Source organism: Lepeophtheirus salmonis, chromosome 4 (genome assembly GCF_016086655.4).
Source record: "Lepeophtheirus salmonis chromosome 4, UVic_Lsal_1.4, whole genome shotgun sequence".
NCBI classification, from domain to species: Eukaryota; Metazoa; Arthropoda; class Copepoda; order Siphonostomatoida; family Caligidae; genus Lepeophtheirus; species Lepeophtheirus salmonis.
Genome location: NC_052134.2, coordinates 49,502,476 through 49,722,059, shown reverse-complemented (window position 1 = coordinate 49,722,059; position 219,584 = coordinate 49,502,476). Strand labels below are relative to the sequence as shown.

Here is a 219,584-nt window from a genome sequence, read left to right as displayed (position 1 = left end):
TCTAGTATCCCCGACTGCGTCATCAGGAAGTCCGAAATGTTGGAGAAGAAGAAGAGCTCTTTCAAAAAGGCCAAACTGGATCCGGACGACTTAAACAATTAGCCCAAGCCAATCCCCATGAGTACACATGCCAGAGATCTCGGGGTTTCAAACCAGACTGCCAGAGAGCTATAAAAAAGTGATTGGAAAAAGCCGTGTGAGGGGGGATAGCCCACTTTTGACACTAGCAATGAAAAAAAAACCATCTCCTCTGTTGCAAGACTCTTTTGAATTAACCTTTTTAGTTTTTTTAAAACTCTTTTTGAGACTTTAGCCCCCTACAGCCCTGATACCAATCCCCTTTTGGGTGCATGTCGAGGGGAAGACTTGCAGTGTTCGTCAATGTATTTTCTAAGATTTCGTAATTTTTGCTGCTGACATACTAATCATACTGGTATTACATTCAACTCTGTGAACATTTCCTTGATGAGGGTGCGAGGCTAAAGGAAAAGTTAATAATACAATTGCAGCCAACATAGGATACACAGTATATCACCTACTGGTGTTAGTTCGGCCACAGTGTTGCTTACATATTGTCTATGAGGACTAAAACATTGTGTCCTTCGCGGACAATATAAAAAGGACAGATTTTTTTCGAAAATTTCATCATTTATTTGAATTATTTATGTACCAGGCCGTAATGAAACCTGCAGTATGTTTGACACCCCTGCTTAAGAGGATTTAGCTAGTGGGTGGCCAATTTTACTACCTAAATAATTGATATTTTAGGCTAAGAATGATTATGTAATTTTGTTCGTATTTGCAGGAGCTACGTTCTGTTGGAGGATGACGTTGTCATAAGGGAAGTTGTTTGTACATTATAAACAGTATTTCTGGCCACTCCAATCAAATTTGAAATGTCAGTGTGACCTGCATGAATTAAAATTGTGATCTTTTGATGTCATGTGTCTCTCTTTAAACCATTCTTAGCTCAATTAAAAAAGTTATCCATGTTTCCTGAGAGCTGATTGGAGTTTTTAAAATTAGTTACTGTCAACTTCATAGTTGGGAATTGTATTAAGGGTAAATTTTATTTTTCACCCAGTATATGCAATGTACATGAAAAACGAGGGTACGAGGGAGATATTTTCATTTAAATGATGTGCAAATCATTTGAGATGAATAGAAATTCATTTGGGGGTTCGTTGAGTATAAATATATCATCCTTGAGTTTTAATAGCTTATTATTCCTAGTCATTGTAGATGCCTTTGTTCAGAAGGGGGTAAACTAAAATCATTAATTTAACTAATTTGTGAACAAATTAGTATATTAATTTGATTAATCAACAATAGAAACATTGAATGAGAGCTACAGGGTCACCAAACTGTGACATATCCTAGTATTGTCACTAGGCGTGGGCAAAAGATTTTCATAGCCCATATTACGTAATAATTATTTAAATAGTAAAAAAAAAAGCTGTCCCTAAATTTTTTGGAAAAATCAAAAAGCACACCCCTCCATTTGTTATTTCATGAGGATTCCATGTCAAGTGTAAATACTTTTTCTAAATTTTTGACAAGGTCATCACCGATTTTGATAATTTTTGCTGGGGGTGTTTATCCCAACAAGGATACAACATGTGTTAAATATTAAATTTGTGAAGGAGCAAGGGCTCGTTTGGGAAACCCTCAAAGTTTGGCCTCAGCAGCAATCACAGCCTCCAAACGGTGGCGGAAAGCCTTGCAAGAGTTGATGATGAACTTATGGGACAAGTTGTTTCACTCCTTCAGAATGACAGTCTTCAGGTAGTCCATGTTCAGGTGAGATGTCCGGTTAGTCTCTTTCTCCAAAGTGCCCCACACAGCAAAGTCCAACGGGTTCAAATACGCCGAAGATGATGGCCACATGTCCTTGGACAAAAATAAGCCATGTTGTTGGCACAGAAATTGGTGAGGCTGCTCCATCTTGGGTCCACACATAGTTATCCTCTGGGTAGGTGGCCTTAATCCATGGCAGTATGATGAATCTCAGCACCTTGTAGTAGACCCCTTGACAAATTTTCTCCACAGCCTCAAAAGAAAAGGGAGGTATCTTTTTGCCGCCGAACGCCACGATCCCCAGGACCATTGTTTGGGCCAGTTGTTTTGAACAGAACACCCCCTTGACCTCCTCTGGTGTTCTTCCAAGCCAACGTTCGTTCTGACGGGTGTAGACCTGGTCCACGGTGAAAATCTTATGTCTGTGATCCTCTGCCTTTTTGCTTCTTGCTCACCCATGATTAAAGATTTGAGAAATGTTTATTACTTTTTACTTATACAGAAAGGACAGGAGATTCGGAATGTACAGGAAAATATTACAAAGTCTTTCTATTTTAATTAGATAATTAGCATTTATTAATGTCTACGCTTTGCTTCCGAACCCTGTATATTTTATTTTTATAACTTTGTAATTACTCTCTTGAATATGCAAGTCTGTCTGATCATATTATAAATTTTTATCATACACATTCTGCAATATTTCTGTTAAAAAATAAATGAAAATAGATCATGCACTTCAGAGTAATATGTTTAAAAAAAATTATTTCATCTATATTCTATTTTCAATCAAAAATAATAACTTAAGAAAATACTAACATTTATGTGTTTAAGGATAAATTACTCATGCAAAAAAACTATAAAACGAAATAAATATTATTTTGCTTTGTTTAGACGATAATACTATCCAACAAAATCCCATTTCTTTATCACAATGACTACATTTGTAAAAATTAACATGGTAGAGTTTGATACCCGATACCAACTATTCTTTAATATTAAAATTAAAACTTTCAACTATCAAATGGACATTTTCAAACTTTTTGAATTTATTCTTAATAAAAATCACCCATTATCAACTTTAAACAAAGATATATATTTACATAATTTGACAATTTATAAAAAAACTTCAAGATCAACCACTAAAACATTTCCAAAATTTCTTAGTGATCCTATAGTGGCAATATCCACATTTTTGGCTAATGACAGCTCAACATTTCGTTGGATACTTCCTTGGTTGATATTTTGTCTCTCTTAGTTACCAAAGTTGTGATAGAGGATCTACGTTCTTTCTCATTGAAATGAATTTCCTCTAGCATTTGATATATTTGTGTCATCGTAACAAACCATAAATATCCCTATAGGAACAGTTTAACGTCCAGCACGATTGATTGACAGATACACAGCCCTGATATCGTAGCAAAACTGAATTTGATTTCAAACTACAATGATGACTGAAAACATTATGAAATGTAAAAAATACAATTTCAAATCTTATATAAATGATAGCACAGAGTAATTTAAACATTTTGATAAAAAAATTGACTTCTTTTTAGTGTTTAAAATTTGAAGTGCTGTATGGCTTTGACTGGTTAGAGGGAGCCCTAGTGGCTAATTCTGTAGATCAAACAATCTATATATAGCAAAGAGCCTATACTTTTTAATAATATATCAACGGGATGTCTATTATTTGCTTTCTATGGTTAAATTTCAAAGATAGATAAATTTCCGAAGATATATTTGTCTAATTGTTATTTGAATTTATTAATTTGCATTTACAACGGATATGCTAAATGCTAAAAAAAAGTGTTTATTTTTAATATTTACATTGTATTTACAACTTCCATAAGTTCAAAGGTCAAATTTTTGGAGGGATAATTATTTAAGAGAGTTCAAAAACTGGAGCTAGAAATAACTGCATTTAACTTGTATGATGAACTTATGAAGTACTTTTTTTTTTCTAGAGCATAAAGCAATTCATTAATTTTTGTCACAAGGATACTAGTTTCATTGTGAATTAATGTATTACGATTCTTTGACCTTGGACCTGCAGTACTCATGCAATGCTTGTCTCCTCCCCCCATCCCTTCTTTCAGACAATTCAATATCATTCAATTAATGCATCTATCATTTGCGTGACATATTATTCGTTGTATCTTAATACTGGAATAACCCATTTTTTAATTTTGAATTTATCAGAAAATTTCTTCCTTTATAGTCCAAGTATTTAAGGCTAAAGGCTAAAAATAAAGGAAGTTAATTACATAGCTTAATAAATATTACATCAACAATAAAAAGTGCGATAAAGCGTTCTTTGACTAGTTCAAGTCAAGTCTTTCTTTTACCCTAGCTTGTCCAATTTTTGCAACCTGTACAGATACTTATTTATAAATTTATTAAAATTTTGACTCTAAGAGGAACAAACAGTTTAAAAATTTTAGTAAAAAAATAAAAAAAACAAACAAACAAATGACAATCTTTACTATGATTAAAAACCAGATCAAAAATATCTTGTTTTTTTTTTTTTCAAAAAAAAAGGATTCAGAGTTATTAATTCCAAAATTTAAGCCTCCAAACTCCTTCTTCAGGTGTCGTGCATAACAATTGGAGCAAGCTTTAACCTCATCTTGGTCCCGTATGAGTGCATGACGGCCAAGTTCCCCTCCTCCCTAATCGTCCAAGAGATTAGGCGGCTAATAAAATACATTTCCCTTTTTCATTTTGAGTCAGTTGTCGAAATGGAGCAGCTTAAAAGAAAAACAATCCCCAAATCCATTCAGGCCACGAAAAAAAAAAAATATAAAATCTCAGGATACCCCAAAATCACAGTCTTTCTAAGAATTGTGTATAGTACAGGGCGATGACTCAAAAATTGAAAGCATCTTTTAAACCATTCGAAAGAGCTGACAAACAGCTACAATGTGATCTTTGTTTGGTTTTTGTGGGATCAAAAATGTTTGAGCAACAAGCAAGAAGGCAGAAGATGTACCGTCTTCTCTGCGAACAAATCGATCTTCGACTAGAAGATTTTCTAAGTGGACGTTGTTCTGAACAGGAAAAATGATTGTTTCTTGCCTTAATTAAGAGCTCGCGTCGAGGAAACCTTCGGGGCCAAACATCCAGCTCAGATCATGGCTCTCGTGTTGAATAATTAAAATTAATCATCGATGTTATAAATACCAGATAAATAAGGCAAAAAAAAAAAAAAAAAAGAATTTGAAATTACAGAAAAAAAAGTTATTAAATGAACATTTATAAGAAAATGTAATTTTTGGGGTTGGCCAGAAATTAATATGATCTTTTCTAGAGAGATTTGAATATGCTTTTGCATCTGTAAATAAGGGGAAAATTGAATTTGATTACCCCCCTAAGTATAACAAGACATAACATAATTTCCTTAAATTTTAATATGAAGAGTTCTTAGAAAAAAATTGTCCATTGATACTTCCCAAAATTATACTTGCATACTGTGTAGACTGTACACGCATAATAGATGTGATAACTAGTGTTAGACACTGTCCAAGATTGAACTCTTTTCCGTTTTGCTGTTAAATTATTTTTTCTAACCCAATTTGAATCGATAATTTAATCAAACATCTTTTTTTTGGTCTAAATCTATGTCCAATTTTCTGCCCGTTCCTGATTTATGAAACACATTTTACTTAATATAATGTCATCGCACCAAGTTTTAAATGAGACCTATCCAGACTGATTTTTTCATTTGGAGCGATCTAGATCGAATTTTTATATGATACGGGTACGGAACAAACTTCTTCAACGGTCCGAATTATAAAGCTCACAGACCAAGGTATTCAGACTGATAACCAACAAGAGTGATAACTAAGGATATTATTTTTGTAATGAAAACACAAAGGTCAGCATTTAAAAAAGAAAACAAGGTTATTGCGTGTGCTCTTTTCTTCATTATTTAATAAGTCGTGGTGGTGTTTACTTATCCATCTGAAGTAAGCATTCTCGATTTTCTTTGCTGTAATTTTTTTTTAAATGCATAATAAAATAACTATTTACCCATGAATTGAAATTAATTACAATATTTTCCATGCACTAATGCTATTTGAAATATAAAAGGTTCTCCTCTGTATAGGAATAATTCGTCCCCCCTTCCCTATATCACATAACAAGCAGCTGATATTGTCAAGTGTATTAATTCAGTAATTATATATGTCTATCTCACCTCTTTTTCCTCGTACTCATTTTTTTATAGAAAAAAAAAGACATCCATAGTGAAAATAAACTTTTAGTCGTGATAAAAAATCACCAAACCTTATAAAAATAAGTAATATTCGTTAGAGATGTGATACTCGTATTTGATTTTACCCCTTTTGAAAGCCATTTATAGAGCTTTCATAATAAGATTCGTATATTTTAATTAATAAATATACTTATACATAAATATGCCTCCAATCTGTTACGTCATTAAAAGTATATTGTTTTCTTTTATGAATGTTTTGGAAATGTTGTAGAAGAAGTGCAATTTGTTTACGTTTGTATTATTTTCAATTACTTATAAAATATCGTTAAAGCAAAAGGCCCGATTTATTATTTGAAAAATAGTAGCAAAATATTGTGACTGGTATAGTATGATTTGCAATGCAATTTATCCTTATTGAATCATTTATTTGCAAAATCTTTTTTTTTTTGTGCAAATCACAATCAAACATAAAGATTTTTGTCTAAAAATAATAACAAAACAAAAGTAGGCATCCACACCCATCGCCATTAAGTGATGATTATTGTGATGAATCATATATTTCAAACCTAGATAAATTAATGACCCTTGAATTGATATATATTTCAAACATAGTCAAACCGCTTATTTATCTTTGAATGCAAATAACATTGATAGCGTTATTTATGCGTTATTAATTCAGGACAGCACTAAAACGTTTTTTTTCTGACTCAATCACTTATATATATCCACATAAATAAAGTAAAGTTTCTCAGTCGACCCCTCATTTTGAGTGTGCGCTTCATATCTAAGAACTGCCTGACTACTTGAATGCAAATAACAATGAAGCAACGAGCGTGTGTAGATAAAGCTCAGAGCGCCATATAAACAAAAAAAGGGGAGTAGGTATTTACATTGTTAAAGTAAAGTTGGTCTGTCTTTTTGTGGGGTTTTTGATTGGTTAAATAACTCAGACCTATGCTGGGTAATGATAAAAATCGAAAGCATTTTGGGCATTTACAAAAAAACGCATGTAAATTAATATTATAACCCTAACAATTTTGATAATGTTGGAGGGGGAGAAAGAAATAAATATGTAGTAGAAAGGGAAGTTCATTCATCAGGAATTAAATAATAGGAAAAAAAAAGTCGCTGTTCAGTTTTGACTACACAAAAAAAAAAAAGAAAAAAAGGCGAGTTAAAAAATACTCATTGTTAGCATCACTGATCCCAGGTACTCCCGCTGATAAAATAGTGGAGAAAAAAAAAAGAGGACGAAGCGTCCGTAGCTTTTTAATGTCTGTTTGAGTAGTAATACTAGCAACTTGACCTATAATTACTCAGTTGTTTTGATTTGTTATGATTATTCAAAAAAAGAAAACAAAAAAAAAAATCAATCCAGCTTTAGCAAAGTTTTTTTTTTTTTTTTTTTTTTCTAGTTCGAGAAATACTCGGATCCAACACTAATATTATTTATGCAGTATTAATAATTTATAATCATTGATCTTTTGGTATTACTTAACCCTGACCTTTATGAGGAAACTCTACGCGTAATTGATTGACAACTGCTTCAATTCTGTTTCTTAATAGAGACTAATGCGTAAAAAGCTATTTTATATGTTCTTTAGTAATCATAACTCAATAGTTCTGCATTGCTTGAATGATAATACAGGGTGAGGATTTTAAATCTGGAAAATTTAAGGATAATGATCATTACAATTTATTCCCAAAATTAATGAAGCAATTCACAAATCTTTAACACTTACATTAGGGGGGTAATTAGTGAAGTCAATCACTCAAACCAACAACCTCCAGCTTCAACCACAGCCTCCAACCTGGCTCTTAACCCGGACACAGGTCTTGATGAGGAACTCCATGTCCATGTTGGCCACTTCGTCGAGAATAAAAGTCCACAAGGAGTCAATAGTGTTATACACAAGTGTATTGGTCTCTCTCTCGAATACACTCCACAAATGTTAAGGCAGATAGCTGGGAAGCCAAATTTCCTTTGCCCAAAAACATACAATCTTAAAAATGATGTTTTGTCCGCAATAAATCCGGTATCAATTACCCGATTTGGACAAAGGACACTTTAGTATGGAAGCGGATCTGTTACATGAATTTAAGCTCTCTAGCATTATTATAAATTGAGTTATTTGCATCCTTAACTGTGCACCCTACACAAAATCACACAATAATGGCCTCAGCGTTCGTATTCAGGGGACAACTTGCTTCGAATCCTGCGAACTATGAAGCCGCATTTAATTTACACAAAACATGTCAGGAAGTCTGGAATGCGTTTTTTGCTCTTAGGATAATCATAAGTTTTCCGTGTAGGTGTTCTATACCCATCAAACGCCTTGAAAGCCTTGCTAATATCAAAAACAAAAGATTTTTGGATAGCTTTGTAAACTTAATAACCTCCTTGGGTGTGCACCCGGCACGAAAGGACTCAATAATGGTCGTACAGCGTTCGTATTCGGAGGATATATCAAGGAGCTTGTATTTTTTCTTATACAGTTTTGTCTACTAAATTTGATGTGCACACTTTCATAGACATAGATCTCAGTCAGGTGCTTATTTGCCTAGGCTCCACTCTTGACTTGGAGCCATCAGAAGATAAAAAAATATATCTAAAATATTTAAACACGTTAGAAAATTCTAGAAAGTGATTAAAATAAGAAAGGATTAATTTTGAAAAAAGTCAAGAAAAATGGTTTTCTAAAAATGATATATGCACTACATTTATCAACTAAAACGGAAAATTGGTAGAACGCGAACCTAAAATCTTTTTCCCTAAAAATTAACAGGAATTTGAGTTATATATCTCAATTTGATCAATAGTTAAGGTCGATTTTGGATTTTTAATATTTTGTGTTACACTTGACCTCTCCAAATTTAATTATTTTTTGCTTTGAACATATATAACCTTTCTACAAAGTTTCACCAAAATCGATATAACTTTGTAACGACGCCTAATTGGTCTGTGCAATGCATATATACAAAATACAGACAGACAAACAAACTTTACTTGATTAATATATAAATAAAAAGATGTGATTTCGTTTCTATTCATGGCAACCATCACTGTCACAATTAAATGATTAAACCTCGTGTCGTCTTATAGTTGTAATTGATCCACTTTCAACTTTACCTTACAAAAAATACCTTTCATTGTAGTTTTTTTTCACCCTTTAAATTTCTTTACTTTTCCTGAATCGACCACAAAATTACGAAACGTACAAATTGATCATATTCTATACTTAAATAATTCATAAAAATGACTTTTGCTTAAAGATTGTCTTACGGGTCATTTTGATCCAATTATTATAAACGATATTTTATGTAGTACAAAATTCAAGAAGCACTTATAAACCAAATAAAATATTGATAGAGATTCTCTGGTAGACTAAAGATGATCATTTTATGTTGGCATTGATCCAGAATAAATGCCCTGTAATTGAAGAAACAGTAGATAAAAGTAAAGACAACAGAAGGATTATAATGAAAGAAATTGCAACGAGACTTCAAAATGTCTATCTGCTGCATTTGAAGGTCCTTTGATGTCAATTTTAAAACTATAAAAATCCTCATCTTTATCCATATTATGTGAGCAAACAAAGCCTGTCTGTGTATTTATTTATTTTGCATGTCGGATAATGACCCATTGACAACGATCATTTATACAAATAACAAAGAAGTTAATTATATAAATCAAAATATAGCGAATATGAGCACGTGTAGCTAAAGAGCGCTCTAAAGACTAAAGTATTTCTTAGCTCCCCCCATTATATTATCATTATTTCTTCATTCCTAAGGAGAGAACATCAAAGTATTGAGTAGTGACGTGTGAGTGTTCTCATGAAAAACGGAGTGTACCACTGCCGTTTTCCTGGGGAGTATTTGTTAAATTATTAAAGCAAAGTATGTCTGTTAGTAGACACCTCATTCATCCGTGTACTACGAGTAGTCCACAATAAAATAAATAGTTTTCTTTTATAAAAATGTTGCATTTACAGTATAAATCAAGAAGTTCTTTTGTCAACTAATTTCATTATTCTTCCATTTTAGTTTTTAGAACAAAAAGGTTTAAAAATCAACCAACCCATAGTTCAGTTAGTTTGATAATAACTTAATCCTTAAACTACTTATCTTAATTTTACCTTTTTAACTATAAAATTTCTTTAGTTTTTGTTGTATATGAAATAATCGTTTGTTAGTCAAAAAAAAATGTTTTTAGGAAAATGTTATCGTAAGGACATTATGGACTTGAGGACAAGAAATTGTATATATAATAGTATACGACCAGGATCAACTTTTCCCGGTTCGGACTTTTGGGATTTTAATAGACCGATTTTTCTTCAAAATGAGCCAATTTTTGAATACTCTAATTGAAATATTACTTTGGTTAAAATAAAAAGTTGATCTATAATTCTTAATTTTGGTAAAAAATATTCTCTGACTACTCGAATTTAAAATGTAATAAGATAGAAAATAAAGGGTTCTAGAACGATTAGCCGAACACATTTTTGCTGAAGGACATGTCACCAAAGAAACTTTAGGGACATTTAGTCGAAAAATCATTTTTATTATATTAAAATATGCATATTTCAATTCAAATAGGATTAAATAGTTATTGTTCATATTATAGGTAAATTAATTAGTTTTCGTTTGGAGAAAAATATTTTTATTAATTATACTAAATAAACGTAACACAGTACTATTTGGTTCGAGTGTAGCTCAAATTTTTACTGTTGTAGTACTGAAAGTCAATTAGATAATAAATAAATACGACAGCAACTAAAATGGATGACGTTATTTTCCAAAAGGAATAATCCATCATGTCGAATGATAATTAATTGATTAAAAAAGATTGAATAATGAGGTGTTCAAGCAGACCATTGGCATAATTGGTTAGGGCTGAGCAGTTTGTAATGAACAAAACTACCTTTAAAAATTAGAAAAGGAAAAACGGTTGTGTGTGTTCTCATTCTTCATCTTTTTCATTATTAAATAGCTCGTGGAGGTGTTAACATCTCCCTCTAAAAAAGAATTCTTGCCCTTCTTTGATGTAAATTGTTTTAAGAATGCATAATAAAATAAATATATTTGAATTTAAGAGTATATTATCCCTACAGTAAAGCTTGTTCTCTTCTTTATAATAGTAAATCATATAACTGGCAGCTGATATTAACAAGGGTCTTAATTCAGTAGTACCCTAAGTTTTGCTCCTGCCTTATCCTCGCGCTCTTTTTTTCCTTATAAAAAAATTCAACTCTATTAATGATTTAATTTTTACTTTTTCTTGGAGAAATTGCGAGCGTGCTCAGACATCTCAACCAAAGTCTCAACTCTAAGATTACAAATGGTCCCCTGAGTAATGATATTACTAACAATTAGTATAATTAATGAAACTATTAAATAGCTTTAATAAAAAACATTATATTTGTTCATTTTAAATATAATTTTGTATACATTTTTAGCTCATATATATTTTCATATTATTTTAAAATAGTATTCCTCAATAAGGCCTTTTTATAACTTGGATATTTTGTGTTGTTGTATATATTAAGAAAGATTATGGCTCTTCATTAATCTTTTGCAAAAAAAAAAAAAAAAAAAAAGATGTATAAAAACAACACAAGATATTTTAAAATTATGCAAACAATTTTAGTTTATTAACAATTGCATAGCTAATGAGAATTAAGTCAACAAACAAAGGCGAATAAGATTGCAATATATATATATCACAATTATATTCTTATTAAAGAGTTATTTCATATATATTATATAAAATTAAATGGAAACAAAGGATCAAATTTGTTGACAATTTAGAAAGCTTGCATTTTTTGTATCCATTTTTAATTAATTATGTACATAGTAAAATAAATATAAGAGTACTTTATGCATGGAACGTGTACCCTCTTTCCTTTTTCTTCTTTACCTACCTATATAATTAATTTGATTGAGATAAAACACTTAAGTTCCAATTGATAATATAAAAACATGAAGTGACGGCGAATATGTTATTTGGCAAAATCTTCTTGAGTCAAAAGTAATAGTTGCAAAATTACTTAGAAGCAATATATATATGCAGGATTGTTCGCAGAATTATATATATACATATATATTTTTTTTTAGGGGGGGGGGGCTTGGTTTTTGATTTTTTTTTTAAGAAATCCAAAAGTGTAATTTTTGGCAAAGTAATTTGAAAAAAATTTCAAATAATTAATTTTTTTGAAAAAAAAATCAACTATTAAATATTTTTTGAAATAGATTTGAAAAATTATATTAGAACTATTAAATTTTTTGGAAGAAAAATCCAAAAATTCATTGCTATTCACAGAAAATTTAAATTTTTTGAAAAAAAATTTATTATTATTTATTAAAAAGAAAAAAATCATCAATTTTGGGGAGGGCTAAAGCCTTATCAGCCGACACCCTCCGACCACCCATGATTTGATAGTTAAAACTTTGCTGGATAAAACCTTCGGAAGTAAACTCTATAACAATGATTTTTTTATAATTTTTAATGGTAGGAGAAATGGGTAGATCGAGGCTATTATAAAAAAAAAACACCAAGTAGCACTATAAACGATGAAAAATAAAAGAGAAAATTAGCACTAAAGAATTAGTAAACATTGTAAAACAATATATCCCTTTTTTATTGAGTAGTATTTTCTTGAAAATTCGTTTTGATATTTTTTTACAAACAAATATTTTTATGCCCTAACTTCGAAGCTTTTATTCTTTTTTATTATTTTTTTATTTGTTTTTAAAGAGTTTTATTATGATGTTTTTCAAAAAATTAAATGAATGTCACAATTAATGTTTATAAAAAAAAACGTGCATGGAAATTTTTTTGGGTGCTAGGAATGTTGCCCTGGAGAAAATTGGCCGTATTTATAATTTGTTATAAAGTTTGAACCAAATACGGGTAATTTTCTCCAGGGCAATCTTCCACTGGCAATTTTGCCCTGGGAAGTTTCCCTAATTCCCCCAAAAAAATGATAATAAAAAAGAAAAATAATATTTATATGATTGACTTATCATTTATCAACTATTGATTAATACATTTTATAATCAGCATTAGTGATGGGACTATTAATCGGAATTGGAAAATCGGGTGCATTTTTGGAATCGGAATCGGCCTCAGGAAAATAATTTTTAATTTGTGATTCCGATTGAACAATTTATTACTTTTCCAGGTTATGAAAAAAAGCCCTTTCCAAAATTAAGAAATTTTGGCTTTTTAAAAGAAAAAGTAATATTTGAAATTTAGTTCAATTTTTCAATTTTTTTTCAAATAATTTAACTTTCTCTTAATTACTAAGTATTTTTAAAATTTTTCTTCGCAAAACTTAATATTAATATTTCTGTTTCAAAAAATGTTATATTATAAATTTAATTTTTTAAATTTTTTTTTCAAAATATTTTGTTTGGAAACAGTTGTGGATTTTACAAATTTTTCTAGAAAAAATTTAATTTTTGCATAATAACCATGGTTTTTTGAATTTTTTTTTTTGCAAAAAATGAAAATTTTTGTGAATAGTTGTAGATTTTTGAAAGAAATTCAAATTGTATATTTAAACTGTGCTTTTTTGGTTTCGAATTCTATACATTAAGTCGATCTCCCATTTTTTTTTTTTGGGATTTCAAATATTATCCCAAAATGAAAAGTTGCTTAATATACCACGAATATTAAAAGCTTTATAATTGTACAAAGTTCTTATGAGTAGGCCAAAAGGAGCTTCTCATCAGAAAGGATGTTTTTCACTACAACTGGTTTCGTCTCTAGATAGTATTAGAACTCATTGACTAAGCCTTTTTTATTATTATTTAATCATTAATGTCCTTTCTTCTCCTACCTAAATAATTAATCTGATCGAACTAAAACAGTTAAGTTCGAACCGATAATAGAAAAACATAAAAAGGCAACGAAAATGTTGGAGTCAAAATTACAGGTCAAAATATAAATCATTTAATATCGAATATTCCAATATTCTGCATCAAAGTTTTTAATTGCCTTTATAAAAGTTGTATCTTACTTGAAGAGTTCCAATAGATTTTCTATTTCTGAAATATTTAAAAAAAAGTATTGACATTGATGAATTCTGATTCTTAATATTTATAAAGACGCTAAAAAGTTATCTTAGTTCCTTAAGACATCCATGAAAGGATTCTCTTAATTCAGTTAATTCTTCCTAGGTATTTATTCCAGTAATAGAAAAATAAAAAAAATAACATTTAGTTGGTCAAAGAAAGTAAAGAGAAAAAAGAGTACACATTCCATGAAAAGAGTATTCCTTGATATAACCAATAAAAAGTCAATACAATATTTGGTATATATAATATTAATAAAAATGAAAGATCGAGTAACGTGAATCACATATCAAAAGCATTCCCTTCACTTGGTGGCTCATCCTCAAACGTCACCATTTTCTCCTTCATCCTTAGACTCCCAGGATCATCGAGTGTTCGTTTATTAGAGGACAAATTCTTTAGTTTTTCAATAACCGGCCTCACATCTGCTCCACTCCGTATATCGTCCAACATTTTAGAGGCAATCACAGGGTCTAAAGAGCGTAGATCCAAGTCACTCAAGTCTATAGCACTCAGATCTAAGGCCATGCTTAAACGGAAGTCATTGGGAGTCAAAGGAGGAGGTGGGGGAAGGACTGAGGGGAGATTGCTCGTGAAAGTTCTTGGAGTAAAGTACTCGAGAGAGGAGGTTGAATCCGCGACTGAGACGGGTGGATTCTTTGGCCGTCTTTGAAGGCTGGAAGATGATGAATGGGACTCAATGTCTCTGCGAATGAGGCCAATAGAGGAGGAAGATGAGTGTGTAAAATTCTCGAATGGCCGGGATTCGGTGAGATTAGATGTAGATTCTGGGTCCGCTCTTTGAATTCCTGATTGTCATCTGTCCTCCAAATTCCAGAGCATTAATCGGCTTGGAAGGGTAATGTGATACACTGTGGAAATTAAGGCAAGGCCCAGGAGTAAGTAAAAAGCACACAAAATGACAAAAATGGGTTCATGTTCCACGTGACTTCCACTATAGAGTCCAATGGTACAAAGGACTGCAAAACTGTAATTAAATGAAATATATTTTTATACAGAAATATTATAAAAGATTGATTAAGTATTGAAATAGTTATTAAAAACTCCTAGACTCAAGTATTCTCACCTAAAAAATATCCCATCAAACAGCGTCCAAGATTGTTCTGTCCAGGCAAAAACAATGGCGCCGAAAAGAACGTAGAGAGTAATAATGATTAGTATGGCTATCCCCAAGGGTAGAATCCGCTTTCGACGTCTCTGTACTTCTCCATCCATTAGAGAGCAATTGGAGCAATAATTTTGAGCAAGAGAGACATTGCTTCGAGTGATGGAGACTTCACTAGCACTGAGATCCTCATCACGAGAGGATGAATCTTGTCCTCGACAATGACAACATCTCCGCATTTTCTCATATATTCGACGAAAAGTTCGAGCAAATCCAGAGCCAACGACATTCAGGTAAATAAGTAATAAAGGAAATCCACAAATCACGAGGAAAATGGCCGCTAATTTTCCCAGGAAGCTCTTTGGACTACGCTGAGTTGATCCTGTCATATTATTAAAAAAAATTAATAACTCATTTTGTCAAAGTTATTCAATTTTAAAATTCATTTACACATACTATAAAATCCTTCAAATCAAGAAATTTGTCATACGTATTTAGATATATGTCAGCTGATTTATATATTTTCATGTACAAGTACTTTTTGACACATTTACATGAATATAATTTACCTTTTTCTTTGTTCAACTTCTGACATTTTTAAATATCTTATTTTAAAAAAAGAGAGACCTATTTGAATTTTATATCACTTATGTCTCTTGGTAAAGACTTATGAATATTTAAAGAAAAGCTTACTCACTATGCAAATATAATTCATTTTTTTGTTTTACATATTTATGTATTTAGATTTGGAGGGCTATAAAATAAAGCAAATTCGAATATAAATATATTTTCACCCACAGGGATATTGTCATATGTATACTTCTATAATATCATTCCTTTCTAAAAAAAAATATAAACTGACTCTATAAAAACATGGTGCTTTTCATAAAACATTACCCCCCCCCCCACCCCCCACCACTTTTGTCACTCTATAAAAAAGATGGAGTACTTTTTCATAAAACATTACATCAATGATTGTACCCGCATGGCTCAGTTTATATCCATATTATTTTTTGAAAAAATCTTTAAAAAAGGACTATATGATTTTAACTAATGGTAGATAGATTCCTCCAGAAGATTTTCAGAAGGTAAGGGGGTTGACTTAAATTTGGTATATGGTATCATTGATAGTAGTCTCACTTAAAAATAAAATATTAGATCTGTAACGCAATCTAACTCTAAGTTCTGAGGTCTTAGAGATAAAGAAATTAGTATTAGTATTAAAATTGATTTTGCCTTTGAATTTTTTAATCAAAATATACTTTTTTTAATACTATCCAAATCATTAAGTAGATGGAAAAATGATGGTACTATGCCCCACAATTTTAATTCATAAATACTATCTAAATTTCAATATATAATGAGTACGAATGAGCAACAATAATAATTAACAAAATTAGTATATTAAGAAATATTAAAATAAACAAACACAACAATGATTCCAATAAAAGAAGTGCTAATCAATTCTCCATTAATAATAATCATTGGATATGATTGATTATTTATATTGCAAAAGACTCATAGAATGACAAACGAGCATAATATGAGGCAAGCGCTTAACTCCATCATTATCTCAAGAGAAAATAACTATTCAATTAGCTTTATAGTAATGCTGAGGACATATTTTTATTAAAAAGTTCATAGGGGACATAAATTCGAAGCAGAAAATAAACAATCATTTATCATTTATTTATATATGAGGCAAAATGTTCTAAGGCAAAAAGGTTGAAGTCAAAATGTACAGAGCCCAAATAGTTGAAGAAAAAAATGCTGGGCAAAGGGTCCTTCGATGTAAACGATGTATGACAGATTTTGTTAAAGGAACATAATATTTAGCACGCTATTAAATATGTAGTTTGTGCCTACCTACTTGTCTAAATTAGGAGGAAAAGGGCAAAAATGAATCTAAAAATGTTGCTTTCCATGCAATCTCGACACCTTGTTCCTTCATGGCAATTGGGAAAACCTGTTGCATGTTTTGTTGATAGTTAAGGTAATGGCTTTCTGTCTAGTGCTACATGTCAGAGAGGATTTTCCTGTATGAACCGTTTGAAAATAAACTACCGCACAAGTCTTCTGGCTGAAAGCCTGAATGAAATTGTGCACATGTCCATTAATGGGGAGTCCTTTTGTCCAGAATAAGCATTTCATTTTTGGATGTTGAGCACATATATGACGACAGCAAACACAGAGAGTAGGAGACTGTGACAAAAGAAATAACAACTATTAAACTATTAAAAGAACATATAAGTATAAAGTGTAACCATACGATCATGAATCTCGGAAAGTAACTCTGAGGACTCCTATTGGAGGATCGACATCGATAATTGAGGATCGACATCGGAGTAACTTCAGGCAATGTCCTTGCTCGCTAGGTTGTTGAACGTTTGCTTGTTTCTTTGATGTCACAACTGTTCACTGTTGATTCCGGGCATCTTTTATTTTACATATTAAAAATGCATACGTTTTACAACTCGAATGATGAGTATAGCAAACATATACATTTTTGTAGTACTACCCGAATGTATATGTTTTTTTATTTTCCAAAACTATTATCATTATTCTACAAGAGCAATATTTATTATTTGTAAATTCAAAATTGTATTCTGTCAGTTTTGATACAATAAATAAAAATGTAGTCATATTAATAAAATCTTACAGACGTTTCGCATGTAGCATAAAGCGTATAATAAGGGTGCACTGTATAGAGTGCTCCCTGATGTATATCATATACCTACATATTTTTGATCTAAGATATAATAATGTAGTCATATTAATAAAATCTCACAGACGTTTTGCATGTAGCATAAAGCGTGTACACAGGGTGCACTGCATAGAGTGCTCCCTGATGTATATCATATACCTACATATTTTTTATCTAAGATATAATAATGTAGTCATATTAAAGAAATCTAGCCGGCGTTTTTCCATGTGGCATAAAGTTTGATTAGCTAAGGCTAAGTCAGGTAGCGTTCTAGAGACTAAAGTACTCTCTGGCCCATGAGTCATATTAATTTATTTTCTCAAACTGTAATTATTATTCTTTTTACTCCAGCTAACAGAATTACTTCTACAATTTTTTAAAAATCTTTACATCTAACTAAAAAAAATACGATATTACACTTTGAGGGATTAGCCAATAAGAAGCTAAATGAAAAGAGGGGCAAAGAGTCTATGTATAGACACTCAATGAATTTATATTATTACTCATAGTAATATACAATACTCTGTACATTTACTTATTGATTTAAAGATATTTTGTACTTATAATAATTTCATTTTTTCAAATAAGAAAGAGAAAAAAAAAAGAAAACTCTATTTGCTCCATTACTTAAATAGACTCCAAAGTGTATGTGCATTAGGGTGGAGCAAATTTTAGAAAATCTCGTCATTTTGGGTGTTAGACTAAGAGCTTTCAATATGTTCATTTTGCTCTAAACATATTATTGGCAAATTTTGAACCGTTTTGAAAAATATTTAGGATTTATACTTTTTTTTTTTTAGAAACAATTGTGTTTCTGTTAAAATATCAGCTATATACTACACATTATAAGTTTTTGATAAAAATAACAAATTTAGTACAATAAATTTTCTATCAAACATATTTGATAAGCTTTTATTAAAAACTTTTAATTCTCTTACGAAAACAACGATAGTTTTAATTAAATTAATCATAGCTTTCCGCTTATCTAATTTTTCTTCAAATATAGGTCTGAAAAAAGGTAGTCAAGGTCATCCAAATTTCCATTTTTTTTTTGTTTACCGACGTAAAAAATATACATTCTCCTAAAATTTTGGTATAAGCATATCACACAAATTGTTTAACTGTGATTAGTGTTGTGGAGGTCCTTATTTATTCGGTCTAGTCAAGCCTAAGGACTGTTCCTATTGGCCCTTAAGACTGTCAATCCTTGGGACCGATCTGTAACTGTGGGTCCTTGCAATGTTTCCAAAAAAAAATCGATGGTTGATTACGCCAAATAATGATGAGATATTTATTAAGATCATTGCACATATCTTGCAAAAAAGATTACTATTTTCATTATAAAGTAATAAAAGACGAACATTAATGGAAAAATCCCCGTCAATGACGTCACGAGTGAACAATATTACTTTCTTTAAGGACTTACATGTGAAACTGGACTGGAACGCAGTCCTTGTTCCTAAATATGGACCACTACAATACTAACTGTGATAGGCTAAGCTAAAAATACTGATTGGTTAGAATTTATTTAACAACAGTTATTTCTGTTTTGAGCAGATAAATACAAATTTTTGATGAAAATTTGGAGAATATGTTTGATAGCAATTCTATTTTTCTATATTTGCTATTTTAATATAAAAGCTGTATTGTGTAGTATCTAGATTATATATTGAAACAAAAACACAGTTGCTTCTAAAACATAGAGTAAATTTACAAACTTTATGGCCGTTGAGATATCTCTAAATATATTTTAAAACATTTCAATACTTGCAAATGCTATTTCAAGACCAACAAAAACATTTTTAAAATCCAAAAATAAGCATCACCTTAACGTACATACATCTAAATACATAGTGAATTTATTGGTTCAAAATATTTGTTTTGTAATTCTATGAGAGTAAATAAAGGATCTCCCTCTTATATGTTTTGATTTTTTGGAATTTGTATTTATATAGTCGTATTGATTTAGTCCCTTATAACAATTGAAATGAGACTTTTTCTATGAATCCCGGAGGATCTGACAAATTGGCCTTCATCAATAGATGAAAATTAAATTCTAGAGTTGTAAATTCAAAATAACTTGTCGCACTGTTTTGACACTCAGTTCATTTTCTTCAATTAAGTTGTCCAGCTCAGAAAAGATATAGAGCCTCTCACTCGCCCTGACGTGCGCTCAGGTTTCTTCTTGAATGCGCAGATTTTGTCATTCATTGCCCCCTTGCCTTGTTGTCACCTTGCAGTGCCAGATACAGTCCATTTAATTTTTCAAATATTCAAGACAAATAGGCCAGCCTTGTTTTCCATGTAGGGTCATTGAGGTGGGATAGCGAGCTGGGATCCATGCTCCATCAGAAAACGCCTCACCTCGTCACTCAGTTTATACAGGTGTTGAGCACATTTCCCCACGAGAGCCATCGGACTTCAATATGGAAGAGCATTTCCTCATGCTCTGATCCTAGTTCAATACAGAGAAAGATAAACAGTCTCGTATTAAGTAGACGTGTTTTTAAACCCAGTGTTGAGAAAATGTTTAAAGTCTGGTTTAAGCGTTTTGCTGGTAAGCAAGTCCTTGTACATCATGCAGTGTGTGAAACTGACATGCGGCGCCACTTAGAAAACTCTTGCTTTCAGTCCTTTATTTTCCCCCAGTATCACTCCAGCCGCGTCTGTACAAACACCGATACAATTTTCCTAATAGAGTCATAATTTGCTGTCAAGCTTTTTAAAAATGTCCTGTAAATAAATTATTTTCTACATTATATATGTTGAAATATTGAAGTCCTATACTTTTTCTAAAAAAACAGAATCTCCATATATATCAAATTACTTTATTTTGTTCCTTGGCTTGTCTCCAAATCATGGCAAATATAAACAATTTAATAATTGAAGGTTTTCCCCACAGCAAAAACAAGGTTGTGTGATTTCAATCGCCATGCTTCATACCTCTTTATTATAACACAGATTTATCACACTAGGGCCAGGAATCAAGTCTAGTCTATTTTTTTTTTTACAAATTCCTTTACTCTGTTCCTTTGAGATTGCATAGTTTTTAGATCTGGTAGCTTTTTGTAGATCTATTGAACTTTCTCCAATTACAGACAATGAACAGTTTAAATTTTCAATTTCAGTGCTCTTCTCAAACACTGCGCCATCTGTAGAAGAATTGTCCCTTGCTGTGACATATAAAGCTATGTCAAAGCTAATAATTTCCTGTTCGTCATTATTTTTTATTTGGGGAAGCTTTTTCCTACATCAGAGCAAAGCTTGTTGTCAGGCATTAGTAACGAAGGAAATGATCTGAACAGAGGCTCTGAGGCTTTTCCAAGAACATATCCATAATATTTTGAATGTGTATGTTTGTGGGATTTTCACAATATTTGCCAAAATATATTTTTTTTCCCCCAAGACATAAGATTTTATTTTAACAAATTTTTCACTTTATATTAATCTCCATAATGCTCTACTTTTTATTAAGTTTCTAAGACGTGTGAGTATATATGTCACCGACAAAAAATGCAAATAAATATCAACTAGAAAATACAAGTATCTCTATTATTTTCAAATTATTTAAATCACACTGTACATCCAACATCCGCATGATAAAACAGGATAGAACAAGGAAAAACTAGTCAAGTATGTGTATACGGTACAATCATACGAGTAGAAAAACAGAAGTATACTTATAAGTATGTTATTAAAAAACTTTAAGAATTAATATATTTAAATCACTTAAAAAACAACAAAAAATAACATTACGCAATTTACTGTAATGATCTTTTCCAGTAATAGTCCTGAATGCAGGTGATCCCATAAATATCCCACGCTATTTTTTTTGTAAACACATAGAGTGTGAAGACTAAAAAAATCGAATCTTCTTCGAAGGCGTCTAGCTTCAGTTCTAAAAGTCTGACAATTTTTTACTTGATGCTATTTGAAAGAGCTTACAAAAACCTACAATGTGATGTTTGTTTTATTTTTGTGAGATCAAAAATGGTTGAGCAAATAGCAAAAAGGCAGAGGATGTGCGATCTCTGACAAGAAGATCTTCACAGTGGACACTGTTTTGAACAGGAAAAATGATCTCTTCTTAGATAAATTAAGAGCTCAGGTAGAGGGAACCTTCAGGACCAAATATCCAGCTCAGGCCCTCGGCTTCGTCGCATCCGACGGCAGCAAGATGCCTCCCTACTTCTTCAAAACCAGCGAGAAAGCCAACATGGACTACACCTACAAGGTCTTCAGGTGCTATGTCATGCCCCAGGATAACTATGTGTTTACCCATGACGGCGCCCTAGCACACACGTCCAAGAAGGTGCAGCATTTCCGCAGAGAGAATATGGCTGCCTTTTGATTGTCAGACTTATGACCTTCGTCCTCACCCGACGTGAAACTCCTGGACTTCGCTGGTTGGGGCATTTTTGAGGACAAGACGAACAAGACTTCTCACTTGAATGTGTATGTCCCGAAGGCCATGATCATGGAGGAATGGAACAAGAACTTGTCCTCGGCCAGTTGTGCTTCTGTTCCTCCCTATATTTAAGCTATTATTCAGAATGGAGGGGAACATATTGAATAAAAAATCTACAAAATTGTTGAATTACTAACTTTTGACTGAAAAGTTAGCTATAAAAATGGTATAAAATAAAATATGTAAAAGTGAAAACGGCCTTTAAAATTTTCGAATTTTTAAGTTGTCACCCTGTATAATATGAGTTGGTTAAAATTCTTATAAAAAAACTGGCAAAATCCAGTTTGAAGCTTGGCTTGGGCACCATTTTTTATATTTCTCAATAGTGTTTTAATCGTATTTTTTGCATATATGCCATTGTTATATTAAAGATGAGTTAAAGATCTTACTCTTGAAAGTATTTTAATGAAAAAATGCAATCAGTTTTTTCTAATGGACTGATGTCTTAATTAAGTTCAACGGTCTTTCGAAGGGGACCAAAGATTAAGGGACTCTTAATAGTTAAAAGGGCCCTTGCACCGCCATAACTCTAAAATTTCACACATTTATTTGTTGGGATAAACACCCTGACTAAAAAAGTAAGTAGTTTCTTAATCAAAATATGTGTATGATATACATCATGGTGCACTAGATATAGTGCACCCAGTGACTTTTTTTCATATATTCAGACATTTATACAGACAGTGATACAAACTTTTCTTTATTAATAGTGATATCAAGAGAGATCCACAAGAAATTGTATTCTGTCCTCATGGAAACGCAGCATAGGTATTTAGAATATGTTGGTATGTAAGGAGAGACAAAACCAAAATCAATATGGCACTTCTGACAATTTGAAGAATGTTTTGGACGAGAGAAGCTAAGCTGTCAGGACGCATCAATAGATTGACTACTAGTAGTGAGGTTCATATGAACAATCCTTTCCCTAAATTCTTTTGTTTGTCTTCAATCAAACCCTGAAATACTTTTATAAATATGTGAAAAAAGTAATTGTTGTTATGTTTACAAAGAAAATTATATCTTTTGTGACTTGTCATCACAAAAGCAAGCTAAAATGGGCTTTTACAAAATTGAGCGAGGATTATATTTATATTCGTCAAGGAATAGTTACTTTGTATCAAAAAATTATTATCATTAATTTTTCATGTGTGCCGAAAATTTCACATGAGTAATTGATAGATGTAATTTAAAGTTCCATATGGGGGCAATATACGTCTTATAAATTAAATAAAGATGATATAGTATAATTACAATTCTTGCATATCTTGTGTCATCCCATAAATGTGAATACACACCCTATAACTGACTCAAATATGTCAATAAAATATTGGGTTCTATATTAAAAATAGGTTAGGAAAAGAGTAAATTCGTACTCTTGATTTCCATCCAATTTAATACAAGTATGGTCTGTTCTGTTGAACAATTTATTGTCAACAAGAATTCAACTTGTATATTGTCCTTCTCGTAGAAACCCCTATTCTCTATTGGGAAAAAAACACTTGGAATGCCAATTTTTGCATCCCTCAATGGAGACCAAATTTCTACTTCCAAGCGCGTTGGCCATATACAGGAACAGGTGGTAGTCATTTGGTGGCAGATCCGGTCTGTAGGGTGGATGCATCTAAACTTCCCATCCGAGCTCATTGATCTTCTGGCGCCTCGTCAAAGATGTCTGCGACCATGCGTTGTCTTGAATCTGTCTCGTTGTCTCATGTTCACCAATCCTGACCACTTTTGTTGGATTTCCAGCAACACACACTCAAGTTGGTCACAGTAGAGGGCTGCATCGAGTGAAACAATAAATCGCTCGAACCACTGTTGTACAGCACAAACTGAAATAGTATCGGGACCGTATACCAAATTTTCTTGGCCCCTTTCGACTTGTTTTTTCCTTTCAGGTAGACAAAAATGTAAAATTTGCTGAATGTATTCATTTGAGACCTCCATACTTGACGCGTAATAATTCACAACTGAACCGGGCAATCGCAGTACTGTTGCAAAAGTGTTTGTAGTATACACTCACACCTTTACAACACTTTATCGTATGATTTGATGCGATCAATAATAAACAAGAAATATTTAGTTAAAAAAAGGGTGGGAAATATGGAATTACTTTATCCCCAAACTAATATATTATATGAAGTAAATGAATAATTTGGGATTGTATAGATATTTTTTTTCAAGATTTTATTTATGTTGACACTCAATGTATACTAAAGATCTACTAATATAATAATTGTACATTCATTCAATTTTTTCTTTAGGAGAATCCTACATAAGTAATGCTTCCTTCAATTGACGACCCCTCTACAAAATAATATTAGTAGTCGGATTAATCCCCTATTCTCCTTCCCCCTCAAAAAGAGTCTCATAGACATTGTCAATATATAATTTACTGCCTCTTTATTTTTACTTAAAGTCTTATTTATGTTACTACTTTAAAAATAAAAATAAATAAAAGACTTCATTTATTTATATATATATTTTTTTTTACACGCTAATCGCTTTTTGTTTTATCCTTTTGTTGAAAAGGGGTCAATTTAAAAGAAGGAAAAAAATAAACCCATTGACTTTTTCAAACAATGACAATTTATTAAGGCTTTATGTCTACGGAAAGGCCTGTAGGTGTAAAAAAAAAGGTATTTAATTGTTTCATAATGTTGAGTCTCCTTTATGTAGTAATTCATTGAATGAAAAGTTGACTGCAAGTTTGAAAAATACCTTGAGACAAAGTTTTTAACAATTTATACAATTATACAAATGACTATACATTAACAAAAATGATGCTCAATGAAGTATATAAAGTGTGTGTAAGCAAATCGTACTGCGCCAATAAGAACCAAGTCTGAGTGGATATATAAGTCTTATAACCAACGAATTAGATAGCGTAGAACCATGATTTAATTATTATTGGAAAGATACATTTAATATAATTCAACTATTCATAATACAATCCTTGATAACTTAAGACAAACCAAGCTGGAAGTTCAGGCAGGCCCGGTTGACCTTGTGCGGATCTAGCTTTGACATTGTACTGTTTCTGGGTTTGCATATTTAATTTACATTACTTGGTAGATGGAGTAGACCAAGGAAAAAATTAGGCCTTAGTACAATGACACTACACCGGTTCACAAGGCCAAAAAGAAGGAGGATGCAATGAACACAAAATTCCCTCACTTTTGGAGCCAGAATTTGTGGTCTGAAATAAAACATGTAAATATACCCATACAATTACTTGGAGAGGGTTGCACATGAGGCCTGTGCCAAGTATCATTCGTCTGTGGAGGCCCTGAAGAAATCCATTACCTATTATACGATAGCAAAGCTGAATCCGTATGAGATCACCCAGACCTGCCAAATCATACGGCGTCGTGTGACTGTGATAACCTAAGATCTCATTATGAATAATTAAATGGTATTCAATGTAGCTTAAAAATAATTTAAAAAAAAAAAATGGTACTAACCTCATGGGTAACCCCAGGATGATCCAGATAAATTGGCAAAATATTTAAATACTTATAAAAACCAAAAAAATAAGCTTATAAAGATTTTCCCAATTTATTTGGACCATCTTGTATATAGTTGCAATAGATATTGGATTTCATAATTTAAAAAAAAAATCGAAATATGTCATCTTTCATACGCTTTATTAATGGTTGTGATACTTCAAAAAACAACGCCAATGGAAGCAAAAAAGGCAACGTATTGTAGATCTTCTCCACGCCCATCACTCTGTAAAGGAGGTTACCAAAATTTCAAATTGCTCTGTTGTACTTGTCCATAAGATCAAGAGGCTCATTAAAAGCGGACAGAGCCTCACTAAGAAGACATGCAATGGGAAACACAATAAGATTGTCATTAAAGACTTCCTAAACGGTGTAACCTTTGAAAATGAAGGCAAGGAGTGGAAAGAAGGGGATAAAAGAGATGGTGAATCCCTGATTAGATGCCAACAATCCCTAAGGGGATTACTGTTGACAAATAGACTCAGCACCTGGCCATAAGTCCATAACAACTCAAGCTTAGTGCAAGGAAAATCTCACCGATTTCTGGCCTCCTCATCACCTAACTACTCGCCACTTAACTATGGAATATAGGGCTACGTAGAGAGCAAAGCATACAACGTTCCCACCCGCAATGTTGATTTTTTTAAAGGCCTCTGTTAAGAAGCAGTGGGCTGATGGGTCATTAAGGTATGCAAGGCTTGGGGTCAGTCCCAAGCTCTTGGGGCTGCAGTAGGAGGACATATTGAGAAGCAATTGTTTATACTATAAATTTTAATTGTATTACAAAAATTCTCCTGATATTATGTTCTTGATTTAAATGCTACCATAAAAAACTGTACGTTTTGTCTACATAAGACTTTGCTTTGGATACTTGAACTTTTACAAATCATAAGAAAACATCTGAGGGATTTTCCTGATCTTAAAAAGCATATACTATTGCTTAATACTTTTTTTTCTTTTTTTAATTTAAAGTTTCTATGATGAATGGACCTTCAGAACACTGATTAGGAAAAAAGAGCCAAAAAAATATCGACTGTTGACAACAAAATAAAATACATATTTTGTTGTCCTTTTAAGCTTGGACCAGTTCTCAAGTATACTTGAGCAAAGGTTTCATAGTAGGAAAGAATTGGCTAACCCCCAACTGATTTTCAGAGATGAGGCTGCGATTAACAACAAAGCTGAACGATTTGTATAATGTTATTATAACAATAACTTTATAATAACTTGTACCTGGTTATGTTATCATATTAATCACATTGGGTTATTCATTGTTCTGGCATCAGTAAAAAATGTAACCTTAATTTGGATTCTATTTTGTTCCAGTCTGAACTACGAATAAAATGCTCCTAAAATTCAAGAGGAGTATCCATTTAATTTTGGTTTTGGATCTGAATTTCAGAAAATATGGATCCGTCTTATCTTTAGTAACTACTCAAAGTTCGCAAAGGCGTTGGGCTTTTTTTAGAATGAAAAAATTTAGAAAGTATTTTTTTATACTAAAGACTTAAAGCTTTTCCTTAAATTTTAGATTGTTAATTTTTCAGAAAAGACTAAATTTGAACAGATATGAATTTGAAAAAAAAGGAAAATTGATTTCCTTTGACCCCTATGATTCAGCATAACTTCAGAGTACTATAACACCTATATTATTAATGGAACACTAAATAAAATATATTTGTATCGTATGAATTGACCGTCTTAAGGAATTAAAATATTAGTTTTTTCTTGATTTATGAATTTTTCATAATCAGATTTATAATTAATACAAAATGTCTTTATATTCCTTAAAACATTTATAACACAATGGGGCATTATCGTTGTTTACTTATATGAGTTTAAAAACTGAGCAGCAGAGAGTGATGCCATCTTGCGGTAAATCAATTTAACTATACAAATGATTATATTATCTCATATAAACTATAGTTGTATTATGTCGTTACCTTTATTTTATCACGCAATCTTCCCTCTAAATAATACCAGAAAGGTCCCTCAGTAAGTTAATAGTTAGCCAAATATGTCAATCATATCAACTATTATTTATCTCTAAAGTACTCCCAATCTATCTTAATCATTTTATTTCTTCACCTGCGTATATGATAGCCAAAATTTCTTGATGTAAATAATAAAATGGCTAATATATATATACAATGAGGGATGAACAATGATTTGTATTCCTGTTTGTATGGAAATGAAGCAGAAGTATATAATAATTTATTATTTCGTTTATTTATCATACAGAGTAAGTTTATGATATAGCCATGACGTATCAAGTCAGACGAGGGAATCGCGACCTGACAAACAAATTCATTGGGTATTTTTTTGTTAGAAAGGTTGCTTCCTTGCAAGTTACTAACATAGAGGGCGCTGATAAACTTCTTCTGAGTATACAATACTTTTTTTAAACAAGAAGCTACAGACATGTCACATTGTGGTGAATATATTTTTTTAGTTTGTTCATTCTCTTTTATTTAATTTTCTCCAAAATTTCATAGCAATAAAACCAACAGAAAAAATAGTTGGTTAAAAAAAAAAAAGAATATATAGTTTACGTTTCATGTATTTCTTGAACCAACCCACAAACGAATATTTGTAGGTTAACTTCACCATATAATGAGTAATTAGTATATAAAATAGTATTTTAAATTATTTTTTACTTCTTATATAATATAAAAAATGTATTTAAATTGACATTATTTATTATTTTCTAACTCATCCCCAAATTTCCCAGGATTGCAAAAAATTTAAAAAATGGTTTCTCATGATCTCGATTAATTACAATTTCCCGTGATACAAGAGGCCAAAATAACTTACCCACTGTCGTTATAAGACTCAACGAATATAAAAAAGCAGAAGAGAAAGTCCAAGGACCATCCTCTATCCCTGAATCATGCAATGAGGATGATGACGAATCCATCTTGTCATTCAACTCCCGTATTCTATCCTTTGCTGTTCCTCCAACACGGAGTAGTTCCTCTTGAAACTTGATGATCTCTCTATTTGCAAGAGTCGTCCAATTTTCTTTATAGAGAATGTTTAGCTCCTCCGTGATTTTCCATAGTTTTTCAACCGTTTGTTGACGCAGAACATGGACGGACTCGCCTTGAACCCCTAGACTCATTACACCTCCTCTATCAGTCTCTTCTGAATTGCGGTTGTGAGACGAGAACTCTGTAAGGAAGAATAATGAAATAGTAAAATATGTAAAAAGTTGTGGAAATAGTTTTAAGATAGATTCTCCTCCCAAGTGCCAATTTAAGCGAAGGGGAGGGGGGATCTGGCGGTAAAGATGCATGTGTGAGTCCTTTCTTTCTTTTCTTATTTAGACTTTCTAAGAAAATAAATGGGAGGTTTTTTTTTTCAAATTACCTTTTTTTGAATATTCTAATTTTTTTCTTTTGCTAAAGTCCAAAACAATATTTTGATCGAACTCAGGCCCCTTAAAAGACAATAATCTAGGAAGAGCGTGTTGAATAAATTTTTGGCTAGCAAAGAGTTCTAGAAAAATCAGGAAAACCATTGAGGCTGTTCGTTGGCCGTATACACAGTCAATTTTCAATATATTTTATTATTTATAATCAAAATGTGTTGGGTATAGTTTACCAATTTCTCTAAATTGAAGACAGTCTAATCAGAATGTTGAAATACAATAATCCAAACCTTTTATCAATAAGGGAAAAAAATTTGCTAAGTGATTTTTGAGAATTTTGGAGGTCCCTCCACCCTCAAACACCAATACTCCATTATAGAGGAATTCACTACCTCTCCACTTGATAAGTCCTTCCTTCTTCTTTCAAGATCTCCAGAATTGGTAATCGCTCGAATAACTCGAAAGAGTAGAGCTCCATCTTCTCCTAATCGCTTGGCAAAAAAATATTCTATTTGTTTGACGTAGTACTTACTTGTCATTAAAAGATTGTCATTATTGAATTTCAACTCACCGGTTATTTTTGAGATATAAAGATAAAATATGGCCCAATGGCCTGATTTTCTACGCGATGGCTTATTTTTCATCAATACCTATTCACACTCAATAATCTATTGATTAAAGCCAAATAGTTTGAGCATCTGGGGATGATCCCTTTAATAATAAAATAGCAAATAACGTAGAGCCAATATCCTACTCGTAATCCTTCTAAACTAACTTTTTATGTAATGTACAGAGTGGGGAACCAAAACTTGCAATAGCATGACTTCAGGACAATAAATATGATTTTATTGATTTATAAGATAAGAAAACCCAAAACCAATTTGTGATCTGTTTAATTTAAATATTTAGCTATATTTTTCTTTCAATATGTCCACCTTTACATGCAATAGCAGACTCAACACGCCGGCCAAGAGATTGACCGTTCATGACGATGAAACTCGTGTCCATGGTGGACCACGTTCTTATTATGGCAGGTCGGAGCAAATCTAAATTTGGATGCGAGATGCTGCAAACATTCTTCTCCAAGACACCCCAAACTGCAAAGTCCTGGGGGTACATCGAGGTTCAGAAGTTATTCTTGCCTGCAGGGGGCTGTTATAGACTTATTAATCTTTTAAGCAGTCTGGATGGAAATGCCAACGGTCTCTACAGCCTTTTTACCAATGACACCAACGCGGAGGAGATGGGACGGGCGTTACTTTTTTCGTTATATCTCCGACATTTTTATACCTACTGACATGTGATCAAAACCAAGCTTGTTTATTTTTGTTTCAGCTGTCATTTTGGCTGTGTATTGAAACCTCATAATTAAAAATAACGGAGATAAAGTTGTATTTCAGTGCTAATGAATTTTTTGGCTTCCCATTTTGTATTATACACAAACTTCCAATGATTCGGCCAAGTTTAGAGGATATGCCGATCAGACTAGAGAGGAAAGTAATCTTAGTACCACTTTAATTATATTTCTAAAGGATGCATTTTTTATATAGTTTGTTGAAGATAAATTGCGTTTCCTATTTAATTCAAGATGTGTATATACAAAGTTCCCTTATCGTTCCTCCATATAAATAAGATAGATTATATTAAAAGTCTATTTCCATAATAGAGATAGTTAGTTATGTGACTAGAATCACAAATTTGCACAAACATATTACACCCCCCTCCCCTTCTTGAACTCCTTTATTGAGTAAATTACAACTATAAAACATTTATGAGCCATAGATTATAGCAATAATAGTTAAATAAAAAGTACATCATCAAACATTACGTAGCCATAAAAAGTTTGTAACAATTATTAATAAATATTCAATATTACCATTTGGTCCACCCTCAAGACTGAAGAAAACAGCGGCTCCACAAAGGATATACACAAAGAGTAGACAGAATATCCCCATACCATTAAAAACCACAGAGGTAAGGGCCTCATAGCATTTACCCGCCTTGTTTCGTCGAGGTTGCAATATTGTCTTTTTCTTTGACTCATTTGAACCTTCAAGGATTTGAAATTCATAGTTGTCCACTGCTCCTCCTGGTGGGTCACTTCGATCAAGTACGACCATATCCGTTCGATCTCCGCCACTTCCTCCTCCATAGGGTCTAAACATTTTTCGGTTAAAAAAAGCCTTGATTGAAAATTACTGCATCGATACGAATGTGATCTTTTTCATCTGTAAGAGAAAAATACAAAATTTAAAAATACAATTTTAACATCTTTTTTTACGTAGTTAGTCAACTGGGGTAAAAAGTTTCCCCAAATATTAAACGAATTATATTTTAAAATATATATATCTTAATAACTTTGCGGTATCAACAAAATATAATTTGTTGTTATTATAGCTAAAACATTATAAATATTTTTTATAAAATATTGTATACTTTATACGAAATTTAGGTGGCAGAAATGTACTTATTTATTTTTATCATGTTTAATATGATATTTAAAATAAAAGCCCATATGCCATTTGTACCAACACGTATACTTTAAATTAAAAAAAGGGGCAAAGAAATAGCACAGAAGGACTTAAAAGCCAAAAAATTCTTCAAAATTTGATTTAAAATTGCAAAATTTACAAATTATTCTAATAAATTGTGTTTTTACATGAGCAAAACGTAGCATTTTCGAAGGATGTTTCAGAAGAGTACTAAAAAGTTCTTTATTTTTAACACATTTGAATCAATTAGATAATATTTGGGTAACGGAAAATCCCAGTTCACTAACGAAGGATTATTGAATTTTTTATTAGAAAATATACTTAATCTAGCATCAGGTTTATATTAAATATGGGTATAGGAAAATTGCCCTCGAGAAAATTGTCATTGTGATAATATCCCATCATTTCCTAACAAAATCCCAATATCTCGGCCCAAAACTTGTTTTATGCAATGGAAGGACGAACAAGTTGTTTAAAAACAACCGTCACTACTTCAAAAACCATATAAGCCCCCTCCGCATACTTTGAATTGAACCCTTGCCCAATGGATAAATTGAGGCTACGCAATGACACAAAACAGGTCAAAAACAACCTCCCTCGTTTCACAAGACATATCGACCCTTGCCAAATGTTCATAAATAAACTTCGGGTCCATGGATTGGTTGAGGTAATGGAAAAGACAGCTTGTACCCATATGCACCTTCTGAATATTGCTCAATAAATTATGGGCCGACATATATTGTATATATGTTATTTTTGAGCTTCTCGTTGGAGGTGAGATCTGGAACTACCCAAGATATCCTCATAGGTTTCTCCCCACCCATATTTTGGGCAACACGCTATGTATATCTAAAAGCTACAACAAAGAGTGAATTAAATAATCTAAAATTATATAAGATACATTAAAAAATGTAAAAAATAACTCAAAATTATCAGCCATGGACTCGGGGTTCATTTTAAAGTATTTTGAGAGAACTTTAAGCTTTTATGAAGTTGCAGCAGTTGGTTTTTAACCTGCTTTGGTCTACCTGTCATTGCACAAAACATGTTTTATGCGATGAATTCTGAGTTTGATAGTGAATGATTAGAAATTTTTCCAGATTGGCAATTTTCTCCCGAGCAATTTTCTGTGCATGATTAAATACATATCTAAGCATATTTAGGGGCTTAGTTAAATATTGTTCTTAGTAAAAAAAGTGTTCAAATTTTGATAGAATATTTGACAAAATTACTAAAAGATTCAATTAAAATTCTCTGGATGTGAAATAGGAAATAAACATTATATTTTGGCAAGAAAATAAATAAATTAATAAATTTTCATTTTTGGCTTTTTTTTGCAAACTACTCACAAACTTTGTCTATTTTTTTTAACTTGTCCAAACATGTCCCTCTCCTGTCCCTATCTCAACCAGAACATAAATATCTTAGTAATCTAAAATAACTTTTTTTTAAATATAAATATACAGGCTTTTCATAATTATCTTCAGATTTATGAGTCAAACTAAATACATATTTTTTCTTGTAAATTAGGTAAGAAAATATATAAAAAAAACCCAAAAACTAGGGAATTTTTGTATCCTGTCAAATGTATTTCAGTCCATGTAATTACTATTGGCAAAAATGGTCCGAACTTGACGGAGTCAGAAGTTCTAAAAATTATTTTTGAATATACTCGGGATTTATGGAAGCTAAACGTCTTTGAAATAAATCATGAGGTTGTCTTACGAGTTGGGATTCGCCCCCTCCCCCCTCCCCCATGTAGTATCATAGTCGAAAAAAATATAATTTTAGTGAAAGTTTATAGGGTATTTATCTTGTGATATTAAAAATATATTAAAAGAAACGACTGATGTTCGACATCCACCACGCTTTTAATATTGACGTCATAGGAGATGAGTGTTTACATGTTTTGTCAAAATATGTTTCTCTTACCCAGCTGTCATTACGATACATTAAATTGAAAATTCCAGCAATAATGACGTCATATACTATGAGTGGTTGCATATTTTGTCAAAATCTGCTTGTCTTGCCAGCAGTCGGTAATATACATCAGATTGAAAATTCTAGCAAGCCGAATTACATTATGATCTAACCTTGTATGTCTATTAACCTTGGAAATCATAGCACTCGCCATGGTTTTATTAGAGGTTTTTGGTGCTCCTTACAGACGTTAGAATCCAAATGTCTCTAAATTAAAAAGTTCAGTGTTTCAAGATCTGGGCTCTGTGTGATGAATGATTCATTGGTCCAGAAGAGGGGCCTTCTGAGCATATTGCTACATTAATACACGTCACAAAAATATGTTTTAAGTCATCCCTGACCTCCAAGCGCTTAGACACTCTGTAGATATTCCTTTAAGAGGCTCCAGTCTACTTAGAAATCCCCTCTTTAGGGAATCCTGCGGAGAGGATTATGGGAAGGTGGCAAGATAATCATATAATTAAATGTCTATATTCTGTGTTTCTATTCCAAAACACCTTACGTACGGAAATTGATTCAATTTGTTATTGTCTGAAGGCGCTGAGGTGGACAATTATTTGTTGGCAATAATAGGATGGGGAAAAATTAATTTCGTATTTTTCTCTTTATTTTAATACTTTATAAGAAGTGTTACAATCATCCGATTTAAGCCAAGTATACCCCGTTCTATTCGATAACATGTTGCAAACGAGAGTCCAAATTCACAATGCCTTTCTTCTGGAAGCCCTTGTTTCTATTGACAAAAACTTGGAGAACCACTTTTAAATTGCCTCTATTGAGGCCAAATTCGTAGCCCCAAATTCGTTGGTCATAGACAGTAAGAGGTGGTAGTAACTTGGTGCTAAGTCTGGACTGTAGGGTGGGCACTTAAGAACTTTCAATCCAAGCTCCTGGAGCTTCTGGCATTGTCTTGTTGTCTCTTATGCATTAATGCTGTCTGCTCTTGTTCGATTGCCAGCTTCAAACGGACGAGTTGTTCACAGTATAGTGTGTAATGGAGCATAAAATTAATCACTTGTGTATTGGCCCTGTATAAATCCCAGATTTTCTTTGTCGCTTTGGGCGCGTTTTTCTCTTTCCGGTAGTAAAAATGTAAAATGTAGCAAAATTCTTCCTTTGAGACCTATGTAATCGACGCACGATAATTCACGAGCCAAGTGATCACTATACTAAAAGCGTTTGTAGTATACATTCACACCTTTACAATACTTTATCGTATGATTCGATTTGACCAATAATGAACAAGTTATACTTAGTTTCAAAAAAGGGGCAGAAAATACCGAATTACGTTCTCCCAATGTAATATATAACGAACCCCTTGGCACAGGAGTGCAACAATCTCAACTCTTTTTTTTTTATTACTCTGCAATACTTTAATGAAATACAACATTTACATTATTTTCATACAGCTAACAATTACTTCAAAAAGTAAGTATTTTAAATCTTTTAAACAGTTGCCCAGTAATATTTGATTCTATAATGAGATGATTGTCAAAACGATACTTTTTGCAAAAGAAAATGAAGTATAACTTATATGAAAACGTATTTAAAATGGGAAAAATTAGGATTTATATTTTGCATCAGCTATATGCTTTCTATAATAAAGCTTAACACCTTGGAAATCATTAAATAATAATGAACATTTAACTCAGAACAGAGATTTGTTTATACTGAATTTTTTAAAATTTGTTCAAAAAATCCTGTAGACGCCCTGAAACAGGTTTGGCAAATAAGCCTTTTTTTAAAGCAGTTTACCTTTGAAAAATGAGATTTGTCCTAAATTTCAATAAATTTATTTTTAATAGTTTTGTTTCATTAAGCAAGGATATTTAATTTATTGGCTTCTCTGCCCATTAAAATATTTTAAGTGGTAAAAAAGCCAATTATATTAAAAATCGCCGGGGTAGAAGAACGCAAAAATTATACCACTGACATAATATAAGTTCAAAAACCGTTGGTCGACCATTTATCATATTTTTATGAGAAAAAATCTAATTATTAGACTTATATAATCAAATTTATACCTGCATAAAAAAATGACTTTGAAAGTCATAAATCACAGCTTTTATTAAATTATTTAATTCGAGTAAAGAAATCATAGCTCGCATTGAGACTACGGATCTAGTAAACTTTATCGACCCCTCATTGCCGAAAGCTTCTACGTAGGGCCACATTTTGCCAACCTCATACTTTGTCGTGTGCTATTTTGCATAACAGAAATTTTGCTAAACGCACACTTTGCCCAAAAAAATATCTAATAGTTATATCTGATTATGATTCTTACTACTATGCTAATCACTTCTCTAGAAGACTACTAAATTGGCAATCAATTCTTGATAATTATAGAGTCTGGATTGATCAGGATTAACCAAGTCATACAAGCTCCCAAACATTTGATCCGAACAATTGATTTATTCACATGATCCATTGAGTCTTAATCATTGATTGGTTGACTCCTTCTCTTCATTCTCAACCATTTTTCTATTTTTAATTAATTTATATATTGGTCGGTAGTCATGATTTTTGTCACAACTGTTTTAGCAGTGGTTCGAGTCAACTGTTGAAGCATCCTCATATTTAAAGAAAAAATCAATTATTAATTAATCATTGCAATTCGGGCAAAATAATTTATTATTTTATCTTTTAAAATATGTTTACATGAATTATATAGTATTTCAGCATTAATCATCATCTTCTAAACTTATTCACCCTCTCCCTGTTTAAAATAGAGGCCTGACTTTGTATACTCACTATTAAGGTGCGATCTCCTTTTCTAAAGTACTTTTTGGTGAGACTAAGTAAATCAAAAACTTGATAAACATTCAATTACTCAATTTTGCATAATGGATTAATATTCTAGTATTGGTTTTTTTATTATTAGAAAGCCTCACAAATCAACAAATGAAAACCAATATAATTATCCCTTGATTATGCATTACTTAATTTAGAATTATCGAGTTTTTCTGTTTGTATGCTTTTTACTTAGAACAAATCATAGTTTGTGTAATTATAGAAAAAGCTCTATACAAATACATAAATTATAGAGTGATTTGTAGAAAAATCTCAATCTCTTATTGACAGTTTAGTGGCAATTTATATTCAAAAGAAAACGTATCATACTTTCATGGTTAGGAATTATTAATAATGCCAAATGCTTTAGTAAACATATCTACAATACTTTTATTGACAATTTCAAAGGAATATAGTTTTGTCTTACTGTTTTTATATTTGAAAAAAAAAAAAAAAATATCGACTTAATTAGATTGAGTCGAGTCATTAAAAGTTACTGGAGTCGATACTTTAGCAAAAGAAAATATATACAGAGTGTCGACCCAAAACTTACACCATTACTTAACTACAATTTGATCCCTATTATTTTCAAATACGAGGTTTTATTACGCAACCATAATAATAAAGAAGTTTTGGTTTTGTCCCACGTCTCTAAGTGTCGGAGGTACAACAAAGAAGGAAACGGTTGGGCGGTCTCCTCCGTGACAGTGTAAGCATCATGAAGGCTGCAGAGTACCTTGACATCTCAATTCGGACTGCTTACAGCATCAAAAAGTATATTAAGGATGGGAAAGTTGTTGAAAGCCATGCAGACATGCCCCTTGCCAATTTGAAAATAGTATAAATCATTTATTGATTTTCCAGAGGATCCTGAAGCTTTTTAGAAAAAGCTTAAAGAGACGATCTATTTTTATAAGACAAAATACATTTTTGTAGGATTCAAATTTATGTATTTTGTATTTACAGATTAGCTAAAACTGTACAAAATACTAGATAAATAAATTTACTACCGTCCATTATACCTTTAATTTGACCCATTACAGTTTATTAGTAATATCGAAAGCTGTATTGAGATGACTCATTTTCCAGCAAATAGTGCAATAAAACAAAAAAAAAATTAAACTCAGTAAAAAACAAACAAACTTATCTACAATAAATATAAGTAATTTCAAATTGATTTTTCGTATTTAAGGAATAAAAATCCAGTATTTTAATAGGAATCCTAAAAAACACTGCTAGACTTCCGTGCATGTAAGTTTTTTTTTTTCAATCCGTAAATTGGAATTTTGTAAATTACCCACATTATACAAACGATTTACATCACTAGATATTATTGTAATCTCGCATGCATTTTTCATGTATGATCAAGCGTATACATGATATTAAACAAATAAGTTAGTATATATGTATAAATATCTATAAGAACACTATGAATAAAATCTTGTAGGCGTTTAGATCAACGAGCGTGTGTAGCTTTAGTTCACCCAGGTAGCGCTCTAGTGACTAAAGTACTCCCTGGCTTATCATATGATAAAGACGAAATTTATGACTGAGGATTTATTGGGGAGTTGTGTTCTATATTATTATGCATAGTTTGTCTAAACTCCGGTGACTAATAACTCTGGGCAATATCATGTACTTCCGTTCCGCATCTCACTAATAAAAACAACTTTTAAAAGAAAAACAAATCCATTTTCCGGCAATGTAATATGTAGTCACGAAACAGAGATTGAATTCCAATGATGCTTTCACGTCTCCTCATAAAAAAATGCAAATAACAGCATATAAACTTTTTTTATCTCTTTTTCTTTATTTGCTATTTATACCCCAACATAACTTTGTAGAGATAATTTTTCTTTGTGTGTTTGTGTTTACACTCATTTCTCCCCCTGTCTTTTGAATCCCTTTTTTGAAATATAAATGATATTAATAAAATTTAATATAATCTAAGCAATAAAATGTTTAGAATAACGACCATATATAAAAGAAAAGAAATTAGTTTATACGTAATTCTTTACGAATTAAAGGTTGGTTATTATGGGAAAATAGGTTGGTTTATGTAATTATGTATTTATTTATTTGTTATGATGGCTTTATTGCTTTTAATTAAGAAAAATGAATAAAAGGCTAATGTTTCAATCCCCAAATGTGAAGGATATAGTTGAACATATGATTGAACCAAGGAATATTATTATATAAGCACCGAGTGGTCCATTAGGATCTGACCACTTTGAATTTCAAACTTTGACAAGATATAATGTATTAATACAAAATAAAATTTTAACAAAATTAATACAATATATAGATGTCTGTCTGTCCAATCTTAATCATTAAAATACACGCTCTTAACGGCAATTATGGCTTCTACACGGCAGCCGAAGGGCTGGCAACCGGTGAGGATGTAGTCCTCTGGCATGGCGTCCAAGTACTGGCTAGCAGTGGATTTGAGGGCCTTGGTGTATGGGCGATGTATACTGCAGGCCTTCCTTTCAACATTCACCCAAAAGCTATAGTCAAGGTGCTTGGCATCAAACCTGTAGGGGTTGGGGGAAAAAGTGTCAAAAAGAGTTCAAAAGAACTCAAAAGACTCATTCAAAAGAGTCTGGCAGCAGAGGTTATGGGTTTCTTTCATTGTTGGTGCCAAAAGTGGCCTCTCCACCCTCACAAGGACCTTTCTACCCATTTTTTTAAATAGCTCTCGGTACAGTATAGTGTGAAACTCCGAGATTTCTTGCATAGTCTCTGATGGACTTGAAGGGATTGTCCTGGGCTGTTTTCTTTAACTCTTCCGGATCCAGTTTAGCCTTTTTGACAGAGTCCTTCTTCCTATCCAATGTTTCGGACTTGATAACGGCGTAACGGTGGTCCTATAGACCCCCCAACTACTTGGAGTGCGATAATGGGAATTAGTCGATCAAGGTAAAGTATCACTGTCTCGAGATGTATATACGAATAAGCTATAGAGCTTATATTGGTTCTATTTTCTGAATAATTGTTTATGATTTAATGTACCAAAGTATGAATTAATTTCAATAACTCAACCTTTATTAATTAATGAATGAGTAAGTGTTCACATTTCAATGGACCACCCGGTATACTCATAGTTCTAAACTAAAATATCAACAGGACCATTACGAATATTTATAAATGACATCATTTACATACATATAATCATACGAAGATATGTATATTATTTCATTCATTAAAAAGTAATTATAATAGGTATCATTCTTCATTTCTGCCTTTCTTTTGTGACTTTTCTTATTCTTTATACATTAATATTTCCTATATATCACTATCAGTAATAGAGTTATCACATTAGTTGATAAAAATATATACTTAAATATATTTTTACCATAAGTATCCTTCACATTGAATCGTTTGTGTTCCCAAATGCTCTGATAAAATCTCATAAAGTTACATTAAAATTGTAATTACAATTAAAAGGAAATTCTAAAGAGTGTGAAATTGTTTTTATATATTGATAAGAAAATCAATATTGCATTTTCAAAACAATGCACCCCTCCTCTACAGGGCTATAAGCAAAAAACTCCAGTATATAAGCTAAATAAGTTCTGTAAGTAATTACTGAAAAAACTGAATTTTCTGAACACTGAAAAAATTATACCAAAAAAAATCACTTTAAATATTCAAAATGTCCATCATCTGCAGGCACATTCAAGGTGTGTTCAAAAGTAAGGTGACTTAGTATTTTAATTAATACATCTATATTTATGTTGACACCTTCAAGTTAATCCCCCTCAGATACACTTGGGTCAACGTTTTTTCTAATCCTCGAATCACTTATCATAAACCCTTTTTGGTATAGCCTTGAGCTCTTCCAGAGATGCAGTTTTGGTAACAAGAAAAAGTCACATTTGCCAAATCAAGTGAATATGGTGCATGATTGTGGTGTTGTTTTTGGCCAACAATGCTACGATTCTTTTGGTAAAAATTAAGCAGCTTTGGAACAAACTTCGCTGACACTCATGTCATGCCCTAAACGTTCGAAAACAAAAGCCCCCCGATATGTCAATCTTCTCTAAAAGTGATTCGACGGTTTTCAAAAACAATTCCGTTCACTGTTGTAACGTTTTCGTCTGTTGTTGACTTGCAACGGCCTCCAGTTATACGTTAGTATCTTCCCAGCTATGTAGAAAGAGCTTATATCACTATCAAATATATATATTTTTGACTCAGAACAGTTTCACCCTATGTCACTGTCTACATTTCAAGTGTTTTGGAGCACTTAATTACATTTTTTTAAACAAAATTCGATGCAAACTCCTTAATCTTTTGTACATATAATTAGTAAGTCTATTATCGCATTGAAATAATGAACATCATATTTAATAATTAATGAATTAAATACGCTGAATACATTTTTAACTAGAATGGGCACTCGGCAGAGGGCAAACCCTCCACTTAAAATCAAATTGAGTCAAGCAAAAACGCAATATATTGCTTATCAGTCTCCGTTCTTGTGCTCTTGTCCCTACATACAATATATAATATATTTATAAGGAATCAATTAGCTCTTATAAATAAGTCCATTTTCGAAGTTTTTATTGTTGAATTGCAGCGTTTACCAATGATTTTTTTACGTCGTCAATGTGATACAGTTGATCCTTAGTTCCCCATAGCTAAGAGTTTCTTATGGATATGAAAGAATATAATGATTATAATATTTCCTATGCCAGGGTTTCCCAAACTTTACTATGCAAAGGTCCCCTCCAGAGACATGTATAGTGGGGTATGTGTACACTAAAAGTAATCCTCAATTCTTCGTCTTCCTGCCCCCCCCCTTCAGAGCCTCCCTTCACGGGTCTCACTTTGAGAACTATTGTCTTGGGCAACTTTAGTTTTTTGGGGGCCCTTCTGGAACTTGAGGCACTACGTATGAGGTAACTAAAGTCTTGCTTGTGTCTAATATAATTTCCTGGGCCCAAATTTTTTTTAGTGACACCCCTTCTTTTAAATGCCTGGTACCAAAGCGAGCATTTATAAAAAGAACCGAGACCAAAGACCGGAACCGACTCCGAAAAATCTGAACTGAGACCGAAACCGTTGAAATGAAAGAACCGGGTCGGGGCCTGATAGAACTGCTGAACCTGAACCGTGCACAACCTAGTTAATATTTATTGATAACTTAGCTTTTAGATATTGAACCAGAACGGATTTTGTGTGGTAAACTAACTTTTTCTGTCAAGTAATATATATTTGGTTAAATTAAATTCTGTTCCAACTATACTAACAATTTACTATTATTTTATAATATTACTAATCAACTGGCTTGTAGGAGTTCCACTTTTTTGTGTTCCGTTCAGTATTCCCTTTAGTATTTTTTTGATAGCGTTCAGCAGTTTTTAGAGTTCAATTCAGAAAGTAGAAAAAATAAAACGGATTTACAAGTTATATGTAAGGCCAAATAGTTAGGGTGATGTATACGGAAGCAAAACATGGACTGAATGACTGATTTCAGAAAATTGTCAATAATTTTATTTTTCGATAAATAATCACGAAATTCTTATAACAAAACTTTGGGACATCGTCTTTGTGAACACCATCACTCAATATGGCTGCCCCCAGCAGCAATCTCAGCCTCCACACGGCAGTGGAAAGCTTTGAAGGAGTTGAGGATGAACTTATCGGACAAGTTGTTCCACTTCTTCGCAATGGTAGCCTTCAGGGAGTCCATGTTCGGATGATATGTCTGGTTAGTCTCCCTCTTCAAATTGCCCCGACCAACAAAGTTCAACGGGTTCAAATCCGGCGAAGATGATGGCTACATGTCCTTGTTCCAAAAATCAGCTAGGTTGTAGGCGCAGAACTTCTGGCATTTCCACACATAGTTGTCCTCTGAGTAGATGGCCTTTAGCCATGGCAGTATGGTGAACCTCAGCACCTTGTAGAAGGCCTTCTGGCCGATTTTCTTCCAAGTCTTAAAAAAGAAGGGAGGCATCGGACGTCACGACCCTCAGGACCATTGTTTGGGCCAGATGTTTTTTTGCATATATATAAAAATATGCGAATGATATTAAGTTCTTATCTTAGGAATATTCATTAGACTTTGGCCATACTTCAAAGGTATGTTGTTTTTCCCAAATGTACACAAAACATGTTAAAAAAGCCTTGAAAGGTAAACAACAAAACAGAAAGGAACTATGAATTGTAGTTGCTGGATTATTTGTAACTGTTAATTTTAAAGAAAAATTCAAAAGAAGGTCTGAAGCCATCCTTGAAGTACACTTAATTTTTTTCCATGAGTAGAAACACAGATCCTGCAGTTGATTTCAATTTTAAGAGTAAATACTGCGAGAATTGGTTAAACGGAACGTTAAAATCCCATTTTTAGCGTTCTACGCGAAAAAAAAAAAATCTTCTTATGTTTTCTTTTGTCATTTCCAAAACAATGGAACACAAGCAATATTTTGTTTTAATTTTACACTGTTTGTTGATGGAAAAAATACTGTCAAGCTATACAATGGCTCGATAAATGTTTTGGGGTTCTGCTCGATAAAATAATAATAATTTAAAAAAATATAATTTTGAACGAAAATTCATAACAACCTTTTTTTCTTAGTTAAGTCTAGGGCTTTTCAACCCATGTGTTATACAGTTAAGAAATGCAGGGCACCCATTTTTTGCTTCATATCCATATCTGCAAAAGATACATATTGTTATTAAATTATGCTAAAAGATAGAAAAGTACGCCAACTAGCCCTTCTCTAACCTTTATATAAAAAGCAAAGAAGCTTCAAAGTATGTTGATATACGTTTCATTTTTTTAATATCCGTTGGTACATTTGCATTAATTTGCTTACAGCTATAAATATATTAGGTAGGAGAGATCAAAACCTTTCACCTTTTTTTAAACATGGGAAAGTCGAAATGACTTCTTATCTCTGCAATGTATATTTTGACAAATACAAGATACGTAGATTAGAGTGGACCTTAAAAGTTTTACTTTGACTTGTCTAATCCTCCAAATTTTCTTCACTTCATAATAAAACTTCCTTATGACAAATATTTTTGACTTTAAATAATATTTAGTGCTTGTCCCAGCTTCTTAATGTGTGAAAAAATTTCGATAACACCATTTTTTTCTTCTAACAACATAAAATTACAATATATATTCAATTATTTTAGATATAAATTAGCTTATTTAATATTTACTATTAGTGATACTAGTAGACAAAATGCATAGTTGAAATAAAGGGGTCATCTTATCTAGTGGAACACATTTTCGGAATGACATTGGTGCAAAATCACAGAGGAGAATAATAAGCCATCTTTGAACAGATCAAGGTGAGAAAGTCGGAAAGAGCAAAGGAGATTTAAAATTTTCTCAATGCCAACAAAATTCGAGCAAGTTTGAGGAACATTTTTTCAAGTAGATGTAAATAATACAAGACTTCATTATTAAAAGTGATCCCTCACCAGAGTGGTGTTTAAAATGAAATGGAAGAAATCTAGCTGGAACAACTGAGGCTCTCATATGATTTTGTTGCAACCCTGCAAATTTCTCCGGAAGTGATGAATTTACAAAACTTATTTGGGCGGATGAAATTTAAACTATTCGATGGTTGTGGACTCTTGGAGTAGGATCATAAAAAAGGATGTGGATTCAACGATCATTTTCGTTGTCAAATGTTAAGACAGTAGTACACCTTTGATTCCTGAGCCATTTTTGACATATTTCAAAACTATATGTATTTTTTTGTTTTTAGGGGATGGGTTCAAGGGAGTTGGGACAGATCTTTTTGGGTGATCATTTAGCGCTCTGTTAAATTCATTGAATAAATAAATATACAGCAATCTTAAAGGACAAAATAAAATATAGACAGTCCCTATAGTCTATTGCGACTCTTGGTTTACTATATGAAAATGTCGCTGAAATGAGAAGGCTCTGAAAAGAATATCACCCAAACAAATACTTGCTTAAATGAATATTGATAAGATGACAACCTATGCACACGTTTTTTACTACATCTAAATTACAAAGTACTTTGTCTACAAAACTAATCCTTATTTGGGGCATATTTATTTTCTGTGTAGTGAATAAATTTGAATTCATTATACGTTTCATTTAGGGTGAGAACTCAACAATTAGAAAATTTTAAAAGTAGTTTTCCTTTCTCCATATTTTTATTTTGTGCCTTTTTTATAGCAAACTTTAGAAGTCATGGTTGGTAAATTCAACAATTTTCTACACTTTTTATTCCATATGTCCTCATCCATTCTGAATGATGGCTTCAATACGGAGACGGACAGAATCACAGCTGTCATTGATAAAGTACAGAAGTCTCCCTGCTAAAAGGCAGAAATGCTACACCTTCTTGGACGTGTGTGCCGTCTTGGGTAAACCCATAGTTGTCCTGGAGAACTTGCTCTTCAGCCATGACAAGACATGGTACTGAGGACCTAGTAATAGAGGCCTGCGTTGACGTTCTCATTGGTCTTGTAGAAGTAGGAAGGAATCTTGCTGCCGTCGGATGCCACAACTCCGAGGCCCATGACCTGAGCTGTATATTGGGTCCTGAAGGTTCCCTCGATCTGACCTCTTAATTCAGATAAAAATCAATCATTTCTTCTGTTTAGAGGAACGTCCACTGTGAAGATCTTCTTGTTGGAGATCGAGTAGTTTGCGAAGAAGATCGCAGACCTTTTGCCGTTTTGCTTGTTGCTTGGACATTTTTGATTGCACAAAAAGAAAACAAACATCAAATGATAGCTTTGTGTAAATTCTTTTGAATGGTGCCAAGTGCAAAATTGACAGACTTTTAGAACTGAGGCATAATGGCCCCGAAGAGGATTCTAATTTTAGAGTCTTCACATCGTCGCTATAAATACTAAAACGACAGTAAATGTGGGGAAATTTACAACTTTAGGCAAAAGGATAAGAGCCACGGACCCTTACTGAATGTTGCATGTAAAATGTTGCATTTTTTGACAGAGGAGTACAATTTGAGGATTGCCTAGAACTGATTGAAAGGGTAGAATAATTATAATAAAAATATTGGTGAATGGTTTTAGTACAGAATAAGAGCTACGCTAATGTAAATATGTAAAAGCTTATCAACTTGATGGGGGAATTCTAAATGACACCTTTTTTTATTTTGGTATATTATGTACATTAGTATGTAGCATACAGGCTCCAAATGAAACAAAACCGCACAATGAAAATGTTTTTCCTTGAAATAGTTAAAGTAATTGAAAAAATGTAATGGGTATCTTCAACATCAACAACCTTTAATTACTACAATTTTTCATTAAAAAAAAAAAAAAGATGTAAAATAAATTACTTATTAGGGCTTCTGTAAGAAATGTGGTGTGTCAACATATAAACAATCTTGAAAAAAAGAAGAAAAAAAAAGACAAATTCCTCATATATTTGTTTACTTCTTATATAGAGGAGGGTGCGCAAGGAATATATCCCACCACATTGGTGCGCTCTTTTGGACAAACGTAACTACATAGGTAGCTGAATTTTTCTTTGTTAGGTAGCTTGTTCATTCTTGGACCAGTTGGAAAAAAAGGAAATCAGTTGACGAATTCGTCATCTTAATTACTTGGAAAAAGCTAGATCTCTCCTTGGAGCTCAACAAAACTATTATCAGGACCAGAAAGTCAAAAACCAGAGCAACAGGTGGTTTGCCCTCTTCCCCAAGAATGCGCCGTCGTCATGTAGTTGAAGTTTTTCAGCCTGTTTGAGGTGGTTAGCTCAGAAGGCAACGTCATGCCTCCTCATGTGTTTCCCATGGCCTCAGGGGCAACCCTGAGCCCTAGCTGGACCTGCTAGATACCAAGGTGAAGCCCTTGATCGACATGGTTGTCAATGGGAGGCCTTACATGTGGGTGCAGGACTCAGCTCCCTGCCACACCTTGAAAAAAACTCACTACGGCTCCAAGATGATTTTGACGACTTCAACTCACCGAACTTTTGGCCTCCAAACTCCTGGAATATAACTCTGATGGGCTATTTGTGTGGGTGAGATTAAATGACAAACCAACCAAACCTCCTGCATTACCAAAGACGAACTGATCAGTTGGATTAAAGTTTAATTCTAGGATTTGCGAAGGGGACAAGTGACGAAGGGCTGCTCACACTCTCGACCTCATATAGAAACTGCAGTAGCACAGATAGCTCGTGCACCCTGTACATAGAGGGTATATATAATTTTATTGCAACTCAAAACTCCGTCATTGTGTAGAAATTTGAGATATATTGACACTTTGTAAAAAAGAGATATTTGCAATAAGTGTTGATATTTCTATCATGCTCGGGAAACAAAAAGTTCTGAGAGTTTCCTTGCATTTGGAAACACTGTAACACACAACTGGCTTCACCAAACACAAAACAGTAAATGAACCTTTTTTAAGTGTACACTTAAAGATTTAAGTATACTTTCAGTTTTTTTAAATGAAATGTGTTAATCGTGAGATATAGCTCACATCGAGCGAAAAACGTCAGGAGTAATTAGGGGATGGCTAAAAGACTAATTTGGCTATTATAATATAGAAGATAACTCCCCCGAGGAATCGTTACTGTTAATGTCCTTTTTTCATGAGCACACTCTCACGTAACTACTCAATACTTGTATCCATTCATATAACATGTTCTGTCCTTTAGAACCAAAGAATATGTATAATAATAAGAGTTTTAGACAAAAAATAAATTTTATTTTGGGATGACTGTAGTCTTTAGAGATCTGACCAATAAAAACAAACAAAATTCATTTTAATAAACCAGCGTTTATATTAAATTCAAATCTTAGGAAACAGAAACAGTGCTCTTGTTAAACATACACACGCCTTCAATGTTTCATTAATACGACTACATTATTATTTCTTATATTAAAAATATGTTTATGATATACATAAGGAAGCACTATATACTGAGCACTCGGTAAATTATTATAATATACATTCAGGCAATCTTGTGTGACTAGAACTTATAATACTGAGTTATTGTACGTATTAGCTACATTTTCATTAATACTTTTCTTCATTTGTGATGCACTAAAGAAGGGATCTGTGTAAAGAAAAAACAAAGAATATCGATTAAAAAAAGAAAAAGAGTTGTTGCATGCGCTCTTTTTTATTTTTTAATAAGTTCTTTGCTGTAAATTGTTTTAAAAATGCATAGCAAAATTAATTTATATGAATTTAAATATAACGACAATAGTCTTATTTTAAATATAGAAGGGTCTCTTCTTTTTAGGGTTAATTCATTTTCTTTCTACAAAATTATATAAAAGGCAGCTGATATTAACAAAAGTCTTAATTGAGTATTATCATATGCTTACTCCTGCCTTATACTCATGCTCTTTTACAAATCCGATCTCTATACATCAGACAAATTAGTTTCATATGTTGTTAATTTTTACGGATAATGATTTTTATGTGAGTTTCGCACTCTACCGAGTGACCATTTAATTTATTACTGCGAAAACATTTGGAAATGTTGGCAATGTATGCTATTAGTTATACAAACCTAATTGATCTTTAAAATTAATAAAATCTCATGTGTTTGTTATTGATATAACTGCTCGTTCAAATCCAAGTTTGATTGAATAAAAAAAAAGTCTCATTCAATGAAAAGATAAATAAAGAGAGACAATGCTTTTTATTCAAACAAACATAAATGCATAAAAACCGATTACAATACTCTAAATGCCGACGTTATTGAGAAATTTGCAATTTGTTTTTCTTTTTTTTTGTATTATTGTTATTGATATTTGCAATAGTGTGTATTGATGTTTTTAATGTTCGAAAACTAAGGAATATGCTAAGAGTGTATTGTGAAAAGGGAAACCTCGCAAATCAAACAATTCATGTATATATTATATACATAAGAAAGGGCAAATTATTGTTAAAGGTTTAAAATATTATATTGTTAAAGAGTACATCAATAGGGAAGCCTCTCTATTCAACGAATTTATTGCAAATAAAAATAGGAAAATCATACACCCTTGCATAACCAAGGGGGGTTTAAATGCATTTAATAATTGCAATCAAAAAACTGTTAAATTCAATTAACAACATATCTCTTTTTTTATAGCTCTGGATGTTTAGTTGATTCAATAATAAGTAATTGACGATTTTGCAAAGGTATTAAAAATTTTGGTAATTTTTTGGACGTCCCGAATTGAATAATAACCTAATGGAATGTGACGTAATGTTGAAGAAATAAATGAAAAAAAATAATATACTTTAACTTTAACGTATTAAATATATCCTTTATATTCATTCTGTCAAAAAATTACCGGGAATTATTAAATCAAACACAAATTTGACACTTTAATTATTTAAATTTATTTTGTGTCCTTCAATGTAATCCCCATTAGATGCAATACACAGTTGCCATCTAATTTATCCATTTTTCGAAGATCGGCACTTTTAGGAACGACCTTTAGCTCCTTCCACTAATTTTATTTTATGGATTCAAAAGACTCAAAACGGGTTTGATGGGGATAGCTATTTTAGTTTGGCTGACAAAAAAAAATCATATAGAGCTAAATCAGGTGAACATGGTCGTGGATCGTTGGTATTTATTGCGTTTTTGCCTTTGAATTAGCTCACAATCGTGGCTCTGTGCTATGGCATGTTATCGTCGTGTAAAATCCAGGAGTTGTTCTTCCATAATTCTGTCTGCTTTTGACGGATTTTCTTACGCAAACGCCTTAATACGCCGAAATTGTACTCCTTATTGACCGCTGGTCTCTTTGGAATGAATTCATGACGGACCAGACAGCAGATATCAAAGAAAACGGGGCATGTATAAGTTCTCTTGGCCCTCCTGAAACGTTTTTTACTACTCATATTCACAGGGTTTCAATAAAACTGATTCACCAAATGCTTTTTTTTTAACATGTTCAAAACATCAGCACATGTAATTATGTTCGCAACACAAAATTTAACGCAAATTATTTGTTCAATAATTTTGTTCATTGTAAAAATCGTGGAGCCCTAGTGAGGTAGATTGACTATCCAGCTGTTGCAGTTTCGGTTCGACTTTGCTGGTTCCAGTCCTAGCGGTTCAAGAACCGGAACAACTTGAACTTATAAAGTCATGATATCTCAAAACCAGCTCATATCATATTAATTATGCCAACACAAATTGTTCCACAGAATTCACGTTGTCACAGGTGGTTCATATAAATCTGAAGACTTACTAATTCAATAATTAATGAAGGTTGAGTGATTGGAATTAATTCATATTTTGATACATTAAAGTATAGACAACTAGTTACAAAACATAAAAGAAGACTGAGCTCCCTCGCTTATGTACAAGTTGATATAATTACACTTGAACATGATCGACGAATTTCCATTCGCACTCCAAGCTGTTGTGTGTCTCCAGAACAGCCGTCTATGCCATTTGCAAGTCCAAAACGTTGTATAGGAAGACGCGCTCTGTCAAAAAGACCAAATTGGATCCGGAGGAGGGAAAGAAACAGTCTTTGCCAATTCCCTCAAGTCAATGAGGGTCTGTACACGAGATCACTGAGTTTCAAACAAGACTGCCCAGAGACCGATAAAAAAAATGTGTGGAAGGAGACCTGTGAGAGTTCTTTTTTACTCTTTTTTTGATACTTCTGACCTCCTATGATCCTGATACCAACCCCCCTTTAGCTCCAACTCTTGCGTGCATGTCGAGAGGAAGGCCTGCAGACTTACAAACACCGATGCCTCAAAGCCACTGACAGCCAGCACTGTGATGCCATGCCAGAGGACTATATCTGCAACTGGTGACTGGCTTTCTGTCTTCGCCTGGGAAGCCATCATTGCCGCTAAAGGTGGCTGCATTAATGATTAAAAGAGCTCAGTGTATTTATTTATAGTAATAATTTTTTTTTGAAATTCTATACACAACTAATAAATTATATATCTTGTTTATGTTGAAAATCTAAAATGTTCTGATTTTAATGGACCACTCTGTGTCTATAAGAACTATTATGCTAAGGTTTTACTGTACCTACAATATTGTACATTGTAAACTCTTTATTTTTAATGGTTTTAGCATTTTGCATTTCAAATGAGCCGTCATCTCCCTTCCCTCTCCTGTTGATCTCCCTTTCACAAAGCATTGAAGATCACGTTATTTGTTTCACCTCTTGACTTTTCTCTCCCCCCCCTTTTCTTTATATAATACAAACAAACACATTGACGACTTTCTAATTAATTTTTCGTTTTGTTAGTCTATTTCTAATTTTCATTTTCTCTTCTCAAGAGTTTTTGGTTCTTTCTTCATTTTAAAGAAACACATATACTTCTTATTTATGTATAAGATAATTTGTATATTTGTGAACGACTCACGTACTTCATTTTTCTGTGTTTACGCTCCCACTTATAGAAACATGATTGATGAACCTACTCTCATTAATGTCTACAACCCAGTTGCACCCACTTTATACTATATTTCTACAATTATTAGAATTTTCTCCTCTTGTGATATGATGGGCTCTTCATTATAGGTTCAGAAGAAGTGAGAAATGGCATTATCTGTATTAATACAGATACGAAGGTTAGGGTGAGGGGATTATTTCAACTTTGTGCAAACAAGACAAAAATGACCATCCCTATCAAAATCACATCTTTAGGTTTTTGGATGTGTCTACTGTTTTTATTTTAATAGAAACGGACTTAAGATATAAATTATAAATCAACCGCTATATTAGAGTTCTTTTATGAATAAATTTATTAAGTATAAGCGCAGCCAATCAAGTATGAAGTTAAATGAAAAAGAAACTGTTATCGTCTAATTCCAAATTCAATTCTCATTCGATTTTGAAATTTTCTTTTTGTATTATTTTGGTATAGAGAGTATGTGACTCAAAACTTTCAGGAACCTGACTTAGTTATAAAATGCGTGATTCAAGAATCAAGAAAAGATAACTCAAAAACAATGTGTGATCAGTTTAAATAATATACTTATCCAATTTTTTTATTAAAAATGTCCTCCTTCACATGCAATAAGAGCCTCAACTAGACCGTGAATTGATTGGACAGCTCTTGACGATGAAGGCCATGCCCATGACGTATCATGTTAGTATTATGACCGATCCAAATTTGGATGAGAAGTGCAGTAGAAATTCTACTCCAATACAGCTAAAACTGCAAAGTCCTGGGGGTTGAGGTTAGAGCTCGATGGGGAACAAATTGAGGCATATCAGAAGTCCGGCATAAACAGGATGAGAGCCAAAAATTATAATCCCCTTCGCGGGCGTCTAGCCTCAGATCTAAACGTTGTACAATTTTGTACTTGACCTCATTCAAAAGAACTGAAACAAACCTACAATTTGATGCTTGTTTTGTTTTTGTGCAATCAAAAATGTCCAAACAACAAGCAAAACGGTAAAAGGGTGTACGATCTTCTCCGCACATACGTCGATCTCTGACAAGAAAATTTTCAAATTGGACACTGTTCTGAACAGAATATATGATCCCTTCTTGACTGAATCAAGAGCTCAGTTTGAAAGAGCCTTCAGGACCAAGCATGTAGCTCAGGTTATGCCCCACGAAGTCGTGGCCTCCAACGGCAGCAAGGTGCCTCTCTACTTCTTCAATACCAACGATAAAGTCAACACGGATGTCTACTACTAGGTCATCAGGCACAATTTTTTGCCATGGTTGAAGAGCACGTTCCCCAGGACAACTATATTTTTACCCAAGATGGTACTCGGCACACACGTCCAAGAAGGTGCAGCATTTCTGCAGGGAGAGCATGACATTCTTCTTGGCATCAAACTTATGGCCTTCGTTTCACACGACGTTAACCCCCTGGACTTAGCTGTTTGGAGTGTCCCGGAGGGCAAGACGAACAAGACTTATCAAACGAATATCGATGTTCTGAAGGCCGTGATCAAAGAGGCGTGTAACAACTTGTGCTCTGAATTCATCAATGCCAGCTGGGCTTCTGTTTGTCCCCGTATTGAAGCCATCATTCAGAATGAAAGTTAATATATTGAATAAAAAGTGTAAAAAATTGTTGAATTGACCAACTTTTGCTTTAAAAGTCTACCTTCCAATTTTTTTTTTGAGGGGAAGGAGGTGCTCAATGTAGATGCTTACATTGCACTTTTGGTAAGAAAGTGCTACATTTGGACCAGCAAAAGTTCGACAAAACTTTTTCCCCCTCAAGACGGATCTCCGTGATTTGATCTATGAGTATTTATTTAAATAATATAGAGCATCATCTCTGACGTCACAGATTCCATCTTAAAGGAATAGTGACATTAATTACAGTTTCTTTTTTTATTAGAGTAATATATAAACATTCATATTTAGTGAAACTCCCATTAATTTTTGAGTAATTAATAGTAAGTTTACAAAAAAAAAAAAAAAAATATAAAATATATATTCTAATTATTGTGTTTAATTAGTGACAAGAACAAACCCAAAATTGTGATTTCTATAGTCTTTAGTCACTCTTTCCAAAACTTATCAACTTTCTGCTCCAGGTAAGTTTAACTATATATTTAAACAAAACTTGCACAATTATGTTCGTTAGTTTCATACACCCTAGCACAAAAAGGTTAGGCGTGCTCTGTCAAATATTAAGAATTTCTTAGGCACTAGGCGCACCCTAATGTAAGTAGATGAATATATACTTTTTGTCTTCTCCTTTTCCCATGGGCCATCAATGGGTTATTCTTCTTCTTTAGAAGATGAGAATAATGGAGGGAAATGAAAAATAGGGTACTAAAAAAACATTAAACTGACCTAGAGAGTATATTTGAACAAAGGAAGAGATTTCTTTCACAAATATAAACAATGATGTGAATTTTAGTATTGATTTTGTAAGGTTAAGAAAAATATATGTATGGCTATACATACAAAAAAGAACAAAAAAACCTGTTTGGTCATCTTTTAAAATTGTACTAATATCATTTGGGATCATAACTGCTGTTAACACTTCTAATCATCTTTATTAGGAATACTCAACAAGTAACCTGAGTGAACATACGAGTCCATTTAATATATCCATATTGATAATAATTCATAAATAGGGCTGCGTGGGATTAATAGCGGGCCCACGTGTTGGAGGAACATGTGAAAAAACCTGATAGGCCTTTTGGCCTATAATTGAGGGCAAGGTGGAGCATAAGTGTGTCCAGTTGGAGATTTAATTATTGTTATCAAGTACAATATTAATATATTGTCTCGTTGCCTTACTACTTTTTGAAATTCTTGATAAAGCTGATCTTAAGGAAAATCGTTCACGATTTGCAGGGAAAACTGTTATGGAAATACAAAAAGTAAAATAAGATCAAAGAAGGGAGAGTCTCCTAAGGGAATTAGTCATTTATTACACAATCATATGTATGTCTTATGTTATTATTTTTTTTTGTCATGATGTTCTATTAATTGCTAAATTATATTTCATAAACCAATTCAAAAAGATAAAAAAACTGGGTGCACAATAGCTATCTATTTCACAACTATAGCGTGCTGTCTTTTGCAAACACAAACAGACAAACTTTGAATCAGCATCGAGAGTGACGATATAACAATTGCTCGAACTCTGGGACTCAGTCAAACATTCGTTTTCAAGGACAGGAGGGAATTTGAGGCCTTTAAATGTGATTTTGAGGCAACAGCAAGGCGGCCTGAGGTCAAAGGTCGAAGTGACTGTGTCTGGACGACGGAATTCGCGCCCAGAATCCCAAAAACCATCAATGAGGACCCAGGGAAATCATTCAGGGCAATTGCTCGAGAAGTTGGCTGGTCAGATTCACTGATCTGGGTCGACATTCCCAAAAACTGATATGATCTGATGGATTTTTTATAAGGGTACGATCCACTGCAAGACCAAAGACGAACTTATCAGTCGGATCTAGAATGAGTTCCAGGATTTGCCGAGGGACCAAGTTGGGAAAGGCCAGTATAGAGACATTAATTGAGGCTGGAGTTGATTTTATTGAATAAAATAACTCAAAATGCACTAAGCTTTCAGAGTCTGGTTTTATTTTTTTAAATTTTATAACTGGTTGGAGAGAAAATAGTGAAAGGGAAAAAATCTTTTTTGGAACTCAGATAGCTTGCGCACCCTGTACATAAAGAAACACGTCAAATAATCATGTTACTTATAATTAATTTCATTTAGTATATAAATTTCTCTGTACCATAATTATGATATCTTTACATAGATCCCCTATTTTTAATTTTATCTTTATGATTATTTTCTAGGGACAAGTTTTCTAATTTATCACGGAGAGAAAAAAGGATTTCACTCTATTTTTATATATCGTTTTATCACCCACGTATTAATATAAAAAAAGAAGAAGGTACATTCGTGTGATTAATGAAATGGATATTATAATATATTAATACTTAGATATATATAAATATGTAACTTGAAAATCCGGTTGCCAAAAAAAAAAAAAAAAAGTAGTCTCACAAATCTTAAGAGGGAAACTCCTGTTTTCTTTTATTAAAGCCCCCCATGAATTAAAAATCAATAAGGGAAGTTCTGTTTTTTTTTTGTATATACATATTATGTGTATGTAAGACCATGAAATAAGGTATATCAGAGTGTGTTTGGACTGTGCCTTCTAATTAAATTTCTAGTAAATTCATTCACAGTAAGTTTATTTCCTCCAAAATTAATCACCGGACATTATATTCGTATTTTGAAAAGGGATATTTAGACACGAGATACGGTTTATGTTTCTGAATTAGTTTTTTATTAGTTTTTTTAAATGATGTAAAAGGAGGGCTAGACTAGGGATCCAACCGGTGGCCCACTGGCCACATTGTGGCCTCCCTAATGTTTAAGTGGGCCCCACATCTAATTCTCATTTCATATTTTAGGTAAAATTGTCATGGAAATGCGTAGAACGTGCATTGTACATACAAACATTAAATTATTTAGAAAGTCATTTTTATTTTCGGATACTATAACAGGGTTGGCATATTGGCCTCTTTTCAAGTGGTTTGGCCTTGAAAATTAGATTTGGCATTTTTTCATATTTGGCCTAAAGCTGAATTAAATTTGTATTTAATTGTTTTTTTTTTTTATGTAGCCATTTTTCATGAAAGGTTCTGCGGTCTATACAAAATATTTCAAGCGGAAATGCAGCTGATTATATTAAAAGGTTATATATCCCTGGGCTAGATGATCGACTGTTGGCACTGGAGATGACAAGTGATGTAATGTGCATCGTTGGTAGCTTGGGAGATATAAGTAAATTCTGTCTGCTCTTTCTATTTTATATACTATCGTCATCACTTCTCCTTCACATCAATCAACAATCTTAACCCCTCTTTCTTTTATGTCCACACAATTCAAATATAGGGTGGCAATGAGCAAGTTCCACAAAGAATAATAAATAGTTTAGAAACAGAAACCTTTTGAAGTCACGAAATATCCACCTTCAAAATGGGAATGAACTGTTCGGTGTTGAATTTTGAGATAGCAGAGATTTAACCATAGCGAAAGTTATGCCTAAACAATAGAAATAAACGTAGATTAATAGATTTTGGGGGACCCCTCCCCCCATTTTTCCTTAAAGGTTTCCGTAATTTGTAAACCTTTTTGTGAAGAGTATTTAAAAAAATATATTATAGTGTATTACAATATAATTAATATCTTATCATATTAAATATATTGTCAAGGGATTTTCTAAGGGGGTATAAAGACCAATAAAGGCTTTTGTGTGTACTGTCTGATAAAGAAAGTAGGGCTTCTATAATTTGATAGTGAAAAAAAACAAAAAAAAAACTAATTTTGATGAAAAAAAATAGTGTTAAATTTTGGCAAGTTATCTTGCTATTCGGCATGAATGAGTTAAATTTTTGTAGAATCTTATTGTCGGAATTATTGTAAGCAATACGTGCAGCAAACATCACCAGTCTCCCCTAATTGATTAAGTTATGTTGATTTATTTTAATAAGATAAGGATGTTATTATGATATTATAATAAAAAATTGGCAAAAGATTTTGAGATTAATTTTTTTGGCTGATAATGGTAATGATAAAAGTTCAATTTAGGAGAAGGTATAGAGACTAAACCTGACTCTTGAGCATATAACTCCAAATATATTATGTGGTGGATAGGTATACCAAAATATAAATATATCTAAATAATTTATTGTTTCGAAAAAAAGGTTGTTAAATCATGGGTAAAATAATGATTTAATCCTATTTTTATGGGTATATATATGTATATGAGATATACATTAATATTTGCATCAAAATTTTCCGCTTTTCTGCTTTAACACATTCACACAAAAAGACAAATGTGTTGAGTTGAGACAAAAGATATCTAAAACAACTCGAATGGACATGCGGTAGAGCGAAAAGTTCCACTTAAAATCAAATTGAGTTATGTAGTCTTACTTTAATTTCTTTTCAAGTTATGGTCGATGGTGTTAGTTTGACAGTGCCCTCTGAATTTTTTTTGGCCCCTTACTGAGGCCCCATCTTCGTAATAAGTTTGATCAAAATCGATCTGTAACTTTTGATATAATCCTGGTCACTAACAAAGAAACCAACAGACATAACCAAATACTGTGAGCAGACTTTTTGCAGAATACAATTTTGCCGAAGGAAAATTTGCGGAATGTTCATTTTTCAAAAGGACAATTTTACGAACGGACGTTTCGCCGAAGGACCCTTTAGGACATTTTGCCGAAAAATGATACATGAGATATTGATACATAATACTGTATATTTTAATTCAGTTTAAAATGATGGTATGATAAATAGGCTTTGTTCATATATAATACATATATGTCATATGGTGAATTAATGACTATTCTTTTGCAGAAAAATATTTTGTTTTATTAATGATATTCATTAATTATCATTATATTAGCACAACAGAGTACTATGTGGTTCGAATGTAGTTCAAATCTTTACTGTTGAAGTACTTTAAGTAAATTAAATAATTAACAAATACGATATCTACTTATCATTTCAAATTTAATTAAAATATACAATCATACTCCAATGTTATAATTATTAGAAGATAACAATTAGTTATTATTATAACTATTGCCATTTTAATTCTCTGTAAGTAATTTTTTCAGCAAACCTATCGTGAAGAGGACTCAAAGTTGAGTTTGTTTAGTTTAAATACTCTATGAGGCTCTATAATCAGTGACTGGTAGTATCAAAAGAGTGGCGAAATGTCTGTGTTGAGCTGTGTTTAATTCTAGCCTACCGACATAGTCGAGTTATATTTATAATGACGTCACGTCAAATATCTGAAAAGAGGGCAATGAGCAAAGTGATTTGGGCATGGCTCTCAATAGAACGTCAACATTTTAGGAGGAACAATTTATTTCATGTAGGTAACTCCTAGTAACCTTATTTTAATAATTAAAAAAAATAATATTTTTTGGAAAATAACTTAAGTCAACAAGAGTATGCATTTATTTAGAAAGTACGTTTATTTGCAAAGACTGAATCAGCAAAAAAAAAATGTGTATAAACATTTTGCAAGAAATGTAAAAATCATCATCCCAAAATGGTTGCTTTTTATACTCAATTTCACTTTGCAATCTATGTATTTGCAAAAACGACTCATTTCATTAATAAAAATAATTTCAATATTGTACCTCCAACCATTTGAGGAATGTTTTAGATGACGTATCATCAGATCAGCTACAAGCAGCTGTGATGAGGGGAGACGGAAATATACAAGGACATAGGCGAGAATTTCTCGAATATCAATCCTTAATTCAACTTTGAGTCCAATAAGGACTTATGGTTATAATTTTGCAATAAATCCTTAAAGTCAATTTCCCTTTCTTATGAGAACACGCAAACGGTTCAACCTGGCTTTGTATGTATTGAAAAAGGAAGGAGTACAACGAAAAAGGTTGCCTACACGGCACACGTCATACTTTCTCTTTTTATCTCGAAATTGGAGATAGCAACGGTGGAATGTTGAAATTCAATTATCGCAACCTTTTAATACCAAGACAATAACTTTGCTAATTAAAGCAAATAATATATATATTTGCCATTGGAGTTGAAGGAGAAGAACTTGGACTGTTTCGAGATACCTATTTGGACAATTACCACTGCGGAAGACCATGAATGTTGATGGAGGGTCTCATTATGTGGAATAGGTCAGAAGTTTCTCTCTTATCGAGTATCGGGGCCTTCAGGATTCAGAGTCGATCCGTAGACTGAAAGAATTCAATAATAATGAGAAAATAATAGGAAAAGAAAATTCACTCTCCAGTTTGGCAACTTAAAAAATAACAAAAAAAAGCTAGCAAGCTAAAAAATGCACCTGACTTTCATAACTAATAATTAGAGTGTTTCATCAACACATTGGGGAATTTTTATTGAGATGGGTATATTTTGCCTCTCCTCGAAAAATATGTTATCTTTGCAGAAAAAAATTGTTTTACTCAGGCACTGCTTAATAATTTCGAAAAAATTACTCATAGCATATCTTTTTGTCATAGTCATACTAGGTTTAAAAAAGAAAAAAGTATTATTGCACAATATATTGTAATTTTCTAATTTAATTATTTTGTTTTGTCTGAAACAAAAAAACTTTACTCAATAGATTTCTCAGAAAATATGTAATCATCAAATGATTTGTTATATGCTAAAATTTTGATGGCTAGAAATTTTAAATGTACAGAATAAATTTTGTTGAAGTTACTTTAAACAAACAATGAGCATTGTTACCCTCTGTCTTTCATGTGCACACGCACTATCTATTACTTAAGACTTATATGTAGTTATGTAAATTGTGTGTACTTTTTAGGTAGCATTTTTTTGGAATTGGTAATCTGAAGAATGGATTTTCATTTCCTTACCTGTTGTTATTATTATTTAACTCCTGAGGGGTGAACTTTCTTTCTTAAAAAGGTTTAAATATTTTCAAGGCATGATTGGAAATTCGTGTGTGCTCAAAAAAGACGGAGAGAAACCTTGAGGATTTGTTGCAGAGTAATAATTGTAAGTCCTTGTTGGACTCCGAATATAATTGAAGATCGACATCGGAGTAATTCTTTCGAATGTCCATGTTTAATTCCTACACTTCCTCCTCCTTTTTCACAGCTGATTCTAGCTGATTTCATCAAATGTCACGACAGCTTTGTTGCTCTGATCCAAAAAATTCGACAAATGGTCATGCTGATTTTTGGTATTTTTTAATATCCCAAAATACACAAGATTTTCATCACTGCTTATTTGTTCTGACCTCAAGTATAAAATAATAATCATAACGGCAATATCAAATTTAAAAAAAAAACCGTTTCAACTTTCTAGGGGATATTTTATACACGTGTAGTTTTAAATGTCCCTTGTCTTTTATTTATTTATATTCACTAAAGGAAAATATATACTTTTTGAATTGGTAGTCATGGGATTTCTTTCAATTCTTTTCACGATTTAACATATTTTATTTATAAATATTACAATACCCTAATAAAAGTTAATGATTTAACATTAAAAGTTAGATTCGTTTTTTTTTTTAAATCTACATACTTTTTTTTATTCCATTATCTTCATTTCCCTATTTAAAGAGATGTATAAAAAGGCTTTATTCGAAGTAATTATTTCCCTATGATATTTTATCACCTACGGAAATACATAGACGTTAAGTATCTATTTCAGGGCTGCAAATGAACTTTCTAACAGAACCCCAAACGTAGCTGCATTTTTTTTTACCAACCAGCGTAATTTTGTACAGAAACAAATATAAACTTTTCGAAGAAACCCAAAGCAAAATCGTTGCACACTGCATAAAATATATTTTTAGTTCTAAGGAACAAGCGAAAAAAAAAGAAGGCTTTTTGAAATACAAAACTTTTCAGCTTAAAAACAACGGTACAAATAAGAAAGACCCAAACAAAAAATAAACACAACCAAGGAACAATTGAAAATATAATAACGGTCTTTGGTTAAATGAAGAACTAGATCATTTCTTCAATAACTTTGATGTATAAATTAATTATGCGGATGATGTAAGGTTTAATTCTTTCTGGGTCCTTTTGGCATATATTATTTGTTGACTTTTGGGAATAATGGCGTTGACCTTGAACTTCCCCCTTCCCACAACAGTGTCTTAAATATTAATCTCTATCAGTTGTTGCCTCAAATTTCTCAACCAGTTCATATGAGATCCACTCATAATTTTTTATAAAAAGCCTACAGCTCCGGAAGAGATGGTCAGGAGTCTCGCTTGCTTAATTGCTAAATAGGAAAATACACCTTTGTTTATTCAAAACTGTATGTCCAACCTCCAATGTTTTTTTGAGTAAGCAATGTTTGAACCGTCCATGCATTTCCATTTGCACACTCCAGTGATCCTCTATCCCATCAAAACCTGACAGGATATCACATTTTAAACGCTCAGAGGAAGTATAATTTCCCTCAAAAAGTTTAGAAACTCTGTGGCATCATTTTCTTGTCGTATAAACTTTAGTTTGAGCATGGACTTTTTATATTTCATAATAGTTTCAGTTAGAATTATCGTTTATGATCCTGTTGAGTTTTGCTGCGATACTCACGCCGTGCATCTAAGGACAAGTCGTTCCAGTATAGTTTATGATGTTCAACTATTAGGTTCTTATGTAACAAACTACTTTAAGTAATTAAATAATTAACATTTTCTTAAAAAGAAAAGAAAGTATTATGCTAAACACGTATATTGAATATTTAAACACTTGCTTTTAAAAGTACAATAATAAAAAATGTAGGTATTGTATACCTGCTTTTTCCGTCAAGTCAAATTATGTAAATGTTACTTTCTTTTTGCGGAATTTTCAATTAATGAATTAGTTTGAGTATTTTACACCACTGCTCCCAGGAAAAATGAAAACAAAGAAATACTATAATAAATTATTTCGTTTACAGAGTGAGGACACAAATCTTACAGTAGCATATAATGACGATTATAGTCCCGTTTAATTTATATTTAATAGGTTTCATTACACAACCAAACGTAGCAATGTAGGAGAAATAACAAAAAAGGCACCGGCCGTGCAATGCCCTCTGGGTTGGTATCAGTGCCGATAATGCTAAAGAGACCGTTGGCATCTCCTTCCGGACTGCCTACAACATTAAGAAGTCCATTAAGGAGTACTCCGTCCCATACAACCAATAAGAACCAAAAAGTATAGAGCAACAATATGGCTAACTTTTAGCCTTCCTCTCTTTAGCCATTAATCATTCCCTCTACCCAAAAAACATATATCAGGCAGCCAATGTCAACAAGTACCATAATTCTCAGTCCCACCTTCTCTTCGTGATCTATGGAATGCCAATCTGTATTAACGTACCAAAGCACCTTATACAGGCTTCATACATCGTATTTAAAATGTGTGTTTGTCTTTCAGCTAGCACTAGTAAGGCATGACAGAGGACTACATCCCTAGCGGGAGCCGGCATTCTGCTTCCACCTGGAATCCTAATTGACACTAAGGATGGCTATATTAATGATTTAGAGAGCTCAGACACTCATCTATCTATACCAATAATTTTGTTGAAATTCTATTGTTAATTAATCAATTATATCTTGTTGAAGTTCAAAGTTTAATGTGTTCGGATTTTAATGTACCCCTGGATAGACGGGTGAGATTGAGTGTTCAAAGGTATACATCTCTTCTGGACGTGACACACGTCTCGAGAATTTTCTACATCCCAAAGGTGGTACCCAAGTGCTCAATGCTGTTAATTTTGTCCCCCTTGGCACAAAGATAAAGTGCACTTTACCAGAACGTATGATGGTCACCTACCAGGGCGTCAGATAGTCTTGGATCATAATGAACGTTGAATAATTAATTAAACCTAGCAGCTTTAAATGTAATTGTAAAGATTTTTTTTACTTGTTTATTATTCATTAGAGAACATTATATATTAAATTAATCACTTTTTTGTACACGGGATCCAGTATAAATGTCTTCTCGTCGGAACTGAACAAAATTCAGTTTCCGTGATGCCTGAGATCATTGTAAAGCTTTTTGAGCTGATCAAATAGTAATTGTTGTTGAGGTAACAAGGGTCGTTCAATATATTGGAGAGACTTGCCACCAGCTTTTGTTATGGCATTGGACACGGTGGAACGGCTCACCGATCGTTTCTTCACCAAGTCCGTCATCGTCATCTTCAGATTTTTCAAGAAAGTTTTTTTACCACTTTAATTTGATCGGCCTTCCGCTTCTATGAAAATTACAGATATCTTCTCCATTATTGACCTTAGCCTTGCCCCTCCAGACGATGGTTCTGCAGACATTAAGAGTCTTTACAACATCAGAGTTGCTAAATCCGGTTTGTAATAAACGAGCCACTTCATTTTCGTTAATATTGATCCTAGAGAGACTTGGTAAATAATGCTTTCAAAAGTAAAGAACTCATCTTTTTTTTTTTTGTAAATGGAACTTATACATAAAATTAATCAAAACCTCCCAAAATGCAATTAAGTTCATGTTTTAACACTTTTTGACAGCCAGATATACCATCACTGACTCTGGATTTTGCATCCAAGAGATCCTACAGAATAATTCAGACGTTTTATTGGCCAAAATCCAATCATTTTATGGGTCTAAATAGAAAAAACTTTAGTATCATTGAAACAATATTAGTAGGCATGTCAGACTTGTAAACACCTGAGTAATTTTTGTATCTCTTTACGTTCTTTTTTCTTGTATCTGAAATATGATCAACAAATGTTTTAAACAAAGTTTGTTGACCATTAATCAATAATTTATGACGTTTTGTTTTTACAATGAGATCTCTAAATTTGTATGAGTTATTTAAGTTTATGTTAGAAGTTAATTTTTTTTACTGTATTTAGGGTTTATATATTTGCTAAACACACGTTGAACATCAATTTATCAAAAGTAAGTAAATAAACAAAAAAAAAAACACTTTATAATTTTATAATATTTTTTACTTATTCATTATTCACCATACATGCAAATATATACAAAATTTAGTTTGCAAAAGAAATATAGAAGTGACGTTTTTATATACCCTTATGATATATGAGCTAAACCATCAGAGTTTATAGCAATGAATCCGAGATTCCCTAGATTCTCAATTTACAAATACTGTTCAAAATTTTGCATCAATGATGTGCCATTAATTTAACAAAGGACAATTGTTATTGTATCTAGTAAAAGTTTCTCTCTAAAATAAACTGATAAAGATCCAAAATTAGTTGGTAGTTGCCAATTCTACCCAGCTATGCATTTACCTATATTAATAAGGCAAATTTTGTCTGAATTGTTGAAAAAAAAGTAACAAATTTCCCTTTATATAGTTATCCCAGTTGTACAGGGTGCTCCAGTTATTGCTATGCTACTTCAGGGGAGGGGGAGGGTAATTTTTTTTCATCGATAGCTTGGAATCTGCACCAGGAGCGACAACATAACAATAATTGCTCGAACACTGACACTGAGTGAAATGTTCGTTCGCAAGATTATTACAGAATTTGAAAGCTCTAAAGGACTCAACTCTCTGGAACACCAAAGACGAACTTATCATTTGGAGTATGTAAGAATTCCAGGATTTGCTAAGGGATAAAGCGGTGAAGGCCTGCTCAATCTTTTGGCCTCGTTTGAAGACTTTAATTGAGGATTGAGGGTATTTAATTTATTAACAAAAATTGAGAATCGATTAAATTTTCAGAATCTGGTTTTTTTATGTTTTTAATTTGTTTACTGGTTGGAGAGAAACTTGTGTTTGAAAAAAAAAAAAATCCTTTTCCAGTACAAATACCCTATGCACCCTGTATATCATCTACCAATACATTAAAATATACGGAAATCACTGTTTAAATTGAATTAAATCTCGCAGGCGTTTATTTCAACTAATATTAATAAAAACAAAATGAAGTACTTTATATAAAATTGAAAAAAACATGAATGTGACTTAATACATATAAGTTTTAGCAACGAGATAAAGGAATTTTAGCACGATAGGTCTCTTTTTTTTTTGCATTCTTTTTAATCAAGGATGTGGATTGATTTAAAAAAAAATATATAATAGAACGTCGAATCGAACCGAGTAGATAATTGTTCGAGTCGAAACAACACTATTGTAAACCATGTTTATTTCTCTAAAATTATAAAATAAAAATCTATCAAAGCCTGCTTCTAATGGGATAAAATAAATTATTACAAAATATAACTAATAAATTTGAGGGAGGCTCTTACTTTTCTAGAATAAAAGTTACAAGAAAAATCGGAAATCGACATTAGCTAGGCCTAATTCTTTGCAAGTAATATATTACCCTTACATATGCATAAATTAGCTGCTTAGCTATCTATACGTTTCACTAGATCAGCACATGGGGAGGGGGGGAGGGAAGGAAATAAACTCTTACTCTGACGTGAATCTTCAATTATACTCTGTCCAACAAGGACATTAAATATGCATATGGATGTAGGTTTGGACCTGTTCCTGTGTTCATTTCTGGAAAGTTCAGTTCAAGCTTTTAATTGTTAATTTTTTTAAACAAAATGATGACCACGTCATCAATTTTTCTCCTAATTTAGTTTGCTTCGAAAGGTCAACTTTCCTTGCCATATGCCCCTTTTGAGGTACTACAAATAGATGACGTCACTTTATAGTTTTCTCTCATGACGTATATATTTTTTTCCTCATGAAAAGACAACACTCAATGGACAACCTGCTCTGGATAAATTATTTTCTTGACCATAATGTCTGTGTAGGTTTGATCAAGATACTTTGGAGACAAGGTAGGTCAGTCATCATTTTTTTTTACCTCACCAGGCAGATATGATGTCAAGCCGATAAATAAAAGTGATGTTTCTGTTTACAAGTTCATTAATTATATTTATATATCTTGATATTTTATATATATAACGTCACGGAATTGGGCGTGTGTATCAATACATTTTTCATGAAAATAGCGTCTCTGACCTACCTTGTCTTTAAGTATCTGGGGTTTGATAAGGTACATTATGTCCTGTGATGCTAATTGATAGGATTTTACGGAAATGTTGAAAATAAAAAAACCGAAAATATACATGGTAACCTCCTAATTTGAATAATGTTTTGCAGGAGAACAGCTTAGTTTCACGAGGCTCTATTAAATCACCTGCTTTCAGCCATGAGACGATGGAATAAACAAAAATCTAACTCCGTATATTGTACATTATTTAGCCACTTGTTTTCATCTTTGATCCATGGGCAAAGTATGCCCTTAGACTACAACATAAAATAAAGGTAGACACCTCTAAATTGCAGAAACGCCATTAATGTTTGGCTCAATCTGGAATAAATTGATGATCACGCAAACAACTCTTTCTTCAAATAAAAAACATCTCTATTTGTTAAAAGCGAACATCAATTTTTTATATTTACAAAAAACAATATTTCTCATATTGTTGAAAATCAACAGAGTAGAACTGACTTTATTTATCTTTTTTTAATTTTTTTCGAAAGGTTTTTTTTCCTCATGCGTTATTCTATAAATGCAACGGAGCACGAATTGTCGTTTTTTGAAAAGATATACTATTTTATGATTAAAATACAATCTTAGGAACACTAGAGTTTAAATTCTTAAAAGCTTTATATAATATATATATATAAACAGGGTGGGGATTTTAAAACTGGAGCAAGTTTACATATCAATGTCTTAGCAAATCGGAGCCCCATGTTTATAAAAGTTTGCACATCAAGAGGAGTTGCAAATAAGATCCTGAACCACCTCAAGGGAATCTGTGGGCTCATTGAGATCTTTTCTGGAGAGAAGACCTTTACAGTTTACCTTGTCTTCACCAGGCAGAATGATCGAGTAATGACACAGATATGTCTCAACCACCAAACACCATGATTCACTGATTATTTTAGGCTTGGTTGCATCCAAAGATAAAGGTAAGGAATACTGTGTGGTTCCCTTTAGGATACAGGCTGTAAACTTATGAATACGTAAAATTATGGATACCAAAGTTCTCCCTTGGATCAAATACATTGTTGGCAATTCTTTCTGGATGTTCAATCAAGATAAAACACTTGTCCACACCCCAAAGAAAACCCAGGAGTGGCTCTGTGCCAACATGCACTTCTGAACAAAGTACTTTTGTCCTCTGCAGAGTCAATATTTCAACCCCTTAGACTATTCCATCTAGTCGTGCATGGAGTCCAAGGCCTGCAGTAGATACCACAACCGCACCCACGCCCGTAAGACCTCTGTCGACAAGAAATCGGCCACCATGAGCGCTAAATACATCCAGTAGAAGCTTCCGTCACGACCTGGAGCTCACCATCAATTCTGAGAGCGGATATATTGAGTAAAAAATGTTCTTTGTTTTTCAATTAATAGTTAATAAACTTGTTTCCTAATTCACCGAGGATCATGCCATGGATTTTAATACATTGTGTGTTAAAATGGGTAAATAATAAGGGTGGACCCTGTATTTTTAAAAAGACAGTTAAAAAAATATATTTCTTTCAAGGAAAAGGTCAATAAATTAAATGTTCGAAACAATCGAATATTTATATAGGGTATTGAATTTGCCACCCTTTTTAAATAAATAAATGACCCATAAAAATTACATATGTCCCCGCCTGGGAAAATTATACCACTTTGTATTAGCATGGACGTGTCGGTCCTTGATTTTTTACAAGAAAAGTCGATAGTTTACTTAGCCGAAGAAGATATATTAGATTTATAATGAAGAACATTGAAGACATTTTGCAAAAAAGATTCCTGTTTTCATTATAATGTAATACGTAATGTAAATATGGAAACAACTTTTATTTAATTCAATATAATTTATTTTATTATATGCCTTCTGTAGTACCCGGCATTGCTCAGAGTTATTGGGCGTCGACCAACAGACACACTTTACATTAACAATATAGATGATCAAATCCTCAGTGTACCTCAGAATAATAACAACTTGATATTTTTTCTTAACATATGATGTGCTGAGCCACGGAGTACTTTAGTCTCTAGAGTGCTCACTGACTAAGCTTTACGTACACACGCTCGTTGCTAAGCATCCAATTCATTTTACTTTTTAAATTTACTTCCCTGTTCTTTTTTAATGAGTAAAAATATCTGTACGGACTACATCTTAGTTTTTACTCGCTAAGAATATTGTGTGTAGAGATTTCTACGTAGAAAGATTGGAAAATTCTGCAGAATGGGCCCAACCTCATTCTGCAAATGAAGTACACGAATAGTGCAAAAATAATTTCGACATAAAATCTTTTGGTCTATCTCTCCACCTGTTCTTAACCTCTTCACTTTTCAATGTAGAATATGGCTGATCAAGAAACAAAAGAGTCACAGATTCGGGTTAAGAGTCTATTTCGAAAGGACTCATTAATTTGTAGCACCTCATTCATAGTCATGATCTTTGTTGAAGCTTGAATAAATGTAAGAAACTCCATCTATAGTAAGAAAGGATGTGTCAACAGAACGTACAAAATGTAAGGTTCAAAACTATGATTGGACATGGGGCTTTGCAGATAGCATCCAAAATAGAAGAAGCGAAGAAGGTATCCCTGGGGATGCCATATCTGAATAAATTTGGTACAGGTCAAAATAGGTGAATCTAATTTTAAAGAAGTCCTTTGGCGGGGAAAAAATTTAGATTCATGCGGCGTGTGTCTGTTTTAGTTTTCCTCTTGTTTATTTATACAATTACTCTACTAATTAATTCCTCGGAACATAATTTTACAAATCGACGTAACCTCGCATCTATATTTATACATATTTTATTATTTATGGTGTGGTTTTTATTTGTTTTAACGGGCTTTAATTAGTTTATAGGTCTGAGTACCTTATTGATGGTATATGTCGTATTTTTCTCCATTAATAGTTTACCAGTGACATTGGTTTTGAATATAAAAAAAAAACTATTATATAAAAAATCGGCTAAAGTATTTACGGCAAATTTAACTAAAACTATATTATGCAGGGGTTGCCACGTTAAGTTGGTTTTTTTTTTGAGGTGGCTAGTGTTATGATAGTCCTTAATTGTTTGGTCCAGTCCAGTCTTAACTGTCGGTCCTTGTCATCTTTTCCTCAAAATGTCAATGGTTTATAAAGCCATATAAAAGATATTAGATATATATTAAATAATTGCCATTGCACATATCTTGCAAAAAATGCTCATGTTTTCATTAAAAAGCAATATACAACAATGAGTATGTGATATTTTTATTTAGTTATTTAATTGATTCGATTAAATAAATTACATGGGCTGAAATGTCCTGGGATTCACACATAGATGGTGCATAATAAAAAAGAAAGCTCAAAATTCAGTATGTTTCGTTTATAGGTACTCTACAAAAGCCGAAATAATACAAGGTGGAGATTTTAAATCCAGAAAACTTATAATAATATATCGCATTTAAATGTTCATTTTGCTGTCTTCAAAACGTGGTCGTAGAGAAACAAATGACGTCGAACGCAGTGGACGTCCAAATCAGGCGGTTCCAATGGAAATTATAAAAAACCACAAAATTGTTTTGAAAGATTGAGCGGTGAAGTTACGTGAGTTAGTTGACATTGTAAATACATCAAAAGAACGTGTTGACTTTATCTTGCAAGAACATTTGTCGTCTATGAGGAAGCGTTGTTCAATGTGTGTGCCGCGTTTGGTCACTGATCCCCAAATACAAAAATGTGGTGATGATTCTGAGGAGGGCTTACCCATGTTTAAACATAAAAAACCGGAGTTCTTGCGTTGGTATATGACAATGGATTTATCGTACGGAGTCAAAATGATTATAATCTGAGTGGACAACAACTGGTTAACCTCGTTCCATGCACCCGAAAGGACAATAATTAGCTGGACAGATTATGGGCTCGGTATTGTTGGATGTTCATGGCATAATACTACTTTGAGAAGGCAAATACCATCAACAGTGAATATTATATAGCGTTATTTGAGCGTGTGAAGGGCGAATCCACAGAAAAACGGCCCCATTTGAAGAAGAAGAAAGTACTGTTTCACCAGGATAAGGCACTGTGTCACAAGTCAATCAAAATAATTGCAAAACTACATGAATAATTTTTTTGAAATACTTCTGCATCCATCTCACTCTCCGGATTTGCCTCCCAGCGATTACTGGCTGTTCGTGGATTTGAAAAAAGTGTTTGTCAGTAATAAATTTCCCTCCAATTGAAGACTATTTTGAGTTAAAAGATAAAGCGTTTTATTAAATTGATATAGAAATGTAAAAGTGGTGCTAAAATGATGGTGCAGCTGTTGATGGAGATTATATTGATGAATAAATCTAATTTTGATAGAAGAAAGCCTAGTTTTTCTTCGTTAATTGCGGGACTTTTCAGCACATGCGTTAACAGGCTAATTAAACCCTCAATGATGTCAAGGAGGATCGATTTTACCTTCCTTAAGGACAGACAAGTGGAACTGGACCGGACCACTGTCCTAAAAAGGGACCGACACATAACAAAAAGTGGGTGGTATCCTATCAACATACTCTAAAGGTGTATAGTTATGAAAAAAATATTTGTATTGTTTAGCGATGTGTCCGTTCTTATTTACGACTGAAGGCTGCAGTCCAGCTGAGCCTCAATCCGGTCCAGTTTATTTCTGCACATCCGTCCTAAAAGCTGATAGAGTTCAGTCCTTGATGACGTGACTCAACTTTTATTTATTCTTTTTTTAATCAGTTCTAGTAGTACTGACAGTCCTAAGACTGACGGTCTTAAGGAGTGGTCCTAGGACTGGAGTGGACCTAATGAATAAGGACCGATATAACACTAGTATTGTGATTATACTAATGTAGACATTGGAGAGTATTAGAAAAATCGAAAGCTGACAAATAAATTTTCCTGTATAATAATAGAATCAAAAATTATTCCGTCAGTTTTCTAACATAATTATTATTTTTTTATCTCACTTCTTTTCTTATCACTATTTCCCAATATTATATATATATTTTTTTCTATACATAAACTACATTTTAAAGATAGGGAGATTATATACATATAGAGAGCTGATGAAGCAATGATATGGGTTTTTTCTATAAGATATCACTTTCTCCTCAAGTATTTCTATCTTCTTCTTATTTTTTTTTTTTTTTGCAATAGGGATTGTATCATACGCACATTCCCTTTTTGTGTGAATGGACTTTCTTCAATGGAGAGACGGAAAAAAGTGGAATAATTTATTTAAACCTATCGAAAAAAGTTTGAATAGTTTTTTAAACTGAAAGTAACTAAATGTTTGTTGTCAAATTCATCGAAAAGAAATCATTTTTGTCAATTTATTTTTCTTGTCACAATTTTAAAATTTATTTTTTCATTTTTTTCTGTCAAATTGTATTTTTGCAAATTTGTCCTTTTGATGCAAAGAAACATTTTTTTTTTGAGAAGTTTGTCTTTTTGACTTGTCAAATTAGAACAAGAGGTTTCGTGAGGATATTTATTTAACAAAATCATCTGAAAATAGTGCTTGGTACAACTTATAATCGATATGTGAGGGTTCAGGTCCAATAATTGCCTCAATACGCGGCTTAAATTCCTTGCAAACCTTGATTTTGTAGTCAGAATCGAGCTTGGTCCACTCCTTCTTGATGGATGCCTCTAGAAACTCCTCACTTCTCTGAGGAGTAGCTCACACTCTCTCCTTCAGATCCACCTAGTAGAGTAGTCCAAGGGGCTCACGTCTGGAGAGGAGGGTGCCCAGATGTTGAGCTCCCAAAAGTCTTAAAATATGTATCTCGGGAAGGCCTGAGTCTATGTGATGTGATGACCCAGAGCTCCATCTTGATTAAGAACGAAGTTATCTCCTAAATTTTCTCTCGCCCAATCACTTTCTTATCCAAAAGTTCCATGTAAGCATCTGTATCGCACTGAAGCTGAGACATGGGCTGTTTGTTTGGTTGTAAAGCAGCGGTTGCCCTCCAAATTCATAGTGGTATTAACAGTGAAACATTTTTCATCAGAAAAGCACATAATTTTGACCAAATTTTTGTTATCCTTGAGAAAATTTAAAATCTTCTTTGCTCTTTACAACCGTCTCAGACTACTCTGTTCAGACATAAGAAGTCTTGTTGTCCTCCTTCTGGATTATTTTGCACCAATGTCATTCTGGATTAAACATATTAAAATGTGTACCACTAGATAAAATGAACCTTGTATAATAAACCATAATATTTTAATCATTTGATAATGAAAACATTAATATTTTTTGCAAAATATTTGCAATATACTTAAAATATATCTCTTATAAATTATTTGGCTTAATAAACCATTGATATTTTAAAGAAAAATATCAATAGTTGCGGAGGTGTTCTAAAGACCAAAAGTAATAAGAACCAATAGGACCGATTCTAAGACTGGATTGGACCGAATAAATAAGGATTGAACCCACACAAGTTACCCTGTCCTTTTTTCCTATACATCCTAACAGTTCTTAGAACTGATAAATCTATCCGTCTTCGTATTTTGATGTCATATTAAAATACATCGTATTTTTTATAAAATGTATTCAATCCAGAGTTTTGTTTCATAATAATATCTATTATTAATCCATTGATAGCATGAAATAAATTTAAGATTAATCATTTGTCACTTGACAAACTAATTATGTACTTATGAATAATGTAATATTTCCCTTCATATATAAGTATGTACTTCTCATTTGAAGGCATAAAAATATCAGAACGTTTCATAATGCTGTTACAAAATGAACGGATGAAGGCATCAAGCAAAAACAAAAAAAACCCGCAAAATGTTGTATTATATGATTTTGCTCAACGTATATCAATACATAAATATATATAGGGCTGTAAGTATATGCATGAATTATGGCCTACCTTTAAGGCTCTTATTAAAAATATAGAAAAAGCATTAAATTTTCATATTTATCTATATATATATTTACATAGCCTGCAAAATCTTTCTGGATATGGATGTAACTTTGGCACAGGATTCATTAAAAAAACAATGAGTTAACAATTTGCAAAAAAATGATAAAATTCAATTTTTGCAAATGTGTTGTATATTTGTTGTTTTTTCATTTTTTCAAGAGAGTACAAAATAAGGTGAAAAATTAGAGTTTTCTCTTTAGGTTTCTCCAAGATTTTCTCAGGGTTTTACATTAACAGGAAAGGAATTTATTAATTTCATACTATACGTTTCATGTAATGATAAACAGAGTGGGAACCCAAAACTTGCCTTGCATGTAATTACAAGGTTATTCCTCTTATGTTTAATTATGAGGTTTTATTACGCAGCTAAACAAGAGCTGAAACAAAATTAAACAATTATTGTTTTTATCCCATGTCTCTAAAAGTAAAACAGTTGGACCAACAGAAAATAAAAGGGATCACGCGTACGATTTCAGGGCCAAGAAGGCTACAGAAACCCTTTTTATCTCCATCCAGACAGCATCTATATATCCATTACATCTCTATACAGGCAAGAATAACCAACAATTCTGCAACAAATAGAGGGAGCGGGGATCAAATTGTCGCCAAAATATTTTTCTACGAAAAACAACACAAAATATACATTTTTTAATTTTTTTATTGAAAATCATATAGCATATACGAGCATATAGGTATAGAGTAGCCATTCATTCGATATAATCACCGTTGGCATCAATAACAGCCTCTAAACCGGCCGCAGGCTCTTCTGACCATCTCATTGTCCATGTTGCCGAATACCCCCTTGATGGAGTCCATCATGCTGGCCTTGGTGCTATGGGGAGGTCTGTTGGTATGGCTTTCGACATAGCCCCAGATAAAATAGTCCAAAGGATTAAGTTCGGGAGAGTTAAGAGGCCACAAATCCTTGGTTACGACGTCATAACAGTTCTCGGTTAACCACTGCATGGAGATTTTGGACACATGGGAGGGTGCTGAGTCCTGTTGCCACACCCAGGGCCTGTCTCGTTCCTTTATGGACCTAGTAGGGTCATCCTCAACCATCTTCTTCACCTTGTTGACAAAGTCGGTGTCCCTGACCTTCCTGTTGGCCCCTCCTCCTTGGGTGCCCTGTTTATGGTGGCATCAACATCCCCAGTGTCCTCTAGCTTCTAACAGATACGCTGAACAGTCCGTAAATTCACTCCAAAGGTTGAAGCAATCGTTGAATTTGAGATTTCACCTCCATTATTAACCAATGCCATGACTACGACCTCGAAAGCTCCTCGTTCTACTTATAGCTCTTTATCTCCTCATATGATGAGGGCATGATGCTAACTGAACTACGTATCGTTAGCTGACAAGAATAGCTTTCCTATTTGGTAACCGGTTTTTTATTTGATAATGTCGTCTTCAAGTTATAAAGGTTTAAAGTAGGCGACAATTTGATCCCCGTTCCCTGTAGATGGCTGACTTTATGGCCTGCCTCCATGTGGCCTTCCTCGAGGCCTGACAGCAAACTGCATGATTTTGCAGTTCTCATCCAAATTTGGATTCACTCTGAGCTGTAGTCATGATAACATAGTACGCCATGTGCACAGCCTTCATCGTAAATAGCTGGCAATCTGTTTGCCGGCGTGTCGAGACTATTATTGCTTGATAAGGAGGAAATATTGAATAAAAATAAAGCTAAACATAGTGTTTAAAAATACCACAATGTCATAATTACGATCTCGGACTGAATAAATCAATGTTCATTCTAAAAAAGAAAGAAAGATATGCATTGGATTTAAAAAAAAAACTAGTGCACAGATGTCGATCCCCAATTCTACTCTGATTCCAACAAGAACTTAGAATTATAACTTCATTTCGCAACTGGTTTTTTAGTTTGAGTCCAAATGCATATGATTCACCTTGTATTGAAGCGTTCACTACTTGAGACGAAAGTACTTTATATCTAATCTTTTATATAAAGTTCTGGATGACTACTTACAAATTTTGTCATATTCTTATTTGAGAGGCTTTGTTTATTAATATTAAGTAATACACACACACAAAAAAAAAAAGTTAAGATGTGTTTTTTTATGTATTGTTATGTTACCTCTCTTCTTTTATATATATTGGTTCTTAAGAAAGTGTTGTTTGTTCATTGATAAACAATGTACATATAATTTGGAGTATTAGTTTTAATACAAATAAGTGTACATTAACTTGGGTTAAAAGTTTGGGGACTAATCCAATTACTACGGTCTTTGTAAGATATATTTTTCTAGAGTCAAATATTGACATCCTTTTAGAAGATAATTTTAATTTGTATTCATTATGTGTGTGCGTGCAGGCCGTTATTTAACAACATATTACGACAGCTTCGCAAATGCAGCTATGAAGTGTTGGATTGGCTAAAAAGACTGCTGGACTATCAGTCCAGTCCTTATAAAATTTGTCAGTCCTCGGAGCGGTCCTTATTAGTCTTTTGTAGAAACGACAGCACCTAAACTGGCCTAGTTACTAGTAACTAGGCCATTTGAGTCGCGAAGTTAAATCATAGTTCATAACGTCTTTCAAAGAGACAAGATATATTAAATTAAAAGTAGGCGTTGTGTGGATAGAACTTATTATTATACGTTCTACCTAACTTTCTGGTTTTTATTAGTTCTTACATTTCAATCCTAGCTATGAGTGAAGAAAATACAAAGATATCTAAGACCGTAGGACTGAAAGACGGATGCATCAGTCCTTAGGACTGTTGAATGGTAAAAAAAATCGGACTGATAAAATAAAAAGAAGTAAATTTGAATCAAGACGCCAAGTCTCTTTTTGATTTTTAATTCGACCCCTAATTTAGTCTCATTGAACACCAAAAAAACAGGGTTTGTGTTTTAATTACAGTCTCAACTCCTGAACTAAATAAGTGCATTTTTCATTAGGTTTATATCTAAATAAATAAACGTTGATGGTTGATGTTTTTTTTTATATGAAAAGAAACTTTAGGGCCATAAAAAGATGAAATAATATATACATATTTTTATACGATGTAGTAAACTTGATAATGACGATGATAAAGGCTGTATAAATAACTCATTTTTTCGGCTCTTTCCTTCCCCCCGCCCCTATAAAGTTTTATTTCTCTCTCTTGCATTGAAAAACTATTTTCATGTATTGGTATCAAAGAATTACCAAGGATTGAAAACTTCTGCCTCCATTATAAGTGGGTTTGGTCTAGGCCCAAGCCCGAATGCATACAGTCCGTACCTCATTTCGCCAGTCTCGAAAAGCCCGCTAAGAATTTTAGATCCCGAGATATATTTCCAATGTAAAATAATTCAATAATTATTGAAACAATGGACTTTTAAACTCGACGGATTTTATTTTATAGTTTATAAAGGGGATTCTTATCTTTTAATAACTTTGGAATCTTTGATGTTTTTTTTAAATAATTTGAGAGAACTCTATTTTTTTTTATTGATTTGTTCTTATAATTTAAATTATTGATCTTTAGTGGGAACTTTGTACATTGTACTATGTATTTTTAAGAGATGTAATTATGCCAAAACGATAATTTGACTGTTGAGTCAATGTTACGAAATCTGGGAGCGTTTATGTGAAAGTAATATTTTTCTTTCTGAAAAAATAATTATTGCATTGTTTCAAAGTAATAAATATGTTATCTGACACAAGGTTTTTGAAGTAATTCAATTAACACTTACTTTTTTCGACTACTTATTTCATATAAAAATGTTGATTTGATTGTGGAAGAGATTTTAAATGACTACAATTAAGAATTGTTCTTAAATTGGTTTTTGTTGAGACATATTCCAAAAATATACTGTTTTTGCCATATTGATCAATTTTTAAAAACTGGGGGCATCACCTTTGAAGTTTCTTAATTTCACATCCTTACCTGAAAATAGACAATAAAAATCAAAATAAAGTAATTTATAATTATTAGCTATTTTAAACGAATAACCAACTCAAGAACATTTATACGATTTTATGGTTATATTGATACTGATAAATTTACATTCTATACAAGGTACTTTCTAATATTATATAGATACAGGTTTTAATCTTTTTATATGATTAATAATATAAAGTTGTCTTATTAGAAAAGAAAAACAAAAAAATATTATACCAGGTATGCGTCTATGAAATAATACTTTTTTCAAATTTTTTGAACGTTTATTGTAAAAAATAGTTACAAATCTAATTTTCAAAGTATGTACCTTCACTAGCCACATATTTACCCCATCTTTCAGGCAACTTGTGGATCCCTTTTCAAATAAATTGTTCGTCTTAGACTGCAAACCAGCCATCGATCCATTTTTTGGCTTCAGCGTAAGAATCGAAGCGTAAATCATTGAGTACGTGGCCCATCGATGCAAATAAGTGATAATTGGAAGGCCCAGATCTGTTGAGTAAGCCACATGAGCAATAGGTTCCCAACTGTACGATTCAACAAGTAGGCGGGTGGCTATAGAGAGCTATGCGGTTGTGCTTTGTCATCAAGGAAAATTACCTTGTGTTACCTGGTTTCATATTTTGTGCATTTTTGGCATATAGCATGATTCAAATAAGCCAAATCGGTCGGAAGGTCAATACTCAAGTGTTCTGCGAGCGGTTCTTGCGGTTGGCCATAATCTTCATCGAGCAATGCTTGCAATTCGGCGTCTTCAAACTTTTTCCTTGGTCAGCCGTGCTTTTCATTTATCACATCAAAATCACAGCTTTGGAATTTTTCAAACCACCTGAAGCACTGTGCTCTGCTCAGAGCATGTCCACCGTAAGCTTCCGCAAACATTTAATGGGGATGTGAAGCATTCTCTTCAATTGTGTTCAATTTGTAGGCACAAAATTGTTGAATGAAACTATACCAACAATGAATTAAATATTGGTGAGACATGTCGAAATTAGAATTTAGATTTTTGGACCGGTGTATAATGTCTAACTGGCGACACCGAGGGACCAATAGCCAAAAGTCTCATTTCATAGTTGCATACCTAGTAGGCCATCATAAAAACTGTATTGATGCTGACTGGATATCCTTTGTCTGTACACTGTTTTGAGGTTTACGCAAGGATTCATGAGAGTTTCCAATCGTCATTGAAATAACAAATATTGCTACTCTGCTCAGCTTTTCAGATTGTCTGGGTTCTTTATTGTGGCTGCTCCAACATCGAGGAATTGAACGTATGGATAAACTGCAGAGACAATAATTCCTGCCGACAGAAGGCTAAAATAACTCATGCCATTAAATTGAGCGAAAATCCCAACGAAGTGTATGGAAAACAAATATACTGTCTAGTGCATCCTCTTATTAACTGGATAGATCTCAGCAACTTGTATGCAATAAAGTACTGCTTCTCATGTCCAGTTTTATCTATACAGCACTGTTCCATGACCTATCATTCCGGAAAAACCCCAGTGGGACTCATTTTGATAAACAGCTTTTTAGCTAAAGCTCATATTAAAAAAAAATTAAAATTTGTTAAGTTGCATAAAATTCCCAAATTATTAATAGTTCTATAGTGGGAAAGAATTGGTATTCTCCTACCAACTGATTTTGGGCCTCCCCCCTGGCTCTCTCTTGGAGAAAAAGTAGCAAGATACAATAACAATATCTATAGGTAAAATAAAGGGGTTGGCTTCTTCTACAGGCCACATTGGATATTATGGTGGGGATAAAGTACATAGATACAGCCTTTCCGAACAGCTATGACATTATATTTGAAAAAGGATTCACCACAAGGGATGTTGTTGTTTATTTAATACGAAAATCGTTTGTTTTTTTGGTGTGGTCATGACTTTTAGTGATTTTGGATCACCACCCTACCCTGTTTTCTCTAGGAGAAAAATTACTGAAATACAACAACAATTAATAAATTTCGTTTTTTTTTCTTTTCATTTTTAGTCAGTTGTCGAGATGGAGAAAAAGAGTCACTCATAAAGTACATAGTGCTTTGCAAATTTGAAATTTTCAAAATTCTTTGAATGCAAATAACTCCATAATTAATTGAGTGCTACAATTAATAGTCGGCTTTCCAGTCATTCAAGGATTCCAAATTTGTGCAGTTGGTCCAGATTAGCTAATTGGAATTCACACTGGACCATTTATAGGAAGATTAAAGTTTTTCAGAACGTACATGGACATCTTAACTTCCTCTGAAAATGAGAGGCAAGTCTTATTGGTTATTATGGTAAAATCAACCACAAAGACAGAGCCCTTCTAAACAGCTGTCAAATTAGATTTCATAAAGGATTGACTACAATAGATGTTATCTTGACACAAAAACATTTTGTTTTATTAAAGAAAAAATATTTTTTTGGATGCTGTCAAAGTGTTTAGTAGTTTTGAACCTTCCCCCAGCTTTCTCCAGGTGAAAAGGTTACGAAATAAATAAAAATATGAGCTTGTAAAAGAAAGGGTCAGATTTACAGTGAAAGTTTTTAATGTGATATGATAAATTTGAGGGGAAGTCCTGCAGTGTTTGTCATCCAAACACCGATGCCCTCAAAACCACTATCACCCAGCACTGGAACGCTATAACAGATGCCTACATCTACCTGAAGTTCAGGCCTTCCGACGCCACCTGAAAGCCATCATTACTGCATAGGACAGCTACATTAATGCTTAAGAGAGCTCAGACGCACATCTATTTATAGTTTTAATTTCGTTGAAATGCTACCGTTAATAAATAAATTATATCTTGTTCAAGTTTAAAATTCAAAATGATCAGACATTAATGGACCAATTGTAATTATGTTGGCATCAACCTCATAGACCCAGCCCTTCGAAACAGCTATCAGATCAAATTTGATAAAACATTGACCACAAGAGAGGTTGTTGTTTATCTTGACACAAAAAACTTATTCTTCCATTAAAGAGACAATCATTTTGTAGATGTTGTCATGGTGTTACGTAGTTTTGGACCTTTAAATCGAAAGGTTCAGATTTACAAAGAAGGATTTCCATGTGATATGATTTATATTAAATGTTTAATTCCTTATTTGACACTTTTTAAATTTCTTTTTTAAATCTAATGTTACTTTTTCTTCCCGTCCCAACATTTCTAAAAACTTGAATTTTCTATATTTCTGACATTGTGAGCTCTTGCTTCATTTGATGACAAATGAGGGCTGACGTGTTTCTGTCATATCTTTTGGCACGTTTATTTTATGGGTAGGTATGTAGGGGAAGAGGGGGGCAGATTACACCTTTGATTTTATTCCTCGCTTAGAATTTTGAATACATCAAACCCTTTAAAAAATTTTCTTTATTATATTTAAAATGGATGATAAATCATCTTATATTTAAATACAAAAAAAAAAAAAAAAAAAAAAAAAAAATCTCTCTTCACTGAAAAAACCATTAATTTATGTTAAAAACAATATAAACTCATTTTTTCCCCTTCATGTCTCATATAATTTATATTCGATATAGTTTTACTTAACGAATGAACTTTTTACTTCCATATTATTTTAGGTATTCATAATAATTGAACTTTTTAAAGTTTAGTATAATATAGAAATCTAATAATATGATCCCAAAGAGGATATGAATAAAATCAAACTACAAAATTCTATAAATCAATGTTTGTTTTTTATTTTACAAAGTATACCTTAAAAAGAGAATTTTTAGCTGTCTGTACTGCAAAAAATGATTTTGTTTCCAACCCCAATTTTCTCACAAATTCAAAGAAAAAAGCAGATTCTGAATGGTTGATGGATTCTGATTTATTTAAATTAATAAAATAACCTCCAGCCTCTATTACGGTCTATATACAAGGCCAAAAATGCGAGCAGGCCTTCACCTTATTAGTCCTTGACGAATCCCAGCATTTCTTCTTGATCCGACTATAAAATTTGTCTTTGGTCTGGCAGGGGTTCAGGTTAGTTTATAGTTTGATCGTGTACTACAGAACAAAAATCAATAAGGACACAAATCTGGCAAGAGATTGAGGAAAGTGTATAATCTAAATATGTACAAGAGAAAATGATATTAAGTAGATCGGAGTATACATTTTTAGTACTGCGGTCCGCGCACCCAGATGTTTCTTTTTACCTTCGTTGTAGGGGCAATCTTGATACTAAGAGGATATAATATACAAAAATATTATTCAAAAATGGTTATATTTTAATTTAATTTCTTTTTTGGCATTCTTTGTGAGTTTTATTTATTCTTTTTGCTCAAAAACTAAAAAATTTTATCAAACATGCATGTTGGAAAAAATTTAAGGTCGATGAGCCATAATATAGGTTAAATTTAGATCTCTAAAAAGTTGATTTTCGAGATTCTCACATCTTAAAGCATGGGGAAATATGTAAAAATTCAAGAAAATATACTTTTGAATAGGTCTAATGATGCACACTATAGTCACGCAGACTCTGGTTGGTTCTTGAAATGACACGTTATTGACAATGGGTACTTGAGACATACTTTACAGCTTATTTTTATATATTTAATTATTTAAAATAACTTTAAACATTTATCTTTTCAAAATATGTAAAATAAATGTATTCAAATATATATGAAATGAAAAGTTTTTTAATTAGATGTCAAAATACGTAGTTTTTCGGCAGTATGTCTGAAAACTCTGCCAAAACTCTGCTTTAGGACATCCATATAGGATACTATACTAAGGGTTGAAGTCTGGTGAGCACAGAGGCTACATTGACCAGGAGTATAATTTCGCCATGTTGCCTTTACACCACTTTTGAGTTTCTTTTTCCTTGAAGTTTCCATACTTCATCTCTAGGCTTTTATTGTTGAAGTGCAGCTTTTAATCTTGGTAATGAGATCCTTGTAGCGAAGACAATGAAGGAGATTTCGTCATGTCTCATTCCCGCGATTTATTTTGGCATCCATCTAATTCTTCTTTGATTGGATGAATTCATTTGTTTACCAGTTGATATTAATTATATTAATCGGTAAGTTATTAAGTAAGTTCACGAAACCTTTGCAAAGTTTCATTAACGATTATAAATTAGACTGCTCCGTTTTTGAGTTCATATTTATTAACTGAAAGTCTAGATATTAAAATTTATATACGATTATATATTAATTATCATAAATTTGGAGAAATTCACTAAACTTCAGTTCGAATCTTATAAACTTTTATTATGGTCTTATTAAATACATCGAACAATAACAATTGCTGTAACAGTCCCCTTTTTACTGAGTGCTCATATTTTATCAAATTTATCCTCAATTTTTTGAATTTTAATATCAACTGATAGTAAGAAAAATAATTTACTTTTACTGGGTACAATGTTGAAATATTAACAATCAATACTTTAACGAGATATATTTCCGTAGCCACAAATCATGTACAAAAAAAATATTTGGAGTCCAATTCTAACTCTACATTGTCTCCTCTTATCTTCAATATAACTCCCTCTGGTATCCTTGATGACCTCAAGACACCTCCTAAAGGTTGGGCACTTATTTATTTATATTTTCGACATATTGGCCAAGTGTTCGTTTATAGTGGCTTTCATGCCCATGATGTTTTCGTGCCTAATGGTAGAGGCCCATACAGGACCAGAAGACGTAGTCCTGGATGTGGCGTCGAGTGAATACGGGTAACACTTCGGAACCTTTTTTGGATGTCTTACCTTCCACTGCTTCCGTGAGGATAGCCATATCAGATACTACGGTGGGATCATCCACATAGACGCAACCTTTCGGAAAGGCTATCACATCAGTTTTGATAAAGCACTGACCACAAGAGATGTTCTTATTTATGTTGACTCAAAAACCTTTTGTTTCATTAAAGAGACAACCATTTTTTGCGAATATTGGTAATGTGCCCCCTGTGGTAGGAGAAAATGCCGGAGATCACATCATAACTCATTCCCACGTCCAGGGCCATTGGCCATGATTTCGTTGTGGTCATTATTCTTTTGGTAAGAAATTGACCGTTGAGTAGCTTTGAAAGTTTGGGTAAGAGCTCTGTCTTATTGCAAGTACAAATTTTCATCTGGGATGTTAGTTCAAAGCCACGATAGGCAGTGAGTCTCCATATTTTTTTACCTACATCAAGTCGCATACCGATTTTCACAAGAGTGTCACTTTTAGACCCAATTTTCTTAATGACTCAAAAAAAGATATGCAAATGAAATTTCTATTTGATATAAATTGGAATGACGTAGCTCAAAGCGCTCTGAGGAAATTATTCTATTGAACTCATTGTGCGTAGGTTTGAATCCCAGTAGCTCATAGAGAAGAAAGTATACTCTTATGTATATGGACTTCAAAGAAGATTCCTAGGTCAGATGAAGTAAATGCCATACCATAATGTTTACTTATACTTAAATAGTGCATCTCCATCGGACCAATTAAAGGAACATTAATATATATATATATTATTTAACGTGCCTATTTCTATTTATGTCCGTCTCTAAAGAACTCACTGAAATCTCTTAATTTGCGAATAACCTAGTGTTAAGATTTCAGCGTCGCACCCAGTATTCTTCAAAATTACTTTTTCCAATATCTGGAAGAAAAGTTGATTAAAATTATTGATTCCCCCCTTTTAATTATCTGCATTAAATTATACAACTGTAATGTAAATGTTGTGTCTATAACTTTTTTAATGTTCGGGAAAAAGCGTCTCTGACAATTATCTGCAGTCTTCAATTCTTAAATAAATATTTTTTTATTAAAATATATATGAGTTAATTTGTCCATGCTTAAAACTAGAATGAGGGTGGCATAGCATCATACTTTGGGGAATATCCGTATCAAAAATAGTTTTTAAGCAGTTAGAAATTTAAAAAAAAGAAGTTAATTGAATATTCTAAATTTGTTTTAAGCCTCTCTATAGTGAACATAGTTTTGTAACACGGTTGACTATCTGGGTAAAAATGCAACCCCAAAAATAAATCCTATTTAATTAAATGCTAAACAGTTGAATGGTTACATTAATTATATTATAAAAATTATATAATTTTTTTAACTATTCCACCCATTTTGTATCAATTTAAATGCCATTATACTATTAGAAAAAAAAATTCCAAAAAAATGCAACCTAATTCTAAAATATTCTTTACAACATGAGTTTACGGGTTTTAAAATGATATATTTTGTCATTCTTATAGTAAAATTATCAAATTTTTATCGTTGATAAAAATTTTTGTGAAATATTCACTACTTTAATCGAATTTTTGGAATCAAATTAAAACTAAACTGTTTAGATGAGGTTGCGTGTATTATATATAAAAATCCACACAAGTCCTATTTTTAATTTCATGTATCTTGTATCCTTCAAAGAGGTTATTAAATATGATGATATTTCAGCGACACAAATGGCATATTTAGTTGTAGCTACGTCATTTTAGCTGTTGTATTTCCATAAAAACTTTTTTAAATTTTTATTAGAACCGGACTGATAGGATTGGTGTCTTTTTTTTTTTTTATACTGACCCAAAACTACCAAAAAGTCAAAAAGAAAAACTATGGAACAAATTTGAAGCAAGAAATTAAATTAACTAAACCTTTGATTAAAAAATGGTTAAACATACGAATAGATCCAAAACAAGGCATTATCAAGATAAGTAAGGAATTGGATATAATCTGATACAACTTTTCAGAAACAAACTGAAATTATTGGTGCAAAAATGGGTTACGTTTATAAAAATCTCGGGCTTAATATTATCCCAGTACACTAATAGAGGGTTAAGAAATAACGTTAGTTACACAATAGAACAAAAGTGCTCTAGAAACTTCCTTCGTAGACTGCTGGTATCTAAATTGATCCATTGAAAGTTTTAAAACTATACTAGCCAATTTAAAAGAAATAAAAATTACGATACAAAAATCATCAAACGAATGAATTTTAGTATTCATTATGAGCATTCCAATTATGGCTTCTTGACTGGTATAATTGATCATGCCCATTACTGATAAAGTAGTGGTAACAAAAAACAGTATGGGCCCATATTTGCCCTTCTCCTTTACTTCAAAATAGTAGAAGTATGAATGAAAATCATAATTACAAAGTATTGCAAAACGAATTGAATGTTCAGAGTGAGAACTCAAAACTTGCAAAGTATGAAACGTGCTTTTTATGGAATAACTCAAAACCAATTTGTGTTATGTTTCAATACTATAGTTAACTTTATTTTATATTCAATTTGTTATACTCGACAGCTGTTGACGATGAAGGCCGTGCCCATGGCGTACCATGCTGTCATGATGTGAGGTGTGGCAGACATTCTTATCAAAGTCGGCGTAAACGTCAAACGGGCTGAGGTCAGGTCTTGTGGCAGGCCACATAGTGGTAGACCAGAAGTTAACAATACAGTTGATGAGGAAGTTGGGATTTTTCTTGGCTTTATGTAACTGTAAAGGACTTCTTAATGTTGTAGGCAGTTTGTAAGGAGATGTCAATTGTCTTGGCACTGAAACCATTGGCAGAAAGGCAATGGCGGCATAGGATAAAAAAAAAAGATTTTTTTTTGTCTCAGCTGTCGTTTGGTTGAGTAATGAAACCTCGCAAATTAAAAATAACGGAAAGAAAATTGTAGTTAATTTTATATTTATTATTTTTTTCGGTAAAGTGTCCCAGATATTTTTGTATAGAATTAATAAATGCCATCTCTAATTTATATTTGCAATTGTTCCAGTATTCGTATATTATTTATAGATTTGTACTAACATATAAGTAAGAAAATAAAACGTAAATCAACAAAAATATTATTCACTCCAAAATTGTATGATAAATCTAAAAAAGGATTTATATTTTATGTGGAACAACCCAATTCAAAAAAGACTCAATGTACAAATAAAAAAAATCATTTTTTTAAATGAAAGGTCTTTATGGAGGAAGGATGAACAGTTTCTCATTTGTTTACTCGTAAAGAAAACTTAATCGATGTGACACTTATGTATGTTTCATTATCAAAAGAGTATATAAAACAAAAGATTGTAAATTAAGCACCTATTATAATTTGACATCAGTTCTATTTAGGAAATGATCAGGTTGTTTAAATCTTTTGAATTGCAGAACTATTCAAATTATCAAAAAATGCTACATTTTTTGGGGAAAAAAAAAATACTTGTAATTATAAGATACAATAAGAATTATATACATAATACCTATATTAATAACTGATCAATACTATTGCATGGAGAAATTAACTTTCAAAAACCTCTTCAGACCCTAGTTCTGTTAAAAATGCATACATACAGTAAAGTGGAACTATATTTACATATATTAATAAACTAAAGTTTCTCTGTATGAATGATATATGTCTGGCGTATTGCATAGAGCGTTGAACATAAACACATCTGCAAAAGTTTAAGACCACCTAGGATATTTCTTAATTGTAGCAAAAAAGGAATATAGATTTCAAAAATAAAACAAAATATCACTGGTTTAGTCAAACGACATGAAATAGTGTTGACACTAATTATTCACCCCTTTCGAACCAAATTAGACTGATTTTTTTTTGCAGTATCTAGTGGGAGGTCTTGAAACAGTCAACTTCATTGCGGCGTCATTTCTCAAGGACGTTTACCTTGGACGCCATGTTTTCTTAAATATCCTAGATGTTAGAAAATTACGGATGGCCATGTGAGCAGCTATTCTGATACAGCAAGTATTTAAGGCAATTTCGTGCTCGGAGAGCCTTCTCTGTGTAACATCGCTATTTTAGCCCATTTTTAAAGAATATCAATTACAGATAATATACAAGTATAACCTTTTTCTGCAAACATAATTAGGCAACAGGTTAATTAACACACTCACTAGATTCAATATAATATGACACGTACCATACTTGTATAATATGCGTGCATAAACGTCAAGAGAAGGATTATTATTGAATTTGGTGAAATATCAAAGGTGGTCTTAAACTTTTGCAAATGATTTTATCATCGTAAATTCGGATCAGGAGTTTGAAAATGTGCCACTCCACGTATATGCCCCTGTTAAAATGATCGAATTCAAATATTTATGCCATTGGTAGTCTTGACGGTATTCTTCCGTCAAGACTAATATCTAACGACGACTATCGTTTAAAATCAAGTTCTTTGATATTGTTCGCAGCCAATTGGTCTGGAATGAGAAATAAAAGTCATATTGTTCATCCCGTTCAAATATTAAAAGAGAAAAACTTCTCTACATTTCAAGTTGCAGATGTCAAACACCCTAAACTAGGATTAGATTTCCTCAAAAGAAACAACATAATCCTTGATATTTCACAAAGTAATTTTACCATTCAGGGGGAAAGAATACCTCTTGGAACATCCTGAGAAAAATATAATCGAATATCCTCAATCTATTTAAATAAAACTTTTAACATTTATATGTATAAATAAGCTGAATGTGAAATGTAATGAGGTTTAGCAACGAGCATGTGTAAGTAAAGGGCATATAGTGAGTGCCTAAAGTACTCCCTGGCTTTTCCACGTCATATTATTCCCCCCTCCTTTCATTATGAAGGAAATAAGATGTATAAATTGATATAAGTATTGAGTAGCTACGTGTGAGTGTACTATTGAAAAACCAGAGAGTATCAGGGAGGGTTTGATAGGAAGTTATCAAATATATCATTAAAACAATGTGTGTCTTTTGGCCAACGTCTAATTTCTACGAGCAAGGTTGTGTACTTCCTTTAGTAATATAATAATTCAGAATGAACAATGCTTAGAAAATTTGATGGACAATTTGCACTTTTTACTAAGTATTCAATTGTGCTGATGGAAATCCTGTGTATTTTGGGCATGTTAAAATAAAGAAAATAGTTTTTTTTTTTGGAAAGAACAGACTAGATGACATGCCGTTTAATTAGACCAGTCACCATCAGCTATGACAAGGGAGAAAACAAGAAAATTGGCGAAAATTAATCCGATGTCAATCTTAAATTCTAATCAGAGTCCAACAAGGACTCAGAATTATAGTTCCACAACAAATCCTCAAGGGTTACACTCCATCTTTTATGAGTCCACATGAACCTTTATCCAGGTTTTTGAATATATGTAGTTGAACGGTATGAACAGAAGTTCACTACTCAGGAGTTAAATAATAATGACAACAGCTGAAGGATAGATAATTCATTCTTCAAATTACTTTTCCAAAAAAGCGGTCCAGCTAAAAAATATACACTATTTACAACACTACTCATATGGCTCAAATGTATCCTAAATGAGTAATTTTTGAACTTTAATATATATTATCATCTGATAGCAAAATCATCAATAATTCAAATGACGATAAGTGACATGAAAAACAATGAAAGACCGACTGTATTAGTACCTAAAAATGGGTTCCCTTAAAAAAATACTTTTATCTCTAAAGTTGAATAAACTATTGATTAAAAAAAATAAAATTATCTGCATGATATTATAAAATTATAATACAATCTTTTTTTTCTATAACTTTTTTGATGTTCGATAAAAGAGCATATTTATATCTCTATATCTTCTTCTACATTAAATATCCGAGATAAGCTTAAAATAGGCCTTAAGTAAGTTACAAAAACCTTCAAATCGAAGTTTTAATGAGTAAAAGAGTCATAAATATTGATTTATCCATGCAATAAATACCAAATATCCATATATTTAGTACCTTTTTTAATAAATTCCCTTGAATCACATCAAAGAATGACTAAAGAACGATTTACTTAAATTCATTCGAAGTGTTTGGAAAGCCTTTTGTGAAAGTCCTCATATTATTATAACAACTATGTAACTTTAATTTCCTCAGACAATAAATTATATAAAAACCTTTTTCCTTCCTCCCTTCTACTATTCAATGGAAGGGGCTCGCATATATCTAAAGTGTACAAGGTGCAGGAGTTAAATTTCCTCAACGTAATTAGTTATAGAATAGTGAGTACTATGAAAATAAAATTACTTTTATTAAAAAACTCCTTAACGGAAGGAGAAAAGTTAGTGTATGTAATGACTAGACATGAGCTCATATTAAAATATTTTCTCATCCAATATTTTGCAAATGATTAGATCTACTCTTATAGCTGATAGATTTATTTTGTACTGCTGAAATTGGTTTGTTTCCTTTGCCAACCGATTCAATGCCTAAGGATACACTATTGAACCCTTTCTTAGTTTTTTATTTAGAGTTAAAACACTCAAAACATAAAATAATAGGCAGTAAGTTTAATAACATAATTGAAGTTGAAATAAAGCAGAAATATAACCTGACAAATTAAATAAAAAAGTTAAAGACTAAAATTAAAATATTACAAAAAAAAACCTTCTTTGCTTAACTAGTGATATTTTTGTCTGCAATTTTTTGGCCAAAAATAAATAGAATTTTTTTTATAAAAAACAGTTTTTAGTTAGCAAATTCTTTTCAAAATATGGAACTATTGTTCAATGGTTGTTTAGTATTGTTAGAAGGTTAAAAGGAGCAAATTATAATTCAACCAATCAACGTTCAGAACATGGGACTAGGAGAAAAAAAATAATAATCTATATTTTTTTGTTTTAAATTTGTGTACCGTGCACAAATACAAAAATGTACAGTACATTTGGTTGTCAGCTGTCGAAATATATTCTTCTTTTCCTCTAATCAGTGTTCTTAACATTGATTTGTTGGATAAAAATTAGTTCTTATAAAGGTGTGAACAGTTATGAACTATTTTTGATTAATAATTCCATAGTTGGAAGAAATGGCCAATTACCAATTGATTTTGGGCCTTTTTCTGTTACTTTTCGGAGGTAATGTTGCTAGATACACTATAGGTAATGGCGTAATCATTAAAAATATAGCCTTAATCCTTAGCCTATTTCAATTAGGTCTAAACTTTGAATAAAATGCTTTCTAATATTCGAGACAAATATCTCTGTAATTTTGCTTTAGGAGTTGGATCCAAAAGTTCAGGTTACTTGAAATCTACCCGAGTGTTTCAGTCTAAGGATCCGAACCAAACAGGATCTGAGAAAATGTGCTGCGTCTTATTTTAACTACGTAGGCCACAGAAACATCAACTTTGGGTCATACATGTTCATTTTCAAGCTTCTAAAGGTAAAAACAAGTAAGAATCTTAATCAACGGGCAAAAAAAGTTGACATTTTGGTTGACAAATGCAATGCTAGAATAAAATTAAATCCCATATTTATAAATTACTTTCCACACCCGGTACATGTAAAATGTAAAGGAATAAATATTCAATTACATTGAATCAAAATATATTTTTTGTATGTAGCTACAAATATATGACAGCTTTATTTTTTTAATTTAAATATTTTTTTGTGAAAATTTTATTTATGAGGAACGTTTTTCGGAAGGAACAATAGGGAAAAAATCATTTCTAATTATTTGATTTTTTTTGTCATATATATATATATGAACTTATTTAGAAGCAGAACATATGTCTATGAATAGAAGAAGGTTTTTATATATTGTAGATATTTGTTTTATTTAAATACATAATAAAAAACAAAGAAGTTTATTATGTCTCCAAAAAGGAAAGCAGCAGCTGAATCTTAATTAAATTTTTATCGAACAAATTGGTCTTATACTTTTTTTTTTTTTTTTTTTTTTTTTTTTGAAAGACAGGAACTCTTTTTATAATATATACTGATAGATATTTTAATTAATGAATATTTCTTAAAAGATAGAAAAATATCAAAGGGGAATAGGTTTTTACAATTAGTTCACTTTGCGAATGTGAGAAAAAATAAAAACGTTTTTTTGTTTTGGTCGTTAAAGTGATTTAATTGTTGAAGAAATTATATTTCAATGATTGATTACAAAATATACACACGAAAAATGACCCCATAAGTATCTGCCTTACTAAGAAATATCGGTAGTTAAAATAGAAAAAAAACTCTATTAAAAAGGAGACAATCTTAAAAGCATTTGTTTTTAGTTTAGAGGCGTCATATTGTTCTGTATTTGTTTGCCAGCCATCAATAGTGAAAGTTGTCAGGGAGTTCGTGAGAATACAAAAAATATTATACTTTCTATTTATAAGGATTTAAGACCAGTCAGTGTGCACAAGAACCCCCAAAGTAAATAGTATTGCCTTGGCGTTATTATAAAGAAAAACTCTACTCATAATAAAAACACTCAGGTCAAATATTTTTAAATTCGAATAAATTCTACAGGGTCCACATTAAGCAATTTGAAATGAGAATGTTATATTATGTGGTTGTATTACTATTGCAAGCTATGTGAAACATTCTTTTTTGCTTTTTTTCAAGAATTATGTGTTTAATATTATTATTGTTAACTTACAATTTTTAGAGAGTATGTTGTTTTAATTTTAGTTAGCGAGAAATATATGATTAAAATTCTAGAACTATTACTTTAATGGCTTAAGAAAGCCAAGTGAAAGAAATTGCATCCCTTCTCTGGGATTCAAAAGTTATGGGTACCAGGGTGCATCAAACCCCCTATGATTTTAAAATGTTTTTATTTCTAAATGGCTGTAGAACAAAAGTGATAAATTTAAAGTGATTTATTTAATTTTTAACTTAATTAAATTTACCTCATAAAAAAATAATTTTGTAGAAATTTCATAAACTTTGACTAACATTTACCGGGTGTCCCGAAAGTCTTGACCGGTACCTTCGATGGCTTTTTTTGAGGTTTCAGATACTTTTTACCTTAATGTTGCGTGAATAAAAGTTAAAGACCGTTTCCAGATTAACAAGTTTTGTTTCGATAACATTTCGAAATATATAATTGTTTTTGATATGGAGGCTAAAAGACATGAAGTAGCTGCTCTTCTTCGTGCAGGAATCAGCCACAAGGAGATCTCTGAGGCCAACAGCATGTCCGCCAGCACCATTGGCAGGATCAAGTGGAGGTTGGACAAGGGGGAAGGCCTTGAAGACAAACCTCGAAGTAGGAGACCTGTCTTAAAGGCCACCAAGGCCACTAAGAAGAAGATCAGGGCCCAGATCAAGATAAACCCTCTTCTGAGCATCAGAACAATTGCCAAGAAGAACAACATGGGGCAGACTACTGCTGCCAACATTGTCAAGGACATTGGGGGCAAGTCGTTGGTCTGCACCACCCGTCCCATGTTGTCCATGGCCAATATGGAGGCCAGATACATCCGATGCAAGAAGATTTTGAACAACATGAAAAGCAATGGGGACAAAATTCTCATTTTTTCCGATGAGAAAACTTTTACAGTGGATCTAGTTTTCAACCACAAAAATGATCGCTACATTAGCCTTAATTGTTATGTGGGATCTGAGAAATATGTGTCCATGACCAAGCACCCAGCCAGCATCATGATGCTTGGAGTTGTAGGTTCAGATGGTAAAGCCATGCCTCCAGTCTTCTTCCGAGAGGGCTACAGGCTCACCTCGGAGGACTACATCAAGGTGCTCAAGACCAAGTTAGTCCCATAGATCAGGAAGGAGTATCCTGGCAAGAAGGTGTGTTTCCAGCAGGATGGGGCACCCGCACACACAGCCAAGATCACCCAGAAGTGGTTGAAGGAGAATGTGGAATTCTGGCCTAAGGACTTCTGGCCCCCTCCTCCCCCGACCTGAACCCCTTGGATTTCAGCATCTGGGCGCACATTGAGAGGCAGGCTTGCAAAAAACGCCACAGCAGTACCAAAGCTCTCAAGGCCAGTATCACCAAGGCCTGGGCCAAGATGGACCCCACCTACATCAAGAACACCTGCTCCTCCTTCCGTCCCCGTGTTGTGGCTGTTATGGAAGCTAAAGGCCAAATTGTCAAAAACATATATTATAGATTATAACCAAGCAAAGTTTTTTTATTAAAAACATTTCTCTGTATCTGTACTTTTAGTCCTTGTAGATCTTAGTGAAGTTGGAAGTTAGAAATCAGTCAGGACTTTCCGGACACCCGGTACAGGGTCCACATCAATGGTAAAAAATAGGAATATGGCAAGGTCCCAGACATTTCATTCTCACTTTAAGAGGTATACTTAGTGACGTCATAAGGCATATGTTTCCATACTAATTAGTAGTTTTTGTGTAGGGCTGTAGAGGGAGACCTGGGCAGTGACAATCGCCACTGGAGATGAGTGATAGAAAAGAGACAGATATGAATGATTTATGGGGTTTATGGATTGGAAATGGCGCCATGATAAATTAATAGTGAGTAAGAATAGAATCCCTATCCGTAGATAATATTTATACTTTGGGAAATAGGATTAAATCCCGGTTTTACAGTTCTTCGTCTTTTATTTACCAAGGTATACACAACATTAATCATTCATATCCGTCTCCTATCCCTCACTAGTTATCAATGATTCATTTCTCATCTCCAGTGTCAATTGTCGACTGCCCAGCCCTACCTCTACAGTCCTACAAAAAAACTACTATTTAGTTTAGATACATAAACCGTATGACGTAACTAAATATCCCTCTTCAAAGTAGGAATGAAATGTCAAGGGGTGAATTTTAGAGGGAATGAATTTACTGGTAATGAAATTACTAGTAATGAAAATCACCTAGCACAATTTATTTCAAAGTTTTGGCCAAATATAAAATTAGGCTAAATCTAATTTTTTGTAAGGCCAAACTGCTTCAAAAAATTCCTATTTGGCAACCCTGTTCAGGGACATCCGCAGAATTATATATATATATATATATTTGGGGAGGGGGCTTAGTTTTTTTGATTTTTTCAAAAAATTATACAAAATATAAAAACTTATATACAAATTTTCTTTATTTGGGAAATATTTTTTCAATATTTGTAGGATCTATATGCGTTCTACGCATTTTTGATGATATTGTGACAATTTTCTAAAAAATATTACTTTAAGTGAAAATGAGTAGTTGGACGCAATTAAAAATTAAGGGGCCGCAATGCAGCCAGTGGTCCATGGGTTGACATACCTGCTCTAGATCCTAACATCGTCACAAATACCATCTGATTGTTTTTTGTGACATGCCTAATGTTACTGCTAGTCATATGGCTTATTATAGACAAAATTTTGTAATCTTTGCTAATCTAATATTATGTTATGATAGCTTAGTCCATTAAACCATTTTTTTGACATAAAAATCTTCTGTATGAAATCTATAAAAGAAATTATTTAATTAAATTAAACCATTAGAAGCAAAAGGTTCGTTCTACGACAATAAAGAACATGACTTTTAATAGATTTTAATATTTAAAAAAAAAATAAAAAAATACTTCAATAACTTTAGTTTTTAATTTGAAATTATTTTATTACAAAAATATCAATTATTTAATTATATTTTCCTTTTATTTTGATATGTTAATTTTTTTTACAAAACGGTAAAGTTCATCTACATTTATAATTTATTCCATATACTTTCATGGGGTAATATTCAAGTCCTTAGGAAATAAATTTACTTTATTGTGTGTAATTTATATCCAGGTAAAAATTGAAATGACTTTAGATTCATTGTCAAGTCACGATGCTTTGACGTAGTATTGACCGTTATAAAGCACGTTTAAAATTTGTACATTAAACTAATAAACGAGTTTACTTTCGAGTTTCATAAATTAATAGTACTTAATACATTTAATTTATAACCATTTCAAATAACAATACAAGGCCTCAATATAAGCCTTAGATTATAAACATGTTTTATTTAAATAAATTATAATAACTTTTGTAGCCGGAGTCGGTACAAATTTTCTAAATCCGACTTCCCCCGAAAAAGGCATAGACTCCGTAGCCATTGTCCACTACAAATCAATTTTACTTTCTTTATGTTTGACAAGTGGGACGGGACTGGACCATGGGTTTCGGTCCTACATAAGACTGACAATACACCTTTTATCTCCTAATACAAGATGGCCGACTTTCAAAATGATATCATCACGTGACAACGCTCTGTAGTCAAGAAAAATAAATAATAAAACATTAGAAAAAGGCGTTGACAGTTAAATTTAGTACTTTTATTAAAAAAATATACTCAAAAAACCAAACTTACAACTAAATAAGTGAAAACTGTTTATTTTTGTGTGTGTGTGTTAAAAAAGACTTTGCAAAATTGACATTTATCTTCGTTGCTTTTTCTCAAAGAGAGAAAATATTATACATATTTATTTGTAATATAAAATTATATTGTATCCTTAAATAATAGAGTAATAAATTACAATAATAAATTTATTCCACAAACATTTTCTTTTTTCATCACATGAGTTAATGCTGAAGCCAACTCAATTTATAAGGGTATTTTATCATACTCTTTTGTAAGGATTTCTATTCAAGGGTACGTTAGTTAACATATTTTTCAGGGGCGTCCGTGGAATTATAAAGCGACCATGAAAATTTGTGATATATACAGGGATGATGCTCTTTCGGTTGGTGTTTGACATAGGTGGTTATAGCAACTTTGTTCAGGTGTAGTGGAGGTGAATTATGCACCAAGCACTGGGAGGCCATTCGTCAAAAATGTCGATAGTATCATGGAAAATATCGAGATGGTCCTTCATGTTAGCAGTCCAAGTATTGCCCAGGAGATGAACATTGATTATAAAACCGTTTTTAACATTTTGTAGGATGCTGGATACAAAAGGAAATTAGAATCGCAGAAGAATTGTGTTTCATCAAGATTACCGTACCTTTCATGACTCGCCAGAAGCTCCGGGAGCTCCAATGATAAGTTCTATTACATCCACCCTATAGTCCTTACTTGGCACCATTTGAATAACACCTATTCCTGTCTTTGGTCAACGCAATTGGGAGTAAAAATTTGGCCTCCATAGTGGCATGTGAAAATTAGTTGTCCAAGTTTTCGGCTAACAGAATCCTCATACTTCGAAATAGTTAAGTACCAAATTTCAAGAGGTTAGCTCTGTTGAATAGAAAAAAACACAAAAAAGAAGCCTCTCTTAAAAAGATATTAAGGCGACGTTGGAAATTTTGCTCAGAAACACGTATCTATATCTCAGAAACAACTCAGAATTATGAACTGAAAAATTGGCACACTTAATCTAATCATGAAGAGCAGCTTTTGTGGCAAAAATCATCCAAATCGGAGGGGTCGTGTGATATGCCCTCGTTGATTTGACATGGAATGACCAAAAAATGACTTTTTTTTTTAATATTGCGATATATTTCCGTTACCCTAAATGCATAAAAAAGAGTTTTTGGAGTCATTTTAAGGGAAATTGATAGTTGACCTATAAAATAGATGTTTTATGAAAATAAATCTAACATTATGGAATGACGAAGCTCATTGGACAACGCGCTAGCTATTACTTATTCTCTTGGGCTCGTAGGCTTGCGTACCGGTCGTTCCTACAGAAGGAAATATACTTCACGTATAAGGACTTTAAAGGAGATTTGTAGGTCTGATGGATTAAATGTAGTATCCTATAATGTTTACTTATACTTAATCAGTGCAACTCGATTATAAAAAAGAAAATCCATTATTTATACAAACGTTGTCCCTTTAAATTGTGGTCCTGGATTGTTAGTATCACTGTCCCCTTATATGGTCCTACCTATGTACTTAATTGAAGAAAGGTCAGACTCCTCTTCTTCTTTGCTACGGTCCCTAATTTAGTGTTTTATCAGAATCACCCAGAAACCTCGATTTATTGAGCTGAAGTTTAATAATAAAAAACAACTTTAGTAAGAAAATCAATATTTTTGTAGTCTTTGAGCAGGTAACTTTGACCATTTTAAGAATATTTTGGAACAAAATCAGAGCAGATTGCATTTGAGAGAAAATTACATTAAAATAATGACTAGTGATGTAGATTGTGAGTATTTTGTAGCTTCTGTTTTTATGATATTGATAATCTGAAGATTTAATTTTCTTTTCCTTAGATGTTACCATTCTTATTTGATTCCTGAGTAATGAACATCCTTTCCTTCTACTTTAGATTACATTCAAAACCGTATAGAACATTCTTGTGTACGCAATGTTTCCAGGAAGACCATTTCGGTGGCCATTAACAAGGGTTTGGGATTAAACCGTATCAACTTTGACTCAAACGCCTCATAACAGTAGCTCATAATGCCAAAAGGTTGGAAAATTCAAAAAGGCACTTTTCCTGGATTAAAAGTAATTAAAAACCATATTTTTCTCCAATGTGGAGTGATTCAGAAATGTTCAAAATGACAGATTTGTTACCAAAGTAAAGTCGGAGGTACCAACTTTCAACAAAACCAAGTTTCTTGACCCAGTACTAGAACTGGGCGTGATGAGTAGCAAGGGACATGTCATGCCTGCCCACATTTTTGAAGCTGACCTCCAAATCCATGGATGTTTGATATCTGGAGGAAGGAGGAAACCAACTTCCCCTTGTAGTTTTTTAAGGTCACTAAAAATCGGACGGGTTTACGACCCTCTATAACGAATAGTGCAATAGTTGTTTATTCAATTAAGCACTGACCAAATATTCTTTATTTTTAAGATGGAAAGGTTACAAAGCAACATGTATTTAAATATACAATTATTCATTGGACTGAAATAATATGTTTTTGCATTTAGGGATTAATAAAACACAAAAGTAAGACATTTATGAATACTTTATTTATAATCTGCGTCTTGAAAAAAGTTTTATTAATTTTTTCCCTTTACTCAAAACTTATGGAAATATTTATATGTCATTTTAAAATAATAAAAAATTAGTTCTCCAAGATTGAATTCAACTTTTTGTATATATTGTATGTAAATATATAACTTTTCGGGAAGTTATCTGATTTTGAAAAAGACATTTCTTCTTTATCGATTAAATAAAAACTTTCAAAAATAAAAGATTTTGTGACTTTTTTTTTGCTCAATTTATACTTACAATGACTTAATAGATTCATAATCTCCTCTGTATGTAAAACTTACAAACCAGTTGTGAATAATAACTGTTTTTTGTGATTTAAATAAAAAAATATTAGGATTAATTAATTTTTTAATTTGAAGAACATAATATATTCTGTGGCAAAAAACTAAGAAATATAGGTTTTTACAAACAGAGGGTAGAAAAAATACATTAGAAAATGCATTTTAGTCATAAATTTCGAATGAAACTCCGTTTTAGAACGTTCACCGAATAAATTACTTTTCGAACTCACCTAAAACATTGTTAGAAAAAAACATTTTGCCTCGCAGAAACTCTTTATATTAGCAAAGAGAGTTGCTGAGGTTTGAAGATTATTATATGGAAAGTTCTTTGAAATAAACTCTCTACACACGTTACTACAGTGTACCTTGTGGTCCATTGAAATATGAAGACTTACTAAATGAATAATAAATGGAAGTTGAGTGTTTTCGATATATTAAAGCATAAACAATTGTTACAATATAAATAAAAAATCTTAGCTATCTAGCTTATGTACAAGTCGAGAATATGACATTCAACGTGACCGACGAACTTCCATTTACGACAACAAGCAGTTTAGCGTCTCTATGAATACCGTTTTTACCGTAAACAAGTCCCAACCGTTGAAGAGGAAAAATGGCTCGTTCAAAAAGGCCAAACGGGACCCAGAGCAGATAAAGAAAAACACCCCAGATCAATCCTCTCATGTCAATGACGGTCCATGCCGAGATCTATGTGTTTCACAACAGACTGTCCATAGAGCTACAAAAAAAGTGAATGGAAAGAGCCTTTTAAGGGTGAAGAGGCGACTTTTGACACCAGTCATGAAACAAACCCATCTCCTCCGATTCAAAACTCTTTTGAAGTCTTTCGAGAGTTCTTTTGAACTCTTCTTTGACACTTGTGGCCCCCTACGGCCCTGATGCCAACACCTTTGACTACACCTTCAGATCGAGTGGTGTAAATGTGAAAGGAAAGGCCTGCAGTGTCCTTCATCCAAATTTCGAGGACCATAAACCTACTGTTAACGGTGGCCTACAAGTCATATTTGCCACTAAGGAGGGCTACATTAAGGATTAGGATAGCTCAGATACACACCTATTCATAGTATGATTTTTGTATAAATTATATTGTTAATTAATATATATATATATTTTATTTTTTAATGTTCCTTTAATTGGTTAGATGGAGTTGCAGTGATTAAGAATTAGTAAATATTATACTATCACATTTACTCAATTCGACCTAGGAATCTTTTGGTGAAATCCAAATACAGAAAGTATATTTATTTCTCTAGGAATCACCTGGGTGCGAACACACATTGTATTCAAGAGAATAACTTCTCCCGACCACGTTGTCCATGAGCTGCAGTGATTCCATTTTAACAAATTATTTTAAAATTCAAAGTGTTCAGATTTTAATGGATCAATCGGTACATGCATGATCAGTAATATATAAAACATTTCTTGCCGTGGCTAGGATGGGAGAGATTCAAACAATATTAAACCCCGCTATTGTAAAAAAAAATAATAATAATAATGTGGTATCCCTGACAAATTGAAGAACGGTTCAAGAGGAGAGCAGCTTAGCTGTCAATAGGTTGCATAAGATCAACTGCAGCCATTATATAAAGTAAACTGACACACAAATTTTAATCCGTATAAAGCATGAAACTAATGCCTTGAATTAGTACCATGCAGATCCACGATTTTACTCCAAGGTCAGCAACCCTCATTATTAGTCTAACTTTTGTATGATCACATGTACTAGTTATTCCACGATTAACTGTATATATTATATATAAATGATATCGGATTAAGAGTTGCTCACACACAAAAAAAATCCTTTAATCATTTAAATATATGTATATTAAAGACTGAAAACCTACTAATTCAATATTTAAGGAAGGTTGCGTTATTAAAATTAATTCATACTTTGTTAAATTAAAGCATAAACAATTAGTTACAAAACTAAAAAAAAAAATAATCATCACTTGAACGTTATCGACAAACTTCCATTAGTTCACTCCAAGTAGGTGGGTGTCTCCAAGACCAATATTTATCCCTTTAGTAAGTCCGAAATGTTAGATAGGAATAAGGGATTAGTCAAAAAGGGCAACCTAGATCCCCCGCCCAAAAAAAAGCCCAGGCCAATTCCCCCAAGCTCATGGGTGTTCATACAAGATATCTTGGGGTTTCACACTAGACTGTCCATAGAGCTATAAAAAAGGGGTTGAAAAGAGCTTTGTGAGGAAGCAGGGGCCATTTTTGACACCAGCAATCAAAGAAACCCATCCCCTCCATTGCAAGACTCTTTTGAAATATTTTTTGGCACTTTTGCCCCCCAAACCTGATGACAACACCCGTTGCAGTGTTCGTTATCCAAGCACCAAGGCCCTCAAGCCCATTGTCAGCCAGAACTGGGACACCATGACAGAGGTTTATACCTGCAGAGGGTACCAGACCCCTTCTGCTGCCTGTTAAAAGGGTCTACATTAATGATTAAGAGAGCTCATACACAGATCTATTTTTAAAGTATTAATTTTGTTGAAATTCTGTTGTAAACTCATTGATATTGATATCTTGCTGAAGTTTAAAATTCAAAAGTGAGCAGATTTTAATGGACTACTCGGTATTTCCAAGAAAGCTTTAGAATATTGCATCTAGAATAAAAACACACTCATTTCACATCTACACCCTGATTGCTACGTAGGATAAAAAAACAAGTTAAGTTATACACTTGGAGCATGTCACTTATTTTTAATTTTTTCCCATCTCCATTTTTCGAAAATTTGATGAAGGCTTTCTTTTTTATTTTGAAGAATTTTAAGTGGTTATTGTATCTACATCTTTCTTTCCTGGGAACGTATGAGCTCTCCCCTTCTAAATCCAAAACATTTGTCAAGTTTTGTTTTTTTTCTTCACTTTCTTACAGATCGAAAAAAACCTATTTGTCAAGATAATCTAACCAACAATGGCGTTTTGTACGTATTTTTTTCAAAAGAAAAAAGATAATAGCTATCAAATAGGTATATACATTAATGATTTAACATTTTATATGTGTAAAGACGAAGAAAAGGGAGGGTAAAAAATTACAGATTTGAATAAATTCGAGATCGATCAGACCCGAAAATATCGGGCTACCAGGTGTTTAGGTTTCAGCCAAAAAATGAGAATATATACAGTAAAAGTATTCGTATATATACTGGGCTCAAGCTATGCAGGTCGCCACTTTGGCAAGGATTTTATCTCTTGTTATTTGGAGTCTTGCATATTCATTTTCAATCAGTTTGATCCATTTTGAACTTAATACTTGTACAATATTTCTTTTACTCACTTCCTCCCTGAATAATCTGTTTGTAAAGCTGGGGTAAAGGAGAGTTGAAATAGCCAAAACTTTAATCTCTTCCAATTTGTGAGATGGAATTCAAATCATGACAAATTTTTTGCATACATTTATGTTGATATGCTATTGGAAGCTTATAAAACAATTTTTTTACAGTTAATAATAATACATTTAAATAATATACAGGCGCTATATTGTAATGCTCGCCCGCACCATAGGGATCTAAACATTAGGAAGAAATGACATTAACCATGTGAGTCAATGTGAGTTCCCGCTCCCTCCTTGGTCCGAGCAATGCCTGGTATCCCTTTTCTTGTAATTATGTGTAGACTTAACACACACTGGGAAAAAGTTTTTATTTATATATCTTGCTATCGTTTTTTCTCTTATCATTTCAATAAAAGGGCATCCGTCTCTACATAAAAAATGTGAGTAATTAGAAATAACCCATTGCTTTCTTTGACTCAATCTGTCATACAGTTGTACGAACAATATATAAGTAGTAGACATTAAAGGTAGAGCATGACACACAAAACAAGGAGGAGAAATAAAGGCTATGATTAAACAAGGATTTTAAAATTCTATTCAGTCATTCTTTTGTTGTTATCTTGTTATAAAAGTTTAATTTCTCCTCCTTCCCCCACATATCCACGTCTTCTCATCTTCATCTCTAAGTTTTTTTTCTGTATGCTTATTGCTTGTACAATAAGCATATACACGATAGGGTGGCTCTTATGGGCGTACTTAAAATAATAAGTCAAAAGCTCTGTGCGTTTTTTGCTTTATTTTGTCACTACTATTAACATATTTAGGATTACCCGATTTAGATGGTTCCAAACTGTTTTTCTGGGTAATCTTCAGTTCTTTGTCAATAGAATAAGGAATCCAATGTCGGTTTGGCCCGCAAAAGCTCTGATACTAACCCGCTGGACTTTTTGGGTGCATATCCAGTGTATGTTATCCAAATACCGAGGCCCCCAAAGTCACTGTAGCCAGCACTGAGAGATCATGACAAAGGGCTACATCTGCAGCGGATGCCAGGCCTTCTTGCCGCCGCCTGGAAGCCATTATTGCCACTATGGACGATTACATAAATGATTAAGAGACCTCAGACACACATCTATTTTGAGTATTAATTTTGATGAAATTCTATTCATAATCAATAAATTATATCTTATTGAAATTTTAATTTGAAAGTGTTTAGATTTTAATGGACCCCTTGGTATAATTTAAAAAAATATATATTGTTAAAACATACGACTCATGTTCCTAATATTATTTTATAATAAAGATTTATTTTTTCTTGATTTCTAATATTCTTTTATGTGTTTTTAATATTTTAATTAATATTTACGAGTACAAAATGGATTGAATACTTGTAAAAATAATACAAAAATTAAATGCTGTACTTTTAGTAATCGTTCAACTGTTTATCATCTAATTGAATACTTTTTTTTTGGGGGGGGGGAATTTCCCGAGAGTTGGTTATTCTTCCTTAGATAGTTTACATGGCGTCCAGATATCCCAATGGGGGCTGGGGATTACGAATGTTGAATGTTTCTGGAAATCTTTAAAATGAGCATGGGTAAGAAAACTAAGGGGAACTGGAGAACTCTGGGAAAAGTAAATAAGGTACAAATTTTTGGAGTACATGGAGAAAAAATTATAAGAAAGAATATTCATGGGTCCGGAGGAATAATTCTCTATACTCGAAAAGGATAATATATTCTGGAAAAACATGACTTTGTCATGGAATTTAATAGTTAAAAAGGTTCTTCCACTTCTGACTCAAGATGAACCTTAAAACTTTAACAGAATGATCAACAGTAGAGGAAAATTTTTCTATCACACAGGAATGACCCCCCTGGGTCAACTCTTACAATCAAAAACAGAACATTGTCCTCAGAAGGTATTGCTTGCATCAAACTTGACGATGAGAACGCTAGAAATACGAAATGAACATGGTCTGTTCACTCCATTTTAATTAGTCCTTGAGTTTCTTCCCTGCAAATCCATTGAGAACGAAATTAATACACATTTTACGACTAACTACTCAAAGACGATAGTAAAAAGAAGAATCCAGCGCCTTGGAGAAGAAGAAAACAAAAAAAAATTTGAGACTGCTGGTACACAATAATGTAGAACCCGTATACAAACTCGAGTCAAAAATGGCTCAGATATAGACTTGCTACCTCCAGCCTTTATACAAACAAGTCCACAAAAGGACATGCTCCTTTTGTGGAAAAAAGCGGGAGACCTCACTACATATATTTTATGAGTGTGATAGGACAACTCCTGCAAGCAAAGTCGAAGAAATTATCCTAAAGGAGTTTGGTCTAACTCCAATGAAGGCAGACGGAATGTTTACTATATTACCTGAAGGTCTCCGCTCCTTAAAAGCGTACTCAATTCTCACCAAAGCCATCTCCATGTTATACACAGAAAGGTGCAAAGCCTGACCCCAATCCACAAGTATGGTCAATGTCATCAGGAGGGACGTTGTTGACCTTCTTTTGGGGCTGTAGAAGATTAATTTTGTATGTTTATATAGACACACACAAGCCAATAATAATAAACACAGGCTGTGTGAGCTTAAAAAAACAAAACAAAACAAAAAAATAACTACTTATTTATCGTAGATCAATTTTTTTTTCGTAAAATACAAAAGTAGATTTTTTTTGGGAGTGGATAAGCCTTAGTTTATTTCACGTTTCAATTCTATATTATTTTCCAATAATTGTTGTTATTTTGATATTAAAAGAAAATTGCACTTAAGAGATAAACGATCCGATGTTTATTTCAATATAAAGAGAAAGGTATGCCATTAATAATTGAAAACAAATTCAGCCAAATGGCCACCACGGCTATGCTTAAAGGATCCTTAATAATTAAATTTTCCATCACCAAATCTCAAAGTGGCTGTTGGTTGCCCTCAATAGCTTCACGAGTTCCATCTTTGAGGTCTTGAATTGACGTTGGGCTGATCTTTGACATGGCCTCAAAAGAAGAATTTGTATTAAATCACAAGATCTTGGTGGCCCATTGCGATCACCTCTTCGAGAGATAAGACGGTCCGAAAACTTTTCTTGTAAAGAACGATGATTTCGTTGCTTTTGTGGAACTTATCGCATTCTTGTTGAAAGTAAATTTTATCCAGATCAATACCATTCTGGCCATAAAAAATCATAAATAATATCTCCATGGCGTAATCAATTCACCATAGCGGTGGCTCCCCCCTCACTTAAAAAAAAGTAGGGTCCCATGATCCCGCCGGACCATAAACAACAGCAAACAGTTACACGTTGAGGATGGAGAGGTACATTAACATGGATAACATTAAATTTTGTATTGCAGTCCAACGAACCATCTCTGCTAGATTTCTCCAATAATTTCAATGAATTGTTGAAGTGATTGTCGTTCCATTTTTATTAATGGGGTAGTTTATTCAAATGTAAACAAGCAAGAGCTTCAAAAGTGACATCTACCGAAATAGTGGGCTTTTTCAAAAATAACATCTCTTATTGGAAAACTCTTTATTTAAAAACAAATCATTAAGTGGGAAAGGCCACCATTACAAATGAACTAAAGTCAAAAATATTTTGTAGAAATAAGTTTTATTATGAAGGAAACGAGAATGAAGGCGTTAGACAAGTAAAAAAAGCACACATGGATTTTAAGGACCACCCTAATTTAGAGTAGTACATATTTTTGTACTTGAAGTATTTGTCTTTGTGGAGAAAGAGGGAGAAAACATATCATAACAAAACAAAACAAAAATTGTGAAAAAAAGTCAGTCAACAAAAACAACGAAAAAAAGACAATACCAAAAATAATATTATTTATTATTAGTGTACTTGCTTATCATATGATATATTGCTCCAATGTACTTATTATGAACCTTTTAACGCCCTTCCCTTATTTAGGTATGACGTCATAGAAGTCCCATTGCTGTGAGCAAAACTTTTTCTATATGATCACTTTCTTTTTTATCACTGATACGAAAATATATATTCCCTGACAAAACTGATCCATAGTTCAGTTGGCATCATTTATACTTTACTCAAAAGACACACTAAATGTACATTATTTTCAAACTACGATAATAAAAGTTAAGATTGAGGAGTTTGTACGATTTTGGTTCCGTTTTGATGAAATGAAAGTTAAGATACTCAGCAATTTTCTACAGAAAAATCATCTTTCATCACTGATTTGAAAGATAATCATTCTATTTATAAATAGTATAATAGATATTTTAATATTAAAATGGATTTATTTTTATGACCATTTGGGATCTTTAGATTATTAATGAATTCATAAGTATCATTGAATTTATAAAAATCATCTTTATTCGTATCATACATGCAGATATTTATACATATAATATCAGATGTTATATTATCATAAATGAGTATTTTTAAAATTATACCTCCTTGCACAGATATGTACATCTAAAAACAATTAAATACTCCAACAATCACAGAATTATTTAATCACACAATCAACAATTTAAACCATAATAATCCATCCATTGGTTTCCCTGGATGAAAGTGTTCATACCTTCAAACAATTGTATTTAATCAAGTCATATATTTATTTGAATCTGACGGTTTGTATTTGACAATGTCAATAACATGATTCTAGGAATCCCCATCCATCCTTGGTATTTTTAAAGAGGAAAAAAAAACCGTATCTAGTTGCAGAGGACAAAATTATCCTTCGCAAGTTTTCGTTATGAATTGGTTCTCCACATTCCAATTTATTGGCAATAAGGGCTTTGGTGCTCAAAAGAGAGAAATATAATGCCGGATTTTTAGAGCTCTTTCGTCTTTGCTTTTTCCACAAGCCCAACAAAATTTTTGCCTTTAAGGTATTGACGTATTAAGAGAAACTAATTCAAATAAAAAGGAAAACAATGGCACTCGACAAAACCAAATATTATTAAAAAACTTTCCACAATCTTGACAGGCATTGTAGAAAACAATTCAGTCTGTCAAAATCTAATTTCTTTTTTTTGATTCGACAACTTCACACAAAGAATTGTGAAAGACCTATGAAAGAGAAACATAAGCCATTTGTTTTTCTCTTTGATTGTCAAATTTAACAATAATGGTAGAGCATGGAGTCGACAAGGTTTTTGATTTGCTCCACACCCAAGTGAGTGTCCAGGAGATCATGATGGTCGTAGAGTGCTCCCAGAGTCTTATTTACAAGATTAAACACATGGTGGCTTCAGGTTAGATCCACCAGAGTCCTCTGGAAGCAGTAGACGCTGTAAAATTGGAAAAATGGAGGATGAGGACACCCCGATCACCAGAAGTCCGGCCAAGTATATGAGATAACATACCAAGGATTTAATTGTTTGTACTTTGACGGAGTATATGAAGTATTTGGAAAATACCTCTTACAGCAACCAAAGCAACTATTTATTTTATTGAATTTTCCGCGGCCCTATAGTTGTTTGATCAGGAACAACAATAAAAATAATATTCGGCTGAAGTTATAAAATATAATTGTCATAGGGTACTCCTTTCCGAAGGATCGGAGGGAAAGAGCCCGTCACTAGAATTAGAAGCTTATTATATTATGATTAGAGTATAAACAGTGAAAATTATAAAAATATCTTCCTTTAATGTATGCAAGAAAATTTCAAAATAAAATAGCCTTCTCATCTGAAAAAAGAGTAAAATTCAATGAGCATAGTTTCCATGGAAAATATTAGGAAACTTTCCACAACTTTGAAAATGTACTAATAAAAAAAGGTTAAGAGATAGGTACAAAATGTTTCATTAATCTAAAATGTGTCATAATTAAATTTACAGCAACTGTTTTTCAAAATATAAAAAAATGTGATAGCCTGAAACAGTCTCCCCTATGATTATTTTGTCATATCATTGCAATAGAAATGGAGCAATATTTCTTTTGAGGAAAATCTTCATATCTTTGCATCATTTTGAATACAAAAGCCTTACGTATATATTGTTCATTATATAAATAATATGAAAAAAATTCTGCATTTTTTGATCATTTATCAATATTTTATGTTTGTTTCTTTTTGTTTTTAGAGAAAAAGCGTTTGCCTACATCATATTTTTTCTTACTAAAGCCTGTATTTTTGTTTTGATATCCCCCTTTTACCATTGGCATATCTACTAAACCTATAAATAGAGTAGACAGTCCCGTTTTGGTTCAAAAATTTACTCCTCGCAAAAATACCTTACCTGCTTAAGACAATCCTAAAACTAATCTTGACAAATTTGAAAGTTGTAATGGACAATTTTAGCAAAAACTTTCGATAAATACTCTAGTTCACGATATCATAGCTGTTCCCAGTAAAATATCCCATTTTTTGTGCCAATTAAAGTAAAAATTCTTTGTTCCGATTGTAGAAAAAAATCCATATTCAGATTCCAGTGCTGATTCTATCAAAAAATTGTGATATAGATTTTTTTAATAAGTCCCAATTCCGGTGCAATTCTAGAAAAAAACTCAGTTGTCGATTCTGGTAAAAATTGCCGATATTGTAGCCGTTTCTAACAAAATCTCCCGATTCTGATACCGATTTTAGAAGAAATTCTACATAGAAATTTTCGGAGCTGATTTTAGCAAATAACTTCGATATCGATTCTACTAAAAATTCCCGATTCTGGTACCAATTCTAAAAAAAATTCCAGATTCTACTGTCCGATTCCTCTGGCGAGAGCGAAATAAGTACTCTTGGCAAATTGTAGGTACACCCATGTTACATCATTACGATGATATACACGTTTAATCTGTCTTAGACAGTGTACGGACACTTTAACGACTTTTTTTTTTGATTTATGCTCTAATACAATATAATAATGATATCCAATCATATTACTCCAAATTTAAAAGATAAAGTTCCCTGGTTGGAAGACTCGTTTTTCTTTAAAATGTTTAGTGTTTTAACCAAGAATTGCAATGATTAAGTGTTGATGGATAAATAATTGTTTCATTTAATTATGAGGATGTGTCAACTGTTGGCTCAAACTGCTATTACAACATTATTATAAGAATCTTGATAACCGTGGAATAAAGAAATTATAAAGTAGTAAATGAATTAGTGATTGACATTCAAAAAATGCAAATGGATCAATCGTTTATATCGAATGCTCTGGAGTGCCCATGTATCTGATCAAGTCTTGATCGACGCATTTCTATCCTAAAGTTTTATCTCCTTCTATTATCATAAAGATTTGTTTATCATAGGGGTAGTCCAGTAGATGATTACATTGTATTACATCATGCGACAGCATGTGTTTAAGTTATTTTTCGAGTTGGCTTTGATCGTAAAATATTTCACTAAGATATTTTATAAAATTATGTTAAAAAATCGTGAGTTGAAAGGCTCGTTTTTTGTATATTGACGGAAAATATTTCATATTTTTTTGTTCATAACTTAAAAAAGAAATAAATAATAATTGGAATCTGATAATGAGAAATTACCCTTTATTTCCCGATGCTGATTTCAGAAAAAAGTATCTGATCAACCGTTGCAAGCCATTTTTGACATGGTACAGTTTATTTTAATTATATAAAAACAGGACTTTTTTTGGTAGAAATTGAAAGCTGCCCGCATTGTCCATCATATGATGCGATGATTCAAAAAGTATATTTATTTATTTCTTAAAATACCATGTACACCTTGTTCTTAATAATTTAAGGGGTCTCATATCTTTTTAAAGTATTATAAACGATAGTTATATTTCTCAATTTTTTTCAACAAACTCAGTCAGTGTTAAATTTTGTTCAATTTAACGTATCACTATCAAAATGATAAAAAAGTAAAACTGCAAATCATTCTATTCATTGTTTATACTTTTTTTTAATATTAATAGAAAACTTGGGAAAAAGTCCTTACATTCTATCAAAAAACAACCGGGAATCATTAAATAAAACACAAATTTCACATTTAATCATTAAATTTTAGTTCAAAGTAATCTCCCTTGGACACAAAACACATATGCCAACGTTTTTCCAGTCCTCGAAACATTTTTTAAAAGGACTTTTTGGCATGGCCTTTAGCTCCTTCCACAAATTTTGTTTAATGGATTCAATGGACTCAAAACGGGTTCAACGTAGTGGTAATCTAAGTTTGGGGAATAAAAAAACATACAAACATAGATAAAATCAAGTGAATATGTTGGTTGGTCGATGGTATTTATTGCGTGTTTTGGCTTTGAATTCAATTACAATCATAGCTCAGTGCGATGGTGGGTTATCGTCGTGTAAAATCCGCGAGTTGTTTTTCCATAATTATGGCCGTTTTTGACGGATTTTTCCATGCAAACGCCTTAGTACACCCAAATAGTACTCCTTATTAACCATTTGTCCCTTTGGAACGAATTCCTGATGCACCAGAACGCAGATATCAAAGAAAAAATTAACATCACCTTGATTTTTGAGCGACTTGGGGTGGGTTTTTTTTTCCAGTTTTGGCTAGTTTTTTCCTTCCATTCTCATGATACTGGCTTTTATTCGTATAACCACGTCTCATCACCAGTTATGATGCGTTCCATAAACGTTGGATCGGAATTTGTATGATCAAGCATGTCCGAAGATACTTTCTCACGTTACTATTTTTACAGTAAATTCACTCCTTTGGAACAAACCGTGCAGCAATGTGTCTCATGCACAAATTTTCAGTCAAAATGGTACAAACTGACTCGTGAGAGATGTTAAGGCAATGTGATTACTCCTTTAAGCTGCTATGACGATTTTTCAACACAATTTCCTTCACTGCGTCCATGATCAGTTTGGATGTAGAGGACGCAAGTCGTTCAGAACGCGCTATGTCATCGACGATCTCACGGACCCCCTTGAACGCTTTGTACAACTCATATACATGGGTTCTGGATAAAACTGATTCACCAAAAACTTTTTCTACCATTTTCTACGCGTCAACACATGAAATTTCGTTCGCAAAACAAAATTTAAGGCAAATTCTTTGTTCAATAATTTCGTTCATTTTAAAAATCGTCCAGCACTAGTGACGTAGACTGACTTATCCAGCTGTTGCAATTGAACTGGTAAATAGATCGCACTCAAACTTGGCATCATAATGAAAGACAGTACTGCCGATCTAAATGTTTTTTAACATCCCTTCAGGGCAGGCAAATTAAATTAACAATTCCTTTTACTTTTTGACAGAATATATCCTGCAAATCCAGGTTGAGTCTTAATTCTTTGCTTACAAGTCCAAGTCGAATCCTTGAATATTTTCATCGAGTCCAGTTCAAGTCCTCAGAAACACACACAAACACTGTAATGTGTATTTAATATCTAGTAAAAAAATTGAAATGACTTTCGAATCCTAGTCAAATGGAGAGTCTTAGCTTCAGGGTTCAAGTTTGTTGTCCTTGAGCATGATATAAAGTTTATTTGCATGTCTTTAAATTAAAGACACGAGTCCTAGTAGTTAGTCTCAAATCCCAGTTTCCACCTCAGTAAATTTGTCTGCATTATGTATTTATCTTTGATAAAAGGTGGAAGTTTAAAATCATTGAGTACAAATGCGCAATTCGTTTTACTGAAATGCTAAATACTTATAAGTATAAAAAGATTTGTTTTTATTTATTCATAGGATTATATTTGTCAAGAACCCTTAAAATGGCAAATAGATTTTGTAACATAGCAAAAATGGCCTTACAAACTTCAAACTTTCCTAAAATCATATTTTGATTGTCCCAAAGAGAAAAGCTTATGTGGAAAGTAAATTGTATTTGAATGAAGTTCTTTTAATCTAGCTGATATGGGTGTAAATATTCTTTGTTTCTATTCCCCTCTATTGAGTCCTGCAATAAGGGCACTCACTGCCTGAATTGTATGATAGTACTTCAAATTTTTAAATTTAGTGGGTAAATTTAATATGTCATTCCTTCAACTGTATAGAGAATTGCCGTGTTCATCTGATCACAATAGGTGTCTAGGGGTTAACCCAAAAAAGGGACAGTCTAATGAACGTACATTCATATGATATATGGATGTAAACTCCAGAATGGGTTTCACATCCTTTGCGTATTGATTCTGTATCATTTATCACAAAGATCTCTTTCTTTATTCCTCTTTCTGTACAAATATATATACCTATCGTGAATTTACATATTGATGAATTTATATACCGAGTGGTTCATTAAAATCTAAACACTTGGAATTTAGACTTAAATTTCAATTAAATTAACTCAATAAATAAATGTGGGCCTGAGCTCTAATAATCATTAATGTAACCCCTTTAACGGCAATGATGGCTTCCAGGTGGCAATGGAAGACCTGGTACCCGCTGCAGATATAGTCCTCAGCCATTGTTTAGCAGTGCTGGTTGACAGTATCTTTGAGGGCCCAGTGTTTGGATGATGGAAACAGCAGACCTTCTTCGCGACATGCACCAAAAAGATGTAGTGATGGGCTTTGTATCAGGGCTGTAGGGAGGGGGGGGGCAAAAGGGTCAAAAACGAGTTCCAAAGAGTCTTACCACCAGACAATATGGCTTTCTTTCATTGCTGGTGTCAAAAGTGGTAAATCCACCCTCTCAAGATTCCTTCCACCCACTTTTTTGATAGCTTTCTAGACAGTCTTGCGTGAAATATCTTGCAGTGGCCCACATAGACTTGAGGCGATGGGCCTGGATTGTTTTCTTTAACCCCTCTGTGTCCATTTTGGTATTTTTGACAGAGCCTTTCTTCTTCCCCAACGTTTCAGACTGGCTGACAGCATAGACGATCGTTCTATAGACGGCCAACTGCTTGCATTGGGCAAATAGAAATTCGTGGATCACGTTCATGTGTCATTGTCTCAACTGGTACGTAAGCTAGATATCTCTGGTTGGTTTGGTTTTGTAACTAATTGTTTATGTTTTAATATATGGAAATATAAATTAGTTTCAATTTCTCAACCTTCATTAATTATTGAATTAGTAGGCGTTCAAATTTCAATGGACCACCCGGTATGAGTGTACCTTTACCCTTTGTTTGTATGTGATGTATCAATGGAAAAACCTTGTTAAAAGGATTCTCTTGGAATAGAGAGAGAAAGAAGGAGGGAGGTATATAAATCAGATAAGTCTGAATAATAATGGATATTTTTTTCTTAAAAAAAAAATAATAATAATAATAGCAAGAAGGAAAAGGATTTGTTTTCGATCTTCTATTTCTTTTTCATCTTTAAAAACACATCTCATTTTCAAGGCCTAAACATACAAGTACTAACTTTTATAGCAATTCCATTAATGATCAAATCCAACTGTTGTAGGGACATTGACTTATTGGGCTAAATCAAAAAGAGTTGCATTTAATCCCACCCGGTTTCGAATATAAATTAAAATCCTAATCAAAACATAGATTTTTTTTGACCAGGATGAAACATTTTTACGTTAAAATAGGGGTCAAAATTTTCGACATTTATTTTGCTAAAAGTTATTCAGCAGAGTAAAAAATATAATATTTTTTGTGAATAACTATGGATTTTTGAAAAAATTTCCAAAAAATATAATATTTGAAATTTCATTTTAATTTTTTTTTTTCACAAAAAATAAAGTTTTTGTGAATAGCTGTGAATTTTTGTAATTTAAAGCATCTGACTCTAGTACGTAGAGTCAGATGCTTTAAATAATTCAAAAGTCAACTTATGAAACTACATAAATGAAAACAGATGATAGAAAAATAGACTACATCTTTGTTTCTTTCAAAAATCGTGTAAAATATTCAATATATGAAATTGTTATCATAAATACTTTCTATAATTTTGTTATGTATTTATTTCCTATGTACCTTTTCAGATGATAACAAATTCAGTTACACATACACATGGGTGCATCAGACCTATACAAGAAATCCCAGCAGTATAAGGTAATCAAAACAACCTTGTCTCAGAGTGCTTAATCGTCTTTATCTCGTCATCTAAGGTATTTAATTGCAGATATGGTACCACTTACGCATTATAGTTATTTAATTCCATCAACTGAGCGACACAATCTGGCTGAGAGGCTCATAGTAATAAAATATGAACTCGGTGACAGACAGGGTATACATACATACCCCTTTGGGATAGGTTTTGGTAAACTACGTTTTCCAATCGACATAGCACAGTCTACGACACTTGCAGATTTAGTTTCATGCGACTCCTGGCTCATCTTTACACTAACGTAACGTTTTCCATTAACGAAAAAGTAAGCTTGTACTTAACTGGTGTTGCTTAATTAGAAGAACATTTCCAGAATGTATGACACGTAGTAGAAACAGATTGGATTACGTGCGAGAAAGCTAATATAATACTGAGTAAACCTGAGTAGCTGTGAGGATTATTTATTTACCTTTGAGTTTTTATTTCAGTCTTTGGCCATTAAAAAACAAAATTATAGTATTTTTGCAATAAACCTGGAAAACAAATAATACTATTTGATGTTTTATGTATTATGTATATTTCTTATGATTTATATTGCTTTTGTCTCATTTCTTTAGTTTATGGAAATAAATTTGGTAATATTCCCATTTTTTTAATATTGATGTGCCCCGGTAAAAGTTGCCCAAATTTTTTGAAATTTCTATAAACTTTTTTTTTGATAAGGTAAAACACTTTTGCGTTATACGCCCATAGTGAAATAAAAACATTTTTTAAATGATGGGGGTTTGATGCGCCTAACATACACTATACCACATTTAAAAAAAATTAATTTTTCTGAACAGTTGTGGATTTTTGATTTTTTTTTTTTGTGAATAGCTGTGTAATTGAAATTCATTCATGTTTCGATATATTATAGCATAAACAAATTGTTACAAAATAAAAGAACCCTGAGCTCTCTAGCTTACATACAAGTCGAGAAAATGATACTTGTTAAACGTGATCGACGAATTTTCTTTTGCACGCGCCAAGGAGTCCTGCGTCTCCAGGACCCCTGTCAACGCCGTCAGCTAGTCCAAAATGTCGGAGAGGAAGAAGTGTTCTGTCAAAAAAGTCAAATAGAATCCACAGCAGCATTAAAAAACAGCACATGCCTATTCCCTCAAATCCATGAGGACCCATAAAAGAGATCTTAGTGTTTCACACCATACTGTCCAGAGAGTTATCAAAAAAGGGGGTGGAATGATTCTTATGAGGGTGGAGACGGCACTTTTGCCACTAGCTATCAAATATACACATCTTCTCCGTTACAAAACTCTTCTAACCCCCTTATATCCCTGATCCCATTCCCTCTACTACACTTTTTGGGTGGATGTTGATGGAAATGCCTGCAACCGATGTCAGGACTTCTGTTGGTGCCTGGACGCCATAATTGCCGCTAACAGGAACTATATTAATGATTATGTGACCTCTGACTCACATGTATTTATATTGTTAATTGTGTTGAACTTCTACGTTCAATTAATTAATTATATCTTGTTGAAAATTAATATTCAAAGTGTTCTGATTTCCATGGACCACTCAGTATTACTCCCCAACAAATCCTTTGTGTTAATCATCATTTGTCATGAGTACAACAAATTGTGGTTGTTTTAAATATTTAGATGTTTTCTCGCAAGAAAATGTAAAACAATGATAATCACTTTGATACTGCTTAGATTGTCAAATCTAACTTTAGCAATAATTATCTTTGATTGCTAATACCATTCACTTCAATAAACACTCCAACCCTTGCAATATTTGAATAATACATATTTGATGATTGATACAAATAGAACACTATAAATTATATCCAAAATCAATATATGTACATACAAAATAAAATGAAATTAAACTTTCTTATAACTTAATCACATTTTCTGTTATCAAAAATAGCTATAAAAGTCGTGTAAATAAGTAAAATGAAGTTACTTAATTTGTTTGTTTGAGAAGGTTTTTTCATTCTTTTTTTTTTCAAAGAACAATACACATAGAAAGGACATTACTCATGTAAGGACTTTTCTCAGAGTCTGCAAATCTAATTAAACGTTATAAATCTTTTTGCACGACTGTTATACAACCCCGGAGTAAACATATATATTATACATCATAAGTCTATTATTTGATGACAACATACTGAAACATATTTTTTAATTATTATTTTTGTTTTTTATGTATCAAATAAGATCCCATTATTCCAAAGAGCAATATGGTTCTATATGATGTGTACATAAGTCATACATAATACTTATGTAGGGGAGACAGGGACAATTGTAACTAGAGTTGTAGGAAATATGACCTGGAAGTATGTTAAAAAACAACAACCGAAAATCAAATTGTTAATCCTTATAATTTGAAGAACGTTTGGGAGAAGAGAACACGGCTGTGATGACGTAACACAGAATAGTTACATGCAGGTATGAGAGAAAGTGAATACAAAAATCCCATTTCATAATGTCTACCAAGGAGACGGCATGAATTACTTTGTTTTCGACCCATATTTCTGGGCTGAGTACATAAGGGAATTACATTTATAGCCAGGGTTGTTAGCAAGATATTTTTGCAATTGGAAACAATACCAGTTTTGTTTTTTGAAGCTTTCCAATGGATATGAAGACTTACTAATGCAAAGGAGGTTGAGTGACTGAAATTAATTCCAATTTCGAATTATTAAAGCATACAAAATTAGTTGCAAAACATAACAAACCTGAGCTCTCTAGCTTACATACAAGGTGATAAAATGACACAAAAAGGCCAAACTGGACCCAAATTATTGAAAGAAAAATCCCAGGCCAATTCCCTCAAGTCTATTAAACCTTTGATGGTGGATAGACTACTTTTGACAGTAGCAATGAAAGGAACCCATTTGCTCCGTTACAAGACACTGTTGAACTCTGTTTTGACACACTTTTGACCCCCCCTTTACTGTACTAATTGCAATCCTTTTGCCTACACATTTTGGGTACATGCCGAGAGTAAGGCCTGTAGTGTCCGGCATCTAAATACGGAGGCGCTCAAAGCTTCCGTCAGCCAGTACTCGGACCCAATGACAGTGGATTAAGAGAGCTTAAACGCATATCTATTTATAGTATTAATTTCGTTCAATATTTATTGTGAATTAATAAATTATATCTTGTTGATGTTTAAAATTGAAAGTGTTTGTTTGTTATGAGAAGAGACAATATTCGTCGTTATCTCTTTCATAATTAAAGAATAATTTTAACATATTTAAAAAAACAACAACATATTGCTACCATGTCACTTTACGGGTTTTTTTTTAATACAGCAGGAGGTCATATTTTCTACAACTCTTGTTGTAACTCAAGATAGATAGGGAAAACAAAAGTAAGAGGCGACAAGCATTTCAATAGGAAAACAAAATGATCAGATAGAGCTCTTCTTTGTTTACTTTGCACCGAGTTCATTTTTTTTTACTCCTTTTCCTATACAAAAGTATCATTTCTAGCATTGTTATTCTGTTTTTTTTTATCAAGATTGCGTGACTGAGATCATAGTTTTAAAATACATTTTTTTGTTTCATGTTTCTTTAGTTGTGACAGCTTCATTTTTTCGGCAAATTACATAATAACTGTACAATTTAATGAATATAATTGTAAAAAAAAAATAATCAATTATTCTTTTTCAGCATTTCTTTGAGACAGGTTTGCTATTCAGAATAGGGCCTTAAAGGGGCTTGTGATAGTGATGTTTTTTGGATCAATAATCAAACATGCAGTGTTTTCTCCTTTCAGCAGTTTTAATCAATTTTCACAAGTTGACTCTTGTTTGATTTAAAGAAGATGACTTTCCGTTTTTTGATCTCAAAAGAGGTTTATATAGGATTGGGATTTTTATAATGATTTATATCAATTCACGGTCTTTGTTTATCTTTTCATCCTATTGATACTCATTTTAATAAAATTATCAATTCAATGTATGTAATAATTATTATTTCATTAATAATTAACAGTTGGTAACAAAAAAAAAAAAGAATAGATGAGAATAATAATTAGTGGTTTTAATATATAAATTTGAAAGTTTTCTAATTTTTGAGTCCTCGCCGCGTATGTTATTGACAGCTCACGCGTTGAGGGAATAGTGATTGCCTTATTGATGTTGTAGGCAGTTTGGATGGAGATGCAAACAGTCCTTGCATTCTTTTCCGCACTGACACAATCGTGGAGGAGATCACTTATGCGTGAACAACTATGTTGTTGGTCTGACATTGTTGATTTTATGGACATGAGATAAAAAAAAACTTGTTTTTTGTTTGTTTCAACTCTGGTTTAATTTCGCAATGCAACCTCGTTATTTAAAATAACTGCTATAGAATCGCGAGTCTTGGGTCCCTACTCTCCATGTAAGTATGTTTTGTTAAATTATGACGTGCTAATTTATACCAATATCGGGGGATTGAGGAAAAAAATCACGAGAGTCCCCTCCCCTACAAAAAAAAGTATAAATAAGCAAATGAAACTTCATTCTCTATAGCTCAAAAACGATTAAGAACATGCTGATAACGTAGTTTCATTGAGGAGCTCCCTATGTACTTTGATTAAAGCCTATCGTTACCGTTTACTGCAAGTACATTCGTGAATATATACTTACATACTTGGGTTGGAGTTCTTTTATGAGTAATTAAGCAATTCAAAGAAAATTTAATTTACTTTTTTTTTTTAGATCATGAAAGGGTTTAATGTAGCAAGGAGGAAGATGAAAATGGTTGTATGTAAGTCTATTGAAGGAAAAGGATAATAGTATAATCGTAATAATAATTTATTGGATTTTATAGTCTCTGTTTCTTCTTCTTCTTTTCATTTAAAAAGGGTCTTCTCAAAGGATTGAGTACCCATTTTCTTAAATGATATGAGTCTCCCCTCTTATCCAAAGAAAGCAAAAGGGAAGGAGCCTTCTTCCTACGATACAGGGAAACTAATGGACATTGTAGTGTTTATAAGTAAATTTTTCTTAATTAGGCCAAACATTTGACTATATATGTGAAAATTGTTACAAACTTCGGGAATGTAAATAGGTAATTTGGTAAAATAAGGGGTGTTCACAAACCACGTGGTCACTTATTGTGTATAGTTTTTAGTTTTCCTTCGAAAAGCCCCAAATCTTCTCTGTTTATTTCATAGCAGTGTAAAAAATGAACTATTTTCAAACAAAAAAATTGATTACACCAGAGCTTTGATGATATTTTTGAAGGCAAACTCCACCCGCAAACCCCTCTTTTATTAGGCCCCTCTCTCTTTTTGGAGGGATTATACGATCAAGTTTATGATTACCTACATGATCGGATTTGTGAGAAAGTCAGATTTTAACAGCAGCTAATTAGTTGAAGGGTAAATTTAGCACAAAAATGCTATTTAATACTCCCCCTTGAATCTTGCAACAAAGGAAAAATACTTGTGCCAAAAACATTTTAACTTTTATTTGATGTTGTGCAATTTAATTTGAATCTATTAGGGGTATGGGTCAGACCTACCATGTACTTCACAATCTATTTTGAAGTGATAAAGAAAATTGTAGATGAATGTAATAAAAAAAAGATGGCCTTCCCATTCAAAATTCCCACCAAGGCCTTTTAAATACATTTGTCTTTCATCAAAGCTAATTTGTCATTTTTACAAGAAACTATTGCCATTCTTACAACAGAAGGAATACTTATTGATCATTCTTTGAATGTTATTTTGAAAAAATAAATTAAACAATTTTTGGGAAAAAAGGGAAAATAATTCAAAAAAATTATTTTTTGTTCATTCACTGAAATCTCAATCTTCCATTTCTGCAAAAGGTTAAACATATAATCAGTGGTGGCGAAATGACTTTGTCTAAAAAGACTCTTGAAGCTCTCATCAACTTCAAATTTGCTTCAGCTGTTAATGTGAACGTAGACGGGTTTTGAGGTATATTAAAAACAGTCAATACGGTTCAAATGCAAAAATTAATAAAAGAAAATCTTTTTAACATCTAAATATGTCGAAGCAATACCTAAATCAAATTTTATAAAAGAAAATATTTTAAATATAAAAGAACACTAATTAATCTAGTATATTTTTCTTCAAATGCAAATTGCTCAAAAGCGCTCATTTTTGCCAGAAAATTGCTCAAGTCCCAACTCTACTCATTAATTTAACCTACTTATCTATCTCGGAGTTCATTTTTATGAAATGGTTTACCTGTTTCTAATCTTCTTTAGGGGGTGGTCAAAAATTTGGTGCGTTTGTAAGGATTAATAAAAGTGACGTATGACGGGGCTAATTTGAAGCGTCCATATTAAAGACAGATACAAGGCTATCAATTATGAATGGGTTACTTTTTACTTAAATACATATACTGAATATTAAATGTTAACCACTAGTAAACATATTGCTTTATTGAATATTAATGAGGCAGGAATCTAATAATAATAATTATTAAATCAAGAAATGATTATGAATGTTTAAAAAAAATCTTGAATTGAATGCTTTCTCTTTCAAGGCATTATACTGGGTAGTCCATCGAAATCTGAACACTTACTAATTCAATAATTAATGAAGGTTGAGTGATTGTAATTAATTCACATTTCAACACATTAAAGTTTAAACAATTAATTACAAAACAAAACAAACCTGAGCTCTCCAGCTTACGTACAAATCGAGAAAAGGACAGTTGAACGTGATCGACGAATTTCCATTAGTGCACTCCGAGTAGTTGGGCATCTCAAGGACCACCGTCTATGCCGTTCGAAAGTTGGAGAGGAAGAAGGGTTCTGTCAAATAGCTTAAATTGGACCCAGAGGAGTTAAAGAAAACAGCCACAGCCTATATCCATGATGGCCCATGTAAGTGCTGTTTCGGTTTTACACCAGACTGTCTAGAGAGTTATCAACAATAAGAGTGGAATGAACATTGTGAGGATGCAAAGGCCACTTTCGACACCAGAAATGAAAGAAAATCGTCATTTCCGATACAAGACTATTTTGTATGAGTCTTTTGAGTTCTTTGCAATTCTTTTTTGACACTTTTGGCCACCCTACCACCCTGATGCGAACCTTTTGGACTACAACTTTTGGGTTCATGTTGGGGGGGGGAAGGCCTACAGGGCCCGTCATCCAAACACTCTCATAGCTACTATCAGTCAGCACACGAACGCCATGCCAGTAAACTACATCCACAGCGAGTGCCAGGCCTTCCACCACCACCTGGAAGCCATCATTGCCACTAAAGGCAGCTACATTAATGATTGAGAGAGCTCAGATATTTATCTATTTATAGTATTAATTTGGTTGAAATTATATCCTGAAAAGTATTAAAATAATTTATAGGATTTTTCCATAAAACAATATCGATTCCCTGTGCCTCAAAGTTTTTTAAAGTAGTGGCTGTTGATTAAAAAATACACCAAGAAAAATCCAAATCCAAAATGTGAATTATTGTACTAAAAAAAATAAATCACAGGGTCAACCATTTGAAAAAATTCTTTTATATCTACCCAAATCCGTATTTTCACATGGACTTTGATATATTGCATTTTCAAGAGTGTCAAAAGAGGTTTGATTATATTTACATCAAATGGACGGAAACAACAAAAAATATTGTTTACAAGAAGGTTTTACAATAGAAATTTATCTATGTCATATGTACAGTTTATAGTAAATCGTTTTAGTTTAGAATTTTAACATTAATAAACTATATGTAAATAATTTTGTTAAATTTTTGCTTGACTATCTTTTAGCTAGGGTGTTGTTGCTAGTTGTAAATTAATAAAGTATATCTTGTCCAAGTTTCAAATTTAAAGTTTTTAAATTTTAATGCACCACTCAGTATAATTATGAATAGATATGAGTGTGTATTGTATTAAAGAATATTCTGTGCTTCTTCTCGGAAAAAGACGAAGGGTCTCCGCATTACATACCCATACAAATAGCCATATATATATGGTTAGAGTACGTATATGGGTTTACATTTATGGGCTATGTACATTGTATACATATATGTATAAATGTGTGTTTCTTCTTTAAAGAAAAGAGTCATAAATCATCACAAAGTAATTCTTTTATTCTAATGGGTATAAATCAAAAAAAATAAATAAAGAATTTGGAGCAAAAAGACATGGAAGAAAAAATATAAAGTATTTGTATATGATAAAAAACAAAAACTGTTGGATGGAATTAGTATATAAATAAATACGAATAGGCTTTAAATTAAAGTATGTAGCAATATTAATCAATAGGAGACCTTACATAAGAGTCAAATTTTGTAAATAAAATAACCCTCACATTTTGTGTAGACCTGCACCTTCGAAGTATTTTCTAACGTATGATATTTTGTGTATGCACCCTTTGGTCCATTGAAATCTGAACACTTACTAATTCAATAGTTTATGTAGGTTGAGTTATTGAAATTAATTCATACTTTAATATATTCAAACATAAGGAATTCGTTAGAAAACAAAACCAAGGTTAAGTACAATTTGAAAAAATAAAATTTGAACGAATTCGACTAATTTCCAATGGCGCACTCCAAGCAGGTGGGTGTCTCCAGGACATCGTCTGCGCTGTCAGCCAGTCCGAAACTTTGGAGAGGAAGAAGTGCTCCTTGAAAAAGGCACAACTGAACCTGGATGAGTTAAATAAAACAGCTGAGGCCAATCGCTTCAAGTACATGAGGCCCCATCCAAGAGATCTCAGGGCTGAAAACCAAATTGCACAAGGACATATTAAAAAAGAGGTTAGGGGGGGGGCATTGAATTAGCATTGTGAGGGTTGAGAGACCATTTCGGATATCAGCAGTAAAATAAAACCATTTCCTGGTTGCAAAACACAAAATTTGCAAATGAGTCTTTTCAGTTCTTTCAAACTCTTTTTTGACACTTATGGCCCCCTACAGCCCTGATGCCAACACCCTCGACCACACCTATTAGAATCATGCCGAAGAAAAGGCCTCCAGTGTCTTTCATACAAACACCTAGGCCCTCAAAGCCACTGCCAGCCAGCACAGGGCCGCCAAGACAGAGGACTACATCCTCAGCAGGGGGCAGGCCTTCTACCGCCTGGAAGCCACCATGGCCACTAAGGGAGGCTAATTAATAATAGAAAGAGAGCTAAGATACACATCCATTCATAGTATTAATTTTGTTCAAATTCTTTGGTTAATTAATAAATTGTATCCTGTTGCAGTTTAAAATTAAAAGCGTTCATATTTTAATGGACCACTACGTACGTCAAATTAAAAGAGTTTCTTGGGCTCAAGTCTACAACTAATATATATTTTTATATGCACTTTTCGTTAGGTATTTGACAAAATTGGAAATGGATAAACAATCATTAATATATATTTACTTATTAGTTTTTTAATATGATTTTACTTTAAAAAATAAAGGAAGTTGGTTCATTTCCCTTTTTAATAAGACCAAGAGGCCATAAAATGAATGATTATATGTTGGGGCTCTAATGTTCAAACGAGAAGCAGGGTATAAAAATAATAAAAGAAATTAACTAAATTACACTTCAATTACTGTGTAAAGCAAAAAAAAAAAAAAAAATAGATTGTATTAACAATGTGGAGAGGAGACATACAGAACGGAGTGTTCATTACCGATAAAAAAACTAAATGAGAAAATAAGACAAAACGGAAATTATTCAGCGAATATGAAGTAAAGACTATTATTACCATTATTTTAGGTATATGTAAAAGTGATTATTGATTTTCCTATAATTATATGCTGATGAAAAAATATTGAAAAAAACAAACCATGCACAAACAACGTATTCTTTGTTAGTTGCTGTTTTCTTAATGCAATGAAGTGAACCAAGGGGATTTGAAGCCATTTTATTTGCTTCTAAAGCCCCCTAAATTCCTATCATACAAATGGTCTGTACAAATTTCAATTTATTTCATTTTGATCTATTAAAATATTTTTGTTATTATATATTTATGTGTAATATAACTGTTAACTGTGAGTATTGGAACTTATTAATGTGCCACAGAATCATTATATTTGTGTATATTTATTTAAAAGAAACAAAAAAACAATTTTTCTTCATAATTGAATTTTTTTTTTATTAAATTAAGACTAAAACAGGGGGTTCCCAACTAATGAATCCCTCTTCTCCTTTGTGGATCCGAACAATCTCAAAATATTTTTTTACTGCAAGAGTCATCACTTTATTTAAATTATATATATAAACTGAGTTGATTAAAGGACACTTTTGTTTATGTCAATATTTGATTGATGAATGTGGAATTTTTTATTTTTGTATTATTGTTGAAAACATAACTCCAAACAATCCGGGATAGTGATGAAAATAGCGTGCCTCTTTTAGTTGGCAACTGAAACAGTCAATTTTCTTTAAGTAACATCAATAAGTTTGTATGCGCGTCATATTTTCTCTTTTTCCTACGCACAATTAGCATTTTGGAGAATCAGAAAAGTAATTTAAAAGTCTCATTATGTGGGGGGAGGTTTTGAGTTTGTCTCTTATAAAGTATTCCAGCGAAAAGGAACTCAGAGTGGATCCGTTGACTGAGAGATGAGGACAAAAGAGATTATATATCATTAAGTAAGTAACTATTACTCTCCCATATCTCGACCATGTATCAGTATATCCATTAACTCTTAAAAAAGTATTTTTTATTTATTTTGTCTGCACAAGTTATTTTATTAATAAACTCTGTTTTCAGATTCTTTCATGCTAAAAGCCTTTTTTCAATAAAAATATTTTTAGGTGAAGCGGATCCTTGGTGTGAATGTAATCCCAAAACGTATAAATATTAAGTTTTTTTCCTCAATTTCTGTGTGAATGGGTGCTAAATGCGACAAAGGTGGGACAAAATGTGACTAAAGAAGACGAAATTAACACTGAATAACTACTAGAATATTAAAAAGATATCATGGAAAAATTTGATACATAATAAGGAAGCTAGATCATAAATTTCGCTAAAAGAAGCTTATTTATAAGAAATTGGGGTTTCCAAACACCTCTCACCCAAATTGAAAAATATAGGTGCAAAGAATGGAAGATTGAGAAAATTTGCAGTTTTATTCAAGGTGGTTATCATTGGTCCAGGTATTGAATATTCAAAACCTAGGACATTTGAATACTACCGGCAATATTCGAGAAAAAAATTGAAAGAATAGATGACGACATCACAGAAAAACAAATAATTGACCATATCAAGTCTTATGAAAATAATTTTATGTCTTTTGGCTCATCTGGTTTGCCTTTTGAATTTTACAAAATATTCTATGAGAAACTGGCCCCTATACTAAAATCAGTATATGGGAAGCTTTTAATAAATTTTATCTGAAACGGCATTGTCCGCTTTACCCCTTTAAAAAGGAAATTATTGCCACAAAATAGGTAATTACAGGCTTAACGATATAACTGTAAAGTTCATCCCTTCTGTTATCAGTGTGGATCAAAAAGGTCTTATCAAGGCCCATTTGGCAAAAGCCATCCCCTGATCAATTCAGGATGCCATTTACCAAATACAAAACAGTGGAGAGGACTATGCAACTCTACACATTGACTTTCCAAGTGCATTCGACACAACCTCTCATGTATATATATATATCATTGAACAATTTGCCAAGACCATGATCATTACCAATTGTGAGCAAAATCTGAGGCCACGATTTGGGAAACTCAATTTCGTCTCAGATGCAACCCTACTTGGGTTATAAGTGTCCACGTCCACTTTGGGAGACTTAAAAGGAAGCAAAGAAAAAATTATATCTACTATTGAAATGAGTGTTCACTTTTTTAAAGGTGTATCCATTTTCAGGTTTGATAAGCTGGCTGGAGGTCTCGCACAAAATCATAATAACTAAAGTCATTCACATCTTGAGATATACTCCTTTCTCCAACAAGATATGTGAGCATATTTACAAGTTGATGGAAAATTAATATGGGGGGAGTGGATTAAGAGCTCAGGTTTCCAAACATAGAGGCTTTGTGGAAAGTGCTGAAATTCTCTTGGTTTACGAGACTGAGGGCAAGCAGTGATTTCTGGGCGTTGAAGATCAAGGGTGAGTTGGAAAAAGATTGGTCATGATCTGACTGACAAATTATTGATGGGACCATCGGAGCTATTTGGGGTGATTAAAAAATGTGGTCAATACTGAAAACAGATGGGTAGGTCGTGGAAATTCATTATGAATGCCATTCTATATACCATGAGCTCTAACACAGCTCTTAACTTCAATCCAAGGTTGAGATGTCGGGACGAGTTTTTAGGGGAAGAAGGATTAACTTCTGTTGGTCAATACATATCTTGTTGAGATGCGGAGCTAGGCAATTTCCTTAAGAAATCCATTCAGTAGAAGCAAGAGATTAGTCTTATGCTACCGTTCCAAAGCCAGTAACCTTGAGCCTTCAACTCCCTCCTCAAAGCAGTGGAAGCATTCTCTAATAGTAGAATAAGATCTGCAATAAACAGGGATACCAACGTAGAGTCGTTTCTTATCGTCAAGAGAAGATTGGAGAGACTGTACCTGAAAGAAATGGTAAAGATATTAAACCCAAGAACAATACTGAAAAACTACCTAAAACATCCCCATTAAAAATTGGCCACCTCCTCTTTATTTACAAATAAGTCAAAACAAATGGTTGAGTCCAGAATGTGCTCTTTTTGTAAAGAAAGCATCGAGACCTCGTTCCATTTGTTTTATTCTTGCTCAAAAGTGGTTCCCGTAGTTAGAATGGTGGATTGTATTATCCGTGAAAAGTACGGCCAAGAACTCTGGCCTTCAGATTGGCTTATAGCAACGTCTCCGAAATACAAAAATAACCTGAAAATTGAATATATTATCTCTAAAGTCCAAGAGATTATATATGGGGTTAAAAATAATATATTACCTATTCCGTCAACGCTGGAAGATAATGTAGTCCACTCAATGGAGATCCTGGAAGCCTTCTCTGCCCAGTCAGAGATTACAGGAAAATTGTGAATTATTACCGTGTACAAAGCTTACTGACATACCAGGGAATTCACTAGACCAGAGGGATTCGGGATGGCTCTTTTGTGTTATTACTTATTATTATAGAATGAAATAAATGAACAAGATTCCGCGTAATGACGTCAACATAGAATGATCGATACTACGTCATATAATATACTGAGTGATATATTTTATGTGAAATGGAACGTCGGCTTAATGTTAGAACAATCCCAAAACGGATAAATACTAACTGTTTTTTCGTCAAAAAAACGTTTTTTTGTGGATGGGGCATAAATATGACAAAGAAAGACACGAAATTAACAATGAATAATTCCAGAAGTATTGGAAAAAAACCATGGAAAACGTAGATTTACAATAACGGGGTTGAATCAGGAATTTCGCTAAAAAAAAAGTGCAACCCTTTCAATAAGAAAATACATACGATTATTAAAAACTGTAGTATATTAATTCCCCAAAAAAGTAACAGTGGTTTAAAGAAATAGTTGTAATCAATAAAAGAAAATTCTTTTAAGAAATTGTAAAAAAAAATATTTAAAATTATTATTTATTGTTAAAATAATAAATATGGATTTCAAGCGTACCTACATATTGGATATAGGCATTGATGCCATTATACAATTGAAACGATGGTTGAGTATAATATAAAATAAATGGTTATGTATAAAACCTTTCTCTGACAGATCTACTTTATATTTCAATAAAAATTTTATACATATGAGTGTATTTATGTAAAGGTGTTATCCCATTAATAAATAAAAAAAATACACAATATTATATGTAAGTTGTTGATTTTTTTATTACCCTTGTTCTGTACAGGGAACACTAGATCTTTAGAATAATCACGGCATTTTCTTCCAATTTTTCTTCTATGTCTACAATCTACATTAATAAAACAAAGTTCATCTCTACATATGTATGAAAAAAAGTCACAGATTTACTGTATATAGGATCCCCTTGATGGATGTCATATATGTATAGAGTTGTGTAGATTGTATTGAAAAAGGAGGGCGAGGAGAAGGCGAGAGGGAGACATATGATACTACTGAATTAATAACTTAGTTTATATCAGCTTGATATATGTCATATATAGAGTTGTGCAGATTGTATTGAAAAAAGGAGGGCGAGGAGAAAGCGAGAGTGAGACATCTGAGGAGAAAATGAATTACTGTTCTTCGGAGGAAACCCTTCTACATTTGAAATAGTATTAGACCATTGGAAATATTGTAATTATATTAAAATTTATTTATTTATATATATATATTATGCATTTTTAAATCAGTATGAACTAACGCTAGGGAAAAGTTAACAGAGCGATGACCTATTTAATAATGAACAAAGAAAGATCAAACGCAGGAACCGTTTAGATATTTTTTTCGTTACAAACAACGAAGCAAAAATCCTTTACCAATATAATACACAAGTATACAGGGAACACTGCGTAAAATGAATGATGTTTCGCAGGCGCTTAGTTTAACTCATATTAAAAAGAAAGAAAAAAGGAAGTACTTTATATACAATTAAAAAAAAATGAATTTGACATTAGATGAGGTTTAGCAACGATTTAAAGTACATCAAATTAATTTATTTTTATTCAGCTTTCCTTTATTTAAAGGAACGAATTATAAGAAATAACGTAGCAGTATTAAGTGAATAGGTACGTGTGAGAGTGTGCTCATAAAAAACGCATGTAAATCCGATGTGCTTTTTAGCTGGCCCGTTAATTTGTAATAAGTAGATTCAATTATATTCCAAACATGTTTGAAATGTGCTCGTAAAAGACGAAGTGTAACCCTGAGGATTTGTAGCAGAGTGGTGGAGTAAAATGGGGGATTGATATCGGGGTAATTCTAGCATATGTCCTTGTTTATATCCTTTTCCCTTTCCTGTCTTGTCACAGGTGATTGTGGCTGATCTAATGAAGCATCATGATCATTATTCTTTCTCTCCTCCAAAACATTTCGTAGACTGGATTTTCACCTCTGAGTATGTTCATATACGCCTAATAACTCTTAACTCTGAAGGCGATTACTTGTAGTAACCTCATATGACCATTTCTAATTTGTCACAGACGGTGGGGATCGAAGTTGCAATCTCCAATCTTTTTGTCTCCATCTTTGACAAGAAGTGATAAATATTTGTTTGTAATATTTCCTTTGAACGATACCAACAACTGCTTTTCCTTACTTTGCCCAACTTTAGGATTAAAAAAAGTAGGGTCACGATATGGCAATATAGGTTGATTTTTCACAAAGGAAAAATGGGATTTTTACCCTTCACTAGGGAAATGGGATTTTCTCCACCCCAATTTTTATAAAATTACTTTCAATCTGTTTAAAATTGATTTTAATGATGGAAACATCTCTAAATGTTCCTGAAACATATTCTAGAATAAATACAACTTTTTTTATTACTAAAATGTAGTTTCTTGTAACTATTTTGAAATTTTGAAATTTTTAATTAAGGTTTGTTGAATTCGATTAAAGTTAAAGAAGACATTTGTAGTACCAAAAGTTTGTTAAATGTATTAATCTTTGATAGAAGTTTTTATCAAAAATCAAATAATAATATTTCAACTATAATAATTACAAATTAAATCTAAGTGTAATTTCGAGTCCATGTCAACTTTGTTTAGTAAAATCAAACTCTCTTCATAGATTAGTTTTATGTTGAACGTTTGCGAGGGGTTGTCTAAGTAAATAGTGATATTTATATATACATATACTTGATATATTCAACTCTAAATATTGTATACTTTTTCGAATGCATTGAAATAATACTCTTTGAATTAAATAAAAAAAATTTGTTGCATTAAATGGCTGCTTTAACGTGTGTGTTGGGGGGGTATTTTTAAAATCTGTATAAACAAGTTTTTATGTCAATATTTGACAATGTGGTTTTATTTAATAAATAATGATGACTTTTCCGTCTTTCATGTTTATATATTTTCTACAAAAAAATTCTATTTCACTCAAAGGGCTTTACGTATAATATTGTATATATATTGTAAGAAACTTTTAGTTTTTTGCAAATGGGGAACACGAACAAATAAAAAATTAACATTTCATATTTATTTTTAAAAATTAAATTAAAAAATAAATAAAACTAAATGTTATTTAGTTTTGTGCTTTTCTAACTTCACAAATATGAATTTGGAGAGCCATATGTGAATGGGAGTCCCATCTCGCTGGAAAACCAACAACGGGTTATTTTCACACCATGGAAGCAACAGAGGTTCAAAAATCCTTGAGATCCAATCATCTTGGTCATACAGAGACCTACGGGCAAAATAACTAAGGGAAGCTTGTCTCCAGAACTTGAAACTCCGACGAGATCATAAGAGATCGGTTGTTGGTAAGAATGCGTGTTTTGTTTTATGACCCAAGAACAAAACATTGGATTTAGAAAAAATCCAATCTTTTTTTCGTTTGATTTTTTTGTTCAAATCCCTCAATTTTCATAATAGAAAACAATTTTCGTCCTCAACGATTAACTTGTAACAATTCTCGACAGCGTTCAACTCTCTTCACTCTGGAACTGGAATTGATGTTTTGACCCTGCCTTAACTTGTAGGGCATCATTTTCAAATCCTCATGGACAATTCACCACGATGAAGACGTTGAAATTCCTATTTCATCACATATTTTGGACATCGATATTTTCAGATTCTGATAATTCTTTAGGAGAAGTATCTTGATGCCCTTCCGTGAAGTACTGAGTCGACCAGATCTTCTTAATTTTATATTAAGTCGAACTTTAGATTATTTTTCCAGATAGTAGTCGATAAATTTGAATTGACGTATTTCCGAAGGAAAGAAAATTCATTTGAATTCATTCCGTAAGTGGTTCATGACGACTAAGGGAGTGAAAATTTGTTTGACCCAATTTATCCCTTTAGATAACGATTGAATCTCTTTTCAATGTCAGTTGCTTGAGGTCAGCCTTACATCTTTGACGAAAACATGTAGGTATATACTTCCAAAGATTAGTTGATCCATAAAACTATGTTTAAAAAAATGACTTAAGACTTTGATGAACATTTACTAACATGTATATACATTTTCCAAGTAATGGACTCGAGAGGCTGCTTTAGAAATATTTAAATATATATATATATACATTTTTTTGAAAAATTACAAAGTAAAATCATTCTACAAAAACTTGTGGTGGAGGCCTTTGCAAACCTGCTCACTCAATATGCCCCCTTCAGTATCAATAAAAAGCTGTTACACGCGGCCGTATTTCCTTGCAGGAGTTGATGAAAAACTCATCAGACAAGTTGTTCCATGCTACCACTATGGCGGCCTTCAGCATTTGGGTATAGAGTTTTCTTGGTTTCTCTCTCCAAAGTACCCTACAAAGCAAAGTGAAGCAGGTTCAAATCTAGAGAGTCAGAGCAACACTTCTCTTTTCATCTCGAGTCTACGTCAAAAGGTGTCGGGGGAAAATCACAAGCCAACTTTTACAGCAACGGAGAAGCCAGGTCTTAGCACCCACTCAGAATTCAGGTGATAGCAGATACGGAAAAGTCGTTGGATACCCCATTCATCAATTTCGTGTTAACTTCTTTGATCCTTTTCTCTAAACTGGATAAGAAATCTGGGTTCCTTTTTAAATTATGCCCTCCACTTCCTGCTTTCTTGGATGGGTCTTCTCCATCTCTTCATTTTTTTCACCTTCAAAACCAGGCTTCAGGGGCATGTGGTAATGCCCATAATCCTCACCAGCTCAACTTCAGCATCTAGGAGATCTGAGAATCACTGCCTTTAGGCTTTTTACTCACTCATGATGACGAAATGACAGAATGTGTTTTTTCATTTTTTTTATTTACAAAAGATAGCTAAACCAGAATGTCAAAAAATAATTAGTAAACCTTCCTATTTAAATGAGATAATTAACATTAATTAACAGTCTACATTTTCTTGCTCTTGTATATTGTATATTTATCATCTCGTTACTTCCCTGGAGTGTTTATTTCCCCTCTAAGTTGAAAAATCCTATTAATATATTGTATGTATAATATCTTTGTAATTTACCTTTTAGGTAAATTCTTATTTGATCTAAATACTTCCAGTATCCATTAATGAACTTCATTAGCAGTGATGCTAATCGTAGCATTTTTGGGATGGTACAGACAATAAATTAATATGGTAAGCCTGACAATTTGACGAATGTTTTGGAGTAAAGTATCTTGGTTTCCATGACGTTTCATTAGATCAGCTATGACGAGGGAGAGAAGGAAATACACCAGGACATAGGCAAAAAGTGACTCCGACGTCGATACCCAATTATAGTCCGAGGCCAACAAAGACTAACAATTATAACTCCATGACAAATACTCAGAGTTACTCTTTGTCTTTAAACTTAGACGTTCCTTCTTCAAGAACAATGATGACAGCATTGGAAAAATAAAAATAAATAGTACTCAGTTTGTAATATCAAAAAATATTGGGGACGTCTAATGTCGTTTTTTTACAAATATGTATGTAGAAGGGGGTATTTTATTTTAGGCAAGAATTCATGCGACGTCGATCATCAATTTTACTCTAGGACTTACAATTATAACTCTTTTCAAAATCCTCAAGGTTACTATCTACCTTTTAAAAGCACACGCAACTGTTCAATCTGGATGTAAATGATAGCTAATATGTATTAGAAAAGTCAGAAAATAAACAATAACGATGGAAGTGTAGCAAAAGAAAACTCTCTCTACAAGTTGACAACTCCAAAAAGACAACAACATAAAAACGGGCTATTTAAAAAAATGTAAGCAATTAACATGACTGTTTATTAATGTCAAATAATGTTTATATGGATTCTTAGTATAAACTACTCCAAAAACGATTTATATAAAGTATAATATATATATATATATCATATGTTGTACTAATTGCAAATTAAGGTTTATATTGTTAAAATATACATTTAATGTTGGAGTGGCGAAACACTCTAGAGAGGTACTTGTAGAAGGATATTAAGGACGTTGGCTAAAGAATCTAATAGAGGTTGAGAGTTTCCCACTATCTATCGACTAACATATGTTGTACAAATAAAATAGAAATAAGAAAACCCTCTCTAAAGTACCTCATAATAGAGTGAATTATTATTGGAATATTTGTCGATAAATCCTTCTATACGATAATATTATTTCTAATTTATTTTAAGAGCATATAATTTCTAAGAAAAATGTTTTCAAAAAAATACAGTCAAACTTGATATAAGGGTCATCTAATTGATTAAGCGTGCCATTGTACTCAGCTACGATATCAAGTTATTCAAAACCATTCAAAAAACAGTATCATGTGTGTCCCCGCAATCCCGGCCAGTGATCACACAAATGACTACATAGCTATTAAATAGATGCATAGATAAACTAGGGCTGTGACTAGAATTTGTCGTTGGTTTGGGTATCTTTTTGACAATTCTGACGTAATATGACAAATATTTTTTTTTTTTTTGAATACATTTCAAATCCGGGAAATAAAATGTTAAGAAAGGGTCAAAAGACACAAAATAACTTTTCGAAAATTTTAGGAAGAGAAAAGGTTTGACAAATAAAGTATTTTAGAATTTGGACTTAAATTTTTTTAAACAAAACGATAACTCAAGATTGGAGGCTTGTACTAACTGTGTGTGTAGCGGGGGCAGGGGAAAATAAATGCTCATAAAAATAAACGGTGTATGTGATAACATTTACTTGTATATGATCTATAAATGCTTAATTGATATCAATAGTTTCATTTCTTCGTTTATTGGATTGTGGTAGAAAATTATTTTATTAGATTAAATAACTATTTACAAATGTTGGTAAAATTAATAACTTTTTTTAATACATATCATTTTCAAGGAAAGACTTAATTTGGAATAGAATCTGAGAAAGAAAGTTATCCCACCGGCCATTACTCCCCAAACCTAAATTAGACCTTCTATTATATTGCCTATTCCACTATTTCCAAATTTTGAATGGTATCTAACTTGGTTTAAGAGGTCACCGGCACAAAGCAGTGACTTTTCAGTTTCCTTTTACTAACAGTTTGTTACAGGTTTAACAGTATATAAATAACTACTTAACAAAATATATAAGTAAGATAGAGTCAAACATGCAAGTTATACTACTAATTAAATAAATGTAATTTTAAATTCATTAATGAATTTGTTTATCATGTTTTAAAAGGTTTTTTTTTTTTAAATTCCATTAAATATTTACAGATTAAATTTTATCTTAATAATATATTATAAGAACCATCATCAATGAGTGAAGTAATAAGTTGTGAATAATAATTAAAATCATGTAAAATGAATAATATTTTATTCTACAAATTTTTTCTTCGGTTATGTAATTTGAAAACTGTTAGAGAAATGCATTTTGTGACTATAATTTCATACCTCTTACTTAATATTTTTGACACCAAGTAACATACTTATAATAATGATTATTATGTAAAGTTTTTCCAAGTACATAATACTTGAGATATTGGAAACATCACTAGAGATGAAGTCATTAACATGACTTACTAAAGAAAAATAAGGGGAAAAGAACAAATATTCTTCACATACTTTGGCCTTTATTTATTAAGTTAAAAAGTTAATTAAGTTTGTTGTTGGATCATCAATGAGAGTGTGTTAGAGAGGGGTTGACATCGTTATTTTATATACTATTTTGTACTTGATGAATGGTAATTAAAAAGGAAATACCGGGTGATCCATTGAAATTAGAAGAATTACTATATCAATCATTAATGAAGGTTGAGTGATTGAAATTAACTCATATTTTGATACATTCATGCACAACGAATTAGTTCAAGTATAAAAAACAAACCTGAGCTCTCTAGCTTACATACATTCCGAGTAAATGACACTTGAACGTGATTGACTAATTTCCATTGCTACCTCCAAACAGCTGGACACATCTAAGACCACCGGTTACACCGTCAGCAAGGTCAAAATGTTGGAGAGGAAGAAGTGCTCTTTCAAAAGGGTCAAACTGAATCCAGAAGAGTTAAAAAAACAAAAATGTACAGACCAGTCCCCTCAAGTCCTTGAGGGCACATGCAAGAGATCTCAGGATTTCTCACCAGACTGTCTAAAGAACTATCAAAAAGATGACTCGAATGAGCTTTGGAAGGTTGAAGACACCACTTTGGAAACCCGCAATGAAAGAAACCCATCTAATTCCTTGTGCAAGACTATTTTGAATAAATATTTTGTGTTCTTCTGAACTCTTTTTTTTTTTTGACACTTAAAGCCATTTACAGCTCTGATGTCAACCCTCTTGACTGCACCTTTTGAATACATGTCGAGGGGAATGCCTGGAATGTCCGTCATCTAAACATCAATACCCTCAAATCCACTGTTAGCCAGTGTGTGAACGCCATGACAGAGGACTATATTAGTAGAGGGGGCCATACCTTCTTACCGCCGCCTGGAAGCCATTATTGCCACTATGGACGATTACATAAATGATTCAGAGAGCTTAGTCACGCATATATTGATAGTATTGATTTTGTTGAAACTTTATTATTAATTAATAAATTATATCTCGTTAAAGTTTAAAATTGAAAACATTTTAAAAATGTTGAACATAATATATTGGGCTGTTTTTTTTAATTAATATATAGTTGTCTACAGGCTTTCTTCTCAATTTTCGGCCAAAAGACATCCGAAAATTCGACTTCCTCAAAGTTTTTAAAATCGGAGATTATGTACGGTATTAATTGGATAGAAGACGTTTTAGTCGCTATTCTTGTACATCAAAAAGGCCCTATCGGCTGTAAAATCAGTATCCTATCTCTTAAAAACCCATGTAAACTGCTGATATGTATGTAGACATCGTTCATTATTACTTATACCCATCTCTTTGAGTATGAGATCATCTTTTCGATGGCCCTAAGGTGTTGGCAAATTAACTTGGTCCAAAAATATGCATTATACTTAAAAAAAACTATTTATGGCCCACTTATGAGATAATGGGTTTGACATCATCTTGCCGTAAGACAAGGTTCAAATATGGAAAAGCATGATGTACCTATGGGATGAATTGAGTTTCCAAGGTCTTCTTGTAGTCAGTCCTGGTTAGAAAAAATTATGTTTAGAAACAAACCAGCGGTCTTTTGTATTACAATGATGGTCCGATTGAGCCTTTCTCTCAGAGCCATGATGTCTATTTTCTTCTTCTTGGACAGCTACTGTCCTTCTTTTGACATTGCAAGTAGTACTCCTGGTTATTGTTCTTACGAGCCTTGTGATCTCTGAAGAGGAAATCACTCGACGAGGGAAAATGTTTCATTACGAAATATTCTTTTTTTTTTATTCATTCTAAACAATATATTTCTAAAAACAGAGAAGAAAACACACTTTTATGTTTAATTAAAATTAGGTCAAAGACACAAGGATAAAAAAAAGAATGCAGAAAAACCTGCAAATCCAGAGATCTGATACGTAAATAATATCATGAAGAGATAATCTTGAGCTAGTTATTTAAGTAAACACTTTACATTGGGTACTAATATTTCCCATCGATAGAGAAAGAGTTGAGGATTAAAATTGCCTGAAATACGTAATCATGGAACCACGAAGGAAGATTTTGGTTCTTATGCTATACCGTACATATTTTGCTTTATATTTTGGAGATGAGCCACTCAATCTTCCACCCATCCTTATACCGTGAGTACGTTACAATAAGCCAATCGGAGGGATTCAGTCTCTCCTCAAAGTTCATCCAGATCTCTTTTTCCACCATCTTAAGGATCAGTATAAATTTTTCACATTCGTAGAATAGATCAAACGAGGCCTTCAACTCCTTATGTCAAAAATAACAGCTTCTCTCGTAAGGATCTAAGGATCTTCCGTGACTTGCTTGTTAAATACAGGACGTCCCTAATCTATACCTCAACCATATTGGACACGTATCAGTGAATTGATTCTTCCAAATGACGTGCGGATCTGCGTGTAACCCAGCCGTTCAAAAATTCGCCATGGGATATATAGAGGTTCCTTCTCTTCACGACCGATACTAACACTGGAAGTTAGCTTAGTCATTTCATTACGAACTATTCTTTTTTTGAGTGGTTCGAATATTTTTGCTCTGAGAATTTTTTTTTTACAAAATATACCTTTAATAGGTTTTCCAATCACGTAAACCTCGCAAAAATATCCAGTAGATAATTGCTTTCTATTTTTATTTTGTATATTTAATTTAAACCCTTAACTTAAATATCCTTATATTTACAATGATTTTTCATAATTAAAACGTTTTCTTACTTCGCTTTTAATAGTCGTAGTATTATTATCAAATCAGCTATCTATGTATTATAATTGTTTTTCCTACCCATTAAAAATATATATATATAACGAGAGAGTAAATGACTCACATAATAAACAGAGATAACTATAAAATATATTTATAATAACAACAGAAAATTTCCATCTGTTGACAACCGTTTTATATATATAATTCTCTTTTTTTCCTCACATCTCTACACTAGCGAGATATACAAGCAAGAAAATAAAAAGATGGAGAACAGAAGTATAAATACATATACAAAATGCCCTAATAATATATAAAAAAAAAGATCAAATTTATGGGGTATTTTTTGTTTTGTTTTTTACACAGCTTGTTGAGACTATATATCTTTGAGGGGGTTCTAATGTGAGTGGGCATTGTTGCTCTTGTTCATGAGGGGAAAATACATGTATTGTGTGGTTGTTTGTAATTAGTTCATTAAGGTGGGCTTTTGACCACGAGAAAAAGTAACCAGAGGTGCTTTTTCTTCTCAGTTTTGAGGGCTTAGCCTTCAAGTTATCAACAATATATATATATAGATTCTTTCTAAATATTAAACTTTATTTTACTTAACACACAAATTTGTACAAAAGTAGGTAATAATTATTACTCATGCCTACATAGAGCCTGATAGATTGAAATTTAAATACATCATACAATTTATCATTGAAAAAAGTAAGAAAAAACCAACTGCAACAACTCCTGGATTATCTTTTTTTTCTCTCTTCTGAGGAGTGTAAGATATAATTTACACTCCGGTACTAAAGTACTCCCTGTCTTAATGATAAATATTCGTACAATTGATAAGGAACTTTTCTCCCACCTTTTCTTTGCCCCCTCTCTTCACCATCACCCTACATAAAGCAGATCCTTTTAATTATATTAATTAAAAGGATCTGCTTTATGTATAATACAAAAGAAGAAAAACAAAACACAAGAGAAGAAGAACACTGAATAATAATCAAAAAGAATTGTCAATATTTGCAACAGGATGAACGTGGGATTGCACGTGGACGCGTTTCTTCTTCAAATCATTCCGGTATTATTAAACAGTTTAACTGAGTTCCGTGGCATTTATTTCTGTACACATTAAAACCTGTAATAAGTGTCTCTATCTTCATGTCTTTGTCAGCTCCTGGATACATGAAGAAAAACCAGCCCCTCTCCTTTACTGTTGCTCCGTAGCCTTCCTTAACCCTTTCCTCGTACATGCCTCGTATCTCTAATAACTCTCGGCAACCCACGAAGAGGTGGGAGGATGTTTTTGCTTTATCTTTACAGAAACTTCATTTTATTTCTTCTTCCCGGGTGTGTTTGGAATTCGTATAGAGCGAGTCTGTCCCTAATCGGTATCGAAATAGCAATAGCCTCATTACCAAACATCCAGACAATGTCTCAGCGTAAGTCCGACATGTCTTTCAGAACAAAAAGTCTAACCGTAACCATTGTGTTGTTGTTGTCTGCCCTCCCATTTTGGGTCCAGAGGAAGGAGGGGCTCAATAAAGATGCACATCAAACTTTGGATAAGAAAGTGCTAACTTGCGCCAAAGAAAAGTTGTCCGACAACTTTGTTTTCACTTAAGACGGAGCTCTGAATCATTGTGCCGCTAAGAGCCATGCCTTTCTGAGAGACAAATTCCGGACTTTTAGGATCTCAACTTGTGGCCATCCTCCTCTCCAGACACGAACCCCTTGGACTACTATATCTAGACATGTCTGGAGGAGAGAGTGTGCCCTATTCCCCACAGAAGTTTTTAGTATCTAAAAGCTTCCATCATGAAGGAGTAGAACAACATAGTTAAGGTCAATAATGGATTTAGGCATCATATTAAGTCAATCATTAGAGTTGAAGCTCACATATTGAATAAAAGTAATGCCAAGCACTATTTTTATGATTTTGTGAAATAAATATCCTCACAAAAGCTCTCGTTTATACTTTACTTTTAAAACATGGAACAAAATAAAAAGTTTACGAGTAGATAATATCACTATCATTATACTTGGTAGATGTTGACCCCGTTGCAGGCTTGAATAGACTGAAATATTACTAATTTGATTACCAAAATTTGCATAATAAATGAATATTTCATATACATTTTTTATCAAAAATAAAATTTTAATATTTTTACTTTACGAATACAAATTCTGTCTTGTTAAAACCATTAAAGTCATGTTGCTAAGACATTTTAAAATAAGGATTTATTGCTTCCTGATGTCTTATGTTCCAGATGATATGAAACAAAAATTTAAATGACATAATTATTGTATTGAAGACCTTTCCAGAATTACTTATCCAAACAAAAGTCTCCAAGAATCACTATAATGCATAAAAGGTTATCAATCTATGACAATGAGTCAGCTCAAATAGATTTTTATATTGAGGGCAATGAATAAATAGACACATAACCATATATTATCTACAAAATGTCTTGTAGAAGGTATGTTTACAATGATGGATATGTTTATAAATTCAATTGGGGAAAGAAAATACTTTATATTTTTTTAATTTGTAGAAAGGAAAAAAAAGAATAAAATTCAACATCCGTTTCCGAAATCAAATAAAAAAAAATTCTACAAAAAAAACAAAACAACAAAACATGTACAATATATTGTGAAGTGATGTTTATAAAATCATTAAAGGCAGAAAGCAGTGCTCTGTTGACTTGAGACGAATCGAATTGATAAAGGATTGACTTGGGTTAATCAATAAGAATATGAAATTAAGTAGGTTTGAATGCATACAGCACATTAATTAGTTTACATTCAATAAAATATTTTTGGTACTGCTTATCTATCTATTTTTGGGGTATTATTTTTTTCTTATTTCATTTATTTAATCATCGCATTGCAAAAATAAATTAAAAATACACGCATAAGAGCCATACTATTATGTTACTGACACGATTTAATATTCCAGAATTAAAAGTTTGAAGCAGATCCCCCCAAAAAAAAGAAAAACAACAATACAAACACAGGATATGATATGAAATACAAACATAATTATAAAATACAGGAGGTACTCGCATAACGCAGTATTTGGAATTATTCTGACTTCAAATTTAGTGAGATATTTCCTCTAATATCGTGGTTTTTTATATGATGATAAAACTAGTATATAATAAATAATTATATATTGAGTTAAATAAGAATTTAAGTATTCAATATTCATAACAAACGAAAAATATCCAACTGATTTAATATTATAATAAAAATACGCTTAAATAAAAACAAATCAATCCTAGAAATTAAGGTATAATATATAAAACGTCGTCTTTTAAAGAGTTTAATAAAAAATTTTCCCAGTCTAAAATTATAAATTAGTCAAATAGGGTCTCCTATTGAGCATAAATGAACAAAAAAATATATTTGATACTGCTATTTTTGACGCTATATATAAAAAAACAAGATTTGAGTTAGAAAAAATGAAGAGAAACGTCAAAATAAATGCGCGCAATACGCAGTACCAAACGAGAATAATTTTTTATTGCCATCATGTTAGGAAATAAAATATTTGTACCCTGAGGCAAGTTAGAGAAAGATTGTTGGAATATTGTTTCAAAATTTATGCTTCATTTATAATACTTGATAACATAAAAATCCTGTTACAGGATTTAAATTGATAATTTTAAAGCAACAACATTAAATAGTCATTTGTTTTTGACATTTTATCTCAAAGGTTTTTACAGATTTTCAAATCAAAACACGTGATAAAAGGACAATTTTTTTGGACGTTTGATGGTTATCTTATTGAGAGGAATGACCTACAAAATAAAAAAATCCTGGTGGTATCAAATTTTCAATTTTTGTAGCCACTCTACAGTCTCATATTTAAAAAATGTGAGTTGCAATATTGGGCGAGTATCCTACGAGTATTTGATTTGATACCTAAATAAATAGTATTGCTTGTTACTTATATTACTGACTCTGAATGAAAAAGATTGCTGAATAAATATGTTCAATTCCAATTATTTAAACTGTACAGCATTAAAACTTCCGTATTAAAAATCAAGTACATAGCCGATTCAGATTAATTTTTACAAGTACCTTGTCTGCAATACACTATTTTAAATAATTTATGATGAATAAAATCTTTTCATTTTCCTAAATTTACTAAAAAAAAATAATATAAATAGTTGACTTTGGAAAATAATTTCCCTCATATATGTGTTGTAATACTAAAAAAGTCCCCATAGAACACAGATTTTTCTCGTTCCAAAATACTCGGTATGTTACGAAATGCCGATTTATGGTGTGAAAAAAGCTTGCAGCAGCCGTGCACGGAAGTTGAAATGTAGAATGGAATTATTTACTTCACAAATATTTGGTAAACCAGTTTGTAGTGAAACTAGTAGGTTGTGTTGCCTCCTTTAATACATCCACCATATAAGATAAAGCAGGTTTAAAAGGAAAAGATTAAATTTGAAATTTTTTGTTACACTGCTAGAATTACCGAGATATGTGGGGGTACTCTAACAAAAAACAAAGCCCGAAACAAAAGAGGATTGTTCTTTAAATTCCAAGTTAAAGATGTTATAAAATTCACATTTGTTTATTATTTCAATCAGAAAAAGCTTTTAAGTGGGATCGAGCCTTGGGAGGCATATCAAGTACCCAGTCATATTTATAAAGTTTCAGGCCCTATTAACGCTTTATTGTTCTCTACTAACTTTCTCACAGGTTCCACGATTTCACATTAGTAATATAGATAGAATTATGATTCAGCAAGCTCCTTAATGCTTTCGACTTATTCGTAAATACTGTAAAACTTAGTAAAAATAAAAATTAGTAACTTTGTGATCGTGCGATTCGAAACGAAACTAATATAATGCTCAGTTTTTTTCTCTTTCAGCAACTGGGATTAGTCCTTAAATACAACTGAATAACATTAATTCATAACTTTCCGTTAGTGTACATCCTTATTATGATACAGTTAGTGGACTGCCTTAAAGAAACCCCAAAAATAGAATGGCTTGAAGCACATGATAAATAGTTGAAATATTATAATAACTACTCCATTTAAATTAAGCATCATTTTTAGCTACCTTTTGCAATCGTAAACTTATTTTAAAAGCCTAAAAACACTTATATAAATATAAGACTACTCGAAAAATTAAAATCTCATTTTAAAATCATCTTAATAACATGTTTTTAAGGGTTTCAAGAGAATATAACCTGTTATTTGAATGGTGAAAACATTCAACTTTTATTTCAGATAAAAATGATATGAATTGTTCATAACTTTTTTCAAATTTTGAAAATTAAATCAGTAACACAAAGTTAGTATCAGGTTGTGTATATTATATAAAATAATTGCTAAAATGTTCCATTTTTGTAGCTACTGGGGTACGCTTAAAGCCATAGCTTTAAAAAAAAAAGAAGAATCCTTAAAGCAAAAGGAAAGCCTATTAGGCACGACAGTTAATTTAATTAAATTCACTAAGCCCATATTAATAATGGTTAAACATACGAATAAATCATTAACAAGGCATTATCAAGACAATAAAATAATTTAATATAATTAGATGTAATGTTTTAGAAGAAAAGTGAAAAGAATTGTTGATTAATGGAGATTCAGAGGAAGAATAAGTATTTTTATAAGCCTAGGGGTGTGTAATATCCTAGTTCCTAACAAAGGGATAAGAAAAAGCCCTTAAATGACGTCATGAGATATCGATTTTTCCTTGTTTTTATTGGAACAAAAACTGTACTTGGTTCTTGATAAAAACGAACAAAACACTGCCTCAGGGAATAAAATAACCTCATTGGAAATTTTAATTGATTAGAATTTTACTTTGCGACAGTATTACCACAAAAATTAAAACAAGATTTGGCGAGGTTTGGTGATAAAAGTCACGGCGACTTAATAAAAATATGAAGTTGACTCGTGCTTATTCAAATTTGAGAATCGACTCAACCAAGATACTTATAGACAATATCCATCAGTCAAAAAACAATTTTATAACACCAGGCAGAAATCAATTTATCTTTCCCCTGCCTTACGTGTCTAATATTTATAAAGTCCTTTTACTTTATAAGTAAAATTTACAGAGTGTAACCCAAACCTTACAATAACATTTAATTGCAATTTATCTGCATTTTTCTCCATTAGTGAACATTCTTTTTTCGTAAGTAGTACGTAGTTGTAAAGACCTTTGGTTTAACGTTAACTTAAAAATTAAGTAAATTTCATTTCTTGATATAGAGTTAACATAGAGTCAAAACTAAGCTATTTAATCCAAACAACATTAGATTTGGACAACAACAAGATATAATTTGCAATTATTATAGTTGAATTATTTTAATTTCATTTTCGATAAAAAATTATCTTAAATATTACTAACAATTAAAGAATTTTTGGTACTAAAAGTGTACAACTTTGATCAAATTGAGTGTGATGTTTGGGATAACTGCTGATATTATATTTGTAGCAATGCGTATACCTTCAATTGAAAATAAGGAAATAAAAAAAGCAAACGAACAACTTAAAAGTGAACAAAATAATCAAATTTACCAAACCTTTACTTAAAATTCCGAATTTTTCTAAGAAAATACTTTTTTGCAGCAAAGAAAAGTTGCATTTATTCTTAAATATGTTTCAGGAGCATTATTTCATGAGGGTTTAATGCTGTTTCCGGTATTCAATCCATTTTAAACCGATTGAAATAAATTTTATTGAATTTGGGGTGCAGAATGTCCCAATTCACTAATCAATGTCTCTAAGTGTTAAAATCTCGGAGCAACTACAAAAAAGACAACTTGTGTACAATCTCCTCGACATCAGTGTTAGTCTCGAGAAGGTTATTTAAAGCGTTGCATACATAATTAAGTCCATTACCCCTTGTAGACAAGAATAACCAAATTTTCTGGAGAAAAATAAAGACTGACTTCTGGACTTCTTCAATGTGACACTCCAATAACCCTGCCCCCGCCTCTAGACAAAGGGGTGTCTTAGAGAAGAATGCCTGCCACATCTTTCATTTATAACTTCACCCTGTGCTGCCATCAGAGGATCGTGGTACGCCATGGACACGGCCTTCATCGTCAAGAGCTGTCAATATGTTCACCAGTGGGTCAAAGCTGTTATTATTTTTAAAAAAATCACTAATTAGTTTTCAGTTGTATTTTATTAATCCTCTAAAAAATACGATTGACTACTGCAAGTTTTGGATCACCACACTGTATAATTATTACATCACAAAACTTGGGCGAGCTTTTTAAACTGTTATCCTTGAAAACAGTGTCTCTAATATATTTTGCCTCTTGGTATCTTGGACTCACCAATCATTTAAGTCGAGTCGAAGAATGCCCGACTCTAGTCAATCTGATTTGATCATTGTTCGAGCTGGCACAACCCTAGCTGAAAGAGGAAAATACATTACTATGAATAATAAAATAACAAAAAACTGTTTGATTTTTTTTTTTTGTAAATTCATTCCTAACAATTCCCTAGTCATATATTGTAGCTATAAATATGCATTTAACGTGCTTTTTAATTTTGCTTTCCAATTTGAATATAATAACATAAATATGTAGCTTTGCTATTCAAGCCGATTCATGAGGCTTTATTTCTGTTATATATAGCTATAAATATATATCATTTATTTCAAGTTATAATTTTTTATATCCTGATTTTTTTTTTTTTTTGTTAAACAAAGTGCAATAAAAAATTTTCTTAAAGAAAAACTTTATATTTTATTATTGAAATTTATTTTATATGTACTTTTCTCTTAGCCATAACGAAAGATAGTTGAAGGTATACTTTAATAATCTAAATCGAGTTTTTTCTTTCTTTACAAACTAAATAAAAATTTATTGATTTTTTTTTTAATCAAAGAAGGACATACATGATATTTGACACATATAAAATAAACATCATTCACGTAGTTCCAAGATGTGTTAGTGCAACTCATTTGAACTGTATAGGAACATGACTTTTATTCCCATGCACGACTCAAAAGCCTGTGGCTCTAACCTTTCAGCCCGACATTTATTTCTAATTTAAAATAAGTCTTTTAGAACTAATGGATGACGTCATTGTTTATTTGAAACCTTTTAAAAAAGTAGCTGATGATGATGTTATTGACTATTTTCAAGTATTGCACTCACAAATATCTTTTTTTCGATCCTACTTATATGATTGATTTTGTACAGTAACGTGAAACACTTAGAATGTCTACTCAACCAATCTCCAATATTAGAAATGGGGAAAAATGACGTATTTTTAGGATGGCAAAGTCATAAACACATTGAAATAAGTTTATTAATATGTAAAGTTTCAAAATTCATTGCTTTTTATTAAAATTGATAGGGATTTGATCCTGTGGGAAATTTGACTCTATGAATTGGTACTTGCAAGCTGATGTTTTGAATATATTTAGGTGTCATGATTATATATTGAACTACCCTTATTGTATGGATGATCACATATTGGTCTGAAAGCCCGCGAAATGGCCCGAAAGCTGATACCTTTTAGCCCTGCATAGCCCAAGCCTGATATTTTCTTGTCAGATCCACCTTTAGCCCAAACCCTTCAACACCATACTTTTTTATAATTATTATCTTGAGTACAGATAGTTCACGATGGAGGAACTAAGTCATAAATGAGTATTATGGTTTTTAGGAGAGGTTGATAGACAATGCTACTTTTGAGTTTTAATAAAAAGTAATTATTAATTGGGAATTATTAACTCCGGTTCTGATATACTTATTTCGTTTGAGAGGTTGAGGCAAAATATGAATTTATGGGTTTGAATCCTTGCCTTGAAGGATCGCTTTTCTATCAAGGTCTATGCAAAGATTCTTCTTTTGTATTTTCTAATTAATAAAGTTATCAACGGTAGATGTTTATGGGCTAATCAAATTTTCAATGACTGTTTCCTTCTTTTTTATAACAAAATTAGAAAATGTGTTTGTCAATGATTGATAACACAGTGAGAAATGGAAAAATAACCGTGACTGAAATCAAAGTTTAGTTGAGGAAAGGTTGATAAATTATTTGAGGATTCTTCACCATTAGTTTAAATGGTAAAAAAAGTTATTTACAGAATTGGGATGAGGACACACAAGCACAATAGATGCGGAATATTCAAGACACATGGTTGAGTTTGTTACGCCCAAAAATTGAAAAATTGTTGTTGGCCGATTGGAGACTTAAATTGCAGGAGATTGACTGCGTTTGCACACTATTGACCACATACATAATCGTGTGACGACTTCAAAGGAGTGTTGGGCGTTGTAAACTACAATAAGAAAGTGTTTTGCGCTGTTTTGTAACCGTGGATAAAACAAGTGACTATTTCTTCTTTCCAAACTAAAGAAATACCCAAGGTCGAAATCCAAAATTATTTGTATATTTATTAATTTTAACCTTAAAAATAATATCAGTTTAAACATTTAAAAAAAAAAAAAGTCCAATTTTAAAAGGTCATATATATTATTTGTCTTCAAGTTTGTAAAAATAATTTCAAAAGGATTGAACGTTAAGTTAAAATATCAAGGACTGACAGCACTCAGAACGGATAGCACCGGTCTTATGACTACACTGGACTGGACAAATAAGGACCGATGAAACAGTAGTTATCATTATTCTTGTAGAGAACACATTTAAGTATAAAGTAATTAATAATGACTTAAAGATTATGATTAACATTGAAGTTTTGTTTGGGCGTTTCAAGTGTAAGTTTTTGTCGGACTCGGATTGGAATTGAGAATCAACATCGTTGTAATGATGCCTTTATCATAGCTAAGTTGTGTGTTTATTTCCTTTACTCATAGCTGCTCCCAGCTAACTTTATGAAACGTCATGTCCATCAAGCAACTCTTTTCTCAAATATTCTTCAAATTGTTAGGACTACCACGTTCATATTATGTTTCTTAATATATGTATAGAATGAAGGCAAGTCATATTTTTTACAATTTTTTTGTAGTATAATGAACTAATGGCCTGTGCGAGAATTATATATTTGTATCCTTCGTCTTTGCACTCATTTCAAAGGGAAATAGATAATATGACCCATTAAAAAAAAAAGGAAAAGGTTATGATCATAATTTTTCAAAAAAGGATTTTTATGGGTATTTTAGTTACAAAAACTCGTAAAAATATTTTTTTATGACTACAATTTGTTTGTTTGTTACCTCTTTTCTACCCAGCAAAATATTCATAAATATTTATTATCCCTACCTTTTACTGCTATTTATTTTGATTTGTTAAATATGTTAGTCTTGTAGGAATCTGAGCAATTATTGGCTTTACTCAAAGCCCTGACAATCCCTGACAAATCCCTGACAATTTGAAGAAATTTATGTTGAAGAGCAACTTTGCTGTGATGAAATGCATTTACTTTAATTACTCCGTGGCCAATTCTCAATTATACTCAACGAGGACTAACGCTGTTAACTCACTTAGTTTACTCTCCATCATTCATGAGCCACATAATTTTGATTAATATACAGTGTGCAATCTCTATTTAACAACAAACACGATTTAAAAAAAATAGATGTTATCCTAAACGGACAACATTGAAAAGAAGGATAGAGTAGTTCTTCCTTTTTTCTTTTAATTTCTACAACCTCTGTACAAGTTTCCCTATACGTCAAGCCTTCTCTTCCTATCTCAAAATTGGAAACAGTGACAGTCGGAACCTTGTAATTCAATTCTCCCAACCTTTCAATAAATATAAAATACCTTCGGTATCTCAAACGTAGGGACGGGAAGTGAATAGAACAATTTATTGACGGAGGAAGAGGAGAATAATCTTCAATTTTTCAAGTTTTTTGGTTAATTAGCACTTCCAAGGGTCACGAAAGTAGATGGAATGTCTCATTGTGTGGAAGGGGATACTTAAAAGGAAAAAACCATTTTTAAATAAATTAAAAACATTGATTATATCTATAAATATATAACATTCATAAAATAATCAAAAAATCAAGTGATAATTACTCAAATATAATATTAAGAATTATTATTAGGTAACAAATAATTAAGTCTGAATAAGGACCATATATATAATAGACTGTACACTATGGGTAAAAAAACAACTAATTAAGCTTTTAATGGACTCTAATCCGAGTTCATCGATGTCCAAGAAAAAATACGCCGATACGAATTTGCAAAACTACGACTCACCTCCGAAGAAGTTATACTGCCATGATTCATTGTAGATATATGAAAAAGTCGTAATGTCTTACATAATTAGAAATGATCTCCTCTGGCCTCATTCGACAGTCAACGGATGGACTCTGAGAAACCATAACCTCCCCCCTCTTCCAAATACCCACTAAAAGCTGAATTCACCATTTCTACCAGACAATGAGACCTTTCATCTACATACTTCTGTGAACATTCAAAGTGCTAATAAACCGAATAACTCAAAAAAGTCGAAATTCTCCTTCTCTTGCTAGTTCGATATACAATAGACGTCTGGTATTTCATAGGGGCCGAGAATGGCATTAACACTTCCAACGATTATATACTTATTATTTTGAAATTAGTCCACTTTTTTGTGAGATAAGTGATACAATAATTTAATATTAACATGTGGTAACATATACTCAGAAAATTCAGGATCTGAATTATTTGTTGACTCCAAGGTGTAAAAGAAATATTCATTCAATTAAAATTTGCCTTTTTATTTAATTTTCTATACTTTTTATATATTCTTCCTCTTTTTTTTCAAAATATAGGCCTGCTTTTGTATAATCGCTATTATGTGTACTCCTTGCCTAAAAGAATCATCAGATTTAAATAAAAACCAATCCCAAATGAATCCTAATTCAAAAAAATATTTAGTATTACTCAATATAATCGCCTTGGCCGTCAATAACAGCTTCGACTCGACCTCGAAAACAGAAGCAGGTCTTCATGACAATCTCCTTTGATATATTCCGGAGTGCCTCCCGGATTTTGTACATCAGCTCAGATTTTTTTGTTGCAGGAGGATCTGTTGGCGTGTTGCTCAACTTCTCTACACATCAAAAGTCCATGTGGCTCGGATCCAGTGAGCTGGGAGGCCAAACACTGTGTCCAGCAAGGTAAAAATAAATAAATAATCGGGAACCATGTTTACGTTTGCTTTGCAGAGTGGCATGGAACAGAGGCATAATCATCCCCAGGCTCTTCTAGTTCCTTCCTGACACTCCAAACCAAGGAATTGCCCGTGTTAAAAAGTTTGCAATCTAAACATTTTACATATCGTCCAGGGCGGATCGCAACAAGTTAATAAGTCGATTTTCAAAGTAAAACGAAAATAAAGATGACTTAAAAGATTTTTTAAGTTGGTATGGTTTTTATCAGTAAACTTGATCAAAAAAAATTAGTTTTGGTATTTCCACTGGTTACCCAGGAACAAAATATAGTAAAAACACTCTTTCAATATAAAAAAAAGATTGAAAAGCGTGCTCAATTTTAGGACTTTATAGGTATGGCTGTAAATCAGTAGCTTTTTTGCTATGTAAATAGAAAGAAAAAGAAAAAATATATTGGTAACCCTGAAAATTAGAAGAATGTTTTGTACAAGAGCCCCTAATCTTTCATTGCGTTTAATTATATTCGGTTCAAGCAGCTATGGGACAAAAAAAAAAAAGAAGCATAATGACCTACTCCATATCGTGTAAATGCAGAGCACTTAAAATTATAACTCTCCAACAGCACATCAGTGATTCTCTCTAATATTCATGAGGATACACATTTAAAATTACTTTATTAAGATAATCTTTAATTAGATAGATCTTCAAGAATTACATGAATTGTGAAGATACACAAAAAAAAAAATATACACGCTAAAAATGCTTAGAATTTACTACACAATTAATTAATATAAATGTTAGAATAATAATATATCATCATATCGGACATACATCACAGGGATGAATAAATTTGTCTACCTGGTGCGGTAGAAAACATGATAACGGATATACCGTGTCCCTAAGTATCCATGCTGTTTCAAAGTGATTTCTAATCTATTTCTATTTACAGGGTCGTTCAGGTAAATCCGGACCATATTTAACTGCCGCCTAATCAATAAGGGAGGCAAGTAGAGGTTTGAAATTTTATTTACAAGTTCCAATAAGAAACAAAAAAAAAAATCATTGAATGTGTTTGCCATTTTTGCAAATTATTCGCTCGATACGAGGCCTAAGAGATTTGCAGGCCCTTACTACATCCGCGGAGGACACTTTTTTCCAGTACTTGATGATGGAGGCCTTCATGGAGTCGATGTGGTTGTGTGAATTGTTAGAGATATTCCTCTCAAACTCCCTCTGAAGGAAGTAATCCAAGGGACTCACATAGGGGAGTTAGAGGCCCAAGGGCGGGGAAGTCAAAATGACACCCTCTCTTCTTCCAATAAGTTTTGGATCTTGCAGCCCTTGTGAGAGGGGCCGAGTCTTTTTGAAACAGGAACTCAACACCATTGGCTTCAGCTTTCATCAAAGTATCACTTGGTTAGAAAGGAGTTTACAGTACTCGTCGGCAACCACCCTCTCCTTTGGTTCAAAGAAAATGCCAATGCAGTTGCTCCCAATGCCACCAGGATTATTATGCTGGTAGGAAGCTTGGTTTTAAATACGTGCGTGACATTATCTGTCTCTTTTCCCAATCATCTGTTGTTCTGGATGTTGTAGGACCTGTCGTCGGTCCATTGTCTCTTTTCCAAATAAAAAATGATTCGGTTACAATGGCACTTGTATTGGTTCAACAAATTTCTTTCGTAGACAGTCTGCGGGGCCTTCATTTTATCTGTAACGAGATGTATTTTACAAAGGTGGTATGACTTTGTCTCAGGCGATTAGCTTATGACCCTCGAGACTATTATACAGCTTACATGGAGCTTTATGGTAAGAATGTTAATCGAAGTCCGAGGAGATGACTTCAAGGAACGTTTCAGGCCTATGAGGAATATGAGGGCATTTTTTATCAACCTGGAAGTTTTTGGCTATTTTCTTATATGCCCTTCCTCCTTCCAGCGATTGTAGACTGTGCTCTTTGGATATCTGAGCATTTTCTTGATATACATTGGGCTGTGTTCGACGCAATCAAATTCGATGATGCTGTTCTTCCAAGTCTGCTATATCGTCAATAATTGTTTTGAATTAAAAGTTGTGCAGCTAACCTAAAGCTAAGGCTTAACCACAAACTGTAAGTTTGAAATAACCATGTGAAATTCTTTCCTTAATGCTCAAGATGAAGTTAAAGATGGTCCGGATTTACCGAAGTGACCCTGTATAGATCCAAAATATATTTTTTAGCCTATCATCAAGGAGTTAAAAGACTTTATTTGACAAATTTTAAGGATTGCATTAAATAAACGTGATAGTTTTTTTAATGAAATGTTGGTTAAAAATATTGCTCGATTTACATATTCTTTAACTTTTATGCCCTCCAAGACAATGTGTCGATTCATTTTATTTCTCCTCTTTAACTCTATGGAAGTAATTTCTATAAAGAGTCAAATCTACCAAAAATGATTAGAAAATTATTAACTTTGAAAATTATTATAATTAATATTAACATGGGCATGTGTAGTTAAATGATTTCGTCACTTTCATTTTTCCCCAGTAGAATTTCTCGATTCTAATTTCTTTGTCGACTAAAGTCGACACATCACTAAAATATGCACAACAACCTTTTTTATTTATGAAATAAATTTATCCAAGGCATACTTTTCTTCAAATATGTATTTCATTTGAAAAAATTGAACTTTTTTCTCACGAATTAATTTTATTATTTTAAATTTTTATAAGAAAATATATCTATTCCTTACATGTTTTCATATTATATTCAACCCGAAATTCAATATACCTACATATCTTACCTTCCGTATTTCCTCTTCAAAGCTTAACAAGGGTACTTCCTGGGTGTTTCACAACACTTACATTGAAATGTATATTTTAGTGATATACAATTTTTATACTTGTGTATTTCTTTTCACTCATGCCTGCTTTTAGCTAATCTAGTAAAATTTCATGACAACAAAGCTATTCTATTCGCAAATATTCTTTAAATTGTCATGAATAATAATTTCATCTATTGGGTGATTTTTTCAACACTTATATAGCTTATATCTTTTGCTTTCTACTAGATAATTAAATAATTGCGACTCACTCTAGCGTGTCTAAAATGATAGGCTAGCTCTGATAGGGGAAGTTCTGCATCTTCAAAATTTGACATTGAAAGTAGCACTTTATTGCCGACAAGTTGAGCTCAATCAAGTTAATATAATGTTGCATTAAACAGTGTATTTGATTTCAATATACTTCGTTTTCCTTTTTACTAAAATGAATGAACCCTTGTTAAATTACTCGTGAACGTCCTTTTTGCCTTCTTCAGGTATAAATCTGAGTTACTGGAGAAGCAAAGCAGTTCAAAGTATCCAAACGGTCAGTTTCTTAATGGTGGAACCACTACAAACAAAGACAGTGTCTTAAAGACAAACCTTGACCAGTACAGGCTACAAAGCTCAGCAGAGTGGCAAATATTGTCATTACAAAGTCTAAAGGAAATCTCATCAATCCCTACGTAAACTTTCATAACGACTCAGGGTCAAAGGATATTTAGGCAGAAAAGACACCGTTATCATTATGGTTTTATAAAAGGTATTTTTATAGTGCGGCACAATTATATATCAATAATCTCTAGAGTCTTAATATGTACCTGTTTGAGACGTGAATTTATATTTTTCATAGTGTAAAACAATATGCAATATTTTGTACAAACTTTATAGCGTATTTAAGGGTAATTTAGTGGTAATATCAATTTTTTATGCACTATCAATGGAGTACGCTGAGGCAATAAAGATTATCGATAACACATAAAAAAAATGATAGTGTTTATTTGTATTAGAGAGCATGAAAACCAAAAAAATAACATATTTATTTGTAAGATGTACTCAGTTTACGCATTCTATATTAATGAAAGAAAATTTGTCGTGATGAATGAATGTTTCCCGTAAATTCATTTTGAAATGACAATGTACTAATGATTGTGTGTAGCAAATGATAATTTTGTTAGATTCAAATTAAATTAAAAGAAAAAACTGTAAAGTAAAACTGAGCGTCTCATATTAAAAAATAAAATAAAAGTGGCGTTCTTCAGTATATAGTAAATTTTATTTATCCCTAATAACTCGGAGCAATGCTGAGTACCTCCACTGCTATACAAATAAAAATCCAAACCGCTGATATACAATAATACACACTAGTTGGCGCCACTATCCTGGGGTATGTAAATAAACTTCTAATACCGAGTCCATAAAAATCTGAAAACTTATATACAGTTTATCAATTAACAATATAACTTCAACAAAATTAATAATATAAATATGTGTGTCTGAGCTTTTTTCATCATTAATGTAGCTTCCCTTACAGGCAATGATGGCTTCCAGGCAGCCGCAGAAGGAATGACACAAACCGCAGAAGTAGTTCCTACGTCATGGCGTCTCAGTGCTGGTTGACAGTGACTTTCAGGGCCTAGGTGATTGGATTACATACACTGCAGGCCTTACTCCCGAAATGCACCCAGAAGGTATAGTCGAGCTGGTTGGCATCAGGGCTGTGGGGCAGTCAAAAGTGTCAAAAAAGAATTCAAAATTCCTCACAAGACTCATTCAAAAGAGTCTTACAGTCGAGGAGATGGGGTTTCTCTAATAACTATTGTCAAAAGTGGCCTCTCCACCCTCACAAGGCTCTTTCCAACCCTTTATTGAGAGCTCTCTGGACTGTCTGGTCTAAAACCCCTCGATATATATCGCATGGTCCCTCACAGACTTGAGGGGAGTGGTCCGGGCTGGTTTCTTTAACTCCTTAGGGACCAATTTTGCCTTAGACAGAACCCTTCTTTCCAACGTTTTGAAGTTGCTGACGGCGTAAACGGTGGTCCTGGAGACGCCCAACTGCTTGGAGTCCATGAATGTAAATTCGTCGATCACGTTCAAGTGTGATTTTCTCGAATTGTACGTCAGATAGAGTGCTTACGTTTGTTTTGTTTTTCTTTAACTAATTGTTATTGTTTTAATTTATCGAAATATGTATGAATAAACTTCAATCACTCAACCTTCATAAATTATTGAATTAGTAAGTGTTCAGATTTCAATGGCCCACCCGCTATGTAAACATCGATCAGGGCTCATTGAAATAAAAAAAAAATTATTTAAGTCAAACTATATAATGCTGTTAACGTGATCCTTAAATATTTTTCTGTCATTATAAAATTTTAAATTCTGGTATTATTGTCTCCTCCCAACAAAATTCGGGAAGAAGATGTAAGTCCTTTTTAAATATGTAGGGCTGTAATTAAATCCGAAAGAAATTGATGTGCAAGTATTATACTAATACAAATATTGTTGTACCGGTTCCAGAACTAAAATTGGTTTTTTTTTCATTCTCCATTAATGGGTACCATTTTTTACCATTCAAAGGTCCTAAAAACCGATATATCTGTCTTTCAGTCATACGGTCCTAGCTATATTTATAACCATTCTTCACTCATAGCTAGTATTGAACAGTATACAAACGAAGAAAATAAACCTTCTACCTTAAAATTCAGGTATCTTATCTCTTAAAAGAGGTTAGTTATGTTGAAAAACTAAAAGGAAATAGTTAATAAGACCGTCATTTCAGCTGCTGTAGCTAACATAAAATACGGATAAGGATCGGACTTATAGGTATGCAGCCTTTTTAGTTTTGTTTTTTTAGACAGATCCAACAGTATCTAGACTAAATTGTATCAATGTTAATCCTACGAGGAGTTTTTCTCGTGCTGGTTTAAGAGAGCTTGGTCGATGAGAGATAAAAAGTTTTTTCTTCTATTCTTTTCATTAGTGAGTAGAACAAAGTTATTGACAAAAACATTCTATTAAAACTACATTTTTGATATTTTATATTTTATTTCAAAATATTTTCTAATAATTCTTTATTATATTTTATTATTGTAAATTGACTGTGATTAGGGGTCTTTTTTATTATTACCTATTAGAACAGTAAAAATATGCATTGCTATATTTTAATAGTGAATAAAGAATTAGTTTAACCCTATCAAAACAATAGTATTTTCTTGCAAATTTTTAACCATGTCTTTTTGGCATTAATATGCTTCGTTTATTATATAACTGGAAACACTCTTTATTCAAATGGAAGGTTTGCGTACCGTTTTGTGTATAAATGAATAAAACATTCCTTCCAAATGTCACATACCTATAAGTATACTTACGAATGAGTTGCGTTGGATCGTAAAGTAGAATGCTATTACATTTTATTATTATATTTTTTTCTTGTCCAAATCTTACCTAGAAGTAGAGTAAATAGACACATTAGTGGCGTAAGATCATAGAGATATAAAACATAGAGGGATTATTCAGAGCAAAATCAACGGAAATTCCTTGACGCCGCAACACCAGACAAAAGAAAATTGATAGTTGACATTATTCCCATCTATAAGATCTAACATTTTTTTCTTTTTATAAAAGGGATAATTTGAATCTAATTAGTCATTACAACACATCAAACCACACCTCTTTATCACACGCGCATGTTATTGAAATAAGATATATATATTGAGGCTGGGGTGGTAGGCTTAGCCAAGGGTTCTGTATAAGCCGCGGTATACCCTTCACGCAACGTGGTTCGGTATTGTAAATTTAAAATAAATAAATATAATTAATGTAGTTTTTCAAGATTTTTGCCATTTTATTCTTCGCTAATTAAGATTTATGTATAAAAAAAAAATTCTTATCGAGACTTAACTTCTCTAAAAGAACAAAGTAGCTATAAATAAAATATAACTGGGATGTCTAATACTATTATTCATGAATGTATTATTTTTTTTGCAAAAAGATGAGCTCGTCTACATTTTAGGGTAATTAACAAGACGGAATAGGAGTCACAGCATCGTCAGCTGTCGAAGAAATTATTTCATTTGATGTACATGTACCTATTGTGAAGCTAACTTCGTAACATTGGCAAATTTCTCTAAATTATCCCTTCACCATACCATTTGGTATTCGTCAACTGGGATACATTTTATAGGTCATTACCTTTTTTATATTTCTTTTGACTCAGATTCGTAGATATCACATCAATATTGATGATGCAAAATATTTGTTCGATTTTTGCAAAAAAATAATATCCAAATATTGATATAATATGTGATTTTCTATATACGTAAAAACGTAAGGCTCGCTCCCAACAGAACTACGGTACAACCTTGAACCCTACTTATAATTTAAGTCCATCATTAATATGAATAACTGAATCAGAGATCTAGAGGATCTTAAAAACTTTTTTTTTTTTATGAATTATCCATATAAAGAATAATTCATTTGAGTTACAGTCTGATATAAATAGTCTAATAAATTAAATTTTTATCTCATATTTTATTAAAAGCGTATAAATTATATATCATTAGGGAAAACATGAGACGATTGAAGGAACTTATGTTCCGAGTATATCTAAATCAATTTAAGAATCAATAATTATTGAATTGAATTATAGTCATAATCATTCGACAAATGAATTATTAATATATTTTGAAAGGCTAAATAAATTATATTTCAATTTAAAAATTGGAATTAAATATTAGTATCCTTCATAAAACAATACTTAAAAAATATTTAATTAACCTATTGACATCTCTAAATTCATGTAATTATAGTAATAAATCATTATTATTACAATAAATAATTTAAAAAAAGTACAAGTATTTGAGGGGTCTTCGACGTTTTTAACATGGCTAACTATTACAATTTGCTGAATTATTTCTTCTTTTTTGACTTCTTCCCATTATATTTTATCAATATGTCAACAATGATTGAGTGAGGTCTAACATATCGAATAGCACGACTACTACTCCAATTGTAAAACTTCCGTTCAACTAGTTATTTCTGCCTATATCCACGTTTGTTTGAAAGGGAATATAAAAGTTTCAATCGTCCTTTTAGGGTTAAAATAAGAAATGAATAAAATTATATCTTCTTCCTCTAAAACTGCATGGATTGAAAAGTGTTTAAAGCGTTTAATTTTGTTATTTTAGATTTGAGAGCTGAGAAAATGTCAAGTAGTTGATCCACATGAATCATTGCATCTAGCATGCCATTCTAATCATTAAATCATTTTAATAAAATTATATATAATATACATATTTGTGTATCTCATAAGAGTCATGAATTATTTTGGAATATTATAAAGTCGTTCAGATAAATCCAGACCATATTTAGCTGCATCCTCATCAATAAGCGAAGCAAGTAGAGGTTTTAAATTTTATTTACATGTACTAATAATTCAAAAGAAAAAAAAACAGTCTATGAGTCCGCCGTGTTCTCTTATAATTCGCTCGATACGAGGCCTAAAGGATTTGCAGGCTTTGACTACATCTGCGAGGAGACTTTGTCACAGTACTTGATGATGGAAGCCTTCAAAGAGTCGATGCTGTTGTGTTAATTGGAAGAAACCCTCCTCTCTATCCCCCACCCCCTCTAAAATAAGTAATCCATGGAATTAATATCAGAGTGAGTTACAAGACCAAGTCTGGGGTCCCAAAATGACACCTTCTCTTCTTTCAATAAGTTTTTGGTCTTGTGAGACGGGATCGAGTCGTGTTGAAATAGGAACTCCACACCCTTGGCCTCAGCTTTCATCCAAGGTATCACTTGATCAGCCAGGATTTCACAGTACTTGTCGGTACCTACCCTCTCTTTTGGTTCAAAGAAGATTTGGGCAAGACATCGCCATTGCTCAATTGGACATGATACTGGCCAGGCACTTGGTTTTCAAGACGTGAGGGACATTAACTATCTTTGTGAAATCCATCAGTAGTTTTGGATGTTGTGGGATTTGTCAACAGGCAATTTTTCCCATCCGTACCTTGGGACTTCAAATCGTTCAGTAATTTTCTACCGTGTGCAGCTCGGGTGGCCTTCATTTTCTCTTTAAGGATATTTATTTTGTAGAAGCGATATGACTTCTGTCTTGCGTCGCAGGATACTTTTGAACAGCTAACTTGGCAATTTTGGGCAGTAACGTTAATAGTAGTCCTTTGAGATGTTTACCGGACCGTTTCAGGCCTACGGGAAATCCAGGAGATCATTTTTATCACTCCGTGACTTGTGGACGTTTTTCTTATTTGCACCTTCCTCTTTCCAAAGGTTAAATACGTCGTTGACTGTGCTCTTTGCATACCCGAGTATCTTCTTGATGTACGTTGGGCTGTGCCCAATTCCATGATGTTGTTCCTCCGGCTTTCCTCTATCGTAAATACTTTTTTTGAATTAAAAGTTGGTAAACTAACTTAAAGCTAATACTTAACCTCTCACTCTAAAATTGAAATTACCGTATTAAATGATTTCCTTATTGTTCAGGATGTATTTAATAATGGTCTGGATTTACTTTAATGACCTTGTCTTATAAAAGATATAACTAATTATAAAAAACTGAGTGAAATTTTTAACGGTTTATTAAAGTTATCTCTGTCATAATTAAAGAAATATTAATTAATGTTTATTTTTTTAATGTATGTATGACCGATTAATTGCGGTTTAAGCAATCCTTATGTATTTGACTATGAAGCTAGGAGCTGAGATGCTTTTTTCCACGTATTAGTTCAAGCTGATCAAATTCTTAAATTATAATTTTGATACCGTAATTCCATCAGAATGAGAGATGAATCTCGTTTCTGAACAAATATTTGGATACACAATATAACTTTTATTTTTATTTGTCAATGAAGATACAACGTAACTTAATTTACAACTAGGATCATCAGGGCCAGTGTTTTTATGAGACAAAATACGAAAACTCCTCAGATATGTTTTTCAAGAGATAGGGTCAAAAAAAGATGGGGGAATCAAAGGAAGATACTTTTAACTAGAGATGCTCTTATTTCGAACTCCTTATTCCAAGAGGGATCTCTTAGTAGAGCCGTTTGATATAATAAAAAAATTCATTGATTTCTTGACTTTCAAGATTACTTTTAAGTTGACGGATAAGAATTATAAGCTGTACACAGTAACTAATTTTGGCAAAGGTATTATCATTATAAGAGGCTTAAGATTTAATTGTGGTTTTAGTTTCTATTTTTTCCCCCTCCACACAATTAGTATAATCTCATAGCTATATTATAAAATATTATAATTATTTTTTGACAAAAATTATTTCATTTTATACTTTTTGAAAATAAGTTATATAACCAAACAAAAAGTTTTCCTTAATTCTGTTTGTTTTATCTTTTTATCACTTCATTTCTATTCGTCGAAATATATTTTTTAAGTAACAATAATATATTTATTTTGTATTTTTATATACTAAATTTTGCTTTTAATTTATTCGATAGAATAATATTATCTTGATTAAAACAATTAATCTGAGAGAGTAATGCAATAATAAAGATAATGTAAGTAATTACGCCGATATAATTAATTACTTGTTTGAACTATTCTTTTTGAACATAGGGCTTGAAATAATGAGGGATCATTAATTCAATTGACTCATTAGTTATAGGTACAACTATTCTTGTAAATTAATAAAGACAATGTATTTGACATTAATTTTTGCTGCCTATAAAATGTTAAGTATAGAGTCTGTCAACCCTACTTTATTGAGCTGGGATATTATACACCCCGAGATTGATAAAAAAACTTCTGATTTCTTTGAATCTATTATTAATATATTATCGTCAATACTTTTATGTCTGCTTCTAAGACATTAAGTCTATTTATAGGCTCCTCCGTTACCTCATATATGAAAGTTTAATTTATAAACTCAATCAAAGGACAACTTCTATACGTTCTCATAAAATAAAAAGCCTTTTAAAGACCAGTTTCAGTCTGGTACGGAACTTTACGAAGAATTTATTTAGAAAGTTCGACTCTAGTTCGGATCAGACAGTAACAATGGTGGCCTTCAGTTGGTCCTATGTTGTGCATTGTACTCCTGAAAGTTTCTCCTAGAGGTGCCCCAAAATACTTTAAGCCCAGGAGGGAACAGTCGCTGCTCAAGGGAGGCCAAGAGTCTTTCTTTTCAAATATGTTGAGAAGGATTTTGCACCGGGTCATCCACTTTATTCAATCCAAAGGCTTCAAATCCTGTCAAGGAGTTCTCTTTTTAGACATTAAGGTTTAAGACTATGGTGGTCTGGCTGCTGACAAATTCACGAGCAAGGTTAATTGAAGGCCGACTTGCCTCTTTTGCCAACAATGCTGCCTTTAACAGCCTCAATCAATTATTTTGGCGTCTTTGGCCTTGTTCTGAACCTTGTGGAAGGGTTTGGTGGGGCTTTCGTGGTCCCCCGGTATACAGTAGAGAGGTTACTATAACTTAGTTACTTTATTTCCATGTTTAAAACATTGTTTATTCGAGACTCTTAAATAACTGGTCATGTATATGTTTTAGAGAAGATGGTAGATCCTTATGTAGTACTAAAGATTGCAGCCCCTTGAGTTTAGTCGCAGTCCGATCCATTTTTGTCAAAAAAAAACAACAACAACTTATATATCTCTGTGCTTGATCACGTCAGTAAACTTTATTTCTTTTTTTAATCAGTTCTAGAATAGACAGTCCCAAGGTGACGCAGTCCTAAGGACCGATACCAAGTACTGTCAGAACTGATCGTAAGACTGGACCAAATAAATAAGGATTCACACAATACTAGATGTGAGTGATTTAATTATATCATAAAAAAAATATAAATTCAAATAATTATTTAATCCAAAAAAGTAAAGGTTTGACATTTTTTAAATTTTACTCATTCAAAAAACATATGTATATATAGAATCGCCACGCTCACGGAGTTATTCTCTTGAACTTGATGTGTGTACGATCGCGCCCCGGTGATTCCTAGAGAAGTAAATATACTTTATATAAATTGATTTTACCAAAGAGTCCTAGTTTAGATGGAGTAATTGTAATACTATAATGTTTACTTATCCTTAATCAGTGCAACTCCATCTAACCTATTAAAGGAACATTAAAAAAAAATATATTAAGACTTCAAAATATGGAATCGATTCCTACTCACGATTCCATATTATCGTAAATCGTAATCATTTTTGAATTTTCTAAGACTTACAAAAAATATGTGTGTTTTTGCAGGAACACATTGGAGGCTTACTTTTGGCACAAATTGATTTTAGGTAAAAAAGAATGGATTTATGTAATTTGAAAAATATTATGTATATATCACTCGAGGATTTTTAAGTCATAATTATCTTCTATAAAATCCACTATACTTCAAAGTTAATAAGATATGAGCTTCAAAATATAAGATGGTTCTTCGTAGACAAAAATAAAGGCCTTACGGGAGGTTAGAGGCTCGCTTTTGGCACAAAGGGATTTTAGAGTGGAAAAAATTCATATATATATTTTAAAAATTGAAAAATATCATATGGTGATTTTGGTGAGTACAGTCAAAATTTTCTTCTTAAAAGTAAGTTATGCTTCAAAGTTAATAAGTAACCAATGATTTATTAGTTTCAAAATATACCCAGGTATAGGAAAGGTAGATATACATCCGTATTATGCATTTATACAGATAAAAATATTGAACATATGACACTTTTGAATACATTCCAAAAATATATCAGCTTATGCAAAATAACTTAAAAATAACATTATTTTGAAATATAAAAATATATTGCATAAATATTTTTTTTCTAGATTGTAAATGATTTCTTATCTATGACACGGGACGGCGATTTATGTACTTATGAATAACATTTGTATTTATGTACTCATACTGATTATTTTACAAGGACATTTACATACAACAAAGGCATGCAAAAGTGATTATACTCTGATTATTTATTACTTTGAATGTGTTGTCAATTCAAATATTTCCATACCTTTTAAATAACTAAAATTAATAATAAAAAATAAAAAAAACCAAACTGATTCCATTGGAAAAACATTTATTCTTTGGCATATTTTCTTGTATTCATAAGGAAATATAAGTATATATAATTAAAAAGTGTTTTTCCTCCACAAAACATATTACAAAATTAAGGTGATTACCGTTTCGTAAATGATTTTTTCTTGAACAATTTATACTGATATTTCGGTCCAAACTGCGTGTAATTGTATAAAAAATGTAGATACTTGTATATTTTTAAGCTGAAAAATGCGTGTTCTTTACCAGTGCAGTTTTGTCGATTTGAAAAACTGTATAAATCTGGAGTACAAGGTATCCCAAGTCGAGTCCCTATAAGGATGAGGTCCTTTCCTAGGGAAAATACTTGAAGAATCTCCCGTACGTATAGTCAAGCATATCACCTCAAACTCGGGTGAAATTGTAAAAAATCTCCATTTTGAGATGGATAATAAAACGACATGGGAGTTTTTCGATATAGAAAACCATTTTGTAATGGGAAATAAAGATTTCGTAAAACAAAGTTACGTTATCAAAAACTCTGGAATAGAATCCTTATTTAACAAAAAGCCAAATCAATCCGAATTTGGTGAAGTCAACAGTTCAAAAAATTTGTTAATATGATATTTATTGTTTACCAGAGTTCATGAAAACAAAAAAGTAACGCTAAATAATATGATTTTTAATAAGGAATTCCTATTCTGACCCAAAGTCTTACGACTTATCAAGATATATATTTAGTAAATCAATTTATGCTCCCCGCATAAACCTTCTTTCACTTATACACGAAGGATCTTGAAAGATGAAATATTCTCCAATATTGAGCAGATTGATCCCAAAGTAGATATTTTGACTGTAAAAGTAGAGTCAAGAGCTCTAATTAAATATGTCAATACACGTATCTCTTTCGAAATAAGAGTCTCCCAAGTGAGAAGTGTTGTTGTAACCAAGGTGATTCAATATTCGTTTGGTCTCTTTACTACTAAGGTGTAGTCAAACGGCAGGTTCGAAATAAACAGATGAAATAATGACGCAAACAAATCCAAAGTTGTTAAAAATGGTGAAATAAAATTTGAACTATGGAGAGCACTCTTGATTCCAACAAAAAATCCACCTAATCTGCAGTCCTGGTACTAAGTCACAGTCTTAATACAGAAGATAGTTAGCACAAAGAATTTTGCTAACGTTGTTATTTGTATAGTTTATTTTTGAGACCCCAGTTACTTTTTGAATTATAACTCAACCCCGTATCTAATCTCCTTGAGCAGTGTTTGTGTTTTGGGTATGGAATAAGTTCCCTTACATAACTCCTTAAAAAAATTGGCACCCCTGTATTAGCCTGACCAGATTTGACCATTTGCTGATCAATATTATAATACAGTATGAAGTAAAATACATTTAGGATTGTAATATAAAATATATTTATTTAATTCATTTTAAAAATTGTGGAGATATAATATGATACTGATAGTTTAGGAGTACTTAAAAGATAAGCAGCTGTTGGTATGACTTATTTGGCTAAAACAAGATGATGTCAGTCCTTTTATCTATTCTTTTTTGGATGAAAGGTTCCGTAGTACAATAAAAGGTAACGACTTGTTCTATGTACAATAAAACAATTCTTAATAGGCTGTGTTAACATCAAAATAAAAAAAAATATTCCGTAAATATACTTCTACTGTGGAAAACATAGATTGTACTGTTTTTCTAACATTATTTCTCTCTCTCTCTCTCCATCGATACGTTTGTATAGAAGAAGGTCTTTTTATATCTCCGAGTACCACTCAATATGTACCTAATATATGACCATATATTTTTTTTTTGCCTTTCTTAAGAAAATTGCATCAGACTTTTCAAAGGATTACTATTCATACAAATTTCGTTTTTTTTTTCAACTTTTAAAACATTTTCTCTAAGAATCATTACCATAAACATAAATATGAAGTCTTAAAATGCTTTTATGAATGTACAGGGACACCCATTGAAATATGAAGACTTACTAATTCAATGATTGATGAAAGTTGATGAATTTATATTTCGATTTATTGAAGCTTCAACAATTAATTACAAAAAAAAAATACTAAGCTAAAGAAATCGAGAAAATGACAAACTTGATCGTCAAATTTCCATTCGTACACTCCAAGCAGCTGAGCGTCTCCAGAAACAACTTTTACGACGTCAACAAGTCCGAAACGTTAGAGATGAAGAAACGCTCTTTCAAATAGGCGAAACTCTTGCCAGAAGAGTAAAAGAAAACAGCCTCAATAGCTCAGGCCAATCCTCTAATGTCTATGAGGGGCCACATGCCAGAAATTTCGGAGTTTTACACCAGTGAGCTATCAAAAAGTTGGTGGAAAGAGCCTTGTCAGGGGAAGGCCTGCGCTTTCCATCATCCAAACAACGAGGTCCTCGAAGGCACTGTCAGCCAGTACTGGAACGTGATATGATATGATTACATGATAGACGACTACATCTGCAGTAGATACCAGATATTCTACTGCTGGCTGGAAGCCATCATTACGGCACAGTGAAGCTACATTAATTATTCAGAGATCTCAGACATATATCTATTTATAGCATGCATCACTTTTGTTCAACTTATATTGTTAATTAACAAATTATATACTCTTGAAGTTAAAATTCAAAGTGTTTAGATTTTAAAGGACCACTCGGTATATAATTGTTTGTTAAAAATATATATTGAGTATTTCATATTCTTTTTTTACTTTTCTTAAAACGCATTGCGTTAAGATATAAATTTTACTTATTTATACTTTAACATATATCTCTTATTTGCAAATAAACTAAGATATATTTTATTGACAATTTTCAGCGTCTTTTAGCATGCAATGTATGTGGTTACATAAATATTTATAGATTACAAGTTGAGAGGCATTTATTTATTACCCATTCTTAGAGCCGAATATTATTGTACACATTTGATTTATTTGGAAATTAAAATCCTTTTAATTGTAATGGACCTCAATAATACATATCAATATGTAGTGACGTAAGGGTTACCATGTTAATTTTTTTAAATTCTCAGCAACCATGTGTTTTTCATCACTTCCGATATGTACTCTTTAGTTACAGGAAAGTTCACCATGTTCTTTTCTTCTTAATGGTCCTGAAGACGCTCTGCGTCAAGGAGTTTGCGAATGGACATTCGTCGATCACGTTCAAGTGTAATTTTCTAGATTTCTAGTAAGCTAGAGAGCTCAATTTTTTTGTTTTTCTTTTACTAATTATTTTTCCTTTAATATATCGAAATAGGAATTAATTTTAGTCACTCAACCTTCATTAATTATTGAATTAGCAAGTCTTCAGATTTGAATGGACCACCCGGTATATGTATTGTTGAGATGAATTTTCTTCAGGAAATACTTCCCTTGGTATGAACTGTCCTCGTGATGAACTATCTTCGTGATGAACTTGTCTTGGGGTTAAAAAAGGAAAATAAACTTTCTGGGTTTGAAAAAAGAAGTAGCTGAATATTCTGTACATTGTCCGGTTTTTGATAGAATTGGAAATGAATAGAATTGCCAGAATAAAAATATTGGTTAACCGGTTCCGAAACCCAAAATTAATACACATATTTCTATTTTTTTGACCTAAAAATAGTGTTATGCTTTTAATCAGGTAGTTCAATCAATTTAATTAAAGATACCGGGTAAGCAAAGTTAATAGTAAATGGGGAAGTTCAGATGAGTTTTTCATTGACTCACAAAAATAAAGTTAGGTAGGGCGAACAATTCCTTACGCTGTATAGAAATTTCATTTGTTTATCTTTTTTCATGTTTTATAGAACAAGGGCCTGAACTTGGCACCCGTGTGAAAATCTGAGCACTTCTGGATGAAATCCTGCCCACACAGCCACATCTGCTCAACGATGCTTGAGTAACAACATCAATTTCTGGCCAAAGAATTATAGCCCGTATTCAACTGACACCAACTCTTTCGACTACGCCTTTTGGCCACTTGTAAATTCCAGGGCCTTCACCCTCACTGTAAACGAACTCTGGATTAAATGTCCAAGAAATATATGAGAAAGACGTTCCAAATATATATTAAGACCATTGTAAACGCTGGAGGGCGATACATAGAAGATTCAGGGATACAATATAGTGTTATAGGCGGCTTTACAAATATTCTTGGTTCATCTTCAGTGACTACAGATAAATATCTTGTTAAAGTTAACATTATTTATTGTTCAAATTTCCCGGGGGTTTTATGTTTCTTTATAATAATTTAATTTTTATAATTAGTTGTATTTTTAATAGAGGTAGGGTGGGTCTGGGACGCGGATCCGATTCAGCCAAGTACATTATATATAAACTTGCATAATACAAAAGAGATTTGAGGCCCAAATAGGCTCTGGCTATTCGAGCTTTGACGGATCTTTAAAAGTATCAGAGTGATTTTTCAGAACTAAAAAGCTTTCCTTAATAAAGATAGGATGGGTCTTGGAACCGGATACAAACTACTTTGGATTAGTAAAGGGAAAATTTGTAACAAAAAAGAAGCCGTTCTTAACAAGAATGAGTCATTCTTAACAGCTATTGGACACCTTTTATTCAGTAAAAAGTAATCCAAACTCTACGATCAACATCCCAAATTGACAGGTAACAAAAAAATATTGAAGTTGTTGATGTGCTAAGGATAACATTGTGCTTCTTAAACGATGTATGTGGGAAGAGTAGATATTGAATCTCTTTGTAACAATGGATAGTTAATTTATATTTATAGAAAGTATCTCACTTGAGCAAAAAATAAATATTTGCAATTTCTTACAATTGTGTTACAATTGCTTTTGTTTTGTTTAGCAAACAACAATATCTAACTAAATGTTAATACATTGTTGTAATAACGTCTTTTGTTATTAGACTCTAATTGTATATTTAGCAACTTTTACTCGGGGGTTAGGTTTGGTGAAATTAATTAACTGTTTTGTTATAAGTTATTCTTATGTTTTTCGATTGGATTTTTTTTTTTAATGTGAGGACTGAAGCATTCATTTTGACAAATAAGTAAGGGGATTTTTAAATTGCCCGTGTCTAAAGGATTAAAAAAAATCTATGTCGGCAGCAATGTCTTTCATTATGATTCCAAGTTTGAGAGCGATCTGTAGACCAGTTTGCGTATAACAGCTGGATAAGTCAGTCTGCCTTACTAGTGCTCCATGATTTTTACAATGAACGATATTATTGAACAAAGAGTTGGGCTTTCAAGTGTTCAAAGAGGGCTGTGAGATTGTTGATGACATGCCGTGTTTTGGACAACTTTTGTACTCTACCACCGAACTGAAAATCAACATACTGAAGGAAATTATGTTAAAAAAAACTCAATGCAAGCACCAGAGAGTTATCGCATTGCCTTATCATATTTCACAAGACAGTTTGTACCATTCTGACTGAAAAATAGGGGTTCAGACGAGCTACTACACAGCTTGTTGCAAAAGAGCTTAGTTTTTTGCAAAAACAATACCGTGAGCAAGTCACTTTGGACATGCTTGATCTTACAAATTCCGACCCAAAGTTCATTGAACACATCATAACTGGTTATGAGACGTCGTTCAACGAGTATGACATGGAAATTAGACATTATCATGAGAATGGACGGAGAGGAACAAACTAAAACCGAAAAACACTAGGCCAAAGTCACTCAAAAGTCGAGTTGATGATCTTTGTTTTCTTAGATATCTTCAGTCTGAGGCATCATTAATTCCTTCCAATGGGACAAACGGGCAATAAGGAATACTATTTGGGCGTACTAAGGGGTTTCGTGAGAAAATCCTTCAAAAACAACCAGAATTATGTAAGAACAACTCGTGGTTTTTACAATACAATAATGCACAGAGCCACGATGGTGGAATTCAAAGCCAAACATGCAATAAATACCATCAATTAAACACCATATTCAACTAATTTAGCTCCGTGTAACTTTTTTTTTGTTCCCCAAATCTAAATTACTACTCTATAGAACCTGTTTTGAGTCCATATAATCCATAAAACAGAACTTATATTCAACGATTAAATAATCAGGTATATCATCTATAATGAGAGATAGACAAGATAAGTGCCATTGCATTTGTTTTTTTAACATTGGATAGAATACTTTTACTATACAGAGTTGATCCTATCTAGTGGTACATATTATATTATTTTAAAAAATAAAGAAAAATTAAATTGAGAGGTTTTGTGAGGAAATTTATTTTGACAAAGTCATATAAAAATAGTACTTGGCACAATTTTCATTCAATATGCGAGCATTCAGCTCGAATAATTGCCTCAATCCAAGGCCTATATCCGGAGCAAGCCTTAACTATGTAGTCAGACTCGAGTTTGGTCCACTTTGACGTACATAGATAGAGCAGTCCAACGATTTCGTGTCTGGAGAAGAGGGCGGCCACGTGTTGAGGTATCAAAAGTCCGGAAAGTTCTATGTCTGGAAGGTTTGTATCTTAGCGGAGGGATGGCTCTAAGATCCGTCTTGTGTGAAAACAAATATCTCCACGACTTTTCTCTGGCCAAGGTAGCACTTTTTATGCAAAAGTTTGATGTAAGCATCTGCATTGAGCCTATCCAAAGATATAAGGGCAGACATTGCCTTTGGTGGCTACTTGATTTTTTTGTTCTGAAGCCTATCTCATTAAAGTAGAAACATTGTCTGGATGATCGGTTGTGATGAGGGGCTGTTCTTTTTATTCACGGTGGCATCAACTATGATATTTTTTTAATCAGAAAAGATCAAAACTTTACCCAAATTTTTGTTGGCCCTGAGAAAATTTAGAAAATTATTTGCTATTTCCAACCATATCAGCTTGCCCTGTTCAGAGATAAAATGCCTTGGTGTTCTCCTCCTTGGTTTTGCACCAATGTCATTCCGGATTGAAAATAATATCAAGTTTACAACTAGATAAGATCCCCCTTTTTAGGTACAACTATGCATTTTGTGTACTTGTAATTTCAAAAAGTTAATAACTAATCCATATTTTCAATAGTCATTTATATTTTCTGTTAGTCATATTACAAATTTTTATAAAAAAAATCGTATGGCTAAAAAATAATAAACTAATATGTTAAATAATTTTAAGTGCTTATAAAGTAATAAATATGAAATAACCAGACGATAAACTATCAAACAAAGATTATACCAATTTAATGTATCACTACAGTTTGACCCTTTGTTATAGAACTGGGATTTTTGTTGACCCAATTCGTTAAAATTGTTTCAAATCTTTTTAAGTATATTTTATTGCCGGAACATTGTAGTATGATCTTGAAATATCCATCAGTATAAGTGAAACTTTTTATTCTAGTCAAAATGCTTAAAAGTGAAACCGTTCGTAAATTTTGCATCTTTTGATCGAGGTTTGGTGAATTTAATTGTGTTTTTTTAAGTGATTCTTCTTTTTCTTATTTTTTCTTCTTAAATTTATAAATACGCGTTGCTGTTATTTTATACATGTACATTAATGAGTACATTTTTGTTACCTAAATATCGTTAGGAATAAGCTTACTAACATAGAAATTTGTATCAAAATAAAATCATAATAATTGAAGTATAATAGTCACAAATTTAATCTTGTTATTAAGATTAATTAAAAAAAAAAGTAAATTTTCCAGGATTTTAATTAATATTTACGAGTCCAAAATGGATAAAATAATTAGGAAAGTATATATTAACAATATTAATAATGCAATTAATATTTGGGGTAACTTTTTTACCCCAGTTCACTAACTACGGAGTTAATATGTTCACTACCATGGATATAATTTGGTTATTTAAATGACATAACTTGATACAATATCTTCAGTAAACCAATTATGCCTTGTAATATCATATATACGTGTTTTGAAATAAACACTGATATCTTTCAATGATACTGAGCACCTAATATATTTTAACGGCTACCCTTGATGGCAATCTTCTTCTAGAAAGTCCTTAATTTCGTACTGTGTGAGCAGTTTGTAATATAGATATCTATGTAAATATATGGTATGACAAAGGAGCTCAAGCTTATTTTTGTTTTGTAACCTATTGTTTATGCTTTCATATATAGAAATATGAATTAACCTTCATTAATTATTGAATTAGTAAATGTTCAGATTTCACTGGACCCCCCGGTATATAAAAAATTGTCTACATATTATTATAGTAGGAGTCAATATCTTATTGCCACGCTTGAATGTGTGGAAACGTCACTGTAAATATTGTCAAATTCAATAAACACTTAATGAATTTGATTCAACATATAATATATATAACTTTTTTTATTTAAAAAAAAAAAAAAAAAAAAAAAAAAAAAAAAAAAAAAAAAAAACTCCTATTGTTCCCCTTCACGTTTTTTTATTCCTTCAAAACTTTGCTTCATTTGAAGAAAAAAAAAAGAAGAAGAAATAAAACAGCTTATTTTAAAATCACAATAAATAAAACTATGGCATAAAGCATATTCTCATTTCATTTCAAGAATGGAGAAAGTTCTTTGTTTATTAAATATTTACAAGGCACAAATAACACAGATACATAAATTTATATCAGGATTCTTTATTGGAAGATACAACACATATTTTCCAGTTAATTTTAGTTTTGTGTCGACTCGAATTGTTATCAACTCCATATATAATATTCCAACTCAACTCATAAGGTTCTGAGTGTATTTCTAAATTTGAAAAAAATACGAGTTAGTTGGAATTAAAAGCATCCATTTTTCAACATTTCGGATATTGTTATATTTCAAAAACATATTATTTACATTTTCAATCAATAGAGCCGCCTTTTGCCATAATGGCCAGTTCCAGACTGGTGCAGAAATTTGTGCAGCATTTATTTACAAAGGGCGGCTCCAGGTTAGATCAAGCAGTGATTATGGCTGATTTCAGTTGGCCCTTTGTTGTGGATCGGACTCGTGAAAGCCTCCACTTGAGATGCTCAAAAATACCAAAGTCCCATTTAGGAACTATTGGGCTGTGGGGAGGCCAAGCGTCTTGCTTATCAGCCCTGTTAAACGGGATTTTGCAAATACTTAACTTGATCCATAGGATTCGAATCCTAACAAGGAGGTCTATTTTAGGCGTTAAGTTTTAAGTCTTGTTTTATCAAGCTGGGCATGATGTTCTGGCTGCTGTCAAATTCACGAGTAAGGGTATTGACGGTCACCTTGCCTGTAATATTGCCTTGTTATAATATTTTTTGAAATACAAAATTGGTTGTAATTTTCAAAAAATATGTGGAAATGACGTAGCTCAATGGACAACGCACTCAAGAGAATTTGTACTCTTGAACTTAATGTGCGTAGATTCGCGCCCCGTCATTCCTAGAGAAAGAAATATACTTTATGTACATGGATTTTACCCAAGATTCCTATGTCAGATAGAGAAAATGTAATAACCCATCAACTCCATCTGACCAATTAAAATAACATTAAAAAAAGTAACTGCATTTTAGCTTGAAGAGCCTCTTGAAGTATAGGATGATTCTGTGGAAGATTTGAAAGAATTTATGTATTTGTTAGGAAAGATGCAATTATTAACGAGTTCAGAAGTCACTATCACATACCTTGATGTGACGGGACATCTACACAACGATGCCAACCCTCGCTAATTCTTGAATTAATACGTATTCAGATTTCAATGTACCACCCGGTATACGAACAAAGAAAACGTTTTCTACTTCTTTTGTAAAACATCATTAGAAACCTCATTTGATCTTCTCTAATATCGTCAAAAATTGCATTTGACTATAAAAATTGTTGATAATCTCATCTCATCGCTCTATTGGATGTAAAGTCGAATACATAGTGGCGGCAAGAATTGCTAAAATTATTTGGCTAACCTATATTTGCAGATCTACATAAATCCTCTTACACTGGAGAGATGATTCTGCGTTTCATGAACTCTATATTTAGACATAGGAATTATATTTTTACGCCATTTAACTTCTGTCGTATAACAATATAGGAAAATGAAAAAATTATTAATTATCAATTTTGGTGTATTATATATATAATCAAATATGGAATCACTCTGGAAGATTTCCAGTATGTGTAGGATCCCGAGAAATCAAGTGGAAAGAAACATGATACTGAGAGAGAAACACAAGCAAATACATTTTTAAAGCTATTAATTAGTGGGCGTAGCTACTAGTTTTGATATCGTCCCCGATCGATTTTTTTTCGGTTGCACTTAAGTGAAGTTTTCTGGGTTGACATTGGTGGGTATCGTAGCCTAAAATTAAATACCTAAATTTAATCCTTCTCAAATTAATAATCGACTTTTTTCTCACTCATGACTTGTGAATTGTACAAATATGATTTCTGCAAAACATTTCACCTTATAATACTTTATTGTAGGTCAATATTTACAATTTTGAAACTCATATGACGTCATAACAATCAATAGAATCCATCTAGATAGAATTTAAATTTTTTTCTGATTCGGTAGTAACATATTTCTTCTAAATCAATTTGGACTGATATTTTGATTAAGAAGTTTAGTCTTTTCAAATACTGTACCCATTTTTTTTTATCTCAAACTATGGACTAAATTTCTACCCTCTTCTGATTCAATTAAATTTATTGCACAAATCAAATTTGTGCAATAAATTTAACTTCATAAAATGTTATTGTGCCCCTATTCCCAATTTTGAGCTGCAACTGATGCAATCAACCATTTATATATAGAATCAGTTTAATTTTTTTTTGAAATGAGACCAATTTGTTCGCTTCGGTATTAAGTGGCTTGTTCTAAACCAATGTGGACGGAAATTTCGATTCAGAACGTGATAGAGATCGTTTTAATTTATATATCATTTTTTTTTCTGTTAATTTATATATCATTTTTTTTTCTCTATATATCATTTTTTTTTCTGTTAATTTATATACCGATTTTCTCTTAATTACTGATTAATTAGATGTACAAGTATAATAATGAAAATCATTTATCTTCATATGACGTAATTGTAGTGTGGATCTGCACAATTTTGAAACTCACACGACATCATTAAAATCTATGGAATGTGTTTTGACATCATACTGAATGAGACCGATTTTTGAATCATGGGATTGATATAGATTCGAGTCGAACCTTAACGACTCTATTGGATTCGTTTCATGTCGACAAAACAATGATTCATATTATACTCTGATACCTGAAACAATTAAAGTTGAAGACATTTGTGCATTTAACATATATATTGTCTAGGCATGTAAATTGTATTTATATTTAAATAAATGAACTAATTAATTAAGTCAAATAACAAAGAGAAATATTAAAAAAACAAGAAACTTTACAAATTAAATTATCATTTTTTATAGTTAAAATCTATCAAACTTTATTCAATATTTTTGCACGATATTTGGCATTAAATTATCATAATTCTATAAATATAAATGGTGAACATTTTGATAGCATTGAAAGAGAGAAGTGAATAAATATAACTAATATATTCTTTTTATACTACTGCTAATAAATGTTTTCCTATTGGTTAAACAATATTCCTTTCATTTTTAATCGATAATTTTTTGTAATAATAATTTTAAAGGATATTATTCAAATAGATAGTTCAAAATAATGCAAAGAATGTACATCCGAGTGTTTTTTGGCAAGCCTACTATAAATAAAAGTTATATTTGACCTTGAGTGGTAAGGGCAGAGACCACATTGACCAGGGAAGAAACTTGACAAGTTGTCTTTACACCACTTTTGAATTTTTTTGGATAATGGCTTCCATTCTTCCTCTCAAGGGTTTTTTTATCGTCCTTCAGCTTTTTGCCGTTGTTAATAATACCCTTGGAGGAGCAGGGGACGATGCAAGAGATCCAGCCATTACTTTTTCCTGCGTTAAGAAAGCGTGACACATGCTTTATTCCCCTTTTTTTTTTGCCTACATCTCAGTTGTACATGATGTGATGGAAGACATTTGTTAACACTTCCGAATTGAAGGATAAAATGTAAGGTTTGGTGCTACTATTCATATGTAACGAAAAGAAAACTATATATATATCGAAAAAAGGCTCAAGACATCAATCATTGATTGGGGGGGGTTGGATTGTGCAATATTGAAAAGCAATGGTGTTCTTTGCACCTATTCTGGTTTTAGAGAACAAGAACGAGCCAGGATTTCTGGGCGATGAGGATACAAATGTGTTTGAAAGAAAATATAGGATATCAGTTCAAGGAAAGGCTTACCATAGATCCAACAGAGCTTTTGATTGCTTTGCTCTTATGAGATTTACTGGAAGAGCTTGTCTTCATCATGGAATTCATTTCTCGTTGGGCTACTTCCATTTCTAAGTTATATTGAGGAAATAAGTTTTAATACTCTCTTCAAGATTAAGGAACAACTGCTGAGACACTTTGGAATGGTTTCCAGTGGACAGTTGTCTACATTTCAGGATTTTCATTATGAAAATTTTATCACAGCAAACCGAATCTTGGTTATGGGTCGGATAAGAAGGGCTAAAAAGAACATGGATCCACATATCTGATTCTATATTGCTTTAGAGTCTCTAAGATGCGACTGATCAGGAGATAGGTACAGAAGTGTGTTAACCCTCCCGTCCTCTTAGTCTCCAAACGTCTACAGAATCTGGGCCAGTCTAACTCAGATATTGGGAAATTGGGGCGGAAATCCTTCTTCAGGAATCAGTTCACCAACTTCAAGGAAAAATGATTGAGAAATCGTCTTCCAATTTCAACAATCTTCACTAACAAATTAAAAGAAAAGGAAACTGATCAACTCTACTCTTTCTGTAAGAATCATATTGAATCTTCCTTTCGTTTGTTCTACTAAGGTAGTAGAATTGATCTTGTGCGGAAAATTGTGGAAACAAAAATAGAAGATGAATATGGAGTAGAAATGATCAAAAAAGATGGGCACACCAAAGACTCATCCAAAATCTTGAGAACATCTTGAGAACTTCTGGCCTGGAGGATTTCATTGATAGAAAGTTTAAAATAATACATTCTTAATAAGTTGTATGTTTTATTGCGTATTTTTTTAGCATTATATATTGTTAATATAATATTACTATAATTTGTAACAAAAAAAAAAAAAAAAAAAAAAAATTTGTTCCACAAGAATTGTTCGTTTTTATTATTTTTCTTGTTGATTTCACGGGGAAAAATCGTTAAATTATTTAGTAAGTCAAATGAACCTTCCATAGTTTCATTCACAATTCGCTAGGCCACGCTGTGAACCACTGATTTATTTGAAACTGTTCCAGACTAAACGGCTAGAAAGGACCAAATTACTAGTGTCAGTGAAAAAACCTAATCCTACCAGACCGAGAGCCCAATATTTATTTTTTGATTTTATAACATTATTTCCATTTAATCGATTATTAATAAATAATATTATTCAACTTTAAAAGATATTATAAAATATATTCCTTTCTGAAACATAGAAATTCACTTTACACATCAGTCAATGCCAGATTTAATTAATCCTCTCAGTTTCAAAAATATGAGGTACTATTAAATTATATATTCTACAAAGGGAATTGTGATAAATTACAACAGGTTTATTATCCTATCTTCTGTACCTCATACCAATTTTTCCCCACTCACTTTTTTTTTCTATACTTTAGATTTTATTACTCACAAATATTAAACAAATTAACGGAAATGCATTTAAAAATACTCTTATATTATGTTATTGTAACAATATCTATATGATTTGTGGCCAGTGAATAGGGATGGGTTTTGGGTATTTTTTCAATGAACGTGTAATTGCGGGTAATTAATCTTTGGACCCGACTAAACCCGGATAATAGTTTGAGTACTGAAAAGAGATACATTAATACTCGATGATTTTTTTATTACCTGTGGGTAATCAATGGGAAAGTATTATATAATTTAACTTGCTCTATATTTTATGGCTATTTAATCATAAAATAAACAATAATACAAAAGAAATATCATTCTCCTTACATAAAAATAAGTCATTTCTTACAGGAACCAAAAGTTACATATTATAATTCAGAATGACTATGCATGTTATTATTCAGTCTATCATTTCTGATTTCAACTCTCCTCAAGACAAAAATGTACGCTGTTTTTTTTTGTACGAAATGTTGATTTTTTATAACTTGCATTGTAGCTTTTGCAAGTAATTTTTCTTTTTTTTCTAAAGACGATAATTTTGTTATAAGAGTTTCTTTAATTTGCTCAGCCATTTACAGGTCAATGGACTGGATCAACACAGATGTTTGTATATTTAAAAATACAAAAGTTACTAAAGGAATAACTTTGATACTCGTGACAAATTTTCAGAGCTAATCTGAAGAGTGGCATAATTAAAGAGTTGCAAAACTTTAATAACTTGTTCCATGGTTGCCCATTCCTCTAGAGAAATCCGTTCCATATTTTTTTCAACCGCCATTTTCTTATGTTCCAAAAAACATTTTGACTTTGCAAAAGTACTCTTCCAGCGAGTTGGGCAATCCAGAACGAGAACCAAATTTCCCATGTGTAACTTGGATTGAGGTAAATGAAGTAGATGCTTCACATTTGTGTTTCGTCTCATCTATGTTACATTTGACTTATTCTTAAGGTCATCACATGCAGTATTACTATTCATCCCACTTGAGCTACCAAATTATGTGAGTGGGCAAAACAGCTAACATGCTTGATGTTTGTATTTTTAACAACCTTAATCATAAAATGAGCATTGTTGGTTGTAATAGCAACAACATTTTCCTTGATGGATAGCTAGAGGATGATATTTTCAATGAAAGATTGAATATTATGTGCATTATGATTGGTCATAAATGAATGGCAAACAAGGCATCTCTGCTATAAGGTGATCGATGAAAGTCGCGGTCAAACTAAATTAGGCAGTATTTTTACAGGTCAAAATATCTGGAAAATCTTTTCTGCAGTTGCTAATTCACCTATGTGAGGAGTCTTCATTCTGTCGAACTTAAGAGAGAGTAATTTATTACTAAGTATCTTTCTATTAGGCAAAACATATCCTGCATCAAGATTGACCACCAAATTTCGGAATCCAAAATCTTCAACACAAGGGAAATGGAGTAGATTTTTGATAATCATTCCTAAAACAAAATTGTCTTATTTCTTTTTCCGAGGATTGGATGACTTTGTGACATAACACATGTATTCTGATATATTAGGGAGCTTGTTAGAGATGACAAACAACCTAAAAGGATCTGGACATCGTAGCTACTGCTTCAGAAAAACAATTCCATCTGTTTTCGGTAGTTGAGGGTTCATCTATGGATTTATAGACGTTTATGAATAATGATAAAATAATAAAGTTAGTAGAGAGACTGTACTAACTTTCATTATCCTTTGATGATTGCACAATAAAATCATCTGAATACATGCATAATTATCAAATAATCCTCTCGTACTACTTCCAGGTCTATCCAGGACCATGCCTTGGCAAGTCGAAAAAGGATCACACTCTCCCTCACACTTTATCTCATAAAATAAAATATACCCAGGCAAAGTTTATTTTTATTTATGAAATGAAAACTCATTGGTAGATTTATAAGGGTGAACACAAATGAAAGCTCGAACGATTTTTCTCAAAAGTGAGTATATATTACATTTGTATTCTTCGACAAATTACCGTCAACTTCTGTTGACAAATAATTTATATCAACCTGTTTGGAGGCATACGAAATTGAGTTTAAAGTTGCAAAAATTCCTTATCACAATAAAATAATAAGAAATTGATTGATTTTATTTAATGAGACATATCGGGGTCAATATAAGTATCGTTAATCAAAATCAATCTTCAATACAATACTTAATTTTTTTGGCTATCTTAACCTATCTCATAAATTTGAATACAAATTCTATAATTGACTCAAATATGTCTAAAACATATTGAATTGTATGTACTTATAACGCAAATAAGTTTAATTATTTTTTTTTAATTTTTCAAGATTATTTTTATGTTGAAGTACTGTATATGTTGTTTTAAATGAGAAATTTTAAATAATAGACAAAATTCTTGAAAATGTATTCAGTTATGCCTATTGTTAAAGTACGAACACAGGCCTTTTTCTCGGCCAAAGGTCGTGTATTTTTGGAGACAAATATTTCTCACACTTATTTAATAGCTATATTAAAAGGGTTTATTCCTACATCTTTTAAGAATATTTCTTGCCGTTATTGGATTGAATAAAAATTACCAAGCTGAATATTTTCGGCTAATACTCGATCCGTATTAAAATTTATTGAAAACATATTCTTACACAAAGGGAAAATATTGTAAAAAGTGTTTTAATAAAGACATTGAGAATTGGGATGAAGACTGAAGTTTCTACTCAATACAAATCATTTCCGCTCAATTTATCAAAAATTTCAAACAATTTATGTTAACTAGAGTGTACATATATAGATTCATATTAGTCAACATTCAATGGAATGTATAGAATAACTACGGAGGTCAAGTCTTTTGCAATGCTGATATTTGAAACTTTAGTAAATTACTAATTTAATTCAAATCGGTGACATTGAGTGTTGTGAAATTGCTCAGATGCAAAAATTGCTGAACCTTCGGTGATCGTAAAAATCATGTTTGAGGTAATGTTTTTATCATATCGACCGAATGATATCCCTACAGCCTTGATTTTATACAAAAGACTTTGAATATTCATAAAAAGGAAAAATCAAGTTTAGTAAAGCACAGTTTTTCAGAATGTTTAATCTAAGAAATAACAATTTTGCATCGAGTATGAGGGTCATATTAATAAAGAAAATAAAAGGCAGTAGTATATTTGTATATAGTGATATAAAAAATAATTCTACTAAATTGCACTGTATAAAATTGTTTAATGCAAATCCAGGGACACTATGTAGTTTAAACACCAAAACCATCAGTCCACAAAGCATTTAGCACCCTTTTAAAAGCTCCAAAATGAACCCCGGAGATATAGCTTGATTAAAATTAAGGCAAAGCCACCAATCAGCTTCAAAACAGTCTACAACACTTCACAAACTATTTAGAGCCTCTACAAATACTTCAAAATAAACCCAAGGTCCATGAATTGATTAAAGCTACGGAAAAGACACCAAGTAGGTTAAAAATCATGGACCCGGGGTTGAAGTATTTGGGGGGGTGAGGGGCATAAATGAAGTTTACATAATTTTTTTTAACATAACGCTTGGTTATACTTTATATAACTTAATGTATCTTTTGGGAAAATTCCCTATAAATGAGAATCAAGAATATCAACGTACTTCTATAAGATATGAATAGGAAGCCCCAACAAATGTATTCATTCTGAATGCATTCAAGCCTTGAGTCATGAATAATTTAGTAACATAATTATAATATGTTCATTAAATATTTAGTGCAGGAAAATTATCTGACAAAAAGAAAGGGATAATTAATTATAATTATATTTACTTTAATTTATAATAATTACACTAGTTGACAAGATTTCATTTTTTTATCTCCAAAAGAGTGTTTTACAGAGTGTTACATTGAAAAAGAAATATTTCAGTGTTATTTTTTGCCTTGAAAGACTTAAATAAAAGAAAATAGCATGAAATATAATTTGTTGCTACATGTTTTTGCATGTAAGAAATATTTCAATGATTACTGAAACTTTTTTTAAAACGGACAAATTACATTTTATTTAAAAAATGAGGAAGAATGTACAATTTATTAGAAAATCCAATAAAAACTTTGTTTTTAATCACGATCATAAAATTTGTTGTTTGTCGACTTTCGACTTTATATAATAAAGAGAATCTTAAAAAATAAATTTTGATAAGTTATTTAAGATTTGTTGCTTTAAAAAATATTTTGTATATTTAAAGGTTTATTGTTAGTAAAGGTAACAAAAGTAGAAATTTCGGGTGATGAATGTGATTTTTATGTTTGTCGTGATACGAGCACCCACATAAATCCAAAGGCAAATTTTTTTTACACATACATGGACTAGACAGGGGCGTCTTCGGGGATGGACTCGAGGTGCTTTAACCTCCTCCTCCCCCCCCAAATAAAGTTATTTATTTAAAAAAAATATAATATTTAAAATTTTTACAAAAAAAAAAAAATATTTATGCATATAGATCATGATCATGATATGTGTTTAGGTGTTGGTAATGACTTCCAAAATTATTTTTTCTGTGCCATCAAAAACCGTTACCCTCCAGCCGTTCAAAGTTTTAGCGTTCTGGAAGTACTTCAAAATGAGATCAAATTAAAAAAAGAAAAAAATCTAATTCTAATTAAGGTATAAGAAAAGAAAAAAATATTTTATATACTTCTTTTCAGTTTATAAAGTTAATTTTTTGATTTTATTATTTAGTCGGTTTTGTAAGCAAAACTCATGAAGTAACCAGTAACTGGGAGCCACTTGTAAAAAGTATATTTCATTACTAGATCTGCCAGTCCCTTGGGAGAAGAAAATACTGTGTTCAATGAAGATAATTCATGACGGGAGGAAATTCACCTCTCAGTTACAGATATTGAATGATATCATAAGTTATAACAGGCCATCTGTCCCTCTTTGTAGATATTCAATAGGTTTTTATGGTTGAATTAGAAGGAAACACAGTCCAATGTTTTAAAAGCTACACTTTCATTCAGCATTACTTCTAGTCAGTTAAATAAAACTGAGGAAGAAAGGAGATTGCTCAGCAGTATCAAAGCTAATGTGGCACATAAATTAAGCGAAGAAAAAGTTATCGAACAATACGATATTGGAGGGATAATGATTTCAGCAGCAACAAGATATTCAATGTTTTTCCATCAGAATTCCATAGTTGCACGGAACAAATTGGGATTTTCCTTCAAATTTACCATGAAGTTTTATTCAGCAGTCTCTGCAAGACATTTCAAAACTTTAAATTTTATGATAAGAATTATCGTTAATTTAAGTCTGAGTGTATGATACTTATTGTAGAATGATTGTTTTTTGATATACTTTTATGTACCTAACCTTTCATTTTTTCAAATCTTATACCATTCAAAAAGGTTTTCTGTACATAATTTTATTTTGTTTTTATATTCTAATAGTGTATGTGTGAATATTATTGTTCTTTGATTTTTAGGTCTATAAAAGGAAATTAATTTTTAACTATAATGTGGATTTATGTTTTTACAAACGCAATGTTCCTTGTATGTATTTTATTTTTTTATTTATATAAATAATTATGAATAAAGACCTCGCTGTTGTGAAAAAACATGACAATTATTTCACCTAATTATTTCAACAATTAACAAATTTTCTGCTTTCACATGACAGGGGCCATATTGAAGTCAATTACTCGAACTCCCAACTCAAGATTCAACCTCAACCGCCAACCTGGCCTTGATAAGGAACTCCGTGTCCATGTTGGGTACAACCTCAGGAAAGGAAGCTCACAAAGAGGCAACAGTATTATATGCACGTTTATTGGGCTCTATTTCAGACTCCCACCACATATTAGTCCAAGAGGTTCAGATCTGGCAAGCTGCGAGGCAACATTTCCTTTGCCCAAACATAAAGGGCTTAAAAAAGTTGGTTTTTAAAAAAGAATTAAATCCGGTTCCATGTACTCAAATTACACAAACTGCACCATTATAAAATTATAATATGACTTTGGATCAGTTGACATCAATTTAAGATTTCTAATCGTACTTATTTTCGTTCATGGGGGTGCACCCGGCACTGAGGCATACAATAATGGCAACAAAGCATTCGTATTCTGATGAAATCTCCAGAATTTTGTGTTATTTCTTATGCAGTTTTGTCAACTGAATCTGATGAGTGTTGTCCCGGATTTAAAATCCTGACCCTGTATATTAGAAGAAGGATCTGTGTCTCTGGTTGGGGGAAGGGGGACAAAATGACTTTGATAGACTAACATGTATCTGTAATCCCATGACTAGTGTTATGAATTGATTAATTTGTTTCAGCTTCAAACCTCATTCCTTCTCCGAATACTTATACGTTTGATAACGGCTTTAGTCTTTAATAAGACGTACAATTTTATATAATATTTGGTCTTCATATATTTTCTTAAAGCTCATTAATTCATTTTTATAATGTACTTAAATTTTAATCATATTTAAATTGAAAGGAAACTAATATCTTACTAAAAATGTTTGTACGTATACCTTTAAAAGGCTTGTTCTTTTTTCCTCCTCTCAGAGTACATAATTAGGTTAATCAATTCTTAGATATGCCTACTCACCATAATAAAAACTACTTTATTTGAATGAACCCCTTGTTATTTACCTAGAGAAAACCTTTTATTTAAAAATGAAGTACAAGAACTATATTATTAATCCTGTGTACAATTAACATGTTAAAAAAAGAAACCGAAAATCAACATGGTATCCTTGACAATTTGTAGAATGTTTTGGAGGAGAGAAAGAATAATGCTCATGACGTTTCATTAGATCAGCTGATACAAGGGAGGAAGGAGAAAAGGAGATAAACTAGGACATTTTCTAGACTTACTCCGATGCCGATCTCCAATTCTACTTTGAGTCTATCAAGGACTCACAATTATAATCCCACAACAAACCCTCAGGGTTACAACCCGTCCTTTATGAGCAGGCACGAAAGTTCAATCATGTTTTGAGTATAATTGAGTCTATTTAGGAAAGGATATTATTCACTACTCAGGAATTAAACCGTAATGATAATTACTAAGGAAAAGAAAATTCATTCTTCAGATTACCAATTCCATCAAAAGAGAACAGCTGAAAAATTCAAGAGAAAGATACTACACTACATACAGTAGGCACTACTACAGAAAGATGCCTTTACATCAATAATAAGAAGAGGCCTAGCTGCTTGAATACAAGTGATGTGTAGAGACAAAAATCGTGTGTATCATGGTCATATCAAAAAAACTGAAAATCAACTGAGTAACCCTGAAATATTGAATAATGGTTTGTAGGAGATCAGCTATAATCAGCTGTGACAAGGGAGGAGGGAGAGAAGGGAATAAATAAGGACATTAGCTAGAATGACTCCGATCTCGATCCCAAATTCTACTCTTAGTTGAACAAGGACTTACTCTGCAACAAACCCTCAGGGCTAATCTCTGTCTTTAATGAGCGCACACAAAAGTTCAATCAGGTTTAGAATGTACTAGGAAAGGAAGTTAACCACTAAGAAATTAATTAATAAGGACAACAGCTGGGGATAAGAACATTTAGTCTTACATTCACATTTCCATAAAAAACTGGGCTAACTAAAAAAGTACACACAATTTATATGACGTGTAATGTGCCAAGTTTTGGGTGTACAAACCGAGACTAGTATATTTTATACTTAGTAAAAAGTACAACTAAACATTTTTATACAAAAACATTATATCTTAGTCACAAATTCTCTTATTACTCTTTTATAAAGTGTAATGAGATTTTTTTTTATATTGTCTAAAAAATAATTTAAAAATAATAATATTCTCGGGGATATTTAATGTTTAATATAGCCTGAACAAGGGGGTGTTTAAATTCCCCATTTGGAATCATAGCTAAAGGTGCGGCATGATAAAAATAGAGAGTTATGGAGTTAAATAATAATGACAACCGCCGAGGAAAAGAAAATTAATTCCTCAAATTACCAATTCCAAATAAACAGGCAAGCTACAAAATACACCAGATTTTTATTACTAGTTATCTGGTCTCTTTTATTTACATTCCAACATGTCATGATTTTTACAACTGTGAGCATGCAATACAATATCATTCATTTTTCGGGAAATAATTTTACCAGAGTTCAAAAGTAAAAGGATGTTCAATTATAGAGAGTTTTATGGGAAGAACACAATGAATTATGCATTAATAATTAATATTAATAAATGAAAGGTTTTGAATAATTTTATTCATCAACGAAAAACTCTGGGTTTTTTTTTGTTTGTTTTTCGTACTTTATAGGCCAACCTAACCATGTCTTTCAAAAGTAATAGCATGTTCCTAATCCAATCTTCTCTTTCCATGTAAATATATATTTTGCACACTATTAGATATGAAGGCAGGTATATTCATTAATTAAGTATTCATGTTTTGGGAGAGAAAAAATAAATTAATTTTATCAAGATGAACATAAATATTTCATAATTTCTTCCTTGTCTAAAAATTTTAATGATACACGAATAAATCCTAATTAATTATTAAAACAATCTTAAAGTTTCTTTTTTTTTGTTCAAGAATAATAAACTTAAGTAATTAGAGAGGAATGAGTATGGAAAATAATAATAAAAAGAATGAAGAAAGAGTTAGATTACTTAAAGTCTTTGCAGGTCTTTTGAAAGTCGGTCATCTATTTAAAAAAAACATACTCTACGGCTTTTAATCCTGTAACCAGATATAAAATAGGAATTAAAAACGATAAAAAATATGTATTAACACAAATGCATTACTGGGGGCGTCAGTAAGGGTGGACTGGAGGGGCTGTAGCCTCCTCCAAATTTATGAATTTTAAATTTTTACTAGAAAATTAAAAATATTTTATTTAACTTTTTTTCCATAAAAATTTCTGTGAATCGCTATAGATTTTTTGAAATTGTTCAACAACAAATTTAATTTGTTATAAAATGCTATGAATTATTGAAATTTTTCTCCAAAAATTTTATATTTTAAATTTTTTGTTAACAGCAATAGATTTATTTACTTTTTTTTTTAATTTAATTTTAATTTTTTTAGAAAAGCTATCGATTTATAAATTTTGTTCCAAAAAATTAAATATTTGGAATATATTAAAAAAAATTTAATATTTGAATTTTTTTTGTAAAAATTTAATATTTGAATTTTTTTTTGTAAAAAATTTAGTTTTTTGAATAGGTCTGTGTGGTGTTAACTTCTCCTTTGGAAGTATTTATTAATACCTATCTTTGTTTTTATAATGGATAAAAAAATTAATATATATGAATTTAAATATAGTTATGATATATTTTTTGTATTAATGGATTTTTCAACGTTTTTCCTATTTATAGAAATAATTCATTTTATCTTCCCATAATCACATAACAGGCAGGTGATATTACCAAGGTTCTTAATTCAGCAGTTACCTGTCAATCCCGTCTAGTTTTCGCTCTTTTACAAAAATCATATCTCAACATATTGTCATATTACACGCACTAATTCCTGCCTACGATAGTGTTTGTTTCCTTTTTCCGAGGCACCTCATAGCTACTTGTAGAATATATAATAAAATGGCATGAGAGCTAAGCAGCTCTCTTTCAAGACATTGTTCAAATTGTTATTACTACAGGATTAGGTATTAAGAAATGTGACTCTATATATACCTTGATATAACTCATTATTCTAGAAGGATCCGGGGTCGAGATTATAATTTTTCTGAGGTGTTGACCAGTTTGAGACAAACTTATTGCTATATTTATTCACAATAACTATTGAATAATGTATATTTTTTCTTGTTTTTTGTTTTGTTTTTAAATATAGGTTGCAAGATTCAATAACGACGTGCACTTTATCACAATTTTTTACATAAAATTATTTATTTAAATGTTCCTTTAATTAGTCTGATGGAGTTGCAGTGATTAAGAATAGATAAACATAAAACGTTAACATTCTTGAAAATATCAAATATGGAAAGAACATTTTTCGAATTTAACAAGAAAAAAAAAAATCTCTCTTAAAATGAAATCTATAACCATTTAGATTATGGAGGCCTAGGCATTCTCAATTATTTGATTTTTGGAATTTTCTCAATAGCATCTGGATTCGTAAACTATGGTACAGGGAACATTTCTGGGAGGAATATCTCAATCATATTTTGATACGGGAAAGTAATGGTTTCTTTGATAACCCACGTCTCTCAAAAATAGTATGTATCAATATTGTCAAGATTTTCAGCTAGAATAAAAAGTTTTTGTAATGGATCTAGAAGCATTCTGGAGAAATATGACCTTTCGTTCAAATGGGATATGCTGATGAGGGAAAATTGAAATTAAATGAATTTAACAAGTCCTTGATCAATCAAATTGCCTCTAAACGCTTATCTTCAATCTTCGGCTCTTTTGTGAATTTCTAAAAACCAATTGTGCCTTTTAGGATAAGAATTTCATCAATTCAACGGCTTTCCTAAGAAACTGTTTCAAAAACCTTTCTCTTCTGCCCTTCCAAAATTGTTTAAAAAGACGAAATATATCCCAACAAAGTCCAGCAGATTGTATAAATGCTATAATAATTAAATTCCTAACTTATCCTGTAAAATGGTTTAAATATCGTTTACCAATAGGCATACTTGAAGTCGCTGACAATTTTTTCAAAGGCGAGATAAATTTATGGGTTTTTTGCAGAGAAATACCTGAAACGACAGATCACATCATGTGGGAATGCGTCCAACTGCCTTTGACCTACACAGGTATTATACAACTAGTTGAAGAGCAACATAATAAAAACTTGGAAGGATCGACTTTCTGACAACCAGTAAAAACGATCACCATTGCACAGTATATTTTATATAAGCTAAGGACTATAAAAGACAATGATTTAAATAAAACAATTCCTATTTTAACTTTATACTCGATTACTTTGAATTGCATTTAATTTGAAATTTTAATCTTATATCAGTTTTAACTTTCTAACTGATGTGTTTTATGATGATATATTTGATGTGATTTCGTTGTTTTTGTTTTTAATATTTTTGAATAATTATTGGATGTAGAATGTATTCTAATAAAGGCCGAGAAAAAAAAACATAGATAAACATTTCAGTATATTTATAGATGGGATTTGTGTATGAGCAAGAGGAGAAGGCGGAAGCGAAAACATATGGTACAACTGATTTAAGACAACTGTTAATATCAGCTACCAGTTAAATGATTTTGGATGGAGAAAAGGAATTTTCCATATCCGGAAAAGAACATTCCACACTTAAAATAGCATTAGTGTAAGGTAAATATTATAATTATATTTAAATTAATATATATATATACAATATACATAATTCTGCATTTTTAAATTTATTTTCACCAAATATAGGCGAGAATTCTTCTTTCAGAGGGAGATCTTAATACACCACGACATATTAAATTAAATAATGAACGAATTAGAAGTTAGAGCACACGCATCTACCTTTTTATAATTACTTTACTGAGTTTTTTCTTTACACACATCTCTTCCTTAATTATTTCATTTTCTCCTTCCAACCATAATATACTATATACCTGTAGGCGAAGGCTCAAACCTGACATCTACAAAAGAAGTAGAAATACTAACAAATGACTACAAGAACAAAAAATATGTTGATAAGGCCATTTTCCAACCACTTGTCTTCTTTATATAGAAAAAAAAAGAATGTATTTTATTCAAATAGTTCAATGTAAACCTACTCATAAAAAAGAGGTCTCTTATAGACTTGATATTAGAATTAAATTATTTCATAAAATCTGTTACTTATAAAGTTCACTGACCGGACTTTTTATATACCCTTTTTCAAAAAAAAGTATGACAAATAGTTGTTGACACATGGCCATCAACTTTTGTTATGTCATTTTACTAATTCTCACAGTTTTTCTACCCCATTTGTAGTGAGTAGGTTTGAGCCATCTGCTGAACTAAAATACAACATACCATAAAAATTGATTGTTTTTTTTTTGCTGTGACTATTATTTAAGTTTTTAAAAGGTTGAGTGATACAATAAAGGTAAGGCCCTATTTAAATATTGTAATCCTTTCTACATCACAACAAATACATAAATATATACTATATACGAATGACAATTTCTTGATTTTTGTGTACATATACCAATATCATATAAATATTAGTAGGTATACAAATAATAATTGATGACGATATTTATTGACAATGAAAGCTTGTGAGCGGTCATGACTGAGTAAAGTTGTTCCAATTTATTCAAACATGAATGTAAATAATGTATATGTGGATGTATATTGGTAAATAATATTATGTAATAACAATACTTAAATGTAAACATAACCAAATTGAAATATAAAATTGCCAAAATACGCTCCTTTATTTAAAGTATGTAAATATATTCATGTTGATATTGATAATATAAATACCAGTTTGTTTTCTGTTCCGGGATCCCGGGGAAACAAATATTTAAATTTCGGTATTCCGGGACATATTAACATCCTGTTATTTAATAATAAATGTTGTTTAAGCACTCTTTTATCTATTTACATTTTGAGACGAGTAAAAAAATTATACTACACTTATACAAACCAAATTGGCTAAACGTGGACCACGTGATCAATATTTCTAAAAGATGGAATTTGTAGAGACACTTTCTTAATGTCCAGTAGGAGTGTTGGATATTACTCCGTAGCTAACAGTCTCCATGTCTCCATGAAGTCAAACTTTTAAGGGGAGGTGAGCGCTGTTTACTTATATGAGTTTGTAAATAAAGCGACGGAGAGTGGTGTCCTCTTTTGGTAAAAAATAGAAATCCTAGATTTGATTTTAGGGAATAATGACAAGGGAAAAACTCTCATAGAAAAAAGAAAGGAAAAATTACTAAGTGGAAAAAAGGGAAATATTCTTTTAAACTGAAATAATATCCATCACCAATACAATATATATTAAGATAAAAAAAATAAAAAAAAGCACACACACAACAGTAGTTCGAATAGACAAAGTACTAATCTCTCTTAATTCTCTGCTATCAATTATTATATCATTAGATATAATGGATTATTCATATTGGCCAAGACTCTTGGATTGACGAAGTATACGGTTTTCAATTTTAGCTCAGGCATGGAAAACTGAAAAAACAATCTCTAATATCAAGTTTCATGTTTTGTAACAGTTCAAAAGTTGAAAATAGTGAATAAAACAGGGGTATACACAGGAAGTGGGTTGGAGGAGTTTGTAGCCCCTCCCCCCAAATTAAGGACGTTTGCTTTTTACTAAAAAAAAAAATTAATTTTTTGGTTAGGATCCAAAAATTTAATTTTTTTCTAAATAGCTATGACTTTTTCAATTTTTTACCAAATCGGCTATTATTTGAAATTTTGTATCACAAAGTTGAAAATTTGAAATTTTTCGACGAAAAATTTAGTCTTTTGTGAACAACTGGGGATTTCTAAAAATTTTTTGTGAATAGCTATGAATTTTTAAAAAAAATTTCGAACAAATTTATATTAAGGAATAGCTGTGGGCTTGTACAAAATAATTCACAAAAATTGGGTTTTAAAAATTAAATTTTTGAAACTTTTTTAAAGACAAATTTTGATTTTTTTTTGAAATTTTATAATAATTATTATTATTATTTGAAGTCCACAACTCTTAAAACATAAATGCTAACATTAACATAATAAAATAACTAAACTTAAAAAACATACCATGTAAAATAAAATAAAAACATTATAAAATAAAATTAAAATATCGTAAAATATAAATCGCAGGTAAAATCTTCAATTAAAACATAAATGTGTTAGGTTTTTAAGAAATTTTTCCATTACCATAATTTCAATCTATATCAGGGTAATGATACCAGTGGGAAGGGAGATTTTGTGGGAACTCGCCTATTATATTGCTGTCTGGGCCTATGATATGTTTTTATTCTGTTGAGATAGTTGGCTCTCGTTAAGACCAAACAATCTCTTTTACAGAGGAAATCTCAGTAGTTTTCTGCAACAATTACATTCACTGCATAAATTAAAGACGAGAATTGCAAGGACACGCTTATTACAGTTTTTTAAGCTATTAAATTCCTGAGTATGAACTGGATATGAGCGCTTAGTGTAATGAAACGCTTAAATCTGGTAACCTTTAGAACAGGAGGTACTAAAATTCAATACAGGGATAATATGTAGGTGTAAAATCCAGAGAAATCCCGGGGAAAATGGAATTCATAACTATTTATGTTCGGACATAAATATTAAACAAATATTCCACAGTGCCTTGTTATGTTTACTTAAAATATTATACATAAATACTGTCCAGGAATGAAGATAAAACAAGAAATAAATAAACCAGTAATCAAATTGAAAGTCCATTATTTGATAAGATAATATCTACCTCATAATTGAGTCAATTCATATTAAATTACAAGCAACGTCCATATAGAATAAGTGATCGTAAAACACAAATGCGGAATTATGTCAAACTTTACTAAACATGGGCTGATATCAAAATATTTTTGGATCTAATATCATTAAAAACAAACGGTCCGATATTTTACAAACTATTAGATATACCTTTATAGTTGAAAGTAGATTTGCATTCAAGGTAAAATTCTTGAGTTCGGTCAAGTTTGAGTAAGTAGATGATACTCGTATTTCGAGTTTGCTATCAAGAAATAGCACCAAGGGTCAGGAAATTTTGAATATATACAGCTGTATATATTATAAAAGAAGATGACATACGCCCAGACCATCACCAACACTTGGTTTTGGCCCTTGAGCACGCTGCAGTCGTTCAGGGGACTGTTTTTGATCCCCTTGTAGCTCTTAAATGACTACTCAAATGTGAAGATCTTCTCGTTACTCCAAATTATTTAAACGTGCGTATATTGTGGCAATTGTGGGCATGTTGAGAAGTTGCCGCTTTTGTAGAGGATGCGGGTTCATACTATGCATGGTTTCTTGAGACAACCCAGCCTTATGAGCCATCATCCTCAATAAACACTTCTGTTTGTGGTTAATCTTCGACTTTGTTGTCTTGATCCACCTGGGTGTCGTCATGAACCTCAGATGACCACTCATGGGTCTATCATCGACAATCACAATCTCCTTGTAACGCTTGATCGTGAAATGGGCCGGTAACACGTACACATTGAGGTCTTTCTGGGCCTTTGTAATGATCTACAGCTCTTCCCTTCCAAATGATGCGATATGATGGCGCACTTCGTGTTCAGGATGTCGTCGTTAGAGGCTGAAAAACACGTTTTAGAAAAAAGTTTGTGTTTCAAGAAACAAAGATGGAGGTTGTGAGAATTATATGTAACACACAGAATTAAGAAATATACACCTGTCTAGGAGAAATATTAAGTGGAAAGTGCTGTTCTAAGATTTATGGGTCACTCTCTATGTTCTTAAATAAAACATAATGTTAACAACATCAAAATATTCCTTAGGCCTTGGCCTACCCAGTTAAAACTGTCAGTCATAAACTACCAGAGCGTGGCAGGCCTTGGAACTATTTGTAACTTGTATACTTGCAATAATTTGTAGGTTATAGCGCCATTCCTATCCTTTTTTATAAATAGTTACATAGAAAATATTTATAAATTTGGTGGAATCAGTATCCTTTATTACAAGTAGTTTTTTATCAATTTATATTTGGCAGGAATATTTTTGATATTCCTTGATATTGAAAATAACTCACTAGATATTTGATTATTCGAGACTAATATCACGAGGAGGAGAGGAATACATTTTCTTGCTAATCCCTCATTGTACATATTTATGTATATATATCAACCATTTAATTATTTATCTGAATACATTTTGGCTATCAGATTGAAAATACTTATGTATAGTTACACGTTTAATAATACATTAAAAACAGAATAATCGAAAATATTGAATAAAGTACTATGAAAGGATTTTAATATAATGAAATATATTTACATATGTAATTCAATTTAAAAACTGTAGAGAAATAATATAACGATAATAGATTTTAAGTACACTAGAAAAAAATAGAAGTTGATTTGACTTATTTGACTAACTACTAGAGGATTTTGGTCCTTTTTCCGTTAATTTTTTGGGGAAAGGTGGCGTGATACAATCAAAGTAACGAGGTGATATAAATATTTCGAGTTTCTGTGGTTCGAGTTCAAACGATGTCGAGATTTTCTAAAGATATTTACGTCGAGATCAAGTATTTTAACAAAAAAATGTCGTCGTCACTTATATCGAATATTTTTCGTGTGGAAGTAATACTCGAATCCCACTCCACCTGAAAGTATTAGTCTTATTTTGTCATAATTGGTTTGTTTCGTTTGCATCTTGTTTAGTTATAGCTGGTTAATGCTTAACTCAATCCATCAGGTTGACTTGTGAGAGTTTCATCAATTAGATACCAGTTTAGCAATGTAAGTGCAATAGGAACGTTCAAAAAGAGAGCGATCTTTATAGTAAACAAACTTGACAATCACTGGTACTGAATACAAATTATATTGGACACATTGCCTAATGTAATAAACAGGGAGGCAAACTCTTTTGATTCCTTAGCTATCCCTTTGGAACTTTTACATTCCATGAATCTAGTCTGAACATAGGCATTTGATTTTGATATCTTTGTTGATATTAAAATTAAACAGTTTGTACAATTCTCATAGTTACTCATTCCATCAACTTGGATATTTATGTTATACGTATACCACAATTAGCACTTCTTAATGGACGATTTTTTTTTCATTATTAAATAATACATATATATTGATATTTCCATTGAATGAAGGCTATCCATTAACAAATTGGAAAAAAAAAAGATTATTAAAAGTACTTCATGAAGATCTCTTTAAGTTCTTTTTTTTTTCTACGGATTGTTGGTAGTAGAAATGTAAGACGTTCAACTGACGCCCCCCCCCCCTTGCATCTTTTTTTTTACTCCACTAAAAAGCAATAATATTTAATCTATTGGATCAAAACAGAATATTTTGAAAAGCGTATAACCCCATGGAAATTTTTTAAAAGTAAGACTCTTTTTTTCTTTTTCAATGCCTTTTTCTAGCCTTTGTGAAAATGTTTTTTTCTTCCTTTTTTTCTCAAGACAAAATAAAAGTTCCTTCCTCGAGAATATTAATGAAATAGTTAGGTACATACTTTTTTTTATAGTTTAATGAAAGTTTCTCAATATCAGTACCATATATGCGCCTGACTCTCTAGGGAGTGTTTGTTGGCAAAAGAGTACATTGCATTAAAGACTCTAGAGTAAGAAATCTTCGATGACACACCTTATAAATAATAAATACATTTTTAGAGCCTACAGAGTGTTTAGATCGATCTTTTTGTATTTGCAATGAAGATATTCCCAAGTTAATAAAGTAATAAAAAATATTGTGGATTTTCAAATTTTGACCAACAAATATTAAAATATGAACACCTTGAATTTTAAAATTCAACGAGATATAATTTACTAATTAACAATAGAATTTCAACAAAATTAATATTATGAATTGATGTGTGTCTGAGCTTCGTTAATCATTAATGTAGCCCCCCTTAGCAGCAATGATGGTTTCCAGGCGGCGGTGGAAGGCCTGGCACCTGCTGTTGATGTAGTCCTCTGTCATGGGTGCCCAGTGTTGCCCTTTTTGTTTGGATGACGGGCACTGATGGCCTTCCTTTCGACGTGCCCCCAAAAAGTGTAGTTGGCATCAGAGCTTTAGGGAGCTCAAAATAACTGAAAAAAACTCATTCAAAAGAGTTATGTATGGAAGAAATGGGTTTATTTTATTGCTGGTATCAAAAGTGGCCTCTCCGCCTCACAAGGTTCTTTCCACCCACTTTTTTAATAGCTTTCGAAAAGTCTAGTGTGAAATACCACAGATGGACTTGAGGGGATTGGCCTGGACTGTGGCCTGTAACTCCTCCGAGTCCAGTTTGGCTTTTTGACAGTTCATTTCTTCCTCTTCAACATTTTGGACTTGCATACGGCGCAGAAGGTGGTCCTGGAGACAAACAATTGCTTGGAGTGTGCGATTAGAACTTTGTCAATCACGTCCAAGTGTCATTTTGTCAACCTGTATGTAAACTAGAGAGATTAGAGTCTGTGTGTTTTTTTTTAAACTATTTTTTTATGCTTTAATATATCGAAATATGACTTATTTTCGATCACTTAACCTTAATTAATTATTGAATCAGTAAGTCTTCAGATTTCAATGGACCACCTAGTATCTAGTGAAAATGATACTTTGTATAGGCGCTTTATTGTTTGGCATTTTTTTAGGTACGGATTATGGGAACGAAATCAACTTTAAAAACATAAATAAAAATACTTTCATCCGATTATTAGTTAAGCCAGTGCATTAACAATACAGATAAATCCGTTTGAATTAAATGCAAGAGATTGGCGGTACATCATAATGATCATTTTTACTATCACTAGTTGACAACGATTGTTTAGCTGGCCGGAGGCATTCAAACCATTCAACTGAGCGGCAAGGGTTATCAGGGAAAACCAAGAAAGTGTAACATACAAAAAATGGTATCTAATCGTCACAATTAAGGAGCAGTGAACCTTGTTATGAAAGCCTAAACAAGCTGTAAATCTTAAGCACTTTCTGTATGTTAAAAAAAGACAAAAATTGACATTGTAAACCGTAGAACTTGAAGAACATTTGTGATTAGGGAATCTTGGCTGTCATAACGTTTTATTAAATTACTAAATTAACTACACAGAGCTATTCCATAAAGGTTAAAAACACAAGTCTCATTTCTTATCAAGTAAACAAGACTCTTATGTCAATCTTCAATTATTCTTTGTGTCCAATAATGACTATAACTTATAGCTCTTCAATAAATTATCATTAATATTTGGGTTGTTCTTTTTTTTTTTCAAGTGATTACTTTACATTAAGATGTTCTCTCTTAAGGAATGAAAGAACATATAGCAAATAATAAAAAATGGTTCAAGTTGTAACTACAAAAAATGTGGACACGAGAACTCGCAAAGAATTTACAACTCCAGCCATATCCTGGACTTTATCTGAATAATGACAAATATTCTGATATAAATATATCATTGTATACATTGACACCAATTTTCATCAAAATGACAGTTGATACTTTTTATGGTGTCAGAGGAGAATTTGATGAAAACACCAGATACCTATATAGATAATTTTGATTTAATTAAAAATGCCTGTTGTTTTTCTGACCCTGATTGGTCTGGCAAATATTTGATCAAAAACCAATCAACCTTTCTAAATCATTAAAAAACAATGAAATATTAATTTTGGATATTTTAAAGTACCGACAAGGATTTTCATGTATAGTGTATTTATATATTATACATTTCATTTGTTCATCGATCATCCATAGGAAAGTTTAGATATAGAAAAAATTAATTATTCAATTTCCATCTTGGCCCCATATGGCACAACTTGTGTACATACAATATACAGTCAAACCTGTTCTAAAAGTCTACTGATTTAAACGCGTCACCTCTCCTGTTGAAAATAATATGATTTGTAGTTATGACGCTTTTGTATATTTTGGGCATCTTAAAAGAACACACAAAAAATCCCCATACTCACTCTTACCATTTGAAGAATGTTTTAGAAGAGAGCAGCTTAGCTGTCATGCTGTTTCATTAGATAAGCTACAATCAACAATGACTAGGGAAGTCAATCTTCCGATTTAGACAACATTAAAGAACTATCACAGATTTTAAATAAAATTGTATTTCGTGAATGTTAAAGAAAAAATTCCACATAGTAACCATGACAATTGGATTTTTTGTTTTAGATGAGAACAGCTGTGATGTACTGGGACTTTGTTAGATTAACTACAATCAGCAGTGACTAGGGAGGAGGGGTTGAAGGAAATAAACAAGGACATGGGAAATAATTATTCCTATATCGTTCCTCAATTCTACTCTGATTCCAACAACGACTCACAATCATAACTTTGCAACAAATCCTCAAGGGTTACTTTAATGAACACACATAAATGTTCAATTAAGTTTGTAATATAATTGAATGTAGTAGGATAGGAAGTTCACTACTCAGGAGCTCAATAATAATGACAACAACTAAGGAAATGGAAATTCCCAAAAAACGGACCGCTTAAAAAAAATAAACACAATATACATAAGTAATGATTTGCCTGTATGTTAAAAGATAGTGACAATTTAAGTGTTTAAATGATTATTTATTATAAGGGAATTCAGTCAGCTTATGGAATTAATTATAAATTTAATTTTGGAGCATTATTCATGCGATCCTAAATTGACACCAAGAAAAATTAAATGTTAAGTGAAAAAAAAATCATATTTTTGAAAGGCAAATTAGTGAACTTGGTAATCGTGACAATTTGGAGAACGTTTGGGAGAAAAACAGCTTAGCTGACACCTTATTTGTATTAGATCAGTTGAAAGCACTCTGAGTCAAATAAGGACAAACAATTATAACTCCCGAGCACAAACTCATTTCGACTATTTGCCTTTTGTGAGATAAAAAATAATAGAACCTCTTCAAATTTCCAACTAGGATAAACTGCTCCGGCTTTCTAAGACATATTTAATACACTTCTGTTCATATGCTTATGAATTGACAGGTTTAAAATATATAAGTAAACAAGAAATGATGTTTAGAGTCTATATTAATTAACTAAAGTACTTCTCTCTGTTTGAATGAAAAACAATCACGTGGTGATTTGAATAAAGTATACCCTCATGTATATATTAAATATAATTTGATGTAAAAATAACAATGCAGTCGAATTAAGGAGCTAATGCAGGCATGGCCATATTATACGGCGTGTGTTCAGGGTGCAGTGTATATTGTGCTCCCTGATGTATATCATATATATATTTTTGCATTAATGAAATGGCTTAGGTGTGTGCATGACCACAACAACGTTTCTGTTATTCCTCTCTGCTGTATATCAGAGTGAATATGTACATATTTTAAGTATATGTTAAAATTTCAATTATATATAAATGCTGGTATGTAAAAAGGAATTAACTCTTGCCGGTATTTAGAATTTAGCATACGGGAAGAAGAGGTTAGTAAAACTTGGGATTTCTCATAAAGTTTGTCATTTTCCCGAGGCCCAATTACTCCCGACAATGCCGGTATTTTATATAACAACTTATCACGGAAAATAAAGTTTTTTATTGTTAAAATAACAATTTTTAATGGGCTAAACATCCCATGGAAGTATTTGGCTCAGGATTTTAATTAAAGAAAAGGAAGTTGAATTTATGTTTTTTTGCTCACTTATACATATATAAGTTTAAGTTCTCACAAATACATAACTACGGATATAAAAGTTAATTTAAAACTCCTAAGAAACATTTTTTTATCTTTTAATATAAATTTTTTGTGACACATTAATTAATTTGTTAAGTTGTATTTATTCCACATCACTTTGCAGTTTTTCATTCTTGTATAATCCTGTATTGTTGATTTTTTTTTTGCAAAATATATATAAATAGAATAATCCATCTTTCCGTTGCAATTTGTTACAGGATATCCTCCTTTCATTCTTAAGAAGGAGGCACATAAAGGCACACTTTAGTATGGGTAAAATGGGAAGTATGTTAAAATGAAGTCAATATCGATTCATTTTGATGTTTTTTTATGATCAACAAGAGCAGCACCTCTTTCAACAACAAACAAAAAATCAAGCTAGAATGTTTTTCTCAAAATTGAGTGTACATTACAACTTTTTTGGGCGAGGAATCATTCATAATAAACCTTTGGGTGTGTTGCAAATTGAGCTTACGGTAGCCAAAAAGTAATTTCACAATGAAAGAATAAGTAATTTATATATTTTATATGAATGTGATCATGTTGGGGTCTTTATGAGCCTCTTCAATCAAATAAAAGTTATCAAACTCTGGTTCAAATCCTTGGGTATCTTAAATCATACCAAAAAAATTTATTAAAAATTGTTATTTTTTCTTGATTTTTGTTCGAGATTATTTTAAGGTTGACAAATATCCAGGGTTTATGCCAAAGTTATCGTAACTCAAAAATTACAAATATATGTTTTATTGCCTATATGCCATTCTAAAAGAATATTATTTTATGTTGATAGTTACCGAATGGTCCATTCAAATCTGAACATGTAGACTCTTAAACTTCAACAAGATATAATTTATTCATTAACAATAGAATTTCAACAAAACTAATACAATAAATATATGTGTGTTGGAACTCTCTTAATCATTAATGTATACGTCCTTTAGATGCCCTGATGGCTTACAGGTGGCAGCGGAAGGCTGGTACCCGCTGAGGAGGTAGTCCTCTCAGATGACGTCCAAGGGATGTATGACAGTGGCTTTGAGGGCCTCGGTGTTTGGTCGACATGACCAACAGACCTTCCTCTCAACATGCACAAAAAAGGTGTACTCAAGGGGGTTGGCATCAAGGGTGTAAGGGGACCAAAAATGTCAAAAAAGAGTTCAAAATAACTTTAAAGACTCATTCAAAAGAGTCTTCCAACGGAAGAGATGGGGTTCTTTCATTGTTGGTGCCCAAAGTGGCCTCTCCAACCTCACAAGGCTCTTTCCATCCACTTTTTTATAGCTCTCTGGACAGTCTGTTTTGAAATCCCGATATCTCTTGCATAGGCCCTCGTGAACTTCAGGGGATTAGCCTTCGCTTTTTTCTTTAACTCATCCGTGTCCAGTTTGCCATTTTCCAAATAGCCCTTCTTCCTCACCAATGTTACGGAATTACTGATGGTCTGGACGTTAGTCCTAAAGATGCCCAACTACTTGGAGTGCGCGAATGGAAATTCGTCAATCACGTTTAAGTGCTATTTTCTCGACTTGTACGTAAGCTAGAGAGCTCAGGTTTATTTTGTGTTGTAGCTAATTATTTAAGTTTTAATATATATCGAAATATAAATTAATTTCAATCACTTAAGCTTCATTGAATATTGAATTAGTTGGCTTTCAGATTTCAATGGGCCATCCGGTAAAAGCATAGAAATGATTCTTTTTAAATCCATTTTTTTGTAAAAATTGAAAAACACCATTATTCATAATGAAGTAATAAAGTTTCGATGCATGATTCTCTAAAGTAAATATTAATGTTGGTTCTCATCGCAGGATATGTAATTTGAATTTTCATTAATTTTTCAGTGGAAAGGCATGATTCTAGAAAAAAAATATCCTAAAGAATCTTTATTTTTTTTTACCTTGGATTTAGAAGATGTATTCATGATTTTTTTTACCTAGAAAAACTTAAAAATGGCATGTGGAGGACCTTAAGAGAGCAACACTTTCTGCCAGACCTAAATATCAAAATATATACACAGAAATAGGAATTTAACAAATCTTAAAGAACTTTTGAAAGATTGATTTTTTTATAAGGCTCATTTTATTTGCTATTATTTTTATCATTGTGATCAAAAATGAGAACTCATCATACTTTTTTTGAAATCTTTTAGATCGTCTGCAAATTCTACTTAGAATAATCAAAATTAGTCGTCAATATAAAAAAAAAAAAAAATTCATTGATTTTAGTTGGAAAGCACCATATCCGCGTCAATATGAGTCTCTTAAATCAAATAAAGGTTCTAAATTATAAGTGAAATCCTTAGGTATATTTAATAATCACCAAATTGGAATATTTAATTCTGAGAACCTTGTTGTACATAATTTTGGTGTAATCATACGAGTGTATCCTAAAGGGATTCATGGTCTTCTTGTTACATGCAACTAGGCCTAAGATCATCACGGAAGAAAGATTTTTGGTGGTTGAGGCATATCAGCACTCCTTTGCTTTATCCCCAAATGTCACTAATTGATCATTCTACCTGTTGAAGACAGGGTCAACAGTAAAGGTTTTCTCATAAGAAATTACTTTCTTCTTCTGTTCTGTCAACAGAGGCACGGAAATCACCGCAGATACTTTCATCCTCCAGCTTTTTTATAGCCCTCTACATCACTTACGGGGGTTTGTTCCTCTTTCTGGTCATATTAACGAGTGAGGAATTCAAGTTTTTCTTGAAGGCCGATTTTATGTGGTTCACAGACACGGAAGATTATCTGCCTCCTCCTGGAGAGTGTCCGATGTCCTCCCCGACCTTTAATCGTATCTACCCATTCTATATTGTCTTCCTCGAGATCTCAGTCTGTTCCCAGATGGCCTTCTAGATCGCTCAATCTCAATCCTCTTCGTGTGCTCATGGTGGCGATTAGGAGAATATGTTTATGAGAAATCCATGGCTAATTATGTGTTCTAAATTATTGCTCATGGGAAAATTCTAAAAAAATTACTCTTAATCTCACAAAATTTACCTTATAGAGATGAGTAAATCATAACATGGCCTGATATATTAAGTCCAAGAGATACATTGGAACTTTCCTCTTTTCTTGATTTTTGTTTAAGATTTTTTATATGTTAATGCACCAAAAATACTACTCTTTAAAAAGATAAAAACATATATCAATTCTAAGCTTGTAAGTCAAAATGAAAAGCTACAATTGTGTTGTTTTTTCCGGAGTTTTGTTTTTAAAGGTTTTTACGTTTTTTTCAATTCCCAGTGAAAATTGAATCTATTATTGATTTTCTTTCTTCATTCTATTTCACGTAAGTGTTTGTTAAAAACATTTTTTTTCACAATAATAACTATTATACAATTTGAATTAAATATATTTTCATGTCATTAAATGTATAGTTATTTATCTCAAATTATTTCGATATTTCACAGAATTGATTCATATATATTTTATTCATAACAAAAATTATTCCTTCGATCAATAATTATTGAATATATATTAGAAAGAAAGGGAATATTTGAAGATAAGTTGAATAATCTTCTTTTATAAAAAATGGTAATTGCGCCAATGATATTGCAGATCAGAAGCATTCTTGCAAAAATGTTACGTTTTAAAACTTTGAGAATTATGTCTGTTTTCCTTTGCCTGCAAATATAAGCTATATACAGGTTCTTCCGTCTAACATTAATCAATTTTTGAAAATTACAAAAATTCTTAATGAACCGTTCCAGCCAGGTACGAAACTTTGCACAGCAGTTCTTTAGAAAACTTGGATTTAGGTTGGCTCAAGCAGTGATGATGGGGTTTTCAATTGGTCTTTTGTATTGTTTCGGACTACCAAAAACTTCCTCCTTAGGTGTTGACAATACCAAAGTCCAGGGAAAACAGTTGGGGCTGTAGAGAGGCTAAGGGTCTTGCTTTTCAAGCATGTTAAGAATGATTTTGCACCTGGTCAAAAAAAGTGCAGCATTTTAGACAAAGGGGCCTGTGTATGATAGGTGTACAAAAGATCAAGATAAACTTATTTTTTTCTTCAAAATTCACTCTAATTTCAATTTCTATTCTTTGATGAGTAATTATCGTCACTTTCTCTCGACAAATTGTCAAATTTGTCCAACGCAAATAACAAATCCAAAAGGCACAAATTCATTCTGTCAATGAAAGGATTAGAATTTGACAGATTACATATAATATATTTAAAATATCATATCAAGGCCAACTTAAGCTTCAAATATCAAATGAACATTCAAAACTATATATATCCATCTTGGATTTTTTTAATTCTCCAAGAAATTTGAATACAACATCAATAATTGACTGCAAAACACAATATGCGGCTCTATATATGGTATACACATAAATCCAAATAATATCACCTGCCAGTATTGTTGTACCAGTCCTCATTAAGAACTGACAATTGCCATCCCTTTCAGTTACATTTCGGTCCAGTCTTGCACATTGATCATAAAACTTTTATAGTTCCGTCCTTGATGATGTCAATAAACTTTCTTTTTTTTCTTTTTTTAATCAGTTCTATTACTGAAATTCTGAAGGACTAACGTGTTACGGACTGCTCCCGAGGACTAATCGTATCGGTTCAGAGACTAAACTGCTCTAAATCGAATAAATAATAACGTATACAACACTAGTTATTCTATACTAGTTATTTATTTGCTCCATTCCAGGCTAAGAACCAGTCCTATTGGTCCTTGGGACTCGTCCTTTGGACCGTTGTTCCTTGGAATTTTTCATAAAAATATCGATAGTTTATTGGATATATGAAATATGTATAAAGATAATTGCACATATCATGCAAAAAATATTACATTTTTTATATTAATACAATATATTACAAAGATAGGTATTAAATAGTTACTTTGTTATATAATTTAATCATAATATAACGGAATAAATGAAAAGAGGAAAAACACACTCATATACGTCACGAGGTATCAATTTTACCTTATTTAAAAAACTGACAAGTTGGACTGAACTGGATGGGACTAGATTGAACTGGATCGCAGGACTCGTTCCTAAATAAGGACCAAGACAACGCTACCTGTAAAAAAAAACGGAAAATAAAATGTCCACATCTTGCCGGACAGGTAAAATGTGGCTTTGAGGATAGCGTTCAAAGCAGTAGCAAAGTTTCAGACACTGGTGACAAAGAGGGCATCCCTAGGATGTCATATCTAAAGAAAAGTGGGCCCGGTTCCAATAGATTAATTTAATTTTAAAGAAGTCATTTGCCGGGGAAAGTATTGAGATTTATGCAGCCTGGTTTTTATTAGTTTTGTTTATTTATCCAAGTATTTTACTAATTAATTACTCGTAACATTTTTTTGTTAATCAACAAAACCTAGTATAAATAAATTGTTTTTACAAATTTTAAATTATTCCTAGTGTGGTTTTTATTTGTTTCAATAGACTTTTAGTTAATTTATGGTGTGTGTACATTATTGATTGTATATGTTGTATTTTTATTCATTGATTATTTACCAATGATATTGGTGTAAAATAAAAGATTACACTTTTCAATTTTGAGAATGTTCTTGAGTAGAGCAAATTAGCTGTCATGACGTTTTATTGGATTCACACCAAGTAGCTATGAGCTGTAGGAAATCAACAGCAATCCCACTCCGTGTTTATCATACATAAAGGTAGGAATAGAGAGACTAAAAAGGAATGAGGATATCAGATAACTGTAATTAAAAATTTAAAATAACTATGTTAATGAATTATTTTATGAATTTATTTTTAGAATTCATGTAACCTCGCTTAAAAAATATATTTTTTAAATACCCTTTGTAAATTATTAGACATTATATATTTTTGTGTTTAGAAACTTTATAATTTTTTAAGCATAATTATAATTCAGATACTATCAACTTTGGTTTAAACTAATAGTTTATGTTTCTGGTTTACTCTAAAGAAAAATACATTGCCCTATATTAAATTAAATTGGACGAATCTTCGTCAGAAGACGTGATAAAAATGAAGTGCGCAAGAGATGAAAATAGCACATGTACAAAATTTAAGACAGAACAGAATTATAGATAAGAATAAACATTCTTGATCGATATACATGACGCCTATTTCCATTATAGTATCCTTAAGTAAAAACTATTCCAATGTCGATCTTCAGCCAGGGAAGTTCCCAGGGTGGATGGGCAAATTTAATTTCTATAATTAAATTTTTGAAATTTTATTACAAAAATTTAAATTTTGAAATTTATACCAAAAAAAACTTTTGGAGATAGGTATAAATTTTTGAAATGTTTTTCAGAAAAAATAAAGTATTGAATTTCTTTTTTCCTATATATTTTAACTCTCATATTTAATTTTTCTTTTTTTTCAAAAAATATTATTTTGAATTTTTTTTTTTTATTTAATTGTAAGCACCTGTTGACATAGGATTTTTTTTTTTTTTAGTCTTAGGATTTGTTTTTAAAACAAATATAAAAGCCAAGTTCCCCCCCACCAAATATAAAATATATTTCTGGAGACGTCCCTGTCAACTCTACTCCGAGTCCTAAAAGAACATCCACTTATAACTCCTAGATGTTCCCTCTACCAGAATAAAGAAATAATATAACAGATTCAAAAATGAAGAAATTTTGTTCAGGTTGTAATTGTAAATAGAGCTCAATCTTCAATTATCATATTTTTTTAAGGTAGATATGTATTTTCCTTTCAGCTTTTTACATTAATTATGATATGTTCACTTTTGCTTGATTAAAATCAGGTGACTTTATACCTATAATGAAGTCAAAAGAGGTATACATAGAATTTGGATTCTTATATTAATTATTATAAATAAAGGCCTTTGTTTAGAATTCGTGTTATTTAATATGTTTTTGCATTCTGTCTTTATTAAACTTTTTATAAATATTATCTCATTTTCTTTTTTTTTAAATGACGCTTGATTGTATTATTATCTTTAAATCAAGTATAGACAGAGTGGCCCAAAAGTCTTAAGACATCTTCAACAGCCAAGAAAGTGCATATGTATTTATTTCTTGAAAAATCTTTTTACCCCATTGCAATTAGCAGGAAATTTCCTTCAAAATACATGACTATTCAATCCACATGACCACCATTTCACCAACTACAGCTCTTGCACGTTTTGAAACTGCTATAGACGATAAGCAGATGACCTCATTTGACAAGTTGTCAATTTGGACACTATGACAGCCTTCAAATCGTTGACACTAAAAAAAAAGTCACACTAACCTCTTTCTCTATAATGAACTATATAAAGAAGTTAGATCTGAAAAAGAAGGGGACACATTTCTTGGCTCCAAAAATGTTTTGGCAACACTCGAGCCCAGACTTTGCAATATTTCAAGATTATCCGTCCTATTGGACAGTAAGATCCTTCTTAGTGCTGTTCCTGGATCCAGAAAAGTACTGGAGGCTATAACATGTCCGGATAGGCGCGTTGATTGAGATTCACACCCTTGAAAATGAAGATCACTGGTATATTCATCCCATTTGAGGTGACACACGCACAGACCATCGCGGAGAAAAGTTTTTGGCCACTTAATACACTGCTCTCGTCCAAAGGAATATCCGAGTTGCTCCGACAAAGAATCTGGTTGTTAGGGCTTTTGTAAACCAGCTCCACGTTGAAGATCTTCTCGTTTGTGCAAATGATTGAAATGTGTCAATAAATGACAAGAAATAAGGAATTGTAGAAGTGTCTTAGCACAGATCTTGGCCATTGTGGTCCCGTTGAATATTATTAAAAAATATATACACCCTGTTGCTGTCCTAAGACTTATTAATCACCTTTTGTATACTCAAAAAGGATTTACTTTCGGCATAGATACATAAATCTAGACAAACTTTTTTTTATAAAATAAAATATTAGTAAAGGCGTTGCCCGGGCTAACTAAGGAGAGAAAAATCACATTGAAAATGGTCAAATTAATTGAGAAAATAAAAAAAATATTCAGAAAATAGTTTTATATATGTTTTGTTGTTGTCGAAAAAGATCCTAAAAATTATCTTGGATTCTGTAGACTTTAGACTTTATCAATCCGGTTCAGTAAATTAATCCACAAAGTCAAAAACCCAGTATAGGAACTTACCCCCCCCGCCCCCGAAAAATACTCTTATTATTGCTTCTTATAACCTTGGTAGTATTATTATGAATATAAAAAAAAAATAATGTGTTATAAACTCAAATAACATACCAAGATAAATGCATCTAAAAAATTGTCTAGATGAAAAGTCCATTTTTTACTTACTTCAAAAATTCCCAAATCGAAATTCGCAAAGAAAATTGCAAAAAACTTTTCTGCACTAATTTTGCAAAAATAAATAAAAATAGTTAAAGGCATTTACTGGAATTGAAAAAGAAAAACAAACGAACGAATATTTTTTTTCGTACTTGTAAAAACAAAAAAGTTATGAAAAATAATGTTGTTCAAAAAATAACCCTCGACAGCTGGTTCATTTTTGCAAAAATTATGTCTTGATATCTTCTGGAAGTTGAAAATACTGTAGTGAATAGAATGTGTTCTAAAAATTTTGTCCAAAATGCATCGCTTTGTGGCATTTTTAAAAAATTTAAATTTGACGTTTTATGAAAAATAGGGAAAAAATAGAAAAATTATTCCAAAAATGACAAATATTTGAGTTCAACATCAATTTTTATTTGATAAATATATAAGCAAACCAATTTCCAGACAAATATCCACAAAACTTTATTCTATTTAATAATCCCATATTCCATTGGAAATTAATTTTTTGCGCCTGAAATAAACGAAATTTTAATTTTCACTGATTTTTCTTTATTTTCTCATAATTTTTTTTGATTTTGAATAAATTTAGAAAACGTAGCAATTCGTATAGTTGTTTTTGAAACACCAATCACTTATTAGAAATAACTCAACCCCCTACCTAGCCTCCTTGAGCACCGAAAATGTTTTTTTGTGTTGGGGCATAGTAAAGGCCCCCCCCCATATTACCTCTCCAAAAATCCAAAACCCCGTCTTAGCCTGTCCAAGCTCAAAAGAGCGACCCAAGCAAAATTTCAGCCTCCTAGGTTGAACAGTGTGGGAACGTATAAAGGACATTTACATACACACATTTTCTTGGTTATCAGCTAGGGGGATATGATGAGCCTTGACCCCATGATTTAGAATGATTAACTGTTCAAGTTCTATGTTCGAGTTAAGATAGAGTACTAGAAACTTTAATGTTCGATAAGAGCCTTCAAAAAGTGCCACCTCAGCCCCCCCCCACCTTGTGCCACTGCATCAAAATAATTTTTCTGGCTGTTTGCCTTTGATCATATTTAAGAAACTAGAAAATATATAAACTTTAATTTCTTGAATTTTTTGTAAGCACTATTGGAACGGAACGCTCTATAAAATTCCCTTCCGTTACAAGCCTGGATATAATCATTTACTAGTTCCACACAATACAATATAATAGAAGTACTCGTATACATGTATCGAGGGTCGAGGTCAGAGAAATTGCAACTATTGAAATAAATCTCACAAGTCCATTTTACAATAAAAATTGGAAAATCTCATTATTCATAATATAATAATAAATTTTCCTAGCTTAATTCTGTAAAGTAAATAGTTTAGTTAGGACAATTTTGCTCAACCCTTACGGTAAATATTTTGGAATTTTGGCGTGTCTAAGACAGACTATGTGATATTAATTGAACAAAAAGTGTTTTAACTTCCTCCGGTTTGTGCTACTAAGTCTGGCTTTTTAAATATTGGAATATAGTCATCGTTTAGAAATTAATATAACATAAAATTCTTATCTAATGTTGTAATTCTTAAGTAATAAAGATCTAATTCAGAGGGTTTAAGGCTAGTTTTCACATCAACGTTGATATATTTTACAACTAGTCTGCGGACAAAATTTATAACTTTCCGCATATTTAATTTTTTGTTCAAGTATTTAGTTTTCGAATTCACCTTGGAATTGAATTTTGGATTTGTAGTAGCGTTTTCAGAAACATCATATATTTTGTTGTAATAATCTTTATTAATCTTCTGCCCATATCATCATCGTCTCTCAGTTGTCCTTCATCATCATAAAGAGATAACTTGTTGCAACTATATCTTTTTTCATTAATATTTTGTTTAATTTTCCTTGCTTTTATTAATGCCGATTTTACTTCTTTCTCCATATTATCTCGGACTTCAATTTCCCAGCTTTCATCTCATCTATACTTTTTTCTTTGTATGACCTTTTTTATTTCACCTTTATTTTCCCTTCATCTTTCACCTGCATATATTTTGTTTTAGGTGTATTTTTTAAGTGCATTGAACGTTTCTTCGCCTTCATCCATCTCTTTATATATGTCTTGCAACATGTACTCTATTCTTACCCAAATATCTGCTGCTTTTAGAAATTTGTTGCTCATTTCCAGTTCTGCAATATTCTCAAGTTGAAATTCGTGATCAGATATATTTACCACCACTTTTAATTACTTTTAAGTTTTCTATCATATAGGATATTTCTACGTTGCATATAAGGTAATCTATTCGCACTGATGATTGTTTTTTCTTTAATTTTCTGTAGTGTATATAAGTATGGTATTGATTACTCGGAACTTTTCCAATATCTATAATACTGTTGTTTGGGTTTACCTGGTTTTTGGCATAGTTTTTGTTTACTGTTTTCCTTCTTTTAAAACATTAAAGTATCGAGTAATTATATTTGAGTTTTTTCTAAAGGTGTTACTTTTTCAAAGACATTTTCAAATAATTTTTTATATATTTAATTTACAAAGTATTAGCGTCACAAATAGGAGGTTTTCTAGCGATAAAAGTTAATTGCTTATCGATAAAAATATAGATTCTTTCCATAAGAAGTCATCTGTTTTTCTCCCAGAAAGATTTAGTAGATGGAATTATAAAGAATAATTGTTAATATATGTATATTGGAGTGTTCCATTTCGAAGAACACATTTTTGATGATCTTTTCTTCTGGAGGGAATCAAAATACCATGGTTTTTTTTATGTTTATGCAGGTTTGATCTATCTAGTGTTAAACATTTTATAATTTTCAATCCGAAATGACATTGGTGCAAAATTACAAAGGAGGAGAACATGATATCCTATATCTGAACAGAGCAATCTTAGGCGGTTGGAAGGAGCAAAGATGATTTTATATTTTCTCTAAAATGAGGGCAAAGTTTTGCTCTTTTCTGATGAACAAATTTTATCCCTGAATACCACTATGAATAAGCAAAATACTACTACATCACAGTCGAAGATCCACACAACATCTTAGCTCGAGAGTCCAGATCTGGAAGGGATACATTGTATTATTTCCATTATTACCATTATAATAACCATTATTAGAGCTGAGGTCTCACATACAAAATAAAAGTTCTACCAAGCACTTTTGTCAAATGATTTTGTTAAATAAATTTCCTCAAAAAGCCTCTTGTTTTGAATTTTACTATTGAAAATGGAAGTATGTTCTATTTTCTTTGATAAGTGTATTCCTATGTAACAATAAATTCACAATATCTTTAAAATTAGGCCGGTTCAAAACGTCTAAAAATGATACATTGGGATCCAAAAATGCAACTTTTTCATCTTTATACGAACTGTAACTTACAAAAATGAGATTTTGAGGAAAATTTCTTTTATGCCTTGGTTAGAAAAACAGACAAAAAATTAAATCCTAAATAGGGATGGTTTATTTTGTACTTTACATAAGATATTTTTTTAAATTACTACTCAACAATTTGGAAGGTAAAATCCGTCTGGAATATCGTACATGAATTTGGTACAATCTTTAATTATTACAAGCAAATCGTACAAGTATGAATTTCTAAGCCCATAATGGCATATTCAATTAAAAATAGATAGTGATTTTAATTAAAAATCCTTTCACTTTGACATCTTAGTATAGCTGATTAATTATGTCAGTTTTAGAGGAACTATTTGTCCCAACATTTTCTAGTGATTTTATTTATACTCCCCAACTAATAATTATCCTTCATTTCTATCCGTAATTTTTGACAAATACTTTGACTAGGGCATATTACATTTCATAAATCAAATGAAGGTTTCAAATTTTAGTTAACATTGAGGGATATTTCAACTCATACCAGAAATTTAATACAAAAACTATAAATGAACGAAATATGTGCTATAAAATATTGGGTATACGGGCTCAAAATACCGTTTTTTGAATCGGATTGGCCAATAACCATAAAAGAAAAATATTTTTTTTGGCTTTTAAATATTGGATAACCAACTATTCTCATTTACCGTGACATACTTTTTGACATCTGTTCATAGGTTCAGGAAACTTTTTATATATTTATGTTATGTTCGATTTTTCAAAATTCAAAAAGAAGCTATGTTTGTTCAAAAGAGGACGGGTGGTCTCTCTAATTTAACATATATACATTTATATATTTTGATAAAGAAGGATCAAATTAATGTGAATTTTAAAAAAAAGAAGGATCAAATCATTTTTTTTTATAATAAAAAAAGTCTTTGATAATATATGAGAATAGAAATTTAACCTTAAATTGAACTAATTTCAAGGTATTTTCCTTGTTTTCTCTAAACTTTATTTGCAAGATATGTGCAATGATCTTAATACATACATCGTACATATTATTTGACTTAAAAAGTCGATATTTTAATGAAAATTCGAAAGACTGGCAGTCAATGACCGGTCCCAAAGATTTACAATTCTATGGACCAGTCCTGAACTGGTGGGTTGTAGAATTTTTGTTAAAAATATCGATTGTTTATTAAGAAAAATAATATATATATGAGATATATAATAAGATCATTGCACATATTTTCAAAAAATGTACCGTTTTGGGAATATTAAGCAATTCTGATCTACTAATTTTTGTATATATATTAAGAGACTACAGTACAGTGTTATAAAAGTGCTTTGTTTCAAGTGGCCATCACAACCATTCAAGAAGAAATTCCTGGATTTACCACGGGACTAAGTGGCGTAGGTCTGCTTGCGCTTTCAGCGTCGTATAGAAACTGTAATTGAAGTTGGAGGTGATTTTATCAAATAAAATAAATTAGAATCTTTCAAAATATTTCTGAAAATGGTTTTATTTTTTTATTTGATTACTAGTTGGAAAGAAAATTGCTTTTGAAAATATCCTTATCAAGGCACAAATAGCTTGCACACCCTGTATATCTTATTTGGATTAATAAACAATTGTTATTTGTATGTAAAATTCTATAGAGCGGTCCAAAGGACCGGTACCTAGGACTGACGGTCTTAAAACTGGTATTGGCTGGATCGAATTAATAATGAACAACTGAAATATTAGCTGTGAATTAATTATTTAGAGGAGCGGAAATCAATCAATCTATATCATTTAAAAAAGCACAATAACAATAACTTACCCTTGATTTTTGTTTTCCTTATTGTTTTACCTCTCTTCCTCTTTCTATCAAGTCCTGTCCTTCCTTAATACACAACAAATATCCTTCACACAAATAGCATACAAGTTCCTCAAGATAATCAAATAATCATAGAATAACAAATAGCCAAAAAATACAATGTCATCACCTGAAAGGAATACGGTAAACTATTTTGTTAAGGGGAAAAGTAGGAGAGGGGGGAGTAGAAATGTTTACATCAGTTGTTGAAGAAGAATAAGAGGGGGAGTAAAGAACTGCTGCGCGTTCATAGAGAAATGCTTTTGACGATAGATTCCGTTTAAGAAAGGGAAGTTACTCTTCACAAATTGCGTTGAAGGGATATTTAGATTTTATTAATACTAAAATTCATTACTACGTCATTAGGAACGCAGATGCAAAATATAATTACACTAATTAATAGATATTTGCCCATTGAGTGAGTTGGTGTTATCAAAATTCTTCTTACGGAAACAAAAAAGAACTTTTCTAACGAGTGGTTCGTTAAAATCTAAACACTTTGAATTTTATACTTCTACAATAATTTTTTGAATAGATGTATGTCTGAGCTTTTTTAATCGTTAATATAGCCTCCCTTAGCCGCAATGATGGTTTCCAGGGGGCAATGGAAGACCTGGTAACTGCTATAGATGTAGCCCTCTGTTATGGCGTCCCAGTGCTGGTTGACAGTGTTTGGGTCAAGGGCACTGCAGGCCTTTGCTTCAACTTACAAACAAAAGGTGTAGTAGACGGGGTTGGAATAGATATGTTAAATATAACTAAAGTAATAAACAATTTTTTTCCCTTAGTTTGAAATGTGTTCATGATTGCCTTTATTAGAGCAAAATATCTTAATATCTCAAAATTTCCGATTTTGTGGCCTACAGAGAGCATTATTGTCAATACATTTTTTGGCGTGGTTCTTTATTATTAAATAGTTCTATGGTTGACGTTTCACCAAAATATGGATTTTATTCTTGGGATTAAAAAAAGAAGAATGTACTTTTAGACTTCCAAAAGAAGCTTAGATTTTTTGTCACTTTTTTCTCCTTTTCTTCAGTTAAAAAAAAAAAATTTTTTTTTTAAATTTAGAAACATAATAATAGATTTTTCCCTTAATTTAAATACTTTATAACACGTATTAGAACTATCCGTTTTAAGCCAAGTATGCCCTGTTCAGAATCATTTTATAATGCCCTTCTTGTAGAAACTATTGTACCTATTGACAAAAAAATATGGACAATCAAATTTCACAGACTTTTATTAAGGTCGAATTTGTACACCCTGAGCGCGTTGGCGATAGACAGGGAAAGGTGGTAGTCATTTGGTGCGAAATCTGGAGAGTAGGCTGGACACGTAATAACTTCACATCCAAGCTTGCAGAGCTTATGGGCTTCATCATTCAGGTAGTAAAAATGAAAGAAATGGCGAATTTCTTCTTTTGAGACCTCCATACTTGACCCACGATTATTAAAGGCTAACTGACCATGAGCAATACTGTCCAGAAAGTGTTTCTAAACCAATGACCAATAATGAACTGATATACATAGTTTAAAAAAATACGAAATGATGGATGTGTAATTTTTTGATAGCTTATGTTTTTTTAGACAATCTTCACAAAGTAAGAAGCATCCCTGGCGCGTCAAAAAATAAACAACGCCCTGTTGTTGACGTCTACCAGGTCGTGCAGAATTATTTACCGATTTTTGTTCAGAACATATCGCAGACAATAATGAGACTTCGAATGACTTGAGAAACAATTTATTCATACATTTTTAGAATAATAAAATAATTTGTGATCAAATTTAATCAATGTAGCCACCATTTGACTCAATGACACTGGTCAGGCGAAGTCTGAAGCTGCCACAGACTTGCTGGATGTAATCGGCGTCCATGGACGTCCAGGCCTTGTTGACAGCAGCCTTTAAGGCATTTATGTTCTTGTGTCGTTTTTTGCAGGCCTTGGTCTCCACGTGCGCCTAGATAGAGAAGTCTAGTGGGTTCAGATCTGGGCTCTGAGGGGGCCAGTAGTCCTTGGGCCAAAAGTTCATGTTGTCCTTGAGCCACTCCTGAGCTTTCTTGGAAGTGTGGGCGGGGCTCCATCTTGTTGAAACCCCCAAGGAGAGTTGTCGACTATGGATTTGATCCACAGAAATACCTTGGACGCCAGGATCTTCACATAATCCTCCGCTGTTAATCTGTAGCCAGTGGGGAACCATATCAGCTTCATGGCCTTCCGGTTGGAGGCCACGAGACCCAACATCCTCACCGAAGCAGGGTGCTTTGTTGTTGCCACATAGCGGTGCTTATCTTGCACATCTCCAAAGCTCACAACACGGTCATTTTGCCTGTTGAAAACAGGATCGACCGTAAAAGTTTTCTCATCTGAAAAAATGATGATGCGTCCAGATGAGCTCTTGATATCATTCAAGATTTTTTTGGCACGCTCAAGTCTGACTTCTCGCTGACGTTCAGTTAGCAGAGGGCGTTCAGTACGCCTCAGGGAAATTTCCTCCAGCCCTTTTCAATGCCCTTGAAACAATTGATGTCGACGTTCCCATCTTTCTGGCCATGTCGGCAATGGACCTGTTGGGAGTCCTCTTGAACACTGCCTTTACTTGCCTTGTCGAGAGAGTGGGCTTCCTGCCAGCCCCAGGGGAATTCTTGAAATCACCCCCAGCCTCCAAGCGCTTAGAAACGTTGTAAATTGTCTTCAACGAGGCCCAACCTGTTCCTTAATGTTGTTATGAGGCACTCCCGCTCGAAGGAGGGTTGCAATTTCGATCCTCTTTGTTTCCTGATTGGACATGGTCTCACGCGTGGAAGTTGTTACGCTCTCACAGGAAGGATTTTTTTTTATTTTAACAGTAAAAATACGAAACAATCAGATTGGTTGCCACAAAACCTCTTAAAAAGTATATTTACATCATCGGAAAATAATTTCTCCCTGCCCGGTACATGTGACCAAGTCAAATACAACTCCAGAGTTTCAAGATACATACACAATCGATGGCAGGACCAAATTTTCCATTAGAGGAATTATTCCATTCCATGCAATTTTCTACATGTGACGATCACGACGAGTTAACGTTTTGTAAGTTGTACCAATTAGAGCGGCTGTGATGAGATGTGGACTTTATAGATAAAATCCATATTGAGAGTATTAATGATTTTTTCTTTCATTTTGATTACACTTCTTTTTTTTTTTGCCACTTAATTAAAACGAGTTATTTGTGATTAAAAGTGCTGTAAAAATATGTTGGAACTTTAACATTCTCATTAGAACCATAATCTTCTGTATTGCAGCTTAAACCGCTCTTTCTAAAAATGATCTTATACTAGAAGATATGGCATCCAATCCAGAAATATAATTACGTTCATTAATAAGTGATGAGTAAGTTTTTTATCCAGATTCGTAGGCGGTAGTAAGGTACCAGTGCTATCATACGATTTGCTTGTTCAACAATCTGATTGACAGATTGTCTTTATTATTTGTATATTGACGTCAAATAATTCTGACGTCATCGAGTTTATCAGATAACTTATGAACTTGTTAAATGGGACTAATTTAATTTTAAAACAAATTAACAAAAAATGCCTCTCTAGAGAACAAAGTGAAAGGTATGAGCAAAAGGATTTTCTATTTATTTCTTTGTCTCTCTCTCAGTAAGATTGTAAAAGTTATAAACTATTTAATTAAATGTTAAATTAAATTGTAGTTTTTTTTTTCTATTATATTTGGCTTTCTAAAGGTTAATTTGTTAAATGAAAGTTCCTTTCTTAATTGATATATTTGTCAAATAAAAGTTGTTTTACAAATTGGTAGTTTTATCGAATCAAATTTGCTTAAAACCAAAGTTAGTGAATTGGGATATTACACTGTTACAACCTGATTGATTATTATTTTTATTTTTTTTAAATCTTTACAGAATTAAAGAAGTTACATACAAAAAAAATATATTTATAAATGAACATTCTAGTTTAAAATTAAATATATACGCCAACGTCAAACATCCTGAAAAATTTCTCTATATGATGTTAGTAATCAATCCATTTTCAAGAAAATGTTCCCTCCATAAAATTCGATAATATATAAATAAAGATAAGAAAGCCACAAAATAGCTAAATATTTCATTAAAAAGCATGAACAGTAGTTTCATAATATTTGAATGAAAGGATAAAACAATAGTTATTCCGTAGATCCGAAATAGCTTTTAAATTTATTCTAATTGTGTATTAAACGGAGCAGGAATTTTAAATTTTAATCTGACAATGATTGGGAGTAGATTGATATATCCCCAGCAGGGGTTCAGTGAAGACTGATAAGTTTTTGGAATCTTTACGGACAAAGCCGAATATCAAAGGGTGGCTGCAATTCGAATAGCTCTAATGTCATAAGTGGAATCGACATGGCTCATGGACAACGCGCTGGGGAGAAATTATTCTCTTGAACTCAATGTGCATAGGTTGCAATCTCAAAATCTAGAATGCAGGGTAGCTCGTAAACGCTTTGCATAACTGCGTTGAACATTTTGCCACAGTTCTTACAGGTAGTATTAAAAAATATACTATCTGAAGGACAGGTGGAATATTTTTTCTATTTGTCAATCTGAAAAGTGGTTTTTCTAATGATGTTATCATTATTTATTCTTTCAATTTTGAAATGGGAACCATCAAAGTAGAAAGAGTAACCATGCGAGTGGCTGTGCTCATGATTGGTGGAGAGTAACATTGATGATTTGTTGCTAAGTTATTGGTGGTGATCATGTTTTAAATCATAATAGAATTGGGGATCAAAATCTGAGTAATTACTGCCTTTTGGGTGTGGACTCAAAAATTAAAATCCTATTCGAGGCCGTCTAGCCTCAGTTATAAAAGTCTGACAATTTTTTTTGTTGGCGCCATTCGACAAAGCTGACAAAATGCTACAATCTGATGTTTGTTTTGCTTTTGTACGATAAAAAAATGTCCGAACCCGGACGTCTACTACAAAGTTATCAGGTACCATATCTTGCAATGGTTGAAGAGCACGTTCCCCAGGGATAACTATGTGTTAAGCCAAGAAGACGCCTGGTACACACGTCCAAGAAGGTGCAACATTTCTGCAGGAAGAACATGGCTGCCTTATGCCGGTAGAATTCTGTCCTTTGTCCTCCCCTAACGGAAATCACAATGGGTTTCGCTGTTTGGAGCGACTAGGAGGGCAAGACCAAACAGATTTATCACCCGAATGTCGATTCCTAGAAGGCTGTGATCACGGAGGAGTGGAAAAGTCTTCATCAGGACCAGCTGTTCTTCTGTTCGTCCCACTATTGAAACCATAATTAGGACACAGTGAAAAAAATTTGTAGAAAATGACTGAATAACCAATTTTTGGTTCTAAGTTTTGCCGCAAAAAGGGCACAAAATAAAAATATTGAGTAGGAAAAACGTCTTGTAAATTTTTTTCATTTTTGAGTCCTTGCCGCGTATATAGTGGAAACCAAAGACTTCCAATAGACTGACTAAATTACGGGATTTTTATGGAATCAAGAAAATACAACTTAAAACCTATTTCTAATATGTTTAGTTACTATATTTAACTAAACTTTTTATTCAATATGTCCTCCTTCACAAGTAATAACAGCCTCCACACGCCGGTGTACATATTGGCAGCTCTTGACGATGACGGTTGATGCCCTTCTTCATTACATAGCACGTTCTCAGCTCGGAGCAAATCCAAATTTGTATGAGAGGATTAGGCAAAGTTTTGCTCTTTGACAACCCAAAGGTTAAGGTCAGGTTAAGGGGGTTAAGGTCAGGGCTAGAGGAGGGTTATTTTGTTGTTTCAGAATGTCAGGTTCTTCTTGCTCTTATGGGGCTGTAATTCACTTTGTGATGTTGTAGAAAGTCCGGATGGAGATGCAAAACGTTCTCTGCAACAGATGTAGTCCTCTGTCATATCGTCCCAGTGCTGGCTGACAGTGGTTTTGAGGGTCTCTGTATTTGGATGATAGACACTGAAAGCCTTCCCCTCGACATATATTCCAAAGATTTAGTCTTGCAGGGAGCCAAAAGCATCAGAAAAGAACTCAAAAGAATCATTAAAAACTCATTCAAAAGAGTCTTGTAACGGAGACAATGGGTTTATTTCATTGTTGGTGTCAAAAGTGGACTCTCCACCCTCACAAGGTTCTTTCCACCCACTCTCTCGACAGACTGTGATCTTTTGAATAGGCTCTCATGGATTTGAGAGTATTGGCCTGGGTTGTTTTCTTTATCTCCTCCGGGTCCAGTTTGGACATTTTTTTATAGGCCTTCTTCCTCTCCAACGTTTCCAATTTGTTAATGGCGGTCCTGGGGACGCCCAACTGCTAGGAGTTCGTGAATTGTTAACTGTTCGATTACGCTCCAAGTGTCCTTTTCTTGACTTGTATGTAAGCTAGAGAGCTTAGGTTTGTCTTGTTTTGTTACTAATTGTTTATACTGTAGTATATTGAAATCTGAATTAATGTCAATCACTCAACCCTCATTAATTATTAATCGTTCCGATTTCAAGGGACCACCCGGTAGTTTTGAAGTCTAAATTACACACATCTATAAAAAAAATTCCTACACACATCTTTTTCAAATTGTTTTTTTTTCTTTTTTTTTTTGTATTTAGTAATAAATTATAACACATTCTTCATTCTAAAAATATGTTTCACTCGAATGAAATTAGTTCGTTATTTAGTAAACAACATGAAAATTTATTGCTATTCATAGTTACAATTTTGTGGAATATTTGTAACGAATAAATATAAATATTTCATATAATTCATCAAGTCAAAAAATAATAGAGTTGTGTAAACTGAAACAACCATCGCTTCAATTCGACTTAATTGGATTATCAAATTTAAAAACAGGAATTGGCTTAATTTTATCACTAAGCCTCATCAAATCTTTTGATTTTCGTTCTGTTCCTAAGTCATTATCTAATTAATCACAATTGAACCTATTTCTCGTATTGCACAATGAAGTATATATATATATTTTTCATTTAATATCCAAAACAATTTTATTAAACATAATTTATAATAATGTATGTTTGTTACAAATGCCAATAAACGCTGAGAAAAAACAACACCTTACAGGAGACGTGCACGGAAGCTTAGACGTTTTTTGGAGATCCCCATAGAAATACTGGATTTGCTTCGTATATATTAATGTAGACAAACTCTTAATCTTTCACCCAGTCCAATTTTGTTATCAAAATGTTTTTTTACCCATCTCCTACTAGATAAAAGAAGTTTAAAGAGAAAATATTAAATTTGATTTTTTTTGTAACATACATAAACAATGATATTAAGAGTAATTAATTTTGAATATGACCACCTTAGGCAGCAAAAAGGGCTTCCGGGTGGCAGTCACTGATTTTGATCTATGTAGGTCTCTGATATAACAGCTCACCACTCCATTTCTATATTTTGTCCTTAAAGAAACAAATGTAGAGGTTTGATCTATTTGTCTGGGGTCTCCAAAATTTATCCAAAAAAATCCTACTTGCCACTAGATACTATTATCCAGGAGATTCAAAACTGGTGATTGTTGAGACCAAGAGTTATAGTCCCATAATTTGACTACAATTGTAGTACTAAACTTTCTTAAGGACCATTTATATGGGTTTCTCCGAGATCCTCGCCTTTATATGGGCCCTCCACGACACGGTTACTCTTGAACCATATTTAGTGTTGCGTCTTGACGAGGGAGAGACACAAATTTATTTATAGTTGGAGAGATCCAGGATGACCGAGAGACAAATGAAAAGAAGAAATGCCGTGGAGGAATAAGACTACACTTATTTATAAGATCATGTGTATTCTTTATAATACAAAACCTACTCTAATTTATTTACAAAATACACGACTATCTATACTATGTAAAATACAGTACTTTAATACATAAAAGTAAATACAAGAAGATAAGAACAAGGGGGAAGGAAATATGAAATACATTACATCACCCCCCAAGCACCAACTCCATGACGGTGCTTACAAAGGTTCCGCTCTATGAATAGCAGCTTATAGATCCGCTCCATCCATGTCCAGGCACGGACAAACCATTCGTTTTTGTACATCAAATTTTTATCTCCATAGACGTGCCGTGCTCTCAGCACGCACACCGTAGAAAGGAAAACAATACTCCTCATAGAGGTTTTAAGGACACGAGCACCCTGCTCGTCCCTAGGAGACATAACCTTCACCCTTATAGAGGTTTAAGGGAGCCGAGCATCCTGCTCGTCCCTGGGAGACATATCGATCTTGCTCGATGTACCCTCATCCAACTCGGGATGATCCAGGAGAGAGACCGTTGCACATCCATTAACCAATGATGTGAACGGGAGAGTAGGAACAGCAGAGAACCAGAACTGCGTAGGACTAAATCCACTTTTAATTATGTGGTCCCTGACCCGGACACACACTTCACTTCTTGTAAGTGACCACGGTTCTCTTCCTTCCTCCACGAGGCCCAAACTGAGGCACAGTCCATATTGCTCCGCCTTCCGCAGACGAACAAGCGTTCTCCCTATCGACAAAAAAGGGCTACCCCTCTCAAACAGGGCTAGCTTCGCTGACGATCCCATAGCAGGGAGGTCACGTGATCATGATCCCATCCTCGTCGCCAATGTTGTATCTTGAAGAGGGTTAAGAGGTTCCAATTGTTTAAACCAATTAATCCAGGACGACCAAGAGAAATGAGGTGAAGGAATGCGTGGAGGAGTAAAACACTTATGAAAGGAACATCTGTATTATTTATACGAGGAAAACCATACTCTAATTTATTTACAAAATACACGACTATCTATACTATGTAAAATACAGTACTTTAATACATAAAAGTAAATACAAGAAGATAAGAACAAGGGGGAAGGAAATATGAAATACATTACATTTAGTAGCAATAAATATAATCCACGAGATTCAGATCGGGTTATTTTGGGGGGTTCTTTTCAAAAAATTCACAATTGTATCTCAACTATTTTTTGGATAGTCCAGACTTTGTGGGTAGGGGTTCCATCCTGTTGAAAGACAACTCCAGACCCCTTGAAGATCTCCCATCCCTAGAGGGGGACGTTTTCCAGCAAAATATCTATGTAAACCATAACACGGAGTCGATATCCAGTCTGGAACCAAACTGGGTGAATGCCATTTGAAGCTCCTTGGGTCTTCTCCAAGATGATCACCCTAATTCAAGCGCTCTTTGACATGATTTACGATTGATTTCGAGCCATATTTTTGCCATAAATCACTGCTTTTGGGTTCATTCCTGCAGCAATCAAAGTACCCATCTTTCACCTGTCTTTGGTCTTGGAAAATAATGTTCCAATTCAACTCCAATGTATTGAATTTAATTCGGAAGAAGCAAAATTTTTGAAATTGTTGTATATAGTATAGACCTGAACAATTAAGTTTTAAAAATTGTCTCACAAATTTTCCAAGATTTAATTAAAATGATGATTATCATTGAGTTGACTATAAGATATTTTCGAATAATTTTCAGGACTCTGATGAATAAAGTGGTAACTCTGTTATAATAAGTTGTTGATAAATATTCTTGCTCAATATTATAATTTCTTCACTTTTTATAAGATGGAATTTCTAAGACGTATTATGAAGAATATCATATATATTATTGAAGATTTCTTGTACATCAACAATGAAACTCATTGTATTCGTTTTATGTCTCCTCTCCCCTCTCTAACTTTTGAGAATCAACCTGCCGAAAGAATAACCTCTATGACAAATAAATATAAAATATTTATCTCTTTTTTTCTTTTTTTTTGTAAAACATATTGTTATTAGAACCTTATAAATGAACAGTATATCAGAACTTAATTATTTCTCTCTTCTCGGCTCGGCTCAAATCGACTCCAGTCGACACAACCCTACAGCATATAAACTATATACATATTTAATTCAGATAGAAAAGTATTGATTTCCCTCTAATAAAAAGTAATATTTACAGCCATTCATACATAATTTACTAACATTGTTTTTCAAATGTCCATTTGGGAAAAGGGCATTGTCACATTTTTTTTTAAATAGTAGGGCGTGTCTTATAAGGTTAATTGAGTAGATATATCCCTTAAAAGCCCAATAGGTTAATGCATATTCATCATTTTTTAAGAAAAATAATGTTTTATAAGTTTTGGACAGTTGGTCAACATCGAAGACTTCCATTTTTTTTTTTTTAAATTGAGATTTTTCAGCTGATAGTTAGTGATGAGACGATTCCAAAAAAATCTAGATGCCGATTCGAACTCAATTGTTGTTAAAATTCCCAGTTCTTTAATATTTATAAATACTATTTTTTACTTAAATTTTAAAGAATTACAATGGATAAAATAAATATTCTTCCTTTATGAAAAGTAAACAATATTTACAGAAAATAAAAGAGGGCGAAAATTCTACCCGGCGAGTTTTTGTCCAAGGTGAATTTTGCAAAGGTGATGTTTCCCTAAAATAATAATATGTACACCGCCTGTATGTCTTTAGAGCAGTTTAGTTCACGTTTAGTTTGTATTTAATTTGTTTGTTAATTTTGTTTTCATAACTTAGAAAAATAATAATTCATAAGAATCAGAATCGCTTATCATACAATATTTTCCCGATGTCAATTCCAGAAAACACACCCGATTCTCCCATTCCGATTAATCGTCATATCACCACTTTTTCAATATTTATGTTGTCCCCTTCAATGATATATCTCTCTGATACAATACACCTGTCCTAACGTTTTTTCCAATCCTCGAAGCACTTCTCATAAGCACTTTTCAGTAAAATCTTGTGCTCTTCCAATGATGCAGTCTTTATCTTCTGAATCGTTGCAAATCTCTGTCCTTTCATAGGTCGTTTCAGTTTTGAGAAAAAAAAAAAACATAATGCCCAATCTGGTGAATATGGTGGCCAAGGCATGATTTTGGTGTTGTTTTTTGGCCAAAAATATCGCACAAACAAATATGAGTGAGGGACATTATTGTCATGCAAACACCAAGATTAGTTTTTC

At 32.2% G+C, this 219,584-nt stretch overlaps 1 protein-coding gene across 2 annotated transcripts; it reads right to left on the bottom strand.

Moving 5' to 3' along the window:
• Positions 1–14,188: 14,188 nt before the first annotated feature.
• Positions 14,189–208,731, bottom strand: LOC121116129 (uncoordinated protein 58). 2 transcript variants are annotated; one of them, XM_071888008.1, is made up of 7 exons: positions 208,545–208,731; positions 153,699–153,774; positions 76,033–76,226; positions 31,137–31,488; positions 28,705–29,061; positions 15,174–15,594; positions 14,189–15,074 (listed from the first exon to the last, which is right to left on the bottom strand). In XM_071888008.1, the coding sequence occupies exons 4-7, from the start codon at positions 31,423–31,425 to the stop codon at positions 14,903–14,905; spliced, it is 1,239 nt and encodes a 412-aa protein (XP_071744109.1). In that variant the 5' UTR covers positions 31,426–31,488; positions 76,033–76,226; positions 153,699–153,774; positions 208,545–208,731; the 3' UTR covers positions 14,189–14,902. The 2 variants fall into 2 exon arrangements, with proteins under 2 accessions (XP_071744109.1, XP_040566292.1); XM_040710358.2 differs by lacking the exons at positions 76,033–76,226; positions 153,699–153,774.
• Positions 208,732–219,584: the final 10,853 nt, after the last annotated feature.

Excerpts from the sequence above, each read along its gene's own strand:
- LOC121116129 (XM_071888008.1), bottom strand. The coding sequence starts at position 31,425 with ATGTTTAGACCCTATGGAGGAGGAAGTGGCGGAGATCGAACGGATATG. Across the intron at positions 29,062-31,136 it reads TCTTGAGGGTGGACCAAATG|AGTTCTCGTCTCACAACCGC; the intron begins GTAATATTGAAT and ends TCTTCCTTACAG. Across the intron at positions 15,075-15,173 it reads TTTGATGGGATATTTTTTAG|TTTTGCAGTCCTTTGTACCA; the intron begins GTGAGAATACTT and ends ATTTAATTACAG.